This window comes from Ixodes scapularis, unplaced genomic scaffold, assembly GCF_016920785.2.
Source record: "Ixodes scapularis isolate PalLabHiFi unplaced genomic scaffold, ASM1692078v2 PGA_scaffold12__126_contigs__length_90152505, whole genome shotgun sequence".
NCBI classification, from domain to species: Eukaryota; Metazoa; Arthropoda; class Arachnida; order Ixodida; family Ixodidae; genus Ixodes; species Ixodes scapularis.
In genome coordinates this window covers 18,140,773-18,429,130 of record NW_024609838.1, presented here as the reverse complement: position 1 = coordinate 18,429,130, position 288,358 = coordinate 18,140,773, and the positions used below count along the sequence as shown (strand labels likewise).

The 288,358-nt window shown below is 42.7% G+C and overlaps 1 protein-coding gene across 3 annotated transcripts; it reads left to right on the top strand.

Annotated features, from left to right (window-relative positions):
* Positions 1–53,064: 53,064 nt before the first annotated feature.
* Positions 53,065–185,574, top strand: LOC8040758 (pyrokinin-1 receptor). Of its 3 annotated transcripts, none has more exons than XM_029983563.4 (4): positions 53,065–53,530; positions 121,367–122,352; positions 175,842–176,090; positions 185,138–185,574. In XM_029983563.4, the coding sequence occupies exons 2-4, from the start codon at positions 121,431–121,433 to the stop codon at positions 185,200–185,202; spliced, it is 1,236 nt and encodes a 411-aa protein (XP_029839423.1). In that variant the 5' UTR covers positions 53,065–53,530; positions 121,367–121,430; the 3' UTR covers positions 185,203–185,574. The 3 variants fall into 3 exon arrangements, with proteins under 3 accessions (XP_029839423.1, XP_042145382.1, XP_002401180.3); XM_002401136.5 differs by having other exon boundaries at positions 53,071–53,530; positions 175,842–176,290; XM_042289448.1 differs by having other exon boundaries at positions 175,842–185,574.
* The last annotated feature ends 102,784 nt before the right edge of the window (positions 185,575–288,358 follow it).

The following is a 288,358-nucleotide window of genomic DNA, read 5'->3' as shown; positions in this document are numbered from 1 at the left end:
AATCTTCAAAAAAAGAAGCACATTATTCAAAACGCAATAAATACTCATAATGCATAGCCAGGGAACTATTTTATTCGTAATCCGCTAACCGTGAAAGCGCTGCGTCTTTTCGGATTCGTAGTTGTAATAAAAAAAAGAAACGGAAACATTGAAAAAAAAATATTGTGCTCTACTTTTTATCTAACGGAGCAGGAACTCCTGTTTTTGTTTGTTTTTAATTGCAAACATTGTCTGGACATTTAACGTCTTGTATAAGTCCCGTTTGAGGCCATTTGCATGACTAACATAATCTTGATTTTTGTTGTGCTGCTTGGAGGACCGTTTCTTGAAAACTTCACACATAATGTTAAAATACAACTTACATAACGACAAAACCCGTTGTAATATATATATATATATATATATATATATATATATATATATATATATATATATATATGTATATATATATATATATATATATATATATATATATATATATATATATATATATATATATATATATATATATATATATATATATATATATAACAGGGGCACTTCACACCATAGCCCGTGGTTTCCGAGGAAGATATAAACGAACATATGCAGATAAGTAAACCGTACTTAATCCAATGATTCAAAGAATTAAAGTTTTCAGGAACCCGCCGAAAGCCAAAATAACGACGGGTTAAGATACCGAAAAAATTGCTTTAATCTCTCTGCATTCTGTGCATTCTGTGCATTCTGTAGACATCTACAGTCTTGCACCTCATCAGCAATAACAAATTGACTAGATTTGTCGTAAAGTAGTTTGCGATGCATGTCAATGACCACGTAAACATATACGTCTCAAGTTCTCTTTCGGTTAGCTAGTCGCTACCCATGAAAAGGGCAACCTTTCATTAGATCCGCCATCTCAAACGCTTCGGTCGCGTTGCAAAGGAACGGAGGATCACTCAATATCCAACATTAAGCACCGTAATCTCGTCGCATGGTACGTCGTAAAACATGTCGACCTTCGTTGTGGGATCCGTCGCAGAAGTAACGACAACCTTCTCACCCTGCCTCTTTTTTCAGAACCGATTTATCTTTTTCTCGCCCAGTGATGTGTTTACCATACCCTTTCATGAACTTTACCCCTAGGCAGCTTATCAGAGGTTTAGCTTTTCTTGAGTCTTGGGGAAATTAGGCTACCAAGAAGAATATACTAAATATAAGGAGTATTCTGATGCTTGGGATGAACGACCCACATACGGATTACTGGGTGAGCATTCTGATACACGTATGGCGTTATTTTTCTAGATTTTGAGAGCTTTCGGCGCTCACCAAATTGAGTGAGCCTTCAAAGTAACCCATGTTTTATTTAGGCAGGGCGAAAGGATTGAGTTGTTTTTCTCGAAGGCAATAATGCGATCTTCTACTATAGGCTACTTTCTTCATCGAGCTCCCAGCATTGCTGTGTAGAGGTATGAACTTTATGGCTTAGATTCTCTTATAAATATTACGTCAAATTCAATTTAGATACAGCGCGCGTTTTTGAAAGTATTTTATTGCATTTGGAACCAAAACTTAGGTGTAACGGTATTGTACCTCACATTGTACTTGGGTATTATACTATTATGTCATAAAAATATGTGACGTATGTTAAAGTATGTTGCTGCACATGCGGTCATACGTGTTCTTTTTTAGTCTCGAAGCTTGGAGTCAAACTGAATGTATAGAAACCCATAATAGAGTGATTTCAATTAAAGAGGCTTAGTTTGTTCGAAATTGACAAAATAAATATCACAGTTAAGTTTCCTTGATTATATTATCTTTGCATTTAATCTCAATAAAAAAAATGGGCGAGTATTCCTCGTTAAAAACAGAGCTATAGTGCATAGTTTCACTGTCCTTGTCACAAAATTAGTTATGTACAAAACTCTTTACATTAGCGTAGAAATATGGGTTGAGAGAGCACGAAAAAATTATCACTATCATAAGTGCAATAATTTTGAAGGAACATGTCGTCATGATAATTATTTGTTGGCCTATCAAATGTATTTTTTATTGGTAATTTCAACTTCTGTTTTGAACGAGGCTTTGACACGTGGAATTCAAACGGCGTAGGGTGGCACACTGCAATTTTCATTTATAAAAAGAAAAATCTGCTTTTATTTTTGAGTGGATATCATTCATCATGTTTCACTGTCTAAGTTGGAACTGCGGCGTCTAGAGGCAGAATATCAAGTTTTCCTTCTTTAATCAGCTATAACTAGGATTCCGTTATTTCGGAGTTTATTTCACGTGAAATTCGGAGGGTGGCCATGGGAGTTTATTTTTGGCCAAATATTCAAAGTTTATCAAAGTTTATTTTGTGCTATATGGCCAATTCTTTGAAATAGGAAGTTTATTTTTGCAATGTTTTCGAATTTTAAAGATTGAAAATAGAAATATATGTTATCCGGCGGCTATTACCCTGCCCTAGATTTAAAAGAACGCACGTGCGCCATATTACATTGGTGCCCTTGCCATTAGTAATACTTATTGTCCCACGACAAAACTTGAAATAGACACATTAAGATTACCGAACTGCTTCACGTAGTCTTTGAAAATCTTTATTTCTTTTCATCCTATTCTGCTACTTCTCCCTGAGACTGCGCGAGGTAGAGTGGGGAGATAGAAGCCTCAGTTGTCTCACCTATGTAATCTAAGTGTTCATAGCTATCACGGTTATTCAATCAAAACGCTACCTTCCTCTAAGAAGTTTGATCTGAAATCCAAAACCGCGGTTTTTGTCGTGACCCAGAATTACAATGCCCCGGTGTCCTGAACAAACCCTGACGAGATAAATTGTCAACCTTCTTTGGTCAATACTACGAGAGTTCGAAGGAAACTGGGGAGGCCTCTCCTGATGATCGCTGAACCTGGACTCTGCACCAAACGTATTTGTATAAAACTGCCTTCTTCTGTGTTCTTTTGGCCATCGTGACCTCTGAATTTGGGGTTTTCCGGATAAACCTGAAGTGAAGAATATTTTACCGGCGAGTGTTTCTTTCAGATTTTATCGGCTTGATCAAAAAACACTGAACCCTAGCAATAGCTCATCAACTTTGTGTAGGTAATGTAGGATAATTAAGTAGGTTCATAGAAACTGAAAAGTAGTACTCTGAGTCATCCCTAAACAAACAAAAATAACATGTCTTAAAAAAATCCACATCGGAAATAAGCGCAGCAGCTGAGGAAACAAAAATAAACTAATATTTCTGTATATATTTTTGACAAAAATTCGCAGACTCGCTGGGAGGTATACTTTCGGTATCCTGACAAAGTGGGGACTACGAACACACCCCCCAAAAAACTCAACATTGCTCCAATATAATCTTGTGAGAAAGGGTCAGCGACCTCCGGCGTTCCTTCGCTACCTTTTGCGTGGGCGGAAATACATGATTACCGCCTGATAGTCTCCCCGACCACCCTCTCGGGTGGCTGGTATGTGTAGGCTGCAAGGAATTCCAATCGTTTGCTGTTCTTCGTCTACTTCGATGTATCCGGTTTTTAAAATTGGACGAAAATAGGCCCGGTGAGCGCTCTCAGACTCTTTCCCTTTAGGGCACAGGCTCTAAAGAGTGCTTGCCTACCGCATTCTAGGTACAAGTGCGGACGGCTGAATTTTAAATATTTCAGCTGGAACGGGTTTATTAAAAATTTAAAAGGCGCGAACAAAACAGAACGAAAAAAGACACACGTGCTACACGCACTGGCGCCGAATTCCGACTGACTTAATGAAACAAGAAACATCAAAAAAATAGTCAGAGTGCAGGCGAGCTGGTGTAGGTTGAACATGATTGTAAACCTGAGACTGGGGTAGAAAAGAGAACACAACAGAAGGTAGAAAAACAGCAGGCAACGTCTTTGCCTCCTCTTTTACTACCTTCTGTTGTGTTCTCTTTTCTGCCCCAGTCTCAGGTTTACAATCATGTTCCCGAAACATCAAACAGTCGATCACCATCGCCTAAACACATGCAACGGATAAAGGTTTCTATCTCTCATTACACACAGCCATAAAGAAACACTATTTTTTTTTTAGCAGATAAAGAAATGGCATGCTTACGCATTTGTCAGCCGCTTTGTGTATACAGAAAGCTTCGATTAATTATATTTCCATCTTCTCAATTTTTGTCTTAATAAACCTTGTGAGCTCACAAGGTTTATTAAGAGAGGGAATGAGCACACAAGTTTTCTTTTGAACAGTGTGAACGAAAAGATGGAAACAGAATTAATGGAATTTTTTTGTATGCACAATGCGGCTGACGAATGCGTAAGCATGCCATCCCTTTATCTACTATACAAAGAAATTGTGTTTCTTGATTTATGTGTGTAATTAGCGATAGGAACCTTTATCAGTTACGTGTATTTAGGCGATGGGTTTCGACAGTTTGACGCTGTTTCGTGTTTCATTAAATCCGTTGGAAGTTAGCGCTTGTCTGTGTCGTACGTGTCTTTTTTCGTCCTGTTTTGTTCGCGCCTTTTACTCTTTTAATCGATAAGTACCAACTAGCCCTGCCCAAAGTTTTATTGGAACGTGTTTTCTCGCCGATTGAAGACATACCGAATGGTGACGCAGCACTTATCTCCAATCCGTGCCCGCATTTACCTCTTTAGTTGACGTTGAAAACAACACTACGGTCTTTTAAACTTGGAGGTGTTCGCTTGCCACGGTTGTACACCACTTCAGTTATTTTGAAGCCGTGAAGTTGTGGTTTATTTGAATGCTTATGATTGGCCGCACGCGTTAAAAATGTCGCTCTTTTCCAGGTGACTGCGTGGTGACTGCGGAAAACGGCGTTGGCAGGCGTCCATTAAATGACTTAAAGAATCACTTAATGTGTTCTTTTTTTTCATAGCTGACACTTTTAAGGTGCCATCTGGTTTTACAGTGTTTACTACGAATTATGTGGTACGGGTTAGTGTAAGCTATTCAGGGTAGTGCACCGACTGGAAGCAGAGGGATGGCGGGCAGTAGACATATTGATCATCTTACTATCTCTGAAGTACCAATAAGATCGCATCATTTCACTACAACCACACTCAGCAGCCAATCGCGGGCCGATATGAACCGCCGTCATAATTAGCCACTGTATTTCGCTCTGAAGAATAGTTGACTCCATCTTCTATTTTCGTTTCCTCATCTGAGCCCACGCTCAGTATTTTTCAGAAACTTTATAATACAGCCTTAACTGAGCGATGGGCGTCCTACTCCTCAATGACCGAATGGGACATCTGTGGCCCTGAATGCATCACGTAAAGCAGGAATAGGATTATAACATGAATGGGAGGTGACGCGTAGCGGGAACGTGTTGTCTTACAAAACAATACACAGCGCCGCATGTTTGGGGTCTTTGAACTCGAAATATTATCAAACTCCTGAGGTTCTTAACCCTTCGAGCTGAAGGGTGTCGGAGTCGTTATGGTTTCTACGCATCCGTCTTTTTCAGGACGCGATCTGTCTGGTGTGGGACAAAGGCTTTCAATTAGTCCAGACGCTGCGAGAGCGGCGACCGTTTAGCGATGCTTCTCGCCGTTCGTCTGAGTTAAGTGCTGGGAATGATGTATTAATGAGAGAAATTCTGGAAAGAAAAAAGTTATTTGATTGTCTAATAAAGTCGCGTGACGATCGTATATTCCTCGACGGCTTTTCAAGTGTAAGTGAAGTTTAGGTTGCGTATAGTCTAAGTTACGAGTAACAGGCTTGTTAATTCTAACGATTGAGTTTGTGGACATATAACAGGTTGTTCTTTTATTGTAAATAAGACCGGCAATGAAACGTTTACAAGCAAAGACAAGTTAGTACCGTTAAAAATGAAAGAATATGAATTTAATACACAACTAATCGATCACTCATCTCTTTGTTCTCTTTGGACAAAAATCTATAGATGAAGTGGAAATAAAAAAAAATTAGTTCACGTCATTACTATATCATCCGTTTCCCCCCCCCCCCCCCTTAGGGCCTTCTATTGTTAATGAATGTGGATTATGTGGGACAACTCATTATTAGGGGCAACCCTCATTACGTGGGACATCCTTAATGCCGGTTGCTTGCTAAGGTATTTGGTAAATTTTTTGTCAACCATTGTATTACAAAAGACGTGAATTTTCTGCCAAGAAATTTTAAGTCGGATATAAAGTGCATTAAGGGTTCCGGTAAACTAAATAATAGGGTAGAGAGTTTATGTCGGAACGTTTACTAAAAAACGTCATTTAATAATGAAATATGCAAAATGTTTGCGATATAATGGGACATTATCTGGTAACATATTATCCGCAGTGTGTTATTCTCAACATAAAAAAAACTGGCTCCAGTAATCAGCTAATAAATATGAAAATGTAATTCAGAAATATATGAACGTAATAATTCTTTCGATATACCAATTCGATGTAACATATTTTTTGAAACCCAAAATAATCGCAATGAACTAGACCACAGGTCTTCTACAATAATATATTTTTAAAATTAGTTTCAGGTCGGCACGTGTATGGTGGCGTTAGTATGTATATAAGAATCACCTTAGCCATTTGACGTATTACTAGATAACTCTTACTTCTTAAAAAACACTTTATACCTAATATTGCACAGTTAATTTGTCGGAGGTTTGCTGGGTGGACATCATCAACTCAAAAACAAATCAATCACAAAGTCAACAGAGCACGTTTGAGAGCCTTACTGAGTCAGCGGCGCGAACTAAGGCGACCATGAGTATGTACACAGCCGTAAAGTGGGATATGTTCAGGCGAAACTACTCCTACGATCGACTTCGACGACCGAGTGCAGGCGCCTCTCTGGACGACAATTCAGCCTTTTCCTAATCGAATTCATGCGTCATCATAAACACTGTTGGTCCAAGTAACAACACATCTTGACGTGCGCTTTATTATCGCCCGGAGGATCACGGTGATGTGCTTCGTAAACAGGGTAGGTGACCAGACACCCCTTCCATAGGAGAGGAGAAAAAATACGAAGAATAATTCGATATTCCTTATCGTTTTTGTCCTTTTCAGCGAAGATCTCTTATGGAGAACGACTGGCTCGTAAGTTCATGTTTATTGTGTAGTCCGGGTATCTTTTAGATCTTCCATGTACGTAGAGTGGCCGTGAAAAAAGGAAAGTTTGACACGACTTAGATCATTTCAGTTCTAAACGCGCACACCTGAAACTGAGCACGCAAACTTCGTTTCACAAAAGTTTAATGTAAAAAAAAAAAATTGAAAAATTAAAATTACAAAAAAAAGTCGAATTTTTCGCTTACAGTGTGCAAAAAAACGAAATCGATAGCTGTTGTACGGTCAGGCAGTGCGGGTAGAATGGTGCCATCACGTACCCGAGGGCGGAGATGCGACGTGGTTAATTCTCATAGCCGTCGTGGGTGGCGTCGTGGATGCCACTGACGAGTGCCACCAGTGCTCCGTGATCTGTTAAGTGAATGGGTATCCGCGGTGTAAGTTTCTAAAACCATTGAATATGACGCGTAGCAACTGGATACTGCCGAAGTGGGATTTTGAATAACGCGAGTAATGTTTGAAAACGAGCATTTCAAGCAGATGACACGAGGATTCTACCTCCGTCGCACCATTCTCGGCGGGACGCCAGGGCTACGCTCTTCGCTCTCTTCACGCGGCACGACCGACGGGAAATCCTTAATTCCCACACCTCGCGGCAAGATGGGAGAGAAAAAAAGGTTTTTTTCCATTAGTCGCGCGCGCGGCGACGACAACCTACGAGGACGAAACCTCTGCAAAGTGTCGTCCATAAAGCCATCGCTATATAAATCTTCGCTGTGCATTTCTCTTGTCCTAAACCGGGAGTTCGTCGACTGCATACTGATTTTCGAGCTTGCTGTGATGTAGACTTCGTGCATATATTTTGTTAAAATTATTACTTATTGGAATTGTCCTGCTCGCCGTCTGCCTCTACTGTGGTGTTAACCTTTGGGCGTTTCGGAAGTCACCTGGGAGCCAGCTCTCAAACCAGTTTGCTGACGAGGAACGGGCTGGTGGGAACGAACGGTTGTTGTTTTTGTTTTATTTTTTAATATTTACCACGTCCGAGTTAGGCTATAAAAATATACAAAACGTTTTCCGAAACGACGTATGCGTGCCTTATTAGGTAACTAAGTTTGAATATTGAATTTTACAAAGCGTTTCAAATGTGCTGGTTATTACGGCTGCGTTTTGTACAACGTTTGCATCAACCATAAACGTATATGCATTTTTTGATGCTCCCAAAATAAATTTAAAAGAAAAATACGATAAACCGAAAAGGATTTTAAGTACATATGTTCACACTGAGATAAAACAAATTCGCGGATTTATGATACCTTTCATCGTTTTGATAGATCTAGTAGCATTAATATCAGAGTCACTAAACTGCTAAAAAGTGTGAAAGTTAAAGAAGCTTGTTACACATAATAGTGGTGCCCTCAGTGATAGAGGAACCTCGTAAACATACGTTACTAGTGGGTACAGACTACAGAGACGATTCAGCGGTGTGGGCTAAGTTTTTATTAATGTTCTCACATATTTGTCATATTCCTGGACTCTCATTGTTAAAAAAAATTAGCCCAAATTTAAGCTAACTAGATTTGCTGTTATGTCTTCTACGGTAGTAGATAAAAAATCTGCGTTTACTAAAGCTGTCATAAATTCCATTGTTTACCGGATTTAGTGAACGCAAATGTGTTCCTATAGCTATACATTTTGCGGCTGCATTATAGATACATTGTCGTTTCATGCATATTGTTTGTTTGTATGTTAATTTCTTTGCTACCGTGCATTATACAAACTCGAGACTTGAAACACTCCGAGGACTTTTAAGCTTCGCCTTTAAGAGTAGAAAGCGATAGCGTTCCACTCACTTTAGTAAGTCCACGCAAGAAAAGCCACAACGAGGACGGCGTCAAGGAGGCATCGACGACGTCGAGGATGACGTTTAAGAGGACGACGTCAAGAATAACCTCTAGGACGATGACTAGGACAACTTTAAAAGGGCGATGCAACAATATTAACTTCGAAAGAGTTTGCCGTTTTAAATTTTTTACATTGTTTATCTTACCAAAAGGAACAAAGAAACCGCCTTATTTTTTAGGAATTAAAAACAGCGCGAAAAAACAGAATCGTTCATTTTTTTTAATATTGCAGTTATATTGCGTATTAGCAAAGAAAAGAAAAGGAATATGTCGCGATTCGCAGCCGCGCGGTGGCGGCCATGGAAACTAAGGCGTGACGTCCCTATTGAAAATCGCTCTGAGGGGACTTCAGGAATTCTTTAAAGGGTGTGAAGGGGACTTCAGGAATTCTTGTGATGTTTGAAAGGTGAACCGATATTTCTTGGTGGGTTCGTTGGCCCCGTCAGAGGCTCTCCTGAAATGTCTGAAGTCCCCTTTACAATGCCTTGAAATGTCTGAAACCCTGTCAAGAACTTTTCTAATGGGGTCGGGAAAACCTTCAGGCTTCTTGAGATCTCTGTGGGGACACGGCCTAGGTGGAGAAAATACATGTCGCAGAATTAGAACATATATCTACGTATTGTTCACAAAGGGAAAACAAATAATTATATGGAGAATGTCGATCGTATGTCTCTACGGTCAGTTTTTTATTACTGCTCTTCTATCAAACACAACTGGGCTCCTCGACCCGTCTGTCAGTGGCCGGGTGTTCGGTCGCCAAGGGGGCTACGGGTTCGATCGCCCCATGTGGAGAATTGACAAGGCGCGGGCCGAGTGTTGTTGGCCGAGCGGCGTTTTGAGGAGAACAAGCTTTACTTGTTGCACTAATAATAATAAAAAGGGCAAGCCGAGAGCAGCGCGTTGCCCAAATTCAGGGACGCCGCGCTGGGGAGGTTCCGAGGGCGAAGCGGCAGCGACTCGTGCCGGGAACCGGTTTCCCCGCGGAGGACTGTCCCCAAAAAGGAAAAAAAGTAAATAAACAAAACTATTTTGCTTTTCACCAGAGTCGGAAGTCCTCTCTTTTTCGCCGTCGCCAAAAACACGAACAGGCAACTCAAATCCCCCCCCCCCCTTTTACAATGCCTACACACACACACACTGCGCGTCTCTCCCCCCGGCAATGGGGAGAGGGTGCAATACCGCCAGTTCCGGACAGCACGCTTCTCCAATGGTCGGCGGGAGAGAGTGGTGTGAGGAAGCCGAAGAAGTCAGGGGCCGCTATAGCCATTTTCTTTCCGCTCGTGGGCGGTTTGTTTCTCACCGCCATGGAGATCTGGAACGCACCGTTTCCTACATCCAGAAAGGTAAGCGCTGCTTTGAGGGCTCGCCCCTTGGTCTGTTTTAATCCGTGCCGTTTCTTCCTTGGTTCCACAGGTGAACCCCAGTTCGGCGTTGGCCGCCTTCAGCACCGCTCGAGCACCATCGTGTTCAGCGCATTCAAGGAGATGGTGGCCGGTGTCGGCCTACTCGCAGCAAGCCTGGCAGTCGGGATCAGCGTTCAACCGCACGTAGTGCCTACGCACCGGGATCATGGCACTGTGGGTCCTGAGACGGCGGATGACGGCCGCTGTCCCGCCTTGTTCTTTGCGCCTCTTCGTCCGACCGGCCTCAGAAGAATCCAGCGAGCGAAAAATACGCCGAAGACGCCGCCCAGACGACATCGTGGACGAAACCGTGACTGTGCTCGGAATTTCTCAACGGTGACGGGATCTGCTTGCGAGTTCGTGGTTTTCGCTAAACGTGCTTACTGAGACTGTGTATGTGTACGTGAGGTGCACCTGCTCCGTTTTATTAGCTGAACTACCGTACATCAGGAATTTACCCAACGGCATTGTGAGTACTTTGAAATATATTTTTCGTTGTGATAAAGAAGTTAGTTGTTCCTATTTTATATGATCTCTTTCGTCGACAGCTGCTTGCGCCCGGGTTTGAACAAGCGTTGGTTTTTATTGTCTTTTTGAGTGTTAACACGCATGTAAAACTCAATGTCCGCAATAAATTTTCAATAACGTTTTGAACTGAATTTTTGTTTATGGTTCACAGTCATTTGGGCGTCTAAAGGGTTGATGGGCTAAGGGGTTGGGGTTGAAGGGCTGTGGGGCTGGGGGGTTTCTTCTAAGGGGTATATCTGAAGGGTATTTTTGAAGGGTTTTGAAGGCCTGTGCGGTCCCATAATCCTTCAAGGCTGATGGGCCTTTTAGAATTATTTTCAATAGGGGTGCAATGAGTAAGATATAGCAGGTTGGTAAAATGTGCCATTATGTTCTCAATCTAATGCCATCTTTGATAAATATTGTCGTTTCGACATGAATAATTAGGTCAAAAACCTCATGTCATCGATAAAGTTGTACTATATTCAGTTTTAGTGGTGCCACCTGCCCGAGGTGAAAGAAACTATTTCCCCATTGAGCCTCACCTCGTTGTGCTACTACGTCAGTCGAACTTCCTTACAGAAATGCAAGCTCTTTGCTCTCGCCGCACACATCTCCCCCTGTCTACATTGCTCAGAGTCTCAGACCAACCTTTAAGGTCACCATGTGAATCGCAAACAGAGGCCGCGCGCGTTGAAGGCTCTGAAAGAGATCCCAAGGGGATACCCTTGATTCCTATTGAGAGTCACGTGCGCACGTGACTGGGAAGGTGTAAGAGTTGAGGGTGGTTTAGAAGCGCCCGCAACGTCAATTGTTTTACTTTCTTTCTAAAGAATTAGCGCGCGTAGGCAAAATTTATTTTCACTCCTTTGATCTACAGGGGACATGGAACAACTACCACAATTATTCGACCGAAATCCAAACATTGTTGAACGGCCCCTTTAAGGACGACGTCGAGGACGATGTCAAGAACTGCGTCTACCAAGATCTCGAGGACGACCTTTAGGACGACGTCGAGGATGACGTCGACCTAGAGGTCGTCCTTGAGGTCGACATAGACGTCGTTCTTGACGTCGTTCTTCAGGACATCGTCCTAGACGTCCTCCTTAACGTCGTCCTTCAGGACGTCGTCCTCGACATCGAGGACAATTTTCTAGAGCAGGACGTCAAGGACGGCCTCTAGGACAACGTCACCCTCGACGTCATCCTAAAGGTTGTCCTTCACGTTCTCCTTAAGATCGCCTTAAAGATCGTCCTGGAGGTCGACCCCTAGGACATGTCCTCCTCTGGAACGATATAGTGGAGAGAATACAGAAAAGAAGGAGGCGGGCAGAAAGCGAAAGCACGAAGTGTACGTCGGTCTTTACGGTCGGTTCACAAAGGGGAGCTTGAAATTCCCGCGCGAGGTCATGTGGCTATGACATTATGAGCCTATCGACCAGTCAGGATTTTCCCGTCACAATGCCGAGGCCGGTTTTTTTCGTTACGCCACCGACGCCGGATTCCATGCGACCCGAGCTCCGGAAGGCTATCGCGTTCAAAACTGAGTTTTAGGAGGCATTTGATGATGGTGTCAAATAAAACAATTGTTTTTAAAAACATCGTTTTGAGTTCCCAGATATTGTGTTGTAAAATTACCATCTAGAGCAAACCCAAGCGCAAAAGAAACTAATTGAAACCCTAGCTATACTCAGTGTAATAGTATATTTACAATGTATAATAGGAATGAAAAACTTATACGAGAATATCGCTTGTTATCGGAACTGCACCACGGGCTCATAGCCCGGCAGTGGTTATACTATATAAATATCCATGCCGCCAGATTTCGAATGTATGGTTAACCTCTATTACACGAGACAATGAAAAAGCCCTCTTTACGTGAACCAAAACTCAGTGTTTGTCTTTTTTGTGATGACAAAGAAAAAGGCTGTGTCGTTTAAGAGACTTAACCCGATTAATCGCTACCTTTTAGTCGCTTAATTTTAGATTAATCGTTCGTGTTGATATCTACGCAGACAATCTCAAAAAGCGTCAAACTCTGCATTTTTCTTATGAACATCTTTTTATGACATATTTTTGATTATTATCTTAAACTTACAATCGCCCTGACTGGAGGTCATATATAATGTTAAAGATATGCATTGTGGAAGACGAGAGTGCTGCCTGCTAAATTAAGAATAAGAGCACACACTCGAAAAACTAACGTTTTTTCTTTTCTTTTCCTGCGAATTCTCGCAACACCTACCCACACGCTTTACAGGTTAAAAATGATCACCAATAAAGAATTACCTTTTTAATCAGAAGAAGAGTCGATACATTTCCCAGCCCTAAAATAATATTATAGGTTATAAAATAAAAACAACCTCACGACAAAACATTAACCTTCACAAAAACATTCATATAATCAAGAACGCACTAAATACCCTAATAAATAGCCACGGGTACATTTAATTCGCAATCCACAAACCGTGAAAATTCTGCGTCTGTCAAGATTTATAGTGGTGGTGACAAAACAAAACAAAGCGTAGAAAAAATACCGTGCGCTCCTTTTTTAAGACAATTTCACACAATGCAAAAAAAACAAAAAAGAAACACTAATGTGACGAGAAAACATGTCGCAATGTATACATCAGGTAAGAAACTGAACAGTTTGATTTGACCTGTCTGCTTTTTATAGGCATCTTCTGTCTTGCGACAGCACGTCACAAGTAAAAACAAATTGCCATGAGATTTGTCGCTGAGTAGTTTTTGATGCACGTCAATGACCACGTAAGCATAAAGGTCCATAGATCTCCGTCGGTTAGGTAATCTCTACCCGTGAAAAGGGCAACATTTCATTAGATCCGCAATGTCAAACGCTTCGGTTGTTTTGCAAGGGCCTGGACGTTCAACCCGTATCCGACATTAAGCACCATAATCGTGTCACAAGGTCCGTCGTAACACACGTCAACCCGAAGCCGTCGCAGAAGAAACGACAACCTCAGCCTGGCTTTTTCTTGAGAAGCGATTTGTTCTTTTCTCGGCGTGTTACGTGTTTACCGTATTGTACCCCTTTCATAAACTTGACCTCTCTGCAGCTCATCAGAAATGTCGCTTTTCTGGAGTCTTGGGGAATCAGGCCTTTCAAAAATATATACTAAGGTATACTTTGGGATGAAAGACCCACGTTCTGGATAACTGAGTAGGCATTCGAATAGATGCGTGGTATTGTGCACTTTTTTTAGATTTTGAAAGCTTTTAGTGCTCACTGAACTGAGCGACGCTTTGACGAAACGCATGTTTCTGTTTCCTTTCATTTACGTAGGGGGAAAGGATGAAGTTGTTTTTCTCAAAGGCAGCGTATTCCGGTGATAGTACAATATGCTGCTCCCTCCATCGATCTCCCAGCATTGCTGTGTAGAAGTGTGAACTCTATGGCTTGAAGTATCCTTTAAGTATAATGTCAAACTAATTTCAGATACGGAATGTTTTATTGAAAATATATAACCTAATTTTGATACAAAACTTAGGTAGAAAATTATTGTACCTCACATTGCCATTTGGGTTTTATGCCCTAAAAAATGGAAGACGTTTACAAACCCCTGTAATACGAAATTAGAGCGCAGCTCTTGAGGAAGAGGAGGAAAGGATACGGAGGGAAGGTATGCCCCTCCTCCTCCTACCTACCCTCTCCTCCTCCTCTCCTCCCCCATCCCCGCGCGCCTCCTCCACTCCTTCTCCTCCTCGTCTCTTCTTTTCCTCCTCCTCCTCTCAGTTTCCCGCTAGATTTAGCTGAAAAATTGACGCCACGGGACCTCAATACCAATTCAGTTTTCCCGCTAAATGAAACGGGAAAAGTGACGTCACATGACTTGGTGTCCCGTCACCTTTGAACAAAATCAGTTTTTCCGCTAGATTTAGCGGCAAACTTGACGTCATGTGACCTCAAAAACAATGCAATTCCTCAGTAAATTTAGCGGGGAATAGAATTGATGTTGAGGTCACGTGACGTTAATTTTCCAGCTAAATCTAGGGGAGAAACTGAATTTTCCCGCTAAATTTTGCGGGGAATTGAATTGGTGTTGAGATCAAGTGGCGGCAACTTCCCCGCTAAATTTAGCGCGGTTACGCCGACGCCGACGCCGCAAAACCCGGAAACGGGCGTCTAAGAGCTGCGCTCTAACATTTGACGAATGTCGAAGTATGGTGCCGCACATGAGGTCATAAATGTTATTTGTTGGTCTCGATGATTGCAATAAAACTAAATGTATCTGAAACTATAATAGAGTAACATCTTTGAAAGAAGCTTACTTTGTTCGAAGGTAATTAAATAAATATCACAGAAGGTAGGAAAATAGCTTTAAAGACACACACACGCAAACACGCACACGCGCACACACACACGCACGCACGCGCACGCGCGTGCGGCCACACACACACAAACACACAGGACAACCACATAGCTGACTATCAATCATTCTTTACTATATTCATCCTTTTCCACCCTCGGTCTAGTTTTCATCTCAAACCTCTCGACCGTTACATGTTTGTGACGTTATATAATTTCTCTAACATTTGAAGAATTCTGAGAAACAAATAAATATTTAGAAAAGACGAAATAAAAAATAGTAATAGTGTAAAAAAAGATATGTTCTTACTTTTACATTATTTTTACGGTATCATTATTTATTTGTCATCGTTCTTTTTTTTTAATATTTCTTTGTTTCTCAGAACTATTCAAATGGGAACCAAAACATTTAATCTCATAAACACGTAATGCTCAATGGGCTGAAGATAAAGACTATACCGAGGGTGAGTAAAGAATGGTTGATAGTTAGACGTGTTTGTCCTGCCTCTGTGTAAGTGGTTTTTTTTTGTTTTTTTTTTTGTACAAGCTGTTTTTTTTTTTTTTTGTGAACATGCACCAGCCAGCTTAATTTACACATAAATACTACAGTTGTTGTTAAGTTTCTTGTTTTAGTTTGTATTTGCATTCCGAACACAAAAGTGGGTGAAACTTTTTTTTGTTAAAAAGTACATAATTTTACTGTCACAGTACGAATTATGTTTAAGCAGAAACACTTCAAATTAGGTTAGTAACATACGTTCAAAGTACGTAAAAAGCGTATCACTATTATAAGCACGACAATATGAACCATCATACCGCCTTGGTAAATATTTTTTGGGCTGTCAAATTCAAATTAATTTTTTTGTTATGAAGTTGAACTTTTGTTTTGAACGTTATTGCTTTGGCAGTTGTAATACACACGGCATAAAGTGTCACGCTACAATTTACATTTATGAAAAAAAAATGTTAAAGCAAGGGCGCAGGCGAGCTGGTTGAATATAGACATTTTAACTCTGGAAAATGGGAACAAGGAGGACAAACACGACACAGATCTCCACGACACATATCTCCACTGCTTTTATTTTTTTCTCAGTGAAACAAGTTTGCCAAGGGAAGGGAAACATGCAAAGGTGACTCCCGTTCACAAGACTGTGTAACATGTTTAGAAAACTACCGACCAATACCACTTACAAGTGTTCCATGCAAATTACTAGAAGATATTATTTCTCTCAACAACAATAATTTTTTTGGGGGGGAAAACGATATCTTTTTTGAAGAACAACACGGCTCCAGGAAAGGTAAATCCTGTGAAACCAGTCTTGGGTAAGTTACTTTTGAAAAGTAATTAGTTACAGTTACATATAGTTTGTCAAAATGTATCTAAGTTACAGTTACAGATATTTAAATATAAAAGTAAACGCGTTACAGTTACAGTTACTTCGTATAGTAACTTAGCTACTTTCAATATGCTTTCGTTATTTTTTTAATTAAAGTTGATGAGAACAAATAATGACTAAGATTTATATATACCTATGAACAGACAGGTCCATTACAATATTTGGGAGGGGAGCAGAAGGCTAAACCATTTAAAACTGAATGAAGTTGAAAAGTGGTTAGTATCAAAGAAGTTAAAGAAAGGAGTGAATAAAAAACATCACAACGTCGTCTCGGAGTGCGTTCCGCTTTTCTTTTTAATTTCTTCTATGCAACACAGAACGAAAGACTCAACCGTGGATCAGGGGCCCACGCAGGGCTGTCAACCCCGTGGACATTTCCCGAATTAAAGGGGAACTCCGCCGATTTTCTTTTATATTCTTCGATTTGGCTGGAAATTTGCAGATGGCATCAATAGCCCTTCCTGAACTAAAAGGCCAAATGATTTATAAAAGAAATATTTTCCGTACAGGTATTGAATTTTCATCTCACGCCGATAGCGAGGTTTCCAGGAGGCGACTCCCTACTGGTAACAGTGAAAACTCTCTACTTTTCCCCACCGGTTTACGTCACCGGCGGGCAGGCATACAAGCTAAGGGACGAGCGACTCGGGCAGCCGAGAAGCGGCTTTCCGGACGCCAGCGATCAAGATTACTTTTTCACAGGTTCAAGGTTAAAATTTCTTTTCCAATGGGTAGCAATTTGTGCTCCGCGGTAGAGTGCCGGGAAACAATGCTAGGAAAAGCTTTTTTCTTTATCCTTGTTTTTATGGAAGAAGAAAATGCGCTCCCCGGCAGCAGTGGATGCCATCCACGTCCAGGTTTTTTTTTTTGTTTTTTTTTGCGCGAGCTGTTTGGCCGAGAGAACTAGTGTCACATAAAGCATTCTCACTTATGCTCGGAATGCTTTATAGCCGCGTGCTGCGAGTGAGCAGCCTTCTTCAGCTGGAACTAAAGTCACTCGATAGTTGGAACAGCTTCAAGAGCGGCAAGCGCAGACTGAAGCCGGCGGTGACCACTACGACATCCGTCCAAGGAGCAGCGCTAATAATATCTAGAAAAAATAGTGCACCTTCTTGCACTAGAGATGACATTTGGAGCAGTCACATTTCTTGTTCGCAGTTCTTCAGTAATCTTCTTTTTTTCCCCTTCATAAGCAGTCTATTTGTTTTAAACATCAAATAAAGTTTGGGCTAGTCTCGGAGTTCCACTCACGTTGACGATCTGTTGAACGCGGGAGATGAAACGTCTAAACACATTTTAATTTTTGAGTTTAGTCATGACTTTCGACCAACTGTTATTCGTGTCTCGTATTAGAAAAGTTTAAGTAGCAGGTGTTGAGCTCCATTAATATACGATAGAGCTCGTCAAATGGTTGACATGCAAGTTTCTCTCACAGAAGAGGTAGTGAAAACGCCTTTATACTATACTGGAAAATTTTTGTATAAGGCTGGAAGTTTCTTCTTTTTTTTAACTATGAAAATATTATAGTCGTTGAGGAAAGGCATGCAAATTTACAACTTATGAAGGCTGTGCAAGACCCAAACTGAATTTTAAGAAATCTTATATACAATTACACTCTTCCCCATTTGCATTCGCGGATGAGTTTTGATAAGCGTATTGCATTCTACTCCAACAGTATAAATATATATATATATATATATATATATATATATATATATATATATATAACGGGCATGGTGGCGGGAGGCCGAAGGCGTGGGTATAGATCTGAGAAAAAAAAAACTTAGTGAAAACAGCAACAACGGACGATTTAATCTTCGACGTTTCGGCCGGACTCCGGCCGAAACGTCGAAAGAAGATTAAATCGTCCGTTGTTGCTGTTTTCACTAAGGGTTTTTTCTTCTCAGTTCTATATATATATATATATATAGGTAAAGTAAGTTAAATATAAAAACAATGGACCGGGAAAAGTTAATAAGGCAAATATGCGTACTGTCGGAGTTACTAATTCGAAGTTATATATATATATATATATAAGTACACTTATTTCTTTTCTTTTTTTTTTGGGGGGGGGGGGGGGTGACTTTTGTTATCTTATTTGGAATTAAAAAGGCTACGACGCATTTTTGTACTTTAGGCACTACTGCATGTTCAAGGAAATGTTCTTTATTTGAATATGAATAGTGCATGCTTACTTTATACGCCTTTCATTGCACCTTGAGGTTTAGCTTGGTGGTTGCGGAGTTCCTTCATTTTCATATTAACACAAACTTTATGAACAGTAACCTGTCATTTGGCCTACACAAATGCAGTTCATTCCATTCTTTAGATTATTAAATGTAGAACCCAGGGATTCCGGGTTCCATCTCCACGCCTGCCCGTTTAGATCTGGATGAGCATCGTATCGGCGTGCAGTCGTGTATCACTACTGCGTGGTGCACCTTAAAGACCCCAGGCTAGCGGTTGTATTGCACTGGCTAAATTTCTCCTCTACAGCTGGGAGATAAGTCGTCCGTTGAGGCAGGCTAAGCTCTAGGCTGTATAAACATACACATAACCCATTTTTTTTAGACGATTGCGATTAAGGCCATTGGCCATCGCCATGTTTTTGCCCATGTGGACAAACCCATGAAAATGGAAGTTTGCCAAAGCTATGTGCCCGAGAAAACTCCACGTGCTTGCACGCATGGGGCAGCAGTCGGCCACTTAATGTTTACGAGAATTACAGTCGACATGTGTTAGGTCATAACCCAGCAAGCGCATGTTCGCCGTAGAAGTCGAGGAAAGTACGCGCCATGCGGACGAATGCTGATTATCGCACCTACCAGAAGCGCTTTTCTGGAATGGTCTGTAGATATTTTGCTAAACCACCTAAGTATTCAGCAGCATATGCATGTTACAAGAATAGTTACACACGCTGGCGTCTGCAACAGTAACTTTAAAAAAATCTAAAACAAGTGGCACTTTCCTTCCGATGAAACAAGCGTGTGGGGCACCTGTACCCACATTCCCAGCCTTCTTCGTGGTGCTTAGACACTTTGTCATAAAAAAAAAAATATATATATATTGCGTGACTCTTCGACCTTTCTTCGCAGCGAAACTGCCAGTTTCTGATAGAAGGAAACGAATTTGCGAGCGAGTTCACAAAACTAGCAAGACGCGGCTTGAGCGTATTGAGTTGCAAAAAACGGTTTTCTCAAAATCCCAGTTGCTTCCGTTTATTTACGTTCTAATAGTTCAGCACGTAGGCCAAGGTTCTACTTTGAGCAAATAGAGATTATTATCAAGTTCAGATAGCCCGAATGCAACCGTTTTGTCGATGTTAGACCTGAGAAAGGCGGGCGCGAGCATACCCGATCGCCGGCCGCGCGCCTCGATGACCGCCCGTGACGTCACGTTTGGATTGCAGGGATAAGTGGGGAAAAACTAGGGAGAACGATGCTCCGGATTTCCCCTTTAAAGGGGTGCTGAACCGAGTTTCGGATTTCACAAAGTAAGCTTGTAGAAGTGTCCAAGAGGGCGCCATAAACCACGAAACATCACTCATTTAGCCATATCTCGAGCGGATGGCCGTATTTGTGGAAAATAAAGGAGCGAATGAGGAAGAATGTTGACGTCATCTTATCGCAGAAGAGTTGAGAAGGAGGAGAAATGGCCTCGCTCCCTTTCCTCTCCGTGCCCTCGCGGAGTCAAAGCGAAAAGAGGAGGAAATGAGAATCGCGAGGTCACGCGTCTTTTCGGCCTTGTACGAGCGCGCTCTTCTTTCACAAAAATACAACGATCCGTTGGAGATACCGCTTTATGAGTGACGTTTTTTTTGGATTTGTAGCGTCCCGTCTATCAATTCTGCGTTGTTTTCTGAAATGCGATTTTCGGTTCGGCATTCCTTTAAGGTAATAATCAGGTCTATGTGGGAATAAGGGAAATATTGCTGGTTTCAGGGAACGTTTTGGGCACCGTTTATATCTGAATATGTATAGGTCAATTATATGTTTTCCCCGAGATTACATCGAATTTAAGTGCCTTTTGCTGCATCATAATTCAAAAGCAGCGTGTTGGTAAATTTATACAAATATTTGAAAGGACAAAGCATCGAGGACGGGGACGAAAACAGGACTTATTTCGAATTTAAGTAGCTTTTTGCTACATTTGGGTTATTCCCTTCATCCGCTTGGCGGTTTGTTGTGCGACCATCTGGTAACTCGGAGGAGCGCTCGAACAACATTTTTTCGGCAAAATCAGTTTCCATCGACCTCGTAAAAACTACGGAAGCAGGGACCAGCCAACTCTAAGCTCCAGAGAGCGCTGCTGTACCTTCTCGGAAAAGAAAGCTTGAGTACTGGAAGAAATATTCTGATGTCTAGAGATGGACACTTGCCATGTCCAAGATACAGACTTACCGTGACTAATAATATTTCGTTAATTGCCGTGCACGAAGTGGAGCTTACTGTCTGTCGTGTTCCATGTGTTCGAGTTTGAGAGCTCTAGCTTGTGTTACACCTTTTGTTTGGGACTGACTATTATAAAAAGCGCTAAAGAAGTTATTAAAGCAGTACCATGACCTGCATAACGTCTAAGGAGAAGATGTGGTTTTATTTGTCAGTTTGAATCTCCCGATAACACTTCCCTTCGCCAGATTCGCTTTGAGCACTGTTTTTGTCCGTTAAACTCATTTTTACGAAACGTATACCGCGAGGCGTAGAGGCTATATAATCCATCTCTCATCGCAAAAATGGAAGTGATTTAGAAAACAATGAATATTCAGTATTATATAATTATTTGGGCAAGCGAGGGAAATTTCGGCAGAACTGGGGAAATTGCAGGTGTCCGGTAGGGACATTCTGATTTTCCGTGGTGGCAGCCCTGGGCTTTCGTGCCAAGGAAAAAGGCAAGTCGACCAGTAGAAACATCTTCTGTGGCCCCGGTCAGACAGCTGCGTTTACATGAATGCGACTACAGCGCATCGACTCTAATTGTCCTTCGAATGAAGCCGACGTGGCAATGTTTACAGGAATGCGCACTAAGCCTTGCGTGAAGGTGGCGTCACGCCGTGTCAAAGCTGGAAAGTTAAAGTTGCGTTCCCGGCACCAGCCGCACCCGCACCAAGTGACCACGTTTTTCGGTGCTTCGCACGTGGAGGCCTTTTGGCGCTTTTGACGAGCGTTAAGGATCGTGGCCGCTGTCTTTGACGCTGTGCAAGAAGTTACGAGACGGAAGAAACCTGAAAACCCAAGCGTTTTCGCCTCCGGGCCGGGACGCCGGTCCACTCGGAATTAAAGGCGAAGTACTTGAGCGTGCCCTGGCGAGCGAGATCGTTTCCAACCGCTCTGAGTACGCCACCGCGCTTTGCCTCGCCAAGCCTCGCCAATTACGACCAGACCCCGAGTCCGAAAGGCTCCGGCGATGGGAAACACGGCATCGAGGTGAGCTGCTCGTTCGTCTGTACCACGGTCGGCACCATGCAATGCTCGGAGCTCTCGGCGTCGTTCGTGCTCGTGCAGAAACACTGCCTCGGACGCGCAAGTCGTACTTGGCAAGACTTGAACGGGGGCCGCCCTGACCTAGGAGCTCAGCTATATTTAGCTCACTTGTGGTGGCAATAAAAGCTCGCGTTTCTTTTCGGGAGAAAACTGCGGGCGATCACAAGGGATCGCTCTCCGCCGCCGCCGACGAGCACGGCCGCCGCCATGTTGTCAGCTGTTCGATCGCTCCAACAGCAAGCGCCTTTCCATAAACCTCCCAGTTCCAAAATGCGATGCGACTCCTTTTTACATGGGCTGAATGAATGCTTGTTCGCCGTCTCGACCCACCTCCGTCTAGCGATTTGAATGCGATGCACTTCCCTAGCGCATTATGCCGATTATTGGACCGCGTTGAATGCGACACCTGGATTCAATGCGAATAAGTAGCATTCATGAAAACTCGGCTTGTCTACAGGCCGCGACTCGCTTTTCCAAGGAAAGCCGCGACTGCTGCGGCACCGACGATAGAGGCTTTCGTTAAGCGTCAAACTGTTCACCGCTACGCGTCGCGTGTTTCCGCGTGGTGGCTCTGTAGCTTGGCTGAAGAGGCGGTGATGCTCGATGAGGTCGGAAAGGTTTGAAGACGGGGCGAGAGAGCCAGGCACAAAAAGGTTGAAATAAAGCGAATGGAAAAAGAGAAACAAAAGTAGAAAACGCCTCTGTTCTGGCACTTTGCTCTGAAAAAAAAAAAGTTTGGAGTCCTTACTTTTTTTTGTCGCCTCTAATGTGGGGCCCAACCTCCGCACTTGGTCAAACCCGCTGTAGTGTTAAAAAATAGGGTAATTGTTACCCGAAAGGTGTATGTATTTTTGCAGATACTTATTTGTTACTTTTAAATATTCAGTTTGTCGTTACAGTGACCGCAAAAAGAAAAAAAAAACATCTATCGAGTTAAGGTAAAAGTTTCAAAATGTAACGAGTTACAGTATCGCAATAAAATCATCGCAACACAACCCAAGACTGTATGAAACCCACTTTTCGAACTAGTGTCATATGTTTATGACAATGTTCATTCGTTTCACAAGACTTACATTGAATTTTTTTTACTTTTCAAAGGCCTTCATCTGCGTGCCCCATGGACGGTTATTACAAAGGCTTGAATCGCTGAACATAAACCCCTCGATTATACATTGGATTCGAGAGTTCTTATATATAAGAAAGCAATCTGTTACAATTCCAGATCATTTATCAACGAGTACTGATGTAAAGTCCGGCGTGCCCCAGGGCTCAGTGCTATGCCCCCTACTCTTTCTAATATATATAAATGATCTCCCCGTTAGCATGTCTTCCACGATTCGTTTTTTTTTGTCGACTGCGTTTTATATAGGAATATACAAACTATAAAAGGCCCCTGGTTTTGCAAAACGACATAAACTATATCTGTTTATGATGTAGTAAGTGGAAAAATGCGTATTGGCATCAACTAAGCCAAATTAATTACTGTATTTACCAACGACTTAAACCACAATGTGTTTCAATTACAGAATCAATTTTGCCCCCTTGGAAAAGTTAAGAATAATAAATATCTGAGAGGTTTTTTTTTTGATAACCTAAGCGGACATCAGACCATTGATTAGAGTGTAAATAAGGCAAGTCGGTCATTGTGGTTCATTAGACGAAAATTGTTTGTAGCATCTACCCAAAACTCGTCTTCTAGCCATCATACCATTTGTCAGGTCTCAGCTTGAGTATTCTGGTATCATATGGACTCCTTATCAAGATTATCTGATTAATAAAATGAAAAGAATTGGAATCAAGGGAGCACGTTTTATATTTAAATGCTATTCACTATCAAACATCTTTAAAACATAGAGCGAATTTGGCCAGACGTAGGGTTTCCCGTCTCGCGCTCATTCACAACATTTACTATGTTAATGTTCCCATCAAGGAGCGGTTATTACTTCCCCTTATCGCACATTTTCCTGGACACAACCACCCCCATAAAACTAGCTTACAAAATTGGCACACTAACCAATTTTTCAACTCCCCGTTGCAGCTTGCGATTTCTGAGGGCGACTCTGTTTCATAGTGTTTGAAAATTACCGACAGAACAAATTTCAAAACACCATGTCAATCATTACCTTACGGTACTCAGGAATGAGGCATGTGTGCGTGTAAATTGCGTTGTTATGTATTTATCAATATCGCTTTATTTTTCAATAAACATTATTATTTTTTTATACGATTATTTTTCTTGTGTGTGTGTAACAAGTGCGTTATTGCATGTTGTATTTTTTTATCATCAAGTTTTGTACCCCTCTCATATGATGCCACATAGGCGACTTGAGGTATGTTAAGTATTAAAAAAATTGTTGATCGGATATTGTGACCCTTTTGGTTCAGTGTCTAAGTCGCAACTACGGCGTCTAGTGGAAGAGCGTCAAGTTTTCTTTTTTTTTTTAATCAGCTATAGCTCATCAACTCTGTTTAGCTAATATAAGATAATTCGGTACGCTTATTTAAACTAAGAAGTAGTATTCTTTGAGTCAGCTCTAAACAAACAAAAAGGACACGCCTTAAAAAGAGAAGGTCCACACCGGAAGCAAACACAGCAGCTGAGTAAACTAAAAAAAAAAAAGTAAAACATCGGTAGACATTTTACTCAAGAATGCGCAGACTCTCCAGAAGGTACTTCCGGTATCCTGACAACGTTGGGACTACGAACACATACAAAATACACGCAATATTGCTCCAAGATAATTTTGTTAGGAAGGGTGAGCAACCCCCGTAGTTCCTTCGTTGCATTTTTCGGGGGCGGGAAAACATGATTACCTCTTGATAGCCTCCCTGACTACTCTGTCTGGTGTTTTGTATGCGCAGGCTGCAAGGTATTGTAACCGTTTGCTGTTTATTTTGACTACTTCGATATTTTCTGTTTTGGACTGGACAAAAATAGGCCTGGTAGAGCGCTCCCATAGTTTTTTCCTGCAGTCCCCAAGCTCTAAAAAAATGCTTGTCCACCGCATTCTAGGTACAAGGCCAGGCGCCTCTATTTCATATATTTCAGTTGGTGCTTGTTTGGTCGCTGATTGAACACGTGCCAAATGTTGACGCAGTACTCATATCCAATCAGTGCTCCGCGTTTGCCACTTTAGTTGACACCTCCCACAGAACGCCTCTGGGAGGTGTTCTCTTGCCACAGCTGTACACCACTTCAGATATTCTGGAGCGGTGAAGTTGTGCTTGAGTTCAATGATTACGATTGCGCTCTTATGTTTGGGATGTCGCTCTTTATCAGGCGACGCTCGGCGGCTGAGTAAATGGCGTTAGCAGACGACCTTTATACCAACAAAATAATCTATCAATATATATTTGTTTTTTGGATTGCTGAATTTTTATGCTACCATCTGGTTCCACAAATTGTAGTAGGGATTATGCGCAACAAATTAGTGTAAACAACTCAGGTTAGCGCACCCACTGGAAGCAGAAGAATGGCAGGCTGTAGACAAACTGATCCTCTCACTATTTCTGGACAACCAATTAAATTGCATCACTTCACGAAAGGCATACACAGAAACCAATCGCAGACCGACGAACCGCTATCGTAACTAGTCTATGTCTGTCGCTCTAAGAATAGTTCCTCTATTTGCGCTCCTCCACCTGAGCCTACGCTCTATATTCTACGTAACTATATTATACAGAATTAACTGAGCAATGACGTCCTCCTCATCTTGCCGTAACGGAACATATGTGGCTCTAAATGCATTACGTCAAGCGGGAATGTGACTATAACTGATGAATGGGAGATTGCGGCGTAGCGGTAACTTTGAGTCTCAGGAAACAATACACAACGCCGCAACTTTGTTTTTTTTTAACTCGAAAGATTCTCAGACTCTTGAGGTTCTTAACCTTTCGTGCTAAAGAGTGTCGGAGTCGTTATGGTTTCTACGCATCCGTCTCTTTCAGGACGCGATCCGTCTGGTGTCGGACAACGACTTTCAATTAGTCTAGACGCTGTGAGACCGGTGACCGTTTAGTGATGCTTCTCGCCGCTCGTCTAAGTTAACGGCTGGGAATGATGTATTAATGAGCGGAATTCTGGAAAGAAGAACGTTAGTTGATCGTCTAGTAAAGTCGCCTGATGATCGTATGTTCCTCGACTGTTTTAAAAGTGTAAATAAAGTTTAGGTTGCATTTAGTCAAAGTTTACTATGACAGATTGGTTAAGTCGAATGATATAGTGTCGTCTCAACAGTCAATAAGTTGTTTTGTAAAGAATACCAGCAAAAAAACTTAAACAAATGCAATCGAGCACCGTGAAAATGATCACGTACGAATTCAAAACCCTTCACTCATCCATCACTCATTTCTTAGTGCGCTGTTGCCGAATGTTAATAAATAAGAATAAATAAGAACCAAACTTATTTGACATCATTACCGCGTGATCCAACCCCACCCTCCCCCCTCCACCCCCAGGCCCTGTATTGCACTTCCTCTCTATGAATGCATCTTTGAATATCAAAAGAAATAATGAACTGTGCTCAGAACATGTATACATAGTGTTTGGCTGATATCCACTTGCGGTGTTATAATTGATAATTAATGTCTAAAAGTACTTTAGGCCCATACTGCACGTTACAAAAGGGGTAGTTAGTTTAGAAAAGGGTAAGAAATGGCTAAACGGTTAAATATAATGGGGATTACATCTTCGAGACGAGGGCCATGTGATTTTACATAGTGCGATTCATTATTCGTCTATAGAAGCTTGCTTCTGATATTGAAATCATTATTACTTGGCGCCCATATTTGTGTGGTCGTATTTCACTCGCCTCCATATTTTCAGCATGTCATTAATTTGAGAAAGTTACAATTTGACTTAACAATTTACTGAGTATTAATGCGAGTGAACTCGATCATTTCATCCTTTGAGAATACGATTCCTTCTGAGTTTCGAAATTGTTATTTACGTGGTGCAGATTGAAATGATGTTTTTAATAGAAGTCACACTAGGAGCTCTAAGCATTTTACACTTTTATATTAGATCTTTAGCACTAAAACTATCGTAAAATAGGGGCGTGTTTTTCTTTTTCCTTTTTTTCAGGATCAATGTCGAACATTGTTTAATGGGGTTAAAGCGACTTTTTTTCTCATCATCAAAGGTGTGGCGAGGTGCGAGTGAAACAAGGCGTGACGTTGAACTCGGATTATATTTGAATTTGGCATGAGCTACAAATGTCGACTTTTCTAGAATAGTGTATATTATCTATCTATATTTGTGTGTATTAAGGAAACAAACACTGCACATTGTTTTCTCCTCGCCTCCTTTAATGCTCATTTACTTCCTGCAAAAAAAGAAAAGAAAACGTAAAAAGGCGAGGAAGAAATGCAAGGGGGAAAAGTGGAACGAAGTTCTGCCTGTCGGAGTGTTTTTTTTTTTCTTCGAAAGTCGACCTTTCACGTTATTTCGACTGTGTCTCTCGCTTTGGCCTGTATTACACTGCAAGTAGTACTCAGCGTCTTCACTGTTCAAATGCACTCTAAAAAATATGTTGTGTATACTTTTCTGCCAAGCACTTTTGACAGCGAATCGCTGCAATCTAAAGGAAAGGAAATCGGTGTATGACCAGGCTGGAAATATATCTTGATATGAAACATTAGTCTGCCGTTACAGCGAGCTAGCCGTAAACCCGTGAAACAACATGTTCACTGCCGGAGCTCACACTGTCCTTCTTAGTCTCAACAAAATGTTTAGCTCGTCATTCACCGCTATCACGGGGATTCACTCCGTATATCACAGTAATTGGTTCTTCCAATCACTGTGACCTGGAAGATCCAATCACCAATCAAAGACGCACCGAGTTTTCTTTAGTGTATATGGACTCGCATCTAAAAAGTCAGTGCAAGTGCATACAATGGCACGAAGAAAGTTGTCTCGTTAACGTAATGCATAATTGTAAAAGGCTTGCCGCGCACTTGATCACCCCGTCTACTTTTATCCTCAGCGCCTTCTGCCGCTCACTATCACCACGCGTCTTATACACGCAACAAAGTGTCAGCCAAACCACCCACACACGTTTCTTGCTTCGTGGCCTTTGCAAACCTTACTTCAGATGGTCTTAGACGCCCACTAGATCCTACCCGCTCCGAGAAAAGCTCCTCGAGTAATCAGCCGGCTCTGTCTTGCGCTCTGCTTCGACTCCCGAGTTGGGGGCTAAAGGAATTGTCACCCCTCACCCAACTGATTCTGTTCTTTCCTTAAACTCAATTTCAAGATTTCACGGAGAGAGAACCGTGTTCGTGGACGGTACCTTCACCGAAGAAAATGCTTCGTTCATTTAGTTCGAGTTTTATTTCGTCTTTCCTTGTGTTCTACTTCATTTAACGGAGTGAAAGTGGCATTACGGCTGAGCTTTTCGACACGAAGACGACTTTTCGAAAGAAAATTGGATTTAAAAAATTTGGTTTTATATGTTTTCTTTTTTTCATATTTCCGACAGGGAATCATTGAGTTCTTTTAATACCCTAAGTTCCAAAGGGACAGAATCAAAATGAGGACAATATATATATATATATATATATATATATATATAAGAGGCGTGTTCATAATTGGCTTTCTTGGCGCATTCCTTGTGTTGTTTATATATATTTTGAACGAGTGATTCGCAAAACAAGCCCTTCAGATGAAAGGCTGGAAAAGGGGATCATTAGTTAAGCCTGCACACTTACTCTCCTTCTGAATAAAATCTGAGGCGTCTGTACTTATTCTTCTTTCCGGTACAAATGGTTTTCCTGTTTATTTGAAAGAAAATAAATATAAAGCGCTAAAAGAAACATAGAACACTATAGTGATACACCTACCTCAATTTTCTGAACCACTAAAGACACATAGTTTAAAATCCAACAGTTTTTTTTTTCTCCTTTTTTTTTAGATTAAAAAAGAATGAATCGTGGACACGCTCGAACACTACATAAACATGATTATTTTTCCCATCTACAAAACTGCATTGGTTCAGTTAAGCTAAGCATTGCACTTTTAGATGGAATTAGATGGGATGATCATTTTTTTTCATGGGATTCGCCAACATCAACCTTCGTGGCGCCGTCCGAGGTCACACCCCACGATTGACTTTCAGTGCCAATCGCAGCTGACGTTGACTGAGTACAATGCGCTTGGCGTTCTGCTCATTCCTTCAAACCACTCAGGCTGGGCTTTTGCCTCGAAACTTTTGTTGGGTCCTTTTCATTACCGAGTTGTGCGTGCCTGGAAAATATACGCACAAGTATACTAACCCATTATGCATTTAACGGACGGAAATGCGTACGAAAAGGCGGGCGCATAAACAAGCGCGACACGCAAGAGCAACCTAAAATAGCCACATGGACGCGAAGTCTTGAGGGTGACGTCATCAGTGTCAAGTTACCTCGTCAAAGAACGTCATGCAGCATGAGTCTACAAGTCTCGAGGTAAACCTGGCGTCTCCGACGTTAACCACTCTGTTGACCAACAGGCCTCTTAGAAACAAGCCGGATTTTTCTAGCATTGATAAACGAATTACCAGAGTTTTGAGGTTTCAGGCCTTGATACCCCTCAAACGAATATTTTTCTGCTCTTTGTGTGTTCGTGATCATATATATAAAATGTTTATTTTTGTTTGTTTTGCTGCGCTGCCACACTCTGTGCTTGCTTTTTTCGTAAAACTTGATCCATGTATCCCTCCTACCTTGGCCGCCCCACGGCGGCCGGTAGTAAAAATAAATAAATAAAAAAATAAAGATACACCGGTTTTGGGCCTAAGACAAATTCCCGTGAGAGGGAGCAACTGCGCATGCGCGGTGCCGACAGCATCGGCACCGTAGAGGCGTGACGTCACAGAAATGAGTTGGTGTATGCACTCTAAAAATGCAGTGCGTTTACTTTGCTGCAAAGACCTTGGGGGAGGGGGGGGGGGGGGGTTAGTCAAAAGAGTATGACGAGACTCAAAGTGCGTTAAGACATAAGAAAATAAAAAAAAGAAAACAGTTTGTGCTATAACTCGGCATAACGTCTGACTTAGAGTCCCTTGAAACTATTTTTTACAAGTAACGGCCACCAATTCGAATGACGAAGCACTTTCCGCTGGAACAAAAGGGCGTCATTCAGTTGAGACCTGCTGCGCGCTGTCAGCCGCTTCCTAAAACCTGCGCCATCACACAGTCGGCACTTCTAAGGATGTCGCTACTGGTAGAAAGTACACAGGACGCCTCTTATCTTGGTACTCTAACCTGACTGGCCTACCTCATGCTCAATGTGTAAACATTGTTTAGATGACGTCTAAACGAAGTCAAGACCTATGTTCTGCTTCGTCCTTCCCTGAGCTCCCCAAGTAGACTGCAGCGATTTTCTTTGCCACGTACTCTCAGAAAAAAAGGTGTACTTTTACACTCTTTGTCCCATATAATACACCCCAAAACTTCAGTTGGACGTTCAGCGCACTGACGTCGACCTGACGCTACTAACTTTTGCGAGAGGCTTGACAGCCGTGCGGTACAACCTATTAAAATAGCTAATTCACGTGTTACTGATTGCAAAAAAAAAAAATATCGTTTTTTTTTTGGTTTTATTGAAAAACCTTAGCGTTTTCTTTCTGTGGTCTTTGATATGTTTGTTAGCTATTTAATAAGTTATAGCGCAACATTTTCAAGAGCCTCGCAAAATTTGGGGCCGTCTGTTCGACTATAGTGCGCTGTAGGTCGAATTGAAATTTTTGGGTGTATTGTATGGGACAAAAGGGTGTAATGTAACACCCTTTTCTTTTCTTTTCATTTTTTTTAGAGAAAGTTTTAGCTATTCGGGAAAATATGCACGCCACAGGTCTTAAAGTGTAGGGAAAAAAAATTCTCCCTGCTCTGTCCTTAACTTAGCATAGCCCCATCGCATTTTGGTCTCGGGTTATGTCGCATTTTACGCTTATTTATATTAATCGATCTCTTTCCTTCTTCTGACTTTTTTTTTTCTTTTCTCCATACTTCTGGTTCCGGTTGTCGCCAATGATGCTGGTCTCAGACCCTCCGACCAACCCTCTCCGCCTTCACAAGCTGTACTCCGCTTAACCATGCAATGGACCGCAACGGACGCTACGGTTCATGCTACCCAATCCAGCGCCGAAAATGTACCACGTGACTGCGCGTCGCGGTGTGTCGCTGTACCCCTCTCGAAGAGAACGTGAAGCTCACAATACATTGGATGGGGCTTTGATTCCTCGTAGCGTATTCTACTCGGTCCATCATGAGGTGAAACGGAGTCCACGCGCGTGGCCAACATGGCCTCTTCGGGACATTACCCCTGATCGATCACATCAAGGCCGCCGATATCGGGCGCACTGGCCCAAAAACTGTTCCCCAGTATACGTTCCTGGGATTCGGGAGTCGAACACAAAAGAAACGTCCGAAAAACCAGGACAGCCTTCTGGTCGGTCGTTGCCATTTTGTGGTGGCCAATTACTATTCCCGATCGGTCAACGCCTTTTATAAGGTGGCCTTATTGTATCGTACGGCGTAAGGCGGGTGGTGCGCTACTGGGCTAGTTGGGAGTCAGCGCTTGTCTGGGATCTGTGGGCTCCTTTCTGTCCTTGTTTCGGTGTGCCCTGTTTTTCGCCGTGTCCTATACATTGTCTCGCGCTTCATTTGTTGCTGCGTGATCTGACACCGCTTGATGGTGGCATCGTCAGTCATTCTTCTGTAATTTGTCCGCGGCGATTGACCGAGTATTAGCCTCGAGAACATAGAGTGGCGCCACCTGGCGACTCCTTGTCGTGATGTTGTACCAATTATCACGTGACCGCTTCTGCGCTTCGTTGGTAGCATGTAGGTTCAGATGTGTCGCCCACGATTCATGTTTGATTGGTTACTTTGAATTAGGGTTTGGGGATGTGTGTGACGTAATTTTTTCACTGTACATCTCGTCAAAATTAGGCTCAAGCAGCGCGACAGCAGTGGCGTCGCTACCTACGGAAAGCACCCAATTAACCAGTTTTGTGTTATCGTACCAACCACAACCAAATCGGCCGTCGTCGTGGCTTTGGAGGCTTGTCAAGTGGCCAAACAGGTAGATGATGGGGCAACATAATTTCCAAACCGAGTTTTCTTTTTTTTTGGCCTGTTGGAAACAACCAAGCAGTGAAAATAGAAACCAGTCGCGACCAGGGCCGAGCAGGCGTTAAACTTGTCATTGCAACCGCCAGATTTTTTTTTTTCGCAGTTCGCTCGTGCCGTTTTAGAGAAACACACGAAAAAAAACTTTTACGTGCCACATGATGCGAGGCTGATCCATAGCGTGTTTATTTGTGCTTTACATAAAAAAGCAGCAAAAAGAACTGACGAGTGTGTCACAGAGACGAGCGCATCCATTACCACCGCACAGCACTTCGAGAATGACGAGGGGACGACGAAGAGATAAGATTTACCTTCTAACCGAAAGATCTAGGTCAATGTTCAAACTAACCACACAAAATAAATCCACTTAAAAAAATGATCGCGCTAACATATGTATTTAACGCTGCCGCACACAACCAAAGCAAAGCAAAGCGGAGAAAAAACCTTGCATCGTCACGTGATCCTTGTCACTACGTCACCATGGAGCGATCGCAGCGCTCCAATCGGTCTCACTCGGGGCTAATACTCACCTTAAGAGACGCAGTGCGTGGTGAGTCCCTAGCACAACTTTTTTTATAAGTGAAAATAAACATATGCTTTCAAATAGAAACTTCCTGAGTATCATCCGAAAGCCCTAAATCAGTCAATTATAGGAGGATTTGTAGCACGCGAGAAGCGAGAGTTTCACTCGTGCAGCAGGCGTACAAGTACGGGAATACGGGCCCTACATGTGACCGCATTAAGAATTCAACAACAATAAAGTCAAATTTAGTCTTATCAGTTCTATGACCCTATAGGGCCTTATGGACCCAATTCTTTATATGGCCATGCATGCCATTTCTGTACGGTGTACAGCTGGTAATGCAAAAACGTGGATAATAACGTTTTGTTTAAATCGCCCGCGTTTTTTTATTGCTAGTCTTTCGTCTGCTGCAAGAGCGGGATCTTGAGTACCCCCGTAGGGTTTACAAAGTGCTTCAAGTCTTCCCAAAACCAACTAATTTAGTTGTTTTGATGACAACGAGCAAGTTCTAAATTGAAATCATTGATTTATTTTTCCTAATTATAAAGGTTATAAGCAACATTTAGGCAATTGTTTTATAATTTGTACGCAATCCCTGAAGTCCACCCTGGATGGCAGTTCGTTCTCAAAAATGGTTTCTTACTTTTTGTTTTTCAACCACTCTGCTTGCAGGAATTCTTTTAAAAGTATTCGCAGAGACACCAGGTATGAAGGACACAAGTTAGTCTCTTTTTTGAACACGGGTTCTGTTGCTGTCAGAACGCCGAGCTATAATTGGCTGGTTAAAAACGAATAGTTGGTAGAGAGAGGAGTAGGCGTCTATTAAAAAAGTGATGTCATCCAGCGCCTTGTGCTGGTTTGCTACTCTGTGTAATGAACGGAACAACAACAAAAAAAAATAGAAGGGGGTAAAGAAAGGTAAGAAAACAAAATTGATATAAAGAAGTATAAGAGAATATTTAAAAAATGATACAAGGCAAAATTAAAAATAAATGTAGATGTGAGTGTTTCAATGGCAAGCGTCATTTAGCACTTCAGTTCACTTTAGAACACTACAGCCTATGCTGTAAACGAGTATTCTTCAATAACTTCAGAAGAGCTTCTGTGGCCTTATAACCGTCAGAAGGTGTCACCCAAGAACCAAACACGATGTTGGTGCTTATTTGTTCTTCCTCTTTGATGTTGAGGTGTTTCTTCATTAACTGCCTTTCATGGCTGTATTCGCAGACTACGTGTTGGTTGTTATGGACGCCGCTGCACGATGCACATTCAGGAGACTGAGCTTTTCTGATTTTGTGGAGGTAGCTGTTGGTGTACGCATCTTTAAGCCGCAATCGGTGTAGCACGGTCTCCGTTGGTCTTGGTAAACCTCGCGGAGTCCGAAACTGTAGCTTACGATCAATATTGTAAATATATTTGTAGTGCAGTCTAAGAAAAACGATGGTCTCAAGGGACTAACGGCAGCATTTGGTCCTCTGAACTCCCATTTGCTCCCCGAAGAGACTATCTGGTTCGAGCTAGGTACCGTGCGCAAATGCTGGGGACTAACTGTACTCGACCAGGACTAACCGAAAGGCGCGCGGGAGCAAGAGCGCGGGCGCAAAAGACGCGCGGACAAGATGGCGGCGTCTGCTTCATCGCCGATGGCCAGAGTTAGCGACGCACTTACTGTTTCGGAACGCAGGGGGAGGTATCCACAGACAATCGTAGCATCAAAAATTGCAACATGGGGCATGTTTAAGGGTTCAAGCTGACTTTATAACGATCGCAGCCTCCGTACCAGCACGTCGTGGAAGCCGCCGCTGACTCAAGCGCAGCCAGTGAAGATGTGGTGGAATGAGTTGTATGATTTATTAATGTATTCAAGAGCAGTCTGGGTGATCTCCGGCGCAGGCATCTTTGTTTTCCAAGTGATCCCTGGGATACTGGTTCTGATTTTTAAGTGGGGGTACTTCCACGGTGGATATCTCGAAATTGTAGCCGCTTAAAATGATCTGGGAATATAATCCTACAAAAGCGTTATTACTTGGGCAAATCCTGAGGATGGTCTCTCTTTTGAGATATTTTCTAGATGATGTTTATGTATTCGAGTTTTGTGACGAAGATGAGCCCGCATTGTTTCTTGTGTCCTTAAAATGGCGGGCGAAACTGCTCTTGCTTCAGCCAGAGTTCCCACATTCGATAGTGGGTAGTGGGTAGTGGGTAGACCTCAAGGCATCTTGAGGTCTACCTCAAGGCATTGAGTTATACCTTCCAATCAAAATCAATCAGGGCACGACGTCGTTCTGACGTGACCGCAACGCGATACGGGAGGCATCGGTAGGTTGCGTGCTGCATCCACTCTCTTTATATCCGGAGAGCAGTCGTTTGTCGTATGCGCAAGCGCTTGTAAACAGAGTTTCCATTCGAAATGCCTCGACATCGGATCTAGTGAGCACGATGTCCTTATGCGTGGCGGCGTAAGAATTTTCAAGTGTGGGGAATGCAGCAAGCGAACTTCTCCCGATTCAAGCCTCGTGGACAATCAAAGGGCGTCTTTAGCAAACAATACCGGTTCATCTGCACCCGTCGTAGGTAAGTCCGCTATGTCGGCAGAACTCGTCAGCCTTTTGGATCCATATATTGTGAGAGTTGACAACCTGATAGCAAAATAGAAATCATTGAAGGCGGAAAACGTATATATGAAGAATGAGCTCTCCAAGACGAACGCTCTGCTTTTAAAGCGCGCCGTCGCCAATCAGTTGGGAGGCTCCCTCGAAGCCGCCAAACTTGGCCCGAACTATTCCGAGATAGCTCAAAGTCATGTCAATGTTCCACGTTGCAGTGCTCCGCACAAACGGACGTCCGGACCCTCGACGTATAAATACCCTGCGTGGTTTTCCTTTGAACTTAGATTAGTCTTAAGTAGGAAACTCAATCTACACAGGTTGTAAAAAGATTCAAGCGCAGTTCGCACACTTCCTACCAAGTAGAACGGAGAGAGACAAGAGCGGTTTTAAGCCTCTTGCGACGTCTTGGGAGGAGCTCCGGTGCAGCGCATCCGGTCCTAAGACGTCGCAAAAGGCTTAAAAACCGGTGGTGTCTTTCTTCGTCCTACTCGGTTGCAGGTGTGTGAACGGCGCTTCACACGCCGCCATTGCGTGCGAAAAATACCCAGAATGCGACCACTGGCCAAACTTGTTATCAATCGTTAGAAATCTACCGTTCCATTGTCCAGTAGAACGTGACTCGGCGCCCTGAAGAGTTTTAGCACTTCCCGTGGAGTCAGACGAAACATAAACACAGCGGACATAGCATCACATTGCTTGATGATACAGAGTATATATCTGATCCCGATGATGTTTGTAATCTCTTCACCAGTCATTTTTCTGTCTGTCTACTCATCGACTAAAAAACAGCATCTGAGTGGCACCCCTCCGACATTTTGTAATGATTTTGCACCGCCTGTCATTACGCTTGACGGCGTTCTACTTACCGTTAAGAAGCTTCTCCCAAAGTGGTCTAGTGGTCACGATGGTATCCCCTCTTTTATTGTGAAAGGCTGTGCAGATATTTTTGCTCCTTTGCTTGTACATATATTTACATTGTCATTTGAACAATCTGTATTTCCCTAGCGCTTGGAAAGAAAGCGTATTTTTTTTAAAAAGTTGCTCACCATGCAATGTCCAGAATCTTCGAACAGGTCATAGTTCAGAATCAGCATGGCTTTATCAGCAGCCGTTCCGTTGCAAATGACCTTTTCACTTTCCTGAGTGACGTGGCATCGAACGTTTTCTGTCAAGAACAAATAGATACAGTCTATTTAATTTCAGTAAGGCCTTAGATCGCGCCAATCATGAAATCGTACTATGCAAATTATCATTTGACGAATTAAATGTCTGTTACTGTTCGTGGTCTTCTAGTTATCTCCGAGACAGACTAAACTCCGTCTCTCATGGCGGAGCCCAGTCGCAATTTTCTTCGGTTCCTTCCCGAGTGCCGCAGGGTTAAAATCTAGGTCATTTGCTTTTTAACGTGTTTCTAAACGAGATTCAGGAGGTGACACAGCACTCCGCCCTGTCCGAGTTGCCTGACGATATGAAGTTATATCGCAAAGTTATATCGCAAAAGTTCATGACTGAACCTTCTTGCAAACTGACATTGATGCTATGTGTAGATGATGCGCAGATAATCAAATCGACCTAAATCTTCGAAAAACGCAAGTAATACCGTTCACACGCAAATCCCTGCCTGTTCTATTTGACTACCATCTTGACAACGCTCTAATTAAACGTGTGTTGGTTGTGCGGGATCTTGGCATTACGCTAGATAAGAAACTTAACTCCAACAGTCGTGTTGGAATGACCCTGTTAGCCTTTTTTAAAGTGTCGGGCATTGCTACTCGCCTTAGTTTTCTGCTCCGCAATCCGTCATGACTTTTTGTACTCTACAGAAGCCTTATTTGGCTTAAATTAGACTTTGAGTCAGTTGTCGGGAACAACCTTAGTGCCACAGCTGCAGAGACGTTAGAGCGTGTCCAGAAACGGTTTGCACGAACGTTTCACGCAAAACAATATCTGCCCGAGCTCTACTAGCTCGTATGAGAATGTGCTCCGTCGCCTAGGATTGGTCGAGTTAAAACAGAACACGGTAGATGCGGCTTCATATTTTTGTTCAAATGGTTGCATGGGTGTTATGACTGTACTTCTATTGTGTCGCACATCTGAGCTCATCGCCAACCTGCAACTGACGTCATCAGCAGCGGACAATCCAACTTCATCAACAGTGGCGAAACGGACATAAAAGAGAGGACCAGGCAACGTCTCGACAGTGGGCAAGGCAGCCTTAGCGCAAACATAGAGCTAAATCCGCTGCGTTTTTTTTTTTTTTTTTTGTGCAGGTTGGTAGACTTTCTTCTATGGTTAAAAGCAACTATTTATGTCTATTCGTTCTGCCGTTCCCCAAAATTTGTCTCGAGTGCATTGTTGAAATGTTAGACATGGTTTGTTTCTTATTGCATTTATGTGGCGACGTGAACAGAACATGGTACCGATTGTTCAAGAGATGTTGGCTCAAGTTTTCAAACATCAGACCCAGATGACGAGGAAGCTATCAACCATAAAAGAAAATCAAAATCATGCAGAGAATCAGGTTCGGCAGTTAAACGAAAAGTTGGCTGCCGTAGAGGCGAACATGTCTGTTTTGGAAACTACCGCAAATCAGTTTCCCGCCCATCAGCTCAAGATATCCTTACTTGAAAACCTAGAGGAAAAAATGAATGACAGAATTTATGATCTTGAATTGAAAACAGGAATCGACACATCAACACTATCGTTTATGGCGTTCCCGAGGCAGCTGAATGGACAGCAGAATCCCTCGAGAGTGAAGACGTGAATGGCATTTTCGGTGAAGAGCTCGGGGTGTCTATTACAAGTACGGAAAGATTGCACCGTATGGGTAAACGAATGGCTGATAGACCGAGGCCTGTTATAGTAAAACTTTTCAATTTTTCAGAGAAAACGCTCATTTTTAGAAACTGCCAAAAACTGAAGGGCTCAAAAATTTCTGTCTCTGAGGATTTTTCAGAAAGAGTACGCGGTATTCGTAAGAGCTTGTGGAATATTTCTGCCGAAATCCGTGCGAGGGGCGATAAAGTCAGTCTAGTGCACGATAAGGTCAAAATAAACAATAGGCTTTATGTCTGGGATTTTGAAAGGAAAACGAGGGTTCCAAAAAAGCAGCGGTTTTCAGAACAAAGCAGCTGACAGTCAAAGCGAACGTTTATGATGCCATAAAACTTATTTAACTAAATGCAAGAAACGTCAAAAATAAAACTGTCGACTTAGAGCATGTATTGCTATCACTTAAGCCACGTACCATGATTATTACAGAAACGAGGCTAACTGATAACACAATAGATTTGGAAGTAGTTCTGCCCGGATATAAAATGATACGAACAAACCGAGATACACGGGGTGGGGGCGTGGCTATAATCTTAAAGCAGGAGACACGTCTTCATCGCATGCCTGATATGGACGGGGTAAAAATCTTGTGGGTTCGTGTTAGTATTTATTCTACTTCCGTTATCGTTGGTGCTTTTTATCGTCCACCTGGTGACAATAATTCCTTTGAGGACGTTAATCAGTATCTCTTAACAAACGTACACTCAAGTTCAAGGATTATCCTAGCTGGAGATTTTAATCTCCTTAATATCGAGTAGGAGAGCACACAGTCATCTTGCGATATCTCACAGGCGTTGATTGAGTTAATATTATTTCATAATCTCGTTCAAATAGTAAACGCACCAACGAGAGTGTCAGATTGAAGGGATTCGATTCTTGACTTAGTTTTCCTTTCTCAGGATTTGGTGGAAAAAGTGAGGGATATGGATATTTTAGGAGGGCATTTCGGACCATAAAATGGTATATCTTTATCAGCTACAAAAAGTGTTAAAAAAAGACGCCAAAAAAGAATACTATGACTTTTTTAGGGAGATGATATGGATATTATTGATTCCTTGTCTTTTTTTTCTGAATTTTCAAGCGCATCTCTCATGCCAGAACCATATGTCAATTTCCCATGAAACATTTTTCAAGGGCTTGCTATTAGTGCATTAATAAATTCGTGCCGAAAAGGGAGAAGGTCTTGAATAAACAGAGCCCACGGAAAACAAGAAAAATTAGTCAATTGCGACGTAGGCTTTCTAGGCTAAGAAAACAAAAGCGGGATACGATCCTCATTCAGAACATAAATAGTGAACTTTATGAAAAAATCACAGAAGCAAAATATAGGCATTTTAACGTAACTTTGACTGATTTCCTTCAAGCTTCACCTGAGAAGTTTTGGTGCTACTTGTCGCCAACGAGGCATAATGTGAATGAGGTTACTGTTAACGGCCAGAGCGTTGATCACCCTTGTTCAATGGCTAGTGCCTTCAATGATTATTTCAAGTCTATTTTTACCGTAGATGATGGGCTAGGTCATGTTGTCGAGCTGGCAGCCGACTGCACTCAAAACAGAAATTCAATTTTACCTGATATCGTTATATCGGAAGAGGGCATCTTAAATATCCTTTTCAATAATATCTTAAAAAGGCACCAAGCCCGGACTGTATTCATAACGAATTTTTGAAAAGGTACGCCAAGTGGTGTGCTAAAGACTTGGTTGTCAGATTCCGATGCTCATTAAGTACCGCCACTGTCCCTGCGAGGTGGAAAGGTGCCAGAGTAATACCGGTACCTAAATTGGGTGACTTCAAATTGTTTTTCCATTTATCGACCTGTTTCTCTTCTGAACACGTGTAGTAAAATTCTAGAACATGTGGTGTTTAAGAACAAAGCGTCCTACCTAGAGTCTAATCATCTTTAGCAGCATTCAGCTTGGATTTTGCAAGAAAGTGTCCCCAATTACGCAACTAGTTGAAATTGCTCACAAGTTCGCCTGAGTAATTAATAAACGGGGACAGATAGATGTAATTTATTTAGACTTTTCGAAAGCTCTCGATGGCGTATCCCACATAAGGCTGTTAAACAAGCCGAGCACAATTTTAAACAACGATCAAACATTAAACTGGATCCAAGATCATCTGTCTCAACAGCGACAATACGTGCAGTTGAACACCGCACGCTCTTCATTTGTTCATGTCTCTTTGGGTGTCCCACAGGGATCAGTGCTTGGGCCACTATTGTTTTTAATATTCATTAATGATATTCAGACCGGATTTCCTGCCAAGTTGCGACTGTTTGCATACGATTGTATGATTTTTCATAAAATTAAGAACTCCACTGACTATAAAATATTACGTTCCTTTTTAGAAAAAATTCATATGTGGTGCAACGATTGGCAAATGTCACTTAATCTCGCTAAAACTCTGTGCATGCCTGTCACTCGAAAAAAAAATCCTATTTACTTTAACTATCCGTCGGCAGTCAAATCTACCTAGAGTGTCGTCTTATAAGTACCTCAGTGTCACCATATCGTCTGACTTGAGTTGGAATATGCATATTTGCCAAATTATTGCGAGGGGAATAAATAAACTTGGATTTTCGCGCAGGAAGTTTAAACATAGATCAAGTGATACTAAGTTGTTGTGGTATAAAACGTTTATTAGGCCCATCTTAGGGTACTCTAGCAGTATCTGAGACCCGCACGCGACTTGTAACATAGCTGATTTAGAAAGAGTTCAGAGACGTGCAATGCGATTTGTTTTTAATTTGTATTCTTCTTATGTGTCAGTAAATGTTGGTTCGTTCGTTGGTGGTACATTGGTCCTGCCAAGTTTGGCAGGCTGATGGTCATTGAAGTTCCCAGGAGGCGATGGAGACTTTGCGAGTTCTTTGGCGAACCAATTTATTTTACAAACTATGTACATCTGTACAAAGTAGGGGAAGTTGGCATACTCGGATTGAACAGGTCTTACCGATGTCCAAATCAGTCCAGAATCGACCTCCCTCGCCCTGTCTTAGGCTTTTGAAGGGACTCACTCTTTCGCCCTCAGGGTAGTCTTAACCAATGGTTTCAAACTTTTTCGAAGTCACAAGGCGTCAGCCCTCCAATGGTCAGCTGGGGGCCGACCCGGCCGTTCATTAAGTTTGCAACGGCCACGGCTGACAGCTCCGTGACATTGGCACAGCCGCGGGTTCCAGACAGAGTGGCGCCACAACAGAGCTCCTGGCCCGAAACTCGATCGTCACCAGCGTACCCTGTGGGACGCTGGAGCACACACACAAAAAAGAAAAAGAAAACACGCGCACACACAAAACAAAACGCCCCCTTCGCGGAAGAGACAACGTCTTCGCCGCGGGGTGCTTGCTCGGGAAGACCGCGGTCACCCGTCGAAAGTAAAGAAAGCAAGGACAGCTTGGGTGCGTCCGCTTCCCCTCTTCCCCACACCCCCGCACGGCCGTGGAATGAGAACCGCCCGGTGAGGGGGTCCCTCGCGACTCCTTTACAGTGTCCCCCACAGACTTGTGTTCTAGAGCAGGACCCCAAACCTTGCAGGAAAGAAGAAAACAAAATCATCTGAAATTGCTTTATTTAATTGTTAGCAATGAGTTGGGAATAGACAGAAATCAATACATTGCTTTTTTTTCTGCTCGAGGGTATCCAGATATTCACATCAGAAGACACTCAAAGCATATAATTATAAAAATTATTCATTTAAATATTCCTTCTCTCCTAGAACAGTAATTGACTGGAACAACCTGCCACCCAATGTCGTTAATGCAGCCAGCTATTCTGACTTTTGCGACGTTTTGCGTAAATTAGTGCAACATGAAATATCTGTTTCTAATGGTTTTCCTTTCCTGCTACGACCTCGAAAGAGGATAGCAGTATGAATAAACAAAATCTAAATGCTCCTGCTAAGAACTTTCGCAACAACCACTACTTTGCCTTTAATCTCGTCCACTGTTTGTCTCCGATGGTTCGTATACAGAACAATTTTAATCATCTTGACACATAATGACACCATCGCGGTCAAGGAAAGCGGCGACCATCTGATATAGTGTGGTCTCATCCTGGATTTGCTTTGTTTTCGTTTACCTTCGTAAACTGACGGTGCTCTGCCGTTTTAGGCTTCTGGCTGTTTTTAGGCACTGTAAATAAATAAGGAACTAGAAAAGTAAGCGCCAGCGAAAAAAGCAGACGACTCGCTCTGCAAATATGGTCCCTGAAAAATAATAAAAAATAAAAACAAGGAGCGGGGAGATTCATGAGCATCCTATAATCGCGTCACAATCAATGAGATTTCTTCATGAGCCGATAAACAATCCAAAAGGGCGAGTCACGAAGCAAACAAAGCAAGATTAGTGAACATAATAATTGCCTGCATGTCGTGTCCAAACTGCCACCGTAGGCCGCAGTTTGGACACGGCTACGGCGTCTGCGTTCGGCTACACTCAAAACGAAGCCCGTGCATCTACTTTCCCGCACAACACTCGGAGAGCCAATCACCGCAACCTACGGAGGTAGCTCAGCGAATGACGATGCCGAAACATATGCTTAGACCAAAAACGCAGTCTGAGTTGGGACATTAAGCAATGCAAGCGTGACGTTTTGCATTGCTTAATTTCACAACTCAGATTGCGTTTTTTGGTCTAAACTTATGTTTCGGCATCGTCCTTCGCTGAGCTGCCTCCGTAAGTTGCGGTGATTGGCCCTCCGAGTGGTGTGCGGGAAAGTAGACGCACGGTCTTTTTTTAATATTTTTTTTTATAGGAGTATTGTCCATTATCTACCTTATACTGTGGCCTTCTTTAGTGAAGCAGGAAAATTGAGCACTTAGGCTTTTTTATCGTGGAGATGTTGCCTTTCCCTAATCTCATCGGGTGGGGATCAATAATGATGTGCCCGAGACTCATTTGCCGCGCGTTGTTTCAAGTTATCAGTGACAATCATACCCGATGCTCCTGGACCTATCGGGGCATTTAGCGGTAGTCTCTGTAGTTGTTTCTTTTCTTTTTTCATGTTGGAACAGACTAGATACTCAGTCTTTACTGAAGCCCGACGCTTGTGATTCCACAGAGCCAATCAAGCAGCACGAAAAGTGCTTCGTCACGACGCTCGTCATCCTCGTTCATTTTCTATCACCGGTTTATCCAATCACGCAAAGAGAATTAATGAACCGCAATCTTGCGGGGGGTTCTGTGCTTTCTTGGCATTTATACAAACGTGTCATATTTAATAGTAAAATAGATTTGAACTACATATCACAAAATTCGGCTTGCGATTTTTTTTCGAACGACTACAACGACAAAAGAGCAAGACAAATCGAGCAAAAATAATTTACCTCAAACAGCAAATAACTTAGTCACCTTATGACATTTAGATTTTTTTTTTATACATCTCGTATTCGTCGATGTTTCTATTGGCATCATCCTTGCTTTATGTATTTTCGGAGCCTTTCAGAAACATAATAGTGGAGAGGCAGTTAATGAGATTAGAGTTCGTTAAATAAAGTTTTCAGCCCTTTACAAAAAAAGAAAAAACCTTGACAAAACGCAATTAATTGTAAGAACTATTTAAGAATGTATGCTATCAAAATTCAGTTATAGCGCGTAAAAGTTTTTGCTCAAGAGGAAAGCGTCGAACTCATGTAATCTCGGGGTCACATTGGAAACTCGAACCGGTTGTAAAGACGTTTCGAAGCTGCTCGAACGACATACAAATGCGAAACTGTAATGACATTTTTACTTCAATTCAGAGTAGTTAAATTCCCTCCGTAAATGGCAAAATAAATAAAAAAAAAATAAAAAAAGAACTCACTTTGAAGAAAATTGACTAGAATTCTAAACGCATCTTCTCCCGCCAGGTCGAAGACCTCGAAGCTCCCTTCAGCGTCCGCGTTTTACTTTTTGCTGGTTATCGGCGCACATGTTTTTTTCAATTGCCATTCTATTCAGTTGGTCTGGCTGGCCGCAGGCCTTTTTTATATATATATATATATATATATACGCCATCGAATTTTTTTTTCATATAAATGTAACCGGCGCACCATCGCAAAGCAATTATCATACGAAATCGTTTTATTGAGCGTTTTTAAGTATATACTAGACATATCAATAAGGTATCTTCACAACCACGGCAAACCCTCTTTAAAACAAAAACAAAATATCTCCACCATGATTTGTCCGTTGTATGTTTTGGTGCTTGGATAAAAAATTAGCAAGACAAAACATTTTAAATAAACACTGCGTCTTGACAAGGAGCATCCAAGAATGTAGTGGCTCTGTAGAAACGAATAACACACAATATACTTATCAAAGCTTATGTGGACATTAAAAAACGAGTTTTTTTTTTTTTTTTTTTTGGCGTGAAATGTTTTTTGGCGTTACCCCCAAATCCCGGAATTTTTTCCGTCAGTCCGTCCGTCCATCCGAGCATGATCTGCTAAATATAGCGGGGAAAGAGGCGACACGTGACGTCAATTTCCCCGCTAAATTTAGTGAGAAATTGACGTCACGTGACCTGTACACCAATTTCAGGTAGCCGCTTAATTTGGCGGGAAAATTACATCTTGTGACACCAGACACCAATCCAGTTTCTCCCACTAAATTTAGCGGTAAAAATCAACGTCACTTGCCGTATACAATTCAGTTTCCCCCTCTAAATTTAGCGGGAAACTCATTCCAGATTAAAAACAGCGCAAAAGACGAAGGACCAGACGAAGAAGTAACACGGACGCAGCTCGGACTTACAACCAGACTTGTGCCTATCTCAAATACTCTACTCAAGATACTGTATTTCAAATACTTTTTGAAGTTTCTTCGTATCTTGCAAATACCTTTGATCGAGAGTATTTGAAGGCAAGACAATGTTTTAATACTCCCATATTTAAACTAGTATATTTTGCTACATTTCATACTCACTCAACATATTGTATTGAGGCATGGGGATTAACTTGTGATACTTACCTTCTGCCAATAATTAAATTACAAAAGCGAGCTGTTAGGATCTTAGCGTACTCTTCCTACTCTCAACCATCCCGTATACTCTTCGATCAACTCCGCATCCTTCCATTTGAAGAAATCAAACGGTACAAAATTGCTCGTGTAATCCATAATATAGTAAAGTCAAACAATCTACTTTCTGCAAGCATTTTAAATCGAGGCACACGACTAACAACGACAAACATATCCGGCCAGTTTAATATGCCAATATCTCATAATGTATATGGCGAGGGACTAATACAATTCTGCGCCACTAAAATCTGAAATAATTTACCATCGTCAGTTGCACCCTCAAACAACTTTAATGCCTCATTAAAAGAGCACATATTTTTTTTAAGAACGTGCCTATTTTCATGTTGAGTCTCAAACCCACACAATACAGATAATCTTTGTAAGCCTTGACTGCCTTTGTTTCAACAATTATCATTACATTAGTTTCGTTGTTTGTGTGTCATAACAGTTATAGCATCTAAACCGGTCATTACATGATTTCCTTTTTATGGTCTATTTAACAATGACTGTTTTTATGCGCTATTAAAAATGGGCTAAAACTAGCCAATGGCTATGAGCCCAGATCTGTACTGTTACTAATGAAAATAAAACCAATTTGAATCTGTATCTGAATACTCCATTTTATTTACATTTCTGGGTATCTTGTACCGATTATCTCAAATACATTTTTGACATTCCGCCATTTTCTCAGTTTTTCGGTATGAAGTGGCATGGGCTTGGCACGAGCAAACTTGAACATTCTTTCAAGCAACCAAATCCTCTTCCTAGCTCCGATAAGCTCCGATGACTTAGATTGATTACGTGAAAACATCGCTTTTTTGCCTATTGGGACTCATATTTTACACCAAAGTTCGTACAATGAAGGTCTTCCCCCTCGCCTTCCTAAAGGCGCCTTTATTCGTAGAGTTTCCCCCAAGAAGTCATAAAAAAAGGCGTTGTTTTACGGATGTAAATATTGTCCGACTGAGGCGCAACGCAGAACGGGAAACGACCCACGACAACAATCCAGATTTTAGTATCGAGAAAATAACAAATAAAAGAAAATGAGAAGTAAACACAAAAAGAACACTTTTTTTCCTTGTTGTATATTTGACTTTTCTATGGCAAAAGCAAAACGTCGAGGTTTCTTTTGTTCCTTTTTTTTTTTGTCGTCAGTCCGGCACTTATTTCTCTCGCGAACACTCTCTGTAAGAAAACATTGATAAGCAGAGAACAGGACAGGAAACTAACTACGAGTAGGACGGCCTCTCAAAATGCCAACAATGGCACTCATCGTCTCCCAACGATGAGTGCCTTTCTGAACGCAACCTAATAGAAGAAGGTGCGACGAGTGCCATGGCTCTTATGTGGGCTCTCTTTGTTATGCCTTCACTCATTTCCGTATCCTAAGTTCGTTTATAGCAAACCCCCCATATAGGGAATATGGATTGTATAGTTAAGCGATTCGCCTAAGGTCTGCCGCAGGACGGGATATTCAGCAATGTCACTGCTCGCAACTTTCAGCGATGGTGGTGCTGCGGTGTGAGAGTCGCGCTTTCTAGCGCCTGCATGATCGGCGTCGCAAGAAAGGTGCTTGCCTAAACCTTCCTGAGGTGAAAATAAACAACGCCTGGTCGTATAAAACAAAACTAGAATAAATTACGCGTCCCAGACCCCGCCTCCTACTGGTGTTCTACGACGATCATCCAGATGACAACCATTTTGATAAGCAACGCGCGCCGCTTATAGGTCGTTAAAGTTGCTAATAGCTAAAGCGACCTCTTTTATTTTTGTCTCAGAGATGTTTTGTAACATGTACCAGTGATATTCTGCTGCTTATGGTTGAACTACATAAAATATCCCTACGATGTTTTTTTGTTTGTTTGTTTGTTTTCCGTTTTGTATTGTAGCATGCTATTGTGCAACTGTATAATTGTATTTGCCACTGACGCCGATACAAATCAGGCAGTGGGAAGTATCTTCAAAAGTAATCGAATTATATTTCTAAGTATCTCTACTCTACTCAGGCACTTTACAGTGAATGTAACTTGAATAGTATTTCATATACATTACGAAGCAGGTGTTTAGTAACTTAACTTAAATACTTTTATCCAGTATTTTGTCCAACACTGCTTATAACTGAGTTTATTGATCGCAAAGTTGCAATATATAGATGCGTTATCACGAACAAAAAAGTAAGAAAAGAAACTAAAGGAGGAATTCAGCTCACGTGATACATCATCAACAAAAAAGAAGCGCCAGAACACAGCCGTACAGAACCCGTGTTAAAAAAAAACGCAAAAAAGAAAAACAGGCAAGTCAAGGAACTAGAAAATTTATCGCTTTGCCTGATAGGGACACCGAAGAACTGCTTACACATGCCTCGCCCAGCCTCGCTATCTCAACAGCCTCCAGAATTTCACGAGTAAGCTGGTCCCTGTGACGCTTAACAACATCACACCGTTAAAAGTCGGGCAGGCAACCACAGTCGGCGGCGATGAAAGCCAAGATGACCAGACACGGTTGTGGAGACACTGTAGGCGTGCTCTCTTAACCTACCATTGAGACAGCGGCCCGTGTGGCCAACCTAACGCTTGCCACACGGCAGAGGAAAAGAATAAACAACCCCCTCAGAACACGCCACGAAGCGAACCCGATGCTTCGTGTTGCAAGCCGTGGCTTCCCTAGAAGAGGGGTTAACGGCTCTCCACAACTCTGACAACTTGTCCGGAGCAGAGAATAACACGTCGACGTCACAGCTGCCCGCAACGCGTTTTAGCTTGTGGGCCAAGGCGTGCATATAGGGAATGGCAACAAAATTTCTTTTTTCCCTTCCCTTTTTGTCGTAGGCCTTCTTTCTTACGTGTCACGGGCCTGCTCTTGATATCTTTGAGCAGAGACTGAACGACCGCTGTTAGCAAGAGGCGTTCTGTTTGCCCGTCAAAGCTATGTTGAATTCTGTGATAATTAACAAGACCTCCGCGGAGCGTGTGTATAGTAGAAATCCTTAATTACGTGACACACCAATTTTCTCACCAATTTCCTATAATGCCTCATGTATTATATAAATTTAAAGATAAAGGTCGCTGGCAATTTTCTTTTTTGTAATATTGCCACGTATAGACCGACACGAGGAGCGTCTCTGTTTACCAACACGGCCGGAAGGTCGCGCATGCGCGGTAGCTATGTGGGCAAAAGCAACCCGGCCCTCCGTGTTTTCGCCATTGTGTTGTGTGGCGTGCGCTCGTTGTTGACCTTGTAGGGACGCTTCTAGCTTTATTTGTGAGTCGTATTTCCTGGCAACGTATGTCGTATGCTATGCCCGACTATTTGAGCTCGCTACCCGGGCCTGAACGGCAGAGGTATCAAAACAAACTGTGCGCGGACGGCGTTGCCTACGAGGATCCGTACACCGTAAACAAGGCCTGCTGGACTTCCGACGTGAAGTTTCTGCCACCAATGTCGATGGCTCACGTCGTCGTTTATTTAGTTTTTTCTCCAAGCCAGTCCATGGCCGACACGGTGCAGGCGTACAAGTCTCTCGAGGCCTACGATTACTTCGAGTTGGTTTCCGCACTGCCGGCGGGATCAGCAGCCTGTGGGTCCGCGGAAGTGTATTCATTAATTAAATAAATACACACAGCGTCTTGAAGTCAAGGTATGATATTTTCCCTGCCCTCATGACCACAAGGCATGACAAGCAGTAACGCTTTGTCCGTTCTGCAGTCTTGGCGGTAACACGTTACAAGTAACGACGTTACCAGGAACGCGTTACTTTTTTCAGTAACGTAGTAACCTACTCGTTACTTTTTCGACACAGTAACGGGTAACGTACTTACGTTACTATTTCAAGTAACGTAGTTACGTTACTCGTTACTACAATTTCACTTCAAGTTTTTCTGTGTTTTTATGCGTCAAGCAATGTTTTTCTTTGCGTTTTTCCTCGTCAGCATTTAAGTGAAACCGTAAAAAGAGATAAAGTAATTATGTTCTGTTTCTGCATGAGCATAATGTTTCTTGATATATGAGCTTATGCATACCTGCATCGTCAAAACCGTAAAACGTGTTAAATCATAATTTAAAAAGTAACGCAGAAGTAACGTGCGTTGCTTTTTATCAGTAGCGGTAAGTTAACGTTCATTTTAATTTTAGGAAACGCAGCTCAGCAACGCGTACCTTTGATTTGCAAGTGACGAGTAACGTATTTCCATACTTTTTTTTTTTTTTTTTTGTAACGCCTACAACTCTGCCGTTCTGTCGCCGATCCCCTTCTGCTGGGTAGCACGGGCGTAGCGAGCCTCCGACGAGCCCTTGGCCGGTGCTTTGTGCGCGAACAGCGTGGGAACAAAATCCGGGTGGTTTCGATCAGACGACGGTTTCCCTGCACATAAGCAAGCCTCGGGACGGAGATTGAAATGAAAGCCGCGCTTGCCCCCAAGAAAGTGCTTGCCGCACAAACCCGCGAGGCGACCATAATTTTCGATCCACGAATATTATCCACTTTCTATGCCTTTCAGAGTGTGCCGGGAACTTGTAGAAGCTCACTTCTCTACTTTTCTTGTACATTTCGATGAGTTTAATGGCAGCGCAGCTTCGCGGTATGCTGAAATACTATGACGCCCATCCGAAACGTGCGCCCTTTTGCCCACACCCCTCGGCTCCGGCGCGATCGCAGCGCCGCCGCAGCGCCGTGACGTCAAGCCCGCGTGTCGGTTTATACGTTTGCGTATGACTCTTGGACACATTTATATAATCGTTTTTCACTAAGGTCGCCGACAGCTTACAAAAACACAGGGCGTCGCTTATTATGTTAATTCACAAACCTTCTTTCGTTATTGGTTCATGGGCGTCCTTATCGGCGAACGCCGCACGCTTATTGACTACGGAACAATAAGAGATGCACAGAACGAGCCAGCCCCCCCCCCCCCCCCCCCCCCTGTTTTCTTAAGCTCGTCTGCGCCCATGGGAAACTATCTTTTAGAAGCACCCGATTAAAGATCATCCTTAGGTTCCGCATTAGGCTCAGAGGTATACAAATCAACCAGGACAGGAAGGACAATCCAGCTTATCCCCATTAGGGAGTCGAGATAACGGACAATCGAGCTAATTGGATGTGTCGTTCGTTGGACGGCCCGTGACTGGCACCTGACACTGAGAGTAGGTCAGTAAACCGTTTCTGGGTCGCCATACCGTGCCCCGTACAAAAACCTACGCTAAAAGATTGCCCGTCGTTTTTTTTTTGTTCGATCCCGATAGACACCACAAGCCCATAGCGTGACACTGCACGGTTTTATTTGGATGGAACCGATGCGGAAGGTCATTTCCTCGAGGCTCTCATGGTCGTCGTCTTAACCGGCGCGCACGCTATGACCCACTGGTACAGTTTCTCGGGTGTGGGGCCTCAGACCTTCGCCTTCGCGTTCCTATGGTATCGCAAGATTCTACTTCATATGGAAGAATTCTAATTGCTCGAGCGCGCTGAGTATGTGACACGTTTTAATTTGACCGCCAATATGATATTCGTAACATCTAATGGTCACACCGATCCTTGCCTTTTGATATGTTTAATATGTTTACTCTGGGTCTGGGAAATAGTTTCTAAACTTGAGCCAAACTGGCACACACTGCTTTACAAATATCGAGAAAGTTTATTTACGCACTCCGAGAAATATGCAGCGTCTACTTTCCCCCCATCCACGTGGAAGAGATGATCGGTGCAGTCTACGAAAGAAGCTCGAAAAATCGCCAAGCTGAAAATGTGTTAAGACCTAACAAAAAAAAAAAAAAAAAAAAAAAAAACATTGTCGTTGCTGTGGTACTGAGCGTGGAGTTTCGTTAAGCTCAATGCAACAGAGCGCACTGTTAATGCAATTAAATCCAAATGGTGCAGCGGGCAGAACAAAGTAACGATGATAATCCCCGGAGAAACGGAAACATGGGAGAAAAAGGATAGAAACAAATCTCCAAAGACGGCTAACAAATAACTGCTGTGCGACTTAGAAAAAATAAAAAATAAATATATATATTTATAAACGCCTTCTTGGTATTAAACCAGGGATTTCAAAATTTCCAGTGGAGTGTACCTAGCTGTGATTGGAGATTTTTGTGTTTGTCCTTTGTCTCCCTTGTTCTAGTTCTCCGGGAATTAATATCGTTATAGAGCAGACTTTTTTGTTGTTGTTTTTTGTGCATTTAAATATATTTTTAGACTCGCGTCAGTCGATCCTGCCACTCTAGATTGTTTTGCCGATTGGCAATCCGACATGGTTTGAGGCAAAGCATACCATCTTACAGTTTACTGGTTTTACTTATAACGGGCTAATTTCTTGGGCAAACGCCATCTGAAAATAAAAATAAATAGTGGGTATACAAGTCTCGTCTCGTGTCGTGTCTCCGACGCACCTGTTTCAACTGTTTAGTTAAATAACATACGATTATATTTTACCTTGTTCTTTCGCTTGATTCCACGTTACTGCTTATTTATGCATGCAATACTGGAAAGGCTGAAAAAGTGTCAGTCGACCACTTTTAAAAATTTTATCGAGAAATTAAAAAAAAGAAAACCGCAAAACGCGTTTACAGCTTTTTCTTCTTTTATTGTGGTCGCACATTTCTTTCTAAAGATTAGAGCTATCAATGCAAATGTTCACAGACTAGGCTAAACCTGTTTATCCAGCAACATGCATGTTAGTTTTTTTTCCATGGAAACTTCAGGCATTGCAAATGCCAAATGCATTTGCGAATTGACGAGTGCACACTGTTAAACAAGTTGCACTCGTTAAGAAAAAGACATTGTCACTTTTGTGCAATTTAAACATACAGGATACTTGCGAATGCCAACGTGTTACTCGCCAGTCGGCGCCCAAGGTAAGGAATCTCCAACACGCTCGTAGTTGTGATGACTACTGTCAGTTCGTGATAAGTTTCTCGTGCGCTGTACCTATTTGCAGTTATGTGTTTTTCACGCTTGCACCCTCTTTTTTTACACGAAAAACGTGTCACCGTACCTTAATTCCTTAGCGTGCGGCACGGAGTTTTCACATTTTAGAAGCAAGAAATATTTGTAAGTGAGTGCAGTAGAGCTGACATGCTGTTTAGCAAAAGAAGGTTCATTTATGTGTCCGCACGCTGGGAAATGATTCTCGTTATTTAGAGAAAACCTTTAATTGAATCAGACATTGGATTAACTGTCCGACGTTTTTCGAAACCTCTGGGCCGAATGCTGACTTTGTCGAAGCAACGAAACAGTGCCTTTCTCTTACAGAGCCTCAGACTAAAGTTCTGTAAAACAAGCCGAGTAGACTTTCATATAACTAGCCAAGAACTGTACTGAGACGTATAAACAAGTGCCGTATTTAAGAAAGAAAAAAAGCATTATTATGATTGCTACAATAAACATATCGGAACTTAGTAGTATAAATTACAGTACTATCCGGCGTAATCAAGCTTATTTAAGATAGTATTTGTCCGCTTACGTTTGTTGGCCACATTAATACATTTGCACTAGGGATAGTACGATAAAGAGCATCTATGGGTACGAATATACTAGCAAGAAGGCAATCGTTCATTGCACTGTACAGTAATGATTCTTAAACGTTTACTATTATCCTCATCAGTCAAAAAACCTACTCCCGACACTTTGAAATTCCATCTCCCTCAACGGGCTACAAACAAGGAAGCGCGTTCAACTTTCGGACAAAAGAGCAGTGCCAACAAAAACCCTGTGTGACGCAATTCAACCTCATGACCGACGTCACAAACCCCAACCGGAAACCGAGCCGCTTCTCATTTCCGCAAAGTGTGGGCGACGAAACGGAGCAAAAAAAAAAGAAGAGATCTATCGTGACGTCACGTCGTCACGTGTCCTCTACGTAGCGACGCTCGTTTCCTTCTCTTCACCGTTCGCTCGTTCGAGGGAAAGGGAGAGAGGAACCCTGGCCCGGAGAGTTTGGGCCCCGCGGCCGCGAGATCAGTTCAGAACGCGCAACTTCATCGTGTGGATGTGTTTCTTGTGCGCTGGCTTGGGGTTTGTGTTTGAACTGATCCGAAGCGAGCGTCCATGGTTCGCGAGTGTCGAACTTTTACGTTGTGTTGCCGGTGCATTGCAGATGCATTGATGTTTGCATGGCACGTTTCCGGTACCTCTTCTTTGTCTGCTGTGCCGCTTCTAAGTTTGGGACGTGTTGCTAGTGGAAACATTCAATTGTAATTTTCTGAGAATTTTTTTTTTTTAAGTGGGAGTTTCAAGAACACTTCTACCTGGAAAAAGTCGTAAGCCTGACAATTTTTTTCAAAGCTCCGTGTTAAATTTTTTAAAAGGAAATCTTCGAATTGTCGTGATACGTCGACTTGGATTTCTTCTCAGCATCTGCGGCGCTCTGCCCTAAGAGCCCACCCACGTCGGGCTGGTTGAACCTTTGTTCCGTAACGTCTGCGAGTGAGTAACACTTTTTCTTTTCATATCGGTGCCGTTAAAACATTTCTGGTTTGATACTTTTTCGCGAAAGCTTTGTCTGCGTGAGAAAAAAACTATTTTTGCATAAAATATACAAAATACCTATAAGAAATTTGTGTAATACGGTGAAACAACTTGAAGCGCATACTCTCTTGAAGCTTAATTTCCCATTTTAATCCAGGAATTTCTTGACATCATGAAAAAATATTTTCCAGATTGCTAGAAAACTTTGGAGAAGTTTAAAACTTGTATTTTTGTATTGTGACGTGTCAGTGTTATATTAGTCTTTTAACTAAATATTTGAACCATGCTCGAACTGTTTAGCGACAGGTTTTTTTTTTAGCAGGTAGCAAACGTCCTATAAATTCAGTCATCTGGATAAATAGTATACCGTTTGAGTTGAAGAAATATCTATTGGTTGTTTTTTTCTCGGAGATTTGTGCAAATTTCTTATACACTTTTAGCACACTTCGTCCATAGTAAAGTCAATTGCTTAGCATAAGAATGCAGATGTTCCAGCACGAGTTCGGTGGGACAGCTTCAACGGAATTTTTCGGGCTAATGGCAACTTTCATAGTTAGAAACGATATACGAATATGCGGGGGAAATTCCTTACCGGGGTTTTCTTTAGCTGGAAGTCAGACGTCTTTTTAACTGCCCCATTTTCTTTCCAACTCTAAAAACATGAGCGTTCTGTTAGTTTGTCTGGAGTTTCAAAAGAAATTTTTGATAGGAGTTTTGTGCTAAAAACTTAAATTTTATACCGTCGCGGTTTTTGGCTTGCCATCATCGATCGTAGCCGTTTTATCTGACGTACTCTTATGTAAAATTCAATGGGTATGCTAAGCAAATTGTCAGTTTTCACTGTCAAGAAATTGACGACGGCAGTTATGTAACATTTTCATGACGTCGGCAACATTCGCTATTTCTTTATTAGTTTTCCACCTGCGTGCTTTCTTTGTGCACATATCATTTCCCTAAATAAACGAAGGCAGATCTAGCAAGCTCTGGGACGTTCTTTTTTTTTTTTTTTATAAATACAGTCAAAAACTCAGAGTCGGCCCCGAAAATACCCTGGCGGATTGCCCATCCCGTACCTCAAAGCACCTTGCGTCATCCTTCACTACATAGTGGAATCTACATTGTGCCGTATACTTTTCTGTTTCCAATATATCTTTTTTTGTAAAATGTTCATTTCACCGGTCATTTAGGCCACGGTTCAGGAATCTCATAAACGTTCCCGGTTCGGACACTGTCTGAACTAGAGAGTTTTGAAACGCGTCCATGCGCGCAGAAAATGAGAAAGAGGGGTAGACCAGAGAGCGTGGTGACCTCAGCTTACTGAGCTTTGGTTCGCATGATTAGTGGGTAGATCATCTAAAGCCAGCTGCCGCTGTCTTTCATTGCAGTGTTTTAACACTGGACGGCAGAGTTGCGCGTTCTAACTAACGTGTTCGACGAGTGCAGTGAGGACAATGGCAGCTTTTGACTCCACTGCACTGTACGACGAGTGCAGTGGAAGCAAAGTCAGATAGCCTTTCGTCTGCCCACTATTCATTGCAACCAGAGCTCGGTGTTCTGTCGCGTCCTCCTCTTCTTCAATTTCTGCATAAATGTGACTTGACCGGCCACAGGTGTTTTCGCACAGTGTGGATAGATTATTTGAATATCGGTGAACCGTATTTACGAGCATGAGGAAAGTTATCGAATTTAAATACGAGAATCCAGTAATTACTGATATAAATGCCTAGACTAGTTACAGTAATATTTTTAATAAGCCAGGCATGTTATTAAAAAAAACATTTGAAATTGTTAATATATGTCAACTTTAGTTCATTTGTTGCGGAAACAACTGCGGTTTTCTTTGTTCAGTTGCTAACCTTAAAGCAGAATAAGTTTTTTTTAGGGGGAATGACTATTTTTACAACTAATCCACTAAAAGATGTTGGTAAACCTTCAGAAGAAATTTATAATTGGTGTCAACGAATGTTTAAGGTATATATACCGGGTGTTCCATTTTAATTCCAACATATTTATTACAAAACATTAATGAAAGCTGCACTAATACGGTTTGCGCAGGTGAGTTATACGGCCAGTGAGACATTATGTAGGCGGCTAATCCTTGCGATAAGCCGGGTAATTAATTAAATCACGTTAATTAACTTTTTAAGTAGTGAAAATAGACATGTGGATCCAACTAGAAACTTACTGAGCGTCATCGTAAACCACTAAATCAACTCTTTTTTGAACGACTTGAAACTCGGGGGCGCACCAAAGGTACCATTCTTGAAACAAGCGCAAAGCCAGCAGTGGCGGAACGCGATGATAATCCAGTCATCCGCTTTCCGTCAGTGCTGGTTTTGAGCCTGTTTCAAGTCGTTCAAAAAAGAGTTGATTTAGTGGTTTACGAGGACGCTCAGTGCGTTTCTAATTGGAACGGCATGTGTATTTTCACAAATTAAAAAGTTATCTAACGAATTTTAATTTATTAGCCGACTTATCGCAAAAATTAGACACCCACATAATGTCCCCCTGGCCGTCTAACTCACCTGCGCAAACGGTACTAGTGAATCTTTTACGAATGTTTTGTAACAAATCTGTTCGAATTAAAAATGAACACCCGGTATATATCTCACACATGCGTTGACACCATATTAAATTATCATCGCCATCACTATGAACAGTCAGCACCAAAAAAAAGCCTAACTTTCAGAGATACACACTTAGGAACGCCAAAGTACAGCGAAAATGTGGCCGTGACTGATTGTGTCATTTGCATCAGACTATTTATTAAAAAAAAAAAAGATGCGTTTTAATAAAATGATTTGGCTACAGCTAAGTCACACGTTGAGGTGTGACAATATGAAATTTATTTGAGGAGCCACTCCTTACTGCGTAGCTTCACGCGTTCTTTCAAAGCGCTGCTTTAAGATGCCCGTTTCCGGCTTGAGCGACGTCGCCGTCGACGTAACCGCGGGTTGCATTATGGGACGTTTCCTATATTGACGTCCTACGTGCCGTCATGAGGGCAAAAATTTCCCGATAGATTTGGCGGGAAACGTTTCCGCTAAACTTAGCAGAAACATCTCCCGACAAATTTAGGCGGAAAATTTTGCCTTCGTGACGTCACACGTGACCCTCCCCTCCTCCTCCTCAAGAACTGCGCTCTAATTCGGCAGTACAGATGATTTTAACCGTCTCTTATTTTTTTTTTTTTTCATTTTACAATACTAACGCGCCAATTTATTTCCAAAACATAAAAACTAAATCCTTAAGCCTAGATGTATTCCACACGACCGGTATAAGTCAGTCAGCGATTAAACGCTGAAATTCAAGTTCAGCGGCAAGCCTAGAGTTCGACCATAGATACCGTATATCTAGGCCGTATAGTTTCCTTTGTTTACGTATAAGGGAAATCGGCGAATGTTTTTCGGTGTTTATGTTTTTTCTTGTTTTTTTTAATAAATAACGGTGTATTTATGTGATTTGTTTCTGGATCTACGCTTTAAACAGTGATTATCTATACATATATATTCTTAGCTGGAGCAATTTTGACCAGAAAGCTGTGTTTTTTCGGTTTCAATGGACCCTAAATTTTAGCGCGAACGTATATGTTTATCGGTGTTTTTCTGTTTTAACAGATTTCGTATTTTTAACACCAACGAGTGTCTATCGGTGTTTCTCTGTTAAGACAATAATCAACGTCCCACGTGTGTCCCATGATTGGGCTTAACTCAATACCAATAGGACGACAACAATAGCAGTTAACTAGTCACGAAATTACAACATACCGCGGCTATAGAAGTAAAAAGAGGCATGTTCTGGACATCATTCCCATCAATTCGGTTCGTGCGAACTCCCGAACGCAGCACATTAAGCACTTACCGAATCGGAAAGTGCCCGCTATTTCCCGATTACATAACTGTAGCGCAAAATGCGGGCTGCCAATTCGTTGTGTCTGGCGACGGCCGAGCTGAAGTGGCACTCTGGATTATTAGGCAACAAAGTCCGGACCTCGGCATGCGTCACAGCCGCGACCCTGACCTCGGGCTCTCACCCTCACAATGTGTAATATTGTCCGGGATTTCATTAAATATGTAGGCTCTTTTCCACGTTCGTGCTCGGAACGAGCGGGCCTAAAATAGCATTCTGAGCTTGCGGAATTAGGCAGAATGCTTATCAACGCAAGTAGGACATTGGTTTGTGCGTTATCTGCGAGTTAACGCTAAGTTCTTTTTTTTTCATACTTAAACTTTATGTTTTTTTGTTTCAAAGGCCGAGGGAGGTTCGGTTTCTCAGGGGAGAGCCGAAGTACGCGTCGTCGTCCCAGAGCTTTCAGTGAGACGGGGTAAAGCGGAATCTTGCCGCCACCGCGGATGCTTCCTGCGTGCTTGCCCCAGTGGCCAACATTTCAGCGGGGTTTTCCCTCCTCTCCAAGTCGCGAGGTTTCTGGCAGCGCCCCAGCTGCGCGGTTGGTCCCACTCTGTTTTCGGTGGAGACAAATAGGCTTAGTCATTCCTGACCCTGGTTCCCTTTGTCTCCCTTGACATTTCCAAGAAGTGCACTCAGATGAGTAACAATTATGCCGTTCGTTTCCTCGCCGGTTCCCCTTCTTATGGCACGACTAAATGTTCAGACTGTCCAAGAAAACTTTTAACTTGGTGTCGTGCTTGGCTGTTTATTCGCTCTATCGGGATTTTTTTTTTTTTTTGAGGGAGGGGGGGGGGGGCGGGGAGGGCAGCAATGTTATAATTGCGGTCGGAAGCGTAGTGAGCTGTAACGCAAGGGCTGCCGCCAAGTCTCACGCACTGTTGGATGTACGATGTATATGCTCTGCTCTTTAAAAGGCCTAAGTGGGACACGTATGATTTTGTTTTAGTTATTGCACGACGATAAGATTTTCAGAAAATATTTAAGCCGTTAGACGGAATGTAGGTGACGGACACGACCCGCTCTAAGCCCCACCCACAGATCAGTGGTCCCCACCCATTACTACTGGATTGGCTTGGCTGCTCGGCCCAACACGCTCGCCAGCTTAGAGTCTTCCTGCCCCGACATCCGGTGCGTCTAGTCCGGAGTCGGACACCGCCTGCTGGTCTCGAGAGCAGACGCACGGCAGCCTCCGGCAACGTCTGCGACACCACCACCGTCTATCGTCGTCTGCAACGCCCGAATGACGCGGCCATGAAAGCGGCGCGTCGACGTCCGCCGTCGCCTGCGTTCGTCTGCCATTCCACCACCGTATAAAACCGTTTGCAGCGCTCGAAAGACGCAACCGTAAAAGCGGCGTTCTAGCGTTTCATCATGCTCAAGTAACGGTCCAATACGCCGAGAAACTGGTTTAGAAAAGGAAAGGAGAGCGCGAGGGTACGTCAAAACGCCGAACTCTGATTCGAATTATTAGTAGGTAGACCTAAGGCCTAGCTACCTCTATCCCCACTGCATTCGCGGAATGGGAAAGACGAACCCTGTCCGAACGCCGGAAGCCCGCGTTCCACGTTCTAACGTACTGAACGAGTGCAGTGGAGACAAAGGCTGCCTTTGGCTCCACTGCACTCCTCGAACGCATTGGAATGCGACAACCAAAGGCCCAACGCCGGCGTTCCGCATTCTAACGCTTTCAGTGAGTTTAGTGAAGACAAAAGACAGCTAGCTTTTGGTCTACCCAGTAATCATCCCAACCAGAGCTCAACATTCTGACGTCCACCGCGCTCTACTTTCTTCATCTCCCTCAGTTTCTCGACCCCTACAAGCGTCTCTAAGCGTCTTTGGGTGTGTGGTAAAAAAGCGACCAAGAGGACTAAAACAAATTAACCAAATAAATATGCAGTCCTTCCCGCTTCTAGGGGTTTTTTCTCTTTTTTTTTGTTCGCATGGCATCTGCGAGCAAGGTGGGTGAGTGTCATGAGGAATAATGAAATGTTCGTTTGGCTAGCCCGGTGCTCTACAATAATTGAGCGCTACTTGCCCTTCGATACAAAAAACGGGGCCATACCTAGACGAACTTGACGCCAGAGAAATGGGTCGTAGATTCTTACCTGTCAAGTTATCTTCTCGGTACTATATTATTTGCAATCACTATGGTTGCACAAGTCACAGAGCAGCGGGGCCACTTTTGCAGCAACCATTATCTTTATTCAGCGTCAACATGTCAAATCAACAAATCGATCCAGACAAAACAAAGTAGTTTATGTGGGACGCTAGGCTTCGGCCAGTACCACTTCCAAAACAAGCAGCCGTACAGCGCTTCAGGCGCGTACTTGCGACAGTTGTCTGCTACAAGCTACGTCGGTTGAGGAGATCTTCTAAACACTTCGGCGAACGCAAAACGACTCGCACTCATAAAAATAGACGTGCTACACTCGCTGATCATACCGGAAACACCACCAGCCATGTTTATATTGTTTTAAACCCAGGCGGGAAAGGCAATCTCCGGATATTTTGTTAAAAACAATTATGACCCTATCAAGATTATTTGTTTCTCGAACAGAAAAATATTGTCGAATAAATAAGGATTACGGCACAAGAAACACTTTTCACTCCAGTCAATGAGAGATGTAAGTACCTTGTGAGCAAAAGGCGGGGCTTAGCGGGTTGTGACCTTCCTCTTCTTCACCTAAATTGCGTCTGGCGTCTTAAACATTGCTCCACATGTTTTTTCGTTCTTTTTTTAATAACGTGTTTTATTAAAACTTGTGAAAATATTTGTTTTTATTTCAGTGTCCTTTTAAGTATTCTTCTTTTGATCGGAAACAGTCGAAAAACCGTTTGTGATCTGTACTCGAGTTGCTATTTTAATTCCCTCTCTTTGTAGAGAGTCCTGTTGAATGTGTTCTTTCGTGGACTTAATGTGGCTCTTGTATATATATATGCGGTTGCAGATTTTCTTTCTTTTTTACAACACAATAACACAATACAATAACCGACATGGTATCGGACAGAAACCACTAACTCAAAACAGGGCAGTGCCTTAATCTTATCCTCTGATAAGCATTGTGAGTCTGAAGGAATTGAAGCCAGAGCCATCATCCTAATTAACCATACCCCCTTAAACAATCCGTTATTTAACTGACCTCTAATGGAAAGAAATACTCGAAGGTGCCAAAACACCGATACCATGAACTGTACCATTATTGATGATGAATTCCTTCCGTGGATGGGCGTTTCGAAATTGTACTAAGTGATTTAGTTAGATACCATTACATAATAACTTCCAATTGCGTGAAAGTTTCCGATCCACTAATCATTTGTGTAAGCCGTAGGCCCTTTATAATTTGTTCTTTTATGTGTTTAATTTAGTTTAGGCAATAAAAAATCGTCTATTGCCATCTAGGACACTCGTTGTAGATTATAGATTACTCAATCTTAAACCAAGCCTAGCAGCCTGCCGGTCCAACGAAACTAGAGCTTGAGGTAAAATATGCCTTATATTATAACCAGGAAAATTAGTTGGTAAGGCATTGCAAAATCTGGTACAACCTACTGACTCAAACATTCAGATTACGGCGCCCCCTAAATCCGAGAGGTTACGACATTTTGCATGGCTTCCATTAAAAATTATTTACGACATGCACGTCCAAACCCACCTAACATATAGCGCTAATATTACACACAAATGTTTTTATTTATTTGAGGTTTACTTACAGTTCAGGCACATTATTTACATGACATCCGGTCTGTCCTACAAACGAAAATAAAATTTAATCTTAAGTACCGCAATGGAACCGTTTAACACTCCCTATTAACATTCGGAAAAGCATTTTGAACACCCACAAATCTCTACGTCGTATGTAGATGTGACTAGAACTCCAAGATTTACGAGATTTTTTGTTTTGTCTTTCGCTCATTTTCACAAGCTTTGATAAACTTTATGTATTATTAAACTCTATATATTTTGGCAGAGCCACTTATATACACGATCCATTTGACACTATACCTGTTGAATCAGAAAAAAAGAGTCTTTACTTATGTTTGATGAACAAAAAAATGTTAGGTTTTACAATTTACCATCTTGCAAAACCTGTTCGGTCACAAAGATGTTAAGAAACGCAAGGTGTGACAATTATTATGTTGACGGTTTCTGCCTCAAGATTTGTTCTTTGACGTTCATATTGTCAAATATCGCAACCTGCTTGACTGCGTAGCGTAAATATAGATGCTCGATATCCATCACGCTCTGCGTTTTCTTAAGTTGTAGGTGACCATAGTTATATTTTCATTTGAGTCGGCGCTCCTCGTGTGTGGAGCTTATCTGAGTACCACAGAGCAAAAAACACACACCTAACAAAACACGGTTTATTTCTCTCCCGAAACACTACGCATAGGTGCACGCCTCCAGGCACACTTTCACAACGTCTTGGGGTGTGCACGGCTGGGGATGCAAATATCCAGCACCAGCGCGATTACGAGTGTGTACGAGTACGGGCCTTTTCGGAACTAACCATCGGAGACAAGCGCACTCCTTGTGTCTAAAGACCACGATCCATCATCTTATACCCTTCTGAGAAGAAAAAGGTTCCTCCCGCTGATAGTCGCTGATGAAACCAATGCTCCCGTCTATTCGAGATGCGGGCCCCCGTCGCTTTATGAATACGCCCATTAGCGGTTCTTGTGTGGGCAATTCATCATGGCTGTCCTATTACAGAGGCGAGGCGCCACCACATCCAAAATGTTTGCGCCCTCTAAAGATCCTCATGCCTCGACGATATCTTGAGAAACGAGAGCTAAAAACCGAGGCGTGTTGCATGATTAATGTGCGTGTTTTTAACGCGCACTTGTGACGCCTCGTTGCACGAGGTGGGTAACCAAATCTGCGACGGTGATAGGGCGATACTGTGTTTGGGTTGCCGACCGTTCAATGAACTTTTCGGTGTAAATTTGGTCCTGCTTAGGATGCCTAGTATAGAAGATCAGTTGTAATTATGTGTCGAAGAGAAACGGCGTATTAAATATTTTCTTCAAGAGAGGTTATAGTCATGGAACAATTAAAATATCGGAAAAACCAATTTCCACCCAGTGATCATAATAATGACACTGGCTAAACTTTTGTTTTTGCGGTGCAAATTGAGAGTAATAGTGACATAATATACATGTTCTATACACTTAGATATTCGCTTGAAAGTGAATTCTCAATGTACCTCAAAGAATTTGTTTTGCGTATATATTTTATTGTATTTCTACGCACTAAACTTTACAGAATGGCAATCATTAGGCTGCATTAAACAACAACAAACCACCGCTTTTATTTACCACAAAAATTACGACCTGTCCGTAAACTCTGAATGCGCGACTCTCTTTTTTTTTATTTAGGCCTTTCGCCCAAGGACTGATTGTTCTTACTCTTGTTTATTTTTTAACCCGTCAGCTACCTGCAATAACTTTGACTCCATACCCCACTAATGCGAACATTGGAACTTAGTTTTATATTGAGTAGAATACGTTTATTCCGTACCTGGTTCAACATACGTGATAACTTTCTCCTTCCCGTTAACATCTCAAAAATTAAACACTGATCACATCAACGTTGTCCCTAAGGTGCACTAATGTTTCCTTCGGACTTGAAAACAAATCCATAAAAGCAAACTAAAAAGAAAGACAAAAGCTTTTCTTTATATTTTGTTATGTTTCTCGGTTTTGAAGTGAAAACGATTCCCCGTAGGTTTAGTCGGGAAGATTTGTGGCGTCGTTCATTTCCGAAGAGTCACTGAACTTCCTAGGGGAGCCATCGCTCCGATAGAACAAGGAAAAACGAAGTGTAGTTGTAAGCGCGTTTTATGCTTTTATTGTCAACCGCAAAAACTACAATTGGTTGTGGTGATTCTTTCTTGCTAAAGCAAACACACAACAAATTTTTGGCGCTTTGTGTTTAGATTATCTTGTAAGATATTAGTTTGTTTCTTGCAGAATATAAGGTCAAACGTCTAGGCTTACTGCTAACTTCCCTGCAATCAGTACGCACAATAATAAATTCAGTAAGTAATCATCGCAACTCGTAATATTATACCTATCTAATACAAAGACTGCTATAATAATCCACGCTTCACTGAGTAAACCGCCGAGGATATGTGAAATGCTTCCGCGAGGCTGGTTCATTATAATATATTTCGTAGTATTGGAAACTATTCTTGGCTAGGAAACGTCCGACTAAAATAGAAAAGACAACTACAATAAACATTGCAGATATACCAGGAAGTAGTAAGTTTATCAAAGTTCTAAAATTAAAAAAAAAATTACACTTGTCTGCGTTTTCCAGGTAGCCGTCCTAAAACCAACGACTCAAAACTGCTATCTAGTGCGAGTAAATCTCCTACAAAACTATACTTTTGGAAGTCTTCCGGGAGTTGATATAGCTCAGTGGAAGAATTTATTTGGTTATTTTATTCGAGGCTGTCCACACAAACATATAGAAGTCTTTTGTGACTTCCATGTATTTGTATCGTCCTTCAATGAAACCCCAGTCTCGAGTTAACTTACTATGTTTAGCCTTCCCTAACTTACTTGCACCTCGTTTTTCTTTTTCTCCTTTTTTTTTGCGTGAAAGAAATATATTATTGCAGGAGCACGAATCTATATATGTGTGATAAGAGTTCATTAGAATTCCACGATTCCTAACAAACAAAAATACTTTTAGGACAGTTGTTGAAGTCAGTTAATCAGGACTTCTTTAAACTACTCCATTGGCCCCCGTAACTTTTAATCTCAACTACGCAATGGCGTACTTCCGCCGGATCAAGTGCTTCTGTGAGTCAAACTACGTCAGCAGGATCAATATATAATAAATCATTCAGCGGATGATGTACTGTAATAATGAGGTCCTACAGGAAACGACCTTGAAAGTGTGTAGACCGCCCTCATAAAGGATTAACCTACTCTCCCGACCGAGAATTTGGTGGGATCGTGCGAGGTTTTAATGGTAAATGAGCCGTGAATATTCTCCGCAAAGCTAGTTGCAGGGCATTCCGGCCTCACTGCTTAGAGAAGGGAAACTCGGATTGAATTCCCTCGGGTCAATAAAAACTTTTCGGCACGTAGCTTGGTCACATTAAAAATTTGGTGTTGTGAGAGGAAAAAGAATCCGGGTTCTCTCTACACTCTGTTAACACCGCCTTTGATGAACAAAGCCTGTGAACAACCTACTCTACGTCTAAGTAATTTACATTTCGATGGCGTCTAATGTTCCCATAAACGCACGTTTTTACTCCTACGACCCGGGATGCCTATATATGCACTACCTCACACATAACATCCACGCAATAAGAGAACGCACAGTTTATGTCTCAGCGACCACACAAACACCATGGCTCTCGCCGCCACGTGCGACCAAAACGCAACAACCCAATTCCAACATTAGCACCGCGTTTTCCCTAGTGGGTTTCCCATTTCGGGACGAAAACTGACTTGCCCGACGTCTAGGATTACCCACTTCCCGGCCCTACACTCGATGGGCACTGGGGCAGCGAAAACAACTGCGGTACACTCTTGACAAGTGAGCGAAGTTAACCCTTTGTTGCTTGGACCATGTCGGTGTTCGGATCGTTCACTCCAGATGTGTGCTTTGTTCGCCGCCACGTGGGGCCATTGGCGGCTTCTCTCTAGCGCATCGGTGACCGCACACCGCAAATAAACCGATCTCGCGCGTGGCTGGAGCGCGCGTGTGTTTTGAGAGCGGTCGTTCTCGGGGCTCCATTGTTGCCGCCGATAGAAGTGGGTCATCCTATATCATCAGAGCACGCGGAGAGCATCGTGTTGTGGTTTTGCTCTTTCTCGCCAGTGTCTTGCGGAAGACACGGACGTCTTTTGCGTATGGGTCCTTTGCCTCGTGTTTATTTAAGGAATGTCGATAATCATTCCGAAGCTCCGGGCGTCTAGGCCGTGGTTCGGTAGAAGGAAAGGATTACTCCAGTGAAGGAGGCCTAATTAGGGTCTGCGAGCTGGGTAAATACAGACGCGCTAAAACCCCAGACGTGTGCAAACTGGGAGGGGGCATGTGCGCAGAGGCTATGTACTCTATAACACTCAGTGCGCCTACTCTTCCGCAAAGCACATGAAAGTGCCAAAGGTAGAAAATATACGTGCACTTATCCCTCGTTTGCTTCTAAGCTGACAACGCTGTGGAGACCAGGTCCTCGTTCGACCAGTGATACGTCTATCTTTCCCCAACTGATCACGCACCCGCTCTTACCCACATGCAGAGAACAGGTCAGGTGATGAAAGGCGCTCGATTTGTCTGCTGACTCCGCAGCTTCCCCCGCACTGTCAGCTAAGAGATGAACGAAGTATAGAAAAACAGTCTGCACTTAGACACTCAGACACATAAAACAACACGCTTGGTGCCACAATTTTTTTGGCGTTCTAGCATTTTTTTTTTTGTTTTGTTATTAGCGTTTGGAGATTGTATCAATGCAGAGCTCAAGTTGGTCTGCCTCTTGCGCAGGGGTTGCACTGACATCAGAACGCAGAGTTCTGATTGGCTCCAATGAAGCGATAGTTGGTGACCTCAATGCAAGCTGCCTTGAGGACTACCCACTGTCCTCCCAATCAGACCCAATCAGAGCTTGGCGTTCTGAAGTCAGTGTAACCGTTGCTCAAACGGCAGACAAACTTGCGCTCCGCATTGGTTCGCCCACGTTTTTTTGCGGGCCAATAGACTCACTGGATCAAAATGATTTGTTGGCCTAGTTGGTTAAACATTACGAAAATTAAAAAGCGCAAAAGACAAGGACAAGAGGGAGACAACACAGGACAAGCGCTTTGTCTGTGTTGTCTCCCTCTTACCCTTGTCTTTTGCGCTTTTTTAATTTTCGTAATGACTCACTGGGTGTTTTGTAATTCACACAATGGGGGGGGGGGGGGGGGGGAGGGCCACGTTTCCCAAGTCAAGTGGAAAAACTAGGGGAGACGTTTGCAAAGTAAATGTATGACGCATCGTCACGCAGGAAACAATAGAGTTGGTAGCTAGTGATGACCACCAGATGCAAAGCCTCGGAGTGCTAGCTCACTGCGCGCCGGACAGCATGGAAGGTGTTTGTTCTTGGTAACCGCTGTCGCATTCATACCATGTGTGGACCCTATTAGCGCCCGGATGTTTCGGTGGTGCCCCCTTATGGTTTCCGTTCGTGACGTCATGACCAGCATTTTTCCCGCCTTCACGTCAGGAGTGGATATCTTTTACTATTTATCATCAGTTGCGAACTGCAAGTTCGACGGTGTGTGTAAAAATAACGATGGAAGCTTGGCGTCATCTCATCATTCTGAAACCAACATGGTCACAGTTGACAGTCTGAGATTGCTCACATTTCCGTCGATGAAGCAAAAGATTAATCCAAATAAGGACTTCGCGGAGGTTTTTTAACGTAATAGCGTTAAGGAGCTCGTGTTGCAGAAAAGTCGGCGTCGGTGGCGTGGTGGAAAACTTCTGATTGGTCCATGGGGTCATGACGTTACAACCACATGACCTCGCGCGAGATTTCCAAACAACCCACAACGCTCACGTGAAACGTGACGTAACGCGTGGAATGAAAGTGATCGAACCTTACATGTAATGCGTGCGAATTAAAGGTCGCCGCATGTCTCAAATGATTTCGCTTTATCAAGTAATTCATTTGCCCTAAAGAAAACTTTGAAGACCTTTAGGCGGGTTTCGGACCCACGAAACTTTCCGTAGGGAACCAGATAGACTACTGACTTGGCCATGTCCGCCGCACTTTTTGCTCACTGGCAGAAAGAGCACGAGAAGCGAATGAGAAGGCGATGGGAACGGGGCCCGATAACGATATCGCGTTCCGCTCTTAAAGGCAAACCTTAAGCGTGCTCCAATTTTTTTTTGTTCATCGCAAATTGAGACTCCAGCGACGCTTTTCCTGGCGCACGTCTCCAATCATCACTGACAGCCTCAGAAATGAAAGACGTGGCTTATCGTGGTCACATTTTGTGCGGCGTGATTCGTTCTTAAGTATTCTTATCGGCCAATGCTGGTATCTGATTGGCTGCGGAGGCATGATAAGAATCTCAGGGCTCGTCACACTTATCGTTTCTTAAGCTGTCAGTGATTGTAGCATATATCTCTCCGAAACGAGCACATTTGAGCTTGTCCCTGAGGAGATGTTTTGGGAAGGTTTTGTGAGGCGGAAGAATATAAATCGAAAAGTTATGCCCACAAATTAAACTGAAAATTCCTGCTTTTTAATTTTTTCGTTTTATTATTTTGTAAATGTTGCAATAAGCGTCACAGTCAAAACAGAAAAAGATGGAGAGCTGCGTCGTTCTAACGTTGCTAAAAGCGTTTCGCTGTACTCATTTAAATTGTGCTGATTCCTCCAAGTCTATCTCGCTCGAAATGTGCGTTTGAGGTTGTGGCAGTCTTTTTCCCCACTTCTTCTCATATCGGTGTTCTGAAAGCGCCTGCTATACTTTGAGGAGACTTGAGTTTGTGAGTATCTTTATTTTGGCTGAAGTGCTGATTGACTTCAACTTTTATTGCACTTGATGGATATTTCTTACTCTAAGCTTTCTCCAATGCACTTCAAATGGAAGCACACTTTGAACGTTCTTTGTTTATCTTTCTTCTCGCATGAATGTTTTTCTGTTAACTTCAGTTTTTCTTTTAACCACTCAATTCTTTTGTGGTTGTTCTTTGTTGTGCGTAATTTCCATGGCTCCATATATTTTTCTTTCTCACATACGTAGCCTTTAGAATTCCGGAAGCGCTCAATGAAATGAGTGCAGCGCCTGGTCTGCATCTGACATTCCTTCCGCCAATTCACTCGTTAAAATTTAATCCAACTAGTTAATGTTTAGTTAGCAATAAAGTACAGACTAAGTCGTCCACAAGAAATGGCGTCCTTTTAATGAATGCTTCTGTCGTGGCTCACGAAATGTAGAGCAAATCTGTGGCTTCCAAAAACACAAAAAAAAACTACACAAAATAAAGAAATGGTTTTTGCTCACGGTGTTGAGACCACATAGTTATTATATTGTGCGTTGGAGGTCAAGCTGTCGTTAGTACACGGCTTCAAATTAAAGAAGACAGCAATCAGTCTAAAAATAATTTCCGGTAATGCTTTTAAGTGGGAAAACGTTGGCGCATTTTCGTACTCTGCGTTATTATAAGGGTATATACCATACGCAGAATGCTTAAAGTTTGAACGTGTCCAAGTCACGTAAGCAAAGATATTGGTCTGTTGGAGTATTTTGCTTTCAAATTTGTGTCATTAAGCGCAGTTCTAAAATAGATGAATTCTAGCATTTATTCACGCTGTCCGACTAATAACGTTGCACGGCATTTGGCGCTTTCTTCAGGGGGGGTTTACGTGCCGGATCAACGAAGGGCGTCTCAAAGTCCAGAGGATCTAACGAGCCATCAAAGCGATTTCGAGGTCTTCCAAGGTCACAGCTCTAGATTGGTTGGGTTATCTCAAAGAGTCCGCTGCAATCTGTTGTAAGGAGAGACAGAACCATAAACGTGCACGCTCTCTCTCTCTCCTCCCCCTCCCGTTTAAGCAGCTGTAATGATTGGCATGGCCAATCCTTGAAATTTGTTCACATGCTAACGCAGATGTCTTTTTTTGTTTGTTTGGTCGACGACATCAACCATACTTACGGCAAAAAAAGTAATGACAGAAACCATCGTTACAATGTAGTCGATCCTCACCCGTCTCACCAAAGAGCTCAATGCCGGTATCAACGACCTCAAGCTGTAGCAGCCTAACTTCAGTTCCGTTACTTATATCAGCCACAGAATCCAGCCCCAACGGAAAAACTCATTCCGCATCGGTTGTTCATTTTCAGCGCGTGTCGATTTTAGATCAACAACTACGGTGCCGAGTAAGCTCCCCTTCAACACATCGATAATGAACTCAAAGCTAGTTTTCTTTTTTTTTAATACGTTTTAATGTTGACGTTGGAGTGTTTGTTTTCGTCTGATATTTCTTAGCGAGTTCTCCTACATCTAACCATTCAATGATTCGTTCTTACAACGGATCTTTTTGCCGACCGCAAACAACGTGTCCCGTTCGGCTCCGGGAAGTTTCTTTTGAGGGGAAGACGTCAACACCAGTTCACTTTTTCCTTTTCTCTGTAGATATTTTATCCTATAATGTAGTGCGGGAAAAGAAAAATAGATAGCGACAGCAGGCGAAGTTGAATCGGCAGGCAACGCTCGTAACAATGGTTTTTGAGATGTCGTTTCCTCCAATGTCCTGACAGTTTCCCCACTTCCGACTTTGTTTTCCTCGTTTCCTGGTTCCCTGACTACCTTTGACTAACGGCATCTGTGTCGCAGCGCGCGAAATTGGTTATGTAAGGAATGTGGGAAAGCATACGAAACAGAGTGTCGGGGCAATTTAGCGGTGTCGTATGCATCCGTTCACGCATGCCATTGTTTTTTTATATGCCACTAAATGGACGCGCCCATCATTACCTCTGGTATTTAACGACCTAACCTGACACATTAACCTGCTTGGCAAACGTTCGTCCGACATTGACTGTTGCGGGTAATTGCGACGACGTTTGGGAGTTGTGTATGGCGTAGTTGTGTCACGCGGTTTAAGGTACAGTCATGCCAGAAGTCAATAACTCAACGCGGGTGAGCACACTTTTGTTTCTGGGGAGCGTTCGACTGGTGGCTTGCGCTCGAGCTAGTACTGACGTCGCGGAGTCGTCTATGTAAAAGAGATGGGGTGAGACCATCAGCGCAAACAGAATTTGGCAATTTGGCGTGTCCCAATTGTTTTCTGGCCATTTCCGAACTGTTTTCTTGACGCGACGGTGACACGGACACTTCTGTCCGTGTCACCGTCGCGAAAATAGAAGGACGGGGAGGATTCTTGAAAATGCGAAGCGCAGGAACCACCGATGGAAGGGTGAGTTAAGGAGAGAAGTAACGAGAAGTTACGTCTTAATATCAGGGGGAAAGGGAGGGGGGGGGGGGGCGGCAGCGCTTTGAAGCTTTATATGCTTTTGTTTTTTAAAACGATAAGCTTTCTTAGGATCTTTAGGCCACTTGGAGGTATGTTTCTGGATCGTTTATTCTCCCCGCTATATTTAGCGGGGAAAGTAACGTCACGACTTGATGTCACGTGTCCTCTACGCCAATATAGTTTTCCCGCCCGATTAAAAACTGACGTCAAGCGACCTCAACACCAATTATGTTTTTCCGCTATATTTAACGGCAAAATGATGTCACATGATGTACACGCACAAATTCAGTTTTCCCGCTAAATGTGGCGTTAAACGTTATCGTCACATTGCACGATGTCACGTGAAATATACGAAAATTTAGTTTCCCGCTAAATTTGGCGGGAAAACTATCGTTACGTGACACCAATCCCGTTTGCCCGCTATATTTAGCGGGGGAAATGATGTCACAATACTTTGTGTACACGTGATCTAGCACAAATTCAGTTTACCCGCTACATTTAGCGGGAAAATTGACGCGTGACCTGTAGCGGCTCTTTCAATTGTGTCTGCTGCTAATGGCTTCAGTAGTCAGCAACATATTGGGTTCTGCTTTAATTTTTTCGCAGTTTATTCGCTATTTATGAGTGCCCGCCGTTTATGACCTTCTGAATATACTTCCCTCCTTTCAGACGACTGTGACATAGACACAGACGATAACGGAAGTTCGGTGGCGTCAATTGATCGGCTTGGCCTCTCTGCCCGTGACGTCAACATTGGTTCGAACGCAACCCACCAGTCAAACGCTCCTTCGAAGACGAAGAAAAAAAACCTCTGTTCGCGTCGAGTTATTAACTTTTTGCTTGACTGTACCTTGCATTCCCGTTAGGATTTGCCAGAATCTAGCGATCTTGAATGTTCGCGCCAGGGACCATCCCCCCTTTCAACAAGGACAAGCTTTTACAGTTCAGTGTTGAAAAAGTTGCATTCCAATTATATTCATTTGAGTGCGCACCAATGACCTTTCCCAGGGCACCAGACTATATATAATCGGTGAAAGCTGAAGAAACTCAAAATACGAAGATAATCATGTAAACCTGGGGGACGGGCGCTCCGTAGGGAAACAGTATTTAAAGATGTGTTCTTCGTGTATTTTCCGAGCGTTTCAAAATTAAGGGGTGGGTGCCCATTAGGGAGTGGGCGGGTTCTAGGTATTTTACGTTACATTCTGGAGAAGAGAGGCCTTCTCTCGAGAGGCCAAATAAAGCTTTCATTGTTCTCGTTTAGTCCGTGGATTTTTCTTGTCATACACATGTATATATATATATACAAGGACGAACCGCTTCGCCGCTTCCTTCAGTGGCGACTCCTCCCGTACAGGGCAGAACGCAGAGCGCCACCAGGAAGCAATTTACTCTTCCTATTCAGTAAAATAATTAACAGCACGTACGTCTTAGTGCCTCACATTCCTTTCGTCTTGAAAAGAAAGCACAGCTCAGCAAAAAAAAAAAGAAAACTTCCTCCGCATAGAGATGGTGTATGAGATGCTGCGTCCGGGGACAAAAGGCAAAGCTCTTCTTCCATCCGCCGGCGACGACTCTGCCCATTACAACGACGACGCTTTGGAGCAGGACACGGAGAGGGGAAGGGAGGGAGGAAATGGGTTCCATTAGGAGCGCTATTTCGGGTGTCCCCACCTGCGTTCATAGCCTCGGAGCACGCAACCCGAGGTTCTTCGGATCGCCGACCCTAGGGTTAGAGGTGGAAGTGGTGCCGAAGAGCTCGCAGGGTGGAGAGTTGCGTTGCGGTAGTGAAATGGAAGACCATGTCTTGGATGGAGGGTCTGTCTTCATTCGCTGCGTCGGACTTGGCGTCGTCGTTGCCTCCGGCGTCTTTGGCTTTTCACTGCGAAGGGTTCGTGCGCCGGTGAATTGAGAAGAATGTGCTTATACGCGTTCGTTTTGTGCTGTCTATATTTTGGGTCTCCGACTGGTGACGCTTCTCTTGATTTCCGCGTTGTTCTACTCTTCCTTAGGTAAAGCTTACGCGAGTTTTTTTTTTTTTTTTTTATGTGCGTTTTCTAAAGTTCGCACTGAATATGCAAGTCACAATTTTGAATGAAAGCAAATTTGTATTGATGGAACTTTTTTTTTTTTTTTCCAGTTTTCATTATCTTGTTCTGCTATCCCAGTCTTCTTCTCATGTCCCCTCTGCATTTTTTGTGGCCCTGCCTTTCTTGAAGTTTAAATCTTCGTGTTTTGCTATTTATTGATTTCCCTTCATTTTTAAAATGTATTTATTTTGTGTCGTTTGGATTTTTGAATATTCTATATTTTTTACTCTGTCTTATTTTGAACTAACCCGTTCCTATTCGCTGTTGATTGTGATATTATTTTTTTTCTCTAATCTTATTCTTTCCTACTCGTTTCCTCGCTCCAACCGTCTAGATGAAACTGCGCACAAAATTTAGACATGCAAAACAGAAACATGATATGGCGAAAACTAATTTTACCAAAATATTAAACAAATATGGAGTCAAATTATCGACACGATGCGCATCAAATCGCTTATTGAATCATTTCACTTTGATCGTGAAATTTTCTATTCATCTTTGCTCTTTTCAACTTTACAATACGCTTGCTAAATGTTCTGTCGTAAACTTTGCTTCTTTAAAGTTTATATATATATTTTTATAATCTGTATTAATTTTTTGTAACCATCCCCCACCCTTTCCCCTCCAATAAAGCCCTCTTGGCACTGTAGTTATCTGATTCCATAATCAAATAAAGTTAAAGTGCACAAAATTATAGGCGCGACGCACTGAAACAACTTGGAAGAATTCAAGCTGCTTGGAAATTAACTTGCACTCAAACTCCCACCAATTACACCTTGAAGCATAACTGATCCATTTCTTTTATATTCTGTATGTAACATCTGTCAAATAAAGCATATGGGATAATATCTGCTACCAGAAGACTTGACCACAGTATCCATGCGCAGAATATTTCTGTAAAAATCTGCGTTCAAGACTGCCAGTCAAAATGTATTCCACCCACTTTATTTCATGTCACACAGACAATGACGTGAGACATTGTCATCAGACGCATTTGATGAAATTGTTCATTGTTTTAAATCAATGCGCTCAAGACAATATAATATTTGCTTTTTAGTGGAAACCACTTCACAAAATGTATACAACATGTGATCTTCTGCACGGCCCTACATCAAACAGTTAATTAATCAAGGCCCTCTATGACTGGCCTAACGCCACTCCATTGCGCCCGTGTTTGGCAAACGGCCTTCTCAGTACGGCTCTTTCATTAGTGGAATATCATTAGGGCAATATGGTTACGCTCACCGGTGCTCTGAGACCTCTCAAAGGAATCCATGTTAGCACACGCGCTGCAGGCCGCCCGCTTTAGGAGTCGTAGATCAATGGCAGCCAGACTTTGAAAGCCCATTGAAAACCCTCGTTAAAACAAATTTCGAGAATAGTCCTTAGCTTTGAACTGCTTCGGTAATTAAAATCAGTGTGAACAAGGTAGGTCTGGAAAAAAGAAAAAAAGAATAGCGTTTGTTTGTTCAAGTTATAGAAACGCATTCTTGGAGAACAAGTGTCCTTCAAATGTCCAGGCTATAGATCGGAGGAACCTTCAAAGTATAAAATTGTTCATGGTATATAAATGAAAAAAATGCATGTTCAGTGTGTTTAATTTTAATTTTAACCGATTTATTAAAAAAAATATCCTGAGTAGGACGTTATTGCAATGTGTGCATGTAATTATACGGTCAGGGGAACATAATATAGCGGGATCTTCCTCACAATAAGCCGGTTAATTAACTAAAAGTTTTTATCCAACTTTTGCCCAAGTGAAGAAAATCATTCGCTCCAAATTTTTCTCTAATTTAGTTATTTGGTGGTTTTTGATGAGGCTTAGCAAGTTTCTAATTTGGTCTATATCTTTGTCTTAACGCATGAAACGGTTAATTAACGAGACAGGAAGTTGGGCGAGCTGGTCGATCCCTTACAAAGCAGAAAAGTTGGTCGAGTGGGTTGACGATGGATCAAGGTATTTCTTCGTATATACTTCGTTCCAGCTTCGGTCCGAGCGCGTCCGATGTTATGAGCCGAAAGGCCAGTCAAACAGCGAAAGAGGCACAACATCATGCCGTGCTTGCTGCAGTTGATAGGACCAGCCGGTATATTCGCCGTCTCTCTGTGCGTGCTCCTCCATCGGCTAGTCTTATCAAGCGCAGAGGGCACGCCATGACGCTGCGCTTTTTGCGGTGTTTGATTGGTCCTTCGGCTCATATAACATCGGCCGCGCTCGGACCGAAGCTGAAACGAAGTATAACGTCTCGGCTTAACGGCCACGTGTCGCGGCCCCACCAAAACGACAAAGTTACAGAACCGCACAAGAGAAGGACGATGCACCTTCTAGCGCCAAGAGTCGTAAAAAGGTTACAAAAGAAGGCGTCGTCGCAGTTCTGACGCACGTGTCACTGTACAATATTTCGTCATCACTTCTCGCTGTCACTTTCTTCTTTTCTTTTTTTTTAAATTTGCGATGAAGCTTTTGCGTGCTGCTTCACATATAAGGATTCCCTTCTACTCCGCTCACCTCTTAGCTGACAGTGCGGTAGAAGGTACGTGCTCGTGGGGCCAGTCACACCCTTCGTCGCGCGATCACATACCCGCCCCAAAGCCCACGTGCAGAGTGCGGAGTCACGTGATCAAAGGAAGGCTGTTGATTGGTCCGGAGCGTGCGTAGCCCCAAGCGGATTGTCAGCTATGGGGTGAAGGGAGTAGAGTGGCTCACAAGTACCACAAAGCTGGCACCGAGTTTCAGGGGGTCACGTACATGATAGTTGACGTGACCTTTCACAGCAAAGAGGTCTCTCTTCAATGTACTGAACTCAAGCCTTTCTTAAATGTACCGAATTGAAGTTATAAAAGTAAGACTCAGCTATTGACTTGTATCGGGACTGTATTAAACTTTTAAAATGTGTTGCAGTGTTTATTTATTTTTTTTTTTGAGAAACGGAAACAAACAAAAATAGTGTGGCGCCAGTAACACCGCTTTTGTTATTAAATCGCTTTGTAAAGCCTGCCCTTTACTGAATCAAAATGAAAGAAGCACAAAACCGCACTCTTTCGCTTAAATTTGTACTCCACTGTAGTGTGCTGCTTTTACAACCTTAGATGGCAATTTTATTTCTGCGGTTTTCATTTCTCTTAGAGATAAAGCTCAAACGCATTATTTTTTTAAAGAAAAAAGCTTTCGAAGGTTAATTATTCATGAGGCATCGTCTGAAGCAAACACAATTGTTCAACTTTCTAAAGCGCTTTTACCTGTGTACAAAGAGGTTAACTGAAAAATAAGGTTATCCCGTGAATGCGAGGTTTGCTGAAAATGTAAATTGCATGCCGATATCCACCAAACAATTTCCAACTCCAAGCTTTAAACGAAAAATACCTTACAATGTTTTGATCGCAGATAATATCATTAATCATATGCCGCGTGCTAAGCGAAAACGAGTTGGTGCCAGAACAATTGCATAATTAATAGCTAATATATAGGTACTTAATCAAAGTTAACTACGTTATAAAATAGACAGCACAAAGGGAACGGACAAAGTAAAAGGAGCACACTAGACGACGCGAACTCACAACTGAATGTTTATTGAACATTTTACACGCGTACAGCGTCTCCCACATGGGCGTGCTCATCTATTCACATATCTTGTAAGGTCATACACGGAGTAAAATAGGCACTAGATCAAATCAAACCGTTGGCTCGTGTAAAGCAGCTGCGTCGAACGTAAAGACGTAATCAGATGGGTGGCGAAACCGTACTAAAATATGATTAATCACAGTTAATGAATCGCAGTTCTCTGCTCGTGAAATGTACAGACGCAACAGCGGCGACACTGATACAGCGATCTTGTTCGGAGGCAAGCACAAGAACCGCCTCAACATCTCCCTCTGCAACACTTCTCTGCTGCGTCCTTTTGCGCTGTTTTTAATAATTTCGTTCAACAACCAACTAGCCCAACAATCCACCCTTTTACAATCCAACTTCATTTCCCGACCTGAATGTTTGACAGGTGTTACTCGCCCAAATCCCCCGCAGTTTTCATTACGCAAAGCGATTCTATTGACGCATCGCAGAGTCGAAGCAGAGTACAAATGGGAGGCTGTATATGCGTGTAAAGAGGTGAAAAATAATACTTATTTTATCTTAGGAATGAAATATTGCATACAGTAGAACAAGAAGCCTTCAATATAAGCCTTTCATAAAGTAAAATCTTCCTTATGCGAATCACACCTCGGTTAACAGCACTCCGGCCAGCCAGCGAAAACCGTAAAAAAAGTGTCTTGAAAGAAGATGAAACTACGTTTTAGTTCGCTCTTCTCAAAGTATGAAACCTACTGATAGAAGTATAAGTTTAGATTGAAAATACAATTTTTTCTTTAAACTTCATATTTGAGAGTACTTTAAAATATTACTGAACTTGTCCGGAACTGTAATATTTGTTCACATTTTTCGGGATCATAAGCCGGCTTTATTTTTTATAGGCCAAGGCATCGCTGAATCATTTCCTGTGAAGTCCACATCTTTGTAGCAAAATCTCGAATCTTCTTCAGGTCCACTTTTTTAAAGATCTTACGCTTAAGTTACAGATACTGCGAATCGTGGTATAGGTCACGTCTTGTCTCATCATATTTAATGCGACGTGGTGACACGCAACATGAATAAATTCGCAAGCGGAGGTGGCAAGGCGCACCCATGCAGCGTGATTGATTTAGCTGAGTGATGAACGCGACTCCGTGGAGCGTTCTTCAAAAGATAGTTATGTTCCTCTAACCGGAGAACACAATGACATTGCTCGTTCATGTGACGCGATTGGCCGAGCTTATTCGTACCTAACACTGCGGTTAACGTATCCTGAACTATGCTGCACCCTAACATCATTATTTATTTTATAGTATGTTTACAGGTATCTACGCACTTTAAGTGCAAGTATGAGCATGAGCTTCCTTTAGGTGCCAAAGTCGAATTGTCATTACATGCGGAATCGAGGTATAGTAAGTCGCGATTTTCCGAGATTGAACTACGATAAACTTAACGGCCTGTATATCAGATTATGACAGCACGAGGTTTATTATAGAAGAAGATAAAGCAGTGCGGCTCGTTCCAGAGCTAGAGTTTTAACAATATGGAGGGTTTCCTTTCCTGCAAGATACTCGGGAGGGTCAATTGCTGTAATCCACGGAGGAGCTTGGCGAATGACGAAGCTAACGATTTGTTTCGTCCAAGCAAAAACAGTCTCCGCCATGGTTCTGAACATGGTGAAACATCGTGCTCGGGGTAACAGCGCTGTCCAGGAGTTAAATAATCTCCTGAAAGTTTCGTAACCTTTAGCAGGATATTCGACCTATTCGTGGCGGTCAAGTTAGTAGTACATGCTACCGAAGACGGCCGCCGCTATCACGCTGACGTAGTTTAGGCCGTTTTCCTTGTTGAGCGTCCTGGACGTGTCGACAGGGAGTTCAAGTTTGAGGGTGCAATGGCGGATTTATATAGCACCGCACTCACCGCCTCACCCCCTTCCAGTTCGCGTTGTCGTCGACTACGGGCACTTTGCGGTAGCAATTTGCCACGATGGGAGCAGCGAGCCACATCCCAGAAATAGACGCTTGACGCTTATTCCGGCAGCATCTAAGAATACGACGAACACAAGAGACGACCCTAGAGAACCTCCTTCGCATCACGAAAACAATATATATATATAATGAAGGTGAGAGTCGGGGAGGCAAAGCAGACAGAGGATGACGGGTAGGCGTTTAAAGAAACTGAAACTGCCTCCGGGCTTCGGGGTAGTGTGAAGTAAATCGGGTCTTCTCGTTATTTTCAGTAATCTCGCAATTGTATGTACCTCTCCCCCCCCCCCCCCCGCCCCTCACCCTCTCCCCCCCCCCCCTCCGCACCCTAAAAAAGGAAAGGTCCTGAGTTTCGGGAATTTCTCCATTGTTAAAATTTCTCATCCTCAGTGGAATTACTAGCCGCTGCATATTTCGGCAGATGGCTAAATTCATGCTGCCCAAAACTTTCACACAAAGCAAATGAACCTATATTTCTCTCGCACCCTCTTTCCGAAGTTCATTCATTTAACGCAGGAGCCTACCATTCACGAAGTGTAGCTTTTCACATTAACTAGTATTTTCATGCCACGATTTACTACATTCATTGGCAGTTATAAAACTATAGGGCGTGGCTTCCTCTGCTCCTGCTCCTTGCTTCGTGATTGGTTCTTCGTTGTTTTTATCGCCTAATGCCTTAATCTTATTGGTCGCGGAGCGATAGTATGATGCTGAAGACTTGACACGTTTCTTAAGATGTCGTTCGCCATAGCGGGGCGTATTCGGCACTGTCATCTTAAGTACAATAACAAAAATTTTTCTGACTGATTACAAACGTACCTTAGAACATTTTGAAGGGTCTCGAGTTTTGTAATCTGAATTTTGATGTCCGAGAGCGTTCATTGACTACCGTAAATGCAACAAACAATAAATTTTAATCTACTTCCAACGCTGTTAGTTAAAAGAATATGAACACAGAAAATGCGGAGAGTGTAATACATAATTGTATGTACGTTAATAATATTTGCTTTTTTTGTTTTTCTTTCGCGTATCTAAAAGCTAAAGTTGCTTCCAAAAAAATAAAGACCTTCATTTTCATTAAAACAAGCAAAGCTTTACAGTTATTAAATAGTTTTTTTTTATTCCACTAGGTCTAACAATGTTTTCATCTAGATTCTAAAAATAAACAGCCACTGAGCTCAGGCGAGTCTGAACGTGCCAGTGTGAGTTATTTATAGAAAACGGGAGGGTGGTAAAGTGCACGAAAACGATATGCCATTTTGTGGTAAACATTTGCTGACCTTCTCCAGCTCCGATCCAATTACTCAAGCGTTTTATTAAACCTTGACCCTCAAATTATGCAAAATAAATATTCTTCAAAAGGATTAACTTTACTTAGAAAAAGCTTTGAATACTCTTTCATTCATCTCAACTTCTTTTTTTCAAGAGAGCTAGATCTAAATAACATAGTTATATAATTTTCTGCATGCTAAATCGTCTCACACAGAAATGCTATTTATTTTTTAACATTACTTATATTTTATTCAAAATGATAAAGGTAATGACCGAACACCTTCCGCATTTAACATTTTTTGTGACCTTCTCTTGAGCGGAGCGCTGTCGAAGAATAATTACTAGCTTCAGTATTGCCTGCTTTCCAGGCTTTTTTATTCTGTAATGTTGAATATTTTTACAAGTTTATATAGAATCTTTATTTTGCAGACGCCAACGCGAAATACTAACGGGAGAATCGGGAAGTAAATAGAAATCTTAAAAATTTGTTAATCTCCAGACGTACTAAAATGGATTTCTCGCGCCATCATTTTCGTTTTAATAAACCCGCATATTGTAGCATCAAGTTTCACTGCTTTTTAATCAAACATTAGCAGAACAACACTGGACGTTAACACGAAATTTGATTTTGCCAACTCGATTTCTAATTAGCAAGTCTCTGTTTAAATTTGTTTGTTCATTGACTATAGGTTCGCCAACAATAATTCGGCATAGTGTAATCTGATTTCACAGTGTTTGTTTTAGTTTCCATTGGTTTAGTTTGGAAACAAGAGCGGCTTTTATTAATCGACTCCGTGCGCGCTAGAAATATGAAACGAAGTTTCATTCGAATAAATACGTTTGTCTGGGAGATTTGGTCAACATTAAATGACAGTGCAAAGATAGGAAGGTTGGGTCTAGTCAAATATTGTTCTCCCGCTGCGATGTGAACATTTTCCAAAACCGGCAACCTTATTGACACAAAATGCAAGAGAACATTTTCAAGTTACGTCCAATTGCACCGACTAAGTGACGGCGCGCGACCAACTACGAACTATAGTTTCATTACCAGAATAAACACTGGGAATGAAACTTCTTCTTCTAGGAACCTTCCGGACTGATTGAACGTTTTCTCTGTTCTCAATATCAAAACATAAGTTTCGGTGTTACGGAGTAGGTGCGGTATATTTAAATTTTCAATGTATAAAATTCCGGCATATAAGTTCGGATTATGAAAAAAAAGGTTGGAACGCCAAAAATTAAAGTTAGTCGAAAGAATGTTTTTTATATATATAATCGAATACATAAAAAATAGGTCCTTCCCAGCCTTATATAAATGCGTGTTGTCGTTTGATGGGCTCGCGTGTTATGGGGTTTTAAACAAAGGGTTTGGTTTTCTTCTCCGCGAATGTGGAGCAGATTTTAATCTATCTTCATTTAAATATAGGTCCACTTCTCCTTAACGATAAATTATGATGAAAAAAGGTCACCAAAAATTAAATTCAGGCCGGACGCATTCTGCGACTCAATATCTACATATATATATATATTTTTTTTCAGTTATCGCGTATGTTATATAAATGTAACAATGATGTAAGGCTTCAATTGCTTTTGTGATTTAAATTCGGCCTAAGGTAATACTTTAGGGGGAAAAAAAGGAGGGGGAGTCACTTGGAGAGAAATAAAATACTGAGAACGTGAGGAGTAAGCAGGGAAAGTTCGTCCCAAATCGTTGACAGACCTTCGGTTAAAATCTCTCTACGGGGAGAGAGGAGCAAGCAAGGACAGAAAACAAGTAACAATAATTTAAAAAAAAATTAGGTATAGTATTTGATATCGTCAAAAATGAGTCGCGAGGATGTTAATGTCCTCCGCAGCAAATAAAATTGCTGCGTTAGCTCGTAAGAACGCCGAAAAAAAAAATCCAAAATTTTGAACATAATCATAACCGGGTGACACAACATGTCACCCTTAACAATAGTTGCTCGTCATCTATCGAGGTCAAATCTGGAGTACCTCAGGGAACCGTGCTGGGTCCTTTGTTATTTCTCATTTATGTGAATGATTTACCTTTGCTAATTAAGTCTTCAATTAGGTTATATGCTGACGACTGTGTTGTGTATTCTAAAGTAACCAATCGCTCTGACTCTGCGCAGCTTCAAGCTGATCTATGTGCCATTGAATCCTGGTGTGAAAGGTGGCAGATGCAAATCAATGTAAATAAAACCAAACAAATGACCTTTACTACGAAACATAAAACAATAAACTTTCAATACTCCCTTTCCGGTAATACAATAGAAAATGTACCAACTTACAAGTACCTCGGTGTTAACTTAACAAGCAATCTCTCATGGGAAAATCATATAACCCATATTATTAACAAAGCTAACCAGACTCGCGGCTTTCTGCGACGCAATCTCTCCCTTGCCTCCTAGAAACTAAATTATTAGCATACACCTCACTTGTCCGTCCCCAGTTAGAGTACGCCTCATCTGTCTGGAATCTCCATCAGTTATTTTAAGAAGATATGTTAGAAGCAGTCCAAAACCGCGCAGCACGGTTTATTCATCGAAATTATACCTTCCCTACTAGTATCACCACTCTTAAAGCTCAACTTGGTCTTCCCTCTCTCAAAACGCGTAGGACTGTATCCGCCTTAACTATTCTTCACAAATTTTATTACCATCTTCCTTTCCAGAAAACTTTGTACTATATACCCGCTCCTCATATCTCCCGTCGCTTAGATAATTCCTGCAAACTATTTTTATCCACTCCCAGAACCAATACCTTTAAATTTTCTCCCCTGCAGCTTTCCGTTACCAATTGGAATAAACTGCCAGATTCAATAGTAACCATATCGGACACTTCAAAATTTAGAGAAGCACTTGCCACCTTTTACGGCTCGTAACTGACGTTTTTGCTATCTTTTGTTTGTTTTTCAAGTTTGTACCGTGTACCCAAATCTTAGAAATACTGCCCGCCCCCCTTATGTAAAGCCCCACGGGGGCCTTTAAGGGATAAATAAATGAAAATGAAATGAAACACTGAGGCAGTGTGATCGTTAATTCCGATTCCGTTGGTAGCGTGAGCATATTATGCCATTTTGGATACTTATCAAAACAAGGATCCCCAGGCAGCACACCAATGTTGGACCTACATTGGGCCAACAATGGCAAACGCTGGCTCCGGAGGTTGGTCCAACATTGGTATTCTGGCCGAGCGCAACTTCTTCCAATGTTGGCCCAGCCATTGGCACCAACGTTGGGCCATCGTTCAACCAATGTTCCAGCCATCATTGGCACCGACATTGGGCCATCGTTCAACCAACCTTCCAGCCGTCATTGGCGCCAACGTTGGGCCATCGTTCAACCAATGATCCAGCCATCATTGGCACCTTTGTTAGGCCATCGTTAAACCAATATTTCAGCCATCGTTGGCATCCACACTATGTCATTGGCTATGCCAATTTTGGCTTTCACACTGATTGAACTTGTATACCAATGATGGCATAGCCATTGAATTAGTGTGAAAGCCAAAATTGGCATAGCCAATGACATAGTCCGTTATCTGCAGTCAAGCTGATTCATTGGCATGTCCCAGTGTTAATGCGATATCTTTAATGCTGGCCATGCAATGATGGCAATGTGTTTAAATCCTGGTTATTCCAACATTGGGTTTTAAGAACCCCTGGCCTGTTTCTTATTAGCAGCCCACTGCAAGAAAAACATTCTGGGCACAAATGGCAAGGTCCTCCTATGCTTTGTCTGTGCACTATTTTATCTGGCGAGCAAATGACTATTTCAAGATCAATTAATACTTTTTTCGGAACTTTTATTGAAAGGGGCTAGGGAGGAAGCTCAGCGGGGAGCCTATGCCTGGTCCTGGGAAAGGTCCTGGGGCGAGTCCTGGGGCTGGGGAGCCATTACGGCTTCCGAACGCCTCTTCCTGCAGCCTCCCCTGTCGCAAGACCCTGGCAGCCACTTCAGCACCATTTTCAAGCTGCCGATTCTTCAATTGTTAGCTTCGCACTGATGGCATCTACGAAAAGATCCAAAGGTCAAAGATCAACGCTTTCAAACCCACATTGGTCTTAGTAAAGCACACTCCCAAGAAGCACTTCAACAAATGTTAAGGTTTGAGTGTCCCCTAAAAAGTCCCTCGCTCACGACTTTTCAGTCCTTGCGGCGTAGCACCCGTGGTAGCCGATGATCAGGGGTCTCCGACGTCAGGGCCGAGGTCCGGACGTAGTGACGAGGCAGTTGACCGATGGCCGAAGGCTTGAATCAGGCCCCGTACGCCGGTGGCAGCCTATGACCAGGTGTCCGCCAAGGTCTGGGTCGAAGGACGTAGCGACGAGGCAGTTGGACGTTGGCCGAAGGCTTGAGTCAGGCTCAGAACGTCTGTGGCACGGAGTGGCAGCGGGTGTTCAACTGCGCCACGCATGCAGTCTTGTCTACCTCCGGAAGGTTGGCGCCCGGACTGCGTGAGAAGTGGGTTGTGGGTCGGGCCTCTTGACGTCTGGTCACGTCGACGGAGGTCCGGCCTGGTCGCGTCTGCACCGTCCTTTGTCAACCGCCCGAATCCCCTCTCGCGCTCCTCGCATGCCCCCACCTCGTCTTCTTCTTTCTCGTCCTCTTCGGCTGGTCGCGGGATCGCTCATCACACCAGACTAAAGCGTGGTTCAGACAGTTGCGTTTGACTGCGTTTTACTGCGTTGCGGCAGCGAGAAACCAGGACATCCCTGCTGCTTATATCGCGTGCCAAGATGATTCCTTGAATTGGATTCCACGCTTCATACGAAGCACAGATGTGCCGGTGACTCGCTTTCGGTACTCGACGCAACGCAGTCAAACGCACTCAAACGCAAGTGTCTGAACCGGCCTTAAGCCAATCAATTGGCGACGTGCGCGACCGAAAGCGTCGTGGTCGGCCTTTCACGATTGGCCCAAAAGCTGACTATGACGTCGGAAAGGGTATACCATCAACGGAAATAAGAAGAATGAAGGAACTTTAATTTCGACGGTGTTGGCAGTGTTCCTTTGAGAGCGCAATGATTTCAGGCTTCCACCATGCTATTTACAAACACAATCGAACTTGTTGTTCGCAAGGTAATGACGTCACAAGGGGGAACCATAGGAGGGCGCCACCAAAACATCTCGCCGCTAATTACCAACGTTGGTAGGCCACTGGCTAAGACAGGCAATTGGTGGCCAGCTTAAACCAATCGATTGCCAACTTTGGTAACCCATTGGCTCTATTACAGCTTATATTTCTGAGGGCGTTGTCACTACCGTAGTCAGTACTGCAGTTGCCGTATTTTGTACGCACTTTGAAGTCATTTTTGGGTAAGCAGGCATAATGCTCAGCTTCTTCTGTTATAGACCTTTCCAATATTTAGAAATCCACAGCTCAGCGTGCGATCTCCACAGCTCAGCGCGCGCGTGTGCGTCGCTTCGGAAAGCGAGCAAATCACGCGCGATATGCACGAACACTGAAAATGAAACCGGCCAGCAGCCGTTTTCTGGAAAGGTCTATATGTTGCGTGATAACCTTTCTTTGCAGATTGAAATGCGCATCAGCTTTATGTCACCTCCTACCTCAAACATAGGGTGTTCGAGATGTTAATTCAACGCAATTTTTTATTCGTGAAGACATGTAATTGCTTAATCAGTCGCTGGATATTTGTTTAAGGTTTTATTTTTTTTTTTGCTAAAATTATTAGTGCTTTTTATTTTTTTTTTTTTAATTTTGCCCGGTTCAGTCTGAATTACAGGCCGCGTTTTGCGGCTCAGCAAAGCGGGTTGCCTTGAGATTTTCAAGATCACATACAGCTGACAATACACCCGTGTCCTAGGTTGGGGAGGCGGGTGGAAATTTCGGGGTTGAACCCTGCCTCCCCCCCCCCCCCCCCCCCCTCTTTGGAAAGGTTTCCCGGCTGCGTCGCTAAATGGACATAAGAGAAGAGGCACTATGCTTTTTGCCGTATAAACATATACACAAATCGAAGGGAGCGTGCATTTTGTATTTTGTGTGGCATTTACTAAGCATAACTATCAGTTTTGGGAAGACGCGTGTTAGTTATAGTCGGTGACAGGTGGTAGAATCCCATCTCTTTCCATATTTGTAGATTGAAAGATCAGGAGGAGTCGACCTCCTCCCCAGCGTTTATTTTTAACCTGTCACCGAACACGGTTTTTTTCTGCGTGGACGTTCAAACTTGCTACAGCTCGCAATGCATACAGCGTTCTAATTCAGTTGCTAACTTGCTCTGCGTGTGAAAACAGAAGAATCGTTCCCCCCGGAGGCATAGCTAGAGATTGTTCTCAGCGTGCGCGATCAGCACATTAAAAGAACTAAGCCAATTATATATAACATTGGTAAGCCACTGGCTAAGACAGGCCAATGTTGCCCAGCCTAAGTCAATCGATTACCAATGTCGGTAATTTATTGGCTTAAGCTGGCCAACATCGGCCTGTCTTAGCCAGTCGATTACCAATGATGGCAACTCATTGGCTAACATAGACCAATGTTGGCCAGCCTAAGCCAATTGATTACCAATGTTCGTAACCAATTCGCTAAGACAGGCCAATGTTGGCCAACCTAAGCCAACCAATAGCCAATGTTGCTAAGCCGTTGGCTGAGGTTGGCCAATGTTGGCCAGTCTAAACCAATCGATTGCCAACGTTGGTAAGCCATTGGCTGCGGTAGGCCAATGTTGGCCGGCCTAAGCCAATCGATTACCAACGTTGGTGAGCCGTTGGTCAAGTCAGGCCAACGTTGGCCAGTATATTCCAGTGTACCACCAATATTGGTCCTACGATGGCCACATTGGCCCAATATTGGACCATTGTTTACCAATTGAATACCAATGTTGGCCCGACGTCGTGTGCTGTCTGGGGAAGTGTCATTTCTTCACTGCGAAACACCGAGTGTGACCAACCCTTTTATCGGAACAATTTATGTTTATAAACTTCTTGTGGCGGAAGTATCTTCCCTTATTCTATCTTCATACATTGCTTGCAGCACTTTCTTTTTTTTCGCAGAGAAGTCTGTTTATGCGGTTAAATAAACAAAACTCAGCACATAATATGTTTCACGTGATTTTGCTCAAATGCAAGCGCGTAATCCCACGCAAAAAAATTCCAAACGGCCGCTAAGTGAAACTTGCCCCAAAAGAAAACCTTTCGTGTTCAATGAAATGCATAATACACCGGCTTAATGTTCCGGCCACGCAAATGAGTTTCGCAGCACGCATATGTTGATTCCTTTGAAACGCTTTTCCCGGTTCATTAAAGTGAAACGAACCGCTTTGGAATGAAACTAGGCCACTGACCGAGATTGTAATTCTTTCCAGCGGTTGATGCGTTTCAAAGAAACGAATGAAAGCTGACGCAATCGTGGGATTTGTTGGAATGGAGCGGCGCTGTTCGTTCCTTAAAGAAACAAAAGCTATCCGTATGATATAACTGATTTTTCCTTTTTTAATGCACTAATTTGCATACGGCCGATAAAGATGGGGTAATTTGTCTTTAGGGTTGATTTCTTTTATCTTCATACGGTCTTTTATTACGCAATGAACATTCGGCGTGGTCTCAATTTGTGGCCGCATTCTCCAAAATTTAGAGCCCGAATCCGGTGAAGTGGGTGTGATTAATCAATGGAAGTACGCTAAAATAAGACCGCATGGGATGGGAATGTCATTAAAGAAAACAGACAGGCATGAATCGGTATCACTAAAACATGTGCACGGAAGTTTTGATTGTTTAAATAGTGATTTATCCGTGTACGCCTTGTGTAAATAAAGGACAAATGAATCAAATGATAACCGGAAATTTTGACGTTCTCTTAAACTGTCGCTACTTTTTTTTTAATTAGAAAGTATGTTATATAGCTAATATTCCCAAATAAAGTGTGAGTGAGTCACAACAAACCGTAACAAATCAAAAGCCCGTAAAAGAAACACTTGCAAACTCTAATTTATTCGGAGGCATACGTCTCGTTAAATTTAGCGGATGCTGCTCACGTGGCATCACTGGCGTGACGATCGTCATGTGACATTTAGGCATGACACCGTGACGACACGTCACGTGAGGGAGATAGGTCACGTCACACCATGCGACACCAACCACTTTAGGGTGACAAGCTTAGTGGTGTTACTTGATTGCGAGTCGGAACATCCACAGCGTAAAAACCTCCATTGAGTCAAAGCATTCATTTGTGGATGTTTTGACTGGTTGGATGCTTTGACGCGTTGGATGTTTTGACGCGTTGGATGTTCTGACTCGGATGGATGTTCTGACTCGTTGGACGTCTTGACGCTATCCGGGTTCCGATTCAGATTACATTACTTATGTTCTAAAACAAAAGTGTTTGTATAAAACCCACCCCCTGCAATAATGCCTCACGGCGAAGCAGGTTTTTTTCTGTAAATAAAAATAAACTTTGCTCGTGTGGTGTTAGATCTATTTTACCTGAAAGGGTTGTTTTTTTGTACAACCAATTTTTAAAAATACCGTAAGCAAAGTCCATATGTTCCTCGATAAACCTATATTAATGACGTAAATACGAACAATGTTTTCACACTTTCAAGAAATAGAAGCCAAGCGCAGAGAACGAGTACAATATTTCTACTTACTGTTTTGTCATTTTTCAGTGTACAGTACACTGGTCAGTGACGCCATACACCATGCCACTGTTGTATCTTACCAGAGCTCGGGAAAACCGCTTCTAATCTTCCGCTCGGTATTACATAACCCCAGAAAGAACACGCATGCGCAGTGGGGATGGCTCAAAAATGGGGTGAGCGGATTGCATGCTTGAAAACGATATAATGAAGCTTACTACGCATCAAATATTCTTTAGCATGCAGGTATGCGAATGGTATGTTCCAAGAAGGTTTAAAAAGAACATATAGATTTAGATATATCGGGCAAGGAATTTCAGCAATTGATTCGAGCTGAACGCCAAATTAAGGATAAAAAAGAATGAAAAACGTTTTCAAAACTCTGTAATGCGAAATTAGAGCGCAGCTGTTGAGGAGGAGGAGGGGAAAGTACGGAGGGAAGGGTATGCCCCTCCTCCAGCTCCGTACCCTCTCTTTCTCCTCCTCCTTTCCTCCTTCTCACCTCCTCCTCTTTTCCTCTCCTCTCCTCATTCCGTTAAATTTCCCCGCTAAATTTTACTCTAAGTTTAGCGAAAATTTCCCCGCTAAATTTAGCGGGTTAAGCTACCCCGCTAAATTTAGTGGGAAATTGACGTCACGTGGACATCAACACCGATTCTGTTTCCTTGTGCTGTATTCAAGTGTGCCTGCGCTTAGGTGGGCTGGATTGTATGAGAGTTTGTTTCTGATATCAAATGAACTTATCTTATCTTGCTAAATTTAAAGGGAAAAATTACGCCGCATGACTTGTTGTCACGTCACCCATTAACAAATTCAGTTTCTCCGCTAGACTTATTAGGAATATTGACGTCACGTGACCTCAGCACCACTTCAATCTCCCGCTAAATTCAGCGGGGTGGTTACGCCGACGGCGACGGCGACGTCGCGAAACGCGGAAAAGGGCGCCTAAGAGCTGCGCTCTAAAAATGAAATATTTAAATTTTCCTTCACCGGTTCAAGCATAGTACATGTCACATGCGGAGGACTAGCAAAGCGGGCAATGTGCTCTGAGTAGTGTCTGTAATAACACGCGATAAGACGCCATGAGCGGAGCAAACAGAGGGAACGGTGAAAATCATCAAGCTCGGGAGCCGGCTCCATGTGCCTCTTATAATGTCGCAGCTGAATCCGAGCAAATGATCCGGAATCGTGCAGCAGTAGCGTACGCTCGGGAAGCCAAAGTAATGGATCTACGAGAGGCAGACGCTGGAGACACAAGCGCGCGGAAGGTCGAAAACATTTTATGCTCCAGGCCACATTTGGGGACCGATGAAGGGCTACTATTACGATGTTTAGGGGCATATGCCCAGTCATGGTTCATCACACTGCACTCCCTTCGCCCCGAAGCTGACAGTGCAGAATAAACTGCACGCTCGTTAGACCTGTCGGAGTCGCACCACGTGATCACCCCTATTTTCGTATATGCTCAAGCGGGGAGAACGGTGTCAAGCTAGAAGAAGCATGCCATTGGTTGCACTTGCGAAAAGATGGCTTCCACAACGCTTCCACCGCACTGTAGGCCAAGGCGATAACGGTGTATAGTCTGCGCCCCGACTTTTACCCCAAGATTCGACGCTATGATATTTTATGAAAGGTCGTTGAGTAAAATTCCAGCAGTGGCCGAGGCATTTAGAACTGTTTATTTTGTGCACAAGAATACATTCACAAAAATTTCTCATTTTCAGGCAAGCCGGCTCACGTAGTTCGTTCAATGGAAGGACTCCAATCATTGAAATCCTGAAAACGTACTTGAGCACGTCGTGAAATGTCGGAACGGCTGTCGCCAAGTGGCACGAAAGCATAGCCATCTCCTCCTACAGCCGCTTGTTACGTCTGGTTCCTTGAGAATTGCCGCTGCAGACGCCAGCGCGAGGGTATCCAAGAGCAGTGCCTGGGTCCTGTTTTGCTAGGAATACTAGATAAGTCGCAGGAACTGTACGAACTCAGCCAAATCTTGATGATGACTCGTCAGCCGGCTACGCAGCCCGTTATGCCAACCTTCCGCTATGTTGGGGGTGCGTGGTCCATCGTTCTCACACTGGCCCCAGATGTCTTTGACGACGGTGTTCGAAAGTCAGAAGCTGTCAAAATACTTGGCAAATTGCTCCAGCCGAGCAGCGTCCAGTAGAGATACTTGTGGCCGAGCAGCGAGTAGGCGCCTGTCGAAAGTGAATTGCATCGTTCCCGGAACCGTCATCGCGAAGTAGAAGCAGTATCTTATCAGTTATATATTTATTTATTTATTCAGTTCTTTGTGCCCCAAAACGACCGACCTCTTTATATTGCAACCCAGCCCCTGCTGCGTTGCGCGAGGACAGCGCAGCAGAAGTTGGTTGCTCTATTTCTCCACGGGGTGCGGTGCCATCGGTGCCGAGAAGCACTCCGATTGCAAGCCGAAACTTAAAAGCCCGTAGAAATTGTGTGGTTTCTCAAAAAGCCGTAAAACGCTGCGCGTGCCTTCTTTCGCTCTGCGATTTGTTGATTTATTGTTTTTTGATGATGAACAGCAAGATTCTAATTGAAACCATGCCCTTAAACGCCATATTTAAAACAAATAATTACGCGAAAATAATTAACAACTTGATAATCCAGAACTTTAATAATTTTCCCAAATCAGCCCATGGCCTAGGACCAAACCGACACCGGTCTTTTTTTGGTTTAATGCGCACTTTTCGCTACATCGAATTTGTCCACCTTTCGTGAAACATCCTGGATATCTTCCAACTTTTCAAGGTCCTCACTTTCAAACCTCCGGATTGGTGGTCTGATTCGATGGACGTTTAGACTATATTGGTGTTTCAACTCGAATGGATGTCTTCAAGCGCTGGATGTTTTGACTCTTGTGTCACGTAACCTATGGATGTTTTGACTCGTTTGATGTTATGACCGGTTGAATGTTTTGACCATAAGCGGTGTTACTAGACTTGAGGCACCGTCTGCGCTTCCCGCTAACCCAGCGCATCCCAAAAGACCTCGCATATACTGGGTTGGCCGACTTAGAGATTAGGGTAGACAAATTTAAATTTATCTTGAAGTCACTTGTCCTCTGATTTCACTTTTTTTTATTTGTTAAAGGGGCATGCACTACTCCCAGTTTGGTTTACCTTCTCAATTAAATCATACTAGTATTACTAGTACTACCACCACTGCCGTTACTACTTCTACTACTACTTAACTCGACCTCAATTTATAATAAAGACGAAATAATCATTGGCCAAGAAAGTAAATCTCAGCCCAGATACGTTATGTTTGCAGAGAAGGGGACCACATTTTCTTAAGATCACATATTTATAAATACGAAATAGTTTTCTTTATTAGTTGGATTGCGTAATCAGTTCTCAGTGATGAGCTCTCAAAGTGCTCGGGGGAAGTGGACTCACGGTTATTGTTACAGCTTTGTGTGGCGTGGCCTGTCAAGACCCTGTGATTTCAGGCGCTTTTCGTAAAGTGCAAGATGTATCATCTGGCCCAATTAAACACTTTGCTGCATTGTTTACATATAGCTTCTTAATTAGACCCCAAAAAACACTAATCCAAAGACGCATATCGTTCGCCTATATCCCAAGAGCGAGGCTGGATCAATTGCCCCTTCTAAACTACCATTTTTAATCTCGTGATTGTCATGAAAAGTGCTCCGTCCTTGTCTGCGGAAAGTGCGTAATTGGGTGATCCCTTTCATAATGAGCTGATGATATTCAATTGCTTTTGCTTGTGAAAGCAGAGTTCTTTTCAAAGTTGCTTGGAGAAGAGTGGCCTCGATAGTTAAAACACCACAGGTTTGTGTGCTGTATCTCTCCTGTATCAACACAGGTCCCGGAAGACTGCAGTAACCACCAAACTTGCTATAAACGCCGAGCTGAACTGCTTATTTTTCTTGCTCCGTCGATGTAACAACCTGCTAGTGGTATGCCCAATTACCTTCACCTCTTTCAGAAAACACACGACGCGTGACACGGTTCCTGTGTTTATACAGCCTGAAGACCGCCTACCTATGTTTATTTTATCTTTTAAAATATGCATTATTTTTTCGCACGCTGCCAACAATAACAGTATTCTTTGCTAGAGGTTTCATAAGCAAAAGCAACCGTGTTTCAAGCACAATATTATTATTGCATTTTCATTCACGTCAGTTACCGTCAGTTTCGTTTTATCTCCTTTTGTTACATTCTCTGTCTGTGAGGAGTTAAAAGAAACACACTTGGTGTACGACGCAAGCGGTTTCATTGTAATACATTATAGCCACCACATTGAAGCGCTCCACAGTGATAAAAAGCAGAAACCTGTGGCAATCTCAAAATGACTGGTGTTCTATTCCAGAAATGACGGCGAAATGTGGATACCTGTGGAACTAAGCAAATCGCGATTCAGCCCTGTCTCTTAGTATTCCCCTGTAATGTCGGAAATGCTCGCAATCTTTTGTTTGTTGAGATCTTCTGGATGCTAGCAAGTGGTCAATATCTTGCCGTTTTACAAACTGCAAGATGAACCACCTGGCCCAACTCAACACTTTTCTGCATTGTTTACACATTTGTTCCTTATTAGCCCCGAAAAACACTAATCCAAAGACGTATACCATTCGCGTATATCCCAAAAGAAAGGCTGGATCAGTTGTTCCTTCTGAATTACAGTTATCTCGCGATTGTCATTAAAACTTCTCCGACCATGTTGCAGGAAGGTGATTAATTGGGCGAGTCGTTCCCTAATGCGATGACGAGATTAATTGGCTTTTGTTTGTGGAAGCAGCATTCGTTTCATGGTTGCGCGCAGAAGATTTGCCTCGCTAATTAAAGCATCGCAGGTTTGTGTTTTGTATTTCTCCTTTGTCCACATTGCTCACGAAATACTGCAGCAACAGAAAAAAAAAGAACTTGCTGTAAACGATGCGCTAACAATTTGAACTGCTTCGTTTTCTTGCTCCGTCGATGTAACACGCAAGTGTTGTGCCCAACTACACTCTAAGAAAAAAGGGTGTATACGGGTACTCCCCTCAGGGGAGTTAGACCGTGTCCCATATGTGACTCCCCTGGGGTGTTTGTGGTATCCTCTCAAGTTGGGGAATTCAAGTACTCCCCATATATACGGGATCACTTAGCACCCCCCTCGAAGTCCACGGGCCTAAACCGACACCCCTTACTTCGGGTGCTGTTAGGCGCCCTCTGTTACATTCGGGTACTTATATTACACTGCTAATTAGAGGAATTATATGAAACCATTTACAACTCTCAGGGAGTCAACGAATCCCTTCAAAATAGGGTGCTTTTTGGCGCCTTTTGTGACACCCAGGTACTCATGTGACACCCGTAAATCCAGGCATTATTTAGTACCGCTTACAACTCTCAGGGAATCACTTGATCACCCCTAAATTGGGTGCTTTGTGGTGCCCGTTTTTATACCTAGAGACTCGCGTGATCCCCCTAATTGCGAGTGTTGACAGACACTATACACAACCTTCGAGGTTTTCCGCGACTCCCCAATTTTGGGGTCGCTTTTGTACACCATGGGTCTTGCGGAGCTCCAAATAGTGAAGGCACGTTTTCAGACCCCGAAACTCAGCTAACTGGCTTGTTCAGGTGTGCTGGAGGGGCGATGATTCCTAAGGCCAGCTGTCATACGAGAGAGTTCTGAATTCTTTGCGTGTCAAGTTCCTTAAGGAGGCACTTCGAGGAGGTTTCAGGGATAAGAGAATAATACCCACGGGCAACGTGCCGGCATCAAAATTTAACTGAAAACTTCTAGAAACACACAATCCAGACATTTGAAAAAAAGTCCTGCCAATCATGTCAGCCAACAATATTGTCAACCACGTTTTTATTGTAAAATCAAAAACTTGATACAGGTCAAAAGCTTAAAAAATAATTACTAAAAGCTTGTAGCCTGCCAAGAAGCTTCAGGGCAACCTTTTCCAGTGGTGTTTCTTTCAGCCCGATCGTACGTTCAAAGAGAGCCAAGGCGGACTTGATCCCCGTTGCATATTGAATATCCAAAGTTCAATAGATTATGAGGCTGAAGCCATGGATGACGTCGCCAACATCCACCGACAGGTCCTCCACCTGGACTTGGACAGCTGCAGAATAGAAGGCGTCATCTGTAGAGAATAGGACCGTCAGATGAGTTTATCTTTCTCCTGGAACCTGCAATATAATAAAGTACCGCACTTAAAAAAAGTATGCAAACAGGGGTCATAATTATACGTTCTATTATTTTTCATATTTAGATATAATAATCAGAGATTGCCTGCTTCCGTATGTTGTGTGAGTGCATAATTTTTTTTTTAATGTCACGTAATGATTTCGATGTTCGCAGCCATTAACTTTGCATAGACTGTTGAGGCCTTTCACCAAATGCTCACATATCACAAGATGAAGTGAACAGGTAGTGTTTAAATTATTTTAACATACATATGACCTTCATGTGCCTAGTACGAAGCGGGCACATGTTTAGGGGATGCATATAATTCGAATATGACTTTAGCTCAATTTGGACCCAATTAGTGCAACGCCAATTCTCGAAACGTCGCACACGACTTGGTTATGTACTAAGCTAGAAAACTGGGCCAGTTTAACTTCGTAATTTGTCAGGACTCGTAAGGAACCCCGCCAGGCACGCACAGGAAAAGGAAAATATTGTCCTGCGCAGATCGCGTTTTCGATTTAAACAGTGTTATGAGCTGCGTCATTCGCTTGAGGAGCTCTGTAGATCAAAGTGATTAACCCACCGCGTATTCTGTGAGGACATCGACACGAGTTTCGTTGCATTTTTGTGATGGGTAGGTTTTCTTGATCGGTTGCTTTAGCTATATTCTGCTCCAGCTGCGCATGTCTGAGGAATAGCGAGGCGTCCTTCGTGAGCCCACCTTCTCCATGTCAGTTCAAAGATCTGCTAGGACTTTGGCTCGAAAAATACAGCGAGGCTTTCATAAGGCATCTTATCACTGCGCTGCTCAAATTTGTTGAGAATCTGTGGAAACAAAAATGATTGTCTGAAATTAATATTGTTCTTTGTAATAATTAGTATAAATCTGAAGAAGCGTAAAAGGTTGAATATAGTAGATGTTAAGCATAGATAGAACAAGGACCCTACTACCTAGTGAATAAAACAACACTCTCTTCGCATTCCCTCAAAGTCCTGAACAGATCACCAACGATAAACACGTCTTCGCCGTAATGCAAGTGGAAGTTATGCGTGTCCCAGTAACGTTCAGCGCCTGGCGAGAGTCCGTTTAGCGCATAATCAAAGCAGTTCGCTATTGTCGGAGAATATGAAGGAACCTCTTTGCCTCCGCGGCTGGAGTAATAAATTGGGAGTGTGAATGCCTTTTGGCTGATTTCAACTACACATCAAGGTTGATTTAAAGTACTGGATTGTATATTGCGCCGTTTATAACAATATTCAACGAAAGCAAAATATCCCATTTTGACTTTTTTAGTCTATTATTCATGGTAATAAACGAAACCGATTAATCAATTAGTTAACTGAATAAGAGAAAATATTTAATCGTGCTAACATGTTTTTTTACTGACTTTAGCCCTACTAGTAACCCAGCGATTGAGATGCTTTGAAAGACTAATACATGAATGGTTTACTGAATTTCCCCTGAGAGCTCTTTCATTTTGTAGTATTTTTATTTAGGCAAGCATTTTCTAGACAAGCCAATATCTATGTCAATATTTCGGTATTTAACATTTTGGAACTTAAATAAATATTCCGAGAATATTTCTGCTTACAACATGAGCTCGCCAATTTCGGCAAGCCATTGACTATGCGACTTTTGTTTTCTAGCACGAATTATTCGACTATAACACCAGTCGACAGCAGACTATTCCGATGGCCTTAAATGTAATTTGACGGAACCAGTGCGCTCTAAGCAATTTGTACTAAGAGAAATAAGAAGCGCCAAATCTTACCTGAATCATCAGTCTCGTTGACGAGCTTCTTGAGGGCCGATTCTAAAAACGCTTGGCGTACTCCTTTCTCTGTTCGACTGCCACCAACAACGATAATTTTTGTAGATGTCTTGGAAGTCACGAACAAGTGACACTGGTGCACGCCGTTGAAGGTAGGACGGGAGGAGGAAGCAGACGGATTGCTGGAGCGGAGAGGAAGGAACATCCCTTCTATCCACCATTCCGCCTGCTTCCCCCTCCCCAGCGTATTTTTCCCTCGCCCTGAACCTCTAGTTGTTGCTTTTTTTTTTCTTTTTTATAACTTTTTTTTTTATTTTTTTTTACAACACCCGTAGCCGTACCACGTCGCCGGTGACGCCATAAGGATACGGGATGACACGGCTGTGAACCGGAGTTTAGAGGAAAGTCAATGCCCATCCAAGGGCAGAAGGGAACAACAAACCTGTCGAGTCCGTCCTTCCCCTAGCTTATGGTGAATTCCACTCGTAGATCTGGAGCGCTTTCCAAAATCCGCGAGGGAGGCGAAATTCCGCTCCGTGGGACCCGCTCCGTATCGACGAGGGGAAGATAAACTTGCATTTTTGGAGCGACCTCCCCCACACCCCTCCCCACCCCTTCTCCTTCCGCCGTTCAAAATGGCCGCTGCTCGAACTTGACCAGCCCACCAACGCCCCAGCCGGCTGATCTTTCCGACGACCAGTGACGACTGTCACTGCTTAGCTGCAGAAGTAACACGCGACACAGGCCGGGCGGAATTATACGTACCACGGCGCCCATGTCACAAATAACGAAGACGTCCGCGTTCGGCACCGTCACATACCTTTCGGCCGCCTCGAAGCGGCGGGGCACGGACAGCGATTGCCAGCGGTGGAGTTCAGATTGCTAGTGCGACTTTAATAAACACAGAGGTAACAAACCATCACTTGCGCGGTCGTTTCCTAACCACTTCTTGCTTTATTTCACGGGAAAACGCCGATGGAATGCAGTGTAAAAAGGTAAACAATCACTGGCTGCAGAATGAATAGGCCTAACCTTGCGTCTGCCTCCGGCTTTTCTGTCGTTCTTTTTTTCGTTCTTCCTCGGTGATCACAGATGTCAGCGCTTACGATTTGCCACGCTCCACATTCCCGGCTTTTTATCCCTGATCTACGCGAGGTAGAAGCGTTCGAGCCGTCACAATCCAGAGTAAACAACCGACGCACCCGAACAGATCCAACTCCACGACCCGACCGTGGCCCGACCGGCCCGCCGATCTCTCCAACCTCGCCGCGCATGCGCACCGCCGATTTAGACGGAAATCCCGTGGGCCGCTCTGTCAATTTCCGGAGAGATCTGTGAAACCCCGCAGAGCAAGTTCGGCGGAGTTTGGGGCGCTCCGTGGAGCGGGCGCTGCCAGAGATCTACGAGCGGAAGATGACCAACTTGAGCCAGATCTGCGAGCGGAATATGCGCGCTCCAAATGGAGCGCTTTTGGAGCGCTCGAGATCTGCGAGCGGAATTCACCATTAGCGAAATCGGGTTGGAGGACGTAAGGGATTATAAGGAGCGGCCGGGTGCTGGCGCACCTGCCTCCATTGTGAGCGTACGCTGGGAAAGCTTCAGCGAAAACATTTCAGAGCCTCGGGAGAGATCACCTTGACGTTAGTTTTCGTAATTACTTCGTCTTCTTTAGGCCGCGCTCTGCATTCTCCATCGTGATTTTATGGGAGAGCAGAGCAATTAATAAAACATTGACCAGACTTGTTCTGACGTCCTGTATCCACGTCTTGTGTATAAAAACAAAAAAAAACTCTCTCTTCGAGAAACGAATATTTATGGAAGTTTTTAAAATTATTTTTAGCTTCTCACTTTAAGTCGTAATATTGCTTATATAATGGGAAAAAAAGGTTGTGAATTTTTGTAGAATTACTGATTTAGATCCCGGTCACTGCCCCATTGGATTCAGATTATCATCGTACAGGAGTGCGATAAAGGGACAATAAAACTGTTCTCCACTATCGTGAGATACCTCCAGTTTATAACCTATCAAACACTTATTAGCACTTCTTGCCGCGCACGAGTAGTCGCAGACAATATTTAATAAAAACAACTTGCTCTTGCACTTTGAAATAGAAAAAGCGGCCACAAGTTTGAGGCAATGAGCTGTGTTGTCTATTTATTTTTTTTTTTCAATTCTCTCCGTTTCAGGGTTTACAAATACAGCATGTTCTTTTCCAACCAGCTCGCCTGCCCTATGTATTTCTTGCAGATGATGTGCCGCGAATGATCATTACAGCAATGCGCAGCGGTTGTCTATGAACGGTGCACGCGCCGCACTCCGCACTCCGTACGCACTCCCCACTTCGTACATTTGGCTGTTCCGGCTGTCACTGCAGTGATTGAGCTCGAGCCAAAATTTGAATGTCCCACAAGGCATCAATTGCGGCTAAGCCTAAGTGCAGTGCCAACGCAGTGCTCGAGTCCAACACATCAACCCCATTCAAATATCAGTCACGACAGTTCAGAAGGTATACCCGTGGTATATGAACGTCGTGGTTTCCCGAAACTGCGTCAGCAAGCTTTGCGTAGGAGCGACTGCAAGTGGAGTTCGCTTGTGCTTTTAAAACTATAAAAAAAAAAAAACGCACAGTTTAGAGGCATTGCATGAGAGCATGAAGTTCACATACTTCTGTCAGCATTCTTTTTTGAAGTGCTTAATCTTTAAATTCAGTATCGTTTCATGGCAAAATTTATTATTATTGCATGATGAACGTTAAGATCCCACGTTAGCTTCCGCACTGCGGTGGCAAAACTATCCGTCTACAGTAGGAACAGTTTCAATCCAGAACAACTTTTGATTGCCTAGACCTCCTCACAGAAGGTATGTACATACCTTTCAGTTTGTGACATGTCAAATAGAGTGCATTGCAGCAAACACCCGAAAACATAAACTGAATTTGTTAAACTTAATCACGGTGCTGTTTTTGTTTTGTTTTTGGAGCATGTGTTTCGAACTTTCGATGAATGCGTGGGATTCCTAGATTGCAGTAAAACAAGCATGTGAATAGCCGGTCATCGCACTAACGCGAAACGTGGAAGGGCGTTCTGTTTACGTTATAATATTGATCGGGACGCAGAAAAGACGATGGGCGGACATGAACGCCAGAGAAGAGGGGAAAAGTGAACTTGCGGGGCTCGGGAGCTTTGTTTCTCTTGTGGAATGTCCGCCTGCAGGCCACCTTCTATCGTTCAGGAGCGCCCTCCCTGTGCTGCCCATGCCGCGCCCCTTCCCGATAACTTGCGTCATGAAACCCTAAACCTAGTACAACACGTAGTAAGCCAATTTTCTAACCGTGACACATCGAAAACTCAGAGAGACAATCCCTTACAGACCCCGGAATCGTGAAGCAAAATATAAAAACACAACCCTGCAAAAAAAAAAAAGGTAATGTTTTGCATTTTGTACATTTTATTCCCTAAAAAGGGCCCCAACCACAACTTCAGAGTTGCTCAAGAACACGTTTAGCTATTTCAGAGGTCGTTGTATGGGTCTTGGCATTCCTTTTATGCTCATTTAATCTGTCGTTAATGCGTCTTTATGTTTGACCTACATGCGTAGACCCGCAAGCTAGAGATATTTCATACACGACACTGTTCCAACAAACTGATTTTTCAAGGTGACCCTTTTGCACTCATTTGTACCCGCGTGGGATGGCGCCATCCTGTTGGACTTGAAAGCGGAAATAGGCTACGTTTACATGGATGCGACTGCAGCGCATCGGATCCAGTTAACGAATCAAATCGGTCCATGTAAACAACTCGGATCGAATCGGATCGGATCCGATCCGATCCGCTGGGACGGGGTGGTTTGAGATGGTCAATCGGTATCGAGACTCTCCATGTATACGCTAGCGGATCGGATCGAGTGCTCGAGCGAGGGATTACGGGAGCTTTGCTTTGCATGCCGCTAGGCAAACCGGACGCCTCGGAAGCAATCTGAAGGTCACGAGGTTTGCGTTGTGATCCTTCGACACGAGGTGCCGCTACTGGTCGATCCGAATCCGTGTAAACGTAGTGGTTGAAGTGGATCCGATTCGCTAGCTGGATCCGATGCGCTGCTGTCGCATCCATGTAAACGTAGCCATAGACACACCTATCTACACCAAAGTCATTCGCATAAAAGCAGGAGCACAGGTTTAACCTGTGTGTCTGGGTTCTGTAAATAGTCTTTTTAAGGTCGAGCCCCCTTTCATCGTCCCTTTTGTGTCTGAACGTGTGTGTGTTCGCGTTCTTTCACCACAGCATCATAGAGGATGGTTTTGTGCGCCTCATGCAGATGGCGTCGCGAAAACTCACCCAGATGTACCCAAATATCCGTCACTCCAGCCGCCGCGCGTGGTTTAAAGACCCGAGATATTACCGTTTTTTGCTTTGTATTTTACGAAACGGAATCGCGATATTTATTTTAAAAAATAGACGTGATTTCTATCTTTTTTTTTTTTTTTTTAAGATGAACGATACAAAAATTGCAAGCTGCGAATTCCTTCAGCATTAAAACCATTCCATCGCCCCTTTAAATATTCTTGTTTTCGATCCACCGCCCAGCCCGTCTCACGTTGTAATGTTACCTCTATTCGGTCGGAACCCTCGTATAACAGGGACATAATGAACGAAAACGACCTAAAATCCGCTCGCAGTTTACGCCAGGGCCGTAAGCTTGTCGAAACTGGAACACACAAAATGTAATTTACTGAATGGCGTCTCGGCCCACCAGGCAGTGCGCCAGCGCCGTACATGAAGCAGTCAAGAAACTTCTCAAACTGACAAAATAAAAAAAGGATGGCTCCCAGAAGTTTTTACCCTAAAATGTCCTAACGCGAACAGAGAGGGTCATCATACCAAGTGAAAAATTCCGACGATGTCCTGACTCCTCAGCACTAATAACTTCGGTTGGGCGAGGTAGGGCGCTGTGTAACAAAAACTTTGTGAAATGTTGTGCTCTGAATGAGTATGGTCGCGGGCTTTTTATTTCACAATTTATTTGTACGATATATAAAACGCGGCATAAATTAATATCGGGTAAGCTTCGAGAGTTCGCAAAAACGTCGTGCCCGCGGAACTTCAAATCTAGAATAAATGCTGTCTTCACGCTTTCTCCACGATTTTATCTTTTTGCTATATATTTCCTAAGTTAAAAGTTTTTTGGTCGCCAGCGCGTGCAGCTGACTAAATTGGTCGTCACCGGAATACAACTTTGAGTGTCTCCCACCGCTAAACAAATTAATGGCGAGATATTTTTATTTTCGTTTTAGCTACCCAGATTGTCTCACATTGGTTTGTGTCCTCTATCTTACCGGATGAGACCAGCGACAAAGACATTTGTATCAGAAGCGTAAACAAGACCGATCTAAACCTCCTTTGAAGGTTACATGCTCAACCGTAAGCTTGTAAAAATCCGATCTCGCAAAATGTAAGCCACGGCATGGTGTGTCGGTCTGTCGATCTAGAGTTCCTGTATAGGCTCCCTACAGGAGCCAGAGTTGCGCGTTTGATTCCACGTGCCGCGTGCCGCCCTCGCCGCTATTCGCCAAGATCCGATCACGTGAGGAGCCGTATCAAGTGTCGTGCAGCAAAGTAGACGTTGCACGCGCCCCGGCGTACGTTCCCTGGCTTTTGAGCGCGCCTCGAACGCGCGGCGCTGCTATTCGCCGAATTCAGTCACGTGAGGAGCTGTATCCACATGCCATGCATGAACGCGCAACTCTGGCTCCCGTAGGGACCCTATACAGGAACTCTACGTTGACCTGCCCGCCAGCGCCCTCTATGAAACAGTCAGGTAACTTTTTGAACTTGGAAGTAAATAGGAAAACGTAAAAAAGGAAAACGAACAAAAAGGGAACGTCAGCAATTTCAAAGAATCTGTGAAGCAAAAAAGAAAAAAAAGAAGTAAAGTAAAAACATAAACTCCAGGATCGGATTTAACTTTCTCAAGGCTAGTCATCCACGTTCCCCCTTCGCAAAGGAAGCCTGGCCCGAGGGCAGGCTTCCCCTTCCCATAATCCTTTCGAATCCCCAGGGGACTCTTGTAGCACCCCATTCTCTTTCCCCTTGCTCGCTCCTTCTATTTGAGAGAGGATATTCCTTCCGAAGGGGTGCTAGCGCACGCTGTGGGTGTTGTCACGCCGTCTAACTCCCTCGAACTCCCCTCCTTTCTTAGAGTGTACCTTCACCTCTTTCACGAAACACACGAACCGGTGATACGGCTCCTCTGTTTGAACAGCGTCAGGACAGCCTACCCATGTTTATTTCATCTTTTAAAATATACATTCGTTTTACGCTGCCAGCAAAACCAATAATATTTGGTAGAGATTTTATAATCTATAGCAACCGTGTTTTAATCGCAATATTATTAATGCTTGCTAATTCACGTAACTTACCAAATTGCCATCAGTTTTTAGAGCGCAGCTCTTAAGCGCGATCCGAACCAATGCGTTTTTGTGCGCGCTTAGGCCGTGCGCCTCCCGGAAATTGCGTATTTCGTGACGTCGCACCGAAACTTTTTTCTGAACGCGCACAAAAACGATCTGTGACGTAGTAGGGAGTCTCCTCTCCCGGCCAATCGGTGGAGGGTACTAGTTCCGGCCTCCCCCTCCCCCGCCCCTTTTTCTTTTTTTTGCCGTCTGGCGCAGATTTTCTCCGCTCGCCCGAAGGCGCACATCCTAACCAACGCGCATGGTTGTGACTCAAAAAGCGCACCGGAAACAGCAAATACGTCACAAAGTACGCGCTTTCCGCGAAGCGCACGACCTATGTGCGCACAAAAACGCGTTGATTTGAATCGCGCTTTAGGCGCCCGTTTCCGTGTTTCGCGGCGACGGCGTCGGCGTAACCCCGCTCAATGTAGCGGAAAAACTGACGCCACGTGACCTCAACACCAATTCAGTTTCCCTGCTAAATTTAGCTGGAAAACCGAATTTGTGTTGAGGTCACGTGACGTCCATTTTTCCGCTAAATTTAGCGGGAAACGGTGGGAGGAGGGGATGGTATGGTGGAGGAGGGGAGAGTACGGAGGAGGATAAGGAAAGGCAGAGGACGAAGAGGGGAGGAAGAGGAGGAGGGGAGGAGGAGAAAGTACGGAGGATGAGGAGGGGCATACCCTCCACCCGTACCCACCCCTCCTCATCCTCAAAAGCAGCGCTCTATTTTCGCATTACACAGAACTGTAAACGTCCTTCATTTTTTATGCCCTTTTGTTAAATACTCTGAAATGAATGTAACAAAATGTATGTAACTGCTACATACACTGAAATGTAGCGTTCTAAAAGGCTGTAAGTTTAAATTGAAAGTACAGCAGTGCCTGCTTTAATACCGCAGCAGCCGTTGGGCTGCTATGTCTAGTACATTTTTACAGCAGACGACTTAAAGACAGCAGAAGCTTAAATACTGCAGCTCGAATGTTATACGACTATGCCAATAAGCTAGGATTGTGAAAAGTGGTTTGAATCGAATAGCGCAGGGTCATCCCTTAGCTTCTGCACTCTTGAAAGAACCAGTCGTCTTGGCTCTCCCTTACACTGTCAAGGCTATGAATGGCGCAGCGCTATTCGATTCGAACCACTATTCGCACAATCCTACAATAAGCATATTGCTGTGAGCCACTAGCTAGGTGAAACATTAAAAAGGATTTCAAACAAGTATCTGTTGAACACTTTTTACACTAAACGTAACATAGGTCAATGCCTCTCAAGTCACAGAAATTAAACTAGAATAATTAAAAAAATGACGAAGGCTTCGTTAGCACAGAATTCAAGAGACTCAAGTATGGCACGCCTAAACAATTTGTATAGTTTTATACTCACATAATGCTTCTCTGGTAAACAGGTTAATAATGGAAGCAGCTTATCTTTGTTGTCTTTTTAAGCCAAGGCGGTTAATTACCTTCTGATTTTAAACTATCTCGCATCAGTCCCTTGGTACTGCATATATACTCAGCCGGGAAATCGAATTGCTAGTCCACGTAAAACGGCCACTGACCGCCCTAAATTTGTCATAGCCAAAAAACATGCGTTCCTATAAACCTCGTCTTTATTCACTTCAGTACTGCACACACGTAGAAAAAAAAAATAGAGTGCAGCAAGTGAAGATTGAGAGGCTTCGCTTGTTTCTGTGTCGTCCCCGATTTACAAGTGTGCTCGACATCTCGTCACTGGCGAGGGTGTCGCCAAAGTTACGACTCCTAATGGACACTCAAGCGCTTCGCCAGGAGCTTGGGCCGGCTTCTGTCATAGGTGATTAACCTGCGAGAACAGAAAAGGATTCCCCCCATGGAGAGGAGGAACCGGCCTGTGGAGAAGAGGTTCGCGTTACTTTTTAATGCGAAAGCATTAACTGTCCCATGGAGTGAGCCGACGTCATCAGCGCCATAAAGTGCACAATAAAGGGCTCTGGGTCCAATAGAAATTTCTACTCCGCGTCACGGGAAGTAACGATCTGCTCTTTTATTTTTGGTACAGACACGCAATCATGCGACAGGGCTTTTCCTTTCCGATATTGCGCTATATTTGCTTGTATTTCTTCAGCCTGCTGTAGCTTTATGCCTTAGGCGTAGTTAACGTTGTGCCGTCCCAGTAGGTGTTTTTTGTTTGCCCTGCTTTATCTAAAGTTTCGGACCTGAAAACACTGCGTCTCTGGCTACAAAATATATTCAATTGAAACTTTCTCTCTCTCTCTATATATATATATATATATACACCAGCCCGTTGTTCACGAACAAGCCTGCGTTTTCGCACGCCCGTTTTGGGCACTGCGCATCAGATCCGTGTGAGATGAATGGTCTGCGCATGCGCACCTCAGAGAGTGGCGTCACCGTGGTGGCGTGACGCCGGAGAGTTTAGTTGGTGCATAGTCCCTGTTAGCTTAACAAACGCAGGTTGTGGCTTATTATCCTCACGTTTCCTGCTCTGTGATTGGCTCGTCGGCGTTCCCACCGGTAAATGCCACAATCCGATTGGTTGTGGAGTGATGAAAGGTGCTTGAAACTCGCCGCGCTCTGGGTTTCATAAGCTATGAGTGACTCTATTTGCGATGCTTTCCAATCGGGTTTTCTTTTAAGGCAATAGCGTTAAGGAGCTCGCGGCGCGCCGGCCTGGGTGGCGTGCCAGAAAAGCCGGCGTCACGCGAATCACCCGATGGCGTTCAGGAAGGAGCTCTGTCGCGCCGTGCCAGGAAAAGCTGGCGTGACCGGAAAATACTGATTGGTCGATAGGGTTAAGACGTCACAGTCACATTACCTAGGCTCGTCTGTCTGGTGGAGCGTAGCTTCCATCCGTCGCGCGGAGAAGCGGAAAGTTTCCGTCCGTTGCCGAGTCCGCCCAGTGGCGCTGCGATCCTGCCGTCATTGTTCGTCTGACCGATCAGTCAGTTAAATCACAGCAGTCATAAAATGTTTCTTTTTCTAAGCAAAGTCCTGGCGACTCATGTTTTACAATTGCTTTGCTTGCGTGTACCTGAATGCCGTATTGTAAAATTCCAAAGTGTTTTTTTTTTAGCAGTGGGTAAACTATAATAAAACACGTATATGGTTGCCCAAGCAACTTGCACCTGGATTACGCCTGTCTTTTCCAGCGCCTCATACTTACACCAATATTTGTATTGCCCTGCTTTTTAACAAGCAACATTGCTCTATTCTGTAGATTATCTTAGTTATCTAAACAAGCCGCATCCCTTTCTCAGACGCCCAGTGAGGCCGAAAACGCAGAAGGCTTTAAGAAGGAAAACTGAAGCGGTTCAGTTTTAGAGTAAAAACACCTAAATTTTCTTAATTTCGCTTACAGGATCACGCATGTCGAGATTACTTTTCAATTTGGTGCACGAATGCCGCAGAAAATTATCTTTAAAGTGCCACTGAACCTTCCGGGAGCATTACGTCTTAAAAGAAATTTTCGGCATCTCCGCTCTCGCACATCACCGCCTATCAACACTATGGACGCGCGCTCTTGCTATGTATTCTCAATAAGTCGGAAAAAGACATCACGACCGGTGTCAGTGCGGGACACTATAGCTGTCAAGCTTGCAAATGCACGCGCTGCCCACACAAACTGCACGCGCTTGGCAGCCGGAAGATCCTTTTATGACGTAACGACAGATCGGATGTTTTTAGCATTTTCTAGCTTTTAGTAACATTTTCGAGGAAAACGAACTTGACATTCAGATTTATGAGATAAAATATTCTAAAATTCACCTCTTTAACTCCTTTTTATTTTCTAGAACATCTTCAGATATTTTTTTTAAAGTTAAAGACGTGACGTCTTTAATTTAAACCCCCCTGACAGAAGTATAGGGTGTCCCAAGTTACCGGGCTCGATCTTAAATAGTCCGTAAAACTCGACGCCTCCGCGTAGCAGTCTAAACTTGTCGTCAAAGGTGTATTTCACGGGTCGTTTTTTTCTTGTAAAATTACAAAGCGTAGCTCCCTTTGTGCAAAAAAAATAGGGCCGAGAAACTTGCTAAGGTCAACGGCGGGAAGCAACACAGACGACCGAGTCGAGTTGCGGGGCGTGTTTGGCGCGCGTATTGATAGATGGCGTCGGGAGCAGCGTCCGAAGGTGTAGCCAACCAGCGAAAGAAAGCAGACCAGACGCAGATAAATCCAATGACAGCAAAAGCACCGCGTTGTTATGTAAACGCGTTTTTTCTCCTTGAGTTCTTCTTTCATTGTCCGCATTTATTTTTTAACCAAAGCTACATTACAAAAATATTATACTCATTTAAAAAAAAAAGTCGGGTCACGTGATTACGTTGGTTCCCGGCGCTACATTTAGCGGGAAAACTGGATTGGTGTCTACTTCTCCAGACATGAATTTCCCCTCTAAGTTTAGCGTGTAACTGAATTCGTATATACGTCATGTGACGTCATGTGATGTCATGCGACGTCATCAACTTGAATTGATGTTTTGACCAAAAGACGTGCATTTTACTGCTAAATATAGTAACTGGATATCTGTATAGGTCACGTAACGTCAATTGCCCGCTAAATATAGCGGGGAACTGCATTGATGTCTTGGCCGCAGGACGCATATTTTTCCCCTAAATTTATCGGTGAAAGTGAGTTGACATATAGTTCACGTGCCCTCAATTTTCCCAACGTGTATAAGCCACGCGACGTCAGGTGACGTCACGTACCGCCAATTTCCCGCTAAATTCAGCGGGGAAACTGGATTGGCGTATACATCGCGTGACGTCAATTTTTCCGCCAAATTTAGCGGGGAAACTGATTCGGTTTGTATGTCTTGTTATGTCAGGTTACGCGAAATCAATTTTCTCGCTAAATTTAGCTGAGAAAACTGAATTCGTGCATATATGGCTCGTGATATCAATTTCCCCGCTGAATTTATCAGGAAATAAACGGATCGGCAAATGGACGGAGGGATGGAAGGAGGGAAATTATTTTGGAATTTGGGGATAGCGTTAAAAAGCCTTTCATGCTATAAAGCTCTATCCCAACTTGGGAGGCATTTACATTACAAGTTTCAGTTCCAATCCTCGTTAGCATCGAAATAAACGTTTTAGAGCGCAGCTTTTATGCGCACGCTTCCGCGTACAGCGGCGTTGGCGTCGCCGTCGTCGTGGGCGTAACCCCGCGCGTTGCATTATGGGACATCACAGACCTATACACCAATTCAATTCCTCGCTAAATTTAGCGAACAAACTGAATTCGTGTGTAGGTCTGTGATGTTCCATAATCCAACACTGCGGATTCAGTTTCCCCGCTGAATTTAGCGGCAAAACTGACGTCACATGACTTCAACACCACGTCAGATTCCCCGCTATATTTAGCGGATAATTGAATTGGTGTTGAGGTCATCTGGCGTCAGTTATCCCGCCAAATTTCGCGGAGAGACCGACTTTGTGTATAGGTCACGTGGCATGAAGTCACGTGACATCATTTTTCTCTCTAAATTTAGCGGGGGAACTGAATTGGTGTTTAGGTAACGTGACGTCAGTTTTTGCTCTAAATCTAGCGGAGGAGCTAAACTTGTTCATTGGTGACATGACACAAAGTCATGTGACGCCATTTTCCATGCTAAATTTAGCGGGGAAACTGAATTGGTGTTTAAGGTCACTGGGCTTCAATTTTCTAGCTAAATCTAGCGGTGAAACTGTGACGTCATGTGACCTCACAGGCCACGGATTCCTTAGATGTGGCTTCGAGAAATCCGGAGAAACTAGCCAAAAACGTTTCACGTTGAAACAAACTCCGCGCGCGTTTAATTATGACGCTCTCATCGTACCCTCCTCGTCCTCCCTGGCCCACCATCAAACAAAACAACAAAGAAAAATCAAATATATATATATATATATATATATATCTGCCTAACCTTTTTTTACCAAGGTATATTTACAAAATTAACATACCTCAAAAACTGCGCTCTATTTTCCCATTACAGAGAAGCGTAAACATCTGTAATTCTTGTCTGAGATAAACAAAAAAACAGACATGAAACAGAAGTGCGCTATGCATTTTCTTAATGCATTTGTGAAAAAAAAACATGTTTGCTGAAACGCGTGGTCTTCTTCTTGTTTTAGAAAACATTTCGCGGAACTGCCATCCGGGGCTAACAAATTATGCACGAAGTGTGAAGGCACGTGCGCACAAAACTTCATCGACGCTTCCGCTAGAAAAAAAAAAAAAAAAATTTGCGTGCGCGTGACCGAGAATGACACGAACTCGAAAAATATTCGCGTTGAGTCTTTACTTTCATTCGCTTTGGGAAACAACCAAGGCACGCATATTGTGGGCATTTCAAAAACAAAGGGCATGAAACACACGTGTCACTATCACAAATGGTGGAAACTTCAAAATACAAATTCCCTTTTTTTTTCCTCTTTGTGATGCAGCTTTGTGGCGTTGATCTGCCAAGGCAGGTACTGGCCGTTACACGCTTGAATCAATCGCGTGAACGGAGATTCTCTGGAAGTTATATGTGGGCGTTTTCGCAGCTTGCGAACAAATTCCAATGTCGGTGTCGTTCAGGGATACTGGTATACGTTATATAAAGGGAGACATTTATGTATATTTTTCGGTTATCCCTTACTTTTTTACTCATCAAGCTGTTTGCAGCGTTCCGCACTTTCAATTGAGTTCCGAGATTATATTTATTTTTCCCCCAAGAGGACCAAAGCAAATGTCAGCGGAATTTTCGCAAAGCGACGGCGCGTCGTATATTAAATTTGACGGCACTAAAGTGCCTTTCATCGACTTCGAAATGTGCGCCGATATAATAAAAAGAGTGACATAAGCCGATTGTGACAGCAGACTAAATGCATTCAAAACAGACATTCGACAAACAACTCCTATAAATGTTGTCTCCAACCTAGTTGTCTGTAAAACGTTATTCAAACCCCTCTTTTATAATTAAAAAAAAAAACACCTTCCTTAGAAAAAAAGTTTTTTAGACCGCGAGAAAGTGCTTTGTTATTGGAGAAGTCGGGTTTCAAGATTAGCACGTGGGCGCGTTTTGGGGGTAAACAAACGCGCGAGCTACGAAACGAGCAGACGAAATTGCATGGCCTATAGGTCTCTACCTTAGACATGATAGTCTATTTGCCACAAGTTGCTAGACATTACTATCTGGACTTTTGAGGGAAAAAAAAACCGGAGACTCCTAACGCGCACACTTCCTGTATATTTAGAAAACAGAAAATATGGAGTCACATTCTTTTGGTAAATTTTTACTTCGAACATTCCATAGGCTATATACAACGACGCAATTTTATAAAATGGCAATATATTTTTGCTATATGCCCCTCGGCAAAATCAGGGAGGCGTAACAGACCCGATGCATATCGTATCACATGATAAGAGATACATAAATCGCATATGATATTTCACTTGCGCGGAAACTCAGGCAATGAGGCAATTATCTTAGAAGTAACAGAATCCGTAGTCACATAACAGATTGTGAATGTGTGTATACGACAGCGTACTTTTGCATCTTCAAGTTTAAGCACATTTGATGTCTCAGTTGTTTTGAATACTTTTGTACTATATAGAATGAGATATTTTTGTTGGGTTTAGTGTCTTGTACATCTTTTGGCTGTTGTTCTCTGATTTTACGAGAAAGATATATCCTTGCAAGGACGACGGCCTAACAATGTTTCCAGAGACTAAGGTATCTAATAAAAGTCCCTTTTTTAAGCAGCATAGCGCGCTCTAATGAGAAGTTGGCCCTGCGTTCCATTTCAGCCAGCACCTCGATTTAACGAAGTTATGCACTCACACGACCAAAGTAAAAAAGAAAAAAACGAGAAACGTTTGTGAGCTTTTTGTTTACGACCCTCATAACATCTTTTGGAAGCCAAAAATATTAGGTTTATTACATCTAAAACTGAAATTTGATCCAGCCGTTTTGCAGCAACTTTTGTTTTGCACTAGCTTTTTGCGGGACCTTAATCTTGCCACGTTTTTTTCTTCTTCTTAATATTGAGTTTTAGTAAAAAGCCCCCTTTATTTCCCTTTCTTCTCCTTGACACTTTTTATGCGATATATTTCTTTTTACTGAGAAAAACTACATTATCTTATCAGAAGACACCGTAGGAGGGGAAAAACCAACTTCAAGTACAATTAACCCAATCGTCCAACCACCAATAGTGCCATTAAAACGCAAAACAAAAATTTCCCATGTTTATAAAAAAAAAATACTGAAGTGAAAATTACATTTGCTTGCAAACGAAAAACACTCAAGTCACGCTACCAGACGCAAAGAAAGAGCAAGGAAAGCATTCAAAACACAAAACACAGCTTTCAGTATTCGGGGTGTACTAATATCAATGAACCGTAAACAAAAACAACGGCATTTAACTCAACGACTGACATGGTGAGAACGCCGAGGAAGACGTCAGCAGAGCGAGCTTTGTTTACTTTTTCGGCGATGTTTCGGCGTCTCCCGCCATAGCCTCCTCTACACTCACAAAACCTGACAGTTGGACGACGGAGCCATACAGTACCCGGTCACAGATTTGGAGCGCGAGGTTCTGTTAGCACAGGGCATCAAAGAGCCATTTCTCGGGGAACCTGGACAACAGCGCACAGCTTTTGCAGCGGCGAGAACCCGAAACACATTTGTTCGCTCGGGAGAAGTGTGTTTCGACACCTCGCCGCAACGGGGCGCCAATGACGTGGCTCTCCTTCATCCGTTGTCTGCCGCTCCACCTTTTCCGTTTCGGCGGCCACTTCTCGTGGCAATCTGCCAGGCTCTGTCAGTCTAGAGGAGGAGGCTATGCTCCTGCGTATCGAGATCGCGCGCTCGCCGCCAAATCCCAGTGGAAGTCCTGGAGCGCGCGTGCTGGAGGTCAGGCGTTGGAGAGACACGTCCTTTGGTTTTAAATTTGTCAGTGACTAGAGCCATTAAAGCGATTAGCAGAATATGATTAGCTGCAGCAGCTGACTATACTTCTTCCTAGTCATGGAGACCTTAAGTAACGCTTGATCTTGGGTTTTATATTTAGGGTACCGTACTTTCCAGATTAATCCGACAAAGTTCGTAAAACACTCACCGAAATATTTTTAATCAGTTCGGATTTATTGACAAAGTAAAGAGCTCAACATTTCGATGCCACGATGGCGAAAAAAACAAAAAAATAAAAAAAAACAAGCACGGTAGTTTACAGATGAGCTTGGTCAGAGCAGTGGGTCAAGTGGTCCTGAGGAGAAAGTGGAAAATCCAGTTTCCTTTAAAATCTCGAACTATTGACGAAATGGTGTTCACCGTTTCTCTCGTCGAGTTTTGTTCGGGACAACTTTTTGGTCCCGACAAAAGTCACCATTCTAGTTTCGAGTTTGAAAGTCTTAGAGAAAGGCAGGATTATGTTCTTTTATGCGTAACAGTGGAAGCAGTGGTCATAGGAGGAAAGTTGTGGGGAAGGGGGGGGGGGGGGGGGGGTAAGCTAAAGGTTTTTATCGTACCACTCCACCTCGTGCATCAGCAGGCAGGGCAGAGCAGTGGAATCGGATGGAAAGACACTGAGTTTTGCAGAGACTACGTTGAGGGTTTCAGTGATTTCCAAGTACCGATGTTTATAATAGCAACACGCGTTTGCAAGTTTCATTGCGTGACAGTTATTATTATCATTGGCAAGGGCGCGATGCCCAATCAAGTTGAAGTAATATCATTCGACACGGGTGGGCTCTTATGAAGTTGGGGCAGGTTTGTGCCCGGATAATGCTTGTTTTTCTACGCTATTTTAAAACATTGGGCACACACAAAAAATTGAATTCCGAATTTTAGAAAATTGAAAATCTACAGCGTCGAAACAAATACAGGGTTTTCTTCCATTTCGTCGTTTACCCTGAGACTGGGTTTTTTTTTTTAAGAGCAGAAGTAACAGAAAAAACAGACAGGTCTCAAACTCAGCTATTCTCTTGCTAAAATGTAGCGATTGAGGCCGAAACCTGATTCCAAGGTTTCAGCACAAACTGTCATCATATTCAAAAGTTGTACGTGATTTCCTGAAATTTTCAATTGAAAAATTGCCAACGATGCAGCTCTTGAATACATGGAGCTGCATGGCATCAGTAATCGAAAACGGGCGACAATGAGCCCCATTTTCCCAATGAAAGTTTCAGAAAACCACTTTAACTTTTGAATAATAGAACGGTATGGGCTGAAGCTTTGGCATCGGGTTCAGATTTCCGTCGCTATATTTGGGCGGAGAATGAGCGTTCAGTGAAGCATTGTTAACTTTTGCGATGAAAAAACAAACAAAAACACTGTACATTTTTTGGAGGACACGTTGTTTTATAAACTCCAAAAAACTCCAAATTTTCGGCAAAAAAAAAAAAAAATAAAGTCCGAAAAACACCCTTTGAAATTCACGAGAAATAAACTCCAAAAACACGGAATCCTAGTTATATAGTGTTCAATCTTCTTGCTTCTTGCTTTGTGATTTGTTCTTCGGCGATTTTAACGGCTAATCCGTCATTTCCATTGGATGCTGAGCGATGGTAAACTGCTTCTAATTCGCAACAACTTCAGTTTCTTCAATTTTCAGTGACTACAGTATATTCCCTTAGCGGACCGTTCTTGAGAAATAGAAATACTTAAAGGAGTCTCTTTTGCAACTACATTAAACCAGAGAACCGCTGCTTCAATGCCCTGACAGGTACATAAAAAGGACCGAGCGATGGTATAGGGGTTGATCCAGATTTGCGCAACCAGAACTTAGGCTGAGCATCAATTGTATTCTGTCTCCCCTCTCGTCTCTTTCCTGTTGTAATCAAACATGTCCGCCCGTGAAGAACCGAGACTCAATTTTTTTACGGCTTTATTAGTTAAAATAAATCGAAGTACTCTACTCTCTACATTTTGAGTAAAGAAAACATTTTATGATGCGATTGCAACGTGTTTGAGGGTTATGGCAAAAACTGTTTAGGAAGCGGTTATTTTCATGACTATTTTAGTTTGTTTAGAATTTTAACGCGTACTAAAGGATTCTCCCCTCCATTGCACATTTCCTCGGGGTTCAATGCTTCTCAGAAATGTTATCCTCCATGCTAGCAGTAATACCATGTAGACATTTTTATAGCATCTCATGATTTGCCCCAGTTAAAGCTGACTCATTCACGCTATTCAAATGCTTTGAGTGGAGCAAACTTCCACGGCCCATCGATTTTGTGATCAACAGTTGCCATTTTGGAAGTCGTTGAAGGTGATCTGTTAATTTAGTTCTCCTAACTGACCACTTTTTTTTTTCACCACTGAGTGTTTTTTAATTCAACTTCATGAAGTCCGAGACGTTTCCGTTCACAGCGCGTGACATTTTACTGGAACGTTAGCTAGCTAAATTAATATAAACCTCTTCCACACTTCATTTTCTGCACAACGAGCTCTTATTGTATAAATTGTATCCAAGACAAATGATTGTTACAAGTATACCACGTTAAATGCTTTGGTGTAGACATGTAGAAAATTCTTTATGCAAATAGGACAGACTCGTTAAAGTTGGGACGTAAAAGTTTAAGCTAACCTTGAATAACTCCATCAGAAAAAAAGCATGGAGTGGCATTTATATTAATGCTGACGCGGAATATGACACATCTTTGTGATGTTTACAAGTCGCATGCATCCGAACCTAGACGTGTTTTATTTTCGTTTTAAACATGAATGAAGAGATGATTTTTATTTTTATGCTCTTGTATTCAAGGACAAGTCCCATCATTCATCATGCAACGCGTTTTTCTTTTCATCTCGAACACAGAAGGACGTGCCGCGAACTCCAAGCATCTGGAGTTGTCCTAGGCAGGTTTTTATGTTTATTTAAGGTTGAACGAAACCGCTTACGGTTCCCCAAAATTATGTCTTCTAACGTACCCATTTCCTTCTTCTTTTTTGTTTTTGTTGCGAACTGTATACTTAATTCACGAAAGTGGTTTGTCCCTCAACTGCGCAAGGTTCTCACAATGCTTTTCTTTAACTTCAAAATCATCCATCAAAATGCATCATGTATATTTTTCGTTTGTTCTAAACTGTCACCGGTGCGCCTACTTTCATAAATTCATGTCGGTTCCAAGAGTTGTATATATTTATGCGCTTACGTTCTTTTCTTGTGTTCTATAGACCTCTAGAAACATTGTTTGAGTTCTTCAAGATACATGCAAGAAAATCTCAGTTGTTTCCTTATTCCTATTCTTTCTGTTGGAACTATGGCACGGTTCCCAAAATCCGCACATTGTTTTCTGACTGCTAAGCTATGGTTTCTTAGGGCTACGGTCACTGACGACTTAAAGCACAACTCCGGTCTCAAACAAAGCCAAAATAAATAACAGGCATCGCTTTAGTGGCACGAAACGTGATCACAGCCGAAATAATACAAAAAATTTAAGCCGCGTACTCAACTAGAATCGATTTTAAAGATGCCAGCAGCTAGTTTCTTACCGGTGGCGAGCTGGTTAGCTTTTAGTCAAGTGACACTGGGTGACCTGTACCGCAGCCCCCCCCGTGACGTCACGTCGCAGTGATGCTGCCGTTGAATTCGCACGTTGTACCGAGTACTGCAGTGCCAAGGTGACGGCATATCGGGGATTTGGATTTAGATTTGGATTTAGTGGCGTACAGCCGATGATCAGTGTTGCCATCCCCCTCTAGCGGACAGTTTCGGTTTTGCCGTCAACACCCGAAACCAAACTTTGAGCCCGTGATATTTATAAAACTACACACAAGACCATATAAACTATCGGCAATCTTTCGCTGCGTCGTGCCAAAAGTTTGTCGTCGACTTTTGAGGCAAAGTTTGTAATTGTGTTAGCACTAGCGAGACGCCTCGTTTTGTACATTCACGTTGTGGGACGCTAGAAAAAATTATCACAAGCATAATTCGTCAGCAGAAACCGTCCACCACAAAACTGGGACACATCTGTTCTCAGGTAATATTTATGAAAACCGCAGTGATACATTTCGAACTAAGATGTCTTTGAAACATGGGCGTCTGCTCTTTTTTTTTTTTTCTTTTCGTTTTTTTTTTTTACTTGACAGAAAGAGTGGACGGACGTCAGCAATGGTTACACTGGCACCCCTATCTTCAATAACAGCGCCATCTGGTCCCGTTATCGAACCTGTCGCGAATATTGCTTTCAACGCTTGTCACCGACCGTTGTTTGTGTTTAGTCTTGCTGCTTTATTGTTATTTTCCCGGACAATAAACACAAAACGGAATTCTTCTGCTTCTGTAATGTACAAACAATGTGTACAAACAAAAAACAACGCCGAAATCCATAGAGTGAGCAATTGATTCCCGCGACAGTCGCCCGAGATATTCGACGCCCAAGATACCGATTCAAATTTTGTGAATACGGTTCGTTGATCTCTGGTAAGCTACGTCAACGTTTCCACCGTGCGGCTGGGAATACAAAGAGTTCACATGCGTAATGTTTATAAACTCTCTCGATTCGCGTTGTTCTTTATTGTTTCATCTCTTTTTATTTTATGTTTGGCAGGCAAGTTGACTTTTTTTTTACGCCTACAAAACATTAGCTCATTTAAACGTGACCTCTTCTGTTCCTGTTCGTGCAGTCGTCAAAAAATAATAAAAACAAAAAAGTGTTTCATTTTTGTTAATTTTTTAAAACGTATATCGCGTTTTTCGTCTAGGGGGTATTCACTGGACGCCATATTTGAGATCGTTGTTTTCAGCGCACAATCAAAACTAGTTTCTATTTATTGTTTTCCAGGAACAACTATTCTGCTCAAATAGAATGCCTGTTGAGCGTGCACTAACATGCATTCTATCCTATCAAAATCTTTGTTCGTGATAGATGATAAATCGGAGCTTGCTCAGTGATTCGACCCCTAGAGCTACTGCTTTGCCGAAAAAAAAACTTTTTTTTTTTTCGTAATGACAGACATTACGTTTACGTTCAGGGATTACAAGGGAAAGAGGGAGAAGGAAAATGTAGCTTGTTAACTGACACGAAACGAATACAGGCATACAAGGTTGAAGATAATAAACGCGGTTTTATATATTGTCGGTTTACCATCATCTTTCAAATGATACGCAAAATTAACAAAGTCCCGCTTGTGAACTTCCGAATGAGCATACATACAAACCGGCAGAAACGAAACAGCAACAAAATCTCACACGCACACATACGCATACACAGTCAAGCCTCGGAACCTACCTTCAAACACACTCAGAATGAAAAAAAAAAAGTTTAAATTAAATTGATAAGTCAATGCCTACGGACGTGACAACACCGACCAGAATAACACTCAACCACAGCCAAAATTAACTTTTTTTTTTTTTTAAATGTTGTACAGGCATATCTCCCGCGTCGCTTTGCGCTAAGCTTATCGCTGGCTCGCGTACAGCCCCCTTTAATATTTCAACGAGGACGCCCACGAGCGGACTCATTTACAGCGCGCTTCCTCGAGCAGCTTGTTTACTCAAAACCCTCGTTCGTCGGTTCGCCCGGAAAACAAAGCCATCCCCCATTGAATCTCGCGACGCGAGGTAAACGAACTCTACGGCCAAACGAGCTTCTTCCCACTTTTCGCCCTTTCCCTAAAGCACGGATAAATTCGCTTAGTTCTTCCGCGCTTTAATGACTTTCAATGGGTTCTAACTCTCACTCAGCGTGCCAAAGAAAATCAGATAACGGAGAGGGCTCGCAGAAAGTTGAAGCCGTCACCAGGGACGATCGCGGGACATGTTGCTCTGGAGGGTGTAATTAAGGCCCGTTGGTTCGCGCCACGCGGGCAGGTGGGTCCCAACGTCGTTAGTGGAGTGAGTGTGCATTACCGCCGCATGCCGTCGTACGAGCCCATAAAGCTGTTTCGCGTTTGACAGAAACACGATTTTTTTTTTTCTGCCCCGTCTCCCCTTGTGTTCTGGAGATGCGGTCATTATGAACGCTCGGTTACCGTGGTGCGTGTCATTTGGAGTCACGCGTTCCGTTTCGGTAGCACGTTTTTGGCCGCTCATCGACAACGGGCACCACGCGAAATGTATTCATGTGGACATAATGTGCGCTAAAATGGAAGCAAAGTACAGTGAAATACAAAAGAGGAACAAATTGCGTAAATTACGTAATATCCGGCAATGTATACACGCTTATTGAATCGCTATTTTGCGCGGAAAAGGAGGGCTTCAAATGTTTCATGCGCGGGACTTGGCCAATTTATTTCCTGGTCATTTGAGAACGGCCGTTTTCATTCCGCCGATATCTGGAGGCAGCGGCTAATTTGCACCCCAGGGTTCGTATAATTTTAAACCGAAAGTGCGCGAGATTTCTAGGGGATAATATGTAGCCTGTTCAGTCTTCAATCACATTTTAGAAAGCCAACAATACACCCCCGAGACCTAGGTTTAAAAAGTAACATCCCGGAAAAAAAATGCAGTCTGACAACACAATTTATATCTCGACTTCTCACTTAAATTAGCAGTTTAATAAACAACATATCAAATATTTATTTATCAACATATACTTTTCGCTAGACATACCTCACAATAGGTGCAGTCACAAACAAAAAATAATCTGTTTTGATTTTGAGCATGCTTTATTATAGAGACAACGTCCCCGGTTCAGTCTTCTACATTTATATCTCACATAAACCGTCAACTAAAACATCAAACTTATTTGTGAAGAAGGCGGCCCCCCTCGAATTTGAAAATATTCCACTGTAACCAATAACACCTCCCTGTGACAATACCTGGATCTTCCATTGCGTTGTGGCAATCGGTATCCCTAGGGAAGCTAATGCTACCCGGTTTCGTTCTAATCCAAAACGTGTATCTTCCTTTCGATGACTCCCCTGGGTGGTGTTTAGGGTCTGTGCGAGTCGATGACTATGCGGTTTATATTTTTTGTTGCTTCCCGTTTAGGAATCGATGTACAAAAGCACTGCTGCTTGTGTGTGTGTGCGTGTGTATGTGTGTGTGCGTGTGTGTGTTTTCTCGTTGCATGTCACTTCTAAGCGGTAATTCGAACGTAGCAAAAAAATACAGTTCATTTTTGTTTTTTCCCTGGCTTTCAGATGGTTCTGTTAGTTCGCGTCTTTGCAATCATGTCGTCCTTCCAAGTACATTGACCTCGAGCCAAATAAGTTTTTTTGCAACGTCGTCTCTTCTCATTAGTCGAGTCATCCTTAGCTTTTATGAGTCGTTCGTTATTTTGAAATATCGGGGCACAGAAAGTAGAATTCGCAGAAATACTTTAATAGTATTAGTCAGCAAACACTAAAGCTCTAACTATCCCTTTTTAATTGATTTAAAAAAAAAAAACTGCCGGCTTTGAATACAGTATTTGGAGAATTGGTACTATCGCGGACAATATGAGCTGAAACAGCGCTTCGGCCGCCGCACGGTACTCCCTGCACCGCCAGTGGCCTTGCTCCGCACACATGGCGCACCCTGAGTACGAGATAAATTCTCACTTCCGCTCGTTGCGCCACTGCGCTCCTCCGGCCGTCTGCAAGCGAGACGGCGGGTGCGACAGGGGGCATGTGTGTGGAACAAAATATTACACTTGTCGTCTCTCGTTTGGAATTGATTTACTTTATCGCGCAGAATCCAGTCAAAAAAGCGCTGACTGTTGAATAAAAAATATTGAAATGTCTTAAATTTCAGCTGCGATTATCGTTTTTGAAACTCACATCAAAAGACGTTGCTGGTTCTTTTTCTTTGATTATAGGTGCATGCACAAAGTAGGACATCGCAAAATATAGGCCAAAATCTGTATGCCGGATTTAATCCGGCTCCAAGGTATTTACTTTTTTTTTATTTTTCATTGATCACAGATGTTTAAAATTTAAAAAAAAAAAACGGTAAGCGTATACATGTTATTGAGAAGGTTTTGTAAGCTTGATTGGTATGAAAAGGGTCAGAAAGTATTGTTTCTTTATTACTGGGCCCACGTGTTTGTTTCAAACAAAACAAGTTGCTGACAAAACACCAGTTTTTTTTTGTTTTTTTTTTACAAACTCCTAGTATTAATAAAGTGGAACAAACAGTCATGTATCTGCCAGGAGAAGGAGATTGAAACTTAATCGAAAGAATATTTGCAGAGGACAATGTCAGACAAAAAAGATTAACAGTCGGCGTGGAATTTCAACTGCACTACACAGGAAGTTCGGGATCGAGGAAACATTACACAAAAGTATGCTTGGTTAACGGCGTCAAACAGTGTGTCGCAACCGTAGCATCAAGCTTTGTTCCAACCGGCAGAAGTCCGCTTCAGTGGGTCCTGAGGTGCAGTAAAACTTACAAAATAATTTAATACCGCGTCATTCTCCCCTGACCCGCAACCATGGCTTCCATCCTGTCTGGCAAGAAATCATAAAGCGCGTCCACGAGGTCTGGCTCAGCCCCGAAGCCACTCCCATTCACCTCATTGCTTTCCACAATTTGTAAGCAGTGGCGTGGTGGAGGGGGACGCCGTGACATAGCTACCTTAATACGCGTCCAAATGATTTCGATGATATTAAGATCGGCTCCTTTTGGGGGCCAAGGCAGCTTCGTCAGGCAGCTCTCCTCGAGGAGATACGAGCGTGACAACGCATTTTCCACCTTGGCGCTTTCTTGAAATGCACTGAAATGCATATTAGCTGAAAACGTGACCATTAGGCTACACGGCACAGGAATGGTGATGATGGTTCCGTCGGCCAATATTTTCGCTAGCAGACGGTCGGAAGAGCGCAGCGGCGCAGTGAGCGCAAGTGAGAATTTATCTCGGCCTCAGGGTGCGCCGTGTTTAGGGAGCGATGCGACAGGCGGCGCAGGTAGTACCGTGCACAGGCCGGAGCGCTGTTTCAACTCAGATTGTCCGCGATAGTACAAGTTTGCTGCATAGTTAATGCATTACGTCGATGTCGCAGCGTTAAGAAATTATCCATGTTCCGGGAAAAGTTTTAAAGTATATTAGGTGAATACGTGAAGGAGAATGACTAAGACGGGTGTTAATGTATGGAAATACATATGTAGGGCACAATTTATTTTGGTTCACAAATATCCTATAATCACGCATAACTTAAGAAAGGCAGGGCATAGTTTATTATGTTCACGCTTCTTGCTTCATAATTAGCTTATCGGCGTTCTTATTGACGAAGGCCGCAAAATGATTTGCTTAGAAGCGCTAATACGATGCTCGGCATTCGTCACACCCCATGTTCTTTAAAGGGAAACTGAAGCGGTTTCGTATTTGAGAAAAAAGACTTTAATGGCCTTCATTCAACCTCCACGATCAGGAATAGCGAAATTATTTTTCAATTTGGTGCACGGAGGCTTCAGAAATTAATTTTTAAAGTACCGCCGAAGCCCCCCCTTCCCGGGGCGTGACGTCACACTAGGAGTTTTCGGAATCTCTGCTCTCGCGCGTCTTCAGCGCCTGTCAAAGCTATGCACGCCCACTCTTGTTATTTTCAAAAAGGTTAGAAAGAGACGTCACGACTGCCGTCAGTGCAAAAACAATATCCCTGGCAAGCTTGCAATTGCACGCGCTGCCCACACGAGCGACACGCGCTTGGCGGCCCAAAGATCCTAGTATGACGTCACGAATGGTTGGAGGGTTTTTGCGTTTTCTCGCTTTTAGTTGCATCTTCGGGGAAAGCGAATGTAATATTCAGAATAAGGGGATAAAAATACGCCAGCAATCACCTCTAACTCGTTTTTTTCTAGAAGTGTTTCAGCTTCCCTTTAAGTTGATTTTTACCATAGTGAAATTTGTGACAAAAAAAAACGATGATTACAAAACTACAAAGCTTTATCACACGTGTCTGAAGTGAGAGACACTGCGCATAGTTGTACGGTGCTTTAGTCGATACCTTATTCATAAGAGCCTATATGTGAAGTGAACAATACTGGCATGTATATAATTCTTTTTACACGCTGAATGTAGTGTTACGCACTTTCGCGTGAGTGTGAGATACGCCTTGACCTTAATTCCAACCTGTTTTTTTGTTTTTATTTTTCTTCAGGGAGCATGATACACCCAGGACCAGCTTCAACGCCCTTGCGAGCCCGTGAGCACGAATCCGGGGCATGAGCCCCTCTGCCCCATCCAGCTATCTGGATATACGGATGGCGACCGAAGGGCTGATGATCGATCCCCCTGTGAACGCCTCCGCCGCCGAAACCCTGCTCCTCAACCTCGGACCCAAGCGAGACCCCCTTACCACCGTCATTCCCATGACCTTCATCTACTCCATCCTCCTGGTATCGGGGGTCATCGGCAACGTCTGCACCTGCATCGTCATCGCGCGCAACCGGTACATGCACACCGCGACCAACTACTACCTCTTCAGCCTCGCCGTGTCCGATCTCCTGCTGCTGGTGCTCGGTCTGCCCCAGGAGTTGTACCAGCTCTGGGAGCGTCATCCGTACGTCTTCGGCGAGGCCTTCTGCATTCTCCGTGGCCTGACCTCGGAGACGTCCACAAACGCGTCCATCCTCACCATCACCGCGTTCACCATCGAGCGCTACGTGGCCATCTGCCACCCTCTCAGGGCGCACACTATGTCCAAGCTGTCCAGAGCCGTCAAGTTTGTGGTGGTCATCTGGGTGCTGAGCGCGCTGTGCGCCATTCCGTTGGCGGTGCAGTTCGGCATCGTGCACCAAAGTGTTGACGGTACGACGGTGCTGCCGGAGTCGGCCGAGTGTACGGTCAAGGAACCTCTGGAGCACGCCTTCGAACTGTCCACCTTCGCTTTCTTCCTGCTGCCCATGAGCGTCATTCTGGTGCTCTACGTGTGCATCGCGCTTCAGCTGAAGAGGTCCAACGCCCTCTCGCGACAGGACGTCGATCATCGGTGTCCCGTCGTGCACAACGGAAAAAGTGCCACAGCGGCTGAGAAGGAGATGGTACAGCCCGTGCACAAGTTCCAGAGGGGGTGTCAGCTGCGCAAGTCCACTAAGAGCGGCAGCGGGACTTCGTCTTCCAGGAAGGCAGTCATCAACATGCTGAGTAGGTCAACACTTTATAAACTTCCTTGTTCTGTTGTTGTTAAACTCGAGGCATGCTCCGACAACATGTATTAGAGAGCAAACAAATTGTATTACGCGTGTATATTGGAGAGTTCACCATCCCGTCGAAAAAGGGAAGTGTACTGAACATTGTACATCAACGGTATTGTGCAAGGAATCGTGTGTTGTTTTATACCAGCACAAAATTTACAAACTAACTGCTCTCTATGTTATTGTGAGACCATATGAAGTGCTCATATAGAAGTCTAAGGGTGACCGAGATGGTTCAACTGAGTGCAATCCGGCAGTGGTTACTGGTCCTTACTATTTCGAGACGTAGTAAACTCAGTTGGATAATGATAAAATTGGTACAAAACCTGAGGTCTCATATCCTGAACAAATGCTTCGTCACGTGTCTCGTACAGCAGGCTACAAAAATAAAATAAAAGTAAGTGTACATGCGAGTGCAATCTGTAGCATAGTTGAAGTTGGTGGGTCAACTACGTACTTTCTAACAACTCACAGTAGAAATAGGCTTCATCTAAGCCTAATATGCGCTTCTTAATATGTGTAAAAATATTGAGCAGCTCCCTTGATGATGTCGTAATAAATCAGTTGTAGACATTGTAATAGAAGCGCCGGAGTGATCATTTAAATAAACTACAGTGCCTTTTGTTGCATTCACGTCTGAAAAATACATGAATTGACTCGGCTCCCCATTGCATTGAAGTGACCAAAGAAAACGTTGCGGTCTTAATTCAAGCTAATTGGGACAAATATATGATCTCAAGTTTATTTTCACTAATTGAATTAGGACACATAATGAACGGCAGAAATTCATCGATGTAGCCCGTGAACGCGGTCGAATACATTCGGTGACGTTCACGGGCTGCATCGTTGAATTTCTGCCGCTCATTATCTGTCCTAATTCAATTAGTAAAAAATAAACTTGAGATCATACATTTCTCCCAATAAGCTTTCGATGTGAAAGAACGAAAAAAGGTCGGAATGCGCCCTATATTTTAATGTACTCAATTAAGTACATTAAAATATAGGGTGCATTTTGATCTGTTTTCGTTCTTTCACATAACCAAACCTTAATGGAATGATCGGCTTGCTGAATGTCATATCAGCTGATATTGTATTTATGTTCTAAATATTCAATCCGTTGTTAATTTACTCCCTCGGCTGTTGCTGCATGTAAATGATGTGTGGTATTGTTTTTTTTTTTTAATAATTGTATAAACGTTGTGTATTGTTGTGTCCAATCTGATTTCCGTGCGCTTATTTTTTGTGCTTTGAGGTTTTGTGCTCATGAAGCGTGTTATTTATAATTTATTGTTTCATACCCACTCCCCTTGTATAATGTTTTTGGCACTGCAAGTTTTCCTGCAGAAAAACTGCTTTGAATTTTACTTGGCACATATTGGAGGACAGCCTAGAACTCTAAAACTAAAGGTCTAGAAATATAATCGGAAACGTAATGTTAAATTACAACTAGCATAGCGAGTAAAATTTTCATTTCCTTTCTTTTAATTAAGGCAAGTAGTACGGTAACTTAGTCAACTTTAGGATGAGTAACTGCATGGTAACCCTAAGCAACCATCTTTTTAAAGCAACACTCACACGTCTGCGGAAGAAACATCGCAATGCTCCCACTTCTCGGTATGAAAACCCCGCCGTTCTCCTCGTTGAAAAAAAAAAATCCAGTCTAGATTCTAGAGTTTCCAAATCATGTCACCGTCCCCTAAGTCAAGAACTTTCTCCGGTAATAATGCAATCTTTCTTTCGAATTCCTTCGCGCATTCCAAATATCGTGACTTCATCGAGGAATATCAGCCTTAAAGCAAACATAGTGTGCACGCTTTATCAAGGCCACGAGTGATGGGTCGTAAACTAACACACTGGTTCACTGTCACTGGACAGTTCTGTCACCACTCTGCTTCTCAGATATGTGAATGCGGCTGCGTGGGTTCTCTGTGTGCCAACGGGAGTCCATCTGTCAATCCGCTTGTCATTGGAGGACATTGTCGATGACAGCTGCCGAAATGTAGTGTGCTGTGTCTAGCGCCTTTTCTTGTGTGTGTCAATAGAGGTACGCGGACCTATTGAAGATATTAGTTCATTTCCTATAGCTTCGTGTTACGGTACACATAGCTAGCTGTCTCTGTTTTTGTTTTTTTCTGATTGCTTTGTTCTATGGCAGGACACTCTGCCGACCGTTCTTCAAGTTTTCTCATTTTGTTTATGAACACTTCATTTATTAGTTTCGATAAGAAGAGCGAGTAGGATTTTGGTTCTGCGATGTTTCAAATACTTAACGCAATAGTTTGTGGGATTACACACAAGAGTGCCGTTCTATCAGAGATAGCGCGGCGCTTGGTGAAAGTTTTGAGAAATTGAAACCATTAAGCGCACCTCGCAAGTTTGAAACCTTAACGCATCAAGGAAGCTGAATAGTAGCATGGGCAACCGGCTGCAAGTATGTATAGTTAAAACAACGCGCTGAACAAAATTTCTTTCGGAGGCGACAGTCGATTGTGCCCCTAGCAGCGGGTTTAAAGGGACCATGAAACGAATTTTTGACTGGAATGAATCAATATATACTGGGATTTTACTAATCGCACATATTTCAGTGGGTCAAAAGAAAAAAAGGTAGAAAGTCAAAAGCCTGACTTTCAGTACAAAAATTCGAGAAAAGCGGACTATTTCGTACCTCCTTCCCTTCGTTAACTCTACGCCTTTTCACTGTGATACATCCGCGGTCCCCGGAGCGCGTCACCGGGCCCAAACGCACGTCACACGACGCCGGACCTCACTTATTCCCTTCACCCCTAAGCTAACATTGTGGTGGAAGTTACGCGCTTGGCAGGACCAATCAGCCGCATCCCCTTCATCACCTGACCTCATTCTCTGCGCGTGGGTATGCGCGAGAGAGCGTGATCACGTGACTAAAATGTGGCTGGCCCAAAGAGCACGTACCTTCCACGGTATTGTCAGGTTCGGGGTGAACGGGGCGGGGAAAGCAACTTTTGTCTGAATTTTGAGCGACGGGCTCATTTTCTAGGTGGAGAATAGCTGAATGGGCTGTGTCCGGGTACACAAACGAGAGTCCGAGCAAAAGGGGACTCCCCCCTTTCCGTCTTCTTAAGCTGTTTGGGATAATTTGCGATTTATGAGTTGAGGAGGAAAGCTAAACAGGAAAAAGTTGGAAAAGTGTTTCATGACTCCTTTAAGTTTTAACAGTACAATCCCCATTCAGCTTTTGTTAACAATGCAAGTTGAACTGAAATTTATTCACTTATCCCATCACCTAAACTTAGCTTTCATTTTTTTGTTATGTAAGGTAGCTGACATTTGTTTTTTAATAAGTTACTGCTCAAGAATGTAGGGCGAAGGGAAGGTAGACTGGAGAGAAAGAAGGAAACAGTACGCTGTAGAGTATAAAGGTAACCCTCCTCCTCTTTCCAGCGTTTCGTCTGCTTTCTCCTCCCCTGCCCTCCTTTCCCTCGCCCTACCTTCTTGAGTTGCAACGGACTATAGTAAAGCGTATCAATCGAGATAGAAAGAAAAGAAGAAAAAAAGCTTCACATTATATCATGATTTTTCTTGTTATATAGTTTCCTCCTCTCCGCGTTCGCAGTGGTTTAAAATTTCGGTGGGCAATGAATTGCCATGTTTGATCAACCCAAGAACAGATGGGAGCTCCACTAGTACAAGCTTACAATTTACAATCAACGATGCGTCTTTTACGTATTACTGTGCATTTCTATGTTCTTTACCTTTGTTCACATTTACGATACGTTCGTATGGATTTCGACGCGGGATACCATAAAAAAGAATTAATAACGTATATGTAACGTATATAATTTATACAAGTTTTGATGTGTTCATTGTATACACTTCTTTTAGAATGCGGCATTTCACAGCCCGTTGTAGGTCCATGTCACCTATAGCGTCAAAGACCTATCACTTACAGATATAATCACTAACATCTTTAAAACCACAGGGCGTGATGAGCCGGGAGAATCTTAATATTGCTACATAGCCAATGAGATATTACTGCTTAGCCAAAAAAAAAAAAACTCCGAAGGCGAATACGCTGCGTCCGCCGTTGCCTATGCTCTTGTGACTGTAGATGACAATAACTTCCTTCTAGTTAACTTCACTCCCTCCAAAACTCCACCGTTCAGGCAGGGCTCACGCGGTGATCGCATTGCTTCCTTGATATCGTGACCTCACTAGCGAAAACCGTTATTCTTTACATTTCTCCCAGCTTAGAAAGAAAATGATTCATTGTCTCCAGAAAGTAATTTTACGCTATCAAAAGCAGACTGCCTACGACTAAAAAACAAAACAAAAAAACAGCGGACTCCGGTATTCTGCAAGAAGAAAAAGTGCGGTTTAAGGTACCGTAAGTCCTACTCGGGACGCCAATTTCAGCGTGAGCTTAAGCTTCTTAATGCTTCCGATTCCCTTTCCGGCTTCGTAGATGGCTGACTGTACGTAATCCGGCGTTATTTTAAGCTCCCTAATAAGCGGGGCTAGCTTGGGCGATAAGCTTTTACGGCGGTTCTGAAGATTCGAAGACGCTATTACTTTCTAAATTTAGATTGACTGCCATTTAGAAATTTGTTCGAACTTTAAAGTCCCCTCAATTGAATTCCAGATTTCGCATAGGCTGGCCGAACATGAAACTCCCCCGAAGTTCCAAGAACGCGATTCTGCGTAGGGTTGTGGAGTTCACAATAGCGGCGGCATAGAGGAGGAATACTGATGAGCTGTTGAGGAAATACTGGGGCGGGAATAATTTAGACGGGGAGTTATCGATTCTTGCGCAAATGTCGGGGCCGAGGAGCCCACGAAGCATGTCCATGGCCAAGACGTATTTATTTAAACTTCCCGCGAGCAGGATCCGACTTCATTACATCGAAGAAGTATGAATGGGAATCTTAATATACTCGGCCATCTTGTAAAAATTAAGTGTTAGAAATATAAAACGAAAATACTGGTGTGCACAACTTACGCAGAGTCGTCACGAGTGCCTACAGGTTTTTCAGATTCCTGTTAGTGATATAGACGACTATAGGCACTTACAGCTTTTAAAAAGCCCTGGGCGTGGCTTATTACCCCCCCCCCCCCCCTTTTCCGCTTCTGGCTTCGTGGTTCGTACGTATGACGTTCTCATTTGAATATGCCGCAACCTAATTGCCTAGGGAGTGATAAGAAGATGATCCCAGCTCATCACATCCCTTGAAGCTTCCAGCAAGTATATTTGCCATCAGAACTCTCTAGGGAAGGCTAAAACAATCAGGTAGGTTTATCAAACGCTCGTTCATATACGTTTGAACCGCATACAAGATGAAAAGAGGCTAATAACTTAAGAAACAACTTTGTTTTTCGCACAATAGTACCTGCGCTACAACTCATTCCCTTAGAAACATGTAGAGAGTTGAAAATCATAGTTCAAAGCTCGAAACACACCTCGATTGAGTTTCTTCTGAATGCGCCAGATACTGCTTTCGTTCTGTCCGGCAAAGACATGTACACGTGCCTTCGCTCATATTGATGTGGTGGGGTCGGTGACTGGAAAATGTAAACAGGTCTGAAAATGCTAATATCAACGACCGAACTGTAGTTGGCTTCAAGATTTTAAATGATGGCCGTGTTTATTTACAGTTTGAAAAAGGCGACGGCTCCTTTGTAAACCAAAGCCTCGGAGCTTGCGCACCTCAGCACACTATTCATCAAGAGTAGTGTTGTCTCTAAAAAGGGTTTCTGAACAAGCCGCTCATTTTCTCGCCAATGCTGGGTTGTTGTCGTTGAACAAGATCGATATTTCAATCTTTATTTCTTCCACAGACTGAGTGCTGAAGACCCAGCAGAGACGCGCAAACATTATCTTCGCATGAAAGTGTTGTGCAATTTATACTGCAATTATTTTAGTGACATGTCACAAGTTGTCGCTCTTCTTGTTATGTACTTCAAAAATTTTAGATTGGAATCTTGAAGAACTATCTCTGAGCAAATTTGTCAAGAAGTGAAGAATCAACGGCTGTTGAAATCGATCTGCCAGAGTGTCGAAAATTACGTCCAAGAACTGCGCACAAACTCTTATCCAAACAAACAGAAACGCTTCGCCGCGCTTTTCGAATTTAATTAAAATCCTGACCTTTCGGAGCTTCTAGCTTCTTACATTTATTTGGAATTTCCAATCAGTTTTTTTTATCATTTGTAATCTTCAAACTACATCTTAAATTAAAAAAAAACTCGTCGACGCTATACAGTTTTCTTTTTTTAAAGCTTCAGAGGTTTTCTTCTTTTTTTTTTTTTAAGTCGTAAAGCTAAGCTTATGCGGTTTGTGCAGGTGAGCTATACAGTCAGGGGGACATAGAATAGGGGCTAATCGTGATGATCAGTTGGTTAATTAAGGAATGTTCGTTTGTTAACTTTTTAATTAATGAAAATAGACATATGGTTCCGATTAGAAACTTGCTGAGCGTCAACGAAAATCACTAAGTCAGTAATTTTCAGAAAAACTTTGAGCTCGTAAGAAGCGTAGTAGTGCACTAAAGTTACCGCTCGTGGAGCAGGTACAAGGCTAACGGTTGCGGTAAGGCGCCCGCGTGATGTTTCCGTCTCTTATGAGAGCCCCAGCCTTGTACCTGCTCATCGAGCGGTAACTTAAGCGCACTACTGCGGTTCTCATGCGCTCAAGGTCTTCCTAAAAATTACCGATTTAGAAGTTTTGGACGACGCTCAGAAAGTTCCTAATTGAAACATGTTGACTATTTTTACTAATTAAAAAGTTGATTAACAAGTTTTGATTAACTGGCCGACTGATTGTTACGATTAGCCCCATAGGCTATGTTCCCCTGGCCATGTAATGCACCTGCACAAACCGCATAAGTGTAGCTTTTACAGTTTTTTTCAACAAATCCGTAAAGCTTAAAAAAAACGACCTGCACGTACAACTACAGCGTGATCTATGTTTCAAATCAAATCTTCTTAATGAACACTTTCCATCACTTTAAAAAAAAAAACGCACAGCCGTGAGCTGGAAACGAGTCAAAACATATTTTCTATTTGAGTCAAAAACCAGCTACAGTCAAGTGACAGCTTAAAAAACAAACTTCAACTTTATCTTAAACCTTATTTTATGAAATGTGTAAAAATCTAGATAGCTGAAGCCGCCATTCTCTCACTTCTCGCGACCGTGCTGAAGTTACATGATGATGATTACGCTTTATTTTCTTTTTAGTTCCCACAAATAGCTATGTAGCCTCTTGTGTGGTCCACAATAGGTCGTGTTTACAGCAAGACTATTTAAAATGTACAGATACATGGGAGAAGACACCAATACAGGTTCGTAAAGAGATACACAGTCTACATAAACTCTTAGTCACATAAAATACATCTTTGCATACATTTAATAATATCAAGAAAAATATATAATTCATACATTTCTACGTTATTAAAAGCAGACTGCATTCGAGATAATGATGACGATTCACAGATTTTATTTGAGTAAAACGTTAAGAAATGATAACTTGCTATAGTGGGTACATAAATGTCAATACTAACAAGTAAACTTGCATATTTAATAGTAACATGCACTACCTTATGAAATAAATATGTGTCCCTGGTAGCCTTGCACGCTGAAAAGATTCTAAGTCTAAATAAGGCTAGCAAATGATCGTAACTAAACCAAATTTTGACGAATGTATCGGTTGTAAATAATTCGAATAAATGTCTTCTGCACGTTTTCCAATCATTGCCACTTGTGCTAAAGACTGTGAATTTCATATAATAAAATCAAATTCAAGTCCCCAGCGTAAGGGGCTGCAGAACAGACGCACGGCAGGTAATGGTGAAGTCAAAGAGCATAAACGAGTGATCCTTCCAACTTTCTTAGCCAACAATATTAGAAACATACTTAGTAAATAAAAAAGTGCTATCAATACAGACACCAAGATCTTTCACATGAGAAACACGATCTGTAGCAATGTCCTCAAGCACACAAGTAAACAAGAATATATCAAGTGTTTTCTTGATAAATAAATTATTTTAGTTTTGTCTTGATTTAGCGACAAAGCGTTTTTTTGCACAGAACTCGGAAATCGCACCAATATTAGTTTGCAATAATGCACGGTCAGCTTAGTTCTTGAACTAAAAAGTGTGATATCGTCATCGAAAAAAAAAGTACATTTAAATGCTTGATGCATAAAACTGTATCGTTCACAAACAAAATAAACAACAGTAGTCCAAGGTTTGACCCCTGGGGTAAACCGGAAGTTGATATAAAACACTTTGAAAATGAGTTTCCAACACGAACAGTGTTACTGCGTGAACTCGAGTAGCTCTTGAACAGTCGACAAAGCTTAGGGCACAGACCATAGAAACAGTGCTCGCAAAAGCTCAAAGAATGACCGACTCTGTCAAAAAGCCTTCGACATACCAAAATATACAGCATCGATTTGCCTTTGTTTGTGACTATCCGTAAGGGAAATCTAGAAAATAGCGCAAATTGTTTCTAGGAACTTTCCCTTAAGAAAACCATGCTGAAGAACACTTTTGTTTTACTTGCATACCTAAAGATCTCGTTATGCATGACCATGGTAAAAGTCTTCGGGAAAGAGCTTAATAACGAAGCGGGGAGCTAAGTATTAACTAGTGACGGATCGCCAGTTTTAAAGATTGGTACAACTATAGAAGACATCCAGAAACTTGAGAAAATACCCTCCACGAGAGGCAGGTTGAATTAATATTTTGAAAGACCAGCAAACATATCAGAACAGGCCTTAATAAATAAAATTGGGCAGAGCGTCCCTCGCCATCGAAAATTTAACTTTAAAGTTTAGAATAGCTTCGAGAACTGCTGTGTCATTGACCATAGAATAAATAAAAAAAAAGTGTGATTTTCTCAAAATTTTCATTTGGACCAGCAGTTTTTGAACAAGAAAAAAACTTTCAGCCTTTCCACTCTGGTGAAGAAGGAAGAAGATCGGAGCTGTAGCTTTTGTTCTCGGCGGTGGCTTTCTTGGCGAGCGATCTGCTCTTCTTTCGCAAGGGAATCTGAAGCGGGCGACGCAGTCGAACTTTAGGCGATAGAGGCCTTGCGACAGTTGCGGAACCATTCGCGCTGCTGCGCACATCACCGCTCGTTCCGTTCCTGCTCATTCTTTCTCCGAAGAAATGTTGCCGCCTTCTATGAGCGACGACGGCAAGCAGACAACCGGCAAACACAACACTCTGGACAGTAGCCATCTATGAGTGACGGCGGCACTTAGAGTGCTGTGTCGAACACAGGTGTCGACATTTGTTTGGTACCGGACACGACCCTGGGGAACCTAGCCCTTAACAGCTCTTCTGTAATAGCAGGAACTGAAGTGATCAGAAAAGCAATTTGCTATGTCGGTTGATAAAGTCGGAAAGCCAGCTGCTACCCGTAAGCAAAAAATGCTGTGCGTTGTCGCGCATAAGGTTTTTAGCAAAGCGTCAGAACATCTCAGACTCTTTAGCTCAACTTTTTTTTTCCAACACTCGATGAATGCAATAATTTATCAGTCTTAAATACTTTCTTTACCAGAGCACGATACGCACTGAATTTAATGTACCAAACGTGCAGTCCAGTTTTATTATACATTCGATTATAGTGCGACTTTATACGAAGCAGGCGCTTTAGCTCACTCGAGAACCAGCTATATGATACTTAGATTTACGAGCTCACCTTTTCGGAATAAAATCTTTCATTGCATTAGTTACTATTGAAGCCTATTGAGTAGTGAACGAATCATCATTTTGGTCCAATAATACGTCAGACCAGTTGAAATCAGCAAGGCTATTATAAAAATCGAAGTAATCCCCATTGCGATAACAAAACGACAATAACTGATGAATAGAATGGAGCCTACATGACAGGCAAAACTGAACTACTAAAGGAGGTTGATATACAACAACACCCGCCAGCTAGTTGTACAAAAGCCTGAAGAATAAACCCTATGAGAGCATTCGATGAGCATAAGTCAAAGGCATTTCCAGTCGTATTTTGGCAGGCGTTAAACTGAGTGAAACCATAGACATTTGAGAGTAACCATGAAGCTTTCTTAGAAGTAACACTATCTAAATGCGACACCGTTCTCGTTTTAAAGTAACCTTATAGTCACACTTGCATTTTGAAAAATCTACAATATTAGAGAGGGCTTCAAAATGGCCAATAAACAGATCATCCAAATGAGGAGAAAAATAATAGTTTCCAAATAAGCAGTGTAACCTATCTTTTGCAGGAATTTCTATCCAAATGTACTGGGCGTAAGTTTAAAGATCCGCTCTTTAAAGCGACTGAAACACAAAGTCAGCAGCCACCAAAACGTCATCTCCAAAAATCTAACAAAGTAGTGTTGCATCATGCGTTACCCATATATTTCTATATATATATTATTTAGGTTTATTTATTACAGTGTGTTCAAAAAAGGTCCCCTACCCAAAAAGCCGTAAAACTCCTGGAATCCTCGGCGGCGCACCTTTGACAGTGGCAGACGACGCTTCTTTTGACACTGGTCCGCGTTGCTTCGACTCGTAAAGGCCCCCCCGTTGCGTACCTTTGTGTCAACGCCAAGAAAACCCTTCTGGTAGGGAGGACCGTTAGAGACAGAAGCTGCGCCTCGATGCTATTTCCGATGCACCTCTTGGGCTCCCGAGCCAAGGGTACTCATAGCTTGTGGCAGATTCGGTCTCCGTAAAGCGTTGCCAAGCAAAGCTCTCGAGGTGCGCCCGAACACTGTTCGTCCCCCTGTCGCAGCTCTTGGAGACACCTTTGAAGCTCGGGGGATCACCTCTGCTTCTCTAGTTTTATTATTTCAGTTGGAAGGAGGGAGGGTTTGTCTGGTAGACACGCTTAGTCGGTTGGGTGGACGGGACCCTGGTTTTGGCTGTCTTCCGAGTTGAGTATCAGCTGCTGGATGGACATTAGCAGCGTTGAAACGGACGAAGCGCGAGAGGCTCGGAGACGAGTTTTTCTGGAAGTCAAGGGGGGGGGGGGGGGGGGGGGTCTAGGAGTATATAGAGAGTTGTTAAAAGAGAAATAAAACGATCAAAGCACTGGAAAGTGAGTAGAAAGAAGAGGACGATATTAGATGGTAGAAGAGTTTAGAGGTCTCTGCTTGGTTTTCGCACAATGTCGTGAGTACGAGGATTGTTGACGACCTTGAAGAGTGTTTACCCGTGCTGTTGAGCCCGAGGGTGAAGTCCCCAAAGAGAGAAAGTTTAAAGAGGACTGTTAAATCCTTTGCAAAGTATTTATTCGTCTAGTTGAGTTCGCAGTTGACGTCTATAAAAATAGTTTTAAAGACGCCTAAATCCGCATTGTACTGGCCAATTGGATTACATAGCTTTTTTTCAAGAAACTGTTGTGATTGCTTTCTAGAAAATTTCCCAAAAAGCATCGTATCTAAATGACAACTGCCACGAACACGTAATATCAAGTTCCTTGGCTGATTGCAATCAAAGTCCACAGGCAATTACAGAAATGACACACGACTGTACCTGGCCCGTGCCTTCTCGAAACCGCAAAAGTATGGCGTGCAAGTCAGGTCTCATTATTTCACACCCCGTCGTATAGCACGAGGCGGGGTTTAGCTCTTTTATCCTCGATTATTTTCACTAATTAAGCCCATTCTCGTGAAAATCTTGTATACTATACAGTGCTTGGGGTAACTTCTGTCACATGAGCGCGAATCCTGGTGCGAAAGTAATTTGATTTAGTTATAGGTCAGCAAACGTTAAATGGAGTAGTAAAGACGCTGCACCCGGCACAAGCTTCTTATTTTAAGGTTTTTTAAAGAATATTTAAATGAAGATATCGAATAATTTTTAGGCTTGTTTCACAAAACAAAAGCTAGCAAAAACCAAATAATTGAGACAGCCAGTTTTTTTTTTTTTTCTGGTTGAATGAAATGCGATTTTTATTCAACTTTTAATTAATGTCTTTTTTTTAAGAAACCCTCGAAACTCCGGCGTGTAGATACTTTTTAGGCAAATTGGATTTCCGTTCATCGTCTGCATAAATATTGGGCTTAATCTATGAAAAACAGTGTACGTAAATAGCAAATCTCTACCCACGCAAGCTACACTCCCGCTCCAAGCCAACTAAAATTCGACGTTCGCGTTTACACCTGCGTGTGGTTGGTATGCGTTCGAGATGCGACGACATTGGCTTAGCCTGTAGTTGAGAAATCTATCCAGTGCAGTATAACCGCTAGCCTAGGGTTTTGAACGTGCATCATGCAGCAGTGCAACATGACCGCACGCCGATAGGATGCTCATCCAGATTCTCTGAGTTCTGCTGTGCGAGCTTTCGCCCCGCGTGCACCGCGCTCCGGTGCGCCAATGCACTTGACCACCGAACTCACACTTTTCCCGCTTATATACACGTTAGTGTCCCGCTTTTTTGGTCCTGACGGGTCATACGTGTCACATGCAATACATACATGTCACATCCAGTACATGCATGTCACATCCAGTACATACATGTCATATACACCACATACATGTCAAATACAGTGGCAGGCATAACACTTCAATGGCTGGGTCAAAAGTCACTTCACTGATGTCAAATTAAAACCAGCGAATGTAAAAATCAAGTTGGTTATCCGCCAACAATTATGCGCCGAAAAACTCTGGAAGAGGAGTAGACGAGAGAGTGTGGGAACGGTCAGAACGCCGAGCTCTGGATCTTATTAACACTTTGGGTTATGGAAGTAGGAAGCTTCTGGAGGTGACATGACGTCAGCAGAGGTGAATCCAGAAGTGTGGAGAGACACGCCCCGAACAATGACCGAAACCAAAGCTGTGGTTTTGGTCATCACTTCTGGCTTCACCTCTCGTGACGTCATGTCATTTCCAGAAGATTCCTACCTCCATGCTTTAGGTATACCCAATAATCTTTCCAACCAGAGCTCGGTGTTTCGACGTTTCCTCATGCTCCCGTATCCTCCACTTCCTTAGTTTCTCGACGCATACAGCTCATCTGTTGTTTTCTTTTTGATTAGAATAAGAAAGCTAATCATCGGAGCCGTCGTACGTGGCTTCTGAGTCTCATCACATATTAACCGCCGTGTTCTCTTTTCTTTTTTATTCTTTTTTGTTTTCTTTTGGCGCTGCGATGAGGCGACAATTGGCATCCTCTGCTTGGGTTACCTTATAAAAAAAAAACACTTCGGTGTCACAACACGTCATGCCTAGTCCGACGCCACTCCCCAAGAATGCATTTCCTTGGCATTACGCTCCCCGAAAACAGTTTCGACCGATCTGCCAAGTAAAAGCTACGACTCCGTTGACAAGCATAGTTTATTACTGTAGACACCGCTGAAATCGTCCAAAGAGAAAAAAAGAAGAGTGGAGGTTCTAATACTTGACCGTAAACCTAGAACGTCACATGTCGATGCTCTCTGAAGCGACATTTGGAAATCCATCCAGGCAACAGTTTTAAAACAAACCCAAGTTTACCAAACGACCGCCCCCTCGACGAAACTTGAAGCACGCGGTACGCGTTCCATAGTCATATATTTGGCTTTGTGAGGTTTCTCTCTCACCTAGTCTACATAAATATTATAAAAAAACTGTCTGGAAGCCAGTAACTGTGCTTAAGTATAACGTTTGCATTTCTCGACTGCGGCGTTTTTTTTTTATTTAGTTATCGACTGTTTAAGGAAACACGGGGCATAGCGAACTCCGTGGATCTCATTATCGCCATTCGGCCAATCAGGTTGCGGCATTAGCCAATCAGAACGCCTAAGAATCAGTCCCGAAGCAAGGATCGTGAAATAACAATAACAAGTCATTCCCGGCATTTCTTAAGTTTATTTTTCTATATTATCCGATCGAATAAATCAGGCAGTCAAAATGTAGCTTAGTAATGTGAAAGAAAAAACGCCATGTTATCTTCTAGAACTTCGTTCGTTTAAGTGCATCTGTGTTAAAAAAAAAAGCAACAACAACATCAAAAAAACGTTGAGATGTTAGTTTGTTTGCACAAAGTGGAGTTCAACAATAGCACGAGGTAACGTGTGATGGCTTCTTATTTTGGTTTACTAGATATAAATTCTTCGACCACTATATATATATATGGGTGATTTCATCTGAACTCAGGCACGGATCTAGGGTCGAATTTTTAATTTTGACGAAAAAAATATATATCTTGAGGCAATTCCTATAATAAAAGAAGACGCAAACGGCAATTTCGTCAGATTTTTTGTTCTCAAGTTATGGACCGTTGAAGCGGCCAAGGTGGAAACTTTCGTTTTTCCAGCTTATCGGAGGGACAATATTTCACTCCATCCTTTTTACCTACATTTTACGCTACATCAACAAAACTTTTTGGGAACACGCTAGACAAAGGTTTTTTCATGCTAATTAAGCGCCTAGGTCATAACATTCAAATTATTTTTTTTATTTGTCAAACCGCCTCTCTGCGACGATATTTGACGAAGTTCAGCAATCTGTGCTGTGTGACCTAATCAAAAAATGTTTATGATCTTCATATCACCGTAAAGCTCCAACTAAGCTCTTTCTTTCAAGTATAATTTCAATATTCGCAATAAGTACATAATGCGTTACATGTGCCTGAAAAACGAAAAATTTGAAAAACTGGCAAGTTTGAAGTCGATTTTCTAAAAAATCCCACTCTTTAATTTTTTTTTAGAATTTATTCACCAGTTAGTTACTATAGTAGTCTATCAGAAACTACCAACAGAAATTTAATATATTGTTTGTATGGCCGATATTAACACTCAAATCTCGTGCTATGAGCGTTTTGAACGGGACTTCGCTCTGCTGAGCAGAATGTTGGCCTATGTAAGGGTTCCTACTTATCGTTAGCAGTTACCTCAATATCCAACCACAAACAGTAATAAAACTTAAAGTACTGTACATAAAAGATTTACTTCAAAGTCCGTATCCACAAGTGCGGGCACAGCGCTTATACTTTCTGCAGATCGTTAGAGAATTCCTCTAAGGCCTTTTTCTTTCGGCTTTGAGTTTGAAATACCGAACTTGACATGTAATTGCTATATTTTCTTATGTCAAACAGATATGCAGTGCATATACATATGTACGATTTCGTATCTGACGCTTAGGGAGCATGGTTTATTTCGTGCGCGTACGGACTCTTTCGTGAAATAACAAGCATTTCGTAGCGTGTAAGGCTTCCAACTTGTTAGTCATGTGTTTAGATATCATTTCTATTTTTAGTGACTCATGCCGGGTTACATAGACTTTTCCCCTTGACTTAAGTTTGTCCGGGAGCCTAGATGTTACGTATCTACTCCGTCAATACATAGGGCGAAGCTCACACACCTTCCAAATCACGCCAGTGCCAAGTAAATAAATATTGTTAGAATAAATATTGTTGATTCACTGTCTTTTACGCTCAGATATTGAGGTAAGTACTAACATTAAATAGAAAACCTTACATAGGTCAAAATTCTGCTCAACTGAGCGTCTATGCGAAGTCCCGTTCAAAACTCTCACAGCACAAGATTCAAGTCCTAATATCGGCCATACAAACAATATATTACAATTTCTGTAGGAAGGTCCTGACAGATTACTATATTACCTAACTGTAAATAAAAATATCGAATAAATAAAAAGTTTTTTTTTTTTTTAGAAAATCGACCTCAAACTTGCAAGTCTTTCTTTAGAAAAACTTGCAAGTTTGAAGTCGATTTTCCAGAAAAAAAACACCTTTTATTTCTGTCATTTTTATTTGCAATTAGGTAATATAGTAGTCTGCCAGGACCTACCAACATAAATTGTAATATATTGTTGGTATGGCCGCTATTAGGACTCAAATCTCGTGCGGTGAGAGGAGAGTTTCAAACGGGACTTCGCGTAGACGCTCAGCTGAGCAGAATTTAGACCTATGTAAGGTTTTCTATTTACCGTTAGTACTTTTCTCCATATCTGAGCGTAAAGGCCAGTGAAGCAACACTATTTATCCTAACAATATTTATTTACTTGGCGCTGGCGTGATTTGCAAGGTGTTTGAGCTTCGCCCTATGTGTTGACGGAGAAGATACGTAACATCTAGACTCCCGGACAAACTTAAGTCAAGAAAAAAAAGTTTAAGTAACCCGGCATGAATCACTGAAAATAGAGATGAAATCTAAACACATGACTAACATGTTAGAAGCTTTACACGCTACGAAATGCTTGTTATTTCACGAAAGAGTCCGTACGCGCACAAAATAAACCGTACTTCCTAAGCGTCAGATACTAAATCGTACATATGTATATGCACTGCACATCTGTTTAACATGGTAAAATATGACAATTACATGCCAAGTTCAGTATCTCAAACTCAAATCCGAAAGCAAAAGGCCCCAGAGGAATTCTCTAACGATCAGCATTCCCCCGTATTGAGAGGAAGTAAGCGCTGGGCGCCCGCACTTGTGGATATGGATTGCGAAGTAAATTTTTTTAAGTACACTACTCCAAATTTTATTAATCTTTAAGGTTGGATATTGAGGTAACTGCTAACGATAAATAGAAAAGCTTACATAGGCCAAAATTCTGCTCAGCAGAGCGCCTGCGCGAAGTCCCGTTCAAAACGCTCCTAGCACGAGATTCGAGTCTTAATAGCGGCCATACAAAAAATATATTACAATTTCTGTTCGTAGTTTCTTATATACTACTATATTAACTAACTGTGAATAAAAAATAAAAGAAATAAAAAGTGTTGTTTTTCAGAAAATCGATTCCCAACTTTCCAGTGTTTCAAAATTTTCATTTTTTAGGCACATGTAGAGCATTATATACTTACTTCAAAATATTGAAATAGCTTAATTGGAGCTTTATGGTGATATAAAGATCATAAAAGTATGTTAATTAGGTCACACAGCACAGCTTGCTGAACTTCGTCAAATATCGTAGCAGAGAGGCGGTTTGGCAAATAAAAAAAATAATTAACAATGTTATGTCCTAGACGCTTAATTAGCATGAAAAAGCCTATGTCTACAGTGTTCCCAAAAAGTTATATTGATATAGCGTAAAAAGTAGGGAAAAGGGATGGCGTGAAATATGGCACCTCCAATAAGCTGGAAAAACGTCAGTTTCCACCTTGACCGCTTCAACGGTCCATAACTTGAGAACCAAAAATCCGACGGAATTGTCCGTTTGCGTCTTCATTTATTACAGAAATTTCCCCGAAACAAATATTTTTTTTCGTCAAAATTAAGCATTTGACCCACAAATTCGTGCCTGAGTTGAGATGAAATCACCCATATATATAACAGTTTAAGAAAAAAGGACCTACACGGAAAATTATCACGCAGCGTTTTTTCATTCAAAGTCTGACAATGACCCAATCATTTGAAGCTCGTGCACATAATCTGAACTGCGAATTTACTTTCCCCACGGTACGAGGTTGTTCATTTGTTCGACCTCCTGTTTCCGCGTGTAAGGAAACGTCGCGAAAACTCACATTGAAAGTGCATATATTTGTACGGTTGGCGCATCCCCCAGAGCTATGTTCCGCTGAAGCTGTTGCCAACATTCAATCCTACCTAATATAAATGTATATGAGCTCCGGTCTTCCCGATTTCCAAATACACAGTTCCTGCTTGTCTCCCTTAAATAAATACGTTTTCCCTCCAGCTGACGAGCTGTTTCGAGTCGAGGTGTTCCGACTTTGTTTAAAGCAAACATACATATTCGTCTCTCTCCTTAGGGAAGAACAGTAATGTAAATAATTCACTCGAAAGGTGCAGTGCGAGATTGGGACAGCTGTCTTTCGTGGATGGCTGATTTACGAATGATTACTTGAAACGACACCGTGCTGCCACGTCCTATGGCGGTTGCAGTTGTAACAACATCTCGCTTTAACATAAGACAGTACATGCGGGTATGCAAAAGCAGCTGACGTAGGCATCGGAGACTGTGATATTTATGCACGTCTCGCTCAAATAAGTTGCTTTCCTCCGTAGCTAAAAAAAAAATGTTATGAGCACACTCCCTCTCTCTCTTTCTCTCTCTCTAGACATAGTATATACCGGGTGTTTCTAGGAATGCTTTTAAAAATGTTGAAATTTAGGGTTTTTGAGAGGAAAATAAAACTTTTCAGAAACAGACCGCCTGCCATGTCACGAATTGAAAAAAAAAAAGTCTGATTTGCTAAATACTTAACAAAAATTTACAAAATTAGCTTTTTAAGTAGCGAAAATAAGCATATGGAATTAGAAACTTGCTGAGCGTCATCGGAAACTTTTAAATCCATCCATTTACGTCGTGAATCATGGTAGAAAGAAGCACGGGAGGGAGAAAGAAAGTTAGCGCTCATGCAGCCGGCCCAAGACCGGCGAACCGAAAACACGAATGATAAGGATATCCTCCGCATTTACGAAATTCAAGCACAAAAGGAGTGACAAGGAAATTTCGAAAGCATTCACAGAAGTTAGACTTGAGGAAGAAAACGAGAAGCAACGGACGAACGCAAACTTGTGTTTGTGTTTGTGTTTGTCCGTCCTGTCTCGTTTTCTTCCTCAAGTTCAATTATTCCTACCAACCCGCTCGCTGTGTCCTTACATTCGCAGAAGCATCCGGTATAGAGTCCTGGTCAGAGAACCGATATGCACGAGAGGGCGCAGAATCGCATCCGATATCCGCAATATTGATTACTTGCTATTTTTGTGTCAAGTCGGAATCCGAAGAAAAACTAGCCTAACCGTGGTGTATTTTATGTATTTAAATATTTATACAAACTATGAAAATAGTTAAACCTATTTCAAAAAATCACCAAGCGATATAAAATCTCCCGAAAATAAGCAGATTTCATTTCATTTCATTTATTGGTACCCTCAGGGCCCGAAGGCATTACAGAGGGGGTGGGATTATTACGTACAAGTTAATGGAACACTCAAATCACAATCAACTTCTAGTAGTATTGATACAGCTTTTTTAAAATGAACAGGATTAACAATTGTGGCGATGGATGTGGAAAGGTGATTCCAGTCAGCAGACGTACGAGGTATGAATGATCTGTAGTAGGTATTAGTGTGGCACTGTGGAATTTCGACTTTATGTATGTGATCATTGCGTGATGATATGTAGGATGGCTCCAGTAGGAGCTCAGTCTTACGTATAGGGTTGTGAAAAAAATATTTTCTGAAATAAACTTAATCGATAAAACTTTCGGCGTAAAGAAAGAGCTGGCAAGGATAGGCATTTTTTCATAGAGGTTACGCTTGATGTACGATGGTAATTAGAAAGAATGAAACGCACAGATCTATTCTGGATACTAGTGGAAGAAGAAAAGTTTTAAAAATTACTGACGTTTACACTTCCCTAGCAATGCAAATTTAGAGCGCAGCTCTCGAGGTATTTTGATTTTCCGATTCGCCCTTGTAAAGGAAAGGTAAACACGAGAAAAGGAGAAGGAGGGTACAGCTAGGGGCCCTGTTTGGAGACGGCGAGAAGCCAAGTTTCGAGGCTGGGGCTACGCCGACAGGGTAGGTAAGAGAGAGGAGGGTACAGACCCCCCCCCCCCTCCTCCCCGTTTGAGGCTTTGACCGTATTTTCCCGGTAAATTTAGAGACAGAACTACATATATGTGTAGTCAGTGTTGTAGGCTTTACCGAAAAAGTAACGAAATACGCTACTCGTTACTTGAAATTGAAAGTTTTCGTAGAACGTTTTCGCCGTCCCGCAACGCTCACCGCAACCCGCTACGATAACCCGGAACTCTACATTCAAGGCCATGGGCGCGCAGGCCGAGTAGCGGCTTTTACGCTGCAGGAGGCTTAGTGGAGGGGGAAACGCGATCTTCGAAAACTCTCTGATGGAAGGAACACGGTACCGCCTTCGTTACCTCAAAATAAAAGAAACTTGTTACCGTTACCGATAAAAAGTAACACACGTTACTTTTGCGTGACTTTTTAACTATGAATTAACATGTTTTATCGTTGTGACGTTACAGGTATGCATAAGCACCAGATATTAAAAAAAAACATGTTTATCACAAAGTTTAATGTAATTACATCGTTTTATTACGCTTTCACAGATATACTAAAACAACGCAAACAATACCCCACACAATTCAGACATATTGGCGCTTACAAACACGAAGCATATTGAAGTGCAATTTTTCTAAATCTTGGGAATGAATAATGTACGAATAATGTAACTCCGTTACATTATTCGTACATGAACGAATTCGAACGAATTCGTTCATGTACGAATACGATGTTCATGTACGAATTCGTTCATGTACGAATAATTCGTTCATGAACGAATTATTCGTACATAACGGAGTTACATTATTCGAATGAACGAATAATGTAACTCCGTTACCCGTTAGTCGAAATAAGTAATCTAAGTACTTTACGCGTTACTGTTTTGAAAATGTATCGAGTACGTTACTATAGCTACCAAAAAAGTAACGCGTTACCGGTAACGCCGCTACTAGTAACTCGTCACCGCTAACACTGTGTATAGGTTAAGAAACATCAAGGCGTTACGTCGTTTCCCCGTTAAATTTGGAGGAGAAACGGAATTTGCGTATAGGTCACGTAACATTATGCCCCTTGACGTCAAGTTTCCCGCTAAATTTAGCGGCGAAGTTGAATTTGTGTATAAGTCACGTGACACGAAGTCATGTGACGTCATTTTCCCGCAAAATATAGCGGGGAAACTCAATTGGTGTCAATGTTATGTGATGTCAGTCTTCCCGCTTAATCTAGCAGGCGAGAGGCCCGGTTACGCCGACGCTGACGGCGACACCGACGCCGATGACGACGCCGACACCGACGCCGACGGCGACTCCGACGTCGACGCCGCTATATGCGGGAACTGGCGCCTAAGAGCTGCGCTCTAACAAAAATGCTCGCAGTTGAAACATGAAGAAATTGTTTTACTCACAGAATAGCTGAAACAAAAGCTCGTTACAGATGATTCTAACCGGAGACGACGGACGACGAAGAGGACAAAGAACAAACAAGCGACGTCGTTTCCGGTTTGAAGCATGCCTAACGTTAACCAGCCCGCCTGCTTCTTTTTAACCTTGCCTTCTAAAGGTCGTTATCTATAAAAACCTATTGTAAATAACAAATATCACAGTCAACTATACTAAAACTGCGCTATGTTCTCAAATCTAGCGGATGTATATAACTGGAATCAGAGATTTCGGTACAAAAATATTGGCAGATAAATTAATAAAATTTACGACGTTGAATTCTGCATTGTAATTACTCGCCTTTATTTCGATAAAACCTGTACAATGACGTTAAAACCATCGCCAGACTTAAAGTCTGTGGCAGTATTTAGACGTTCAAGTCTAAAAGCGACAAACCGCCTGTAGATTCGCGCTTTTGTAGCATCCTCTGAACTGAGGTTGTTTCGGGTTGATTTGAATCAACTTCAAAGATAAACAAATAGCCCTAAAAGAAGATGAAAACACTAAATTGCTTGTTAGCACATTCGCGGTGCATAATGTAAGATCCATTTCTTTGAGTGCTAAGCAAGAAGGATATGATATATATAAAATATAAACTAAGTCTTATTTAGCGAATGTTTGGTCATGACCATCGCCCGCCGGCCGGTAAATGACGGAACGTCTTTCGCTGCACCCTAAGTGGACGTGTTTAAAACACATGTTCTGGTCAACCTCAGACCAAGAATAATTCCCTAGCGGTAGTATTAAGCATAAAATGTAATCTCAACCGGTAACTTCATTTTAACATCCCAGGAGTTGACGGCTTTAACTCTTGGTGACTTATGCCCCTTTCGCAGGGCCAGCATGTAGGTACCTTCAACGTAGATCCCTTTCAAATCGGTGAATCAGCCCGTGATCTTGGGTCGCGAGCGCATGTCAGTCGCGAAAGATCGTGAATTGATTGGCAGCAGAGAATGAAGGTTCTTTAGCTAAAGGTACAGATTTACGCTCGTGTGAATGGGGTATTAAAAAGAGGCGGCTGTATTGAGGGGGTCACGGGGCGTATTCAACGGCGGAACAAAATTTATGCAACGTGCCCGTGCCAACTTGCTCGAAAAAACCAACGTTTTATGTGGTTTAAGATTTTCACTCTTCAAACACCGAATTTTTTTTGCCTTTGTGAAAGACACAGACGATCGAATGTTTGGATTACATTTAGTTGTCACCACAACAACGAGGACATTGGGCTCGCGTAGTGGTGCCATACTGCTGCAATGCCTATACCTACCTCTTTTTATTGACAGAACTCCCTCTATATATGAATCTGTACAACACTTTCTATTATGAAAACCCGGTGGTACTAAGAAAAAGTCGGAGGACGCTTAAGATTCGCCTTTAAGTGTGGAACGCGATAGCATTATCGAATCCTCGGCCCGCTTGTGGCGCATCGCGTCTGCACGCCAAGCCTTCGTCTCCGCGTTCTCGGATTCAGTCTTACGTGACCGACCCCGTCGCCGAGCAGGAGCAGACATGGATACGGCATCCGCACTCTTGGAAGACGACGACTCAGAAGAGCCGTCCGCTCTGGTACACGGCACCACATCCATCGCACGTGTGTTCGCGCCCAGCGGCCTAACGGCGCACAACGCCGAGGTACTCATTCTCCGCAGACGAACCATGACGGCTGGATCGCAGCGCCACTAGGCGGGCTCGGCGACGGACGTAAACTTTCCGCTCCTCTGCTCGACAGATGGAAACTGTACGCTCTTCCAAACAGATGAGCCTAGGTCATGTGGCTGTGACGTCATGACCCTGTCGACCAATCAGGATTTTCCCGTCACGCCAGCTTTTCTTGCACGGCGCGACACGAGCTGCTGAACGCTGTCCAGGTATTCGCGTCACACCTGCTTTTCTGGTACGTCACGGAGGGCGGCGAGCCACGAACTTTTTAACGCGTTAAAAATCCCAACACATTTTGACGTCCTGTTTTTTTTTTTTTTTTGCTCAATTGCAAGAGCCGCCATTGTTCACATCCAAACGGAGCTCTATACTTTCGAGGTGGGACCACTTATTGAGCGTCACCAAAATCAACCTGGTTCACACGTCACATAAATAAACATCTCAGAATCTAACCCTATTAACCCAGGTACCGTCTTGGGACAGTCCCATACATCGACGAAACAAAAATACGAAATTCGGGCTATAGAGAGTATGCTTTCTTGATACATAAAACGCTTGTCTTTTACAGCCTAGACTTCACAAGAATCGAGCTCACCTGAAAAGTTTTGTGTGGACGCTTTAGATCTTGCATGTAATTTTTACATTCTTCACAGATCGTTTTTTTTTCAAGCGGTTGAAGTACCAATATAAGGGGTACAAGAGTACAATAGGACCATTATTGGTAACAGCACACAATGGGTCGTAATTTTAAGGGTAATCTGTTCAAGCATTCGTCGTATGTTTGTTTCTGAAAAAAAAAGATATTAACTTAAGAGAAGGCTGCCTCTTTGGAAGTTTTGCTAAAGTGGTTCCTAAAGTAAACATTGGCGTGTACAAAGTATTTCTAGCGAAGGTTGTCTTTCTTGCTCTCCTCTAGTTAATTTTGTCAAGAGGAAAACATGCGGAGTGAAATCGCCTCTATGTATACTTGATTCAAGGATGCTTCGGGTATTGTAAGCCTAACAATAAAGGCAATGTAAACCCAGACTACTGTCGAAATGTGACGAGCACGTAGCATTGCCTCGCCAATCCTAACCTCCTCCTTAGCCTGCTATGGTAACTTCGTAAGAACAGTGTTGACTCACCTCGCATGTTGATAGAAGGAAGCAGACGCGCCGAGTCCGCGCTTGTGTTTTCTTCGACAGCACGGCGATTGTTACCCGGGAGCAGCATTCTCGAAGTCCACGAAGGGTGGACGCAGACAATGCACATGTTTCCAATAGGGTTTTCGGTGTTCCCGCATTATATCTCCGCCTTCTTTTCGGACTTCCATTCGCTCCCCCGGGCTCGAGGTTTTTTTTAGCACGATGATGGACCGAGTTTGGGTCTACACCTCCCGAGAAGAAAGCCCAGCCATGACGTGTCTCGACTTCCAAGCAAGGATTGTTGAAATTGTTTACTCGTCTCGGCGCTGGCGTTGGATGAGTATGCCTGGAAAGTTCAATCTTCGTCGGAGCCCCTTTCTTGGAGGCACTAGGCGTTTTTGAAAAGCGTGGACCTGAGCGGTTTGTTTCATTGTTCGCGTTTTCTAGAGGTAACGTCAACACATCAAATACGTTTTGAAAAGGTAGTTGTTGAGCCTCTCATGAACCTATTAATGTTTCGCAATATAGTTGAAAAAAAGATTGTAACGTAGTCGTCACAGAGTGGTCTTGAAAAAAAAAATGAAAGCCGTTTACAATTCCCTGTAATGCCGGATTAGAACGCAGCTCTTGAGGAGGAGGATGGAAGCGTTCTGAGGGATAGATAACTCCTTGAGGTCACGTGACCTCAGGGGGGGTCACGTGACCTCGGGGGGTCGCGTGGCCTCAAGGGGGTCACGTGACCTCAAGGGGTCACGTGACCTCGGGGTGGGGGTCACGTGACCTCAGGGGGGTCACAAGACCTCAGGGGGGGTCACGTGACTTCAGGGGGTCACGCGACCTGAGGGGGACACGTGACGTGGGGGTCATGTGACCCGGGGGGTCACGTGACCTCGGGGTGACGGCGACGCCGACGGCGACGCCGCCCAAGCCGGAAACGGGCCCCTAAGAGCTGCGCTCTAAAAGGCCCGAGCGATCGTGCGTGTATGTATTGTTAATTCAAATACATCGCACTGGGTATCTCAAAAAGAAAGACTGTATCCCTCCTATGCATTGCCTGCGTAGTCGCTATTCGTATCCCTTAAGTCATTAGCGTTATCAGGGATTGCTCTAGAGATTTATAGTGTGAAATTTGAGTGTTTATCTATGCTCCCAAAGGGCCTACAATTTTCCAGTAAGATTAGTTTTGGCAAGGCATATACAACTTGTTAAGTAATATTTGCGTTGACTGCGTAGTCGCCATTCGTGTCCGTTAAGTCACTAGCGTTATCTTGGCTTGCTCTACAGATTTATAGTGTGGAATATGAGTGTTTGTCTATGCTCCCGAAGGGCCTACAACTATCTAGTAAGATTATTTTTGGCAAAACATATAAAACTTGTCACGTAATATTTATTTAGTTGCCAGACACGTGTTCAGCTTAATTTGAACTCCTTCAATTAAAGGACGGACAACTAAAAAAAAACACACTCATGGTGTACGGGATGATACCTTCTCTTTTTTATTCTCAATAAATAAAACACGCGAACCCTCTCTTAAAAGCAGAGACTATGACAATGAGTCCAATATAAAATATTAAAAACTTTTTATGTCAATGGCTTGCGTCGTCTTTCCCTCTTGCCTGACATTCAAATCCAGGAAATATTTTGTCCTATACCGCGGAGTCAACGGGGTTTTTCTGAAGTTTTCTAAGGCTTGCGGCATGACCTGCTTTTTCTCTTGTAAATTCCATCGCAAGGGTCAATATGCAACGAGCGCGTCGGTTCCGTCTTAGAACCTCGATCTTCACCGTACGAAAAAAAGAAAAGAAAAAAGTATATACATATATAAAAAAAACTAGAAAACACGAAGGTACTTTGTCTGCTACTCGGTTCTCATGAGGACATCAGTCAGACCAGACACTTCCTTCAAAACAAAAAACACCGAAAACCGGTCTTTTTTTTTGTTTTGTTTTTTTCGAACCATGCCACAAGTTTTCTGTGGCTGAAAATACCTCGTCTCTGTGCTATCCAGTGACAAAATGGAAACAAATATCTCTGGGATCAAAGGATTTCTACGTTGTACCCTTTCATCTTAGAGACCAGGCGGCGCCTTTAAAGTCGTCCATCAGGAAAGCCTTGCACCTTCCTATATGACCTACTTATCGTCGACTTGGGATTAAAAAGAAAAAGACTCGTGTTCGATTTTTTTTTTGTATTTAGGATGGTGGCACCTTACAAGCGCGTTCTAAGAATGGGGTCACGTTTCTAAGTCACGTTCGGAGCGAGCAAGGACCATAGCACTACAATCCAATACCACGTGAGTTTCACGTGATTTTCGCGAAGGGAAGCAGCGACGCGTGGTGTGCGCATCATGTCACACCGTGACGTATCACGTAACAATGTGACGTGATACCTTCGCAACGCTGGATTGGCAGGGATGGATGGTTGCGTCCGCTGCGGTCCATCGTTCAGGTAAAAGGGAAAAAAGGGGGTAAAAGGGTATCAAAGGAAGAATTTAGGTGTTGACGACGAGTATACTGCGTTTCAGGCAACTCTTTAACTTGCCGTTGCGCTTACAAAAAGCTTTAAAAAAAGCTTGTATATGACGCTGTTAGTACAAATATGTTGAGCATAGTCGGAATAGCAAGGTCTGCGGTCTATATAGCAAATCAATCAATCATTCTATCAATACTTTTCTCTTTCGCGAGAAAAATGGAAGCCGGGGCAAAAAGCTGCAACAAGTGCAGCCTGACGAGGCCCTAGCTCCAAGATGGCAGTTAGCGTTCGACATCAGTTATACATGCAGTAGTACACAGCAATGCAAGCAGCTTAACCCTTTCATGCAGGGCCGGCCTTACATATTCAGACGACATAACGAGCATACCATGAAAAACGCTAAAGGGAATTTTTTTTTTTTCAGCGACGTTTGTAGTTGGCAGTGTGAAGGTAATGATACAAATGATATAACACTTTTTTGTTGTTGAGAGTTCCTAACTAGAAAAAAGAAGTTCCTAACTAATGTCTCCGCGATGAAATTCAACCCGTCACTCTGTCTTGAGAAACCTTAAAAGATTCAAATGAATAATGAGACGTATAACATTGTCCTGAAAAAAAACGAAAAAAAAAAGAACTTGAGTTCACTTAATTGCTTCAACGCCTTTCTGCTTCTCTCACGGAAACCGTGGCAATTTCGAAATAGAGATTAGCGCGCATTCCCGAGTTGCCCCCCAGCTCGAGCCTGAAAGCGAATATCGACCAAAGACAGAAAGAACAAACCAAAAATAGGAACCGGGTTGTGGATCGTTACGACCAAATAGGGTCCTGCGAATTCAGTGGACGCAGGCTGCTGCCACGCACGGCGGACCGTTCGACGAGATGGTAAAGCCGTGAAACGATTGCTAGAGGAATACGACCACTTTTTTAGTTAGGTGTAAGTGAAACCGCCGTGGGGAACGACGCAGTTTACGTCCGGCCACGAGAGGAATGGGAGGGAGGCAAGAAGACGGATGGCGCTTGTCGGGGCCAGAGTTCCGGGATCGCCATTGGTCGGATAGAAGAATCGAGACACCAAGATGTCTGGGCGCGTGGGGGGCGAAGGGGGAGGAGGCGAAGGGGACATGGGGTAATTTAAGGGAAGCACATGACTATTTTTAGTTATTGCTTTTACTTCGAGGTGTGATAGGGTTTTACTTCAGGTCTGTGGATGTTGGGTCAATTAGCTCAGTGCGAAGGTCTGCGTAAACATATTTTCAGAATGAAAATGTTACCACAACAATTCAAGCGTTAAAAACTGTTTGATTCCTTATTTTTTTTTTTAAAGAAGAGTGCCGAAGTATGGAGCCGGGAATAAATATTTTGTATTTTATTTGAACTTAATTGTTATTGTGTCTCTTTGTAAAAACGGTGTCGCTTTGCGTAGCGTTATTTGAGTGTCCTTGATGTGATACCGTTTATATAAATGACTGTTTCGACAGGGATGGAATTGAAATTTAATTTAAGCTGACGTGGTTCCTTATTGGATTAAGCCCAGCGGGAATGTGGAGATGAAAGGCACTTCTGCCTGACTAAAGACTCTAGCCCTCGTAGCGTGAAACAACACACACTATTTCCAAAAAATACAGATACATAAGACAGTGACACAAAAAAGCTAATAAAATTTCACAAATAGAAGGAAAAAAAGTATCAATGCAGCCACCGAAGCGTTCGGCATAGTTTAGTGTAAATCTTGCACACTTACTCATTTATTTTTTGTATACATGTTTCTTTCCTCAAAGGGCAACTCCGGTCAATATTTTCTTTCAATTAGGGGTTACGGCTGTTTCCAGCTAAGGCAGTGTCCCTGAATTACATGGTATATGTTTTTTTGATGTTATCTGTAGTTTTATAAATAACACGGCTCCAAGTTTGGTTTCGGGCGCCCGGGCTTAGAGGTGGGGTGTGATGTTTTTAGTTTTTTTGCCCGATCCCCCGAACGTCATCGTGGTAATATCTCACACTGCCTGGTGATAGTTAGGGGGAGAATTGGTCTTAGAGGGGCGGGAGGATTTACATATTTGTCCTTTCAGACTTAGGCTATAGGTGGCGCAAGCTACCACCCGTTACAAAGGGTATAGCCATTGACATTCATCCATCCGGCCGCAACGTCACGTCACCGGGGTGCTGGGGTACGCGGTACATCCAATCAACCGCAGCTTCACCGCGACATGACGTCACAGGGATGCTGCGCCAGCGTTCCTTGGCCAAAAACCATACCGCTTGACTCCCGTTGAACAGCAGTTGGTCGCATTTTAAAAATCGGGTTTAGTGGAGTAGGTGGCATACTTTTTCAGATGTGATCATATTTCGTGCCACTTGCTTGACGCCAGTCATTTATTTTCGTTATATTTCGTTATATTATTAAGGCCATTTCATTATATTACGATGACTGATTTATACCTGTCATATTGTCAGATCATTAATGTAACCTGCAACTATAAAGACGGGATTGTTTTTTCTTGCTCCCATGTATGCTCACTAGCGATGTATTTTTTTTATTTGCCTGAAATGAACAAAGGATATAGCTCAGGCATACTAGCATACCTTGTCGGTTTTCAAAACATCAGTTGTGGCGAACTGCATTCCTAACCAGGGGATTTTAACACGTATAGCCTAAGACAGCGGTTCTCGCCCCTTGATGTTTCGCGGACCCCTTGTAAATCAGCGAAGGTGAGGGAGGACTCCGTTCGTGGTAAGGGAAGGGAAATATATAATTTATTTATCATAGCGATTTATTAAATGGATGTAACTAAGGGCTAGCGTGAAGTATACTTCTCTTATCGACATATACACAGGAAAACCCACCCGAAAATTGGAACGAATCACCTCAATCTGAGAAAAGACAATTTTTATTGCCGGGCTTGACTGATGAGGCTGGTCTTCGCGGACCCCCCTTTGAGAACCACTGGTCTAAGACTTTCTCTATGCGGTCCGTTCAGTTAAAAACTGAACGTACCGCACAACTAACGTGTCTGAAACTGAGGAGTGCGAAACCGTAAAACAGTAGCGATTCTTTCGAATGTTTTATGGTCGGTATGTCGGTCGCACAGTTTACTTTGAAATTAATATAGAATACTCTTAGAACGATGTAGTTGTTCCAACTTGAGTGCTGTAAAACGCGACAGACATCTTATATTTCTTGTTTAAATTCCTTCCCGGAGTAATTGTTTGCTCTGATCTAACTGACAGCGATTGATATTCATGTTCCGTCACTAGTTTTGCGTATGTCTCTTACATTTTCATGTCAATTGAATTTTTCAAACATGGCCCATGAGATGCATTCATAACTTGTTTAGTACCATCGACGCTCTATGTATTGACGTTTTTAACCCATATTTTATCTCCTCCGAAATTTTTCTTCATAATCTCTAAAAATATTGTATCCCTTTTTTGCTATATATATATATATATATTGTGCCTTATTACAAAGTCGAAAGCCCCTCATGAGCACTAAAAATAAACAAATGAATGAAAGAATGAATAAGTAAGAAAAACACATATTTATAGCCCAATACAAGTCCCCGGAGGAGAGATATAAAGATCGAATTTCGCTCTACCCTGAGGTGCTAACGAGTTTCACAAGCGCATTCACACGAATATTTTGTTTACAGCCTTGAATGAGCTCCAACGCGTTCTTTCCTTACACGTGGGAATTCGCCATACGTTTTAGTTTAGAGCAAGTTTGACATCTCATTTATCTTTCGTGAGCCATCAGCGAATGACCGAGTTCGATAACTAAATCGTATAGAGTAAATGAAGTGTCATGTAAGGCTTTATGGTTATATATTGTAAAGATAACAACCTTGGGCAATCTACAGCAGTGAAAAAATGATCATCTTTGTTAGGACACGGCGCGGAGTTTTATATACCGCGGTGCTCGAATAAGACTGCATTTATTTTGGAAAGCGCCGATAATAACGGGGATTATAAGTGCAAGACTATTTCTGCCTGTGAAATCTGAATGTGCGAATTCGAGTGGACGGGTGTGCTGTGTAGTATCTAACCTATATTTGTTTTTTTCGAATTTCAGTTTTAAAGCAATATAAATCGAAACAAAAATCGCAAATCGAATTTTCGAGCGTTTCTGTTTTCGCTTATTAATAGAACAGAATTAAAACATTATTGGCACGAGGGAATCAATAAATTTGATTTAGATATCTTCAAACTACAGCTTTAGAGATTATGCATTTTTTTTAGCATAGCGATAAACAAAATAAAAAAAAAAACGCTCTTCTTAATTAGATGGGCAATTATTGACTAAATGGACGATTAAGGTAATTTTTGAAGTACTTCCGGGTCGCGTGCAATACATTTATTGAAATTTCAAAGAAGTAAATGCGCAATTCAGAACGAGTAATGTATTTACATAAAGAGGTAAGCTTGTATTTTAGCAAAGTGAAATTTTTTTACAGTGTGTTTTTTAAGCGCCATCACTCTTCATGCTTCAACGGTATGAGGCCCTAACAGAGTAGACAAAAATGACATTAGAAATGTAAAAAAATACAATTCGAAATTGCGTAAGTTCAAAATGAAATCAGTTGACGGTTGGCTTGTGGGAAGATCGATTTAGTCTGAAGTTACCGCCCGTACCTCACGAAACTTCATCAATTCATTCACCAATCTTGCGGTTTTCCGAGCGCCCACTTTGGTTGATAAGTTTTATTGAATTTCATCTGCGACCCTATTAGTGCTTTTAAAAAGACCCTTCAATCTAAAAACAATCATTGCACAAAAACGTTCAACCGCGGCCCTCTTTGACCGTTCAACTGCAGCCTTATCCGTGAAAGTATAATTTTGTCGGTTTCCAAATAATGGTTAAAAGATAACCAAACCCTTCGCTTAACCTGTCATAAAAACATAAGAAATAATTATACATACAGCAACAAAACACAGGCAGCATATATATTGCGCTGCCCGTGCTTTTATGTTCTAATATTTCTTAAGTTTTACGCTCTACCAAACGCTCCACTCTCCAAGTGAACTTGTCATAGTTTAGTGTTTTCTTTTCTTGGTAAAAGTGTCCAATACACAAAGATTTATTTTTCTTTTTTTTTCTGGTTTCTCCGCTTAATTTTTACCTGCATAGAGGAACTGGGGATGAAAGAGAATATTGTTCTGTTTTATGTTGATTTATAAGAGAAATTCTATCAAATCTACTTTTGAAAAAAACTCAAAACCTCGTCAGTCCTAGCTACTTCTCTGGCACGTACCTCTGGAGGTTCCGCGTGTCGACGCTAACGTAAATAATTCACAAAACGATTCTAAGGTGTTCTAAAACTAGGCTGCTATGGTATTTATTTCGAAGTTGGGTTTGTTTATTTTTTTTTATACTTACCAGCTGGGGTACTTTCAGTTTTATAGGAATTAATTCTTCTGGTTTCATTTCTCGTTAGGGCTTTCAAATTTCCGTGGACTGTTTTTGTATTATTTTTTTGCATGTGGTTTAAACAGATGCTCAAGAAGTACGTCAAAATCATAGCCAATGAAGAAATAGGTTGTTTGGCTTTTGGGTAACACATCTGTGAACTCTGCAGAACTATTTCAGACACGGCTTTTCCGTGCTCGTGTGCTTCGAGCATAATATTGAAAAAAACTACTTGCAACCTAATTGTTTTCACAAAATGAACTAATATATTTGGCAGAACAATTTAGTTAAAAGAAAATTGTGCACGCCTGTTTCGAGACAACGCAAACCACACGCCCAGATGGTTCTGAAGTCAACTGCGTCAATGATTTAATTTTAGTGCAAAACTGAAAAGTGCAGATCTTGTCAGTAGCGTGAGCCCATTGAAAGGCGCAGCTCCTAGAAATCTTGATTAAATACAGCGAACTCTTATTTACTCCCAGAAGCCCGTGTTATATTAAATTGAAAGAAATGGCAGTGTTGAACCTTTCCTTTTCGACGCTCCTTCAAAACATACGTTCATTAAATTTGAGACATTCCACCTTACTCGCCTTTCCCAGCCCTGCGGACGTCCTAAGTCGCCACTTAATAATTCATTACTTCTCTTAACTTCACATCGTCAACAAACTCCTGGCAGCCAGTTTTTCCTCGTCGGAAATTGGATTACGCCTGCCGAAGGTAGTTCCACTTCTACCGTAATTTGCTCTCGGGAAATCCGCTGTCGCCTCGCAGGACTCCTAACTTATGCACCGCGAACGGGATTCCCTAAGCATGACGGCGTGTTGTTTGCGTCCACTGCCAAAGCCAACCGAGTCCTTCCACGAGATACTCTAGCTAGGAAACCCGGTCTCATCTTTCTTTTATTTTTCGTCTGAATAAGTTTACCGTCAACGCGTGGTTAACGTCCAGTCGTGGTCTTGTCGCATCCCATAAACCGTAGTCTTCTTTTTCGTTGTCATCAATTAAGAGAATGGACGGATGTTTTTGGTCTAGCGTGGTGGTACTCTGAACTCCGCCAATCGACGAAAGTATTTTTTTTTTACAAAATACCACTCCAATTATTGCAGCAGAATTCAAGTTTAAACACCTAGCCTTTCTAAAACCTACTAAACTTAGAGGATTTTATTTTTTTGTGAAATGTAATTTGTTATTTTGTTGCGTCTATGAGTCTATATTTCGGGACGAATAACGAAACACGTACAGTAGAGATTGCAATTTCCACACCATGCCTGATTGATCTAGCTGGTGATGGCACACACGCGAAGACGACGAGCTCGCCGTGACGATGCACTTTTGGAGCAACCTGATTGCTTGCACGAGATTGTGGGGGCTCAAATGCAGTCGGACTTTACGAGACACCGAGTGAATAGAAGGACAATTCGATGCTGTACTCCAGCATGAAACTTTTCGGGATCCTCTACTAGGCCAATCAGCTTTGGTGGTTTCTTCTCAGGACGCTATTAAGCACCTTATAGGCGACACCTATGATAAAAATATCTTTACGTGCAGCCGTCCCTAATTTAAACACGCTTGCAATGTCTCGTAAACTTCGTAAAACGGGAGAAAAAGACCAAAAAAAAACCTCGTGCCCTCGAAACTCTTGGAGCACTGCCGCAGCAAGATGGAACCGAGAAACATCGTTCTTCACTTAGCACTACCACTGTAGCATTCGGAAGGAAAAACCTTCTTCGAGATACTGAAACACATATGGCGACAATCGAAGCAAAACTAGAAGAAACAAGAATGCGCAAAGACGCTGTCTGTTGTTACGACCTTACACGCTTCGAGAACCGTGGATTTTTCGCCCAAATTGAGAGGAGGACCTTGAGTGTTCTATAGATGTACATTCGCAAATCGAATACAAGCTCCGTGTTCTTGTGACTGCGATTGTTTTGCGTTTTGTATATACGACTTCTGTTTGTGTGCGTTTCTTGTTAGACGCACGACCTTGCTTTTCCGATTTAGCCTTGTGCTTTTCGCGCTGTCTCCTTTGTATATGAGTTTCCGTCGCTGTCGATATTTCCAGCGCGCGTTGACACGCGACGCTGCGGATCCCGTCGATGGCACGCTTGATTTATTATGAAAAGAACGGGATGTATGCCTTACTGTGTCTCGATCCGGTGAACCGTTAATGAAAAAGAAATAAAAGCACTTTCGAGTTCCCTTTTGCTTCCAACATCGCGCATCTCATCTTTGCAGATGCATGTTCACTGTTGACACGCTAGCTGGCTGCTATAAAAGCAAGCTACCACTGCCTCCTCACAATTTTTTTTCTTCTCTACAACTCTACCTCCCTCCGACAATTCAACCACCGTGACTTCCTTCCATAGTCCTCAGAGGACAATAGAGCCTCCGCCATTGTCGCCCCTACCAGTCTCAAGACATCACCGAAAGCCTGGTCGCAGCAGCGTTTTTCTCTTCCTTCCTTTTTATATTGACGTCATTGTCACTGCTGCTCCTGATGGCGGATCTTGCTCTTTTGTTTCCGCTGCCGTCTTTATTTTGCTGCCAAGTATGGGAGATGACATTATACGCTTGTCTCGGTCCACTATTCGCAGCCATGTTTCTGCTTGTTCGCTCCTCTAGAGTTTCGGGTCATTGATTCGTCGCTCAGTCGGAACCGCGCGACGAGGAGGACCCGGACGTGATACATGGTTCGGTGGAGCTCCAACTGCGGGGCAACCTTGGACTGGCGGGAAGGCGTGAGAAAGACGCCTGTCAGCTGTGGAGTTGCGCCCTGTCAAGGCCACGTGTCTCCCCCCCCCCCCCCCCCCCCCTCTCCCCCTCCGTTTCCTTGTTGTGGCTGACACCGCCGCTTGTTGACGGCGTGAGCTTCTTGAGGACTGCCTTTAGTACAAGCTATGATGAAGAGAAAACAAAAAAAAAAAACATTAATACGAAAAAGAAACACTAAACAAGCCCTAGTTTGAATGGAACGCGAAAGAGAAACCAGAGAGCTGCTGTAACGTGCCTTTTGGTATCGTATATATATGTGTGGGTGGGAAAAACTAAATAATAAAAAGAAATCATTCTAAAATTCTAGACTATATTAACATGGAGCCTAGTAGATGTTTATTTCCCTTTGCTTATGCTGCGTTCCACAAAAAAACAACAACAAAAACATCGTTGTTCCCAGTTACTTTTAAACCTCACTGAGAAGGCAAAGTTGTTTTTGTCTGTTTTAAACGAAAAGTTGGCTTAACTTTGTAGGTACTACATATATTCAACAAACTTGAAAAAAGCTGCCCAGTGGACAAAAGAAACCAAAGCTTGTACAGCATTTTTTTTCCTTTCACCGAACGTCGTCAGTTTTGTTTGATATCCAACTCCACCCTCACACACACACACACATTCATACAACACGGTCTGTTGTCGACCGCGCAGGGCGAAAACTTGGGAGACGAGTACGGACGTGCAGCGAGTGTGTAATTGCAACTGGCGTCACGTGGTCTCCTTAAGCCCCGGGGAAGGCGCCAGTTGTTGGCCGGCCTGGTGACGATCGTTGGCTCGGCTAAGTTGGAAGCTCTGTTTTCTTCCCTTCGCGAAAATGAGTAGGGAGGACGGTGGGAAGGAGGCTAGCACTGACGAGAGGATGGTTTTACGACTGGATCTTTATGGGCGAGCAACCAGGAAGTGTTCTGGAGGAAGCGAGATGCCCCATATAGGGAAAATTCCTTTGGCCGAGAGTACATTACGAGCCAAGTCGATCGACCTTTAGGCCGTAATGCTAACGGGCTTAAGAGCCGAAACCCTGGGCCTCACTGTTCTGGAGCGATCTTCGGCTCGACGTAAATATGACCATCGGCAAGACTGCCGGCTAATTTTGTTTCGGCTATTATTATTAGTGAAGCGAATTATCGACAAGTTTTGGTTTGGGGCTATTATTATTGTTCCTAGTGTCAAGGATTAACGACGTCACTTGGATCCGTCGGCCGTAAAATAGCGTCCTGGCAGATGAGTTCGAAAGTTGAGTGCTTCGGGAACTATGCAGTCTGGAGAAGATTGGGGAGCCCAGAACTTAAACGTTCGATAAACCATATTCGAAAATCGCGTTTTTTTTTTCTTCTTTTGTATGCTCCGTTTTCTTTCCCGCACCTGTAATAAAAGAACACTTTCTAACATCTTCAAACAACGGAACTTACAGCTTTATCTACAATATGTTAGGACATTGATTAAGCAGCAGTCAGAAGCTAAGAACACGAAGCCGCTGATTTGCCAATTATCGGCTATCAATAAAATATCTAAGTTAAAGATTCACCAAGAAGCGACATCTCGAGTTTTATTCGGCGGCAGATATAGATTCACAAAGCTGAATGGACAGACACCATATATCTTAATAGGGCTAGACTACGAAATGCGATGCAATGTATACTTTACTCGTATACTCCGTTTCACATTTGGTTCGACCGCAGCCAACGTTATCATTTAATGAACCCATTCGATCAGCGCCAAACGAGTTAGTCGTCATGACCCTCGTCGATCTTCTGCGTTCTGCTATGACTGAGAGTCGTTCGCGGGTGATAAAAAAAGCACAATGACGACGAGAGTCATGACGAGGCACTTTTAGCGTTTCTTGATCGACTCCATTTGATCGTCGCGTCAGCCGCGGTCGGACTTGGTGTGAAACGAAGTAGATGTTACGGTCGCATAAGTAACCTTCCCTTTAATATGCCCGATTTCGGCGGCATTCCTTCTGGAACCTGAATTACAATGAAACTTAGCACAATAACACGCATTCGTATTATTCGGGTCGACCTATTCCAAGCAGCCAATGGACTAAGTACGTTCCAGGCTCGACTCTGCTCCCTGGAACACGTAAAAGTCATTCGGGCATCCCGAAAACAACAACAAACGTTTATACGCTGATAGCTCGACAAAGGGACGCCGTGGATACAGAAAGCGACTTGCCCCTACGCCAACGATCCGTCGTGCGTGTTGCGCGAGTCGGTTGTGTTTGCTTGTTTGCTGACCAGGGGACGGCGGACGTGAGGCTTAGCCGCTATTGCTCTTTGGTTCTCGCCTACTTCTGCGGTCGGGTTGGCATGGCAACGACGCCTTCGCAAGCGGCGTCTGAGCCGCAAAGGGGGCGCAAAGCTACAATGACAAATGGAGAACGTCAGAACCAGGTTAGAAATCATGGAGGGTGGGAAACACAAACATACGAACAAGCTATAGGGCTACCCAGAATAGAGTGAGAACCTCCATAATGTAAGATAAAAGATGTATGCAGAGGCACGAACCGTGAAACCCGAGTTTGCAACGTATCAAACCGAAACACTAAATGAATCTACTATAATTAGTATAATCTCATTTAGAAAAAAAAAAAAGAAACGGAGTCTACCATAGTAGGTTTATTTAGTTATTTTTTTGATTTGTACATTGCAAACTCGTGTTTCACGATTCGTGCCGCCACATATCTCTTATCACGTATTATTGCGGTTCTCACTCAATAAATCTGGAAACGTCTTCATGCTCTCCTGCAAAGTGATTGCGAAAACCAATCGCTACAACCTATGGTGGCAGCTCGGCGAATGGCCTCGTTAATAAGTTAATAAGTTGATAAGTTATTCACAGCTCAAGAAACGCGGAGTGCAGCGAATCCCGAGCATAATATTATCGCCCCGCGACCGACGAATTTGCGGCATCGGCAGTTGAGAACGCAAAAGAACGATATAGAAAGCAAGAAGTGTGAGTATAAGAGGCAACGCGCTGAGTTTGTTACGCTCCTAGTGACCATATATGCAACGATGGAGACACTGCACTGGGTATATTGCTTTACAAACGTTGGTGACTTTACTTTTTCGTTTAACACGGAGATAGCCACTCTTGTCGAATAGAGTGATCTATACTATAGCGAATGACGAAGCTTCGAAGACGAGGTGTGTAGCTATTATAAACCCAGACTTACCTTTAAACAACAAATAAATTATTATTCGAGACATTACAAAATTTCTGAATACCCCCTTTTCAGTGTATAGAGGCTATAAATATTCTAAAGAAAATGAAACCACTTTTCTAACAACTGCCTATACCTTTTGGTATAGGCAGTTGTTACTTTCTAGAGAATTTAGTGTATAACGATTGGTTAGAAATTGTATAGAAAACGTATGAAGATTTTAGCACCGTTTTTATCCCCTTTTTAATGACAACAACTCAATTTATAGTGAAAAAAATATTAATTTTATGTGTCGCAATACATTCATGGAAACATGCGCTCACCACATGCCGTGTGCACATTAGCAGACATCACAAATACACACTCCAGGGGACACTCATGACACCAGTGATTCAGCAGTGCTGGCTGCTCCACCGCTTTATATCTTACATTTGAAAGGCAATCACTTGAACGAGGATTTTCCCGGAAGAGAAAAATATTACAAGTATGTTTCTTTTGTCTCGCACATAATTTGTACGAAATATCGTTCATAAGGGTTAGTGAACGGCACCTTCAACTATAAAGGATAGTTAGAGACGATAATTATTTGACATTGTAAAAAAAAGCAGCCTCCGCGAGGAGGCTGAAACCAAGTGCGATGTCTCTTCTCCGCACTGCATCTTGTTATTCCATCGATTATAGCCTATGAAAATATTTTTGAAATATGACAGAAAGTCTATTTAAACCGGGTGTTACAATTTTTATACAATATGTATTGTCTGTAGTCTATAGACTTCGGTCGAAACAAAGTCTATAGAAAGTCTATTGAAAATTGTCGATAAGATGCGACTGGATATCAAGTATAAAAAATCGTTAAAATGTGAGTAAAATTTCTATGGGTTTCCTAAAATATTTTTTGTAAGGGAGTTTAGGTGAGTACGGCTGATGCTCCAGCGCGATGCGTGATGCTATGCTGAGCCAGAAGCGACCTGACTAACATGACGTTTTATGTTGGCGCGTTGGCTCGATGACGGATCCATGAACTGTTCCTCCACATTTAAGACCATGTCGTTCCTGGCTCGGTATACCATCACCGTATTGCAGCATCCGCTGTATTCAGCTGACCTGGCCCCATCTGACTTTTTTCCCTCTTCACCAAGCTCAAGCATTGTTTAGAGGAACGAGGTTTGAGTCTGTTAGTGCATTGAAAGCAAAAGAGACGGACCTCACGAGCAGCTTATCACTTGATGACCTACAGCAGTGCTTTCAGCAACGGAAGATTTGCATTGAGCGATGTGTGTGTGTGTAGGTACAGGAGTGGGGAGTGCATACAAGGAGACATTACAATTGTGTAATTTTTAAAGCATGAAATGCTTCTTAACGCTACGCCCCAATCCCAAAATTTTGTCCGTTCGTCCGTCCGTCCCTCTGTCCCTCCGTCCGTGCATTTCCCGCCAAAGGTAGCCGGAAGTGGCGTCACTTGACGTCATATGGTGTCATGTCACCTATCAACCTTGGAGAAATTGATGGTACCTGAACTGTACGTCAACCCATTTCTCTCCCCCCCCCCTAAATTTAGCGAGAAATTTCACCTTTTGTGGCCAGAATATCAATTCAGTTTCCCCGCTAAATGTAGCGAGGAATGGACGACACCTGATTTATACACCATTTCAGTTACCCGCTATATTTAGCCTGGAAATTGACGTCTTCTGACCTAGACGCCAATCCAGTTTTGAAGCTAAATTTAGTGGGAAAAATCGTGGTCACGTGACCTGACATTACGCGACGTGTACAACCATTTAATTTCCCTTCAAATTTAGCTGGAAAATATCTCACACAAAGCACCAATTCCATCCCCCAACCCTCTCCTTCGTTCACTCTTCTTTTCTCCCCCCCCCCCCTCCCCCCCCCCCCCTCCCCTAAGCAACACCTCCTAGGTAACACTATAGGTGATATCTCTCCTCGGGTGTTTCACAACAATTTGTGCTTTTTAGGGCTTTGAAGGTAAATTCCGCTACCAATCTTTTAATAATTTCTTTTAAAGATGAGTCTCGCTATTTAATAGCCGCACTTATGATTAGATCTAAAAAATGCAATGTTCGCAAGAGAAAAGAGTCATTGAAACGTCGTTATCATTAGGGTGGCGATGTGGGTTAGGTGGCATGTTGGAAAAAGGGGAAAACAGCCCGCAGGAAACAGCGACGAAGTAAAAGGACTGCACAGGACGGCACTTGTCCTGCGTGCACTCTTTATTTTGTCCCTTATTTTTTTTTTTGCGCCCTGTTTGCCTTTTTTGTATTCCACGCGCACAAATCAAATTCCACGCGCACATCATCATTCCTTTTTCTTTTTTTATAAAACCATTGCTTGATTTTTGACACCACTCTGGGATATTTATATATTTCTCGCAGTAATTGGCTACCTCTCTGCGTTTAGGAAAGTGAACTCACCATATTTTGTTTTCTTAAGGGTTCTCCCCATAAATTTTATCCGTAGTTTGCAAAACCGAAACGGCTAAATAATTGTTTTCTCATTTTTTATTAAGTTTTATCTTACGTATGTGAGCGAGATGCAATAACACATTTTCTAAAGAGCTGCGTTTTTCGTTTTTTTTGTTTTTTTTTTCTCTTTGCGTGTCTATTAAGGTGTGCTGTTTGTACGCGTAAAAAGAAGAAAAAAGGAACGTGATCTTACGCCCATCGACCTGTGCTCATGAACGTGATAACTAATTTTGGGGCGTTCGAGCACGCGTGACCGACCTCATTTCATTAGCTCGGTTTGCTTATTCGAATATATTATGGACGCATCTGTTTCGTAGGAGTTTTTTTAACGCGAGTTACGCAAATCCGCCCCTGCGAGGTGTTTACTTTATTACCAGTGAAAATGATGATAATAATAATAACAATAATAATGATAAGAATAATTTTGTTTTGCACGGTTTCGTTTACGTAGTCAGCAGCGTGCGAGACTATACCCGTTTTCACCTCATGAACCGAAGTAAAAAAAGTCCGACTCCTCGCGGAGCATTACTAATTTTCCCTTCTACGAAGATAATTAATATATATGTAGGTGCATTTTAGATTAGATATATGTTATCTAATCAAGACGTATACGTTTCAAATGCCAAAAGTATCGCTTCTTCCTCTGACAACCAAATCTTGTGAGAACTACTTCTCCCGGCGTATGAACAATGCGCAAAACGTCTTTTTTTCTTGAAGTGAAAACGAGTACAGCCAGAAAGGTGAGAGGACCACATTAGACAAGTACGCCTCGTAGCCCGGATTCATGATCAACCTCATGTCATAACTACGCGTTCATATGTTGTGGAAAGAGAGTAAGTGGGAAGGCGAGGGTGCTGGTAGCTAATCATACTGCGTAAAACCCGAGGCTGTAATAAGAAAAAATAATTAAAACTTTTTAGTAGAATATAAAAGCGCTGGATAATCGTCACGAGGTTAGCAGAGTTTGGGAGATTTCCACCAGTGTCTTCTTTCTTATACTCGATTTTGTTTTTTATCTCTCGGGTTTTTGCGCATAATAATTGAATGCCTTGTGTTGTTTTTTTTATTCGCTCGGAGATTTCTATTATATTAATTCTTGTCACTTGGATCGTCTTGCGATGATAGGTGATACATAGTGTACAAACCGATGCTTAACGCCCAGTGGAAAAGCTTGTACATATATTTTTTTCTTTTATGAGATGTCTTTTAATAAAGGTTGGCCGGTCTGAGTTTGCACGCACTTTCATTTGAACTTAAAACGTCGGTAATCTAGAGGTTGCTTTATCACATTCGCTTAGGCAATTTTATGTTTAATTTCTTTTTCTTTTTTTTTTTAGAGCATACTACATGCCTTTTTAATAGGCCTGCAGATGTGGGGCACAAAAAAATAACTATAGAAACGAGAGTTATAGTAAAAACTGTGTAATGTGCCTAAGCTTCACTGCCCTTTCCAAATAAAAGGATTGGATTAGAAGCAAGAAATGCAAGAATTCGTCATTTATGCAATCATGACTTGTTTGCAGTACAGTCTTTTATAAAAACGATAGTTTGAAATGACACCTGTGTTCGTTCTAAAGATATTTGTTGCAGGAAATACGTGCCTTAATTCTTGCACGCGCGTTCCTGGTTGTGATTCCGTAAGAATCATTTTTTGGCGTTTTCTGGAAATATTATTATACACTGCGCAATAACAAGGATATCATCGTAGTTCATTGAGTAAGAAACTTGTTGAAAAAGTTAATTTTCTGTCGCAATTGTTTGCTAACGATCCCTCGATTAAAACAAGTCCGCTACAGACAGAAGTCATAGGGCCTAACAGTCAGTCTCAAAGGTGTGCATAAATTATTCAGAATTGAAACTTAATTTGAACCATAATGAAGGATTGACGCCTTGTAATATTAAAGCACTGAACGCTTTATAACAAAAGGCCCCGCTCCCAGATATTTGTCAGCCCGTGACGTCATGGCATCACGTGGCACTTTTTCGCGTGACGTAACGTCAGCACACGCGAAGATACCTGAAGCACACGTCATGGTACGTGTTTCCAGTGTCAGGGCACGCATACCTCGCGACGGAACTGTCACATTACCTGAAGTCACGTGACATCAGACGTCAAGTTACGTGTCACGTGACATGGCGTCACGCGACGTGGTCACGTGGCGTGGCGTGACACCACGACTTGACATTGTGTTGTAGCGTCACTCGTCCTCAATTATAAAACCATATGATCTTCATTCCCCGAAACGGCTGTTGAATGATGCCTCGTTAATATCCCTAGTGAAAAAAGTCATTTGTATGAGAAATTTCTTGTGTCCAACAAACACATATGAATCATACAAGATATATAAGAACATATAAGAACCATATGAGAACTATATAAGAAGTATATAAGACATATAAGAACCATATAAGAACTATATCAGAAGTATAGAAGACATATAAGAACCATATAAGAAACTTATAAGAAACTTCTTACATGTCTCTTGTATTTTCTCATATATCTCATATAGTTCTTATATTGTTCTTATATGGTTCTTATATGGTTCTTATATGTTATTATATATCTCGTATGATTCATATGTGTTTATTGGACACAGAAATGTTTTATACAAATGAGAATTTTCAATAGGGATGGACATCCCCGTTCCCCAAAAATCGTCCATAATGCGAGTTGTCCATAAGAATGAGATAAAAATGCATATATTTTTCCAGTTTGTCCCCGAAAATGGTGTTCATATTGCAGGGTATCCACATGAACGGGGTCCATATTAATGAGACATGACTGTATCTTCCAAACAAACTGAAACGATCGATTCCTAAGATCTGCATTCCATTGACTTCAAGTTTTTAGGGGTAAAGGTCATCGTCAATTTGTTTGAAAACTTACCGCCCTGTTCCTTTTAATGACCATCAACGTCGACATCGCGTATTATTTTCAAACTTGTTCGCAATCTATTTCTGGATCGGTTGGCGCAACCGAGTTTTTTTAACTTTGAAAGGTCAGACTTCCGTACAAATGAAGTCTTTTATGGCTTTCATGTTGTCCGTAAGGAATACCTCGTCTTAGGCTCAAATGCTATTTTAAGACTGACGCTAACGAGCTCTAAATCGGGCAAGGAGCGTGCATTGCCAAAGGAGGTATCCAATTTCATAAAACCCTCACTTAATCACGTTCTGGCTTCAATTTTCCCACAGGGCGTTTCTGGCAAAATAATATTCATTACAGTCAGTAATAAAATTCCTTCAGATTCTTTTTTAGTTGCGCTTGTTTATTGTAAGTTAGTTAAACTGGTGTCATTCAACACGAGGTCATGTGTTACGCAATCCACAATCATAAAAAATCGTTGCATTTCTTCTTGTTTTCTAAACTAGGACAGGTCAACCTAGTGAAACTAATTAAGCTGAGCTTCTAAGTAACGAAGCCACAGTTACCTAGAAGCTTAAAATCGTTATTGCCAGCTCTCTGAAGCTTTATCTGAAATCGAAGAAAACAGATTCCCAGCCTACAGAAACGATAAAACAGCTCATGACACCGCAAAACAACATCGCCTGAATTTTCCGTCACCCTAGATAGGTCTAAGTTCAGCTGGATATTTTAATTGTAACAATCTCCAATTGCGTCCGGTCTTCACGAGAGAAAATATGTTTTATCACCCGACTTTCAGCTAGTAACGTAGCGTTTGGCTGCAACGGCCTGCTGTAACATCCAGCTGTAACGAAAAACCAACACCGAAAAGCGTTACACCTATAGAGGACTATATAAAAAAACTTCAATCCCCGTCAGAATTTGAGCTCACCGCCGTAAGATTGTGAAGCAAGTGCTCTGCCGCCGACTGAACTGTCCAGAGTCGGTGTTCGGACAGCGCAGAAGTGAATCACGTTCAATCAATCAATCAATTCGAATCACGGGCCAAGAATTGTTATCATGATAAGCCACTCACTTTAAGCTGTCAGAGGTCATAAAAGATTTCTTTTATTTTTTTTTTGAACATGGGGGCGAAACTTATTCACACGTGCGCTACACTGCTTCGGCCGCCATTTTAGAATTTAAGAATACCTATTTGCATTCTAGAGCGCCACCCGCAGTTGAGAGTTACGCTTGGAAGCGTGAAAAGTATGCACTGAATAAAAACAGCGGCAAAGACTCGTCGCTCGTAAATGAATGCTTGTCGTCGAAGCGTCGCAAAGTGTCGCCAACTTTGAACTCAAGGCGCAGGAAAATTTTAAGGGGCGCAAATATAAAAGAAAAAAAATATACGATCGAGTATCGATGCATGCAAACGATCGACGTGTTTTACGATGCACTCACCCTCTCCCCACCCTTTTTTTTGCATCTCTTATTTCTCGACAATTTTGTTTTTAAATTTTGAAACTACGAGAGGCGCAAGACAGAGGGCTCCTGACGCTTTGCGTAGCGGAATACAAAAATGTATAAGACATTAGTTGCAGCTCTACTAGAACAAAATATGTGCATTCTTTTTATTCTTAAGGTTTGGAAGCTTTCGGCGCCGCTCCGTTGGCGGGCAGGTCTACAAAATTTATTTGAGCACTAACGCAATCCAAACACGCGCATCTCACGACTATAGACTTGTCAAATGTATCATTCTGTTGTTGTTGTTTTTTACGTTTTTTTCTCTCTTTAAGTTTAAAGCAGAACGTAGAACCTCCATATTCTGCAAGACTGAGGACTTTCTGAAAAGCAGTGAATATATGTTTTGTTGTACTTCCCTGTCTCTTAAATCCTGAAAGTGGGAAAAGGAGGAAAAACTGGCAGCGACGTAGACCTGCACAGCTCTGCAACGTTTGAAATGCAGAATTTAAGGACCGACGGTTCAAATTAGTTGAGAGGACATGAAACGCCTTGGGCGTCAAGTAGTAGCGTCATATGACACCGATCACATCAATACCCTAAGGTCACATGATAGCTGCGTGACGTAACGTAATTACACATAACGTTTCGTGACCGTACGTAACGTCTCCTGTAAGATTGTCATGACACGTGACACGCTGTCAGGTGAAGTAACGTGCCACGATGTGTGCGCGCAAGCACGGGTTTCCAAATGGTTAGGTGTCTCGGAGTAGGGGCTTTCATTGTAAAGCACTTTACGCTTCACAAAAAAAGAGAACTAAAAAGACAAGTACCACTTCCGTTCTCATTGGGAGGTAGGCCGTTACTCCCGTGGGGCAGCAGGCCAAAATGAGCGAGAGAGGGCGTAAACACTTAAGGGTACTGCAAATGAGGACTGCACGAAGCTTATGTCGGCCTTTAAAGTGCCAGTGAAAGGCACAAATATAATTAGTTTTTAAATAAACTAACATCAAATAGAAAACGTGCAATGAAAAATATATATGAGAGCAACCCAATGATGGTTATTCTGTGAGAAGAATTGTGAGATACGACCACTGCGATATACAGAAGGAGCTTGCACGCAAATAAATAAACAAAACAAAAAACAATTGAAAATAAAATTTGTCACTTGACAATGTGAAGAACGTTTCACTTGAATAATGTACAATAGCAGATAGAAAAACTTATTTATTTGCCGCAACGTGTTTCCTTTTAGGCCATGTCATTTGCTGATCCCTGAGCCTAATTACTTTCGAACATAACTATTGGTTTTGAGTGTGTTTAGTAGAAAACTGGACGCATACTGCGTTCTTTCACAGTTCTTAACGAATCAGATGGGGTAGATGTATGACCCGAAGTTTCATCAACACGAAATTTAACCGCCTAATGTAAGACTAAAACCGCATTGCCACCTGAATTACAGTGCGGTGCAACTGTCTCACTGATTCAGCTTATATTTCTGGCATTGTCTCGGTTGTTTCTTTTGAGCTCTCATCGCAAGTGTGGTATGAATGAGAACATTTTCATGAATCTTGTTTTGATTGTCACCGAAAGTTTAAGGAATAGTCCCTGACATCTTGTTCTCTATCGGCGGCCAATTGCGACTTTAGCCAATGAGTGCGAATGTGTAGTCTGAATAACAAAGCAAGAAGAGGCGGCGCCTAGTCATTGTTCTATGAACTGAGGTATCGGACCCCGATGTTATACAAGCTAAGTATCCCAGCGAGGCTAAAAAAAAAATTTCGAAAAGGTCTAAAAAAATATTTGTTATTCATAAACATAGAAATCATGCGCAATTATTATTTGTCACATTGTATAATCACCAACAACATAAGAAACGCAAGGCGTTTCTCAATCTGTTCGAGCGATAATAATGTATTCGAAACTCACCAAGCCCTAAGGTTTTTTTTCTTTTTTTTTTAACATTTTAATGCCGTATACACATGACGCAAACTTCTAGTTTCTTAGCAATACAACCAATATTACAAAACAAACACTAGAATATGATATTGAAATAATTCTTTTAGTATGCAGTAGGGCTAAGGTATTGCTGTTTTATATTTATCCTGTTCGCCTTTCCGAGAGTGCGCCGTTCATAAACCCCTTTGTCACAACGAAAGACAAAAATACTGTAAACGACTTGGTTGGATGGATGAATGGATAACAATGGCTATACACCTTGTAAGAAGCTGCAGATTGCGCCACCGAGTCTTATATTTTGTCACCCTTCAATTTTAAAATGTGTATAAGTTTTGTTCCAACACAGCCCTACCCCCTTCTGAAGCCTTCGCATTGCTTATGTTTATCTGAATTTTAACCCCTCTCTAGGTCTTTTCCACCAATCTTCCAATCTCTTCTTACCGCAATTCTTTCCCTATTGATTCGTCCATCCATGTCTGTAAACACCAGTACCCCCTCCAAATCCGTGGTCCTTCGACCATAGAGGGTGGTTCGAAGCCCCGTGCACCTTAAAATCACATGTTCTATAGTTTCCCTTGCGCGGTTGCATACCGTCTCATAGAGTCTCTATTTACTGAAATTCGTCTTTGTAAGTTTTCATTCTTCGCACCCCCGTTCCAGGTTCAAACAGCGATGAGCTCCCCAATGAATTATCATACTACTGTTCCTTATCTATTTCTTGTTTTTGCGGCTTGTATATTGATGATTTGATTTCCCCTGCATTCTTTCTTTTCACAGTTTCCTCTGAGTTTCCTTTATTCCCTTTTCTACTGATATGCTCTGATCGGTTATATTTCGTCAAATGTACTTAGATCTTAGCTTGCGGCTTCGGTTTGTCCACTTTAGACTTTTAGACTTTTTCACATATAGACAATTGTACACTTTCCCAGACTCCACCGTGTATCCTCGATTTCACCTAATCTTTGTTCAAAGTTTACTTTACTGACCGCTTCTCTACTTTCGAAATACTATCGAAAGATGCCCAACCCATATCCCCCTGTGCTCCCTCATTTGGTGTATTCCCATGTGCCCCCATGCCAACCTACCCACACTTCTTTGCGGCATCTCTAAACCTGCCTGGATTTCTGACCTCATACACAATACCGCATTCCCAAATGACAGTCCTGACACCATGACTCCTTTCCATACTACCCTAGTGACTTCCGATCTAATATAGTTTCAAAGTGCTCAGTGTTTTATAATGGCTGAATCGCGTTTCCCCTTCTTTATTACAATATCTTCATATTCTTTTAGATACGTTCTTCCCTCAGTTAACCATACTCCCGGATATTTGTACTTTTATGCGTGTTCTATCAATGTGTCCTGTATCTCCAAGAGTTCCCCCTTCTCGTCGTTGAAAATTATTATACCCGACTTGTTCCTACTGAAGTTTAGGCCTAAACCGTCCCTTTCCCTGCTGCGAATCCCAATTAGTTTCTGTACTGCCTCACGACGTTCTGATACGAGCACAATCTCGTCTGCATACATTAACCCTGGCAATACTTGATGTACTTTAGGGCCCTCCTCATTGTAATTTAATTTTCGCGAGGGTGTAATTTTCGCGAATTTCGTGAATTGCCCACAATTCGCGAAAAATAGGTCCCGCGAACAATTTTGGTAAAATGGAAGCACATCGGAATTTATATTAAGATCCCCCCGCGTTGCGAAAATTAGAACTCGAAATATATTCCAAAGTTTCAGCTTTAACCTAAATCGCGAAATATTGAGCTTGCGAAATGTAAGTCGTTTACGGAATATAGCTATACCTCACGGAAAGCTTGCCGATCTCCCAGCTTTTTTGTGTACACTGCTTTGTTGTTTTTTTTTGTTTTATTATATTTTTGTGAAATGTGAGTCCCAGTCTCTGTTGGCACACCCTTTGTTCAAGGAAAGACCATTCCTTTCGAAATACCTCGAGTTGATCGCGCAGTTCCGCGATCAGTTCCGCGGTTCATCATTGTGCACTCGAAGGAGGCGGGAATTCATACAGGCCCCAGGGAAGCAAAATCATTTTTCTCTTTTCCTAAAGTCCGAATTCCCGCGTTCATTTATTTCTCCTCCCGGAAGAAGTCCCCATCAGACGTGGCACGCATTTCACTGCCGCCGTCTGTTTCTTTTTTTTTTTCTTTTCGTCTGGTTTCATTAATCTTTTCCGCTTGTTGGTCTTGTGTATGTATTGTCTGAGGTCTAGCTTTTGGACCTCGGCGGTTCTTCGCAGTCTTGTGTCTTTCAGCTACTCGCGGCGTAGTTGTGTCTTCCTTCGGTGTTTGCTACGTATTTCGTTTCCCTCTTTATAGTCATATTTTCCATGTGGTCGCCAAGCTCGTGTTGATAGTACCTCATTCTTTATTCGATTTGGCCGAACTTTTTTCGTAATTCTTTTGTGTCTGAGCGTGAGATATGGATTTAGAACGAGGGCGAAAGATGTTCCATTCATTCCTATTAAACTTTCCTTGGTCGAAAGCAGATGTAAAATCATACTTGATTCACTTTTTTCTGGTTGTAGTTGTTTTTCGCCTTATTATTATTATTATTATCATAATCATCATGTTTGGGAGGGGTGCTTTTGTTGATAGAATAGTTTGTTTAGACCTCTACATCTGGGTTTCAGCATATATACGTAGTTTAAACTTGGTGGCACAAAGGTTGGCCAATAGCAAAGCTTGTCACTATTGCCAGAAAAAATACAGACCTTAGCAACCAAATTTTTAACTATCGCCAGTTCATTTAAACAAATCCTGATAAACAGGACTCTTTCTGAGACTATAGCCGAAAATCTCGTTATTTTGCTCCTATCTCAAGGCCAATCGCAGAGGTGGCTTTCAGCCACTTACGTCAGTAATCACACCGTTTGCGTAGGTTGTTAAAACTTTCGCTAGTTCTTTTTTCACAAATCCTCATAGTTGCAAATATATTTTCGTGACTAACGAAAAATCTTGTAATTATGTTGTTGTTTTTTTCCCGAAGGCCACTCATAGAAGTGGCTTTTCTCCGCTTACGTCTTTCATCAAACAGTTTGTGCAAGCTGGGAAGGCCAAAGATCTTTGTTTATTTAGTTTAGAAAAACGAGGTGAATTGATCGTTAACACTGAAATAATGAAAGCAAACAAATAAATGCTTCCCCTTACTCCTTGTCACCGGAACGTTGGTCTATCTTAGACCGCACTAAAATAAACATGTCCCGATTCTCTTCAGCGGTACAAACACTTTTATTACTGGCTGTCTGCTAACACTCGGGGACATGTTAAACACGCGAAAGTACGGCGTAGTTTTCATAGACTTTCTCATTACGAAGGGTTGACAGAGTTTCTTACTCCGAGTGTGCTAAAAATTATGAACGACTTAAAAAGTAACGTTTTGCCTTTTCTGTATTAGCGACAGATGAAACATAACCTGGCAGCGTAAATGACGTGTTCACTTATTTATTTGAATTCGGTTATACCTTAGGAATATTGATTTTCTAAAGGGGCGCGTTTGGAAACACGTGAGCTTGAGTAAATCCTTGTGGGAACAGCTATATCAAGTCAGATATTTGAGCTATAGACCGCGTGGCACTGGTAGCGACAACACGACTTCGGCACTTTTTTGCTTCTTGCTTCGAATAGGTACTGGCGGCCATAAAAATTTACCACTTAGGTTTCTACACCAACGGAGCGCTTCCCACCGCTGTAGAAGTGTCTGATGAGAGTCCTTCAATAATGAGAGAAGAGCAGCAAAATCAGACGAGGGCCTGCTTGCCCTAACAGTGTCGAGGGGTGTACTTAGCATCGTCTCAAGCGTGTTAAGAATCCAGTCTTGTTGCTGGTCACTTTACTCCTCACAGATGGCGTTGCACTGACATAATTTGTTTTCCTATTATTGCTGCGTACCTTCGGTGAACGTTCCCGAGAAACTATTATTCCTACACTGTAGAAGAGCTATGTACCTAGAGTGGGAATAGTGGAAATAGCTTATAGCACTTCGAAGTCATAACACGAGGAAGTCATGTGCATATCACGACATGCCTATGCAGTAATTTTTTTGGTGGGCGTCCATGTTTAAGTTACATAAAACCTACCGTTGCCTACACTTCCTCTTCCAAGTCTAGAAATTTGACGTCTATTGACTATTCTTAACGAGCGTCCCCGTTTGCCATAGTGGTTTCGAATTCTACTTTACACTATTTTACGGCTGCTCGTTTAACGAGTGACACAACCTCTAGTTTAGTTCTTTAGATGTAAATTATCTTCTTTTTTTCTTTTTTTAGTGAGGACGAAGTAGTTTTGCACGAACAAACTTTCCTCACTTTATTGCTCTGCGGCTACTAAACGCTTTATTGCTTCCCAACTGATCCAATAACATCGGGAATTCTTCGGTTAAGGAATCCTCGCCTATTGCAGCCTTGTATACATGAAAGAAATGAAACTAGAACGATATTTCGATCTAAAATGGCGGTGAAACTAACCACAGTCATTCCTTAGCATGCGCTAAACGTTAAAATAACAAATAATATTTTTTGTTAAAGCAACAAACAATCAATATCTAACCAGAACATTTGCAAACATTTTTGTTTTGTGACGAACATGTGTATATACTTTTTTAAGTGATCAATGTAAATCTTGTAATATGATAGTTGTAGTCGTATTCATCATTTTCCGTGTTTCAGTCCAAAGACGTCAGCTATCTTAGTTGACACAGTCGAAGTTTATTTTTTTAGTTGATTTTTTATTCAAGCTTACTCCGTCTATCAATAGCCCCTCAGCCAGAAGTCTGAAAAAATCAAGACAATCTGTTTCTCTCGACGTACCGTGACATAAGATAACAAATATACGTCCCAAATGTGAAGTGCCAAAAGTCCGATATTGCCCCTCGCCCTTGACAAACATTCATCTTATAAGGATGGCCAAGAAACATTAGGAAATGCTTTTAGAACTGTGGCGACATATTGACATCAAAATCCGAACAAAAAAAAGAAAGCTCAAACGTTTTTTTCTTTTCCGTCGAGGAAGCTTTCACAGATGACAAAACACGTATTATATAAACATAAAAAAGCCTTCTCTGTTGACACTGAACATCTTCGTCGAAAAGCGTTAAAATAAATTGTGGGCCAGAGAATCGCAATGTTTTTGTTTACCTTCACGCCCTTTACTTCGTAACACATGTCAAAAAAACCTCGTCAATATATTACCCTTGGCAAAGGTTCTCTTCCCGTCCAAAGCACTTTTACCGTACTGTTTTTTTTTACCCCGAAAATATTACTGTAGAAAAAGTATACATTTACAACCAGACGGAAAAAAAACACGCTCCTAGCAGGACGTGGTGATCGGTGGTTTTCTGCCCTGCAAAATAGGACTTCAATCGAAATTTACATCAGAACGCTATTATTCTATAAAGGCTATATTTGTCTGTTGTTGTATGCTCACCATTGCAAGTTTCAAGCTTCTATGGAAACAAATATTGAGTTCCTTAAAGGTAAAGATAGAGGAAGTTGTGTATTCCACCCCACATCTTGTGCGCAGAAGCACCTCGAAGTAAAACAGTGTCGTCATTTTCTAAAGTTTTAAATCCAAATTCTTTAAGCTTTTTTTTCCCTCTTATTTTTAGGTCTGAAGAGTGCTAAGCATTTGGTAAATAGAACACTTGAAATATATTTGACGCAGAACCTTGAAACATAATGCTGTTGTATCATCTTGTACAATTGCATTTTCAGCACTTAGAAGATAGGAGCAATTAACATTTTGTTTGTGTTTTGTACCTTTTTTATGTCACGCGGAATGCAGGTAGCTTTTTTGCTTCATGATGCCACTAAGTTTCACGCGCAACAGTCTCAACTGGCATGGCATTTAAGAGCATAATTTTTTTTAAAACTCTGAACTCTTGGCATCTCATTACGTTCCGGTAAGAGATAAACTACGGGCTCATATCCAATTTTGCCGATAGTGTAAAAAGTTTGAGTAATGACTCGTACGGTAAATTCCGTATTTCGTCCCGGCGTCTCTGATTCACACCAATACTAAAACGTACTGGCTCGTTCGGGCACGATTTACGCAGTGTGATATCAAAAGATACGGGTGACTAAATAAGACCAACTTGAATACCATGTACGACAAAAAAAAATTGCCACGCATTAAAAGTCTTCCATGAGGACATTCGCCTCATATCTTACCTTCCGGACAATGCAACTGTTGCACTGAAAGGTCATCCTAGTATTTCTTGGTGACCAATATTTTTTACTTGTTAAGTACACTCTACTAAGGTATATAAAGTATATAGAACTCGGGGATCAAGCCTAAATCATCATATCAATAAAAACACAATTTTATTTTTCATGTTCAAAAATAATTTTAGTGTAGTATCCTCCAATATGACATCCAGTCTACATCGTGGAAGTAAAAATTGAGTTACTATAACCAGAAAGTTACACAAAGTTACACAAAGTTTGAACGCAGTGACACTACGAACCGACGGAACAGACCAAGCAGCTCCAAAACAGCACCGTCACGGTGCTCGTCGTTTTTGTGCGTTTGCTATCAACGGCTAAATCAATTACGCTCAAAGAAGTGCGGCATCACTGCGCATTCACTCTACGTGATTGATTTTGTAGGTGATATCTCAAGCGGACAACGACGACAAGCGCCATGACGGTGCAGTTTTGGCGGAGCTTGATTGGCTCCGCCAGAACGCAGCACCAGCTGAGCTCGGGTGTAATGTTAACTTAAGTATAACACCCTTGTATCGATATTCGTTGTTGTGGTAACTATATCCGTTTTCACCTCAAGAAATAATCAAATTTTGCGCATTGTTCACACGAGGCGCGAAATAGTTCTTACGAGATTTGGTGGTCGGAGGAAAATACAATGCTTTCGGCGTTTGGACCGTGTAGGTCTTCATAAGATAACATATATCTAATTACAATTCACCTACATACATCTTAATTCTCTACATAAAAAGGGAAGCCGGACTACTTTTACCACGGTCCTTGATCTGGAAACTACTATAGTACTGCTCTACAGTTCTTAGACGAGGTTGTACCCTTTTTTTTCCGACTGAATTCACAATAATCTCCCTGACTGCAATCACATCCGATGTAACACCTAATCGCAGACGACTTATTCAATCCATAAAACACCAGTTCCTAACCGAAGTTCCTTGCCTTAAAACGCCGTTTTTGTTTGTACCGTAACAGTTGCCGTGGTGGTGGCCTTCTTCATCTGCTGGGCCCCGTTCCACGCCCAGCGGCTCATGGCCGTCTACATCAAGGATCCGACGCCCGCGCACGAGCTCGCCTTCAGCCTGCTCACGTATATATCGGGCGTAACCTACTACGTGAGCGCCACCATCAACCCTATCCTCTACAGCATCATGTCGCTCAAGTTCCGCCAGGCCTTCCGAGACACCTTGATGCGGTGCTGCGGCCGTCGCGCCGCCCGGCACGGTAAGTCGGCTTCGGTCACGTTCCCGTCCGGCTTCCGGTCCACGTTCCGGTCGTCCGTTGCCTTCGAGTCGTCCGACTTCACCTTGCTCACGGACGGGCTGCTGCCGCCACCGTACACGGTCGAAGCGATCCTGGCTCAGCGGGCCAAGAACGTCGTCATCTGCATCGACGAGTGCAGCGAGCCCGCGAGTAGTCGCAAGGCGAGCACCATTTCCAACAGCAGTCTGCGGATGGTGGCTGGAGACGCGTTCGATGAGGCCGAGCACCTCTCCGATCGGATGGTCGAGCTGGGTAGTTGTGGCTGACTCTGTGTCCGCTTAAGATCTTCCGGTTTGAGCTGCGTTGCTAGGTGACCTTTGGAGGTCCGTACGTCCATGCGGGTGGTTACACCACGTTGCTGATTGACCTTCGGGTCCAAGATGGTGGAGGCCATTGATGTCCTCTGGATATCTTCTGTTCAACAGTGATCAGAGGGTCTCGTTCAGCTTTGGCGTTTTGGTCCGAATTGATGGAGCACATTCAGACACCTATCAGTGATCTAGTCCAGTAGGTTCTAATGGTTCTTGCTAGGCCGGATCAAGCCAATGCAGGTTGCTAGGCTCACGCCGAAATCAAGGTCATTGAGGCCGATGGGTACCTCGGACACTTTTTGTGGCTCGTTGCTGCTAGTCCTGGGCATTCTTCGCTGAAGCGGTTGCCCTTTGGAATGTTTCAGGCCGAGTACCCACTGAAACACTGATGGAGATTTAGTTGTAAATGTGTTTGGAAAACTTTAAGACGGCGTCTATGTTGTCATTCAGTTTTAGATGTGGTCACTACAGTCGGTGGGCTGTGAGGTTTCAGAACAGATGAGATGCAGTACATAAGCTGTACTGTCTGCCGGCTTCTTAAGACATAGGTTGAGCAGACTCACCGACGTTTTTCAATTAAACTAAGTGAACCTAGTGGATTCCTTATTATTTGGTATTGGTACAGATAGCCTTTTAATGCTACGTTAAAATTTCAATTTATAGCACAGTAAAGTTTTTCTTTCTAGCACGACAATTTAACAGATAAAAACCCTTACAATGTACTTGTGCCTTTCTGTAACTCTTTAAACGCACTATTTTGATGAAACAGTAAGGTCATTTCGCGACTTTTTATTGCCTGGCTTACGTTTCATGAAAAACTCCAAACCTTTGACATGAACATATTTTACATCTTTATGTTTGATAACATAAGGTCATGACCATCAAATTTTATGAATTTCCAGTTACTATAGAAACCATTGAGTTGTTGCGCACAAAAAACACACACACACAATATTAAGAAGGACTGCAGGTGCACCTTATGTGCATCATGCAGTTGTTGTGCTGTTATAGCGTTAAGCTTCTGCTTACTTGCGGTATAACTGTAGTCATAAAGTTTCCAATATACGTTGAGCTAGATGGGTTATACCGACCATGCTGAAGAATCGGCATTCTCTTTTTCTTCTTTGCTCATGCTTTTGTCCAACAAGCCTGACGTTATGGTGTATAGCCGTCCTGGTGTCCGTGGTTCGTTCTGTCCAGTTTTTGGTTGTATATAACATTTTGAATAGACTAGTTGGCCTCGTGCTCTATCCAGATCTTTCTGTTTTCCCAGTTATCATGCTTCTTGTAAAACATATATGAACGTCGAAATGGTTGCAATATTGTGTTGTTGATTTCAATTACTGTCTGCGTTTAAGTGTCGTGTTGGATGTTAGACTTAGGCTCACTGTTCATTGGTGGCAATGTGACAAGTAAGTTGTGTCAGCGTAGTGTGTTGTTAAATGTGCTGTTTTTGAAGTCTAAGTTGCGGGCTTGTATGCTTGCAAGAGGACATCACCAATGTTTGGTGTCGTGTATAATTTATTAGTCTAGTTTATCTAAACCGTGGTACAAAATCATGAGATTGTGGTGGTTCTAAATATTAACCCTCTAAGTTTTGTATAGATGATTAATTGATTACACCGATGTGAGTAATGGATGTGGTACTTGGGATGACATATGATTATACCCACTTCCTTTTTGTTGATGAAATGCAGAAATGCAATCTGATAACTGTATTCCACCCACAATATTTGGAACTAAGCAGGTTTTCAAAAGAAGTGTCCAAGAACGATTGCACCATTTTTCTGTGAAATTCTCCGTAGAATATTGTTTTTTGCTGAATGTATGCGACTTTTTAAGTAACTTTTTAAGTAACTTTTTTTCTGTGAGCGTGAGTATATATCTTTTTATTCTGGTGGGTTTTTTTAAGGATAAAAAGAGTAGTCCAGAGTAAGAATGGAACTTATTCAAAAATACCATAGTAATAGACATTCGCGAATTTATCTATCACTCCTTATATAGCGGTGTCTGAATTAAAAATAAATTGAAGATTTTCCCAGTTTAAATAGGGCGACTCAGGATCTCATGTTGTTGTTTTTTTACTAGGCAAATATGTCTAATCAATGACTAGGTAAATTCGAAAAGTATATACTCGTTCCAATTTCGTCATGCATATGCATGACGATATTTTTTATTATTTTTCAAACACCGCTTTATATATTCTAATATTCTAATTGGTTTAAACGTATGTGAAATCGTAATAATATAGAGTGCCAATCTTTGATTTCTGAAAATCAGTGGGAGTTTTAAGGTTTAACTCTTTATGAAGTGGTAAATGTGTTAAACATCCTGGTCCGGTTCAACGTGCTCAGTCGTTCTGTTAGTATTTTAGACGAGGCGGCAGTAATTGAGGATTGTTTATGGCATTGAGTGTCAACGACTAACAACCATAACGAGGTGTTTGCAGCCATCGGCTGATTTTTCATGCCTCGTATCTCTGTTAGCTTGAGCCAGCTTCATGCTTTGAATTTGCACTGAGTAACGTGCTGGTTGAACCGGAAACTTTTGGTTCTCGAGTGAGAGCGTTAGTCCTTTGAATTGGCTCTCGATGTGCAATACAAGGACAAAGGCAAGTTGAATGTGCTGCTGGTGACACCTCGAACCAAACAGCCTTCTCCTGCCAATTTTTCTCAAACGATAGCCATGTTATAAAAAATAAACGAGCGTGTTCAAACAACTTGGAGCTTAATAGATTTGCACATTTTTACTCATGTCTCTTACTAAGGTTGTCAAAGCCAAGGTTTTCAAACCTAATCTTATGGAAAGGATTCCATGTTTTCGGAAGTTATTTCTTGTGAATTTCGGAGTGTGTTTTCTTTAGTTTACTTTTCACTCAAAATTTGGGGTTCACCGAAGTTTATTTTTGTTAGAGTTCCAATCCTCCAAAATTCGGAGTTTAATTTTACTGTATTCTTACTTTTTCAATATAAGAATAAATAATCTCAGAACAAAAACGTACACTAAGTTCTTTAAAAAAAAATAAAAAAAAACAACACCGGTAACGAAGAGTATTTTTGCAGCTGCATTTGGCGTTGGCGCCCTGCAATGGGCAGCACTTACTGTACCACGACCAATGTTGAAGACAAGTGTTACTTCGGTAAACGTTGGTACCTCTAAATTTCAAAACTCCTGGACGCATAAAACCTTCAGCTGCCCTCCCCGTTTATATTCAATCTACAGGTTCACAATTTTTCCACTCTTCTAAAAACACAACTCCTCTTTCCTCTAAGAAGGAAAAATAGTATGGTCCAAACTGTAAAGCGGAACAATAATTTTGTCGTGCTGCAGAGGTGAATTGGCGACTGTACTGAACGGGCCTTGACAAGATAAACGGGAAATTCCCCTTTTGTCAATAATCCAAGGTAAAACAAAAACTGTATAGGCCTTTTTTTAGGACTACTAGTCCCTTGCTCTAACAAATCTTATTCGTAAAATAGCTCTTTATTTTTTCATCGTGACCTCGAAAGTCTTAGTTTTTGGGGTAAATTCGAATTGTCGAAGATGTTACCGGAGAGTATTTTTCGGAGTTTATATCAAATTTATCTGAAAACACGAAACCCTATTCATAGGCGTTCGGCTTGTTCCCGTTCTCAGCGGCAATATGGAATTATGAAGATATGTTGCCGTCACCACTGCCAGGTGTTTTTTTAATGGCGTCATAAACCACTTCTACAGAAGCAATCAATTATGTCAAGTTAGGCCTAGTTTCGACACACTTGTAGACATGGTAACAAATGTAGCAGCTGTGCTCTAGATTTAATTGTCAGGTATCTATATTACTCACGCAATATTATACTATAAAAGGAGATAATATAGTGCTTTCCAGTTATCTTGGCTGCACGGTTGAGAAATGTGTGCAACGGCTAGATCGGTCGACGACTATGCGCAACGCAAGTTCGTCTGCTTGTTGCGCAGGGGTTGCGCGGACGTCAGAACGACGAGCTCTAATTGGCTGCGATGAAGGGATAGTGAGCAGACCTGAATGCTAGCTGTCTTGAGGTTTACCCACTATCCTACTTATAGGCTCCTTGCACTGACGTCACATCGCATACTTTTCCCCACCAAGTAAAAGGAGGAGAAGGAAGCTGCTTTTGTAAGAATTTTGAGCGACAGGTTAATCTCCTATAATCTTCTGGGAGGAGAACAGCGACGTCTGTGCTTATCCGGGAGGCACAAAGGAAGATCCTGAAAAAAGAGGAGCTCCTTCTTTCCCTTTTCTCTGGAGGGCATCGGAAATGACGTCATGTGCAAGGAGCCTATAGGGGCCAATCAGAAGTTGGCGTTCTGACGTCACCGTAACCCCTGCGCAAGAAGCAGATGAACTTGCGCTCCGCCTAAGTCACTGACAGCCTAAGAAACGCAGGGTGTGCGGCGGGCCACGAGCATTTTATTATCGCTCCTTGGCCAATCAGATTGCGGCATTAGCCGATAAGATTGCCGAAGGACCAATCAGAAAGCAAGGAAGGGGAACGTCATAAGCAAAGTATTGCGTTTCTGAAGATGTCAGGGACATTACAGGTAACACTTGTGATTCTTCCGCTCTCACATATATAGCAGTTTAAGATCTATCAAGCATTTTCATGTTCTAGATGCATAATGTGAAAACGTAGCTTATTTCTGAGATATTTACCGCTCTAGCAATGCTTGCGACAAGATCCCAACTCGAGAGGATGTATGCGTCATTCATCCAACTAGAGGTACGAATTGTCCGTAGACAGCGTGTAGAAACCTGTACACTTGTCGATCAAAAGCTAGGCAGTTGTCATACACATGCTGCCATTTTTTTTTTAATTTTCAATTGGGAGATGCACTTACGCTGTAGAAAATATTTTGTGGCTCACTGTGTGTGTATATTTTGTGAAAAAAAGAAATGCATAGGATTTTGATGTCGTACGCAAAGCATGTCCCACTGCATGTCATCTACCACATCATATTGTACCTCTGTATCTCATGACTATTTTTTTATACCTTCGACCTTCCCTAGGTGTATGACTGCCATAAAAACCAAGGTTTTGGCCTAACCATAATTGCGAAAAGTTGAATCTAAGGTGCCAAATTAAAAGAGGTCCGATTTGATTGCCACTGGATATTGAAACAATATGTTTACTGACGTTTTGCCTTCATTCACCCCTACTTTGCACAAAGTATCTTGAGCTATGGCGTATTCAGCCGCACCTAGTCACTGCAAACAGTAATGCAAAAAAAAAACTCTGAACACAGTCTTACTTTTCCTTGATGCAAAACAAAGACGTGATTTTCACCACTGTGGGCTGTGGTAAACAGCAGAAGCATTTGTGGTTGGGCTAGTTGGTGAACGTTATAAGCATGGTGCGAGACGTAAAAGACCACGGACGCAAGGAAGTATACACACACAAAGGTGCCGCTCAGAACTACATTTGAAGAGTGCAGAAAAAAAAACATATCTCGTCACCTTTATCACATCCACGCTTGCGATTACAGCGATTACATGATTTCTTATCCACTCACTAAAACTTCACAAGAACTCTTATCTCCCCGTTATACAGTGCAATATGTGTTTCATATTTTTTAGAACGCATAAGTGAAATACCTATTGCACTGTATGATACGGAGATAACATTTCACAGCGGAGCTATTAAGGGCTAGTTTCCCCTGTATCGTGTCCGTCAGCAAAGAACAGATGACACGAAACTCTCGACAGCTACCGTCGTCTATAAGAAACGGCGGCAACCAGACAACCGGTTTGCCCATTGTCTGGATGCCACCGCAGCTCATAGATGGCGGTAGTTGTCCAGCCTTTCCAATCTGGCTTGCCGACTTCCGGCTGGCCATTACTTCATTCCCGCCATAGTACAACTTCGCTAGTCTTCCTTCTTCACTAGAGTGGAAACTCTAAAAGTTTTTTTTTAGAAGTTTTTTTTGTGTGTGAATGTATGATAAAGCATGTATCCCCCGGCCAAGCGCATAGGTGGACGAGACGAAGGTGACGAGATTTGTATGTTTCTCTTTTTTGCACCCTTCAAATATAGTTGTAAGTGGCACCAGTCTGTGTGTCTTCTCCCTCGTGTCCGTGTTTTTTTTTTTGCGCTTTCGAGCACGCTTCATAGTGGTGCAAAAAGTATAATTAAGATTAGTAGTCTTAATTCTGAAGTATAAAAATAAAAAATTGTTAGCTACATTTTTTTGTCCTTCTTGGACGCTTTCATTATAACGCATTGTGCTCAAAAACATCTTGCTGACAAAATAAAAGCGGCCAAGGTTCATTTATTTAAAAAGGCTGTCGCACATGTATAAAGTGTCAGCAAGACTTATTAAGCGGTCATTTGACTGAAGAGGGCTAAAATACTACACTGAAAAAGGCACTCTCAAATAAATTATATGTAAACATTTTACATTTTAAAATAAAATCAAGAGACTTGGACGCATAAACATGGCCTTAATCTTACTGGTGTTTGTGGTGCAACTATTTGAAAAGAAAGGCAGACATGCGCCTGGCTGCAGGTTACTACCACCTCTCTGTCCTCCTGTCTTACGCTGCAGATTTGCTTGCTTGCCACCAGATGTTTCGTCATATGTCGCTTTGGCGTGCCAATAAACTTCACACTGTAAACCTCTCTTCACTGCCTTCTGTCTTTCTGCCCTGTCTTTAAGTGTTGCATTTTGCAAAGCACCTGCTTCCACTCGCTTGTCCTTATGCTCACGTCCTCTGCACAAAAAGCGTCACCCATCTCGATAGTTTTCTTTTCTACAAGGCTTTGTAGTGTTGGAGTTAACGGCCAAAATGTCGTGTTGAACAAGAGTATTAGCAAGGTTGTTTTTTTGTGCTAAAAGAAAACCTGGCGCATGCAATTGAATATTCGACGTCTTATATTTATATAAGCACATTTCTTTACATATTTTTTTGGTTGTCTCAGTAAAGGTTCATAATTGCTCCTGCCATATATTTAAGTCTTTGCGTGACGACGTCTACCACATTATTTTTGTTCGCATTTTCTAAATCTTAAAGTTTTGGTTGAGCGGCATACACTAAGATAGATGCACCTCGGTTCAAATATGGCTACATTACTCGCCTAGCATCTACAGACAACCTGCATAACATAAAAATAGTGTTATTGTCGAGTTTACGTAAAAGTTTAAGTCGGTTTAATACCACTGCCACTGACCAGTTTTGAATAGACAACGGTAACGTGACACACTGCGAGAATTAGTTTATAGCTTCTGTTTGAAAGGTATACATTGGGATAACCTTCCCACCGATCACAGGTGTGGATTTACCATATCTGAGAACAACCTGCAATTAACAGTAGGCCCTGCTTTCTTTCTATTGTGACTCAGGATGCAAACAGTAAGTGACATATCCCGATCAATTTTTAAGGTAAAAAATGTGGTCGAACTTGCATACTTTTAGTTTGCATATTGTGTGCATCAAGGTAGTAGGCAGATGTACAATAACCTTATGATTAGTTTGTTCGGCAGGTATTATAAGCAGTTTGTGAAGGAAATCAACCTTACGAGTAGCTCATTATAGTGACCAACGATCAGTTTGCGATAGAGACCAAGTATGATAAAGCCTTCCACTTGATACCTTTGGTACAAAACGAACATTTCCTCTTCCTGTCGCTCTGCATCGCTTCTCCTTCTCAAGCACTCACACTCTAAGCACTCTTCAGCATTTCCTCAGTGCCTGACCTTCCTCTGCACCGGCTGCTCCCAGCACTTGTGGCTGCATGCTCTAAGCCGCCATCTTTCTGGACTGCCCTGCTCACTCTCTTCAGTGCTACGGTAACATTTTTTTCCATAACAATCTTCGTGCACGTCCCGCCCCCTTGACCACGTCGTTTATGCAAGAAGTGGCCATCCACTGTATTTGTACGAATCTCTTTCTAGTGTCTGGCTTCTTGGGCACAAAACCTACGCGCTAAAGAACCTTTGCTTAAAAAAAAAAAGAAATAGCAAACCCCGGTCAGAAGAAACACGTTCTAATAGCCCTCAGAACAAAGTTCTTTAAAAGAACGGCGAATAAACTACCGATCTCGGTGTTATCGGCTTGTACTGGTTCAGTGGTCATTTAAAAGTTTTCGTTCTGAAAACCTTTAACGTGTTCGTCTGACAGGGTATACGTGCGAATCGCTACAAGGAAAGTATTTGCTTTTTAATTATTTATCTGAATTTACCCCTAGGTATTTAGCTCAAGAAGTCGTTGACACGTTACAATTCACTTTCAATAACTTGCTGAATCAGAATTGAGTGTGATGAACACTTCAGTCAAGCAGCAGCAGTTGCTTATAAGCGGGTTACCCCTAACCAATTCGTCATCAAGGCATGACATGCGAGTTGAAATTAGATTGAGGACAAGGAGAAGCTGTTGAAGTTTTAATAATTAGTTTCTGTGAATGTCTCAATTCTTTGTGCTCCCAATTTCAAAACAATGAAGCGTGAAATTCACTTCCGGTTAAGAATATTATATTTTATCTTGTCTATGGATGTTTTCTCTTGTCAACTGTGTAAATCTATGTGGGAATAGCTTAATTGTCATCACGTTGTTGGCACGTCCAAATGTTCTACGAGTATTGCCCAGCATGATAGAGCTGACTGCATTTTGTTGAAACTCATGCTATCAACACATCTGTTTGTTATATCTCCGTTTTACCTTCTAATGTTTTCTATTTTTTTCAGAATGGAATTCAGCAGACTGCTACGTCTCCAATCATCACCTTCATACGACACCATCTACAGTATAAAAACGTTTCTTCAGTTCAACCCGTGAAAACAAACGCGTTTGTGAAGTGACTGAGTGACTTTTTGTGGATCAGGCGCATCAGAGAGAACAGAGATTGTTCGCTTCTCTCCATGCGCCATCGTCAAAGGTGTGTGGGAGAAAATATGTGCAAGGAAAACGACGAAGCTTTTCAACGAGAACATTCATGGTGGTTTGCAGCATCGAGAGGCCTCGAGGGACTGTTTCACCCTGGACAACTAAATTATTTTCATACATGTGACGTTAAAGAAAGATGGTTTTCCGTTGTTTTTTCCACATGCTGTAGTGTGCCTGATCATAAAGTTGCCAAACTAAAAGATTCAAAATAAATGCACCAAAAACTTTGTTTCATTCATTATCTGTTTTAGAATTGTTCCAATATTTTGCTTGAGCATAGTTCTATCTCTTTTTTGTACATTACGCAGTTTTAGCAGAACAGCTAGTGTTCACAATGAGGGATGCTATTAAGATATTTGGTCATCTTGTTTTTTTTTTATAATGTTTCGCCTAAATATACTGTTTTTATAACTTACTTTTACGGCAAAATCAAGTAAATTTAAACGAGCAAGCAGTGTGCCTAATTTTTACATGTATTAGGCAGAAAAACTACGAGGAAAAGTTAGATTTCTTTTTTTTTACGTTCTCAGTATCCGCCGTTTTGCTAACCTGAGCTTTTTCAGTGCTCCATATGCATGAGAAGTCCTTGCTGCCATAATGGAGAAAAAACAGAATTGTTTTACATACGTTCATCTAATTTATTTTTTCAAGTTTGAAGCTGTGTTTTGCGAAAACAAAACTAAATCTGAAAATGGTGCCTCTTTAAATTGCAAAAAAAAAAAAGGCCTTAAGAGCGCGTCTTCAGCCAAGCAACGGTTTTGACGAACCTTGCGAGTGGCACGTCGCGACTGCACTACAAAGGTAAGACATTTTGGGTCTACACGCGCGTGCTCTATATTATAGAATGGATAGTATTACCATTCCTATATATAAATTTCATTATACAGGTAATTATGCGAGTCTGTCGTGTGAATGGTGGCACAAGCAAAAGTTAAAAATAAAGCTTGTTCGACACGAAGCTGAATTAAAAAAAATACTATCCTAGTTGCTCGTCTTTCCAAAATAGGCCTTAACTCAATACGCATGATAAGAAAACAATGCAACAATCTAAAATTCAGAGCATTTCTCGCTGCTTGGAAGTATACTGTCGTGCATTCATCGAAGTACAATTTGGAGGGAACTTAAGCTTCGCCTTTAAGAGTGGAACGCGATTGCGTTATCGGGCCCCGTACGCAAAACCTTCTCATATAAACCCGCGCTCGTTTCTAAGCCGTGCAAGCGTATGTGCGTGATGTCGTCGGTAGCGTCAAGTGTCACGTGACGTCACACATGAGCGTTGTGGATTGTTTTGAAACTCCCGCGCTAGGTCATGTGGCGTGACGTCACGCGTGTGACGTCACGACCCTATCAACCCGCTAAATTTTCCCACCAAATTTAGCAAAAAATTTTCCCGCGAAATTTAGCGGAAAGCTTTCCCGACAAATTTGGCGGGTCGACAGGGTCGCGACGTCACAGCCGCGAGTGACGTCACACGCGTGACGTCACACGTGGCTGTGACGTCATAACCCTATCGACCAATCAGAATTTTCCGGTTCCACCGACGCCGACGCCGGCTTCTCTGCGACATGAGCTCCTTAACGCTATCGCGTTAAAAGTGAATAACAGCGTTCTTGCTTTGTGATTCTTTTCTTGGCGTTCTTATCAACTAATGCTGCATTCCATTGACTAAGGAGCAATACTAATATTGTGATGAGACCAAAAGAAGAACGGGTCTGGTCGGAAAAACAACAAGAGAACAAAAGAGGCAAGAGAGCGCTTTAGATAACGAGTAACAATATGCCTTGACCTGGCACAATCCCGCGTTTTTTTAAACTGTCAGTGTGTATGACAATTACAATTAATATCTTGTGCGCGCGTCTAAATTACAGCGTCATATCTATGGCACCTAACGAAACATGTAGCACTTAAAAATCGTAATGCAGTAAACCATACTTTTTTTATTTCTGTTTGTTAAAAAAACACTTCCTTAAAGGGATACTGACGGCGTACTTATGCTCGCCAAGGTTCTTATTTGTACAACACATATGAGAGCCCAACTGCCCAGAAAACAATTCACCGCTCGAAAACAGCAAATCCAGAACTGGCTGGTTTGAGTCGTGCTCACTCTTTTCTCCATGTCACGTACAGTTCTCTATGGTTCAGACAAAACCACCAAATCTAATCAAAGTCGTATGTCATCGAAGGCACATACACAATATCAAAAATAGGAAAAAAAGCATGATACCCGTTTTTGTGGCTTCTAAAAAGCTGAAAATACGTTGATTGGGGAAAAAGAAAAAGGTATGACAGGCACGTGACTTTCACCACATCTCTTTTTCTCTATATATCTTCCCCCTCCCCAGTCCAGTCTCGGTTTCGGTTTCGAGTAGTTGAGTTTCTTGACTTTATTAAAAGTATCCGTGACACTGCAGGAAAACATTGATTGGGTAGTCATCTGACACAAAAACGAATCGCCTAGCTCAAAAATTAAAAAATAATTTTGGGGGATGTCAGCGTCCCTTTAGAAACCTCTGTCCACCTAAACGCTGCTGAACGTCTTGAGGTGCAGTCACCTTCGGATATATCCGCTTTGTTGTGTTCGTCACGTAATTATCAGCGTATTCCAGCATCGTCCTCAGAAAAGCAAACAAGTCAGGCAGCGACGATGCAGAATCACTCCTTGCAACTTCCGACTTTGTTTAATGCAAGGTTAGTAAACTAATTCAGCCTATTTGGGCAAATTTAACTAACCTCAATTTGCGACGACCCGCGGTCAAACGCGTCGCCGTGGTCGCAACTCGCGACTGGCCAGACGCTCATCGTGACGTCTTTATTTAGATGAAATTTTCTTTCACGGACGGAAATCAGCACTATATCAGAGTGTCAACTATGACAATGTTGATTCAAAAATGCCATCACTCAAAGGTCCCCCTGGTTTTCCTAAAGACCACATAACGCTTGCGTTTCGCAACTGATGACAAGTAGCCAAGAATGCAACTAACGACGCCACGGCGAGGCGGATTCTGAACGTGACGTCACGAACGGAAATCGCAAGAGGGCGCCACCGAAACATTTCGGAGTCAATAGCGGCAACGAGAATGAATTTCTAATTATAAGTACTGCGAAGTCTACGTGTTTAGATATCTAAAATAGTCGTGTGCAAAGTGTGGGTCGGATGGATTAGCGCAATGTCATTCTCATCTTCAACAATGAAGACCGAACCGGAGTGCCGTGTCGTTCCTTTGCGCTGTGAAAGTTATGATTGATGCAGCGCTACTCAGTTTGAGCCACTATTTGCACACTTCTACCCGAAAATTCAGAACTCTTACCCTTGCGAGATCCCAAACGGCTCTAAGAAAAACAAAAGAAAAAACGTTGCCCCACGAGATCCGTCAGACTCGAGATACGAGAATACTTCGTCATTGTTTCATGGCGGCTTCCGCAACGGTCTATCGACCTCACAGCAGCTCAAGTTGATCACCGTCAATGTAGAAAGGCGGACTCGATAACTCAAAGATATGATGAGCGTTCTGATCCGTATGTTGCTACAAATGTCCACTAAAAATATTTATAAAAGCGTTCTGGTATTTAATTGATATACTCAGTGTCGCTTTACAAGTGTGTAGACGCAAAAAAAAAAAAACCTGATAACTGTTAACATCACCACATCAGCGTTTCGGCAATCTACCGTTGATAAATCGGAACCAAGCCTACTAACGGATGCAGCAAAAGACGTAAGTGAAACATTTGCCTTCAGTCGACTCATACAAGAGACTGTCATTTCCCTGGTACAGTTCATTCAGCAGCCTTCACCGTAAAGTTAGTATAAGCTGCTTCAATTTCTTCGGTGATGCCGCATATCACATCCTCTAATTTCGTGACTAGCCTGATTTTCAGTAACTTCAAATCTGGTAACGTGGTGGTCCATTGAAGGAAACGATGCTTATATGAACAGTAACTGAGGGGGAATAGGAGACGGGTGCGTGCGGGGACGTCCGAACACCGATCTATGATTGGAATGTTAATGGGTAGAATCAAAGTTTGTCTCTACTCAATCTACGTCAACTCAACCTTTGTCTCTGCTCACCCTTTGTCTCTATTCAACCTTTGCCTCTTCCCAACCGTTCTCTCTACTTAATCTTCGACTGGATAGAGGCGCCGAAGGACAGGGACAAACTGCAAGAGGTAACGACAACACGGAGTGCACTTGCAACTGGAAGTTTATTAGGAACACACAAACTTAAATACTTCAATAAAACAGCGTCACTTCCCGCCACCCGGCTCTCTCTCTCTCTTAAAATAACATTTCCTTATCTAACAGTGCCACAGACGGCTCACGATACACTCATCGCCGCCCCTTGTTATGATAAACGCTTCGTGAATTTCCCTAGTTGTTTTTACGCTGTGTCGCCCAAAGATGGTTGTGTTTCAAAACAAGGGTGTGTACGAGCATCGATCGCAGTGCACGGGCAGGTTCCTCAACGGCGTCTGTTTGATAGTTGCTTCATTTTCTTTAGCACGGTCATTTACGCAGCGGCCCGTTTGCCCTACGTAGGTATGCCCGCTGGATAGTTGAAAGTCGTAGACTACAGAGGTTGTACATACCAAAAGCCTCTTTTTCTGTTTCTTTTTGCATTTGTCACGATCCCTGACTGGAGCAATGATTCGTTTGCGCGATGCGAAAGCTTATTCGTGGCTGAAATGCAACCGGAACTTTGTAATGCCCTGCCATTTTTTTTTAAATTGTCGGAAATAGCATGGACGTAGGAAATGATGGCCGGTCTTAATTTTTGCCGTTGACTAACTTCTTGTGGAACAGCTCGATACTTATTTTTCAAATCATCAGCCGTATCAATCTGGGACTTCTGCGGAAAACCCGTACTTAATAGGCGACCGACCTCTAACAGGAAGCTCCTGCCCATTTCATGGTGACATGATTTCTTCAACACACCTCCTAGGCAGGACGTAGCGAGACCTTTTTTTACTAGTTTTGAATGCGCAGATTCGTACCGTGGCACACTTTTTCTGTGCCCACTTTTCTCGTAAGCCCAACAGGGGTGATAGTCTAGAAACGTGAGTTTTGAGTCTAGAAACTGCTACTTTTAAATCTAGAAACTGCTGCGCACGAAGGGACCAACGTTGCGACGGATGAGGGGCCGCTACTTCGGAACTGACGTTCGTGCTACCGGCCAATCGATCTTCAGGCGCAGAACATCGAGGGGAAGGGGTATAAGCGCGAAACAATCGCACGACAATAGACTTCTTTCGAGATTCGAGTGCCGAATATAAAAAGGTCGGAACCCCTGCAAAATGGCGGAGCAACAGTCACCGTGGAACGTGCAAGTCATTCCATAAGATAGCGAACGTCGGAGCGCGGCCATCGCTACCAGCCGACGAGCCAATCATACAGCATCGAAGGTGAAATGTCACTGCGCTCATCACTTTTTTTCTGTGGGCGTGTTTTTTCTTCTACTCCAACCAAACGCTCAAGGTGTGCCGTGACGTTGTGGTTTTAGTCCGCCATTGTGCAGAGATTCCACAGCGGCCAACAGAGGGCAGTATTTCGAAAGGGGTCTATTGGTGCGCGCAGCTTTGCCGTCGTCGTTGTCATGCTTCAGGCGCCGGAGAAGCGGAAAAAGAAAACGCAGGCGGGTTTAGCCACGTGACTTCCGGCCATGAGCTTTCGTGCTCTTGTTTCGGTTTCAGCTTCAAGCAATTCACTCTCTTTTTCTTTTTTTTTTTTTGGGGGGGGGGGGGTTATTAAAATTATACGTGATTCTGCAGCAAAATACTTATTGGGTAGTCTTCTGTGACCACATTATATCGCCCAGCAAAAGTAAAATATACACACTTTTTGGAAGGATGTCAGTGTCCCGTTATAGAATTTCGCTACTTGTAGGAAGCACGATGGGCTCCTCATATCAAGGAAATTCACATCATCGAACGCTTCTCAGCCGCTTTATGCTCGACGGGAGCGTTACATGGTCGCGTCTTAACGGACTCACTCGGTCCCCCTGGCCTAGAGAAACGATGCTATACACCGTTTTACTTCAACCCCGACAGCAGCCAACGTTACGCTCTGATGTAGCCAATCAAGTAGAAATAAGATTGCATCGTCGTGGTGCTCATTTTTTATCTCCAGGTTATTTTATCACCTGTTAAATCAATCACGCAGAGTAAAATAAAAACGCAGATCGCGGCGCATTCATTGGGCGTGATTGGCTTAGTCGGTGATAGCGGACGTACAAAGGCGACAGGCGCCATGACGACGCACTTTTGGAGCCGTTTCAGTAACCCCATCCGGTTGTAGCAATCTGCTGCGATCGTACTTAAAGTGAAACGGAGTATAGACCAACACGCGGTTGTGACGTCACACCTCCACAGTGGCGCTGTTGTCGCCACGGCGCATGCGCAGAAGCTCCACCTCGTGCAAATCTGGTTTCTGCGCTCGCGTATTGCCCACACCTGGTGTGGGCAAACGCGGGCTTGTTTGTAAACAGTGTGTCGGTCTGTATACGTTCGTTCCCTGTTTTCCACTTGCGTGTTTCATCGAAAGTCGTTGTAGCGAAACACATATTCCTCCTTGGACCAAATTCAGTTTCCTAACACATATATAGCTCAATCCTCACACAAATGAAGCCACGCTTTCAAGTAGCACTGTGTGTAGGGCGAATGATATTACCTGGTGTGTACGCCGTCGTGTCAAGTCCGGCGTGATATTACGGTGGTCCGAACACCCATGACCGACGAGAAGGCTGCTCTGATTTCGTATGGGGCCTCCAGCCTTTGACTCCTAGATCACATCAAGCCTCGGTCGCGACAGTCTCGGGCCAGTGCGTCCCCGATTTTCATCCCATGCTTACTTCTTGTTATTTTCTCGACCACTTCCCTCTATAATGCTTATGCCTTGAGGGTGTGTATAAATAAAAAAAAAATAGCTACGGCTGGGGTGTGATCGATAACACATATCCTCTCGATGAGGAAAAGTACGTGTACACGAGCGTAGATTTCGTAAGGTCATTGGGGGGAGGGGGGGGGGGGAGTAATGTTCGTAAACGACTTGTCGCTTCTGCTACGTCATTCACAACTATAAAAACCGTCTAGCGAAACAAAAATACTAAGATGGCAAAACAATGAGAGGTATAAAAAAATGAAGCCTTTGAACTAAGAAAAAAGTTTAGAAGGAGAAATAGACAGTGTAATAAAGACAGCAGAATTTTATGGATAGCAAATCGTAGTATAGAACAGAGGGCGGGGGGGGGGGGGGGGGGGGGACGCTGCAAGTTGTGTTCAGAGACATAAAGAATAGTCCAATATAACTACATATTTATTGCACTGGAAAAGCAATGGGCATTCATGTATAACGCATCAGTGAGGTCGTAAATCGTTACTAAGATAATGATTACAAAAATACCTTTTATTTATCAATACAAAAATGCTGAGACTCAGAGATTCTATATGTGACTTCTGGAGAACCTCAGGGAAGAGTCCTGGGGACGCTATTGCTTTTAATCTACGTCAATGATATTACTTTTACTGTTGTCCCGGGCTTGAGCATTCGACTGTTTGCAGACGATTGCGTACTACATAGAGATATAACATGTACTGACGATCAATTTTCACTCAATACGAGTTCACATTACTTACAGGATTGGTACGACCATTGAAAGATTTCTTTGAACTTTGAAAGAATGGTCTCTTTTAGAGTCACGAATAAAAAAGTAGCCTGTTTCTTCTCAGTATGATGTTAAGTGTTTTAAAGTCACTGAGGTAAATCACTAAACGTGTCTTTGGCTGACAATTGACAAGTGTTTAAACTGGTCAAGACATAGATAACATTGTATCTGCTGTGTACTAAACTGTGTGTTTATTTACGTGGTAGTAGAAAAAGTATGCTAACCGCTGGCTAGCCTGGTGCTGGCTCGATGGAGGCCCGGGCTTCAAGTCACGAGATCCCCACCGCGTGACCGTGCGCCCTTGCCGTGAGATATGGACTTTTTTTTAATTTCAGAGTTACCACATTCCTTCCACTTTAATATTTCGTCCCAACGGAAGCTCCAGCATCCGGTAGGTTAGGAGCCGCATCAAATCTGTCTGGAGGACGCCGCATCCGTTAAAGATAGCGATTTCAGTGATCAGTTGGAGTCGTGGCTGCATCTCAGCTGCAGAACCTGTCTGTACCACTGGAGGTCGAGCTCTTCTTGATGAACTCGGTACATCTAGAGCAGTTTCCGTGGACGCTCTAGGACTGGCAGTTGGGACCGAGAGCATCCATGGCAGTGGCCATGGTGCTTCGGGACTTGGCAACTGAGCATCCAGTCGCAAAAGACGGGCTAAGACTGAGTGAATGAAGACTGTACGTCCCCGGTACCTCCACTAGATACCATAATGGTCGTCTTCGGGAAACAATAACTCCAGGAGATCACGAGTGTTGGATATCTCTCATGTCTTGCACTAGCGCCCTATCTTCTGCATCGAAAGAACAAAGTGCTCGTAACGACTTTTCATGCGCAAATTGTTGCTGGCTTCGGTGCTTGATCACGGTCAGCTCCAGACTTGTTCTGGTGAATTCAAGGCGAGTGCGAAGCGGTCGTTTGAGGAACAATTCAGCCGGTTTTTTCTTTGTGATTATATAAGGATCGCTACGATAATCCAAAGGAAACCTGGTCAGCCTTTGGTTTCATGTTTCTCTGTGTTTTCCCAGCAGCGGATTCTTTCGTCCAAGCTCGCTTGGAAGTCTGTACCGCTCCTTCAGCCATGTCATTAGAAGCCAGAAGATATGGCGGAGTACGAATGCGCGTCACGCCTTCCATGCGCAAGAAGTTTTAAAAGTCTCCAGGAACTAACTCCGGTCAATTTTCCGAAACAACCTCAGAGAGCACTCCATAGGACGTGAAGAGGTTCCGCAGCAATTCAATGGTGCGAGCTGTCGTTGTTGTCCTTGTAGCAGCACTTCGATCTACTATGAGAGGCTGTCCATGACTACCAGTTTGTGCTGCTTGTCGAATTCAGCACAGTCTATATGTATCCCCTGCCACGGGGCTCTCGCCCAAGACCATGGCTGTAGAGGTGCAGCAGCTGGTTAATTTTGCGTGGATGCCTACACAAAATAAAGAGGCACTGGAAGCTTAGACGTAAAATACATTTCGATGTTGTTTTTTTTTGTGTTTTTTTTTTCAGAGCTTTAAATTATTATGTGGCGAAGATTAGTCGCCATATATCTTGAAATTTAAAAAAAATATATATTTCAGATTATGATAAGAGTAAAGCTCAAGATTATTGTACTTAGCGCAAAGACCGCTTAGAACGGATCTCTGACGTTAATGACCTGTGAAACACTCGTTCGTTTTTCACCACGCGCAATCGAAGTCGCAGAAAAAATTAAAGAAAAAGGAGTAGCCTTCACACCCTCAACTCGCAGCCAGAACAATCGGCCACGTGATCTGGAGTCGGTTATATGCCGCCAACGTTGATCAGAGCCACGCGCTGGGGGTTGGCAAAGCACAGGACACGCGTTGAGTTCCAGACATTGTTATGGTTTGGCATTGGTTTCGTTGCAGCGATTGAACACGGCCACTACCCGAATGCTTCTCGAGCTATCAATTATCACGAGCCCAAATCCAGTGCCCACGCAATGATCTGGCCCAATCTATGAGAGTGATTCAAATATCGTCACTTGGCAGTACTGCGACCTCCCAGCTACGTCTCAAGTTTTGCAAATTACAGATTGAATGAAAACGCTCGCTTTTGTCCTTGAAATTACACCGCAACAAAGCAGTTTCTTGGCCAGAGCCGTTGCGTGCGAGTATCCTTGATCCCCACTAGTGCCTGTAAGCTCGTGTAAAGTGAAGAACATTCGATGTGACCATCGCTGCACAGCCCCTTTAAGGACTGAAAAAATTGAAATATATACATGTCTTTCCGATATGCCTTGGGCGAAGAGCGTCAGCGTGTACATTCCTGAAAAGGTAATTTTTAAATATAGAAGACTGAGAAATATAAGTATAAATTTTTCTAAATGTCGCGCAAACACAAGTAAGACGCGATATGTTTTCCAATAAAAAAAATGTCTTTAAATTACAATACAAAAAGATTTTTTACAGCATTTATATAGCCTACATTGTTTTCTCGATGAAAAGGAAACTCCAAAATTAACAAAATAATAAAACAAAAGTTGGTAAAACTAGAATATACTGGTTTCTAGTTAAACGTGGCATTTCGTTTTTCGTTTCTATCTTCTGTGTTTTTATCGTTTTTAATTGCCTTAGCAATGCAATAAATGAATCATCTGCGAAAAAACCGGCACGTAGAGTTCTATCGCTGCGTTTAAAAAGTGTAGGTTCACTGGGATTTCCGAAGATTTTTCTCTTTTAATACTAGGAATCCGTGACTCCAGAAAACGATCAGCATTCGACATTTGGTGTTGTGGTTTTTGAGTCAAGTTTAAGGAGGGTTAAGCATAATAATGAAATTTATAGGTAACTGAATATACCTAAAAACACACCCAAAACCAGCGTCAATACTTGAAAATGTTACTTTTGCATGTCCAGGTGCAATAAAACATCGTCTACACTTATACACAAAAAAAAATTCCACTTTTATAAAAATTCGTATTTTTATCTTTTGCAAGGGCTGATCCCGCTCAAGGATTCTCGGTTACAGAGCAAGTTTTTTTCGCATTACACGAATTATTTTTTTTTGTTTTATACCATTAATATATATTATCGCTTTGGATTTTCAAAAAGTAAACAAAGTTATACAGGTGAAAGGAGAGAGGGACGAAAAGCTACAAACCTTTCGAAGATTAAAGAAACTTTCAAAATCGAATTGAGCACTCTCTAGACGCAATTTATATAAGTGAATCTGAAACGGTGCCAGTAATTTGCCCTTCTCAGACCAGATCTTAGAAAAAAAAGTAAAAACAAAAAATTACAAAGAAATAAACTCCAAAAAAGTAGTATCGTTCATGGACCTTCTAAAAGCAAATTTCTACAAAGAAAGGTGAAAGCACATATCACAAAACAAAAATTTTGAAAACTTAGTAAGTACCATTAAGCGAATCCCAAAATAAATAAAAAGGAAAGGGTTCGCCGATGAGAAACTCGCAAAATTGTGCCACTTCTAAACTTAGATTCTCAGCAAAGCGTGGCCCCAGTTCGTCTGATTGCTGGAAGAGCAGATTTCGGAAGCGGAGAGAAAAAGTCTGGTGGAAGTTAAGGCGTCTGGAAATAAATTAGGTTTCCAAAATAAATATTTAAAAAGAAGCAAGACCTAATTTAATGTTAGAGGATACCTTGAGTGTGCAGGTGGCTCGAGGTCTAACGCGGAATTTCGTCATCATAAACAGGCTGAAATAGAACGCGTCGTCTAAACATTTTTTTTAAGCAAAAGAAGGGTAGCAGAGAATTTAAACCAAAGGAAAGTATAATGCAGTGTTTTATTTGTGTGTGTGTGTTTGTATGTGCGTGTGTGCGTGCGTGCGATCGTGCGAGCGCGCGCGCGTGTGTGTATGTGTTCGCGCGCGTGAGAATACAGAATCTCAGGCGTTGTATGTAGAAATCAAGTTTCCCATTTAAAGTTTTTAACTTGACATAGTGCAGTGTTTCATTCTAAAATGGGATTCGACTGCTGCTCTCGACCTTGTGAAAAGCACGCGGCTGTCTTGAACGAGTAAGAACTATAGCGAATAAACTACAGCCATTGTTACCTCGCACACATCCGTCTTTTCCGGAAGCAAGCAGTGTCCCGAAATAGTATTCAAGCTTTGGTTGCACAAGTGAATTAGGAGAAAGCCAGAATTACTCGTCAAAATGAACGTCGAGCCAAAAATAGCGCAGCGTAAATGTTTTCGGTAGTGCAGTGCAAAGGTATAGTGGCATCAATGTTGGAGGTTCATTTGAGACTTACGAAAAATTAAGTCTCAACTCCGGTAGGTAAGACGTCAGCACTAGAGATAATTAGTCACCGAGGACATCTTTGTGCATTTTATAACGAATAGCTCTGATTACAGCAGCTGCTCCAAGTGCGATTCACCATTCGACCAAGCTGGCATAGATAGCGCTCAATCTGAAAGGCAATATTATTAGTGAACTTTCTACCATTCCATACCCTAATAAGAACAAGCATATTCGGAAAGATTTCATAAACTCAGAAAACTTGAAAGCACAAACATAGGCGAACACAAAGATGGAGACGCTGGAAAAGGTTGGTTTCAACGTATCCGTGTCTCCTCTTTCTTATTCGTCACTCTTGGCGCCTGTAGGTTTTCTGAACACCATTCACTAACTAGTCCAACAAGTCTTGTTAGATTCCATGAACGTTCATGTTGCAGAATGGCGAATCCACCTAAATATTGAATATCTTCAGCGTTAACATGCACTCTAAAACGTTTGGTCCTAAAAGAACTCCTAGGGGTTCTTCGGCTTGTTTATATTTTGCAACCTAAAAAGCTCTTTTCAGCACCCTTTAAAGCGGTTCTTCTTAAAAACCTATAAGGGGTTCTTTTGAGCTACTTTTTTATACAAGAGTTCTTCATCGCCTAGTTGCCTCTCAAGTGCACCAGGGGGCGATAAATGTTACAGGTTTAAGCTGAGCTATCTGGTTCATTGCTTTAGATGGGCCAGCTGCACAAATATTTCACCACACACAAAAACACCATTCACACTGCTGGACTTGCAACTGTTTAATTTTAAACAGTTGTATGTCCAGCGTAACTTAAGTGAAGTTGACAGTGACTATAGGAAATAATATTATTATTAAGAAGAAGATAAAAAGGAAGTTAAAAAAAGATTTCATTATAAACATTTTCGCGGTACATGATCAGGCTTGACAAAGCACGCTGGTATGCGGAACCTAGAGTCCAAGAGACTGTACTAGCAAAGCATGCATTCCTAGCACGCAAAGAAGCAATAAATCTACCTGAATATCAAATCTACCGCTTCGACAAATTCACAACATCCTTACCAGTCATACCGAGGCGAAAAACCTACTCGTTTTTTATATTTCTTAATGACCGTATTATCGCTTGCGCAGACTAAGCACAGAGGAAAATATTTCGCGGCGTTAGAATCAATTAGCGAGCACACGACCCGTTGGATAACATTATATGACCATCAAGCATCGCGGGTTTTCCCCAAACTTCAATCGTTACATGCACGTTTTTTTTTTTTTTTTTTTTTTTTTTGACGGCCCGCGGGACAATAGGAAATGGCAGCGACTAATGGTCCGCGTTACCCCCATCGTTAGGCTTAATTGAAGTCTTCTTTCCGACACCAGACGGCTGACGCCAAGATGAACGTAATTTCTCGGAAGCCGTGACCACCCGGACTGTCTTCTTCCATTCCCCGGGGGTCACGAAACTTCTTTGGTTGAAAAGCACCGCGAGTGCAAGAAACCCTGAATTGCAATCCTATCGTTTCTATATGCCTCTAGAATGATACAGCGAAATCACGTCGGTCGCTGCGGCGGCGCTCCTGTCGGTTCGGCGCACGATCAGACGCCTCACTTCACGTGAACCTTGTTTCCGCATACGCGCACTGTCCATACTCGGTGTGAGTGAACGCGAACTTGTTTGTTGGGAACGTGTTCGTTAATGTTGCTTCTTTTTGTTCTTTTAACTACGCCGCTGGAACGTTCTCTGCCGTATATGCTTTGTGGTAAATTACAGGTGCTCTCTACCACACTAATTATTGTGGTGATGCAAACGGATGCCGTGGTTTGAAACTCCGTCCTCCTCCTCATCTGCTCCATTTCTTGGTTTGAAACTCAAAACAAAAGAACTGAAGTTTTTGTTAGCTTAAGGGCAACCGCTTTAACTGCAAAACAATTGTAGTTTACCCAGCGATTGAATGACGTCCTTAATATCCCGACTCCCTTCACGTCGCGATTGGGTAAGGGTGGTTTATGGGTCATGAACATTGGCAGGAAATTCGTACGCGGAAATGGCGCCTTTAATGAATCGCGAGTCTTTCCGTAATTCAGATGAAGCAGGCGAATATCCTATTGAGTAGTTGTTAATGAGGAACTAAACCACGCTCTTCATTCCTCGACGGGCTAGCAGTTTAATAATCTCCACTTTTCTGAAAACAAGCGGTACAGTCGAGACCGGTTATAACGAAGCCGACGGGAACGGAAACCACTTCGCTATATCCGCTATTTCGTTATAAGCGACTTCCGTTATAACGAAGTGCAAAAGGAAATGGGAAATCGTGATCGATTCGATGTATCCGCTATTTCGTTATAACTGACTTCGTTATAAGGGGTATCGTAAATACTCGTTTTCTTTTTATTGGGTTTGACGAACCGGTTTTCGCTGTGACTTCGACAGTAATTCATGATTGGGGTCACGCTGCTGAGAAAGGTAAGGTGGACCTAAGAGGACACGGAATAAATAGACGAGGTCTTACTCGCGTACGGGACCGGAGATGGACGGTGTCTGCAACCCAGCAGACCGGCTAAGAACGAAAGGCGTCTCACTCCGTCGGAGGTTTGAGCATGACTGATTTATGACCGCGCGCAAGCGCTCCCGGTGCACAAGCTGAAGCACGAGCCTGTGCGTGTGGCACGCAGAGTTCGTGGCGCGCCACACCATCTATATTGAACTACTACAACTTCATTGGCATGCCATATATCTCACGGGATATTCTCCAACACCTCCTTTCGCTAACAACGACGCAATAAAAATTAACCAATTCCCAGCGTTTTCTTTAATATTACGAAGTAGACAATACTTCGAAAAGAACTGAAAATATTTTGGAGTTTTAAATTTTGATATTTAAAGTGTTCTGTGGTATGGTTGATATATAATCTTCAGATGTATGTTTGGTTCACAAAAGTGTCTAATGGGTATACTTCAAGTGCGTTTCATTTTGCCTCACGCTGCAGTATATTAAAAAAAAAAACAGTGCAAAAGACTCAGTTTAGTAAAAGATATCGGCAAAAGAACTTTCTGCCAGCGGCAACCGGGGACTATAACCAGAAACAAAAATTCTTAATATCTGCGCAAACGCTAAAGTTTTCGTTCGCCAAGGCCCCTATTTCACGAACCTGCCGCGCACTATGGGGACGTGCGCTGAAGGCTTTCAATCTCCATCTGCTAGTGTTTGTGGACCATATTTTTACTTTTTTGCGACCTTATTCTTTTCTATTTGCTTAGAATATGCGTGACCTATTTTCCCAGCTTTTGGCGGGAACAACATGCTTAACACGGGTACAAACAAAGATTATAAAAGTTTATCTAACTCCGTTGACGTTATTTTAATTATCAAAACAATACCATTAACCAGTTGAATTAACGAGTTGAATAAACTTTGATAATGTTCATTTGCAGCTGAGCATGTTGTTTTCGCCAAAAGCTGGGAAACCAGGTTCCGCATATTCTAATTGGTTCTTAACGAGAGGTGTGACGTCAAAGTAGCCGCTTTCTCGAATCCAAACACGGTTGATGAAGGAGCAAGCACACTTTTGTTTAATATGTATGCAGCTTTTTTCCTTTTTTTTTTTCTACAGCTTTTTTTTTGTTGAAGTTTGCAACAGCTATGATTTAGGCAAGGATTTTCTTTCTAGCATTCTCGGGTCGCTTGAGCAAATTGGGTTAACGATTTACTAATCCGTGCGTTTTAATGAGTTTGGACAGCGCTTTTCAATCAAGTTCTATTTCCGTTCCATCTGCTCTCTCATTCCTGAATACGCTGAAAATAGAAACGTAAACAGTATAAGAAACGTGTTATCTTTTCTTATTGACTGACTTCGATTTATTTAGGATTACTATTACCGGGAATACGATTACGTTTACGTAGAAAGCTATATAAATTCTCGATAAGGTTTTATTTTTGTAACAGCTGACAGGGCGCAGCGCATATTCCATTCTCATTATCTGATCACTCGATTTTGTTCCACTTTCTCTTCGTATTTTATTTACCATAATTAGGCAGCGCTGTAAGCAGTGTGTTAAGAGGAAACCAAATAAGGTAATAGTAAACTGTATCATATTAGTTTTATTTACTTCTCCCTTTTGCACCGAAAACAACACAATATGAAGAATCTCTCGTGAGCGCCAGAAACTGGTCGAAGCAACTGTAAAAGTCTAGAAAACGGCCCGTCTCCGCATCTGAATTTAAAACCCATTTCGCAACAAGCGACCCAACGAACCACACCAGGCGAGACGCCCGGCTATAAAAGCACAAACCAAACCACCGATAAAGCGAGAAAAGCGCACACAATACTCGCTTTTGTTTTTTTCTCAACGCTCAAAAAAAGGAAAAGAAAACTAAAAGATAATACCGAGGTCGCTGACCCTGCCCGAAACAAAATTTATGTTCCAGCTAGATGGCACCCCCCCCCCCCCCCCCCCCCTTTCTTGATGCCTGTTTATTCAAATTGCGCGAGTCTGAGCCTGACCATGATGATAGCGGAAGTATATTCCGTCCGGTTTAAGGTTTTTTGCTCAAAAGTAAACCACACAGCCTGTGTAATGGTATACTTTCGTTAAATAGTGTCCTTTTGTTTATCCGAAATTTTCCCTTTAAACATTTGTTTTCGTTAGAAAGGTTCACAACATCCTCTTAATTTCCTTCTTTCGAGTATAACGAGTGAGCCGATATAGCGAAACGTTACCGCAATGAAGAGGAGGGTGAACAAGAAGCCGATTAAGAGCACTCTAAAAAAAGAGAGGTGTAGTCGTACACCCATTTGTCTCATATAATGTACCCCAAAACTTAAGTTCGACGTAAAGAGCATTGCCGTCAAAACGATGGCCCCATCTTTTACAAGGTGCTCGATAACGGTGCAGTATAACTTATTAACCAGCTAAAGTACGTATCAAAGACCACAAGGAAACACATCAAAATTTCGCAGTAAATAAAAAAAAATGTTGGTTCTCAGTAACACGTGCATTAGCTATTTTAATAAGTTGTACCTCTCGGCTATCAAGCAGCTCGATAAAGTTAATTGGTACTTTCGGTTCGAAGTCAGTGCTCTCTACGTCGAGCTGAAATTTTCGGGTGTATTATACTACGAGACAAGAGGTGTAAATACTACACCCCCTATATCTGAGGGTAAGGGGGAAGTCATAAAGAGGAAAGTGTACTTACAGTTATAGAAAGGGAAGTGCTTTGAAAACGAAGATTTCAAAAAACCACCCCCGAAAAAACAACAGATCCTCATTCGGTATAGCCGTACTGAAAATGTATATCTTTTAGAGAACGTGTGAGCGCTTGCAAGTTTCATAAGTAAGGAATGTGGTCTCGATGAACGCTCACAGGAAGCAGGATAGCCAACAGTGAAACATTTCCGGTTAATTTCCGTATCCTGGAACTAAACTGCGGTTACAGCTGATACGCCGGGACACCACTGCAGACAGCCGCCGCGTTTAAACTTCGAAGACATGCGCCCCGTTAAAATTAGCGGACGTTGTGCATGTGACTCTCATGATTTTTTGACCATGACATCACGTGACGCTGGGACGTTACCGGGCGTCATCACGTTCCATGACTCTACACTCCCGCTAAAATTATGGGAGAACTCTTCCCGCTAAATTTTGCGAAGAAACGTCGACGTCATGTGACATGACGTTACAGGATGCGGTGACGTCACAATGCTAAGACACATTGCTTTCCGGCTGAACTTAGCGAACCAAATTTTCGCTAAATAATTGCGGCGTTATGCGGCAGACATTGTGCCGCCCCACTGCGTCGACACTACAATTTCGCGCTTAATTTAGCGGAGAAATTGTTCCGCCAAATTTGGAGGGTTACGACGTAATTACGGGAAGAACACGCAGGATCCGCTGCGAAAGCTCGCCATTAGCGGTCATCAGCGGGAAAGACAACCTTCTGAATCGTACAGGGTGCGGCCATAAGGACCAGCGAATTTGGCCCACTTTGTAAAATTCAAATTCCGAACGTGCATGCCTGAAACTAAGCACACAAACGTCGTTTCGTAAAAAAAAAAAAAAAAGAAAGAAAGAAAAAGGGTTTTAGATAAATTTTATTAGAGCTCAATTCAGAGCTGGCAAAATTTAAATCAATAGAGTGATAACGGTGGCTGTGGATTGCCTATGTTCTATACCGGTCTGCTCTTCGTCTGTATACTGTTTGCAAGCACGCTTCCAGGGAGCGCGATGAGCGCAATAACGCTGAGAACATTATAGGGGTTCACATATTTCGCATTTTTGCGAAATATGTGAACAGTGTAATCTTTTAGCACGCACATATAAACGAGCGAAATTGTCTGTTTAATATAAAAATTAATTATAAAGCAGAATATAGCTTCTTTGTTTCATTTCGTCATCCGTTATCCGTTCGAACATCCCTGCTAAGCGCGCAAGGGGCATAGAAAGGATCGAACGAATAACCGACGACAAAAATAAACCAATATTCTTCTGCTTCCAAATTTATTTTCTATCAAGACAGAAAATTTCGCTTGTTTCTAAATGCGAACTAAACCTGTACCATCTTTCATATAATAAAACCATTATTTATCGGGGTTATTTTCATCGTGGCCAGCCTCTCATTTGACGTTCTCGGCGTCTTTGGGTTTACCCCGCCACCTGGAAGCGAGCTTGCAAACCAGTATGCAGACGAAAAGCAGGCCGCTATAGGGCATACGAAACGCACATCCGTCGTTTTCGCGCTTCTTTTTTTAAGTTAACTATTTTGAGTTGAGCTATAAAAAAGAGATATAAATCATGTTGCGAAACAAAGCTAAATTTAGCGGAGAAATTCAACGACTAGATTTCGCAAACTTATATCCAGCTAAACCCCAGCGGAAACATTTCCCAGCTAAATCTAGCCGATAATTGTTCTCGCGAAATTCGGTAAACTTTGCCCGCGCGCTACACCTAGCGAAATATGCTTTCCCGCTAAATCTAGTGGAGAGGTTTTCTCGCTAAATTTGGTAAAAACATGTGCCACTGAATCAAGCGAAAAACAATTTTCTGCTAAGTTTAGAGGATAAAGTTTTCAACCATAACGACCTTGAAGGAAACACTCGACGATAAGCTACAGAACTTTCCAAATATTCACAAACTGTATTTGAAGTTATGATATGACAAATTCGGTATGCTTCAACTTCGAGAAGTCCCGTCTCTGACAAAGCGACAAAAGGTCATTGTAGAACGTACAAGCAGCTATCTGAAATTACACGAACAATAATACATTGCACCGTCTTTGGAGACCTTGGAACCAAACAGGATAGAACTAAATTATTCTTCCACAAAGGCTTAATAGTGTGAAGTCCCTCCATTAGCTTTCTAAACGCAAGGACCTTTTTTGAGGGAAGTCTCTTTATGACCCCGTGTTTCAACGCGTAGTCCATCTTACATTGTTTGCTCGTTAGGCCTAACAAACCGTACGCAGCCGTTGAGGACACAACTAATTACGCAGCAATGGCACCGCCTTCTTCGTGGCGTCGAGAACTAGCGTTCCTCTCGGTTTTAGGAAGAGTAATGTTCGTCTTGTCCGCTAGGTAGCACTTCCGCATCGGAAGATTCGGGGTCGAGGTTAAGCTCTAGCCTTGGCCCCGGGCGCCTCGCTTGTTCAGTCCGTTGCAGACGACGCTCCGACACGAAAAAAAAAAGAAGGAAATTAGAGGGTAGTTTCTAGCATCTTGTGTACATGTAAAGAAAAAATTTCACGGACAAGATGGATGAAGCGTTGAGCCTTGGACGTTGTAGATGTTGTTGCTTAAAGGATGTGTCGCACTCTCGAGTTGTGGTTTGTTATTGTTATTGAGTTTTTCCTTCTTCCAGATTGCTTGCTAAAAAGTAATATGTCTTCAGAAAAATACAAAAACATATATAAAAATGCTGAATGATCTTTGCCACGACCGGAAAAAGATGGCGTAGTCTCATTTTTGGAGACGCTTCAAATATGTTTCCTCCGCCTACATACATATTTACAAAAGCGGGTTGTTTGCTTTTTTTTCGCGGGATGCATCTCTGGAATCTAGGTCAAGGCGAAACACATTTTGCTAGAAGCTTCAAGGCGCTGGGAGCCACACTGGGATGCAATTACAGTATTTGTCTAGCTTACTTATATATTTGAAAGCTTATGAAAGTTTTTTGAGCGAACATGGGGATCGTTTTGGCGCTTTCTAGTAAGCACTTACATGTTATAACAAAATATTCCTCGACCACTTTAATATTCAGAAACGCATTTACTCAAAGGGCGTCGCAGAATTTTTACTAGTTAAGCAGATGAGATGAAGCGAAAACTGATCTTTATTGAAGATGCTCCAAAGGATGGGGTTTTGGTCCTTATTTTCATATTCTGCTCTGCTTCGCGTCGTTCTTGTGCTCGCTTTGTTGCAACTTTTGTTAGTCTGGATTCGTAACTTTTAAAGTTTGCACGAAGCTATGCCAAATTTGCAACATGAGCCGTCGTAGACGCCCGAATGCATCTATCGCAGCCGCGTTTAGGCTACCAGACCACCACTAGGGCCTTTGCATTTTGAGATAGGCAACACTGTAAACGACTTACTTTTCGCGAGGAACTAATTTTCACGAATTTTGCGAATCGCCCCCAATTGGCGAAAAATAGGTCCCGCAAATAATTCCGGTAAAATGTAAACACAGTGGAATCTATATTGTGAGACCCCACCTCGTCGCGAAAATTACAACCCGCGAATTATTCCGAAATTTCAGCTTTGTCCTAAATCGCAAAATTTTGAGCCCGGGAAAAATAAGTCGTTTACAGTATTCAGAAATCATAAGAGGTACGCGGTATGCGCTAAGTTAAGTTTTGTTTTGTTTATGAATACGAGTATCCACTCTAACCTACGTACACAAATTAGCCTTTAATTAAAAGCGCGTGGGAAGTTATCGAATGTGTTAAAGCTTCTTAAAAACTCCGGTAACAGACGATGTTTCAAAAGTCCGCGCCAACGTCCCTCCGCCATTGCTTGATCCCGTACTCTGAGCACGTATTGGATACGAAGGTCGGCGCCAGCGTTCGGCGTCAACTCGGCTATGCTCATATTGGATACGAGTGTGACGTCAGCGTTCGGCGACGACTCGGACCCAATCACGCGCCTCGTGTCCAAGCAATGGCGACCGCCAATGTTGTCCGATAAACTTTTGAAAAGGGTCTGTTCCACTCGCGAGCAAACTGATCGACGGAATCTAACAACTTAGTTTAAAATATATATATGTATTTTTTTTTTGAACGGCGGAAGGAAAATACTATTAGAACTGACAGCATTGGAGGCGGCGGGTGTACGTGGCCTGTTTTGTTTGTGAATCTTGCTTCGTGATTTGACCTCCGGCGTTCTTATCGGCCAACCCTGCAATATCGTTGAAAGAATAAAAAAAAACAAAAAACATTCTTGTAAGTTTTATGGGCGGACACCTTCTACGTGGGCCGAGGGTCTCGTCGTGGCAACAAACTAGACACAAGCAATCCAATCACTATGCAGAAATGATCGTTTATCATGTTTAGAGTTCGCCCTATCTTCCCTTCGTTGCGAAAGTCAAAATATGGCGGTCATGACTAGGATGTCACGAACCTATATCGAAATTTGACTCTTACCTGGTTCAACATTTTCGAACTTTCACTTGAAGTTTAGTTCTGGTGCGCATGCGCAGTAGTCATGCCATCTGGTACCACGAGGAGGAGGGGTGCAGCATTTGTATTAATCAACTAAACAATTAAAAGTTCATATGCGTGGTTGTTTTTTGTGTCACTATTGGTAATCATTCTCCAAAATTTAGGACAAGCCATTGTATGAATACTTTTTTTACAAATTTTAAAAACTAACACCTCTGTAGAAGTGTGCCAGAATTGTTTAACGCCCATTTAGATAGGCTTAGTGGCACAACCTATTCCTCGTTTTAAAGTATTTAGCCATTAGGCTTCAACCATCCATCCATCCACGCGATCATCAAAGTTCCTTTAGCTAAGGTATCTTTGTGGTCGACAGGGACTCAGATCGCAATCCTCCGCTCGTGGTGTGTGCTCGGAACACAAGAGCGCGAGATGATTCACTGATTGTAAAGGTACCTAAGTTAAAGCATCGGTACCTTTATGCCGACCGTAGGAATGGGGTATAGGAAGCCGAACCAGCCGAATGCAGCTCCCGAAGTTTTCGGGATGGCCAAAGCGTGCGCATGGTGCTGACCTCTCTTTCGTACGTCCATCCAAACAGTAGAATTAAGTGAAGTCGTTTCTTTATTCGACAGGCGCCAGACGTCTATGCGCGTATTCACCGGGGCATTCGTTTGCGCTGATACTGAAGTTGACGTGGGCCACCATATCATAGTTTTTCTCGCGTGCGAGCCATTCAGAAAGCCTCGTTTCCGACTGCATTTCACCACGGTGGTGCCAGTATTTGAGTTGAGAACCGTTTCGCTCTCTTTTCTACCGGCTTCCACATTCAAAGAGCTCCCCGATGAAGCGGCTCGTCGGCTACGTCAGGGGCGCGCAAACTGAAACTTGAAAATCTCTTGACTACAGACTTGCACGTAATCCGTTTCAAGTAACGCACCTACTTGTAATCCCTTACATTCATCAGTAATTTTGTAAGGCAATAATTACATAATCTACATAGTAATTCTAAAGTAATTTTCTTACTTACTTACACAAGGGAATGACTGTAATCCGTTATATTTTTTTTTTCGTTCACGGAGAAAAACAAAAGCGGGAATATAAAACACCAACAACCCCCAAAAAATCGTTTCTAAATAGAAGAAACAAAAAATTCTCGTTTTTTGTAAGGGCAAGCTTTACCGGAATCACACTGTCAACTGACGTCCTTCAGCTGCTGAAAACCTTTCTTCACGTCACCTAAATCCTCAAATTGAAACTTTTTTTTTTTTTTTTTGCGTGGCTTTGTTGTCTGCTCGAAACTTTTTGTTTCATGACTTTGTTGTCCGCAAATTGTAACTCGTCAGCTTGCTCGCCCACGGCGAAGGGGGAGCACACTGGTACAAAAAACCGGACTCTCGGTGCAAGCAATATTAGGCAAACTCCTAAAATCAAAAAGTTTCCCTAAAAAAAAAACAAAAAAAAAAACGTTTAAAGTGCACGCGAGCTGATGCAGCGGATCTGTGCCCGCCTCTTCTTTGTGTCTCTTCCCTCCTTCTTTTGCTTTCGAAGACGCGGAGGGAACACAAAACGATCGTCGACTGCGCGCCTTCCAAAAACTCCAGACAATAAACACTTGCCCTCCTCGGTTATAGTAACCACGACAGTTTGCATAGTGTTAAAACAGCAGGGGACGCTCCTTTTTCCGTTGAATTAACTTCAACACAGAAATCAACTGAAAATGATGTGACATTAACTGGCATGGTGCTCAAAAGATAGTAGAACACTTACCATCTTTGGGAGATAGGAATGTTTATTTGATTTTGTGCTGCTTTTCACAACGATTCAGGTTGCCTACATCCTTGTCACCCTTTTTGTGGGTCTTTTTTTTTTTTTTTCTTTTTCTTAAACAATATCAGGAGACGTCGTCGGATATATATATGGCAACTTTCAGTCATGGTGGTACCGAGGTGTAAGAATCGCGCTTGTTAGCTCCTGGATGATCGGCTTAAAAATGAAGGTGCTTGCTTACACCTTCCAGGCGTAGAAGTATGAGGTAAAAGTCTTGTATAACTCGTATTTCTCAAAATTATAATTACTGCTGTCGCTATGGGGGTACGCTGCCGTTACCTCACCGGACATTTAGCTGGACAACACTGACTTGTGTTACGGTCGACCCGTGCTACATGCGTTTTGGAGGGCACCAAGAAAGGGTAGGCACGGCAGACGTGCGTATAAATTTCCGTTTCATCGATATTATATCTTTGTTTTCTGAGGGATCCCTGATATTTTTGCTGGTTATATATCCTAAAAGGTCATTCTCTTACACACAGTCGTCTCAACCAAGAAACGGCATGTGTTCAAAGCTAATGGAAGATTGATATAAAAGCATATTTTATAAGTTATTTTTTACATGTAACCCGTGTCTCCCAATTTTCCCTAACTATAGTTAGGCGATATTTGCCGGCTTAAATATATTTATATAATATATTCACATACGTTGATTTTATCCAACATTCTAAAAAAGTATGTGCGTCTACTTTCACGCACAACACTCGGAGAGCCAATCAGCGCAACTTACGGAGGCAGCTCAGCGAATGACGATGCCGAAACATATGTTTAGACCAAAAAACGCAGTCTGAGTTGTTAAGCAGTGCAAAACGTCACGCTTGCATTGCTTAACGTCACAGCTCAGACTGCGCTTTTTGGTCTAAACATATGTTTTCGCATCGTCATTCCCCGAGCTGCCTCCGTAAGTTACGGTGATTGGCTCTCCGAGTGCTGTGTGTGAAAGTAGACGCACAGACATCTTTTTAGAGTGCAGGTTTAATTATTTGTATTGCAATGAAGCTTCGGGCTTTCACCATCTGTTCCAGTTCTTTTCGGAAGCACGCAATGCGGTGCGTCAGGTACTTGTGAGTGCCTCCATCGAAGGGGTGCTCAGCGCGGCAGCAGACATCTTCACTTATGGTGAATTCCGCTCGCAGATCTCGAGCGCTCCAAAAGCGCTCCATTTTGATCGCGCATATTCCGCTCGCAGATCCGGCTCTTGTTCGTCATCCTCCGCTCGTAGATCTCTGGCAACGCCCGCTCCACGGAGCGCCTCAAACCCCGCCGAACTTGCTCTGCGGGATTTCACAGATCTATCCGGAACTTGACAGAGCACATACGTCATTTCCTTCTTAACTTGACGGTGCGCATGCGCGGGTAGATTGGCGAGGTCACCGGACCGGTCCGATCGGGCCGTCGAGTTGGATCTGTTCGGATGCGTCGGTTGTTTACGCAGGATTGTGACGGCTCGAACGTTTCTACCTCGCGTAGATCAGGGATACAAAGCCGGGACTGGAGCGTGGTAAATCGTAAGCGCTGACATCTGCGATCGTGAGAGGAAGAACGAGAAAAAGAACGACAGAAAATCCGGAGGCAGACGTAAGGTTAGGCCTGTTCATTCTGCAGCCAATGATTGTTTACCTTTTTGCCTTTTACACTGCATGCCGCCGGCGTTTTATCGTGCAATAAAGCAAGAACAGATTAGGCAACGACCGTGCATGTGATGGTTTATTGCCTATTTGTGTTTATTCAAGTCTTGCCAGCAATTTGAACACCACCGATGGTGATCGCTGTGCGTGCCCCGCCGCTTCGAGGCGGACGAGAGGTATGTGACGGTGCCGAATGCGGACGTCTCCCTCGTTATTTGTGACACGGGCTCCACGGTACGGACAGTTTCGCCCTGCCTGTTTCGCGTGCAGTGGCGTAGGCAGAAGGGGGGGGGGGGGGGGGGGGGGGTTCTGGGAGTCGAACCCCCCCCCCCCCCCCTCCCGAAATGCCGAAGCTAAATCCCCCCTCGGCGTTCGGCCCGCTCGCTTCCCTGCTCACGCAGTCGGTCTTGCACGGGGCAGGGAGCAAAGGGGGAGCGCGGACAATCTGCAACTTATATGCTTTCGGGAGGACTGTTTGTGGGGTAAAAATTGATCAAATTAATACAATAGTCAATATTCTTCATTCATGCTTACATGATGGGATGCGGACCTTGATTTCAGATATATAGAGAACGGATATTTCGAAACAATTGTGGGGTGAAGAATGGCAATGTCAAGGCAAAGTATAACAAACTATCCTCACTGAAATACATAGTTAAATCAAACTAAAGTGGGATTAATAGAACAAACACATGGTGATAAAATAAAACAATGTCCGTGACGTAAGGAATATTAAATGAATTGTAAAAAACACTTGCACTGTAAGCAAGGGGTGGCGCTGCGCTCACTCACACCTTGTGTACTGATCAAATTTACGCACTTTCGACTAGAAATTACCGCGAATAATGAAGTACCAGTGACAGCTATTTCAGAAAGCAATTTACAGGCGGTCTTGATCATTTCGTTTATGCCAAGCGCCTACATTTTAAAATGCACCCGACTGCATTCGCGGCAAATATTATTCAGGATGTCCACCGCTTGAACTTCAATGTCGCGGTAAACATTCAAAAGCTCTAGACCGGGCATTCACTCATTTAAAGTGGACACTACCAGGTATGTTTTTAACCGTCGTAGTGAAGAGAACGAGCGCTTAGCTTCCGCCGTTGTTACGCGCAGAGTCGCTAGGATCATAAGGAGACGATAGACGTTTGGGAATATGGCCTCCGGACAGAGGGCGACCGCCTGTAGCGCAGATCTGACGGGCGTTTCGTATTTCTCCCTCTTTCATTGGACGCCTAAATGCACTTTGGGAAATTTCCCTCTATCGAGACGCCCGTCTTGATGGTCGCGACGCGATGAAGTCCGTCTTGCTTTCTGCTTTGCATGTCGAAGTTGCATCCGATGCAAATCTTTATTAGATTAATCTTTTAGTTGCACGAAGAGCCTTCATATTTTCAATACGCCTAGGCGCACGGGTATTCAAGTTCGTTTCCAAGTTCGGCGTGTGGTTTGCGTGTTTGTGTGTGATGCCATTTCTCTGAGTGACGGAACGACGAGTTCGAACTGACGACTTCTCATCGCCCCGAGGATATGCCACTGCTGCCTTTGGACCACACTGCGAGATAAAGCGGCCTAGCAAAAATAAAACTTTCCTTCCTTCGGCATCGTGTTCTGTAGCACGCATTTGTTTAACCTTTATTAGGTAATAGATTTTGGTTTTGTGATTGTTGAGAATTACCCTCGCCCTATAAATGGGTTCCTAGTGTTTGTGCAAGGACGGTTGCTCTGACTTTTTGGGGTCATTATCTTTTTTTTTTTTTTTTTTTGCTGCTCAATTTTTGTGGCAGCATAGCCTGCCGGTAACAGACAGGCGGCGCCAGTAGAGCGAGAGCGCAAGGTTATACTCTGCCTCGGTGTAACTAGGCAAAAGGTGAACGATAAGCCCCCATTGCGTGCCGACGGCTTCGATATCCGCTACGTATATGAGCGCAACGCACACATATTGGAGCAAGACGCAGCAAAAAGCCTGATACTTCTCTGCAGAAAAAGCGCATTCCGGTGATATGTAGTAACGTTCCCAATGGCCCGCCAGGCCGCAGCTTCCGCCGTATTTGCATGTTAAGCGATCACGGCTTCCTGGCCTACCCAGTATTTCTTGCTTCTGCCGCTAGATAGCGCCAAAACAAACAGCGTTGCAGGTTGCCTATAGACCAGTGTCCGAAATCCTAGCCCCTAGCGATAAAAATGTGAAATCATAATTTCAAGCGCAGACTCTTGTGAAGAGAGGGGCTGCGCATAAAACAAAGTTTTTGCTCTTTTGCAGCACTCTTGGCATTGGTGTTGTTCTTGGAGCTTGGTGACTATGCCTTTCCGACCTTCTTGCACTACGATATGTGCGAAAGTTTCTAGGAAAAAAAACGGAGTTTCGGTGTGAAAAAAACAGCCAGCACAGGGAAAGATCCGCACCACAGCCATCCCAGGGAAAGACTCGGACCACAGTCAGCCCATGAGTACCAATTCAACCTTCGTGATGATAGCGCTCCCTCGTGTGACTTCCTCGGGACGAATGGAACTCGGACTGATAAGGCGACCCACAAGATAAGTAGCTTAATTTTGATCCGTAAACTAAAACAAAATTTGTTGAGAATACTGGTTATCTTAAAATGCTTGTTTATTACAATTTGAGTTTGTGTGTCCTATGACATATGCTCATTAAACATTATGCCAGCTTTTTACATTTGGTACGACTTCAATACTAGAGGGGTCAAGTTTGATGCGCAGGTCAAGAGTGACGGATTTTTTTTTTTTTTTTTGAGGTATAAAAAGAACTGCTTTCATTTCAAAACTATTAATTTGGAGAGAGTTTGCTTCGTTTCAATTGTACAATGACTCTCATATGTTGTTTGTGGTTTCATTGCGTGTGTTTAGATTGTTTTATCTGGTATGAGTAGTGTACTGCCGTGTGCATAAATGATTAAAGTTATGTTCCGGCTAAGTTCAATGATGTCGTTTATATAAAGGTTGAAACCTGACACACTTCTCCTGAGGCAGGCGTTTTTAAAGGTATGAGGTATGAAAGATTGTTGATGACATTCAAGGGAAGATGAAAGAAGTTTAAGGTTAATTCACAAAAATCATAAAACTGAAGTTCATGAAATGAATTTTTATCATTTAAATGATCAAATGCTTTAGAGAAATCAATGAAAACTTGAAGAGTTATGAGTTATATTTTGAGTGAGTTTAAGAGTAATTACTTTGACTTAGTAACGCGAGTTTAGTTCATTTACTTTTTCGAAAAACACATGGTGATGAGGTTATTAGAGAGAAATGATAACAAAAGGAAGTAATATGATGGTGAATAATTTTTTCCATACATTTTGAGAACACAGGAAGAATAGAAATGTTTCTGTATTTTTGTGTAATTGTATCTTTCACCACCTTTGAAAGAACGATAACTTTGGCAGTTTGCATTTCTTTGTGAAAATGCCAGAGGAATTTGATATGTTAAAAATGTTGGTAAAGATGGGTGTTAGTATGTTTAGTTCATACTTAACAGGCTTTATTTGAATATTGTCGATCTTGTGAATTTGCCATTTTGAATAGTGTCAAACATATAAAAAAACTTGATGTTCAGTGGGGGCAATATATAACGCCCTGTTTTCATTGGGTGTTCTTAAATAACTATCTTTTATTTTTGTGTTGGCAAAATAATTTTGACTGCTAGGTTGGCAAAATAATTTTTGAATGAGTCAGCTATGGCTTTTTCTCTCAGGGTTAAATTGCCTGTTTCGGTTTCAGTAGAGCGGTTCTGTTGCACTGACTGATTAAGTAATTTATTAATTGTTTTTCATGTCCGGTCTGCAGTCGACATAGCGTGTTCATAAAATAAGCACTGAGATAGTTAAATATCATCTAGCTAAGAAACCACGTAGGCGGTTTCTGTAGACTTTAAAAAGGTTAAATCATAAGGCTTTCTGCTTTTTAAAAACTTTCCGTACAACTTATTTTTCCTCCTTAACGTTTTCAAACATTTTCTGGTCATCCAAGGCTTTTGTCGGATACGTTGTTGCTAAATTGGTTGGCATTTCAATATTATGTTAAATATACGTGCAAATGATTTTAAGAAGGTATTGCATGCATCATCAGGGTGACCTAGATCATAAATGTGTTCCCAATCTGGAGAATTTATTAATGACCTAACCTTTTCAAGCGTGGCTGGGTTTACATATTTTGATATGTGGGTAAGTTTCAATTTATTTACATTGTTTGTAGGCGTGTGGCTAGTGAACATGTACACCGGCAGGTGATCGCTTACCTGCGCGTTCATAACTCAACCATACGTATTGCATGTATCAGTATTAGTAATGAACATATCTATCAGTTTTTATGAGAAGCTTCTTATGCGTGTGGGTGAGTAAATTACATTCAAACAACCGCTGGCCTCATTTACAGTAGAAAACGGCTTCTGCGCACCTGAAGAACATAACGTGTTTACATTAAAATTGCCGCCAAGAAATAGGGCAGATTGCATTACATTGACGAAACCCAGAAGCCTTACTAGATGGGTAAATAATTGTGCAATATTTCCATTGGGGTGAGTGTGCATGACACTAAACACCTGTAATTCATATTTCAATGATATTACTTCGCAGTCTCTAATATTAAATGAGAAACATGGTAAAGGCTCACAACAAATAATATCTTTAATCCATATTAGCACTCCGGCCCCTATCGCGTTTGTTTTCACGGCTTAAAAATATGTCCTGTAGTGATTCATTTTAAGTACCTCTAGTTCACTTTGGTAACAACTTATGGTTCTCAATCAGTTCCCTACAATATTTTAGGAGGAGTTATTAAAAAGATCTAGGTATTTTGGAGATTTCATGTTTCTATACTTTTGTTGGAGGCTACAAATAAAACTGAAAATTGATACAAATTGCCGTGAACCTTGTTTGTTTCCCCTTTATTCAAGATTCCATCCTAGACTCGGTTGTTCGTTTTTCGAAACTAGATGTTCGGCATTTACCCTAATAATACTATATCCATTGATGATTGCGCAGTTACCCAGATATTACCATATTCACGTAACTGCACCCCCTTTCGTAGCAGTTACCCGGTTAAGATATTAACCTACAAAAATATAATTGAGTTTCAATTGACCTTCTAATGTATACCACAGAGTCAGTCAAACTCAATATAAACTCAGTATCTATTGATTTTGATCATAAGACACTCAATATTTACTCTATTAAGTCTACTCACTAGCAATGCACTTGAGTTTGGTTATTATTTACTCATTATGAATGCAAATAAATTTGTTCATTAAAAGCTTAATAAGCATACATTCTTTCAGACTTACTAATAAACTTTGCAAATTAGTTTTATCAATATGTAATATTTTGAAGTTACTCATTAGATACTGTAAACGACTTAATTTTCGCGGGCTCAAATTTTCGCAAATCGGGTCAAAGCTGAAAATTTGAAATTGTTCGCGGGTTCTAATTTTCGCGAATCGAGCGTAGCTTCCGTAGCGTTCACATATTGCCCGAATTGTTCACGGGACGTATTTTTCGCGAATTGTAGGCGATTCGCGAAATTCGCGAAAATTAGGTCCTCGCGAATATTTACTCGTTTACAATACATAAAAGGCATTTATTATTACGAGCTCACTAGACACGTACTTGAGTTCTCTTACTCGGCAAACATTTTTGTGTCTCCTTAGATTTAAACTAGTTTTTTTTTTTTATTGTTAAGTAGTAGACAACAGCTGATTTGCATCCTTTGCAGACTCCCAGCAAGGGCATAGCTGAAAAGCCACTTATGTCACACAGAATTACAAAAAAATTCCCAGACGCATACGTCCAGTAAATCGAAATATGCCATTTTAATGACAGTTCGTTTATAAAACAGCATCACGCCATGGCAAAATACCATTCAAATGGCCCCATTTACGAGCGGTTAAAACGCGCAAGACCGAAAACGTACGCCCACAATAAAAGGCGTTTCTCTTTTTTTACTGCGCTGAATTTATCGGGAGGTGCGTTTTCTGGATTTCCCCCATTTTGTAATTTTTCCAGCATGCAGGTATGAGTTTTGAACGCCAGAACAGACTTACTTACCTTTGGACCCGTACACGAGCAGAGTGAATAAAACGGTTAGTTATTGTAAATCGCACTCATCACTTGGCTTTACTCTAATTTGATTGTATACGTAGGCATGTAGTAGTTACTGATCCAGTGCTTGTGCGTAGTTCTTGACGTCCCTCTTGATTTTTGAAACGCTCTCCATTGCCTCGGCACGTTGTTAGAAGGTCCAGTGAATATCCTCCATAAGAAGTATTCACTGGACGCCATATTTGTGGGTGCTGTTTAAAGCGCATGCTCAGAAGGAGCTCACATCAATAGACTGCTAAGACCGGCACACTTGATGATGCGGAATGCACGTTGCAAAAGAACTGTGGAAGCTCGCCATCAGCACGCGCTCGGAATTCGCGCACACAGCTATGACCGCCAGTGAATACTCCCTATGCGTCATGCAAAAGAGAGTCTGCGTACAGATTCGAAATTGAATCACCGCGAGACCCGTGCTTCCAACGCCGCATGGCAATGAGTTCAATGAAAAATTTGGCTCCCGGCATTCGAACCACGGAGATTGCGGTGATTCGTGTTTGCAGACTGGCTTTTGCATTATGGATGAGCACTGCGACCCCGGCTTAATGGATAGAGACCGATGACGTAAAAACACTGTTTACCACTTATCAGACTTCCGAGGAGGAGATAGCATACCAGGAACCTTAATAAATGCTACGGTGGTCACCGGCCAAATGAATAGCTTTAATATGTAGGGTATATAAGGCGGGGGGGGGGGGGGGGGGGTAGTCAAGGGAAAAGTCATTCAAAAGCTGTGAGTGCATCTTATCGTTTGGGTTCGTTTCCTTCGTGTACTTGGTTTCTTCCATGTTACGTGCCTTAAGGAACAACAACACAAAAAATTCCCAACAATTATCAGAATCTTTCTAAACGCACTTAATGTTTTTTTTTTAAATAGCGCATCAAACTTTTTTTTAAATTTAATTTAAGAACAGCTGTCGAAATTCTATTAGTATATAATTTCTGAAATTCAATTCAATCGCAGTGGCCAATATTTTGTGAAGACTCATTGGGAACACGTAGAAAAAACAAGGGTTTCAATCGAAACCCAACACGGTGTACTGAGTGAATTCTTTACAAGTTCAATCATACTCATTTAAAGTTTTTTAAGGGTATCCCACATCCACCAGTCGCCATTACCGATGGATCCTTTGGCAGTCTATCACTGCCGCGAATTGAAGGATGTTAAGAGGCCGCGTATGGCTTCTCCTCGGACGTGCTACATCCAAAGATCTTCCAATCGCCGGAAGCGCGACGTCTCAGTCATTGGCCTGTCATTCTCTCGCTGATTGGTTACTCCCTGGCAAATGGGGATGACTTTTAGGTCGAAAGGCATTATTGGCAAAGTTTTGCAGCTGGTTCCTGGATGTCTTTCATGTAGGGTCGTCGTGGCACGGTAACGCTCACAATGTCATCTGGCGTCATGGATTGACGTGACGTCATCACCAGAGCATGTGGTGTCACAGTGTCATGTGGCGTCACAATATCTCGTGACGTCAGTGAGACGTGAATCTCCCTATCACGCGTCATGACATCACGTGACGTCGCAGGTTGTCACGTGACGTCACCTGATCAGGTCACGTAATGTCCCATTGTCACGTGACGTGGGGTTTCGCATGGTGCCACTGTGTCACGCGGTGTCATGGTGACAAGTGACGTCACTTAACACCGTCACGAGTAGCGGAAAGTTTTTTTATCCACTAAGTCTGACGGAGACAGTTTGCAGAAAAGTGTTGCAAGAAAGTATTGTCAGGAATCACACATGATGAGGCGGCTGATAACTGGAGAAACTAAACGTTTAATAGAGCGAAATTGTGCCCATAACAAAATAAAAGAAGGTTAGCGACGCAGGCGTCTGAGTTGGCGAAGGAAGCAGGATCGAGTGCTGGGGCGAGACTGGCCTCGGACCGACACGCGAAGAACCTTTTGTACCGGCGTGGGTTTCTGAAACATTCGGTGTAGAACGTTCGGTCGGCGGGTAGAACGTTCGTACCTCGATCAGACGACAAGGCTCTCGAACTCACGAGAACCCAAAATTGAAAGAATAAACAAAAGAAGCGGCCGCTCCCAGAAGTCGAACCTGAGGCTGCCGCGCGAGCGCCAAGCATGGTAACCATTCGGCCATGCACGCGCTCGCTCGGCGACACTCGTGGCAATAGCACCGCCGAATTTAGCGGCACAATTTGTCCTCTAAGTTTAGCGGGAAAATGCCAGCGTTCCGCGTGATTGTGTGGAGTTCTTGTGCAGCAGAGTTTCAGGCGCCTCAGCTGTCGCCGCCATTAGTTTACAGCAACGCTATTAGGTTACCTCAGTTTTCAAACTCTCGCGGAAGGGGGACCCCTTCCCCCCCTCCCCCCCCTCCCCCCCCTCCTCACTCCCTTCAGTCAGACTTTCGTTTCAAAACTGTGGTCCGCAGAGTATGATGAAATTCCGTATAGACACTTGCCTGGAAACATACGTATTTAATAGAGTACGCTGAAATTAACATAACAAAAGTCTCCCGCCCCAAAAGAAAAAAGAAAACGGTGGCGCGTCGAACTAGGGGAGCCGTGCCATGGGGGCGCTTCTGGTGAAGCGATCCAACGAGTCAAAAGGTCCAATAATGGATCTTTTGACTCGTTGGATCTTTTGACTCGCCAGACACGGGTCAAAAGATCCAATGTGGGTCAAGAGGTCCAACGAGTCAAGAGATCCATCCAGTCAAAAGATCCACGGCGAGTCAAAAGGTCCAACGAGTCAAAAGGTCCAACGAGTCAAAAGGTCCAACGAGTCAAAAGGTCCAACGAGTCAGAAGGTCCAATAATGGATCTTTTGACGCGTTGGATCTTTTGACTCGTTGGACGCGAGTCAAAAGATCCAATGTAGGTCAAGGGGGCCAATTACTGTTTTCCGGTTTGCAGTGTGGGCCAAGAGGGCCAATTACCGTTTTCCGGTTTGCAGCCGGAAAACGGGCTTGAAGGGGTTTCCCAGAGACTAGTTTTGTGTCTCTGGCTTTGGGAAGTGGGGAGGGAGCGCTTTTCTTCGCTTCGGGTAGATGCGCCACTAAAACTTTGCGTGGCAAAAGTCAAGATTATGTGTCTTTGGACGCGTCTGTTCACGTTTTCACAACAACATTAAAAAAAAGAGTAAGTAGCTTCAAATCGAGCAGGTACTTATTGAGCTTGCTAACGTTTTCACCCAATTCACGTCACGCGCGTATTTCCTTGGCCGGCGCAAGCGGCTGAAGGAGGAAAGGAGAATAGTTCCCTTTCTTCTTCGCGATTCCTCCGCGGCTAGGGGAGGGAACTCTCCTCACTTTGTTGCGGTGTTTTTGAACCGTTACTCTTTTTTTTTTCCGTAAAGAAATATTGTCCGCGAAGACGAAGCAGAACAGGCATACAACCGCGGCGAGAGGACCTACTTTCAAAGCGCGTCACCCTTGTCTTTAAGTGACTTCGATTTTCCTGCAGTTACGAATAATTAGCGGGCCAGCAAGCAGACTATAGACAAATTGCAAACATTTAAATGAAAAAGGCAGGCGAAAAAACGATCTGAGTGGTGATGTGTAAACAAAGTTATCCAGGATCTAAAAATCGGTGAGCTTATGTCCGGAGAGACTGTGTATGGCGAGCTTTTTACAGCGGAACTGTTTATGGCTAGGCTTCTGTGTATTTTTCGTGTGCGTGACCAAAAACGTTACGCTTGCACCGCCGCACGCGTCGCACGCGCACGCCTTCCCGGTATAAAAGATTCGAAGTAAATAACCAAACTAAAGCGTTGACAAACGCACGTGCAAGATACCATTTGTTTTAGGTTTTTGCTTTAGAACAGTTACTGCTGCAGACGCCGGCACGTGCGGCGCGTGGAACACCATTCCCTACATTCTCCTTGATGCTTGGGTAATTCAGCAATAGGTCTATTCACTACAGGGTGATTAAATCGACCGGAAAATTCAGTTTCTTAACCTATCGCGCTACGACTTTGTGCAGCGTTGCCCAAAGATGGTGCATTTTTTGTAAAATTTGCAAAGAGCGAACTTACCTGAGGAAAATAAAAAGGTTTAGGGCTTTTTAAAACGCAGCGACGCACCCGGTCTGCAAACAACACGGCACCGTTTCGCACGGGAGACAAGAGATGGCGCAAGCGGTCGCGACGCCAACTGCCGCCAACGAACGAGCAGACGACGCCGAGAGCCGGCCCTTTAGCAGACAAGGAACTGCCGTTCCTTGCTGTTACCGCGCCTGTCTTTTTTGTTTCTGCGACTGTCGCCGCCTGGGAAACGCGCGCCGCTTTTGAGTCGAAAAGATCGTCTGCTAAAAAGGCCTGCTCTCGGCGCCGTATGCTCGTTATTTGGCGGCGTTTGATGTGCCATCTCTTGTGTCCCGTGCGAAACGGCGCCGTGTTGTTTGAAGACCGGTGGCTTCGCTCTGTTTCCATAGGAGATAAGCCTTTTTCTTTCTTTACTTTTTCCTCGGATAAGTTCGCTCTTTGCAAAATTTACAAAAAAAAAAAAGTACCGTCTGTGGGCAGTGCTGCGCAAAGTCGTAGCGCGATAGGTTAAGAAACCGAATTTTCCGGTCGATTTAAAGAGCCTCGCGTCTCCTTGTTTCACCCTGTAGATTAGTTATCAATAGGCACCATTTTCAAGATCAGTAGACTCTCAGGTAGATTATAACGGTCTATCAAAGATGTGCCGCTGTGCGACCTGCGGGGCGGCGGAGAAAACCTCACCGGAGAAAAGCTCATCGAAGAAAAGCTCACCGCCGAAGTGTCCGATGCTGAGAAAAGCTCACCTACGGATCTAAGAATCGAGCGTCGACTCAAGTGAAATACGCTCACTCAACTGAAGCATGCTGTGATGGCTTATGCACATACAGTCATTCTGCCCTTCACTAGCGGAATATATTTTTAAAATAGTAAAACATAGTGTAACACGTTAGGCGTTGCCCGACGAAAATAAAATGAATATTGCTGATAAAAAGTGAAAGCCGTTTACAACTCCCTGTAACGCCGAATTGGAGCGCAGCTCTTGAGGAGGAGGAGTGAAGGGTACTGAGGGGAGGGTAGACCCCTCCTCCTTCTCCTCCTCCTCCCCTCATTCTTTAATATGCTCCGGGGGAGGGGGTCACGTGACCTCGGGGGGGGGTGTCACGGGACTTCGGGGAGGGGGTCACGTGACCTCGGGGAGGCGTGACCTTGGGGCCACGTGACCTTGGGTGTCACACGGGGGTCACCTCAAGGTCACGTGACCCCCAAGGTGACCCCCACGTGACCTCAGGGGGTCACGTGACCTTGGGGGTCACGTGACCGTGGGGGTCACGTGACCTGGAGGGGTCACGTGACCTCGGGGGGTCACGTGACCTCAGAGGGGTCACGTGACCTCAGAGGGGTCACGTGACCTGGGGGGTCACGTGGGGGTCACCTTGGGGTCACGTGACCTTGAGATGACGGGAGGGGTCACGTGACCTTGGGGAGGAGACCACGTGACCTCAGAGGGGTCACGTGACTTGGGGGTCAAGTGACCTTCAAAGGGTCACGTGGGGTCATCTTGGGGTCACGTGACCTTGAGATGACCTTGGGAGGGGTCACGTGACCTCGAGGGGTCACGTGACCTTGGGGGTCACGTGATCCCAAGATGACCCCACGTGACCCCCAAGGTCACGTGACCTTGGGGGTCACGTGGGGTCACGTGACTTTGAGATGACCTTGGGGGTCACGTGACCTTGCGATGACCTTGGTTACGGCGACGCCGACGGCGACGCCGACGCCGCTCAAGCCGGGAACGGGCCCCTAAGAGCTGCGCTCTAAAAGAACAATTAAAAAATGTCTATACAACGCTAATTGAGAAAAGTTCATATTTCCTCTATCTCTACTACGTCAGAATAAAGTATGGTGACACACAAAGACGCTGTTGCATTACACGCAATCACAAAAAAAAACATTTAAAGTTTGTATTTATTCAGTGTCAGATCTTTTGTCTTTTCGGACATTCCGCCTCGCCTGTCACGCGACCGAATGGACATTCAGGCTCTTTGGACATTCAGGCCATAAGCGGTTGCAGTGCAGTGACCGTCACCCCTCCTCGCCACCCGAAAGCCGCCATTCATCGTTGTTTGGCTTTTCTTCCTTTTCCTGCTGTTTTTGTTCCAAGTTTCTTCGAAGCCCTTCAACCGCCCCCCCCCCCCTTTCCCCGTTATCGGACAGGGAGTCAAGAGGTCCAACGAGTCGAAAGATCCAATAATGGATCTTTTGACTCGATGGATCTTGTGATTCGCCCGACACGAGTCAAAAGATCCAATGGGGGTCAAGAGGTCCAACGAGTCAAGTGATCCAACGAGTCAAAATATCCACGGCGAGTCAAGAGGTCCAACGAGTCAAAAGATCCAACGAGTCAGAAGGTCCTATAATGGATCTTTTGACGCGTTGGATCTTTTGACTCGTTGGACCTCTTGACTCGGAATCCCATGGGGGGAGGGGGGGGGGGACTGCTTGTGGGAGTAGCGTCTACGGACAGTTCCGTAGCTGAGTAATTCTAATAACGGTGGTTGAAACGGCACGCCAAGTAACTTGCCATGTTTTTGGCCAGGGATGAAAACAGGGACATGCTACTGACAAAAATTTCCGCTTCTTCACAATACGCCATCTTTGAATTCCCTACCTGTAATGATTCCATTCTCGATTCGCCGAAGTTGACCAAAACATAAGAAATCGAAAAAAAAGCAGCCTCGTGTACAAGTAGTCCCGTCTGCGATGTAAGCGAGAAAATCGCACTTCAAGACTCTTTCTACCATGGTATTAATTAGATGATTAATTAATGCTAATCTCACAGGTCAAAGGAAGCGCGACGGCGACAGACGAGGCGTGAAGGCGCAGAGGCCCATAAGATCTGGAAGTTCCCATATTTATTTTATTTTTAATCGACTGTCTTCACCGTTTAGAAAACATAGCAAGATGGCAAAAAAAAAGAAGATCACAAGGTTCATCGTATCACGTCACGTATAAAAAGGTTAAGGGATTATTTGTGTATTTAAACGTTGACGGTGGAAAGGGCGCGTGTCCTTAAGGCATTGGTAATTTTACGCATGATTGAGCGTTTTTTTTCTTAAAGAAACCTCGGGTGTCTACCTTGTCCGTTGACCGGAGCCAATCGCTCCGGTCAACGGACGGGCGAGGCTGGAAACATGTTTAGACCAAAAATAATAAAACTGCGCCGCAAGACTGAACATGACGCAAGTTCGTGAGACGTCACGCCCAGTATAACAGAGCAAACTGTTCTCCTTTAAAAGTGCTTGTTGTTGCGTTAGTTGGTGATGAACGTTTATCACCCGTGTTTGCTTTCTCTCTTGCGGTCCTTTTTCAGCGCTTTTTAACCCTGGTTCAAACTGCTTTTTTTCTTTGGTTCTATGCATATTTTCAGCGTTTCGCCGAACTTCTTCCATGCCAACGATTAGTCTTCCAGAGTGCTTCGTTGGTAAGCACGCATACCAGATTGCTTAGAGTGCGAGGATTTGTGGCACATCATGTCAATAAATTACTGAATGGCAAGTTGTTGTTTTTTTCTAACAATAACTTCCTGCTAACAAATAAAAAACATTTTATGGCATGAGTGTCGCACCTGGTTTGTGCATGTGTATTCTATGAAAGATAAATGATTCCCAATACTAGCTTTCATGGCGAATTTGTTTCTATGAACATTTGTTTGTTTCTATGAACGTTCATTATTGTTCAGTTTAGTTTATAGTTGCGCCTCCGACACTGCGTAAACTTATAGATGCTTCATGGAAAATTGGGCTCAACAGGGAAAGAATATATCTTCACAGTGCGAAAAACAAGAACAAAACAAATCTGTGGTCGATCACTTTTTTTTTTAAACTAATTCACGTGGAATACCAACATTTATGACAATTTTTGTTATTTCGCTCCTCGCCATCTGCTTAGTACTTTTCTGGTTATTTTTTGTGTGTAATATTACTATTCTACTCACCCGCATGCTCCGAGTATAAAGATGCCAAGCTTATCTAATTTTTTATGGACTCACAGTAAGGGTTTCTAAAATGCTAGGACACCGCAAAACAGACACTGTAGTCAATGTCAACTAAAGAAACGAAGGACTTTGTGACAAGACGTCTAGATTTCATACCAGATGACATACCAAATGCATTAGGGATTTCATACGCGACGATCCTTAGCCAATCATTTTGGGGTATTGGCCAATAAGAATGCCGAACAAGAAATAAGAATGCAACAAGCCTGCCCATAACATCTGGCCGTCTTAAGTTGGGACCATAGTCAAGGAGATTGTTCTACCAATTCGCTCGACATACTTATTTAATAATTACATTTATCGCTTGGGAGCTTAAAGATACCAGGAAAGCTCAAGCGCATTCAGCTCTCCTTTGTAGCAAAACCACTTCATGCATCTCTTCTGCTTAACACGCCATGTTTTTGAGATCGTCTGCCTTCAAAGAACCATATGTCCTCGCATTTCAACTCATTTAAAGCAGTTGCCCTTTTTGCGGTACATTATTTTTCGGTCCGTTTTGAAGAGTCTTTGTTCGCACAAAATTAAAGCAAAGAGGAACGTCTCGCGGGTGGGCGACCATTATCAAGCCCAAGCTTCATAATTAATCGTCAGGAGCAGGTGTCGTGCCTTCAAGCGAAAAAATCGCGCTCCTATTCGCCGTTCAAAAGTACCCTCTTTATTTTTTTAAACATTTGTTACCGCAGTGTTTTGCTATATAATTCGCGTGGTTTTCAACATGTATGAGTTCTGAAAACGACGTAAAAACAATGATCTGCACGCAAACGTATGCAGCTATTTTGTCCGCGCTATGTAATAGTCTGTATTTTAAAGGGGGGGGGGGGGGGGGGGGTGTGCAACGATTTCCGGACTTCGGTAAAACATTTGTGTAAGTTTCCCTCTAACACTTCTGAAGTAAAGAACAAAAAAACAATTTCACCTGCGTGTCCTAGTTGTGTAGAAAAAAAAAGATAAATATTGGCATTTCTGGCACCCCTCAACAAAGACATTTTTATCGTACGACTTTGCCATCATTATTGATTGCCAATCCGCAGCGTTTTTGGAATGTTGTTCGCCCAAAAGACGAGTGTTCGTTACAACTTGTTTCAAATTCAGGGGACCCTGTTCCAGTGAACTTGTGCGCTAATGTGCTGAATGATGTTTTTTTCTAAAGTGTTCTCCCGTTTAGACCTCATTTCTGTTTCCCCTCCCGTCTCCAGTATATCGTTCCCAATGGATCCTATTCTTATTGATTATGATAGAATCGTAAACATTATTAAATCCTTAAAAGTTTCTTCGTCATGTGGAATTGACAGCATAAATTCCAAGATTCTCCGTAACACTAATCTAACGTATTGTAAAAGCTTGGTCTGCTGGGCAAGTTGGTAGTGGACATTCATATTAAAAATAGCGCAAAAGAGACGGGACAAAAAGACGAAGAAGCACACAGGACAAAGCACACAGGACAAAGCGTTTGTCCTGTGTGCTTCTTCGTCTTTTTGTCCCGTCTCTTTTGCGCTATTTTTAATATGAATGTCCACTAATCTAACGTCTAGCCTTTTTTTAACAAAAATCTTTCGTCAATCTCTGGAGACGGGAGTCATGCCTGAGGACTGGAAGTTTGGGAAGGTCATTCCGGTCCACAAGAGCGGTATAGTAGGTCATCACCAGCCAACTATAGACCGATATCTCTTACCTGCATCTCGTCTAAAATAATGGAACACATCATCTTCAAGCATTTGGTTTCATTCCTGGGTTGTAACTCTTTCTTCAGTGACGTGCAGCACGGTGTTCGCCGTAATTTTTCTTGTGAAACACAGCTTCCTCATCTGACTAATGACTTGTTCTTGAATCTCGACTCCGGATACCCTACTATCGCTGTATTTCTCGATTTCGCTAAAGCATTTGATAAAGTACCTGATAAACTTCTACTTCTCAAACTTTCCACGCTAAATATTGACGCTCATGTACTAATCTGGATGGAATCATTTCTTTCTCAACGCCGTCAATACGTCTACGCTAACAATGCCTCGTCTCACGTCTCTGCTGTTTCTTCTGATGTTCCTCAAGGCACCGTGCTTGGACCGCTACTTTTTCTCATTTATATTAACGACCTCCCATTGCGTATCACCTCTGTTATTCGCCTGTTTGCTGACGATTGCGTTGTTTACCGTAAGATTACTACTCAAGATGACCTTCTAATTTTGCAAGCTGACCGTCTCAAAATAACCGACTGGTGCCAGAATTGGAAAATGTCTCTCAATACTAACAAATGTAAGTGCATGCGTTTTTCTAATTCATTAGCAGAAACTAATCCTACGCTACTTTTGGATGGGACTATACTCGAATATACAGACCACTATAAATACCTCGGCGTGCATCTTTCACCCTACCTCTCTTGGAATACTCATATTAACAACATTGTACAATCTGCTAATCGAAGTTTAGGGTACATCCGTCGAACTTTTAGATCTGTTCCCAATAACCTTAAGCGCCTCCTGTACGTTACTCTTGTCCGTCCCAAATTAGAATATGCGTCTTCAATTTGGCATCCTCATCAATCAACGCTAACTGATTTAATTGAATATGTTCAGAGCCGTGCTGCACGGTTCATTTTGTCTGATTATTCCCGATTTTCGAGTGTCTCGTTAATGAAATCTCACCTTGACCTTCCGCTATTATCTTCACGTCGTAGGATCTCTCGACTTTGTCTTCTTCGCAAGGTATTTTATACGCCCATCTTTAAACAATCTCTCTTAAACCCCCCATCATACATCTCGGCTAGAATTGACCATCCTTGTAAGATCGCCCGCCCACAATGCTTCACCCTCGCACACCAGAAGGCGCTCTTACCATCTGCGATTGTGGGAAAATAAGCGCCAAAAAAACACGGACAAAGAGTAGATTGACAACGACACAGGGCGACAGCGCCCTGTGTCGTTGTCAATCTACTCTTTGTCCGTGTTTTTTTGGCGCTTATTTTCCCACGATGTACCAACTGGCCCATCTAAGCATTTTATTGCAGTTCATTTCTCTTACAACGGGCTCTGTTCAATGCGCCCTGTGTCGTTGTCAATCTACTCTTTGTCCGTGTTTTTTTGGCGCTTATTTTCCCACGATGTACCAACTGGCCCATCTAAGCATTTTACTGCGATTGTGGACTGGAATGACCTCCCCGAGAACCTCATCGGCATCACCGACAGTGAAAGATTTCGGGACGCCATCACCAACTACTTCATGTAAACCCACTCCCCTCTGTAACGCCACTTCTGGCCCTGAGGGTATTATAAATAAATAAATAAATAAATAAACTCACTCCCAGTCTTCAGGGTTACACCTGGTCGCACTCCTATTAGTCCCGAGAAGTTCGCATGGCGCCACCTTACGGCGAACCGGGGTGACGTCACGGCGAGGAGAGAATTTTTCCCCGACCCGCCCCGCTCGCCCTCTGAAGACTGTGACGACGCTAGCTGTCGGCGCGCTCGTTTCTATTAAAATGTTTTTGGCGTGTTTTTCGTAGGAAGTGTAAATTTTTATATGTGCCTTTATTGAGGTATGGCCTGTAGCTACAGGCGAAACTTCAAGCAACATTTTAAGCATGGTTGACGGGGCAGGCAGCGCATGAATCACAGCTGGTATATGAAAATAAAGTATGCCCACAATTGCAGGAGCATCACTATAGATTTACATCTCGCACAATAAGTGCTGCTCGTGGTCTGAATGAATTGGCAGGTTATGTATACTATTTTTTTTTTTGTATCTCTGTTTTTAAGCAAGATCGCCGAAGCAGAAAAGCTGCATGCTGCTCGACCAACATGCTAAATACAGTCTGGGCCATGGGGAGAGAATCACAAGTAAGGCAGCCCAAGTGCAGGGGCAAAGTAAGAAAACAAGGAACATTTATTATATACATTGCTCGCATTTGACCTTTGCTGGATTCGAATTGTATTTCAATGGACTCCACTGGTGGTATCTGTGGACTTGTTTATATCAACCCTCAACTAATGCATAACAAACGTAAGCGGAGGTGTATAGCTCGTTATTAGTCTCTTAAACCCCACAATTGATATTTTACTTAAATCGAATTGTCCTGAAGCTAAAATACCAGAAGCTTTTCTCATGCAGACTGTCGGCCTTCATAGTTCCCACATTCTCTGCTACAGTGCTGCATCTACCACTGGACAAACATTCGAATGCTTGCTTTTACTCCTGTTTTCCTTGTCAGAGAGTCCAGTTGTAGGGAACTTGAAGGCTGAGGAAGCTTTTGGGGACTTGCAGCAGTGTCCCTTTTAATTGTAAATGACAATTCAGACATAACGGTGTATTTTCCGAATACCCAAGACTGGAATAAAGAATGTCAGGAAAAAAGTATAAGGGTGATTTCAGATAAGATCGACCAAAGGGTGGCAGGTCGACATTTTTAAATCAACTGATGTTTTTATATGACATTGTCTAGTGTCTGGTATAAACAAATCCACACTTAGTTTTGACCAGAAAAAAAATTTGGAGACAAGAAAAATCGTAAGGCAGGGAGAGGTGGACAGTTGCAATAACGCGCACTGATGGAGGGGGCAAGTTTGAAAGTGAATAATTAAAACAATAAAATTAGGAGTATTTTAAAACTTTTTACAAACAAACTATGGGTACAACTTGCTTGTAATATAAAGTAATAATATTTATTAAAAATGTATTTAGTTTTCTAAAAATTGCCAAACATGCCTGCTCGAACGACAAATGGCAAATTTTGGAAATCTGTATCTCATGAAATAATTTAATCATTATTACATAACTTGCAGACATTGTTTTACTAATATATGGCTATTATTGAAAAAATAAATAAGGTATCTGAGTGACACAATAGTTACAATATATTTAGGCAAACATGGGAAAAAAATCAAACAAAGAAAAATTCCAATGCGAATAAAAAAAAAAACACCACCTTCGATTTTTTTTAAATTTGGGTACCCTGTTATACTCTATTTCGGCATTCATTTCTATTAAAAACATGTTGCATCATTGCACTGTGAAAGAAGAAACAACTCCCCAAAGTAGGGTCCTTTTTCAAAGCCTACACATAGCAGTGTCCTATACAAGAAGTGACTCTGAGTTCCAGTTTCATGAAACTTGCACAAATCTTTTATATACATTTATTCAGATGAGGTCATTGATAAAAAGAGCGATCGGTCACACAGTAAAAGGGAGGAGAAACTATATACAGCATTTTACATAAGCGTACAAAGTGGTATCATATTAGAGACTAATGATTTGAGAAAAGATGATGCAGTGTGAAGTTGTACCTTCAGGTATATTTTACATCTAGAGTAAAATAAATAACTTTACTTCCACACACAAAAACAAAGATATAATAGTAAGATATTTAGGTTGGCTGTGTATTTACGATTACAAAAAATTTCAGGTGACGGATGCCATAGTGCCTAACTGGAGCAGCTTCGATGCTCTCGGTGTATGAATGAATCGTGGCAAGCCGATATATTTTATCCTGCTCGAGGATAACATTTTGGGATTTTTTATAGTGATCAGATAAAAATGATTAGTAACCACCAACAAAAACAGTAGGTTAAATACCCCGTGAAGAAAAATGTGATAAATAAGATGTCCCTGCATTCAAAATGAGCAGTCCTTGGGAAATCAAATTCGGCACTTTACGCTAAGGTTTTCCTCGCTGTACCCATTTAATAAAGCTGCTTCCAAGCAGATCCGACTGTCCGTGCTACATATACGTCACAGGTCCCTTCTGTTGATGACTTGCTGAGCCGCAACGCGTGCCAAGACTGAATGCCAGGGAAGGCGCGCACCGTCAGCCACTCTTCTTTTTTTTTTGTTCACGATACCGAACAACCTCCTTTTCGTCCAGATATACAAGATGCACGCCTTTCAGTTTCTTTGATAGAACGCTCACCATTGTCCTGGCCGTCTGAATTGCGCTTACTGAACGTTCTCTTAGGTTGTTCAGCGTGGCCTGGTGCTTCACGAGTCCGCCAACTCCGTCACATGCATTTTTCCCATGTCCAGATGCAGAAAATAACCACTGGGCTTGTGGGCAATCGTCCTTTGCAAATTGGTGAAGCTGGTAGCGATTCTTGAAATGACTGGCGGCGCCGTCACTTACGTACGTCACGTACGAGTATACCGCAACGTTGTCTTCAACCCACTCCTTCACTTTTTCTAGAGCCAAGCAAGCGTGAGCGGCGTCGTGACACAGGTCCTCACTGATGATGGCAAAGCTGTTTGTAGATTTTCTTGTCGTCACTACACATGTAAATATCGAAACTTGTTTTTTTTTTTCAGTGATATGCTTGCACTTCGTCAGGAAGCACGATGGTCCAGTTTTCAGCAAAGTCAAAATGAAAGACAATGCTCCCGCGTTGCATGCACTGTTTTTCATCGTAGATCGCTTTACCTTGCGTTTGCCGGATATGGTTGTGAAGTACCCAACTTCCAACCGTCACTTGGATGACTTTTAGGAAAGTCTCAGGTTCCAAAGTTTTTTTTCACGAGGTCGCCGGACTCCCATGTTGCAAGCACAATCTCTTCATCCTCCGGGATATCAAGTTCCTGGAGTGTAAGAAACTGGCCTTTTGGGCAGTGATCACAGTCTCCTTGAAGGCACAGTTCTGTTGCTCGGTCGCACAGAAATGACGAGTTCATTTCACCAGTGTTGAATGTTGAGCCTGTAACGTTCTCTAGAGCGGCAATACAAAGATAATAATTGGCGCAGCGCACACAAGCGCACACAAACGCACACTTCCTGGTGTGGAATACATTGGACCCATCTAGGGCGCAACGAATAAAATTTCGTTAGCCCAACGCCGGAATCGGGATGCTTGTCTTTGTATATACGGAAGGCCTCTCGTATTGAGCGTGTCATGAAGCGCTTTGGCACGAACGTTTTCTCTCCGTTGAGCATGACAGAGATGACGTCCTTCTGGTTGGGACTTTGGCGCGAACATTGTAGCTCGTCTTTCGTGAAGTACCCTAGGGCAGCAGACAGGTTCTCAGAGCTCACCTCGCACTTCGTGTAAGGATCCGGCTCATACCACACGCCATGCTTTTCCTTGAGTTTTCGGGATTTACTGATGAGGTACATTGAGGCTTGTGGAATCATCTTTTGAACCTCATTCTTCGTCAGTCTTGACGGCAGGAGTGTAAGCAGTTGACAACGTTCCCGGAGAGAGGTGGCGGTTTCAAAGGCCTGCCGAAACTTGTCCACCCACTCAGTGCATGGGGAGCATGTTGGTTCGGACGACCCCGATGGTGCGTCCCTGTCGTACGCAATACGTAGCCTTGAGCGTATATTCTTGACAGCAACCTGCTCCAGTTCTGTCTGCTTTCTCTTGACATAGGCAGGCCTGTCCCGACTTCTTACGACGCTTGGTTGTCTCAGCGGCGACACATCTGTAGGTAGTATGCTGCGATTTAGATCTTCAATTGCTTCTTCAGCTGGCACAAATATGTCAGGGCACTGCTCTGAACTTCGCATCGAGATCTCCTTAGTGATGTGCATGAAGCAATGGTAGCACAGGTAGTCCGTCGCACTCACTTTGGTGGAACAGTCAGGCGGAAGAATTTGCTTCAACGAGTTTAGGTCCAACTCGCCAACACTTCGAAAATTCCGCTGCTTTGGTATAGTATTTTTGTGTTTGCAAAAGTAATCTGCACAAAACACTCGTTCGGAGCTCCAGGACGTCTTCATAATGTATACATAAATAATAGAAATTAAACCCCAACTGATGGCATATAATTGCCAAGTGAAAGAACTACTGGGTGCACAAGTGACAAGTCCGAGGCTGAGGAGCTCACTCACTGCAAACGTACATTTGAAAAGAGAGGTCACAACTGAGGCTGTCGGCAAAGCTTGATCCACGTCAAAGGAAGAAAGAGGGAAAGTCTCCAGACAAAAAATTGTGGTCAACGGTTACAAGTAATTTTATTACTTCAAAAAGTAATCAGATTACTCTTGTGATTACTGCCTAATAAAAGTAATCAACTGATTACAAAATTACTCCGAAAAGTTATTGATTACAAGTGATTTGATTACTTGTAATGCGTACGGTACACGTCTGGATTAATACGTCCTAAATCATGAACATTCAAGGAACAGAATTCCAGCGTCTGAAACACTTGCGCCCCCGCTTCACCGACCCCTCGCAAGATTGCCTTGTGTCGTGTGGACGGAAGTGGAGGTTCATCGGCGCAATTGCCACCGCCGATTGCGTTCGGGATTTGTAACCCAATTTTAAAAGTAAAAGGGACAAGCAAACTTATAAAATGTACGGAAGCACGTCAATATCGGCAAAACTCAACGCCTTGTACACCGGGCAAACGAAGTCCAGATCCTCGAAGAGCTTGCGGCACACAACGCCAAACCAGGAAACCGGCGCTGGGAAGCGAGCCGATGCGAGATCGCGGAGCGGAGTCCTCCCCCTGACGTCATGGTACACCTCACCCAATCAGGGTGCGGCGACCGCAGCGACGCTTGTGTTCGCTCTCGGGGCTAATAGTTCGTTGCAACCTAAGAACGAAGGGCGAGGGTAAGACGAACTGGGGAGGAGGAAGCAGACGGAACGCTGGAGAAGAGAGAGGGAAACCTTCTCTCTTTAGGGTTCCGTCTGCTTCCTCCTCCCTGGCCCGTCTTACCCTCGCCCTTCGTTCTTAGGTTGCAACGGACTATAGTGATCGCTCGTCCGTCGTTTGTGTTTCTTACTCTGTCCTCGTCTTTTGTGCGCTTTTAAAACCAAGATGTATAGTGACGTAATTCGGGGTGCCATGTAGGTTCCCGTGTGCGCTCTCGAAGGACGCTTCCTCTCTCTCTCTCTGCTGACATTAGCGGGCGTTTTGCTGCAGCTTCGAGCCGAGCGAGGCCACGTAAGCCTCTCGCCGTAGTTCCTTCCGCTGCCGCTCGCGGCTCCAGGTAGGGCAAAAAGTTCGACTTTTGCCTTGCGAATATGCAGCGGATGCATAACATTTTTAATGAAGATGTTTTCTCTATCCTCCGGGAGATGATAAACAACGTAAAAATGACGAGATGCAAAATCTTTTAAAGTTAGAATCGTTGCACCCCCCCCCCCCCCTTTAAGTCACGTCTTTATATAAATGGTCGCCCACTAAAAATATAGTTTGCGAGTTTACTTACCTGCACAACACGAAGACAGCCAATGACGGCCGAAAATTGAAGGGTCCCTGCGATTACGTGTGCGAAGCTCAGACACGACACGTTTAGTTCTGGAAAAAGCAATGTACGCAAGCTCACTCAGCAAGTCAGACGTCATGCTCATTTCCCCGAGGGGCATTGCATATTTTAGATCTACTCGTAATCGGATCGAGCTTCGTCATTCGCTGGAAGCTTCTATAGTTCGCTGTCATTGGCTGTATCCGTGTTCTGCAGGAAAGTAAACTCATATACTCTTCTGAGAGTGCAGAATTGGGAACAACTCAGGGTTTGATTTGTCAAAATAAAACCTCAGAAGACGAGTAATGTGTCAGGCATTGCTGTTCGTTCTCAAACCTGTACCAATGAAAGTGTTGCATTTTTTTTTGCGATAACGAAAGAGGGACATCGAGGAAAAACAGACATCACAGGTTTTCGACTTTCAATCAGGTTGAAAGTCAAGAGCCTGTGTTGTCTGTATTGAATGTGCCTATTTCATTATCGTAAATAAGAAACCAACACGCTCAACCATCTACAAGTGTTGGAGTGCGTAAAAGAAGAGCTATAAATGTATTACCTGCGGCCATCGCCCCCTTTTCTTCGAATTTGTCTTTATATTCACTGGATAATCCGTAAAAAAACGCGAACAATGCGAAGGAAGATCCAGAGAGCTTGATGCGGTGTAACTTTTAACTGAATGGTTTATTTTCAATAAAAGAATATATATGCAAATAAAAAACCACACGTGCTAGCCAAACTCTCTAAGGTAATGTCTAAACAAATTCGCGCAAAGCCAGCATCACTGGGTTTGCAGGTAGCGAAACTCTTTGCCAAACAATAACAATGAGAGCGCGCTCACGCAAGAGTTGTTATTGTGGGATTTTATGTGAAAGGTCCTCGTGAAATTCCCTAGCTGTTTTTGTCTTGTAACGGCCCATGTCACTGGTCTTTTCGAAATAGGGCTTGCACTCATGACGGTCACAATGAACCGCTAGATGGCCAGATGGGGACAGCCTATAATTCGTTTCACCTTTATTAAGTACAGACGCAACCAACGCTACGAGCTGATCATACAGCGTCAATAGCGCACTATCATTGTGTTAGTCACGTTTCTGCACGTGCTCTGTCATCGCTTAACTAAGCAGAAACACAAAACGCGGAGTGACTTGCTCATTTAACGCTGCTTGGTTGGTCCCAGTACCTCGTAGGTGTCGGCTGCGTCCAAACGTAGGCTGAAGCAAACTATAGTTGACAACGCATGCGCTTTGACCCTGTCGTTGGTGCATCTCCCCGCGTCTGGCGAATACGTACACCTTTCCACATGACTGGGGGATTTTATACCTGACGCTAGTGGAGCACTCGCGGAACCTGGTGACATGTCGCGTTTTGGCAGATTCCTCGCGGCGCAGCCAATTCCACCGCCGATCTGTTTATTTTTTCTACACAGCGAAGAAAGTTTGTTTGGTGCTGAAAACAAGTATCGGTATGTCAAAGCGATGGGCCACCTTCTTCAGGTAGTGCGACATCTTGTGAATGTAAGGCAAGACGACAGGGGTACCCACCCTCTTAAGAGCCCTGTTACTCACTGCGGTGTTGTTTTTTCTTGTATTTCTCGCTAGGCTTTCGGAAACATCTAGAAGAACATGCTGAGGACATCCTGCCGCTTTCAGTCTGCTAAGCAAAAGTGAAAGCTAAATTTCGTTTGGTGAGGGCAGGATTCTTTTAAAGTGGCCCTTAAGCAAGAGGAAGCAATGCCCCTCTCACCAACTTTGGGTAGGCCAAGCTGAACGGCAACATTTCTTTCTTGGAAGGAGGCTCGTACACCATACAAGAACGGCAGCAAGCAATGTTGCCGTTCTTCAACGTCAACATTGCCTGTTGGCGTTCAAATGCTTCTCTCACAGAATGAACATTAGCTTTCATTTTCAGCTTAGTAGACTGGAAGCGGCAGGGTAGCCTCAGCATGTTCTTTTAGATGTCTCCGAAACCGTAGCAAAGAAAGATAAGAAAAGTCAACATCACAGTATATATAAGGAACAGGGCTATTAGAAGGACGGGTAGACGTCGTCTTGCCTCACATTAACAAGATGTCCCTTTCAACCTAAATGTTGCCCATTCCTTTGACATGCCGGTAGTTTTTATCGCACCAGACTTTCTTCGCTACATAAAAAGATAAGCAGATCGGCAGAGGAATAGGCTGCGCCGCGAGAAACCTGCAATAAACAACATGTCGCCAGGTTGCGCGAGGGCGCCGCTAGCTTGCCATTTGCAATCCCCCTGTAATGTGGAAAGCTGTACGTTGGCCAGATGGGGAGACGCATCAATGACAGGGTCAGAGCGCATGCGTTGGCAGCTAGGCAGTCCCCGCCTGGCCCACCTAGAGGTGCACTGTGGCCGTTGTGGGTGCAAGCCCAACTTTGAAAAGACCAGTGCCATGGGCAGAAACAAGACGAAAACAGCGAGCGAAATTCACGAGGTATTTATGATAAACATCCACAATTACAACTTTTGCGTAGGTTACACCCTCATTGTCATTGTCTGACAAATAATTACACTATTGGCAGAGCTAGTGACGCTTGGTTATGAGAAAGTGTATTTAGAACTTATCCTACAATGTTCTGTCAGCGCGCGTCGGTTTATAAATATGTATATCTATACATATAAACATATACTGACACACCTGCGTATCACAAATGTTAAAACGCTGGAAGAAAATGGTGTTATGACGTAATTCAAAGAATAATTTGGCTGTCGCAAAGAAAATATTGCATTATCTGCGGTTCAATGAATTCCCGCATAAGGCGGGCACATATGTTGGTATAGTGCTATAGATGGGTGCACAAAGCACACATCCGCGCGCGTATTCAACTCTTCTTTTGGTAATGCGCACACTCTGAGAGTTTTGATAATGTAAACAGAACGTGATGTGGGCTGCATTCTTTTTATTCTTAATCGGTCGGCCTTGTTCAAATTAAACCGCACGAAAGAAATTACCGTTCGCGGTAAATATTAGCACAAGGCTTCTAACGTGTCGTAACCGGAATCCTATTTCGTAACTCAGTTTGATTGAAGCAAGTCACCTGCCCTGCATCTAGCCATTAAATTACCCTGTATTCATGCGGAAACATCCCCAAATAACCACCTTCTCCGACACTGATTTGTATTTCTCAAAATAGAATTATATCATAAGTTATGCTCATTCAAACCTGCCTCCGTTCATCTAGAAGAATATGTACTTCGGGATTATGTTTCTGTTTTCATGGAAGTTATCGCAGAACGCTTAGTGTAAGATGCGCAGACTCCTGCAATATAACAGACGTCTGCTAATTCACCACCCATGCTGTGACGACGCAAAGATGGTGGCCAGCAAAAGCATGACTTCTATGACGTCATCAAACAAAAATCATGGCAACACCATTTTTTTTTATGCGGTAAACACGCCAGTTGGAGACGCGTTCCAGGCACGGTAGTAACGCTAGATATTTATAAAATTAAGCAACAAAGCAACATGAAACCCCTTTTGTCGTCGACAACTTAAGAAGCCCGCTGCATGGCGAGTCCAGAGGTTCTTTAATTCTTTATTCTATTTTCTATTTAACAATTTATTTTTGTAAGTTCTTGCGTTTAACTTCAACTTTTATTCCGTCATTTTTAAGTTCACTCTCCGCGTATCTAGCGGTAACTAATACAACTTTCTTTTTCGGCACTTCACTCTTGTTTTGTGTGTGACATTATTCGCCGTTAAATTATATTTTTATTTTATTTTAATCATCCCAGGGCTCCTGTGTCTGCTCAGTCTACGGTTGCCTATATATCCCCCCCCCCCCCCCCCACCCACGGAAGCATTTGTAAACCTTCACCACTTATATAAAAATATGTTTGATCAATAATAATGTAAGTTCAGCAGTTTTAATATGAGCCTGAAATAAACAGTCGCAGTCAGAATAATATTGCTGAGCTTCCTCCTTAGATATCCGTGATTGGTTCATCGAATCCTTTGAGGAAATGTGGACTCACAGGCATTTTTGGTGTTGACATGGCACACGACTAGATTACGTCTAAAAATATTTAGCAAAATAGAAAAAAAAAAGTTTGATGAACCTTGTAAACAGCTCTTAATTAGTAACGCAGTGGTACCGCGTATACATCCAAGTTTGACGGTAAAGCCAATCAATGGTTTCTGAAAAGCGTATCGTATAAAAATTTAAAGTAAGTTTTTTTTCTGCAGACCTGCTTTGTTTTTATTTTGATTTTAGTTAGCGTTAATACAATAAAGCTTCTTTCTCGGCACCAAATTAAGAGTATGCAAGGACTGTATTTTCTAAAGGAATCCCTTATACTGGATACTGTTTTATTTTTATGACTCTTAGAAAATTAAGGACAAAGATCAAACCTCAGAATAAACAAACTCTCCGTTTTTGTTTATTATCATTTTCAACTTGTAAAGCTCCGAAACGTTTCTACTCTACGTCTTTCTTTGCATAAAGGGTTTTTCTATCCTCGCCTTGCTGAGCAAAACAGCAATAAAATGTTATATTGATCTGAATGTGTGTTTAACTTTTTTACTTTTTCGAGAGTCATCGATATTGTGGCTTTCAATATTGACGAGTTGTAAGGGCTTTATAATCTCCTGTGTTGCGCCCAAACAGCAAAACAAAAGGTGATATCGCAAGTCCATATTATTGTGCTCGTGAGGTCATCATTTTAATACGAATAGTTGGAGTAAACTCTTCCAAATCACGGACGCCGGGCACCTGATGTTTTGCCAACGTGACAACATCTGTGAGATTTCTTTTTACGTTCTATAAACATTTCCTAGCGACGTTTGGAGCGAAATTGCCTAATGCACAACTCACTGTCGTCCTTTCCTCAGGTTTCAAAGTACATTTAGAGACACGAACGGAAACACCGTGCTATACGGCTAACCACATACAAGTTACGAACAATCAAAATGCACTCCGCGCACTCCGACCATCCGGCTGCGGTTTCCTAGACGCACTAAAGCCGACACAACTAACCATGCGTAAGGCCTGAATAGCTTTCAGAGTATGGATAAAATAAATCCACCGTTTCCACTTCAGAATACCGCAGCTCGGGAGGAAGAAAAAAGCTTTTAGATATATGTCGCCCCCTCATGGTCCAAAGTGCCCATTTCATTGCGTCGCCAGCTGACTCAAAGCACCATTAGGCGCATCATTCCGGTTAAAAGGAAATAGGCGGTCACGTTACAGAGCTTGACAAAAAGGATACCTCCCCCGTTTTTTTGTTCTCGTTATTATTATTATTATTTTTTTTTTGTTGGAAAGGGCTAGTTGAGCTCAGTGAATTTTTAGAAGTTTTCATTGTAAATAGATATCTTAATTTTTTTTCGCGCAGAGTGGACAAACGATACGCTTCGGATTTGAAATTGTATAAATGGGTGTCCGTTTCTGATGCAAAATGTGTGATATGTGTACTTTTTTCTTAGTATTATGTAGATCATTTATTTATTTATTTATTTATTTCAATATCCTCGGGGCCCAGGGGCATTACAGAAGGGGTGGACACACAATATTGGTTCAGTAAAAAATTCAAACAAAGAAGACAATTTCTTTATAAAAGTTAGTCCGACATAACCTTAGCAAAAGTGAGTAGCTAGTGCTTTTTAAAATCAAACAATTGATGCAATAGTTAGTAATGATATGAGAAGGTGGTTACATTCAGAAGGCGTTTGAGGGATGAAAAAGTCGAGATAAGCCGGAGTTTTACAATGAGGTATGCCAACTTTAAAGGCCGACGTACACTTCTCACACTTTCTACTTTTCCCATCCTTCTCCTTTCCTATATCCTCTCCAGGTTTTACTGTGCGCCAACTTCGCTACCCTCGCTGTTTAGGAGAGGGGAGAGGGTGTACGTCGACCTTAAAGACGGTGATCAATCAGGAGAGAAATGAAAGAGTGGCGAATGAATACTTTGTCTATCAGAGAGGAGTTGGAATGATAAATATTATTAAAGAGGCATAAACGAGATATTTTACGGCATGAGGGTGAAGCAGGCAGGTACATGGTGTTTTTTTTATATATATGTATATATATATATATATATATATATATATATATATATATATATGTAGATTGCGGTAAACATTGCGGTGCGATGATAGGTTTAGACTATAGAACATGCGGCGCGATTTTGCTGGAGGGCTTCAATGTTTGTTACAAGCGTTGAGTGACCGGGATCCCAGACTGCTTCGGCATATTTTAGCTTCCAACGTTTTAAAGACTTATGCAGCACAAGTTTAAGTGACATAGGGGTTAAAGAAAACCTTCTTTTTAAATATCTTAGCATCGAATTAGGCTGACTGGTTATATGATCAGAATGAGTTCTCCTCGATAGTTTAGAAGTGACGTGAACACCAATACACTTGAACGAGATTATAGATGTAAGCTGAGTTTTACAAATTAAGTGTGGTGATGGCAACATGTTACGACGAGACCCTCATAGTTTTACATTTGTTCGTATTCAGAGTCATTTGCCATAAGGTACACCATTCCGAAACCGCGCCGCATAAGTCAGCCTGAAGAAGTGCCGCATCAAATTCGTTAGTAAATTCACGATATATTACATAGTCAACTGCGAATAAGCTAATATAGGATGATACACACATTGTTAAGTCCTTAATATAAATAAGAAACAGAAGGGGTCCCAAAGCGGACCCCTGGGAAACATCGAAAATAACAGGACTGAGGCATAAATATTTTTCATTTCAGTAACAAATTGTAATCGATAAGTTAGAAAACATTTAATCCAGGACAAAACGTTAGAATCAATAATAAGTAGATCAAGTTTCAAAAAACAATACTGTATAAGATACTTTCTGAAAGATTGGAAAAAGTCGAGACAGTCGCAATCAACCTGAGATCCACGGCCAAGAATAAGGGGTCATTAGTAAAAGTGAGAGGTTGAGTTTCGCGGGACAGTGCTTTCCGAAAACCATGTTGCGAGGATGAGTAAAAATAAAGAAAGAAGAATTGGAATCTAAGAAACTGTCTTGATTAGAATAAATTATGTGTTCTGAAATTTTATAGGGCGTGATGGTTTAGGAATTGGATCCATAATTAAGAAGGATATGTTTGTTACCTGACTTATGAATGAGAACCAAGGAAAAGGAAAGCAAAAATTAATAAAAAGGTTCAGTAAATCAAGGGTTTAGATTCGAACTTCATTATATAAATTAGTCGTGAGAATTCATAGACTAGTAAATGATACATACTCCAACGCGCGTCGTCGAGCGAGCGCGTGCGTGACCGAGTGGTCAATCTACTTCAGGCAGCAAAAGCGAAAGGCAGCAGGATCTTGAAGTCCCAAGGAGCGGAGATAAAGGCCCACGCAGGCCACGCTGCTACGTTTTTGCCCGGCTCAAGTGAACACAGGTTTTTGCTGCCTCAGCTTCCATCAGGGGATGCCATGAAAAAAGCAGTCGTCCTTCACTGCGGCATTGCTGGAAGGCCGTACCGGATCAAGGATTTCCGGCAGCCGCTCGACAACCTTGAGGTCCTCAGGGAGGTGGCCGGGATAGCGGCGTACCACGTGTCTCGCGTCTCGCTGCTTAGCCTGAAGACCGACACGGCCAAGCTCAAGTTGGTGAAAGTAGGGCGACTCGTGAAAAGAGAAGAAAATAGAGTGAAAATAGAAGAGTATTTTGCTGGGATTTGTAGAAACTTAACGCGAAACTTTTGGAGCACGTTGTTTTATTGCCCAAGTGCAGTCCGTGATCAAAAACATAGTGAACGGGGAGCAATTAGAGTATGGCGCGCGATGGGAGCTTGCTAAGCAAGAAATAAAAATGATATCGTTAGAGCGGGCAAGTGCAATTAAACGCGATGAAAGAAAGAATGAGATGTTTTTGCGCAATAATTTGCAGACGCTTCTTAAGGATGAGTGTACAGTACAATGCCGGAATCATTCAAGGCTGACATTTAACTGGAAGTTTTAGCTAGGGAACGATATCGCGGGGCGATTGTGAGGGCAAGGGCAGAAAGATGGGCAAAGGGCGAAGCTCCAACTAAACGCGCACTGAGCCTGGAGAAAAGCTACGTTCGGCGTAACGAGATAACGGAGATCGAGACGGATGGAACAATTACGAGCGATAAAGAAGAAACTGAGTGTGCGTTTTTCGAGTACTACAGTAGATCATTTACGTCCTGTCCTGTCAACGTCGAGCTTTTTAAAGAGTAATTTCTGTGCTTCATGCCGCGCATAGATGATGCAGCGAAAGAGGTGTTAGAATCCACTATCACCCTAGAAATAATTGTTGCAGACGCCTAAACCCGGGAAAGTCCCCAGGATTGGACGGCCTAAGCGCCGCTTTTTATAAGGCTCTGAAACTAAAACTCGCCCCATTGTTAGCCCACGTGTTTAACGAAGCTTATATTTTGAATATTTAACCGCCTTCCTTTACGTTGTCCCATACGGTGTTAATCCCCAAAACCAAACCAAAGGCGCTCTTAAGTTACGGCAAGTCACCGCTTATCGGCAGATCAGTCTGACTAATGTCGACTATAAAGTTTTAATGAAGGTGTTGGCAAGGAGAGTGCAATAAGTAATAGCAGAGAAAGTGAGTCCGCATCAAGCATGCGGCACAAAAGGTAAGCCAATTTTCAATCATTCATAAAGCGCGTAATCTTTTAGAGTGTTGCCAAGGAATGAGTCCTTGCGTCGCAATGCTCCAGGTTGACCTGGAAAAGGCCTTTGATCGCATACCCTACGACACGATTTTCTTTTAAACATTTTGGATAATGTCAACGTCGGCGCTGCAGTTCGTGAAGGTGTAGGCATGGCGTACAACGGTTTCTCGACCAGACTTATACGCGAACTCATCTCTGTTTTGTCACGGCGCGGTGGTGGCGCGTCGGGCGCACTTCCGGTCTGGGGCAGTGGGCGGAAGCCGCCAAGGGGCACGTGCGTTCCTGTGTTACTTCGGAAGAAACCGAACAAAAACCTGCATTCTCGTCAAAACGCCGCGACTGGGGCTTTACCGAAAGAGTCGGGAAAGGTTTGAGGGTCAGTTTTCATGCGTCGTCTACCTGCTCGGTCCGTCCGAGAACGTCAACAGGGGCCGTTAAAAAGGAAAAAACAGACGCCGTCGGACCGCGATTGCTTGGGCGGAATGCACTTTGGATTGAATTCACGGATACTTGTGGTCGTCAGATTTAATTGTCTTCTTCCAACATGAACGGGGAAAAACTGTCAAGTTGCACGGACCACCTGCGGACTGCGTTCAGTGCGTCATCACGTTCAAACGGCCGTCTCGTCGATCGAGCTGTCGTCTGCTCTCTTCAACGTTTCTGCTTGTCGTCTGCTCGTTCAAACGAGAGCGGCCCGTAGACCAAACGTTGACCCGGTAATTTCGATAAGAAGTGCAGACCTCAAAAGACGTTTAAGTTTGAAGGTTGCTTCGGGTAAGTAGGCTCGGTTTAAACTGTAGATATAAGGAGATGTTGATAATTGCTATTAGTGGCCATCACCGACTTGTTATGCCTGATTCACTCGGTCCGATTCTGTTTGCGATTTTCAGTATGGACTTCGACATCTCAGCTATGGTTCAGGCTTTTGCAGCCCGAGTGACGTCATGACTGAAAATAGCGAGCGGAAACTCACCATGTGAATCAGGCTTTAGCGTCCATTCTGCGGCGTCCATGCAAAATGCATCGCCGCATGTTACATTATTCACGCAAAGTTTTGCGATATAACGAGCCTCGTTAATTTCGCTGAGGCCGCTCAAGTAGTCAGACATTGTCAGGAAGACGTAGAATCAAAAATTGCAACGCGAAAAAGGGCGCGGGGACTCAGACCGACGCCGACAACGTCCCATTCCAGTGGCTTGTTTATGGGCGACGGTGAACTTGTTGCCCACACCCCCATCGCGCACGCGTGGCGTCGGTGGCGTCCGCTAGGGGCGCTCCGGTTTGTCTGTAAACATGAGTTGGTGTATAGTCAACAAGTCGGTTGGAAAGCGTAAATGATTGAATCGATCTGCCCCCAAGGGTGTCCTTTGTCCCCTCTTTTTCTCTGAATTTATAAAGAATCGCTTTGCGTTAGTGTAATCAGGAGTAGTTCAATCCATTGTTTTAGGCTTCACGCAGCCGAGGTTAGATATTTATAGTATGCGGACGACATTGCAGTGTTTTTTACTAGCCGCGAGAGTATTCTCGAAGTCGTCAATATGCTTAAACGTTTTTGTCAGGTTAGCGGCAGCTTGGTTAACTGGGAGAAGTGCTTGGGATTTTGGCACAATAAATAAAGTTCCACTCCGAGTTTTTTTTAGTCTTTGTTTCGAACATGCAGTAGGTTATCACACCAACAAAATATTGGTGAGTCCCACTAGAAAACTACCATGACATTGAGCCGCATTGGCGAGGGCAGATGGCGCATCTTCGTAAAAAAAAGTAGAGAAAAGAAGGGGGAATGATTTGTCTATTCTGCGCGTGCCAAAGCTTGCAATTTTTTTTTTTTAGCAAACTGTGGAATGTGCTACAAGCGTCGCATTGTTCGCGGGTAAATGTGCAAAAACTGCACCGTGTGTTTGCGGTGTTTATTTGGGGCTCCACTTGGGAGCGATCCAGAGGAACGAATCTTTTCCGGCGCGTGCGGGAAGGGGGCATCGTTGGTCGCATTTCTTTTTGCGCCAGATTGTAAATCATTTTATTTATTGGAGGGACGTTCAGGAACCTTTTTTGAACAGTGTTCGTCAAGCGAGACTTGTAAGCACGTTGCCCGAGTTGATGGTTTCCACGGCCGCGCTGCCAGGTGGCATTCATGGCCATCTTGAAGAAGTGGTTGAGTTAATAAATATTGATTGGTACGTTTTTCAGCTGAGTATTTTAGCGAAGTATCTTGAAAACAATTGTATAAGGATGTCTGTCATCTTGTTTTTTCTGTAACTTTATACAGAGACTTATACCGTGCGGGCCCAGGGCAGGACTTTTTAACCTATGTTAATAAGATGACATTGCCCGCAGCCCTCAAGACGTTTTTCTTTGAATTACATTCGGGTACTTAGCCCGTCAAGGTATGGTTGGACGAGAAGGGGTTTTTCTTACCGTGGGGGGTTCACTTTCTTTCGTGCAAGAGGCCTGAGACGATCGAACATGTGTTCCTTGAGTGCAGGGATGGGGTCTTCTTCTGGGACGTCCTCCCACGCACCTTGAAAAAGCTCCTCCCTCTAGACGAGCACGGAATACGTTTTCTATCGGTTAAAAACAATAAGGGCTTTCCGTTTCACTTGGTTATGCTGCTGGGGCTGCACGGTATTTGGAAGTCCCGAATGGCTGTGCGTCATGCCGCAAGAGATCCGCGAGAAGTGCGGGAATATCTCCGAGAAAGTGTTTCTTTGTATGTTGAAGTACACAATGCAAAGAAATGTGCGCCTGAGTGGCTTCCGCGCATCGAAGCACCGCTGACTATGAAATCTTTTTTAATTCCCATGACACCAGCCTTCGTGGACTGCGCTCCCAGTGCTGTCGTTATTGTATTATTTACGTCTTTTTTATTGTGTTTCTAAAAAGCACGGCAGGCAATAAAAAAAAAAAGAAGTGCGTGGCCGAGTAGTTATTGCGCTTGACTGTCGCGCGGAAGGTCTAGGTTCGATTCCAGTTAGCGGACTGTCATTTTATTTTTTATTTCAACTTGGCGTTCTCGCAAGTTCGAGAAAATTCTCGTCTGATCGAGTTCTGAATGTTCTAAGCACCGAAAGTTATACGCCGAATGTTCCAGAAACCAACGAGGGTACATAAGGGACTCCGCATGGCGAGCGGAGTCAATCACACCCCAGCGTTCAATCCTGTTGTTACGCCGCTATTGACGCCCCCGACGCTCATTTGTTGTCTTCTGTTTCCTTTTTGTTTTGTGCACAAGTTCGCCCTATTAAACGTTTAGTTTGTTTCAGTTTTCGTCGTTTCATCAACTTTTCATTCGTGACAGATGATGAGGCGGCGAATAACTGAAGAATCTAAATGTTTAATGGGGCGAACTTGTTTCAAAAAAAAAATAGAGAAAGGCTAGCGTCGCAGGCGCCGATGACGGCGAAACAGCAGAATCGAGCGCTGGGGCGAGACTGACAATGAGTACTTGTTTCTTTTTTTTTTTTTTGTTTCAAAGATATTCAAACTTATACACAACTACATTCTAAAAATGTCTGCGTGTTCGCTTTCCTACAAAACACAAAGACAGCCAATCATGCTCCTCGAAGCAAGTATCCGAGTAAATGAAGTCTACCGCGCTCATACTCTCTGCTCAAGCTCATGGTTATGAGCTAGGATCGCCATTCTTATAGTCCCTTTCCCACGTCACATTGTTTTGGTCTAATCGTAATCCAAGCTTCGTGATTCGCTGGACTTTTTCTATTGTTCGCCGCTATTGACTGTCCCCGTGTTCTCCGTGAGTTTAAGCTTGCAGTCCTTTTGCAGAGTGTACGTGCGCCGTATCTTCCGCGCTGCGCAAGGATGACTAAAGGCACCGATCAGAACATTTTCATGCAAATTAAAGTCGAATATCTGTGCCCAAGAATTAATATATATATACAAGTCGCGCCGCCCGTAAAGTGTTTCATTAGACATTTTTGCTAACTTACCGAAGCCTCAAGGAGATTGCAGGGAATGTAATGACGCGCTCGACTTCCACGTATAAAGGAGTCGAAGTAAATCATGAAAATAAGGCGTTCAACGAACGCGCGTGCAAGATAAAATTTGTTTTAGTCGTTTGCTTTGGGAGATACTCCGCTCGCCCTTAAGCCGAGACTGCAGCCAATGGCACAAGCACGAGGGCTTGAGGTCGCTGCTTCGAAGCGTTCTTCCGCAGAACGAGCACTCGTGCTACAAATACACGTCTCAAAGCAAGGAGAGCGAGATAGCTCGCGTTCGTGCACCCTGAGGCTGAAACTGCAGCTTGCGCTGCAGTTTCAGCCTAATGGTGCACAGAGTATACTACAGACGCCAGCGCGTGCAGCGCGTGTACCGAACTACACTCGCAGCATGTTCCTTGGTGCTTGGAAATTTAGAAAAAGGTCTATTAAATGGCAGGTGCTTTTGTAACATTAACAGACACCAAAACTAATTTAGTTTTTCTTCGTCCGTCCAGAAAGTGGCGAAATTATGAACAGTGATGAAGCCAGAGAAGACGCATAGAGAAACATTACTGAAAAGAGCACAACACAGAAAGCAATGTGTAAACATATTCATTTCAGAATTTAAACATGCAAAAGCATTAAGTGCAATAAATCTTCACAAAACATCTTTATTATTAATTTTTTATCAACTTTGCAACAATTAAAGAGGACTAACAACCTATATGAACATTACCAATAAAATTGTTTCTAAAAACCAAGTGATATGACAGAGTAATCAAACGATGATGATAATGCACTTTAATCAAGGTACAAATACGATTTAAGAATAATCGCTAGCGATCATGTAACAATTGTATCTTTATGTCCACCGCGGCCGATGAAAGTGTATTGAAGCGGTAATTATTTCATCTTAAGAGTCCAAGTTTTGAATAACATTATGGTGAACAAATAAGCATCAAGTGTAGGTGCCATTGTGTCTATCTATGCTGGCAGATATGGTACCACTAAAGTACAGACGAAAGTGGAATTATGTTTTTTAATCACATTTTACACATCGCTAATATCGGAAATGCTGCTACAAGCTGGAATCACTTGAAAACAGTAAATTTGGGCATTCTGTCAAATAAAACGTCGTTACCCAAAAGATTTTCACTTCACTTTTATTATACAGGAAATACATTCTAGCGTATGTTTATGGAAAACGAGGTCGAACATGAACTATAAAACACCAAGCCGGATAAAAACTACATAGAGCGGAACATTTTGCTACGCAGGTCACGTCTGTCAGGTCGCGTGAAATTAAGAGACAGAAGTTGCAATAACTTGACTTCTATTTTTGTTGGTATTGAAAAAAAAAAAAAAAAAGTCAGTTCGAGCGGCGTAGAGCGGGGGCAAGGTGCACGGTCGGCGCAATGTCAGTCGATCGTCATCGTTATATCGTCCAATAAGCAGCACAGCCGTCGCTGTCTAAACGCATCACGTCATGGAGTGCCGCGCTACTTCTTTTATTTGTTAATAGTTGCTTTACTTGTTGTGTAATAAGCATACGTTTATCTGTACCTTGAGTTACAATTCTCTTTGTACTTATATAGTTTTTAGTTACAGCTACTATATTATTTCCAACACAAGAGCGTGTGCGTTTATGCCGGCTGGAAAATATTTCTTTATTATTTCGGGAATAAACTTTACCTTTATCTTTCTCCTTATCTGTACCTTCATAGTTATACTTATTATCACCTTTTCCCTTAGCCTTTGTCTTACCCTACCCTTACTGTTATTTTGAGCCCTACCCTCAACATGGTTAACATCTGTTTTCCGCAAAGTGTTTAAATGGTACGTACCTTGTTTGTCCAGTATGCATTTCGTTTACTACGCTATTGGCCTCAATTGTGCGTGCTTCATTTGCAAAAATTCGAGCTTTAAGCAGATGCTAGATACTTCAACATAACAGAGCAATACATTCTTATATATGACATAGGAGTGGCCGACGAGAGGAATATAAAGAATTACCGTGAGCCTCTAGGCATAACCCTGAGTGCTCAATATTTTGTGTGTTTGTAAATACACTAAAACGTTTCACAAGTTCCTAATCAAAATTTACAAATAAATTCAGTTTGATCGTATTTGGTCTAATGTTACCATAAGTAATAATCTTTATTCAAGCATACACTCGACGAATTGCTGCTTTATAACCAATTTATATAAATGACATGGCAACACGCGTTGTGATGTTATGCATGTGAAAATAAACGGGACATAAAAAAACCGTCCTATTGAATGGTGGTTAGAAGGTGCCTCAAAGGACGGTCATAGTAAAAAAATGTCAAAGCAGTCCTTTTTTCTTATGCTCTTACATCCCTAAAGGTTTTTATTTTTAAGATTAACAGATCTTTTAAATAAAACCCGTGGAAGGTAAACTAATTCGGATTGTTCAGCTTAGGTATACGGCCAGGGGGACATATAATGAATGGCTAATCGACATAATAAGTCGCATATTTAACTACAATTGGTAAATAACTTCTTAATTAATGAAAATAGACATATGGTTTAAATTAGAAACTTGCTGAGAGTCTTCAAGAACAACCAAATAAAAAATTTTTTAGAAACTTTTGAGCGCGTGGAAAGCGCAGCAATCGGCTGAAGTTACCACTCGTGAAGGAGGTACGAGACTAGGGATGTGATAAGAGATGGAAAAATCGCGCGGGCGCGTTGCCGCACCTGTAGCCTTGCTCCTGCTGCATCAGAGGTAACTTTAGCACCCCATCCCGCTTCCCACGTTATTAAAGTATTTCGGATATTGACTGGTTTAGGGGTTTTCGATGACGCTCAGCAAGTTTCTAATAAGAATTACGTGTTTTTTTTAGTAATTAAAGCATTCATTTGCCGGTATGGCATCGACAGATTTACTTTCGGTGCACCTAGGGACAACTGGGGCTGCGCGGGTTCCACCCAAACACGACCCACGCCTAAGGTACGACGAACGCCCTCGCGACATCGAGGAGTACCTCCGAAATTCGCTATCCTCAGCGCCGCCCCTCCGCCGTGAATCCCGCTCACCATCGCCCAGACGTTCAGCGTCTCCAGGGCCACAACCCCGCCGAGAGAGCCTGTCTCCCCTGTGTCGCCGGGAAAACTAAGTGCGGCAACGCCAGGAGGTGGCGTTGCCGACGACGACCTAAGAGCCGCCGAGGAGAAAATTCTGCGCGTCCTCATGCGGGGCGTGAGGGAAAACATCTTCGGCGGTCTTGTCCGCAGCCCTCCGACAACAGCCGAACGTTTCGTCACCGAGTCAACGAACATTGAACGTGCCCTTTAATCACGGACCTCCCACCACTACCAGCGACTTCCCGGCGTCGCAGCATTCTCGCCTTCTAGCTGCAACAGCCCGGATCTCCGCGAGATCATCCGGGACGTCGTGTGGTAGGAAATTAAGAAGCTTCTACCTGCCGCCGCAAGCCCAGCTTCGCCCTCAATCGCCGAGATTGTCCGGGAAGAAGTTCATCAGGCGCTGCAGCCGGAAGTTCTCGTCGGCGCTATACTTCCGAACCGCCGACGCCGAGTTACCCCGCACCTCCACCAAGATGTCGCGAAGGACGAGGTGAAACAAAGAATAACTGGGGAAACTGAAACGTTTAATAAGGCGAACTTGTGCCCGAAATAAAAAGGGAAACAAGATAACAGCAGAGCGTTGCGGGCGTCGAGGTCGGCGTAATAGCAGAGTCGAACGCTGGGGCGAGACTGACTCCGCTCACCTTGCGGAGTCCCTTATGTACCCTCGTAAGTTTCTGGATCATTCGGTGTAGAACTTTCGGTGCGTAGACCACTCGGAACTTGATCAGACGAGAATGTTCTCCAACTTACGAGGAGGCCAAGTTGAAAGAATAAATAAAAGGACAGTCCGCTGACTGGAATCAAACCTATACACCTTTCGCGCGACAGTCAAGCGCGGTAACCACTCGGCCACGCACGCGCTTGCTCGCCAACGCACGTGGCAATATTCTACTTAATTAGCCGACTCATCGTCTCAATTAGCCTCCTTTACTTTGTCCCCTGGCCGTATTACTCGCCTGTACAAACCGCATTAGTGTAGCTTTCACGGCCTTTTTTTATCTAATCTATTAAGCTTAAAAGGAAACGACTTGTATAATTCAGAAAGAGATGTTAATTCTACTGTATTCATACATGTCACAATTGTTGAGCAGTTACTCGACGTATGCTTCATTCTGGTTGAATGGAAACTGATTATTTTAGTCCCAGTTCATTAATCTGGATATCATGCATGTGTCCCAATTATTGACCTATAAAACTGATTTATATATCTCAACTTTTTCTACAATATAATCTATTCATACGTGACCAAACGCGTTGTTTCTAATTATAAACTGTTTTAACTATCACGGTATTGAACGTCGTCTCTTATATGAAGCTCAACTATTGGAAGTAGCAACTAGTTTGCGCTGCAGAATTTCCTCATCTTCGGGAATTAACGTGGTTTATTGAGTTTTGAGGAAACGTGGTTGACCCTGAAACAATCACGTTATCACGTTATTGAAAAGAGAAAGAATAGCGCGATGCCTTACATTTAGCAAACTTTCGATTACATGACTTCGCGTATTTTTAACAACAGAAAGCAATCAATCATAGCATCCACTAACCTCAATCCAAAAAGCCTCACCCGGAGTCCCTTAGAGACCAAGATGAGGCGGCATTCGGTGGGTGTTAACTTTACCGTAATCGACCATCCCACGAAAAAGTTTAGTAATCTATCAAACTTCAAAGATCTCCCGTAATGAACTCAAAAAACTACCTTAAAAGGTACGAACAAGCCATTCATAGTATTTTGAAGGAGGCAGTATAACGTGGCAGAGGCAGAAATTACGCTTCTCGCCCACACTATTTTGATTAGGCAAAATATAAGATATTAATCTATAACTTAAAACCCTCTCGAAACTATTTTATTGACAGTAAAGTAGTTCCACGAAACAGGCACAGAAAAATTCAGTTTAAGAAAATAAAATTATAAAACTTCAACGTTTAACAGCTTTATGAGCGATTCAGCTTAAATACAATCTGCCTCTGTTTTCCCGTATCCATAAATATTCATTTTTTATTCCTTAGTCGAGTTCCGTCAAAATTATACCGGATCACCTAATGCATTTTCATAGACGTTTCATTAATTTTCAGTATTCAAAAAGGTTCACACACCCTTCACCTAAAATATAGCTTATTAGAATTTGTTTCGTTCCTAAAGCCTACAGCAAATTTAAATAAGCTATAGTGCGTGACGGCTTACAAGACGAAGGGAGTGTATATACCGGAACATCTTAATTATGATTGCTCAGCATATAGTGCGATTGAGTTATTAACCCATAGACGTTTTTAAGCATGGCCTCTGGGCCCATCCATCTTGATGCTCGAGTGTGTAGATCGTCTTACAATGAAGCATTGCTAAGGCGAACCCAAGGTTTCCAGGCTTGCGCCCAAACAAAGCGTTTTCCATTCAGGGTGGCCAGACTAGCTCTCGATGGGCGGCTGCTAGCAAACGTCTATAAAACACCGAACAAGAATTCACGAAGCAGAAGCCTGAGCCTGCTAAGCCTGCATTTCTTAAGCCATCAGTTACAATAGCAAGCAAAATACGTCCAACCTCGAAACATATGACACCTTCGCGGTAATCCTGCTATAGTCAATGAAATGGCCCATCAGGAGATTGAACTTATAAATTGTATTAGCATGTTCTTTTTTTCTTTTTTTTTTAGAGGTTACAAATATATACGTTTACGCGTGTCTGTAAGGCTATATATCTTACAATCCTTTTCGTAGTTCTTGGGAGCGTGATATCCTATGCTTTTCTTTATAGCCCTCTTTACATGCTTATCTGACAATGTAATTGTATTATATAACACTCCACTTTATATAACGCCCCTCGGCGTCTTTAGAGCTATCTGGGTGAATAAAGTTAGCACTATTAATAATTCCGTTTCGCGTGTCTGCGTTCAAAACCAAGTCGACTTTCACATATTGCCGTCGATGCGCCTATTTACATGACATTGAGACAAGATACGCAACCTTATTGTTGTCCTCGCTTGCCTTTTAAACAAATATATCATAACACCAAGATTAAAACAAAATGTTAAACAATATAAAAAGCTGCAAAAAGAAACGTGACATTGAGATGCAATTGCAATGTATGATTTAGATAACTCCCGGTGCTTACATTGATATCGGAGTTCGTAATATGAAACTTGGAATCCATATTCATATGACCCCAGATCGTTTGCCTTTCGGTAAAGCTCACGATTTCAAATAACTGGGCTGGAAGATCTTTTCTTCTGTGTTTGGTGGGGCAATACACTTTAGTCTATAGCATGACAGCTTTTGCTTGAGGCAAAATAGGAATCATATATCAGCCCTACAACAACAGAACAGACAAACTGGAGTTCGAGTCATCATAGAGAGTCTTTTTTTTTTTTTTTTGCTCTTGTTTATGGAAACAGATTGCTCTTAATCAATAAAGCCTATAGTGATAAAATATTTATTTAAGTCATGTTATTCGATACCTGACATCCCGCAAAATTACCTCCGTGCACCTCATCACCAGCGCATTGTCTCACAAGTTTTTAATCTCCAGTATGTTTGTATATATATAAGCTTTCGATACATACACACTGTAAGAATACCTTATTGGGGGCCCCTCTCCAACGAGCAAACTGATAATGCCCCAACAAACGTTTAGTACATTTATGCCAGTTTATTTTTTTTACAGAAGTGGGTTTAACAAAATCTTAAATCACTCGATTTGTCTCCAATTCTGCTCAAACGCCATAGCTGGGTTGCGAACGCAGACGAATAAATGCAATTGACCATGTTGGTAAATCTTGAGACAGGGGCCTTAGGCCTTACCCTCACGTTAAATATACAACAGCTTGCCAGTGCTCTAAGGTTTTTTAGAACACAGGGCGCCCGTTTCCTGCTTGATTAGCGTAGTCGTCAGCGTAACCGCGCGTTGCAATAGGGATGTTTCCCATAATGACGTCACACGTGACGTCACGTCTGACCTCACGAGGGTGACGAGTGACGTCACGAGGGTCACTAGGGTCACGAGTGACGTCACGAGGGGGGCAGGGAGGGGGAAAAGGAGGGGAGGAGAATGAGGGGAGAGGGAGAAGGAGGAGGAGAAGGACAGCAGGAGGGAGGAGAAGGGGTAGAGAGGAGGAGGACGGGCATAACCCTCCTCTTCATACCCTCCCCTCCTCCTCCTCAAGAGCTGCGGTCTAATTCGGCATTACTGGGAATATGAAACGTTTCATTTTTTGTCAATTTCTTTGCCTTTTTAAAAATTTCGCTCTGCATGTATATAATTGATGACTTTGTCTACCCTTTATTTTTCAGCCTTTTTTGATGCCATGTTTTTTGTTGAGGATATATGAAGGACGATGAAGTGCCCATCGAAAACGCGTGCATGGGCTCATGGTACGGGACACAGGCTACGTCTACATGAATGCAATCGTAGGGCATCGAATCGAGCAGGGACCAATCGCACGCAGCCTGTGTTCCTACATCTTCCTCTTCTACCCATCTGCTACCAATCAAGATAGACGAATCTCGATTCGATGCGCAGCAGTCGCATCCATGTGAATGCAGTCATAAACAAGTTGAGCTTGATGAAAGCGACTTTACAGGTGCGGTTCGAAAGCTACACGACTTATTGCTTAAACGGGGACACTGGCTAGGGATATAACTTCTGAATTACTCAAGTGATTGGAGCGAAATTCGCAGGGGATATTTAACGTCCGAAGTATGTCTATTGTGAAAACTCCTAGCTCTCTAAGACAATTTAATAAACCCGCATAAGAAGATGTGTCACTCTTCGTTAATAAATCTATGAGACGCAAATGAAGCTATTAAGCAACATTTTGAGTGCTTGAATATAAAGTAGGGGATGTGGGACTTCGGGCTATCTATTTTTTATAACTCAAGTGGAAATATTTCAGGAAGAATTATTACCTTAACATATGAGATGCATTTCTGTCCTATGTCCATTTTTAAAAACATTGTTTTTTCTCAATGAGGACTTCTACTAAAAACACAATAAAGTAGATAGCCCAATTCCTCAGTAAAGTTTAGTTCAGAAACATCTTGATCGTGATATCAGAGCACTTTTACCTTTGAACAAAAGATACCTTCGTATGAAATTAGCAGAAAAAAGTGGAACTGAGAAAATGCATCCAAACATTGAACTCCTTTACTTTGTTACTGCCCACAACGTGTTGAAAATAATTTACATCAACGTGACTATTTGGCATATGGTTATCAAAGTTAGTGTAAGGGTGTATAATTAGTTTCTAAAACCGAAAACCTCAAATTTGAAAAATGAGTGACGCCTCGCCTGCGTACTGAACAGTAAACCCATCCGACCTCTGACCTACGAACCGCCGACCGACCGACTGACTGACTGCCCGCCGACGGACTGACCCCCAGGACCGACTGACTGATGACCACCATGCTGCTGACAAGCAGAACGAAATATCGTCCGTCCCCCCACTGATCAACCGACCGACCACGGATCCGGAGGACTCCGACCGATCGACTGCTGACAGATAACCAACGTTACTAGAACCCCTCAGTTGAGAAACTGCAATAGAGCCTGCTTTAAAAAAGTGGCTCCGATCCGTACTCGAGACCCGAGCTAATGGCGATCGCAACGCCGCCATTTCTCCCGCAACGTCCACTCCGGGAACTGCACGGCTGCACGTCGAGTCGGGCAAGGGCCGGTGGCGCCATCTCGCAGGGCCATCTCGCAGGGCCATCTCGCAGTAGCTATGTAAAGCAGCTTTCATGTTTCAACTCGCCGCTAAGGGGTGGCGCTGTTATCGTATTTAGCTCGGTCTCGGTGGACGCCAGCATCCCAGGTTTCAAGGGTGAGTTTCCCAACTGAGGGTTTTAGTAACGTTGCAGATAACTGACCGACACTGGATCTAGCTTCGGATTTCCTGACGCACTGACTCCTAGCCTTCTGGGTCCAGTGTAACTTAACCGCCAAATCTACTGAACTGGTGGAGCTGCTTACACACAACCGTAGCATTGTATGCGCCGAAATAACGGCGAAGATGAACGAAATTCGAGAATTGTTTCGAGCACTTGTTTCTGCTAGTTCAGTTTTGGCGGCCAGTCTCCTTTACCTTCTCGGAAAGAAAACCAACTTTGCAGCACTCGATGCAAAGGTATACTCAATCTGACACTTGATGCAGACCTTGAAACGAAACTCGAAACCGTGCTTGAATATGAAAAGAACTTTATCTACACGATGACGCGTACCCTGTGCGATTCACCCTATGGTAGTACTCACTCGAGTCGCTGCAACGTTCCCAAAACTGGGAATATTTATTGACCGCCCAGCCGACTGTGAATCGCCTGATGCTTCATTTGACACGCATTACCTCAAACACATCGGTCGCTATCTCCGATAGACAAATTCCTAAATCAATTATCGAAGCTCAGCGTCTCAGCGTATAGTTTCGATATTTAATAATCAAGAAAGTTTGTGGGAAACAAACATCGGGGCTTTCGTAAAAGGACATAACCTTTGCTCCGTTGATGCGCTAAACGCAAAGTGTTCCACAGTATATTTTGACACAACGCGAAGCGGTCTAAAAAAAAAGACAAGACGATATCAAAACTTGACATCTGGTGAGCAACCCAGGAGTCGGGAGGTTCATATAATGAAATACTCAATCACCAGACACAAAAGAACAAATCTCGAATCGCCGAAAAACGAAGAGTGCTGGAGGCGGAAGAGGAGCCAACGAAAGTGCCTTCAAAAACGGATCAGGAAAAGACAATTTCTGATAAAACGAAACAACCTCGATTGCTCAACTGGCGACGGCAACACATCACTCTGCCGTCGTAAATGAAACAAGGTCGGCCAACTACGTAAAAAGAAATCTAAGCCTATTAAACCAAGAAAGACACTAAAAACGGGAGTGCGACATTCGAGGTACCTTCCATCACTCCAAGACCTTACGCCATCCAGACGAGACGTATCGCACGCAAGACGTCTTGGGAAAAAGACAAATATTCTGAAGAATGATTCCCCGAAAATCGAAGGTATCGACACAATGTAGCGCGCGAGAAGGGACCGACAAAAGCTGTAACGCCGCTACAGGGGAGGACGCCGTGAAATATAGCCCAAGAGGAACAAAACAATAACAGGCCAGCACCGCAGTTTTAACTCTCTATTCGATGGCACCCCAGCCTTTACCCTGGGTCGTTTTTTGGGGCGGGGGACGGTCCGGCCCAAAAAACGACCCAGGGTAAAGGCCGACCAGGGTATATATATATATATATATATAGAAGAAAAGAACCCTTAGTGGAAAACAGCGACAACGGACGATTTAGTCTTCGACGTTTCGGCCGAAGTCCGACCTTCGTCAGGAAGACTATATATATATATATATATATATATATATATATATATATATATATATATATATATATATATATATATATATATATATATATATATATATATATATATATATATATAGATATATATATATAATGCACGATGAATTGCCCATCAGAAGCCCGTGCGTGTACCTTTGGGTACGGGATTTAAACGAATGTAATTAAATCGCCTTTTTGGGTACGTGTCTAAGGCTGCTTTTCTGAACGTGGAAAGTTGATCAGCTCAAGCGGCCAAATCATCATGGTTCCTTAAATATCGGTTTCGTTTTATTGGTAAATAATCTTTTCAACTATTCGGAATGCAAAAATAAGCAAATAATCACGCAATACAGTTTACATAACATGTTCTAAACTTATGCTAAGCGCGGTGGCCCTAAAAATACAGCCGTGGTTACGTACGATTCCTCTCCTCAGTTTATATCTTGCATAACTTCCCACTCAGGGCACGTTTCTGACGGTCAAAGAGAAATAAAGCTAATAAGCTGGGGCTCCGAACGTGTTAAAAATAGCCGCACTTGAATAATGGAAAGGCTCATGTCTTGCCAGCTTAAGCGAGAAAGCTAAACCTAAAAGCAGTAACAGGACAACACCCCCCCCCCCCCCCCCCCCCCCCTCTTCAATTTTAGGCTCCTGTGCTTGTATAAACCTTTCCAAAAAAAACACTCGACCTCAGGGGCAAGAAGTCGTTTTCGAGGCGATTATCTCTTTGTGGGGGGGAGAGTGGCAGAACAGTTGTCATTGTTCGCAAAATCGCGTCGAGGACCGTTCGGCGTCCTTCCCCTTCGTTTCCCGTAAATGTCGCCGCGGAAACGCTTGAATGGCAGGTATTTACAAGCCCTGATTGTCAGAGTAAAAGATAACACAGAAGGGGTACGCGCATCAGAAAAATTAAGTGGAAACCTTCAAGAAGGGCCAGAAAATTTCGAATGGAAAACCACAAAAGATAGGTAGAGAATCGCGCTGAGTGCATTTTCACAGTACAAGAGAGTGGCAGAAAATTTCTAGCTGGTAGGGGGCGCGAGAGTCGCACCAGCCGCATCGACATCAGTAACATGGCGGCATAGGAGCGTTTTTTTTTAAAGGTGTATAGAACGAACTCATTTAAAGACGAGGGTGGAGTGTAGGGCGAGTTGGTGATTCATAATGGTTAAAAAGCGCAAGAGGACAACGGACAGAAATATTCATTTAATGATTCGGCAAATCAGCTCGCGATCTCGAGCTCATCGACGTGCCGTGGTTCGCACATCTTTTAAAGGAGTTAATTCCGAACTCCTTTAACCTGCCCAACCTGACAGGGGTAATAATTGACATAAAAAAAACGAAGTGATATAATTATCTTTCGGCTTTATATCTTCTAATAAACAAAATTTCAGAAATGCATCTGTTTAAAACACAAAAAAACCACGTGGCACGTGTAGTGGATTTCTTAAAAGTGGTTTAAGTTGCTTATGCAAGCAGAAATTTACTCTATGATTGAACAAAATTATAATTGTTCGCCCCACCCGTAGGGGTAGCATGACAGTGGAAATTGCAATATTCCGTGATTGTACTTTGCTGCAACATAATTAACTCGACTTAAAACTTTGCAATCAGCTAATTGGTCAATGATTTCAGAGGTATTTAAATTCGCCAAATAAGAAAAGAATAAAAAGAATACTTCTTGAAAATAAAAAGCGCCCGTCCCTGTTTTCGTGCGTTTCTCCGTTATTGTCTTGTTTGATATTTTTAAAACATAATAAACAGTTAACTCGCCCAAAGTAATCCAGAGGACCAAGATATGTATGCAAACAATGGCAAGCGACAGAACAAGCTATGTATGTTTTATTCTGTTGGGAGCGCTTTAGGTAACTTGCGGCAGGTATATATTACTGAGGCCTGAGGCATCTTGACCTGGCTAGCTACCGAGGCAAGCACACGATCGCACGCTCAGCAACGCCGGGCTTTTACGAGAGAAGAGCATCCTAATTTGAGCGTCGATAAATGCGGTTGTATTCACTTTCTTCGGGAGAAAGTGAATTCCTTCGTCGTCAACTAAAGTGAGAGCACTTAAAAATCACCAGGCGTGGTAGCTGATTGCTGATTCGGCGCATCGTTGCCACATGTTACGTAAGTTAAATAAATGCCTGGTGTGCATAATTGTGAAAGTTTTCGTAACATATATCCGTGAACATACCTTGTGAACATTTCCGGGAAACATATATGCGTGAATACATCCTGTGAACATGTCTACATAAATATACTAGCCACTGTGACGGGTTTTGAAATGACTATGATGCTGAACGGGTGTCTTAGATTGATGGTAAATATTAGGCAGGATGAAAAATTCGGCTTAGATGAAGAGCAAACACGACTATAGATATCGAGAAAACATAAACGCTAAAGCATTGTCCTCTTTTACCCCGGAAGAAGGAAACTTTAGAAAATAAGTCATTTTATCGTACTTCTTCCACCTAGTAATAAGAAAGGAACACAGTACAACAGATAAAAAAGGATCAGTAGTGGTTCATGCTCCTCCTTGTAAAGCCGCAAACTATGTGGAAAATCCAGTCTAGCGCGTGGTTTGCAAAACTAGCATTGCAGTCAGAAGAAATCACAACAATTATCGAGACTTCAGTGGTTTATCCATTGTTGTCATCATTACCCCCTTAACCGGCTAATGCTGAGTTAAGGCAGACTTGAGACATGTACATGTCACCCCAAAAAAGGAACTAATTACAGTTACTTGATACTAGCTCAAAAAGTAACTAGATACATTACTCGTTGCCGATTCTCAAAGGAAACGCGTTATTTTACGGCAAAAGTATAACAAGTTAGTTTTCTCGTTACTTTGGCTTCCAAATACTCAACTGCTTTTGTTTCACGGTTTATTGTTTACTTTTCAGTAGTCGTTGCGTTTAAGCGGTAGCTGCATCTCGAAGTTATCATCAGTTATGTTTCCTCGCTTATACATCTCCGGCGACGTTGAAGGGTCGTTCTATTGACGCGCTCGAAGGAACGGCATTGTTGTGCCTCTGGAAAAGCTGAAGCCAGAATAACGAAGAGCTTCTTAGGTTACAACAAGTTAGCTAAGAACTTTGTAAGTTAAGAACATCGTAAGAAGAGGAGAAATCGGTATTCACGAACGCGTTCTTATGCGAGAGGAGGAAAGGCACGTTCTCGCACGGAAAAACTAGAACTTCCGGTGTACCACAAGCTCTCAATCCCTGCGAAAGCGGGCTGTTGCTATGGCGACGGCATCTTCGGAATACGAACAACTAATCGAAGAGCTCTGCATGGTTCGGAGCAGTTCGGAGCACGTGGATTTCGAATAACAAAAGCAGGCGGCCTTTCCGCCAATGCTTGTCTGGAGTTCTTGTCCGTGCAGTGAAATGTCGACGCTAACACGATTTAAGCGGGCCCGAATGCGGAAGCCGGGATAACCACCTTCGTCGACTGCTACGAACACAATCGCTACGAAGTCAACACAACTGTCATCTTTACTTAAAGAACACTGCCCGTGCCGGTTGTTTACAAAGCGGCGTAGAAAGAAACAAATCGCCGCTGCGTTTTTCGCGTCCCCGGGGATGCAGGAGCGAGCCGACGGCAGAGAAGACACGTTTGAACTACGAGAGTGTCAGCAAGAACAAGGTAAATAAATACCTTGTTCTCGGAGCGGACGCGCGCGTTTGATCGAAGTGCGGGATTTGCGCTGTTGGATCGCGTCTTGGTAAGCGCTTCGGGACCGATATTTTCCCATTGCAACTGAGTGTTGACGTGACACTCGGCAAAGAAAAAAGGTTGTACCGGCATCGCGTAGCTCCCAGGAACTGTTCCATCTCGAGAGTGTTGACGTACCGTCGTGTCGGAATACAAATGGCTTACTAATAACATAGTGTGCATGCCATATGTTGCGAAGGTAATCCATTGGAAGAGGGAAACAGCGCCGAAAATACGGAAGACAAAGAGCGAGGAACACACTGACCGAGCGGTGACTGACAACTGGTTTATTTCCGGAAAACCATCTACCGGCGTAAAAAACAGAAGACAAACATCGGATCATCGCCTAAGGACACGTGTCACAGGCTTCCAAGAACGCGATTTCTTTATCGAAGAGCGCAATCGAGGGAGCACTGACGCACTGATTTTTATACTTAGAAATGTCATAAGCCTCGAATATTTCACGAGTCACCTCCTGACCGTGCCGAGCGACAACTCTCGTCCTTTCTAAAAGAGGGGAGCGCACATATCTATCCCAATGAAGGGCCAAATTACCCGATGTTGTATGTGTGTTCCTTGTTCTTTGTCCTGCGTACTTTTGGCGCGGTTTCCCTCTTCGTAACTATGCATAACCAACTCGCCCAACTTTCAACGGTAATCCATACGGCGTTTGTTCGAGCTATCTCTTTTCTTTTTTTTTTTTTCTTTCCTGCGAGCCTTTTTGACGACCAACGTTCGTCACCGCTGGAATAATACAAGGGGATAGCAAGGGGAAGAGATTGATCTTTTATTCTCAATTAGAAGTCAGCGATCGAACTATTAATGGGGGAAGAGTCCACAAGGGCTGCTCAGGCATATTCCATTCAGCAAGCCAGCCGGTTGAAGGCAGACTGTCTTGGCCAGAGACCGCCGGCGCAACGCTGCATCGGAGCAGGTCGGAGTGCCTTGCTAGGCCTGTATTCTGCCGTACTCGCCAAGCTAGCCCTTCGCCGTCGCTTGGTATCTGGGATCGTTACCGTTGTATCTTTTCCCGGACGTTTGTGGATCCAGCGTTCATGTCCGTCGCGGTCGGTTTTAAGTCGGTGGTCGGTTTTAAAAAAGATGGAAGCACTTCTTTCTTTTTTCTGGCAACTTGAAGTCCGAACGCGCGAGAAGAGTATAAAGAAAAAATGAAAGACGCTTACAATTCTCTGTAATGCCGAATTCGAACGCAGCTCTTGAGGAGAAGGAGGGGAGGGTATGCCCCTCCTTGCCCTCCCCTCTTCCTCTTCTGCTCCCCTCCCATTAAGTGGCAAATTTCCACTAAATTTGCTGCTAACTTTAGCGGGGAAATATTTTCGCAACGTTTAGCAGGGAATTTTGTCAGCTAAAACATTTTCCCGCGAAATTTAGCAGAAAAACTTCCCCACAAATATAGCGGCGAAATTTTTCCCGCCAAGATTAGCAGAGAAATTTTTCCGCTAAATTAGTGGGAAAATTTTGATGCCAAGTTTAGCGGGGAAATTTTTCCGCTGAATTTACCGGAGAATTTTCCGCTAAATTTAGTGGGAAACTTTTCCGCTAAATTTAGTGGGGAAATTTTTACGCTAAATTTAGTGGAGAATTGTTTCCGCTAAATTTAGCGGGGTAATTGTTTCCTTCAGGGATGGGCAGCATTTCAAATACTTTGTGTATTTTGCATTTGTATTTAATTACAAATTGGGAAATGTATTTGACGTGTATATTTAAATACTAAAACGTGGGTATTTCAAATACAATTGTAATTAAATACAATTTTGTGGGTGAAAATACATCCTTCAAATTTATTGTCACAGTCCAGAGCAGGAAGAAAACTACGTTCTGCACCGAATGCCGTCTCTCAATCAAGCACAAGCGTTTAGTGACTTTCATCATCATCTTCATCAGCATCATTTATTATCCTTGAAGGCCCTTACGGGCATTACACAAGGGAGTCGTACATTTTTTTTTCTTAATCGAACACTTCCGCACGCAATTTTAACACAATAGAAGAGGGAATTAGTTAGATAAAGCAGAGATGAAAGTGGTTACAGAGGCGGCAAATTTATGTGTGTCAGTTATGGTAACAACGGTAAAGTTGAATCACTGTATGAAGTAGTTGACAAAAAAATGGGCCGCAACTTGCAGGAGTGGTCAAAGCGGGGGGAAATCTGCCACGGGGGTAAAAGCAGTGATTCACGAAGAGGCATGTTATGGTGAAAGATTCGGTGAAGGAGAGAGAGACGGGACACTCGGTGCCTCAATGAAAGCGTGTGAAGGTTAGCTGCTTCGCGCAATCCAGATATGCTCGTGAATGGTGAATAATCAGAAAAATAAAACTAAGAGCTATGTTTTGGATGGATTCAAGTTTGTTAGATAGGTAAGATTGCCAAGGGCACCACACAGAAGAAGCGAATTCAAGCTTAGACCGAACCAAAGTTGAGTATGCTAGTTGTTTTATCTCTGGTGTTGCGGGTTTCAGGTTTCGGCGCAAAACACCGAGGGTACGGTTTGCGCTAGCTACTATATTACTGATGTGAGACGTCCATGAAAGGTCAGATGTTAAATGAATATCGAGATATGTATATGAACTGCAAACGGTGATGGGGGACGCGTCAAAATGGTAAGAAAAAGGTTGAAGATCACGACGAGAAAACGAAAGGGATTTACGTACATTTGTCGAAATTGAGAGTCATCTGCCATTTATTGCACCATTGAATAACATAAGAAATTTCTGTTTGCAAGGTATGGCGATCGTCGAGCGAGAGAATGGGCCTGTAAATTACGCAGTCGTCTGCAAATAACCGAACTGATGACGAGATGTGCTCATGAATATCATTGATGGAGATTAAAAAGAGTAAAGGCCCGAGTACACTACCCTGAGGGGCGCCTGAGGTTACCGGGCACGAGGGGGATTTAGAGTTATTAATGGTGGTGTACTGGGTGCGGTCAGTCAAGAATTCGGATATTCAATTTACGATAGCGGGATGGATCTTAAATTCGTTAAGTTTTATTTTAAGACGTTGATGAGGGACCCTGTCAAGCGCTTTAGAAAAGTCGAGAAAAATGGCGTCAGTCTGAATGTTGGTATTAAAACCTACGTGAATGTCATGAAGAAACGCCGTTAGTTGGGTTTCGCAAGAGTATGCTTTCCGAAAACCATGTTGGTGATTAAAAAGGAGGTTGTTATCCTCTAAATAATTGATTATATTGGAGTAAAGTACGTGTTCCATGAGCTTAGATGATACGCTAGTTAGGGAGATGGGCCGATAGTTTGTAATTAGGTGGCGGTCACCAGATTTGAACACAGGGGTTACGTTTTCAGTTTTGCAATCCCTCGGAATTTCAGAAAGTTTAATTGACTCGAAAAATATGATTTTCCCAGTCAATTGTGATTACGGTGCTATGTGATTACAGGGCAAGAATAGTGACGAAATCGACATTCACAGGCAGACTGGATAAATAAGTACCTGTGACAACTTGTGATGCTTTCCAGCCTGTTTTCCATCCATATTTTTGCCTGGAACATTCTAAATGCGCGGGTCTTCCAGATTTTCGTAACTGGTGACAGTTGCAACAATAAACAATTCTCTGGCTAGTGCTGCGCCTCTTGGTCGTCTCAGTTTTTTGTTTGTCTATTCCAAAATGTAAACGACAAAAAAAGTTGCTTGAACCTCTGTACTTCTTTCACCTATTACGTCCAAGCTGATTACATTTTTTTGTGATTATATTTCTATTACGTTCAGTGTTGCGGAATGGGCACCCCCCATTCCATTCCAATTCCGTTCCGGGGAATTAGAGTTTTCGATAATTCAATTCCCTTCAATTCCTAGGATTGGAGACACTGAGCCCATTCCCACTCATGGAATGGCTAAATCGTACCAATCCATTCCTAAAATCAAGGGAAATGAGCGGGAATCAGCTAGCTTGTTTGTAACCCCAATCCACTAAAACATAATATACAGAAAACAAGCATCGGAACAAAGACCAAGTAATTGGCAGACATACAATACAAATGCAGTACAAAAAAAAAAACAAGCCTCGGAGCAAAGCACAAGAGGAGAAGAGGAAAGTGAATCTCGCTTTGTTTTAATGTCAAAGCAAACCCACATTTCGTACTTCAAAGGAGTGCGCACGAATGAACGTGGAAGGCAGCAGGGTTGGCTGCCTGCTAGAGAACGCGCCTCGAACTATAAGAAAACAATACCTGTTCATCTTTTGACGGCGCCCAACTCAACGAGTTATCAGAGCTCTGCGAGTTATGAGTCGCTTCCGCTCCCAGATCTCAGTCTGTGCGCGCGCGTCTATTCTACAAACCGTCGCAACAACAACAAAAAAGCATGACAAGAAGTACGATGAGGAGTTGTGCATGGCGGTTCCTTTCTTTGCCGCTCCCTTTTCTTTTGGTTGGTGCTTGGTTTGTTGTTTCGCTCTCGTGTAACGCCACCGAAGCCCGACGCCTGCGCGTCCGTGAAAGGCGCCACGTTACCCCCCCTTTCCCCCTTTGCTCTTTGCTTTGACGCTTGTTTTTCTGTATTGCATTTTGTTGGCGTATAAGTTTGTTAGGGCTCCTCACGGGCTAGCAGTTTCCCGCTCATTTTAGTTCTGAGCAACTGACTCACTGACTGGCTCGGTTTAGCTCACCGTAAACACTAAAAAAAAAAAAACAAGAACCGAGTTTCTCTTCTATTCCCATTCCATTCCGGGCAAAAGGCACCTAATTCCATTCCCATTCCATTCCCTTCAACGTTGCCGCCATTCCATTCCCATTCCATTCCGGGGTCGTGAAAATGCGGAGTGATTCCGGAATAATTCCAACTCCGGAGTGGCAACTCCGCAACACTGATTACGTTACTAGAGCCTCGCACACTAACTCCCGAGTATGCGATGCAAAATTAAAATGAGATACCCAGAAACCCGTTGCAGGTGCCCTGAAGTCGCTGACGCAAATTTTGAGGAATCTATTTGGAAAAGTATTTGGAGGAGACCAAATGCATTTGGTTGTGTTTGTATCTTGTATTTAAATCCTTTTTTGGAAATGTAATTAGATTTGTAATTAAATACATTTTTGACGAAGTATTTTGTATTTGTCTTTCGATACATATTTCCATGTATTTTGCCCATCCCTGGTTTCCCTACATTTAGCGGAAAAACTTTTCCGCCTAATTCAATGGAAAGTTTCCCCGCTAAATCTAACGAAAAAATTTGAGCTAAATTTAGCGTGAAAAGTTCCCCGCTAAGTTTGGCGGGAAAATTTTCCCTCCAAATTTAGCGGGGAAATATTCCCGCTAAATTTAGGCGCCGTGTGACGTCACGAGGGTGACGTCACACGTGATGTCACTCGTGACCCTCATGAACCTCGTGACGTCACGTGTGACGTCATTTTGGGAATCATCCCATAATGCAACGCGCGGTGACGGCGACGCCGCTCAAGCCAGCAACGGGCGCATATATGAGCTCCGCTCTAAAATAAATGTACGTTGGTCGTCGCGACCAAGTAACTGAACGACGCTGTCGACCATATTATTGTGATCGTAAGAAAAGTGCCCAAGAGAGCTCCGGAGCTGTCGTAGGATTCCATCGTAATTTGGTTTTGTGAATACAAATTTGTTCTTACATTTTGTCGTAAGCCCACTTTTGGCGTCAGCTCGTTTCGTGAATCTGGCCTCTGGTGAATCTGCGATCCCCCTCTCTCTTTTGTTCTCTCTCCTTCTAAAGTTTGACAACGGGTTCTCTAGCTGCCCTCCCTTGTTGACAACCTCCGTGTTTACAGTCCGTCTGTACGCAATTCTAGTAGGTACAACCAATGAACCTTATTGTGTTTGCTGGGTGAAGGATATTCCCAGCTGCAGAGTTCGACTGGCGTGTTCAGCGATAAACGTTGCTATACTGTCATACTGCTTAGCTCTTTTTTTATGGGTCGCTTATCTGCCTTTGTCGGAACAGATGCACACTGAGGTTAAATTAAAATGCGGCTGTTCAAACGGTGCCGCAAGCGTTCCTCCTAAAAAGTAACGAAATACCGTTACTCGTAAATTGTCCTTAAAAGTAACTAAGTACGTTTCTCGTTATTTTCCTAACAAAATAATTAAATAGGTTACTCGTTACCGAAAAAAGTAAGTAGGTAGAAGTAATTAGCTACTAGTAACACGTTACGTACATGTCTGGCTGATATTAGAACCCATTGTAGAGGCGTTGCCGGAAAAAATAAAAAAAAAGTCAAACCCGGCTAAATCCACAGGGTTGGCAAGTTAAGCGATCATTTTTTGGGCGTTTCATATTACCAAACTCGCAAAAGAAATAACGATAACTCTTTATTTTTTATATTTTTTACTGAGCACGCAAGTCTGATTTAAGAACAGCGTCGACATCGGTTATGCCTCACTCACCAATAATTTTCCCACGAATTGGTGAGTAACGACTAAACTCGCACAGCCGATGAGTTTACGCTCGAGCACACAATAGTCTAGATGATGACTCAATTTGTTTTTCAATTAGATAGCACTGGAAGTCTTCAAAATCACGCGCTTGCCTTCAGTTAATATTTTTTTTTTTGAATTTTGAGTGAACTTTTTTTTTTTTTGTAAAAAGTACAAACAGTATCAACCGAATATTCCTTACTGCTCTTTTATGTTCTCTGGAACTAAAGGAAAACCAAAAATAAAAAAGTTTATTCCACGTTGCACTAGGGGTAGTAATTAGTGACCTGCCTTTTAGTAAACTAAAAGAAAAAAATACAAAAACCTAAAAAAATCTGCACTGCGTATTCTTCTTTCCTTTTTCATTTCCTCTCTTCGCTAACGCAAACCGGCATTTCCGTTCAATTAATCGAGGAGGCACCAGGTACAGACCGCTTGAAAATATATAATTTGATACCGAGTCTGAACCTGTCGTGTCGCAAAACCATTCGAAACGCGTTATTCTTTGGTCACCATAGAAACAACGCACATCAAACACCAGGTTCTCCTTACTACAAAGTAGAAAGTCGAGTGTTTCCTTTGAAATCCGCGTTTTTCTTGCGTGATTCATGTATGCCCTAAGGTGTCGGCGAGCAAAAATGTCGCCTGCACCATTAAAAAAAAAGTTTCGTGAAACGAGGCATTGCCCCCAAAGTTCAGAAGGAAGAGCGGAAATTACGAACGTATGATGAATCAACCGCAAAAACGTACTTGAAGAAACCCCACAATAGACTACTTCAAAAAATCTCTTATGGGACGTACCTCTTTGACCATGGAGAGTGTGGCAGGGTTTCAATTTCGATTGCCCCGTTGGCGAAGTAGTGGACCTCAGCACTTGATTCAAATAAAGTCAGCGCTGGCTTGAATTGTACAGATTCATTATGGTAAGAACCCCCGTTGAAACATGGACCTCCAGCAGCCGTAAACAGCTGCCTGAACCAGCGAGGGGTTAAGGCCTCCGGCGTCCGAAAACCTTTCTGACGGCCTGGATTCCATTTCAAAATGCATCATGAACTTCCGGGGTCACGGATATTTAAGAAGCCTAAGACATTGAGAAGATGGAACACGATGAGTTGCCCAGTGAATTCGTCTTCCTATGTTTACCTGCGCACAAACTCTGGTACGCCGGGAGCCCCCCAAAAACGTGCCCGGCATTATGTCCGTGTTGGTAGGCAACACCCTATATTTAAAGAATGTCACATGATCTAAAATGCCCACATGTTATTTGGTCCGGACGGGATGTCGTGAAATTGGGATTGGCAAATCGAAACCGAAGGCGGTGACCGATATTTACCCAAGATGCTTTGCGCGCCACTACGCCGCTTGTATCACATCGATTTTGCGAGAGGTGTATTAGCAGTGTTGCCAACATGTGTGATGGTGTGGTAACCAAAATAATAACAGAACGTAAGCGGCTTTCAGGCCCTACATCAACATATACATGGCGTTTCGAAACGCATTTCAGATGTAAAAAAATGCGCATAAACAAGCTAGTGAACAAATTGGGTATTTAAGCTTTCCATAAAGACGTCATTAGGTGGTGCATTTACCATAGTTAAACTTTACAAGCATGGGTTTTGGGAAAACAAAATAGACCTAAAATATATTTGTTTCATAAGTACAGGGAGGAAACGGTAAAACCGCCTGGTTGGAGTGGCTACTTATAGATGGTACCACACCCGCCCGTGTCTGCTGCATCTGCTTCTGAATGTTAAACTCTAAAAGAAAGTTCCACGTGTTTCGGTTTATGTTGTGTGCTTGTGAGTAGCAGCGTCATATAGGTGTTCTTTTTTATCGCTTTCCTCCTTGTGTTAAGAAAACAAAGTTTTTGTTTTATTTTTTTTTTGTTTTTTTTAATCCTATATTCAATACTTTTTAAGTATCATAAATGCACAACCTAAAAACACACTTGTGAAGAGATGAGTTAAATTAAGTTCATTGGTTCGCTTATACGAATTTATTGACGCCCGTATAGTCCTCGGAACTCTCTGTAGTTTTTTGGCTTACGTTTAATAAATAAATAATACATAAATAAAAGGTACATACAAAACAGCCACGAGTAAACACACCACTCTAAAGAAAGAGCGCACTCACAATAAAAAAATAAGAAAAACTCAGAGAAAAGCTGTCTCTTATCACAAAATATTACTTGAAAAGTTTTGAAAGAATATGCAATATTACTTACAAAAATATAAATATAAAAATATTATTAAAAAGCTTGAAAGAAATTAAAAATGACGGTGATTATGATTATGTCATTTGCAGTGAAGGTGAATAATCAATAATTCTACAGGATTATGAAGCAAGGTCATACAACAGCTTGCCCTGCAGTGAGCAGAATAGCAAAACTGATAACGAAATTCCACACAAAAGTGCAGCATCATCTCCGAATTCAAAATTCACTGAAAGTGAAAGATCAATAAAAAACAAAAAGAAAACGACAGCATTGGACGACACTTCCTGGCCAGATGGCAATTTCCTAGGAAAGCAGGCGAAAGAAATTGACGGACCCATCGCACAAAAAAGATATTAGCATTAAAAGAATTGCGGTTTGAAGTGGGGTTAGCTTTTATGTCTTTTTTACTCGGACGTAAGCTCTTATGCCTGCTTTCCCTTCCGGTTAAGTTATCACCATTGTAAGGACTTAATCTAATCCGTGAGGCTCTTGGAATTTCAAAAGTTGTATGTGCTTGCAGTTAATAATGATAAAGTAGTTAATCTTTCTTTTTTTAGTGAGCTTGGGATCTTTATTAAACAAACTGGAGTTTTAGAAACTGGGAAGCAGGAAAAACAGAATATTTTCTATTCCTTCCCATGTGTTCCCAATTAACTGCGACGTCAACCGCGCTACCAACTGCTTCGTATAGACTACCCAAAATCACACCGCATACTAACCATGATGTCATGTGATGTCCCAGTGTCCCGTCACGTCACAATTTTTACGTACCACCGTGGTGTCACGTGACGTTACGTGAGACCGTGACGTTTAAAGGATAAAATGTCTCCATAAATTTAGCGGGAAGAAAAAGGTTATTCTAGATTTGGCGGATAATGTTTTCCGCTGAATTTGGCGGAAAAAGTATTCCGCTAAATTTAGCGAAATTACTTTCCCACGTTTTTTCCACTCTAGTAGGAAGCAATCTTTACTTCTCAGGTCCTCTCTGCGAGTCATATGCCCCCCCCCCCCCCCCTGGTAAGCGGGGAATGTACCAAGTGTCCTTGTATTTCGTTTCATTCATTTAATTCGCAAAGACGGAAAATCATTGCAAGGGCACACTTCGTTTCAGCTGAAGTGACACGCAGCCGACGTTAAGAGATAGTTCAGACTAATTAAACAGCGTCAAAACCACAAGTCACTAGTTTTTGTTTGTGACTTCCACAGCGATGATAAAAATCACGTACAAAAATATGACATAGACTATGGCGGTGTCATTTGGACGCCTTCTCATTGAACTCAATCAGCTCGTAGCGTAGGCTGCGTCTAGAATTAGGGTGAAACGAAAGGAGGCCTCCAGTTGGCGGCGAAATTGTTCGACGAGACCATTGGCCAGCTTGGCCACGGGTGGCCAAGCTGCGGCTTGCGAGCGGCATGCGGCTCTTCGCGTGTTAAAGTGCAGCTTGCGACTCCCCCCCCCCCCTCCCCCCCCCCCCTCCCACCCCGTTTCCCTCCCAATCACACGAGCACTTCCCCAAAAGGAAAAATGGTACGCGTTTTAAATCGAAAGATAAGTTGGGGTTTGGTAGTCTTGTGCTACTGCTACCTTACGTACAATTGGACTGCTTTTGACTCGGATAGATTGAAAGTAGTTCGAGTTTTGTTGATTGTTCTAAACAGAAGTTTAACACCTGCCCTTCCCTCCCTCGCCTCACCTCACCTCACCTCACCCCCCCCCCCCCCCCCCCCCCCCCCCCACGGCTCTTGGAAGTTTCGTGGTTTTGTTTGCGGCTCTCATGCCGTGTCAGCCTGGCCACCCCTGGTAGAGACAGTCGTGCGTATGCGTGTCGTTCCCAGCGGGAAAGTGCGGACTCGACCGGTCGGCCCCTCCTGTCTGCGGCAACCTCGACGGGCGTTCCGAAGCGTGCAATCCAGACGTCGACGAAAGCGGATGGAAAGGTCTCTGCTGCGATATCTCGGATGAGTCTCGTTTGCGGCCAGCGGGTAAACCGATCAACAACGTATTTTAGTATATCGGTCCCAGTGGCTCCATAATAACGTTGCCCGATACTCCGGCGTCGCCATTTAGCATGCATCGTATCGTTATCGGAGGTATCGGAACGATCTACAAAAACTCTTTAATGAGGAGTTATCGGTACCTTTCACGTAATGGTAGAGGTCCAACGATATCATTAGAAAGTTTTAGCGAAACGGGTTTGTACGTCCGATAAGGTCCGATGGGCCCTCCGGTATGAACTGCGCATGTGCGAGTCTTCTGCGGTAGCATGTGCGCAGTTTGTACCGGAGGGCCCTTCGTACGTATCTTATCGGGTGTGCAAAAACGGTTCCCTAAGGGAGGGACAAACTACAGGTTTTCCCGCTCATTTCAATTCAAATGGTGGTCAATTTGATTCGAGTGCCATTTGATTTAATCCCAGCGCTACCCGATTTAATCCCGAGGTCGGTCAAGTTGATCCACAATATATACCTGCAGGCTTTTGTCTCGGGTGGTTGTGCTTCGCTTACACTTTTGAGAAATTCGAGTACTTACTTATACAATTAGATTTCGTTGGGGACTACTGATATCTTGATCCCTATTTCGATCACTTGAAGTTACTAGTCGCACGATTGACCCGTGGATTAGTATTTTGGTAACCTCGAGTTATTAATGGCGTACTCGACCTTAGCTGAAATGACGTTTCGTTTAGTCTTTCTCATTACTTCCACTTAATATTGATACCGTACAGATGATAGAAGTACAATTCTAATTTGTGATAACTCTTTTTATTACTTCTCGCTATTATTGACACCCCTAACAAAAATAGTTTCCACTTCTAATTACTTTCACCTATTAATAACAAAATTTACATTATAAAAGTTCCACGAACATTCTCTATAACCCTCTGGGTAACTTCTAGGTATTATTGACAAAAAAAAATAACTTCGTAGAAGCTCATTTGATATTCTTATTACCTTTTGGTTATATAGCTAATTATTGACAGAAACAACTGTCTAGAAACAAACCTCTCGATACTCAGTTGATCACTTCGAATTAATATTGACAAAGGCGACTTCATGTAAGTTCACCTAAAGTTTGATTACTCCTTTGTTTAATCCGTGTTACTATTCATCAACTCACTTTAAATTATCTCCATTAACTTAGTGGTTTATTTTTATTTTTGACAATATATTAGTCAGATAATTGAGGTATTATCAGCATTATTGACATATTGATTGCTTTGAGTAACTATAGTGACCTATTTGACTTCATATTCGTCTAACTCACATAATTCCCACTCTTATTATTACTTTGAGCTTTTATACCATCGAGGGAATTATTCTCAGCTCAGTTCTCATTTTCATCACTCTTTTGATTACTTTGATTTCCGATTGACCCAATGGAGTTTGATTCGGTCTAGTTGACATCATGCTTACTCTTGGCATTACCTTATATTCTGGGCTATAGTCCATCGACTATACATGTTTAAAAGTTGAAATTTTAGACTGTGCGGACTATCTACACGTCCGGACTATACAGGATTTTTGTTTTTCAAGATCGATTATTACCAGACTTGACGAATCTTATTAATAAAAAGCATGTCAATGATTATTTATGTATCGTAAGAGCTTCTTTGTGAGCTAACAAAGCAGGCATTTGTGAAAGTGTGCCGTGTATGAGAAGGGACTATGCACCGCGTGCGGAATATCTAAGCAAACACTTTTATTTTTGACCCCACGTTTGCCCCTGCGGACTATACGCCGGGTGTAAACCATAGCCCGGAAAATAAGGTACTTGGAGAAAATTATAGCCTAACCGATTCATCATGAGCACGGGTCGCATTAACCTTACTCTTTTGATTAATTCGAGTTACTATTGACCCAATCAACTTTATAATTCTCCCTAGATGACATCTTGATGACTTGATTACTTGGAGTTAATATTCAACCAATTGCTTTCTTACAAGCTTAATAGATGTTGTGAATAGTAGTTTAATTACTTAGAGTTACTATTTACTCAATTGACTTTGTGTCAGCTAATTGACATTGTTGTGCCTATTTTGATTCGACGCGCGAATGGCGCCGAGTACGGATCAGTGCAGTTGCTGCTCCGCCCCGTTTTACGGCAGACAGCAATATTTGCGCTGCTCATCGTGCTCTCGCCGCTTCCACTGTAAGTGCCTCAATGTGCTGGCCGAGGAATACGATGTCTTCATGCAATCCGGAAAAAGCAGCTACAAATGCAGCGATTGTTCAAGGCGCCGCGATCCTTCGTCGACAAGGCTTATCAGCGAACATGCTGATGACAGCGGAGCGACGCCCACCGATGGCGAGACGGGATTCAGCATCAACGGAGGGGACAGCGCTGACACTTCACAGGCTGCAGTTTCGTCAGAAGTTTATGGCCTGCTGCTGAGGCTAACGTCTCGGCTGGATATTTTGACGGCCGAGATCAAGCTTCTACGTGCGGACAACAGTGCGCTTCGGGTGGAAGTCGCTCAACTTCGCGAAGCGGTTGTGAGCCAGACAGCTGCGCAACAAGCAATCGCGGTTTCCCCCGAGGACGCGGCACCCGCCGGCTCGCCGCCGGCGAAACCATCCTATGCGTCTGTGGCGTTGGCTCCCCGGCCCCCAGCCCCACCTTGGGGACTATCCCGCGAAAATCCTGGGAATGTCGGAGCTCAGAGGGCACCGTTCTCGTCGGCACCTCCAGGCAACGGTGAGTCTACCAGCATGGCCCACAACGCGGGTTTCCCGCGAGCTAACCAGGAGCGCCGTCCAAGGCCTCAGGCCTCATTTGGTCAAGCCAAGAATTGCACCGTCAAAGCGGTGCCTCGCCCACCACCTTCCAAAGGCTTGTTTGTGTCCCGTCTGGACCCATCCACTAGCGTCACTGACGTCGAATCTATAGTATCAACTGTTATCGGGGACAAGCCAGTGATTTACACGCAACTTAAAACAAAATACCCCACGTATAACTCGTTCCATCTTGCCGTTGACGAGGAGTCGTTGCAAGTGTTAAACAACTCAGACGTCTGGCCAGATGGCTCTCTTTTTCGCCCTTTTTTGGGGAGGTTACCTAATTCCCGGCATTACGTGGTTGCAGCGGAAAGTTTAACCGAAGGTACTCATGGCTCGAAATCTTAACGTTTACTATCAAAATGTCCGCGGCCTTAGAACAAAATCGGATGAATTTATGTCCAATCTGCTAGGTACCGATTACGATATTGTCATATTGTCAGAAACATGGCTTCATGACGGCATTGCGAATAGTGAATATTTTACACCTGCCTTTACTGTGTTTCGTAGAGATCGTGATTATACTTCCGGGATAAAATATGGAGGTGGTGTATTGATAGCTTGCAAACAATCACTGAATGCACATAGGCGAAATGATTTGGAAACCTATCAAGAATCCGTCTGGGTCGAGATACCGTCTGGTGACGGGTTCAACTTTCTAATTGGAGCATATTATTTTCCTCCCGCTTCAGATGCGGCTCTCTTTGTAAGCCACTTTAATTTTCTTGAAAATGAAATAGACGTTACTAAATATCGCGTGCAACTATACGGGGATTTTAATCTACCGAAAGTTGACTGGATTAATGGTCGTATTAACAGTGAAAGCTCCTGCACACGTCAAAAAGCGTCTTGTTTGTTTAACTTCATAGATTTTAATGATTTTACACAACACAACATGTTCGTGAACTGTTCCGGTAACATTCTTGATCTGGTTTTATCTAACATTCCTACTTCGAAAGTGGCTCGTGTAGACGATCCGCTGGTCACCCCTGATGCTTATCATCCTCCCCTTACGGTTTCGTTTTCTATGTTTCTAAAGTCAAGGGTTTCGTCTGGTGCACTACGGTACGTGTACAGTGCTGGCGATTACTTTAGTTTATACAAATATTTTGAACAATATGATTGGACTGATGTCTTACAATGCTCTGACGTAGATTCGATGGTGGATAGTTTCACAGCGGTAGTCAATGATGCCGTGAACTTGTTTGTTCCCCAGCGCACCAACCGCCCAGAGAAGTACCCTAAGTGGTTTTCCAAAGATTTGCGATATTACTTGAGATTAAAATTACGTTACCACAGATTATATAAAAAAACGAGGCTCGGCTTATGGTATGAAAAATTTAGCATCTGTCGTGAATTAACAAAAAAGCTTCTTGCTAACGACCAATATCACTACCGCAGGCAGATGGAGCGTAACCTGAACAAGCGACCAGAAGAATTCTGGCGCTATGTGAAAAAGCATACCACGAAGAACTTTAACGATATAACGCTGAGCAACGGGTCAGTTATTGAAACGTCCCCAAAATCTGTTTGTGAGTTGTTTTCGCATCATTTCAGTTCATGCTTTTCCAATGTCAACACCCCTTTACCCATGACATGTAATACTACTTTTGATGACTATTTACCTTTTACTAGATGTACTGTTCACGAAGTGCTTTTAGCTATTGGAAAGCTGAATTCTAAACTGTCCACAGGTTCAGATGGTATTCCCAACTTCGTTCTAAAAGGATGTGCCGAATGTTTTGCTCCTGTTCTTGAAAAAGTGTTTAACTTGTCTATACAGAGTGGTGTCTTTCCAGAAAAATGGAAATATTCAATAGTAGTCCCGATTTTCAAATCAGGTAATTCTTGTGATGTTAGTAACTATCGTCCTGTTTCCCTTCTCAATGCATTTTCAAAGGTTTTTGAGAAGCTGGTGTACAATCGTTTGTATAATTATTTTAAAAGAAAGTTTGTTCTTGTACAGCACGGTTTCGTCAAAGGCAGATCCGTCGAGACAAATCTGTGCACATTTTTAAATTTTGCTTTTCCAATTATTCAGTCTCGGAGCCAAGTAGACGCAATATATCTGGATATGTCCAAAGCCTTCGATAAGGTCAATCATGAGCTGTTATTGCTGAAACTTAGGGACTATGGCCTGAGTCGTGAGTACAATACCTGGTTTAGGAGTTATCTTCATAAAAGGCAGAACTGTGTAAGGGTATCTGGATTCTTGTCTCGTCCATTCATTTCTATATCAGGAGTGCCCCAAGGCTCAAACCTTGGACCTTTGTTGTTTCTTATTTTTATAAATGATTTGGTGTCGTCCGTAAAACACTCTCAATTACTTATGTTCGCAGATGACGTGAAGTTGTTTCGGGAGGTCACCTCAATCACTGACTGTACTTTGCTGCAGGACGATCTTCGTTCAGTGGTAGAATGGTGCAGTTCTAACAATCTTTTCTTAAATCCGCGCAAAACAAAAGTCATGTCGCTGTCAAGAAAGCGTCACAATTTATCCTATGCATATGTTCTGGAAAATGAAACGATCTGTCGGACCACGCAGATGCGAGACCTAGGTGTTCTTGTGGACGACCATCTTTTTTTCCTTTCTCATGTAAACTCCATTATCAGCCAGTCATTGCGCACGCTAGGAATAATGTCTCGCTTAACTAGACCATTTATCACTCATCACTGTCTCTTGAAATTATATAGTACCCATGTACGCTCGAAACTAGAATTTGCATCTGTAGTCTGGAACTGCATATCTATAACAGCAAGTGAAAGTATAGAACATGTACAAAAGCGATTTGTGCGCATCATTTACGACCGATATTTTGGAAGAAAGTGTTTTTATGAATATAATTCGATTTTAGCAAAATTAACATTGGGCACCTTAGGTAAAAGAAGGTCCATTCGGGATGTTCAGTTTTTACATAGGCTAATTCATAATGCAATAGACAGCCCTACTCTCCTCACCTGTGTTCACTTTCGTATACCACTTAGAACGAACTCTAGAAATCCTAGAGTCTTTTACCCAGACCTCATTCGAAACGCATCACCGGTTTCGCGTATCCAACATGTTTTAAACACGCAATTTAGTGACGTCGATATTTTTAGTACAAACCTGTCTTTTGGAGAATGATCATTTTGATGCATGTGTTTTTAATTAACATATATACACGTTTGTGTGCTTGCATGTTTTTTTTTCTTTTTTTTTCACAACTCTTTATTTTGTTTACTCTGTATTTTGGGTGTATTTCAATTGTGTGTGCTTAACCCAGTAGGCTTTCGAGCTGTTGGTTAGCACAAGAGAAAAATAAACATTGATTGATTGATTGATTGACTACTTCGAGTTATTATGCAACCAGTTCATCGGTTATAAGCTTCATTCACAATATTATTACTCTATTGACTACTTGGGTTACTTTTGACCCATAGACTGTAAGACGACCTAACTGACATTATGATCATAATTTTATTACTTTAAGCTAACATTCTAACAAACTATTTATTATGAGCTAAATTGACATCAGGATTCTTTTGTTATTACTTCGAGTTACTATGACCCAATTCACTTTAATTCGGCCTGGTTGACATTTTGGGGATTCTCTTGATTACTTCGAGTTTATATACCTCCAGTTCATATATTACGAGCTCAATTCACATCCCTTTCACTCTTTTGATTACTTGAAGTTACTTTGACCCAGTTTACTTTAATTCAGCCTAAGTGGCATTGTGATGACCGTTTTAATTACTTTCAGCGAATATTCAACCAATTAAATTATTATGAGTTCAATAGATATGAGGATTACTCTTTTGATTGCTTCGAGTTACTTTTAACCCACTTATTTGAATATAAGCTCAAAGTAATCAAAACTGTCATCAGAATGTAAATAAGGCTGAATTAAAGTGAACTTGGTCAAAAGTATCTCGAAGTAATCAAAAGTAATAATACTGTGGATTGAGCTTGTAATAGATGAACTGCTGGTATAGTAAGTATATCGAAGTAATCAAAAAGTCCCCAAAACTGTCAATAAGGCCGAATTGAAGTCGATTGGGTCATTATTGTAACTCAAAATAAAAAAAGAGTAATCATAATCTCAATTGAGCTCATAATAAATAATTTGGCTGAATATTACCTCAAAGTAGTAAAAAGAGTAATCATAATATCAATAAGGTCACATTAAAATCTAAGGGTCAAAAGTAACTCAAAGCGGTAGTAGTCAAAAGAGTAATATTATTGTGAATTCAGTTAATAATATATCACCTATATCCGTAACATTTCGAAGTAATCAAACAGGCACCACAATGTAAAATAGCTGACAAAGCCAATTGAGTAAATAGTAACTTGAAATAATCAAATTACTAATCATCGCATCATGATTCAAATTACTAATCATCGCATCATAATCAAATTACTAATCATCGCATCATCGCATCTTGTGATGGAGGATATGCTCCTCCATCACAAATAAATTATGAATTATGAACAAATAAATTGGTTGAATATTAGCTCAAAGTAATCAAGTCATCAAGATGTCAATTAGGCGACATAAAATCCATTGCGGCAATGAAAACTCGAAATAATCAAAAGCGTAATTATAATGTGACGCGTGGTCATAATAAATCGGTTAGTCTATAATTTGCTCAAGGTAATGTCAAGAGTAATTCGATGTCAATTAGATCGAATCGAACACCATTGGGTCAATAGTAAGTCGAAGTAATCAAAAGAGCGATCATAGTGGTAACTGAGCAGAGAATAAATCACTCGGTTGTATAAGAACTTAAAGTAATAGTGAGAGTGAAGATTATGGTCAATTAGACCAATATCAAGTCGAATAGGTCACTTGTTACTCAAAGTAATCACGATGTCAATAATGCTGATATAAACTCAGTTGTGTGACTTATATATCGGGGAAAGATAAAAAGTAACCAAGAAGTTAATTTAGTTAATTCAAAGTCGATTGGGTGATCGAAAGAGTAATCCAAATCTTAAGTGAAGTTTTATGTAATCGCTTTTGTCAATTACATTTCAAAGTAATCGACTGAGTAATGAAACTTTCGCTTCTATAAAGTTATTTGTGCCAATGATGTGTGTATAACCAAAAAGCTATCAGAAGGTCAAGTGAGGTTCTACAAAGTTATAATTTTGTGAATAATTCTGCGAAGTAATTAAGGGGGTAATGCAAAATGTTTGTGGAACCTTTATCTGGTAATTCGGTTTATTAGTGGGTCGAAATATTATTCACTGCAAGCCATACCTCCATTAAGCTTTACATAAAGCCAGAAGTGCGAATAATACGGCGAAGTAATCAAAAGAGTGAAAAAAAACTGCAATTGCACTTTTACCATCTGAATCGCATTAATAATAAGTCGAACTAATATGAAAGAGCTAACAAAACGTCAAATCAGCTAAATCACAGTCGAGTGCGCTACCGAGAACTCGAGGTTACCGAAAGAGTAATCAACATGCCAATTAAGCTACATGTGTTGTTGTAGGCGTTGTAGTAAGAAAAAAAAAGGGGGGGGGGGGGGGGAGGGGAATAGGGCCAATCGTCAATCAGGCGACTATAGTAAATTACAGCTCAGAAAGGTAGCGCGAGGGAAAGGAAGGCCGGGGAGGAGGAAGCAGACGGAAGGCTGGACAGGGGGAAACCTCCTCCTCTCTCAAGCGTTCCGTCTGCTTCCTTCTTCCCGGCCTTTTTTTCCCTCGCCCTACCTTCTTGAGTTGCAACGGACTATAGTAACTCCAAGTAATCGAAATAGCGATCAAAATATCAGGTGTCCCACACAAAATCTAAATCTATAGAGAATAACTCCAGTTATCAAAAGTGTAAGCGAAACGCAACCGTTAAAGACAAACGGGCACGTGTACATATAGTGGATTAAATTGACTGACGCAGGGACTAAATTGGGTAGCACTGGGATTGAATTGATCGTCGTTTGGATCAAAATGAGGGGGCAAGCCTAGAACGCGTCACCGCGTGCTGGCGTCGCGCTTGCTGTGGGACGCTGAAGAACGCGCTGGGGGCCCCGCTGACGCGAACTAGGCGGCACTGCGTCGAGTCACTAGGAACGACGTTTGTGGGGAAATGGCGCGAGCCTTGTCTTGTATAGTGGGTGAGATGTGAAGAGTTCAGCGGAAGCTCTTCCACCTTTTTTCCACTTGAGCAGAGCAAACGTTTTCCAGCGTCCGATCTGCGAATGTGGAAAGAGGGAGAGGTGCTTTCCTCGAACCGTTAGTCGATTCTCATTGATAATCAAGTGGCCAAAAGACTGCCGTGCTGCGCATTTGGAAAACTAAAACGTGGAATTGGGAAGGACCCGAGATTCATGATTAGCCTATTTTTTTGCACGTCGTTATTGCGCTCTTCTCTAATTACACGCGTCTAAATTAGTCGGTAATCGTAGCGCGGGTCCTCTTTTGAGCACTCGGCTGCCTCCATCTCCACTCGAAGGAAGCGCCCAACGACAGGGACAAAGTAAAAATGGTTCGTCGTTACCTTCTTTGGCGCTCCGCGTTTTCGTCGCCTTCTTCACTTCGTCCCTGTCTTTCGGCGCTTCTATCCAGTCATGAAGCAACTAGCCCAAATTAACTTTTTGCTTCATCCCCGGGTTTATTTGGAAGGGTTGGGGGAGGTTGTTTGCTTGTGTTTTGGGTGGCTGGAAACGAGAAAGCCAGGAGATGTGTATATCTCCATTGATGGTACAAGGTGCTGCTTGGCTTACCAGGGGAAGTGGGTGGAATCTGGCAGATAAACATAAACGTAGTACACAAAGGAAAGTAAAAATGAGATCGCAGGACTTAGTCATTTTTTGTCAATCGCTGTGAATGCGTGATAGCAGGTGATGTTTTGTGTGTTCAATTCTACAGGAATTTAGCGGATATGTATTCCCTGCTGTATGTAGAGGGAAAATTTTGAAGTTGGGTCACGTGGAAATTCGTAGAATCCCGTGATACTACGATGTCACGTGACATCCAGCGACGCCGTGATTGATAGTGAGACGTCACGGGAGACCGTAACGCAACGTAACACTGGGACGTTATGTGGCACGATGATGTAACGGGAAATTGCGACATGACGTGACGTCTTGGCGCCATGCAGTCAGACCAACTCGAGCAACAAAGGTCCAAGGAGGGTCCCCACGTAAGTCTACCGTTTTAAGACTCATTGCTTTGGATAGCAGAAGTCGTCGCACAATTCGTGACAAGTTTCCCGTTCCACTCTCACGTAGGCCACGTGATTCAGAAGGGGGCAAAAACTTGGGTTAACGCGCTTCGGTTGTTCCGCCGCTACAGCTGTAGCTGCTCGCAGATTTGCTCGGACCATGCATATCTGAACTTCCGTTACGCTTGTTTCCTCGCGCGATTATTAGCGACGTGGACGACCAAAAAGTGTCATTGTGTCGAAGTTCGCGATTGGCCAGACTATACAGCTTCCTATATACTGATAATGCCTGCACTATCGCCGGTTCGAGGCGAGCCAAGCCCTACCACTCACGCCGAGACGAATCCTCGCCGAGGCTTCACGAACGGAAACCTTACGAGGGCGCCGACGAAACTAAACACCTCGGCGATAATAAAAACAAACGGTTTAAGCAGGGCAGGGAGTGCCAAGCCCCGAGCACCCTATCGTCGCTCCGCCGCCAATGAGTCTGCTGCTTTGGCCGATAAAAAACACCTAAGAACGGCTCAGACCGATTCACGAAACGAGGAGCATAAACTAAGCGCCGAGCATTGTGAAACCTCAAGCTCGGTGCCTCAGCGCAGACTGTTTTAAAGCATGAAATACGTTTTAACACTACCCCCAATCTTAAAATTTTGTCCATCCGTTCGTCCCGGCAGTGCATTTCCCGCTAAATTTACCGGTGAAATTGATATCACGAGACGTATACACGAATTCAGTTTCTCAGCTATATCTAACGGGAAAATTGATGTCGCGTGACCTGACGCCGCGGGACACAAAGACCAATTCAATTTCTGCGCTAAATTTTGAGTAAAAATGAATTCACGTGACTTATGCACCAATTAAGTTTCTCCGCTATCTGTGGCGAGAAAGTTGCGTCACGTGATGTAGCCTGACGTCACACGACCTAGTATACACCTCGGGGAAGTCAATGGCTCGTGAACTACACGTCAACTCCGTTTCCCCGCTCGGGAAAATTCGTTTCTTGCGGCCAAAACATCAATTCGATCTGCCCGCTAAATTTAGCCGGAAATGGACGTCACGTGGCTCATCCACCAATTCAGTGAACCGCTTAATTTAGCGGAGAAATTCGGGTCAATTGTGACCCAGACGCCGATTCATTTTCCAGCGCCTAGTGTAGAGGGAAGAAATCGACGTCACGCGCTACCTGACGTCACGTAGCCTATACAACCATTCAGTGTTTTTGCTAAATTTAGCGGGGAAAAATACCTCACGTGATACACCCATTCCCTCGCCAATTTTGTCGCCCATCGGACCCTAACGCGGGGTCACACCCCCCCATTCATTATATACAAAACCACAGTCTGCATACAACGAGTCACCGCAATATCCGTGGTTCGAACGCCGCATGCCCAAGTTTTCTCGTTGAACTCATTGCCATGCGGCATTCGAAGCACGCGGATTTCGCAGTGACTCGCGTTCGAATCTGAATGCAGCCTCTCTTTTGTATGATGTCTACACCAAATCAACTCACTGACGTCTTGCCACTGCGGTGCAGTGGCGCTGCCGTCGGTACTGCGCATGCGCGGGCGCTTCACTCCTCCCGAATTTGGCTTCTGCGCAGCCGCAATGCCAACACCTGATGCGGGCAAAGCGGGCTTGTTTGTAAACACTGGGTTGGTGTATACCGTAGGCTGCGGTCGGCCTTATAGTGAAACGCCGCGTTAAGGCCTGTTCACACGTGCAGCGGAGCGCTCCAAGCATAGCGCTGACCTCGCGCTAAGCGCGTGCTGACCGCAGCGTTCACCAGCTTTGTATCGCACCGTGAAAACTGTTGCTCATGGCAGACGGCAAGTAGCTGAGGGCACGTGAGCAGCGCTACATCAGCGCTTCGCTGCATGTGTGAACCGGCCTTTAATCTAACCATATTTTCGGTCTGGTAAGTTCTTTTCGATGTCCTCCGGGGAGATCGCAGCCATCGGAATTTTCGAGAACTTGGCGGCAAAGTGTATAAGGCAGGAGCTCCAGGTTTCTGAAAGCGTGTAATTGGTCTTGTCGAGAAAAGGAAAGTCGACGGTGCGAAACGTTTCTATGCTGCGCAAAGTGCGCGCGCACCGGCACGGCTCTTTACAGTGGCCGCTCATGTGATGTCGGCCCAAGTCAGGTATTAGCCCCGCCCTTCGTTTTATGAGTTGCCAGTCACTGCATGCTGCGTGGCGCCCCGGTGTCGCGAGCCGCCGGTTATAAGAGCACGCGGTTCTGTAGTGCCAGCCAAAAATGTTCATCCATCAACCAGGTTGCGAGCGACTTCACAAAAGCACCACCGCGCCGCTCCATTGTACACGCGTAAACTCGTTTTGGTCCTCCCGCAGATTTATTAAAGTTTTGCTGTAAAACGCGCGACTTTGGTATACTCTCGCAAACAGTCACGTACTTAAAAAAGAAACGAAAAAGCAGCCGGGAAGTTTCGGTTGTGTTTCGCTTTCGAAAACGCGGGACGTTAAAATAGTCCAATAAGGGAGCCAGAATCTTTCCATAATCTTACCGTATACACATACTGGAGTAATAGACGAGCTCCATAAAACGCAGTCTGTGCGTCCGCTTTCACCCATAGCATAGAGATAGGCAATCATTACGATTGGTGGATTGAGGGCAGCGACTCTATATGCTGGATAGAGATTATACGTCCTCGCGCGAAAACGCTATCGGCGCAGTGCGCATTTTTCATGGGTATCGCTTTGTCGACCCTCTTGTTCGTACTTTTCTCGTGTGGAACACGATAATAGTTTTCTTTTAACACCATCTAGCGACATGGGCAGCTGCCATTCTCTGAACGCGAAGCGCACGATTGACTCTGACGCGAGCCGAGTTCGCGTCCAAGGCTAAGGCCCTCGTTGCAAATATGCATGCTCGAAGCGCACACCAGTCGCGGACTCGAATAATCGGTGCAGCGGCTACCAGATGGCGTGAGCTTGCCAAACCTGTCTATTGGTTGAGTTCGTGTGTCCTGTGTTGAAGATCAGATGCACGGTCCGTGTTCATAAAAAAAAGTGCGTCGTTTACTCAAGTAATTACGGTACCCAAATGAGTATTCTAAATATGCTGCCCTGCTGCACCGCACAAACAATGAACTTGTAAAGTTGAGTGACTATTACTGTGCATAAAACGCGTTTCAAACTAAAGTGTTTACCACGTCTCAAAAAAAAAATAAAAGAAAGGAGGGCTTGTTGATTTTTGTTGATGACGGAATACACGTGCCACGCTGTTGCCGGCAGCGATCCTGGCGGCGTAACACCAGCTGTGGTGGATGTTGCAGACGCCTGTTCTGCTGCAGGTGGCTCTCCAGCTTGACAGGCCACGGAACCTCCGGCAGACAGGAGTTGGGCCGCCGCGACGACAGCGACACTCGCGTCTGCTCGTGCTTTTTGCCGGAACTTCTGCGACAAACCACCAGGATGGCGACATCCGACAGCATGACACTCCGACTTTTGTGGCGTCATTTGTTACCACTTCGGGACGAATCTCGATGCACGAGCGGAATAGGACGCCTAACACATCAGTCGGAGACGCGTACCGGGCACCTTAGTGACTTCATATATTTTTTAAGTGTATTTTACTTTAGCTAGCACAAAAACGATAGTTTTTTTGTGTGTGTGTTTTTGTGAAAGGGTGTTTTTGTTGTTGTATTTTCCCGCACAATGCATGTTAGCATTTTTTGTCAATCTTAACACCAAATGTAAATCGAATCAAACCAACCGAACTTCACCTTAACTAAATTCTGCAAACAAATCAGGTTGTTATGCAGAAATGAGGCTGGTTAGGGACGTTAACTACCAGAATATTAGGCGACACTAAAAAAATCAAAGGGCTAATTACAGAACCTTACAGTAGTGAAAAAAGATATTAAAGCAACTAGGAAGAAACATTTCTATATGCACAAACTTAGCATCGCGATAGACATGAGTCGAGCCATCGTAAAATTGTGGCCTTATCCAGCAAGCATATTAGTTTATGAGACAGTGATAGCGTTGGAGACAAAACTCAGGCATGCTCTTATTTACAAGCGAAGAAAACAACCTATTGTGACCCCCTCCACGGCTCCTCCTCGGTTATATTCATTACAGTTGGAAATTTGTTTATCTAATATGAAACCTTCGCGGAATCCGTGCTGTCCAAAAGAAACATGTCAGCTGTTTTCATGGCGAAAAATAAGTTATAAGAAGCGTTCAAGTTCCTAGTTCTTTCTATGTATAGTCATGTATAGTCCATTTATCACTGAACATTACACTGGCTCAATTATCAAGGCCTTTCATTCCAGGGTACATGTTAAGTTTAAGCGATGTTCTTCTGCTCATTTCCTCCTCTTCTTGTAATCACATAGACACCATAATATGCCCCGTTTGCTCACTTCAGTACTTAACCGCGCTATCTTTGTGATAGTGTTGCATTTATTTAGTTGCTTCCCCTGTATTTTTGCATACTGATTCATTGTGTTCAATAGTACGCTATTAAACAAAATAAATCAGTAAACTAAAGCACAAAAGAAAAACTCAAATAAACATTCCAAAACAAATCTACACTGTACGGCGAACGGCTTGGTTGATAATATTTTTAGAGTGGGTGTAGAATAAAAATCAAGAGGATTTAAATTGCGACTTAACAAACAGTTACATCAAAACAAATTTGGCCATGATGATTTCCACTAAACACTTTTCGCCAAAACAATGCTCAAACTGTCTCCTATTTATCTTTTGTTTATCAATACGGGCTCTCCCTTGAGCGTTTATTTCGCATTTAAAGCGAGCAATGATCAGGCAGGAAAGACTTATATCAGGAATCCATTGAAAAACACATATCTATTGATAGAAAGTCAAGCTTTTCTAGCTGAAAGTGGTTTGAAACGTGTAATTCTGAATTAGATCGAACAAATCTGATTTAAATAAAACTAGCCCGATTCGAATCAAGCAGAAGGGATTTAGACGAAATACATCTGACTTACTTGATTTCTTTTATTGTTCTTTTTTTACAGACCCTGAAAAAATTATCTGCGCTATATAGCAGCGAGCATGTTGAAACGCCATGCTGAATGGCACAACGAAAACATTTTTTTTTACCATATCAGTCCTGTAATTGGCCGAGAGCTTTCTCTGTAATTTGCAGCGATTGGTTTTTGCCAAGAGCTTCGGGAGAAAGTCGGCCCCCAAAATGTCTTAGATTGTAACACCGAGTATTTATCTACTCTTGGTTGTTTTTCAGTGCTCAGAAAACTCGCGTGTTTCATAAACACGCATATAACACACACACACATATATATATATATATATATATATATATATATATGTGTGTGTGTGTGTGTGTGTGTGTGTGTGTGTGTGTGTATGGCTAAACACAAAACAGTTTTTGTTTATTATTATTATATATATATATATATATATTATTTAAAATCTTAAGAAATACTGTTTTGTGTTTAGCCAAATACAACACCTATCAGCAATAATTTCTAAATAACACAAATAGCGTTTGCATATCTATGAATAAAAGCTATAAAGATCCTTTTTCTGGAGAGGGTATTTTTAATGACTGTTATTGTTCCTGAATTCACTGCATTTACATTCATTGACGGGAACAATGGAAGACAAAAGACGGGCCGCGCGAAGGCCGACAGAAAATATTTCCTCATTTAAGTTAGATTTCGACTGAAATTTCGAGAATCTATATGGTCCCGTTTTGAACCAAATGCGGGACGCATTCGCTTCTCGCGACCCGATTTTCGTTGTTTATTGTTCAGTTTAAATATATAATGGTCGAGCGGTTGGCACATTTGGGCGGGAACTGGCATTCTCGATGTGAATCCCAAATGTGAATAACAAAACAAAGTATACTGTAGAAAAGCGCACATAGGCGTTCTATTTGTATGGTATGCATTTACTTGTTCCTTTGGCTGTGAAAAATTATGAGGTCGCTTGCGGAGGATACATTACTGTAAACTCTGAGTTTGCATTACAATATATGATTAAATATTGATTATCAATATTCAGTTTGGTTGTGTATATATGTCCTTCATGCTTCGTTCTTCCCTGAAAATTTAAGCCTGATGTAATCAATGGGATTATTTGGTTAAAATTTTTGTGTAGGACTGTGGAGAAAAGTGCGACTTTTCGGAACTCATATCAATATATAAAACTCATAAAGGCTTCGTATAATTTGATGTGCTAATTTACGTATATAAAATTTCACCAACGAACTTGTTGGACAATGTTTTTTTTTCACTAGGGCACATTGTTTTGTTTTGTTTTTTTTTTTTTGTTTTTTTTTTTGTTTTTTTGTTTTTTGCAGGATTAAGTAACAGCAGCTATTATGCCGGAAGAAAAGCCTTTGCCGGTCGAAAGAAAAAATATATATATATTTTTACTGATCGATGAGTACTGACACGGATGTTTACTCCTATATATACTTTGCCGATTTCTAAATTTAGAAACTAAATATCTCTAAACAATAAGCCTGTAATACGTTGTGTTCTGAAACTTTTTTTGTGTTTTTTTGTTACGGGTATTTAATGTTTGACCTAATTTGTTTTTTTGTCTTCTCTGGTCCTGCAGTTCAACATTTCTGATGACGTCGATCGGAGATTAGGGGTTCCGTGAGTAGGCGACAATATTCCCATAATCGCCTTACCGCCGAGGAGAGAAATAAAACGATCTAATAGATATATCCGGAGATAAAAGAAGAATTGATTTACGGAACCTTGCAGCTCTGCTGTGGCTATTATCATCACCCAATCGATACAGCTGTTTTTCGATCTGTAACTACTTCTTTGTCGTGGATACTAGAATAACGTTTCCGTGGATGATGCTACACCGATAAAACCGTCCAAAAATCAGTCACAAGATTTGTAGGACGTCACCTGCGAAGTTAGCTCGGTGCTAATCTTTGGTTGCTGTCCTTTTCTTTTCTTTTTCTTTTTATTCTGCAAAAGCTCGCCGGTTAAACCATTTCTTTTTATTTTCAGTTTACGCTTGTCGAGTTTTTTCCATCAGCGACAGTATAAGAACAAAACAAAACGAGAAATATTTGAACAGCGTTTATGAAACGTTCTGTTGGGTACTTCAGTCATTTGCATATAGTTAATGCCAACTTTTTCATCTCTCCGTAGAATGTCCAATAAATTTCATACATTTTATTGTGTTCATTATTATTAATTCTTTTTTTTTTCATGCGATCATTAGGTGTTTTCTTTTACTTTTTTGCTACTTGTTTCTTTATGTACAAAAAAATTTCGTTGTTATCCATAAAAAAAATGGTTTTTATATTAACGCCGCCTGGTATATTTATAATCGAGAGCTAAATTTCGAAGCATTCTTTAGTACCGGCCATTAAGTGATATGATGTGATATTTATTTTGGCTCAAGAGTGCCCCGGTGCCGCAGTAACGCAACTAGTCAATATCGTGAAGGCCAGCGCCGCAACGTCCAACAATGATGAAAT

What these genes read in the sequence shown, in the direction of transcription:
- LOC8040758 (XM_002401136.5), top strand. Translation starts at nt 121,431, where the DNA reads ATGAGCCCCTCTGCCCCATCCAGCTATCTGGATATACGGATGGCGACC. An exon ending in GGCAGTCATCAACATGCTGA is followed by an intron (nt 122,353 to 175,841) that starts GTAGGTCAACAC and finishes GTACCGTAACAG; the next exon opens with TTGCCGTGGTGGTGGCCTTC. An exon ending in AGCCCGCGAGTAGTCGCAAG is followed by an intron (nt 176,291 to 185,137) that starts GCGAGCACCATT and finishes TATTTTTTTCAG; the next exon opens with AATGGAATTCAGCAGACTGC.